At 42.5% G+C, this 288,358-nt stretch overlaps 2 protein-coding genes across 14 annotated transcripts; both read left to right on the forward strand.

Moving 5' to 3' along the window:
- The first annotated feature begins 2,729 nt into the window (after window positions 1-2,729).
- Window positions 2,730-16,282, forward strand: LOC117446315 (eukaryotic translation initiation factor 4E type 3-like). Of its 2 annotated transcripts, XM_034082474.2 has the most exons (8): window positions 2,730-3,117; window positions 7,178-7,250; window positions 9,327-9,421; window positions 11,875-11,935; window positions 12,014-12,080; window positions 12,165-12,320; window positions 14,612-14,664; window positions 14,905-16,282. In XM_034082474.2, the coding sequence occupies exons 1-7, from the start codon at window positions 2,930-2,932 to the stop codon at window positions 14,656-14,658; spliced, it is 687 nt and encodes a 228-aa protein (XP_033938365.1). In that variant the 5' UTR covers window positions 2,730-2,929; the 3' UTR covers window positions 14,659-14,664; window positions 14,905-16,282. The 2 variants fall into 2 exon arrangements, with proteins under 2 accessions (XP_033938365.1, XP_033938364.1); XM_034082473.2 differs by having other exon boundaries at window positions 2,736-3,117; window positions 14,612-16,282.
- A 5,974-nt stretch (window positions 16,283-22,256) lies between these two features.
- On the forward strand, window positions 22,257-222,992 carry foxp1b (forkhead box P1b). Of its 12 annotated transcripts, none has more exons than XM_071203045.1 (21): window positions 22,257-22,698; window positions 31,049-31,199; window positions 47,391-47,468; window positions 69,306-69,349; window positions 94,784-94,853; window positions 121,265-121,420; window positions 156,236-156,358; window positions 176,498-176,635; window positions 176,847-176,972; window positions 181,727-181,877; window positions 190,659-190,848; window positions 196,687-196,794; window positions 202,693-202,780; window positions 204,737-204,820; window positions 209,265-209,469; window positions 210,182-210,258; window positions 211,107-211,208; window positions 212,904-213,025; window positions 213,802-213,871; window positions 214,639-214,805; window positions 218,979-222,992. In XM_071203045.1, exons 6-21 carry the CDS (start codon window positions 121,277-121,279, stop codon window positions 219,115-219,117), a joined length of 2,034 nt encoding a protein of 677 aa, XP_071059146.1. In that variant the 5' UTR covers window positions 22,257-22,698; window positions 31,049-31,199; window positions 47,391-47,468; window positions 69,306-69,349; window positions 94,784-94,853; window positions 121,265-121,276; the 3' UTR covers window positions 219,118-222,992. The 12 variants fall into 12 exon arrangements, with proteins under 12 accessions (XP_071059146.1, XP_033938341.1, XP_033938344.1 ...); XM_034082453.2 differs by lacking the exon at window positions 22,257-22,698 and adding an exon at window positions 22,725-22,917; XM_034082450.2 differs by lacking the exon at window positions 31,049-31,199.
- The last annotated feature ends 65,366 nt before the right edge of the window (window positions 222,993-288,358 follow it).

A 288,358-nucleotide genomic window follows, 5' to 3' on the forward strand; every position in this document is an offset into this window, starting at 1 on the left:
TCAATTATATATATTTATTGTATAGTCGATCAGATACACTATAGATATAAGCATATATCATTCACTTTAAATATGTATATTTATTACAGTTTTGTGCATTCTACTATTGATAAGTACATATTCACTGTTTATGTTTGTTTTTCTAATGTTTACTTCATATGCAATGCCTTGTTGACATGCGGCTGTGACGAAGACTTGTCCCAAAGTGGGATCTAATCTAATTTAAAATGTCTATCCCCTCAGGGCTCAGGCCCCCCTATGGAGACTGAGCTCCAGATCAACTTTTCTTTTCAAACGGAAACAGATGTTGTGGTTGCAGGTGTGCTGCGGTCTTCAAGTGTTGCAGCTTTGCTGGTATGATAAATGATAACTAAAGAAAAAAAATACAATAAGTGTTATGTTGATAAATGTAGTAATACATTAGTTGTTAAAGACTCGAGCCGGACGTAGAGACAGTGTTCCCCCTGGCCAAGACACAGTGGCCAAGGATGCTTTATTTTTTTTGTTTGTTGATCAAATACTATATAGGAACTTAGATTCTGTAAAGATGTTTGGCTTATGTCAAAATGAGAAAATAGAAGGTAAACATGTGGATCCTCTTGCTCTAAAAAGCTGACGTTCAGGGGCCTTTGGGGTGGCTTTGAGCATGGAAAGAGCATGTTGTTTTTATGATCTCCATATGCACCGGACAGCCTATAGACTGAGGCATGTAAATATATTCCATGACCAAAACACATAAAGCAAAAAGTAAACATGAACCCTGAGCCTGCTTTTTGTGTTATCAGCTGGTTCCTTTTTCCTTGATACATCAGTGAATCCTCACCATGGTCTCAAACAGTTTCCACTTGTTCTCTCAGGTCATTACCAGGGGCGACGGCTGCTCAGTGTGAATCCAATCTGAAGAAGATCTACACCGTGCAAACCGTTCAGGTGAGACCTGGCCCGCAGTGAAAAGAGCCGAGTCATCCTCCGAGGAAAGAGGTTGTGCATCACGACTCGGCTGGATCACATAGCTTGAGGAGAAAGCTTCATTGATGGACGGGAAGTACGGTCCACTCGCACTTTAAGTGTTTGGAGAAACGACAACATTTCTTATCTTGAAACTTGAACACGTAGTGAAAGGTTTATTGACGTCTTAAAACATACCAATATATCAGCTTTTCTAATTGAACCCCCCCCCCCCCCCCCCACGTCTCGAACTATTGTAGGTTGCAAATGTGTGAAAATCCTGTTTGACATATCACCATCTGTCAAACTCAATTCACTATGACTCGAGCCGGACGTATACACGGTGTTCCCCCTGGCCAAGACACTCATGACAATAGGATGCTTTATTTCAGAATAAAGTTTAATGACAGGTATAATAGCATGTCAACAAAGTATAACAGATTTTAAGGCTGATGTTTGAGGCAAATATTGATATTAGGAAGACACTTCATCGGGGGGAATATACAGGGTTCTGGTCTGGGCTTTTGTACGATATATATTTCTTTTTTTAACCAGGAAGTCCCCAGAGATTCAAATATATGTGTTTGTGGTTGAGGTAGCACACCATTACTCCAAAGTAACACATATTATAAAGTAAAGCATTTGAAAAGGTGCATTTACACCATGTCACAGAATCTAATGACAACCCAGACTACATAAAACAAAATCCAGTTTAGCGTTGCACTCTTCAGTTACACAGTTTAAAGTAATGCGTGCATGTCTTCCTTGTTGAAGACTATACTGTGTGACTTGAGTGCTTCAGCCGGACGTCGAGACAGTGTTCCTCCTGGCCACGACACTCATGACAATAGAAGCTGTTTCACACTGAAAGAAAGTCTGGGGGTAATGTTCAGTATTGAAATAACATCACAAAATGGTGTGAAATGAAGGCTTTATTTAAGAATAAAGTTCAATGACAGTATAATAGCATGTCAACAAAGTATAACAGATTTTAAGGCTGAAATTTGAGGCAAATGTTGATATTTAGGAAGCCACTTCTTGGGGAGAGTATACAGGGTTCTGGTCTGGGCTTTTGTACGATATATATATTTCTTTTTTTAACCAGGAAGTCCCCAGAGATTAAAATGTATGTGGTTGAGGTAGCACACCATTACTCCAAAGTAACACATATTATAAAGTAATGCATTTGAAAAGGTGCATTTACACCATGTCACAGAATCTAATGACAACACAATACAAAATCCAGTTTAGGGTTGCACTCTTCAGTTACACAGTAATGCGTGGCATTGCAAGTGTGGTAACCTCAATGAGTGACAGTAACCTACATTGTAAAGCCACAGTTGCAAACATAAAAAAAAAACGTTTCCCCCTTCATCGTCACTTCCATACACCGATCTTTTTAATGACAGCTGTTTATAAGCTATTTCCTTTCTTGGAATCAAATAAATGTGTATTTCTTACACTGCAATGTTGCTTTCATTCTTGTATTTTATACCTGACTTGTTCTATTTTAGCTTGCTTTATTTTCATTTAATTTTCTCTGCCTTGTAATGACTGGTTTTAAAATGTATTTAAAAGTAATTGTCTTTCTGTGACACTATATCGAAATGCTTTTAATGTTTATTTGATTTTTTTGGTAAAGCACTTCGAATTGACTTGTGTTGAAATGTGCTATATAAATACCATGATAAATACATTTGCTTTGCCCATATTTACCATCTCTTCTGTTGTAGGTGTTGTGCTTCATGTCAGAATCCAGAAACACACACAGAGTGAGACATCGCTTTATTTGTTCCTGCTCTCTGGATTGGACCAACTGCGTGGTTTCTGCCCAGTGACGCACAGACGTCACCAGTCGGCAGGCGGAAAAGCGGTGGGGTGTCTGCTCGGTATCTACAGCTAACGCCAAACCGGGTGATTTTAGTAAACACATTCACACAGGAGCTTTTAAATAAAGTGATATATCCTTTAACCGGCTGTAATGGCGGTTCCAGCGGGGCAGACAGACTTACAGAAGGACAGAGGCGTACTGAGCGACCCTCAGACAGTCCCCCCTGAAAACAACATTGACATCGACGAGAAAGAGTTGGAAAACATCACAAAGAAACACCGAGAAGACGACGCGACGACTCTGCCTCTGCACTCACCTTGGACGTTTTGGCTGGACAGGTAATATACCGCCCCTCTTCCGTGTTGCATGTGAGTTTGTAACCCGGGGAAGAGCAGGAATGATGGAGGAGAAACAAGAATCAAGGCCACAGCTTTCCGCAGGCCTGCAGAGCGAATGTAGCGCGAGACTGTTCCATGACCTTCTTCTGTTACAAAGTTACCGTTTCATCCACGGTTATGAATCCTACGTGTGTTTAACTTGGTGTCTATTGGTATTAATCGTTCAATTCAGGAGAGTTTCTCCTATGTCTCCCAGCAGGGGAGCCTGGCAGGGTAATGGTCTAAAAGTAGGTCAGTAATAGGATACAGTCTTTCCAGATTCCACATGGTGTAAATTAACTAAGTACATTTACTCAAGTAGGCTACTGTACTTAAGTAACATTTTGAGGTTCTTGTAATTCAAATCTACATGTTCTGCTTTTTGTAATTATACCCCACTGCAATTCAGAGGTAAATAGTGTACTCCAATACATTTATTTAATACATTTAATTTCTTTGCATATAAAGAATGATTGTTGTATATATTAGAAGCTTTTAATCCAGAATTGATAGATGTTACCATGAGCCACATACAGTACACTGTAAAAATAAACTGTAAAAAACGAACTTTCAAAAGGGCACATTGCTGTCCAGAGGGCAAAACGGGCAGGTGCTCAAGCACTACCTAGACTCTGTGTGCACGTCCCTGATAAAGATTACTGATAAACACTATGATCAACACTTAACAAATACTTTAGATACACCTGGATTAAGCCCCAATTAGTGGACATTAGTTACACCTGTACCATTTTGATAAACATATGAATGCATCAATACTTATAATCAAAACATACAATATCATTCCGAAGTCTGCCAGCCTGCATAATTAGTACTTTTACTTTTGGTACTTTAAGTATATTGAAATGCCATGATTTTGTAACCGTTGTTCCATGTTTCCGAGCAGGGGAGCCTGGCAGGGTAATGGTCTAAAAAGTAGCTCAGTGAAAGGATACAGGCTTCACCTAAATTAAGCTGTTATATACTAGCCTTATTACAAAGACTTCTCAAAATAAGAGTCAATAAGAGTTCAAAGTGTCTCTATTTGTCTTCCCTTCTCTTCTATGAGATCATGAGATTATTTATTGTTTGACTTTCTGCCTTGGAGCAAAGGTTTCCAGAGTTTGTATCCCACCATGTCATCTTCCTTGTGTTTATTTAATGTGTTGACCCAAAAATGAGTGAAGTATTAAAGAGGCCCTATTATGCTCTTTGGAGTGTCCCCTTTCCTGTAGTGTGCTAGTTTGTGTGCATGTAAATGGAGTGCAAAGGCTAACATCCCAAAGTTCATAAGCAACACTTTATCGTACAGTATTCAATATGTCGACTCAGTCTGGTTCCAACCTCCAAAACGTGACATGTTTCTGCTGACCTCTATTTCTATGATTTCAAATGATTGGTCCAACAAAAAGAAGACTTTTAAAGAACTCGCATTAGGGCTCTCAAAATATATATAAATTAGCATTTTCTTGCTATTTTAACAACTACACCATTAAAATAGGATAACACCTTTTGTCCATTCACACTGGAAAGTGTCTTTTAACACACGTAACACATGCTGCCAACAATCAACACTCAAGCACAACACTATACAAATAAAACATCTGTAACTAAAATAATGTAGCCTACTATGTAATTAAGTACATTCCTAGGTGTAGCCGAACCCTTTCACGCATGAATTAGGAAAGCCTCCGTCAGGATTTGTTTACCAAGTGTTTTTATTTCCCATGGGGCATGAAAAACAAGGTTTTAACTTTAGTTTCTTTTTATCTAGTTTTTTTAAATGTACTCAGGTGAACAGTATGCGTTAAAGTTTGAACTGAAGACGTGTACATTTGGAAAAAATTATAAATAAAGATGTGCAAACTTAAAATTACATTATAATAACATAAGTATATTGATTGACGGCCCAAACAGATATTGCAAATGAAGTATTTTCAAGAAGAACAGTAGCAGCAACGGTATGAAATATGAATTGTAGTTGAAATATAGCTAGTGATGCATGACGTGCACTTTAGTGGACAGGTGGTTAATCATGATTTCCTGCAAACATAAAATCAATACTTTGACAATTTATGAATTAAGTTGTGCTAGCCAATCAAACCGCGTGTAAGCAGGGAGAACCAGACCGCAGTTCATTTCCTCATATTCCAAACGAGAAATTACGGTAGCAAATTACCCGGTTCTTTACGACCAGAACTATTAACGGGATACAAACCGGAGGAACCAGGCATGGAGGGAGGAGGCAGAGACAGTGGGTGAAACTGGTAGCTTTTCGCCTGTTTGGGGAGTTTATATATATATATATATATATATATATATATATTAGGGCTGTCAAACGATTACAATTTTTAATCAGATTAATCACAGTTTATAAATGAATTAATCATGATTAATCACCATTCGAACTATGTCCAAAATATGCCATTTCTTTATGTATATTGTTGGGAATGGAAAGATAAATGAAAGAAGGCGGATATATCCATTTAACATACAGTATCTATGTTTATTATAACATTTTTCTGCGTGTCAAAATGAAAGACAACCCACACACCTATCAATCATCAAACCGTGGGGTCTTGTGTTGATTTCTATCAACGGGGGAGTACTTCAGGAAAGTCGACAGGGGGGGGGGGGGGGCGCTAGTGGAGTACTTCGTGACCACAGAGTGTGAACGTTGTGATCAGCTGTTTTAGCGCAGTTCTCCAGTGAAGGGGGGAGTCTCCCTCCGCAGCCGGTTGGCGTAGTTTTGGCACAGTTCCGTTGTACAGACCGACGTTAACAGCAGCCTGTCTGTGCACACGGAGACCGACTCTGTCGTCCGGTGATCGAACCGCCTTCTGGAAAAGCTTCACAAGTACGTCGGTACGCAAATGCGCTTTGTGACACAAGTGACGGTACGCATTTCAGATTACGCACATACCCTGCGTACCAGTTATGTGCACCCCTGTACCAGAGCCATATTATTACTATGATATGGCTCTGCCCTGAACTACAGCAAGAGTATTCTCCGTCGGGACTTCCTGCAACAACACCACGCCGTTATCAAAGATGTTCTATTGAGAAGACGATCACTACGTGACAAAAGTTTTCAAAACCGTGGCGACTGAAATCAATCTGACTAACTGCTGTCTGTGCAATTTACTCCGCGAGTTGGCAGACTTTATTTTGCTTACTTTAACATCATTTTTCATGGTGGGGCTAAGCCATTTCTTGGTATGGGTGTAGCCTACCCCAGCCATACCCTGGCGCTGCCACTGGTGGCACGTATGGGGCGGGCCATTCTGCACATGCGTTAAATGCGTTAAATATTTTAACGCAATTAATTCAAAAAATTAATTGCCGCCGTTAACGCGATAATTTTGACAGCACTAATATATTTATATATTGCTCGCATAAAATCCCCGGGGTTTTTTGCTTTGTATGTCGGGGGCGGGAGATTCATGTGATTGGTTGTTGGTCGCATTGCTCGCAAAAAATCCCCAAGCTGTCAGACACGCCCAGCTGCAAGATTTTCAAGATTTTTGAAAAGCTGCTGTGTGGACAAAGGAGAAGTGCTCACTATCACAGATCTTTTCAGATTTTTGAACAATATTTGAGAGAAATGGTTATTTTGTGTTTATAGAAAATGTTTTAGATCTTTGAGTTCATCTCATGAAAAATCAGAGCAAAAACAAAAGTGTTGCGTTTATATTTTTGTTTAGATTAATTTATTTCAAATGTGAAATTGTACCAATATACTCACGGACCACTAGGGGGCGGTCACGGACCACCAGACCACACTTTGAGAAGCACTGCTATAGAGGCATGTGAAGATACTCCATGGAGATGATCACTAAAACTAAACTGAACTCTCTGTTTTAAAGTTGACACGCATAGATACAATCATCTGACAAACACACATAAGGCAAAAAGTAAACATGAACCCTGAGCCTGCTTTTTGTGTTATCAGCTGGTTCCTTTTTCCTTGATACATCAGTGAATCCTCACCATGGTCTCAAACAGTTTCCACTTGTTCTCTCAGGTCATTACCGGGGGCGACGGCTGCTCAGTGTGAATCCAATCTGAAGAAGATCTACACCGTGCAAACCGTTCAGGTGAGACCTGGCCCGCAGTGAAAAGAGCCGAGTCATCCTCCGAGGAAAGAGGTTGTGCACCACGACTCGGCTATCACATTAGCTTGAGGAGAAAGCTTCATTGATGGACGGGAAGTACGGTCCACTCGCACTTTAAGTGTTAGGAGAAACGACAACATTTCTCATCTTGAAACTTGAACACGTAGTGAAAGGTTTATTGACGTCATAAAACATACCAATATATCAGCTTTCTAATTGAAATCCCCCCCCCGAACTATTTTTAGGTTGTAAATCCTGTTTGACATATCATCATCTGTCAATTCAGATGCCTTTGATTTGTGGCTCTTCTCATACTACCTTTTGTTGTGGTGCTTTGATGGCTTGTATGTTGTTGAGGGGAAGTCGGTGCTTTATTTATTTTGTATTGGGACGTTCAGCATGTGCAGTGTTGTAAAACTAAATATAGCAGCTCTAAGCAAGCAGTCCAAAAAAAGAAACCAGGGACTAAATAATAATAATAATTGTGTGGGTTTTAGCATTCATTTCTCCACTAAACAAAAAAGTATTGGTACCAGTTGACTTACTATATATTCTTCAGGTTTAACATAACAACCTTGTTTATTTGGGAATGTATCCCACAATGCCATGGGGTCAAATATATGAATCTAATGTAATAACAATATCCAATTTCAGATTTGGCCCGAATTGTTACACATTGAAACAAACGGCAGCGCCACTAGATGGCAGAAGGGTTCTCTACAATAACACATTCAGTTTCCTCCAGTCTCCTGGTTCAATCCCTTTACCCTGTTGTCAACACGTCCAAGTGTCCTTGGGAAAGGAACAAGGAACCACAAATATTTCAGATTTCTTGGCCAGCAGTGTGTGACTGTTAGTCTCTCTGAGCAGCTGACACCTTGTATGGCAGCTTTAGCCTCTGTGTGAATGTGTGTGAATGCTGACTTGTATATGTAAAAGCACTTTGAGTGGAAAAGCACTATATAAAATACAGTCCATTTACAACAAAGAACAACATATCTAGTTTCCCCACCTGCAAAAAGCCGAAAAACCCTATCTTCACTTTTTCTTTCAACAGTTTTTTCGTTGATATTTTAACGGGAAAAGGCAAAATGTTGCAGAACCGAACATTACAGAGGAAGGATTTCCAGTTCTGTCATTTCTTTGACATCTTCCGTCATCTGTGACTCCTCCTACGGTAGCCATGGTTTCTCAAAGTGCTGCAAGTAGCTCAAGACGATATGTGTATATATGAATATAAATGTGTGTGTGAGACATGAAAGTTAAAACACAAACCCTTCTTACAGGTCTTCTCCTGAAAGCTGTGATAGTCCAGTATGTTATGGTAATAGTGAAGCATAGCATAACAAAAACCTGGAAGTTACACTATCAACTAAAGCCTGTTTGATTTGATGTGTGAAAGAAAGCACATCTTGTGAGATGCTTAGCCTCTTAGCATGGGGGCGATCCTGGATTGGCTCGTCCTGACACCTGTACATAGTATTCCTCTACCGCAGGGGTGTCCAAACTACGGCCATTTTGAATCGGCCCTCAGCCAATTCAGAAAGTATAATGCTCCACAAATTAAACTTGTGCTTGTATTATATTGTACTTTGTAAATATATACGTACAAATATATTACACAGTATTCATGTGTTAGTAAGCGCAGTTTTTTTAAAGTTGAAAACATTTTCTAACACATTTTTAAGTTGAAAAGAAAAAAGCCCAATAACTTATTTACAAGCTTGAAAAATACCCTTCATATTTCCACTTATCATAGATATCTGAGGCTTCTGTTTTAACGAATAAGCTGCTAACACAATAAAACCCTCTGTGAGCCTTTTCTTAAAGCATTAAGAATATTTTACCCACATTTGATGGATTTTGCTAACTTATACCTGAACTTATGAGGCAATATTCCTCACCTCCAGTGAGCGGCCCAGCCCTTCGTATATGTTTCTGTATGTGGCCCTCAGTGAAAAAGGTTTGGACACCCTGCTCTACTGTTACACCAACAACTTATCTGTGAGCTTTAAGAAAGGAAAACAGATCTCTTCTCTCATGTTTTTCTCCCTGCAGTTGTTCTGGAGCGTGTACAACAACATCCCTCCAGCCACGGCGCTGCCTCTGAGGTGCAGCTATCACTTAATGCGTGGAGAGCGGAGGCCTCTGTGGTGCGTCTGTTATCACTGTCAATATTAGAGTCTATTCCCTAACAGCAGCAGGGGCACAGGGCAGAGTCCACGCTCAGGCGCTCGCGTCATGTCATCCTTTCCCTTCAGTTACACACAGTGGTGGAAAGTAACAAAGTACCTTTACTCAAGACCTGTCCTTAAGTACAATGTTATGCTACTTTGTCATTTTACTCCACTACAATTTTGAGGTAAATGGTGTACTTTTAATCCACTACATGTATTTAATACATTCAGTTATTTTACAGATTTGGATTAATGATGTGAAATATAATCAACTTCAGTTCCACCTGGAGTAAATCCACCAGCTACCCTGCAGTCTACAAAGCCATTCAGACTAGCTGCACCTTCACCAGCTTTGAGAACACTTTAAAGATCAATCATGAAACATATCATATATATTATTCTGAAATGGACCAATCTGCACAACGACTACTTTTACTGTCTTTAACTATATTTTGATGATAATACTTTTCTACTTTTACTTGAGTAACATTTTTAATGCAGGACTTTTACTGTAACTGAGTATTCCTACACTCTGGTACGTTTACTCAAGTACAAGATCTGAGTACTTCTACTTTTAGCCAAGTACAATATTTGAGAACTTCTATTTACTCAAGTACAAGATCTGAGTACTTCTACTTTTACTCAAGTACAAGATCTGAGTACTTCTACTTTTACTCAAGTACAAGATCTGAGTACTTCTACTTTTACTCAAGTACAAGTTCTAAGTACTTCTACTTTTACCCAAGTACAAGATCTGAGTACTTCTACTTTTACTCAAGTACAAGATCTGAGTACTTCTACTTTTACTCAAGTACAAGATCTGAGTACTTCTACTTTTACTCAAGTACAAGACCTGAGTACTTCTACTTTTACCCAAGTACAAGATCTGAGTAGGCCTACTTCTACTTTTACTCAAGCACAAGATCTGAGTACTTCTTCTTTTACTCAAGTACAAGCTCGGAGTACTTATACTTTTACTCAAGTACAAGCTCTGAGTACTTCTACTTTTACTCAAGTACAAGATCTGAGTACTTCTACTTTTACTCAAGTACAAGATCTGAGTACTTCTACTTTTACTCAAGTACAAGATCTGAGTACTTCTACTTTTACTCAAGTACAAGACCTGAGTACTTCTACTTTTACCCAAGTACAAGATCTGAGTAGGCCTACTTCTACTTTTACTCAAGCACAAGATCTGAGTACTTCTTCTTTTACTCAAGTACAAGCTCGGAGTACTTATACTTTTACCAAAGTACAAGCTCTGAGTACTTCTACTTTTACTCAAGTACAAGATCTGAGTACTTCTACTTTTACTCAAGTACAAGATCTGAGTACTTCTACTTTTACTCAAGTACAAGATCTGAGTACTTCTACTTTTACCAAAGTACAAGCTCTGAGTACTTGTACTCAAGTACAAGATCTGAGTACTTCTACTTTTACCCAAGTACAAGATCTGAGTACTTCTACTTTTACCCAAGTACAAGATCTGAGTACTTCTACTTTTACTCAAGTACAAACTCGGAGTACTTCTACTTTTACTCAAGTACAAGCTCTGAGTACTTCTACTTTTACCAAAGTACAAGATCTGAGTACTTCTACTTTTACCCAAGTACAAGCTCTGAGTACTTGTACTTAAGTACAATATCTGAGTACTTCTACTTTTACTCAAGCACAAACTCTGAGTACTTCTACTTTTACTCAAGTACAATATCTGAGTACTTCTACTTTTACTCAAGCACAAGATCTGAGTACTTCTACTTTTACCCAAGTACAATCTCTGAGTACTTCTACTTTTACTCAAGTACAAGCTCTGAGTACTTTTACTTTTACCCAAGTACAAGATCTGAGTACTTCTACTTTTATTCAAGTACAAGTTCTGAGTACTTCTACTTTTACCCAAGTACAAGATCTGAGTACTTCTACTTTTACTCAAGTACAAGATCTGAGTGCTTCTACTTTTACTCAAGTACAAGATCTGAGTACTTCTACTTTTACCCAAGTACAAGCTCTGAGTACTTTTACTCAAGTACAAGCTCTGAGTACTTCTACTTTTACTCAAGTACAAGCTCTGAGTACTTCTACTTTTACTCAAGTACAAGCTCCGAGTACTTCTCCCACCTCTGGATTTAAACATATAATGAAAAATATAAACACAACACCCACTGAAATATAAAGGGATTTGAAGTATATTTGAAGTATGACATTAAGGATTACATTGTTATATTTTGTAATCATTACATGTGTATTAGTCTGATTATTAATCTCGTTCTTTTTGATCGTCAGACAGTTAGACATGTTAAATAGTCAATATTAGAGCTTCAAGTTACATTAAACGGGATGTTTCTGCTTCTGCCCTTCTTGAAATGAAATAACTTTAGAATAAAGTGAAACATGTATTAATGTAGTGTTTCTGTTGTTGATGCCAACAGGGAAGAAGAGAGCAACGCCAAGGGAGGAGTGTGGAAGATGAAAGTGCCGAAGGAGAGCACAGTAGGTGTCTTTGTTCGTCATCACATCATATCAATGGCTGCATTCTGAATAAACATTCTGCTTCCTGTCTTGCTCCAGTCTGCGGTTTGGAAGGAGTTGCTACTGGCTACCATCGGGGAGCAGTTTGCAGATTACTGTGCCTCAGGTGAGCCCCTTCGTCAGAATGAAAACACGAGTGCTTCCCCCCAGCGATGGCTTTGATGAGTATGCATCTGTTTCTATCCCCCAGACGACGAGGTCGTCGGCGTCAGTGTTAGCGTTCGGGACCGGGAAGATATTGTACAGATCTGGAATAGCGACGCATCTCTTGCTGACGAAGCAAATATCTTGGGGAAAGTCTATGAGCTCCTCCCGTACATTCCTTTTAAAGCTGTTTTTTATAAGCGTAAGTATTCCCCTTTTCCCTCTTGCATGTAACGCAGCGTTTAGATTTAGCAACGGAGCTTGACACTTTAAAATGGCTCTTGTCAGAAACGAACATCAGTCGAGTCGGACTGCAGAACATTTTTTTAACGGTGCTCTGGAATGAATTATGCACGTTTGCAGGAGATTCTTATTAGAGCCCGCCAGAGGATGATTTAAGGAGCGAACATGGCTGTAGGCTAACAGGAATGTATTGATGTATGCGTTCATACCTGCTCCACATAGCATATGCACATCGTCCTGTCGCTACATGTCAAATACCTAATCCCAAATGTATAATGAGCGGTACAGTTATTAGAATCAACTGGTACACAAGCAGAGCATGTTATTTAAGACCATAATACTAGTCTTTTAAACTATGAATGTGCTGAGAGGCAAGTGGAAAAGAAAGTCTGGTTACCCTCTCCTGTCTTTAAAGAAGTTTAGTTTAGTTCAGGGGTGTCAAACTCAATTTCATCACGGGCCACATTAGCATTATGGTTGCACTCAAAGGGCCGGTTGTAACTTTAAGACTATATAAAAATACATATATCATATATATAAAATAATGTATTATATTACATCATTGCCTCTGCATTGGATTATCATCGGATAGGGGAATAACTTCATAATTAACTACGTCTGAAAGCAGAAGTCTAGGGCAAATAATTGCAAGTCTCTTCAGTGAGAATGTCCCACAATGATTTAAAAAGAAAAGCCAAATTCTGGAGAAAAAAGAAATAGAAGTGACATTTTGAAATAAAAATCTAATTCTGAGAAAAAGGAATTCTATGAAAAAATGCATATTTTTGAAGAAAAAAAGGCAAATTCTGAGAAAAAAGTCATATTTGAGATGCATTGTGGGACATGTAGTTTATGGGCAACATGCTTCTGTAGCATGTAACCGTATAATAAACATATTATATTCTTTGCAAGCTCTTGTGGGGCCACATAAAATGAAGTCGCGGGCCGAATGTGGCCCCCGGGCCTTGAGTTTGACACCCCTGCTTTAGTTTATTTATTTATTTCCGAGCGTGAAAAACCAAAGAAAATACAAAAGATGATACAGACATGATACAGCACTATACAAATGAATGCAATAACAAAACGAAATATTTAATTAATAATTGAATAATCTGTAGTATCATTGTCTGATAACAATAAACAACAACACTTTAGATAATTACACGTCCGAAAAGGGGTCGGAAGGAGTTTACACTTATTTAATCCGACCTTCTGCCTTTTTTTTTTTTACATCTTAATATATGTTAACATACAATATCAATGTATACTTTAACCTTGAATAATTTATATAATAATTCATATAATATATACAGGCAATCCCTACTATGCTTTTTGGGGTGCTATATAGTGCATGTAAATGGTCTGCAAAGGCTAAAATCCCAAAGTTCCTTATTTTTTGATGAGAAAAAAACAACTCGAGATTATCTTAAAGCTCCTTCACTGTTTTTATGTTCAACAGTAAAACAGGTGGGACGAAAAGCGTTTGGTGTAATTCTCTCTTTGACCACAAGAGGACCCAATATTCTTAATCGTTTTCAGAAACGTACATGTTACTATACATTTGATTTTTGCAAACACACAATATGCAATGTATTTTATATTTAGACTGTATGGAGTATTTAAAACTTAGAAGTGTTTGACAAAAAGGAAATCACCTGAAAAAAGTAGCTGAAGGAAGAAGAGAGATTATCCTGGTAAAGCTTTTTAGTTCACCCCTTCTTAGTCGTACTGTAAACACAGAAAACAATTCAGATTACACTTGGATCACCAGAATTATAATTTTCTCAGGGCTAACTTAATATTACTTTAAAAAGATGGTCTTCCTTTAAAGACTTGATGTCAGATTCGTCTGTGATGTTTTGCTGTTTTCTGTTCACTCAGTGCACCGAAGTACCCAGTGTTCATCAGTTTGTCGCAGTTACGCTTTCATTAGGGTTCATAAGGTACTATGAGTGCCTGCAGTTTGTCCTTTTACACTCTCTCTCCAAAGCATAACATTGAAAATAAAACAGAAAGATATCTGGATTAAGAGGTTGCTTTTTCTTTGCACAGCATGAAAGAAAGGCGAAATGAATGGGCTGTGATTTTAGTTTTTTTAAGCAGAGGTCGAGTTCGATAATTTGCACGGCCCCTTTGTAAACATTGAAATGGCCCTTGAGAGGACAAAGGTTCCGCACCCCTGCTTTAAACAAAGTCTCCCGCATGTTGAAATACATGTTCATACTCACCGTGAATCCCTTTGACTTTCAGCTCACATGGACCATCATGCCTTTGAAGGAGGACGATCAAGGCATTGAACGAATGTAACGCACTTTTTTTATTTTCACCTGAACTCTGTACCTGCCTTAGGCGCTGTCCACAACCTAATCAAGGGTATCATTTTGCATTCAACATGGAAATAGTTATCGATATATTTTTATAGCTTTCAATGACTGATGCCTTGTTTCATGTTGATGTGGGTCCTAACATCTGAACTCGTTAGAGACTGTTTATCCAGCGTAATAACTTTAGTTCATTCTGATTTCCTCCTGCACGGCATATAGACCTCACGGCTCATCCCCGGTGAAGAGTGGTGCAGGAATGAGGCCTCAAACCAGGACATGGGTCAGCAGTTTACCACGTCCAGTGCCCTTCGTCTCTAAATACACTTTTAGCCACCTTTAGCTTAGCGGTGGTGATGCGCCGCCATGTGATCCTTATGTCTGTGGCTAGGCTAACGTTAGCTTTTTATTTCTGCTGATTGCATTTACGCTTTAAAATTAATTAATGTTATTTCAATATGTGGAGATTATGCTGCTGAAAATAACATGTCCGTATCGTAATCATGTTTGGCGGAAAAAAGCGTATTATTTGCCATTTTACGAGAAATCCCGTTGCTTTTAGACGAGTGCGCCCTTCTGATGCTAACTTCAGTGCTAGCATACACCATCGCTGCACCACTATGGAAGTAGGAGATACATACTTAGTCTTTTTACAATATTTTAAAGTATATTTTTACCAGATGAGCATGGCTCTACATAATGAGTTTTATCTCAGTTCATATCACATTTAGTTAAGTCAACTTAGCCGGTGCCGCAGCACTTTTTACAAATGTAAGTCATTTGTATCTTAATGGTGTTTCGTCGAGTTCGTCCCCATTTGATTGTTTGAAACTTTCATACATCACGTTTAAAACCAGGGTAACTCTTGGAAGTATTGCACATGACTACCTATTCCAATCCCAGTGTCCCTCAGTTACTAAGCCTTCACAGAGGATCAGAACACATCTGATATCGCCCCTGAGGAAACTCAGATTTAGCTAAAGAGCAAAACCCATTCTGAAAGGTGCCTCTTTGAATGTCCTCAGCCACGCCACGTTTGACATTTCTTTCAATACACGTGTTGAAAAGTAGACCCTGCGCTGTCTCCTGAACGGGGTCACGGTGTGTTTAGCCGAAAGAGATACTGCACGTTTTTTAAGCTCAAATAGTGACGCTTGTCTGTACGTGCGGAGAGAAATGCAGCATTGTTGTTCAAGTAACATGAAGTATCCTCATATTTAGCGTTATGTTAAATCTAAAATATGGCACGTTTCAATAGTCATTGAGTCAACTGCTGCTTCAAAGAACCAGAAGAAACACTGACCTCATGTATTTGATCGTGTTCATGTTAAGGAGCATCAAACTTCTTTTCCTATCCGTCCCCTTCACTAACTCTTCTCCTGGTGCAGGTATCCGTTCCCTTCACTAACTCTTCTGCTAGTGCAGGGCATGCGGCAGTGAACTGAATGCTTCTGCTGTCATTGTGTCTCACCACTCTTACTGTGTAGTCCAACTGTAGACGACTGGTCGATGCGTTAGTTACTGGGACAGTATTTCCTTTGTAAACATGATTTTTGCAGTGACATGAGCAAAGTAAATAAAATTGAAATGAAAAACACGATTCATAGTATGCCTGTTTCTTCTTTTAAAGTACTAACAACATGTGGACGTGAGTTAATGTCATATACAGTAAGAGCCTTAAATCACCGCTTATTGCACAAGTGCCACAAAAAAGAGGACGGAAATATTTAACATTTTTACTTTAAGGTCTTTAAAGGACTTAACTATTATGACCCTTTAAAGGTGGGGTAGGTAAGTTTCAGAAACCGGCTCGAGCTACACTTTTTGTTATATTCCATGGAATGCTCTTAACATCCCGATAGCAATGAATATCTGAAGTGCTTTGACAACAAATCCATACAAAAATGTCATCTGTAGAAGCCGTGATACTGTGAAAAGTACAACCAATCGATTGGATGGCCTACCTGCCTGTCAGCCTTCCATCGGGGCACAAACTTATCTCGTGCCCTCATTGGTCATGTGCGCGTTTGTGTGTGTTGGAGGAGGGGCTCTGTGAGGAAGTGGCAGATTTTCTCCGGTTGTGTATTTTCAAATTCTAGCGATCTCGAGCCGGTTTCTCAAACTTACCTACCCCACCTTTAATAGTTAAGAAACTAATCACATGGTAGGCTACAATAAAAAAACACATTTTGACTGAAACTGATTTAATTTTTACTTTAAGGTCTTTAAAGGACTTAACTATTAAGCTTATTTGGGTTTTCCCTTTCCTGTAGTGTTCGTCTGAAATGTAGTACAATAGGGCCACTTTACATTTTGAGATAAAGCCTGATGAGTCACATTAATGTTTAATATTTAAATATTAAATCAGTTTCAGTGTGTTAATTTCTTATGATTGGTCCACTATATTTCTAGACCGTGCCATCGATGAGTGCCAAAAGGTTCTTTTTTAACTATAACATATTGAATACTGATAAATATAAGGATAACATATATTACATAATATTTATTTAAATGTTATGTCCGACAGTGGAGCACAGTTTATTGCATTCATCATTATATTCACATCTATGAGGGAGATACATATGAATATAGAATAATATATGTACCATTTTAGGGGTTGATTCAAAGCAAATAATAAAAAACCCAACAGTTATTTAGTAGAAAAGTAGAATCTCTAAATAAAGCCACAGCACCAATACAATATGTTGACCATTAACCCTCCTGTTGTCTTCGGGTCAAATCTGACCGATTTACAACTTTCGTCAATCATAAGGTTTTAGTTTTACATTCGATTGCATTCAGGCTTCATGTTATCCTTCACAGGAGACATTTGAACATATACAATGCTGATCACCTCTTTCATTGCATTTTGGATGATTTAGTGAACTTTGTACCACCATGGTGTTCCCGGTGTTTACGGAAACTACACAACTATTATTATTATCATTGAAATATGACCGGTAAGTTTCAAATTTGTCCGGTAAAATAAAATCTGCCCGGACATTTGACCGTCGAGAAAAAACACACACACACACACACACACACACACACACACACACACACACACACACACACACACACACACACACACACACACACACACACACACACACACACACACACACACACACACACACACACACACACACACACACACACACACACACACACACACACACACACACACACACACACACACACTAAATGTGTCCCCCCCCTTATGTGCCCAATCCCCCCCATGTGAATCACACATGGCACTCACAAACACACACACAGAACAATTTGACACATTTCCCGCTCTTATGTGCCCCTCCCCCCACATGGATCACACCTGGCTCACGCAATACATGTTCAGTGTCTATTATTTGTATATTTACTGCAGTTTTTCATGTACACCAGTAGTCTAATAAAATAAAATGTGGTGATGATTAATGGTTTTTGTGTTAATGTAATAGCAGTTAAAACAGGACCTCACCAAAGTAAGGGGGGGGGGGGGGGGCGAAGACAATAGGAGGGTTAAACATGTTACAAGAATGTCAGAAATATGCAATGTGAATGTCTTCAGTGAGGAGACATTAAAGTGTCTCTCTCCCCTGTGATTATAAAAGGCACCCACCTCCTCTCTGAGCTCACCGTGCGCACACCGAGCTGCACTTTATCAGACCCTTTAATGGTTAAGAAACCAGAAGCACACTTATCATGGAACCAAATCCGCGGTCAGACATCATACGCGTCCACAGGCCGGCCGTTCAGAAACATTTCTGTAATGTCTGAAGGGGAAAGAGCAGCCGATCCCCGCGCCAGAAAATCCTCTTGATCTTTCGAGAAACGCTCCTGCTGCTCTGTGATCTACTCTGACACCTGACCTTTGTGCGGCATTTCAAACGCAAATCCTACGTCACAAGTTAAGCTTCATTTGCAAGGACACTTGATTCTTGCGAATGTGTTTTATAAAGACAGTTATACTATCATGATGCTGTCAAACCAGAACAATACTTAACATCGAGATATTGTCATAATTTATCACCCACATAATAAATGTGCAAATAGAAAAACGAAATAAGTTTGTGACCTGTATTGGTATTTACTTTTGTAACTGCACAACTTTTCCACTTCAATTCAGCCAATATACATAACATACTGTACTGAGTATATGTTCATGTTCTCATTGAAAGGTTATTTATAATGATATTAACATTTCGAGATGATTTATTGAAAAGTAATTAACTTTAAAAACATGTTTCTGTTGCTATACAATAATGTTTCCTATATAATAATAACTGCAATTTTTTAATTTCATGGTTTTCTGGATATTGCTTTATTGATGTTTTGTGGTTTATTTGACAAATAAAAAAAAAGGTATTCCACACCAACACGTACAACTGCAGAATCAAAGTGTCCTGTCCTTTAAGTCTGTCCTCCTTTCACTCACGTGCTTTATTGGTCATTATGTGCAGCATCCCCCTTTCATTACAGTCTGAATGTTTCGCCCCCAGCAGCAGGGGAAAAACACCGACTGAAAGCCATCCTTCCCCCTTTGGAAATCAAGAGGAGCTCCTATTCAGATGCTTAATTACCTAATTAACAGAAAGCTAATTACTTTGTTGTGTGCACGCGTGTGTGTGGAGAGCCTGTTACGTAACTGATAGTGATCCTCAATTAATTTGTAACGACACTCCATCCAGTCGGGGCTTTAATCCACACAACACACCGACAAACAGGATCATACATTCAGAGCAGACGCACGGGCTGCTGGGCTTGTGGATCTCGTATTGACATGCAGATCGAGACACTGAAGAATTACAAAGATCATGTGTGAGAGTTTTCTCATTAATTACACCAGACAATCATGTTTACAACCTTTTGAAAACTGCAGTAATCCTATAAAGACGGGCTCAGTATACAAATCACAGCAAAACTGCAAATCCTGTTAGCAGTATAATGGGAGTAATGTTATACCATCAGAGATTATATTTCAAGAGGCATGTCAACATGAATTCACTGCGGAGAAAAACACAATAAAACAACGTGAGTTTCAACAAATAGACACATTATGTAAAGACCTGCCACTCAAAGGATAGAGACCTTTGATGAGCCCTAAGGGTGAAAGGAGCCCTCTGATTGGCTCGAAGGTTGAGAGGAGCTCTGTTTAGCCCTCTAAAATGAGCCCTCTGATTGGCCCTCTGAAATTAGCCATTTCATTGACCTAAATAATAGAGCAGTCTGATTGTTCCAAATGGCGAAACAAGCATTCTGATTGGCCGGTTGAAAGACCTCTTTTACTGGTTAGTCTGATTGGCCGGTTGAAAGACCTCTTTTAGACTGGTTGAAACAAGCCCTCTAAGTCTTCTGATTGTTCCGAATGGTGAAACAAGCATTCTGATTGGCCGGTTGAAAGACCTCTTTTAGACTGGTTGAAACAAGCCCTCTGATAAGCCTTCTGATTGGCCCAAAGGGTGAAATGAGCCCTCTCATTGGCCCAAAGGAAAGACCCCTCAGATTGCCCATTGGTTAAAAAGAGCCCTCTTTGGCTGAAACGAGCCATGTCATTCGCCGGTTGGAACGAGCCCTCTGAAACTTGCCCACTCTGAAACGATTCCTCATATTGGTCCAAAGGATGCTAAAAAAAGTTTCAGAGCATTCTTTTTTTAAATTAGAATCTAAATAGCTTTAAACACACATGTTGTTCTACTCTGAAATGTATTAAAACTGTACAATTATGTTCACTTGTCCTGTCAGTTTATTATCTTATCTGTTTTATGTTAAGACTGACACATTCATGTTTGCTGACCTTTTAATGCTCGGGTTTTATTAGTTTGGGGTTTTTGTTGGTGTTTTTAGCTTGTGAATGTTTCGGTATAAGACATGAACTTTCTCCAATTCTAGATGTGTTGGTAACATATTTTGCAAATACGCTCTGTTAAAGGTGGGCTAGGTGATTCACTTCAGAAACACTTGTTATATTCCATGGAATGCTCTTAACATCCCGATAGCAATGAATATCTTAAATGCTTTGACAATAAATACATAAAAAACGTCACCTGTGGAAGCCGTGGCGCTGTAAAAAGCACGACCAATCATCTGAGCCGGCCCGGCTAAAGTAACTGGATGGCCTACCTGCCTGTCAGCCTTCCATCGGGGCACAAATTTATCTCGTGCCCTCATTGGTCATGTGCGCGTTCGTGTGTGTTGGAGGAGGGGCTCTGTGAGGAAGTCTGAAGGAAGGGGCAGACTTTCTCAGGTTGTGTATTTTCAAATTCTCGCGCACTCGAGCTGGTTTCTCCATTCTTACCTAACTTACCTTTATTAAGTGTTCGGGCCCCTAAAGCTCCAGAGAGCTTATCAGCTTGTATTTTAAACTGTTCTAAATAAATGAATTAAATGAATATAATGACACGTCTCAGCTGAGATGTGTCGGCCAATAATTAATTCTCAATTTGTCCTCGAGGGAAATTAGGTTTCAGGACAGTTACTACATTTCAGAATTTAAAAAGAAATACAAAGAAATACATACAAATAAGATAGAATGTACTTTATTGATCTCAATTGGGGATGTTCTTTTTGTGACAGCAGCATGTTACAATAGCACATAATGTGAACATAAAAAGAGAAACAAAACAAACATACAATAGAAACATCTCAAATTAGAAAATGTAAATAAATGTAAATAAAATATGTACATTTAAAGAATAAGAACATAATACAATAAAATAGAAATGATATATACATATTCAAATAGGTTAAGTACACATTTGCAATAAGAAGATACAAATACAATAAAATACAAATGATGTATTTGAGTAAACATGTGCAATAATACAATACAATTGAAAATATATATAGACTATAGGCTAATAAAAATGTGCACATTGTACTACACAAACACAAGTATGTAAAATGTGTATAAAACACATTATTTGGAACTATTTATGTTCCTGTGTGTGTGCGCGGCCAGAGGGTGGCGCTCTCTACCCACAAACAGACTATGAGAGGGATCAGCAGCAGCACTGCAGATGCAGCCATGATACATGGAATATCGTTTAAAGCGAATTGAGCTGTGCTCCTCAAGACCTTGACCAAGGACAAAAAAGGACTTGAAATATTTTCTCTTGAGGTTAAATTAATGTTGCTTTACAATGAGTTGTTAACTGGACTGTTGAAGTGGCCCGTGGTAATTCTCCTCTTCAGGGCCACGTGACAGAGGTTTTTAATTACTGTCATAATGTTTTTCTGCACATCTTGTGACAGACATGCTGAGGAAAGACTATTTAGGAGTGCACACAACTTTTCAACCACAACAAAAATGTCAAGCAGTGATTCTGAATTACTTTGTTGCAAAAGATGCATGCCACCTTGAACATATTATGAAGAACTGGTCCACATGCCAAATGACAACATCATAAAATGCCCTCTAGTTATATTCACTGTCATTTTTAAAACCATTATAGTTTAAAACTTCTCACATTTGAGATTTAAACATCTTTGGTAATTATCTCAAATAATGTCATGTTTCTGCAGTGAGGCGTTGGAACAGTTATGATGATCCTCAGATATACAAAAAGAAGATTTTTTTTGAAATAATAATAAGTTAATTCTGCCTCAGTTGTAATTAGTCAGCTTTAGACATTTTAGCTTTTCTGACAGCCCCCTCTCTCCTGTCACACTTTGAGCTAAAACTAATGCATATCATTACATTTCCCCGTAGAAAGGAACCTACTAAGTGCTACTGAATTGTACTTGTGTGATGTTTCTTATGAAGGATCCGCGATGCAATGATCGTTGTTTACAGCAGGTGGATATGACGTCACGGACTTGGAACATCAAAACAACAACATCCAAATCCGCGATGCTTGCTTCTTTTCTTTTTTTTCCTCCTTCTTTGCTCGGCGTGTTAAAAAAAATCTAATATGAACATTAAGAAACAGAGGAGCTAGTGCCTTTCTGTGCACGAGGCAGAGGGAAACGAGTCGGCGAGTGTGAAACTCCACGTTTTGTTGATCTTCTTCGACGCCCTCGGTAAGATGATATCTCTTTTCTCCTTGTAGTTAAGTTAGTGAGTTAGTTAGTCCCCCCCTCCCTCCTCACCTCCGCCGCACCACCACCTCAGCCACCAACAGACCAAAGGCGGGCGGAGTGATATTGTTGGTGTTTACGGTTTGATTTGTTGCACGCGTTATCTCATACTGGCGAAACGGTACCCTGCCTGTTAGCTGCTGTAAAAAAAAAGCCTTTCGGGTAAGTTTCACTATTATCCTATTGTTAACATTTGCTGTATCGTGTCTTTAGCTACCTGCTGATGCAAACGCACACACACACGGAGTTTCGCTTTTTGCTACATGTGTTACAATAAAGTCATAAAGAAACACCTGTATTAATAGCATGTGGGCTGCCTGGTAGTGCTGTTTAGTGTCGTTTTTGGACAGTTGTGTCCTATACTTTTTTTTGGAAAGTTGCAACTTAGTTGAGGCTATGAAATCCCACCCCCCGAGGGAAATGCACCTTCATAACCCTAGTTTGTTAAAAAAGTGATAATTACAACGCTACCTGTTAAAAGTTGTTAAGTTTGAACGGGGGAAAGGGAAGTTTGAGTGCCGTGATTTCTTTGGAGTTACACCAAAGAGGGAGCTTTTCCCCCCACGTGTTAGCTGTCCTCCACACTGCGAGAGACCGGAGGAAGCTTTACTACTGCCCGAGACAATAGTTTTAATATCTGTTATATAGTTTTATCTAACAGACTAAGTATATTTCGCTGTTCGGCTTCAGCGGTGTGACAGGCTGGTGTTTCAGTATGTGTGCTACTTTAATAGCGGATATTCCACTTACAGTCAACTTGTCATCAGACTAATACAAAGGATTTAAATAATACATTATAACTGTGGCAACTTAAACTCAACATTAAGTAATTAACACGCTTTATTCAACTGTACTGCTATAAAAGTAAACTGTTTATTAGCCAGCCAAGTCAGTCCCATTGTGGGTTAAAGTTAATCGTTTTTATTAACTGTAAATAGGCTTTATTATCACTTCTGAAAAATAGTAACTTTTTTGTCAAATTAACAATAATCTGTTATTGATATAGTGTGTTTGTAAAATGTACGTTATGTCATCCTAATTTATTGTCTAAAAGGAATGTATTTAGAAATATAATTAGTCTGTAGAAATACATGAAAAAGCACATCAACATATATATATATACAATATTTATATCTAATTTCTTTTTGATCAATTTTCTAAACCGGTGTATGTCAGACAATTAGAAATATAATGAATTTTACTCTGCTGCTTTTAAATGTATATACAGAATATAAACACAAATCTTGTCTATTTAATCCATGTGGATTTGTTAGTTTGTAAAGACAGAATTGGACTGAAAAATGTTTTTTAAAGCAGATTATTTTCCATTTAGAGTAAACGTTACACACTCAAGAATTACCCTAATATTTCTTTTTACAGTTAAGTCTGCAGCTGGACTAGAACCATGTGAATTGTTTTACAAAAGGGAAACTGCAGCTTTAACAACTATTGCTGGCAGGGCTCCCCTCCTTCTTGCTCTTTGGATTAGTCATTGTCTGAGGGGGAAAAAAAAAAAACTTTTTTGTAGGAGAAGTAAAGTAAACAGCCTCCAACAAGCGAACCTTGACAACCCAGATTAAGGAAAACATTGGAGATCAAACAGTGGTGCTGCTGGGCTGTTGTCATGAGCTGCCTGAGAGAGATCTGCACACTATTTGAACAGGCGCCGGGGTTTGTGTGCTCACTTATGCAGAAATGGACCTTCGCAAATGCTGACCCAGGTTTTAAAACACAGAATGAACTTTCTTTGCAACTTTTTTCTCGGCCTGTTGTTAGACACAGCCGCTACATACTGACATTCTGCTGGGAAAAGCAGTCCCCTCTCCCCTGTGGTTGCTTCTACTTTTCTCTGCTCCTTACTACGACTGACCACATTGAGTTGGCAGGGGGGCAAGTACAACAAAACAAAAAATGCTTGAAATTTGAGGAAGAGCAGCTGTATGCATCGTAACAATGAAAGATCCTGGACGCACCAATCTGGGATTTTGTATTATTTGGAAAGCCCTTGTTTCTAGTTTTGCCACTTCAGGCTCTTCTTTAGCAGAGAGCCGAGTTTCAACTGGTAAGAAAGTAATCAGTGCTCGTGCATTCAGCGCGAGGACTCCCATCCCTGAGTGGAGCGGCCCTCTCTTTCATCTGACGGCTCAGTATTTGTGAACACACATTGAAGCACCCTGTGCAGTACACTGACTGTGCACCCCTGGCTTGCAGCTGAATGATAAGGAGTTATTTTCGGTCCAGTGTGGGAATAAGGTTCTGCATTTTTGCTTCTTACTGTTTCTTGGTAAGATTTGATTTCTCCGGCTTCACCCCTCATTTGATTTCGCATACAAGACGCCCTCGAACCAGTTCAGCTTGAGACACTTTTCGCACAAAGCGAGACGGCAAGTGACGGATGAATAAAAGGGATTTTTCTGTTAAATGAATTTGTCATGTGAGTTTTGCATGTTTGATTCACACAGACAAAGGGGAAGATTACTCGCAGTGTGAATATGATTGAGGCACGCTGATTAGAGCTGCATTAAGTGAATGGGAGTGATGACAAAAGGAAAGTAGAACATTATTTCCAGGGTCAAGGTGCGTGTGTCTCGCTCACCGGCTTGGCTTCTGGTCAGAGAGTGGACAGGTGAGCTCCGCAGTCTCTATGGAGACAGTGAAATGCTCAGGACGGCCATTAACCCACGCAGCCATTAATAACTATCTTCTAGTGTCATCTGTTCGTAGTGAAGGGACGGATGCTGACAACAAAGGTCCTCCTTGCTCAGGCAACTACAATTAGTTTGCAAAAATATGTTGACTGCTGGTGTCGTCGTGTATCAGGAATACAGTACATCATCAATGGCAAACAGATTGTGTCAATTGTTGGAAAATATCTAAGTTTGGTTTGAGAGGATACCTGCTGTCGGACTGGAAACATATTGTCAATTTAAGAAAAAGTTATGGCATTTCTAAATTATAATGACTATTAAAAAAAATTCAACGTCATGTCCATTACGCACGATAAGTCAATAACGTCAAAATGATCTAATTTCATAATATTTTACGATCGTTAACGTAAAAACTATACATTTATTGTCCATATATTGAACGTTAAGTCAATAACGTAAAGTTTTGTGAAGTAATTTCATACCTTGTAAAAAAATTATCTATGTCCATATATCGTACGATGAATCATAACGTAAAAGTGATCACGGTCATGTCCATATATTGAGGGCTAAGTTGTTCATGTTAAAATGAAAGCGGTCATGTCCATATATTCTACGATAAGTCAATATCGTTAAAAATATCAAAGTCATTTCCAATATGGTAAGATATGTTGCAAACGTAAAAATTATCCACGTCAGGTCCTCGTATCGTACAATAAATCGTAACGTAAAAGTTACCATGGTCATTTCCATACATCGTGGAATAAATCAGTATTGAATAAATGATCGTGACCATATGCACGATAAGTACGTATCGTAGAAGGATAATTATCATATACCATAATTTGATAACTTCACGTCAGGCCTAATAGAAGTATCCTGCATATTTGGTTGCATCCATTGGTTTCAGTTTGCTTTAGAAGTGTTGTTATTGTGAAGTATTGGAACAGATGGATGAATGATTATGGGCAGTTTGCTTTGCAGTGTGATGTGGTGAAACCCATTCGACTTTCTTTTACCACCCCTCACCCTTTTGTTACTTTCTTTAACCCCTTTCTATGCTACCCAACGCACACCATTCCCTGTTCCCATATTGAGTAAGTACTACAGCCTTCTAGAAAGCAATACCATAACATCAGACCTTCTTTAATAGCACACCACACATGTCTGTTTTGGGACTGAAACAGGTAAGATACAAACATTTCCTGCAGACATCCAGGGCTCAGCCATATGCTCCAAACTGCGCTCAGCTGCCAGGCGAAACCCGAGCACCTGTTTCTATCAGCTGTCCGCTCTCTGTTTGTAAGTGTGTGTGTTTATGATGTGGTTCCATGGACCTGATGGATGATGTGCTTTTACATTTAAGAGAATTTGATGAAAGTTTACATTGAGGTGGCTGTTATTACTCTTAAAGTGGATTGGTTTATTTTGCCAGGGGAGACGAGGTGTCAGTGATTCCTCCTTTCTGTGTAAACCTTCACCGTATTTACAAAAGTTCAAACAACTACAAATCCTCATTTACAAATGATGTCCCTGTCTTTTTGGCCTAAAAGTGTACACGGAGGAAGTATTGAAGATCCTAATAATAGTAACAATAAAAAATGTTTGTCCGTCATTACAGTTTTCTATAAGAAATGTTGTCATGGGAAGAGAAAATAATGCAAATTTCAGTTTACGTTGGAATTAGGCTATTCCTGAGCAATTTTTAAAACGTGACCTTAATGGGATGTTTAATATAGACGCAATGACTTGTGAGAGTTTCGAACAGCGGTGTCAAACTCAATTTAATCGCGGGCCACATCAGCATTATGGCTGCACTCAAAGGGCCGGTTGTGACTTTAAGACTATATAAAAAAAGACATATAAATATATATATAAAATAATGTATTTATATTACATTATTGCCTCTGCATTGGATTATTATCAGATAGGGTAATAACTTAATAATTAACTACGTCTGAAAGCAGAAGTCTGGGGCAAATAATTGCAAGTCTCTTCTCTCAAGTGACATTTAAAAAAAAAAGTAACATTCTAAGAAAAAAAGTAAAATTCTGAGAAAAAAAGCATATTTAGAAGAAAAAAAGTCTAAAATGAGATGCATTGTGGGACATGTAGTTTATGGGCAACGTGTTTCTGTAAATCATCATGTAACCGTATAATAAACATATAATATTCTTTGCAAGCCCTTGCGGGGCCACAGAAAATGAAGTCACGGGCCGGATTTGGCCCCCGGGCCCTCAGTTTGACAACCCTGGTTTAGAAGAAGCATCACTTCAGAGTTGTGCTTTATAACGTTTTTTTAGTGCTGTTGTTGCCAGAAATCCCTTTTCATTCGGTTTTCGTACAGTTGTTGTGGCTTATTTATGGTTTAGTTGTGAGGGACCATATATGATGTTATTTATCTGTTTGTAACAGACTGCTGAGAGAAATGTAACAATCTTTACTCGGACCAAAGTGCTCTAATATTAAGACCTATCCAAAAGGGGATGCTTGAAGCTGCAAATTAAAAGCTATGAAAGGCTAAAGGTAGCTATTGTTTTCATAATCGAGTTATATGGCGACTATGACATTTTATTGTTGGTGAATAAAATGTCAGAACATATTCATTAATTTCCTCCAAGTCTTGTTTTGTTAGTCCAAAACCCCAACACATTCCCTTTTTGATATGCAATAAAAGCAGGAAATAGCCAAAGCCTTCTTACGACTGCAGCTCTTGTTAAATCAACATAAGAGAGCAGCAAAACTGAAACTGACTAATGTGGAGATATGTCACATACGACCACTTAAACCCTGTTAACTGCAGCAGCAGCGTAATGCAGAGTAAGGTTACGGTAGCACATCTTTAAGGGCCTCATCCTTGACTCCTTGGCTGTGTTTTCAGTTGGCAGTCGCAGCCCTAATAAGAAACACAACATGGCAGGGCCTGCTCTTCCATCATCATTGCCGGGTGGAAAAATTGGTGCGCTTTGATCATGTCTTTTGGGCGCATCACTCCGGCTTAGCCTGCTGCTCGCTATGTGATAAGCCATCAGAGTACTCAGATCTAAGCCGGCAGCTCCGTGGGCTCGAGGAGAGACAGGAGAGAGTAATGGAGATGAGGAGAGAGCAGCAATGCAAATTTTGTTGACAGACTGTTTCTGCAGCTGTTCTCCTCGCCTTTGAATTCAACAATGTTACTGTCCCCTCTTCACTCGTCTGTGAAGAAAAAAGGCCATGTTTCTTTTTGAACTCGTCTTTGTGGTGCAGGGCTGTTTCCATGTTGTATGTTTTGCCCCATTGTCAACTTAAACACCTCTAACAGAGTGGTGCAGGAATGAGTCCTAAAACTGGGAAATGAATTAGCATTTAGCATGTTTTTTTTATTAACTTGTTTCTTTTTAAAAGCCTGAAATAAGGTCTGTGGTTAACACACGCTGAACAGTTTCTTCTTATGTTCTCCGACATGAATTACCCCACTGATTTAATATCTGAAGCTTCCATGTGTCTCAACAATGGTGGTTGCTAAAGAGTGACTCAGTGAGATAACTAAACGTCATCATACTGAACAATAGCTACCTTTAGCTTAGCGGTGGTGAGGTGAAGTCATGTGACCGTGATGTAGTTAGTTTGAAGTGTAACCTTATATATTTACGTACTATCGCACAGTGATTATCCTGCTCAATAAAACATTAGAGTATCATAAACGTTTATCTTTACAACGTTTGTAAGGTTTATTAACACAGCTGAAAACGCAACAAAATAAACCGTTGGAAACAGTTACTCTCAACATTCTGTTTCCATAGTAACACACACTGTCTAACGTTTACTATGTTAATGTGAAGGTAAAACATCACAGAAAAACAAACATAAGTTCATTACTAGTCCACTTGAACCATTAAGACCTTAAAGGCTGCTACATACTGTATGTGTGTTTACCACCATTTATTTTCCTGCTGTATTCCAAAATCAAATAAAAAATATCCCATTGCTTTTTGTCACGTCACCCCTTGTGATGCTAACTTCCTGCTCGGCCTACCAAACCACGGCATCACCTACCACTATAGAGAGGCGAAGTCCCGCCCTTCTACTTCCGCCCCATGGGACCTTATTACTGAAAAATTATGTATTGAAGTCAATGGAGAGAAATATTATCTTTCGATCCCGTTTGAATTGTGCCACGAATTACACATGATGTTTGTCAATCTTAAAAAATCATTTTCAAGTCAAAAAAGTCACAGTTTGTCGTAAAACTGTTGAAATATAAGACTACAAATCCCAGAATCCCGGTCCCGCATGCTGGCTCTCACGGAACCGACTAACTCCCCTTGTGTGTATGCACAGCTCTCAACATGCCCAGATTTGGAGTGATTTTCACCTCTTTTAATACTTTTCACTTCATTCTGAAAGAAAGAAGTGAAATGTGCCAACGTGACGGCCGTCTTGGTGTGTGGTGCGAGATGGGAGATGTAGTTCATTGAGCGGTTTCACACAAAAAAAAGCGTTACTTCACATTTTTACAACACATTTTAATTTTTTTTTACATGCAAAATAATTCGTGGCACAATTCAAACGGGATCAAAAGAGAATCTTTCTCTCTCATTGACTTCAATACATACTTTTTCCCGAAATAAGGTCCCATGGAGCTCCCCGGAAAGGGAGGGACTTCGCCTCTCTATAGATGAGAGCACGTCACTGCTGGTGATGCTAATGAGGTAGCCTCAATCATCAAAGTAAACATTGGTCATGTTAAAAGTCAAAGTAGTGATTAAAATATAAAGCACTAATAAACCAAGGAAATCCCATTTTGAGTGTTAGAAAAACTACTTTAAATGTTAGCCTGCTGCCTGACGCTTGTCTACCGGCAGACTGAACAGACATCATTCCTCCGTAGCTTTTCATTTAACCATAAATCGACAATGATCATCTTGTTGATAAAAAATGCAGGATATTCAACATTTTTGGTTGTGAACGACGAAAAAAGTCAGAATCTGTTTTTACTGCCAGTCGAATGAGAGCGAATGTTTTCACCCAAAAAGGAGTGGGGCCCTGACGCAGGGGGGAAGCACCCGGATGTGTTGCTCTCTCGACACGTAAAATAATTGCCTCGGAAACATTAGTATTTTACAAACCGTTATGGGGAGATGTTCCGCCACAACTCCGCTTTGAAGTGCAACGCTCCTGCCTTCTTCGGCACGTGCTGAAAAACATCATTTCGGACCCCCCGTTATGAAAGGGTGCTCCTAATTGACGGTTTGTTGCTTGTTTATTTGATATATATTTACCAAGCTGGGTGGTAATTGGGAAGCGGTAATTACCCAGGATGCAGTGCAGCAGCGGAGGTGCTAGCATGCTGATGAGTGTGGAGCACAGATGAAAGTATGCAGGTTACTGCCATCATCTTGGCACGCTGTTTAAATACTTGACAGCAGAGATGGCTAATTGGGCTGCGTGTCCCCTCATCCAGCCTCATTGTTTACCGTGGTGATGTACAGCGCCAGATCAAGAGCGGGATTCTTTTATCTTCTTTTTTTGTTATACCTGAGCAGTTAATAGCGACAATAAAAGGCCAGTGTGTGTAAGGGCCTGGAGGATTCGGAGTCCCTCCTGATGATGTAGTTCCGTCACTGATAATGGCCTTGTTAACTGAGATTCATTACCTCTTCATTCAGAGTCCCCCTGGATATTGAGCGAGAGTGTTCTCAAGCTGCCGGCTCTGCCACGGTGAAGTCACACTGATGTGGTTTTCGCGAGCTATTCGTGGAAGGTGGTGACGGTATCTTCCCCGACTGCTGATGATTCAGTTGACCTGAGACTCTGGAGGTGTGTGTGTGTGGGGGGGGGGTGTTGTTTGACTTTGTTTTCAGCTCAATTCCACTTTCAATTCTCGCTTTTTCTCTTCCTCAAATTAAAGTTTAGGAATGTTTTACTACACCAACTTATGTTAAGCACCAATTCTAACTTGTATCAGTTCAGTGGACCAATAGTCTGTTTGTTTGTTTCTCCGTTTTGCCATGTAATTGATGTCTCACCAGAAAGCTTTGTTTAACAAGCTAGGCTTTAGCAAGTCTGTACTTTGACTGTATGTATATTGATATTTAATTAGTTCCAACTCTCGCTTTCTCTCACCCTCAAATCATAGTTTAGGGTTACTTTACTCACAGATTACAGAAACTCATGTTAATCACTAATCTAATATTTCTTACTTTGATTTGAAATGATTATAAAAGCGTATAGTATTTGGATTTGTATATGTACTTCTATGACCTTTCTCTTTTTGTGGTATCGTTATTTCAGCCCCTGTTCATGACTTTGTTAATCTCTTCTCTTGAGACTTTAAATATATATATTTGTAACTTATTTATTGTAAAGTTCATTCCTCCATAAGATTTTAGATCTCTGTCCAAAACAGACTTTTGATGGTTTTTAGTTAATCCTTTTAAAAATCATTATTTAGGGTTATGCTATTGTGATATGTATATGTACTTATATGGCATTTTATTCCTCATTTTTTCTTAATTTTCTGGTATTATTATATTACCCCGTGCACATGACACTGTTTCTAATTACCGTGAGACTTAAAATCTTTATTTTTTTCTAACGTTCTCATAAAAATGTGCAGCTATTTCGCCATAAAATTTAAGTTCTTTGACCAGAAACAATGTCCGCTATTATAGCTATGTGCTATAATCTTTGTATATAAGCTAAGCGTTCTGCCCCCTCGCTTCACCTACCGTCGCTTTCCTTGTTCTTTTACTGTATGTATATTGGTATTGCATTAGTTCCAACTCTCCCTTTCTCTCCCTCCCTCCCTCTTCCTGCCTCACACACTTTCTCCCGCCTCTCAGAGAGACACACACCTTGTTGTTTGATAGCCGTGCTCTCCCAGTAGATCCTCACTCGTTGTTGTTGTTGTTTGCCTGTAATGCTCGCAGTGTGTGACTTGCATTCGCCCGGCTCCTTGGAGGGACTTTGTTTTTGTTCTCAGTGTTGTAAACAGGGTGGGGCTCCAGTCCCAAACCACTCAGCCGAGGATGGTTATTTTTTTGTTTATCACCTCGGCCAATAGATTATCCTGGGATGGGATTATGTGTTGAAGCAGGTAACGTGCCTCACCATTCTCTGCATGTGCTGACTAGATACACACGTTGTCTCCGTTGGTTAGCTGACTTAAAGAAGCACTTTGATTATGACTCTGGTCTGGGTGATAAGTCGGGAGAAGATCTTTCAATATGATTTTACTTTAAGTAATGTGTCATTGGGAAGTCTTGTGAAGATAGGGGTAGGGTCTTTTTCATGTAGAGCAGTTTGTTTTAGTAAAACTACCAAAGTCATGATGTTTGGATTAAACTTAAATTAAAAAAACCAAATGATGATCACACTATTTATTTGCTTGTGATGCTTATTGGCCATTATCAGTCTCATCAATCAATTATTTTGCCAGTCAAAACACACACACACACACACACACACACACACACACACACACACACACACACACACACACACACACACACACACACACACACACACACACACACACACACACACACACACACACACACACACACACACACACACACACACACACACACACACACACACACAGTATCTCTAGGACGTTTTTGCTAGATTTGACATATTTTTCAGACGCCTTTTCGAACTGTATTACTAACAAAAAAGCAACTATTGACACATTTAACGACTCAAGACCATCAGGGATAAATCAAATCGAATTATTTCGAATCAAATATTCTTATTCTGATGAATTGCATGACTCACTCTCACGAGTACACCAATAGCAACTATATGAGTGAAGCAGTTTTCCATTCATTTATAGAAACAATGAAAACCCACAACTTAATGAAATGCAACTGAATCCATCAAAGCTGCACGAATACTCAAATCATGTTGTCAGTTCCTCGTAAATGAAGTTTGAATGGTTATAGAAGACACTTGTTGTGTAATAGACTGCTAGTAGCATGCCCTTGTTACATGAAGTCAGCATGCTCACTGGCAGTCAGGTGACATAACAGTAGGCTGCGAAAACGTGATCTGTGAAAAATAAGTGTTTACAGCGGAGAAGAAAAGCAGAAACTCGACGTGGCACAGGATAGACTTCAGCGATGCGCAGAAACACATCCTGCGTATCTATTTATTAACCTCAGCAGCCCCCTGAAAGGGTTAACACTGACTTCACGAGCCAGACACCCCTCAGCGTTCTTATGAATGGGAACGCACGTTTATATAAGGGATGGAAATTCTGTTTAATGTTATTGTGGCTTACAAGACATCTATCTTAGGCCCTGCCAGCCGGTCTAAAAAAAGACCAAGAGAACAAGAGAGAGTGGGAGAGAGAAAGAGACTCTGGAACTGGAACTGAAACTTTGTGTTCTTCCGGGAACTCTAGTAAAGCGTGAGAAATAACGTAATTCTGTACAACAGCAGTAATGACAATAGACCGAGAGAACTTGAGAGAGAGTGTGGTGAGCAGAAGGCAAACCATCATCATAGATTTGGTTCATGTAAAGATATAAGCGGGTTCTGGGAAATATTCCTATTTATACGAGAATCGTTTTTGGATTTCTCTAAATAAAAACCCTACTGTGACTACTAGGACAAACACCAGACAACGACATTCTTACTCAACCCTAACCCTAAGCCAAGGCATTTAATATAAGGGGATAACCTGATGAACTGTACATGGAAATATCTTTTAAATTAAATATATGAAAATTGGAAATCAAGATAATTTCTTTGACGGTAAAAATGGGTAACATACAGTCTGAGGAGTAATAATTAACATTAGAATTATTGATGTATCCATTATCTGTTCATTATATCCTTTTAATGAATGTTTACCATTCACTATTTATCAATGTAATGTTTTTGAATTGTTTGTATAAGTTTTACTGCATTTCTTATAATTTGTGTGCGCTCTGTGGCCATATCATTCCTTAAAATGGAAAAAAAGTCAGTTGCAGATTGACAGCATTGTGAATTGGTTAGCTCAAATAAAGGGTATGAAAACAACCACAATATCCCTTGTATTAGCTTATTTATGAAATATATATATTTTTTAGCTTCACCCACGTGCCCTCGCTCCCGTTAACCATTGACTGTTTACAGCCTTTTGTTGGGGCTTTACGGCACCTGTTGTCAACGCTGTGAATACGACGAGCTTTAAGCAATCAGCTGTCCTGAGTTATTGGACATTTTTCTAAAAGCCTTTTCATGTCGTGTGTATGGAGTGTGTGAAGCTTTTAATGTGTTGACCAATCAATTCCTCGCGCCCAGAACAAACAAATGTTTGAATCAATCTTTTCATACAGTATACAGCGAGGATTTCAAGCCACGATTTTGAGTGCATGTCTGTGTACTCCATACACAATCGTACGCGGTGATTGAAGGGCTAATTCAAATAATTGTAATCACTCCGACCGACCCTCTTGCAGTGTCATCTTTTTTTTTGCAAATTCCCCATAAAATGAATAGATGAGCCGTCTCTTTTTAGAGCCTAATGGCTGCATTAGAATAAGAAATGGATGGCAGATGAAACATTCTGTATCCTTCATTCTCTTTCACTCTGATCTCTTTTATGAAAAGCTGTGTTAAAGGACCTCGTGTTCACTTCACATACACACAGGAATGGTGGTGAGCGGTAAAGAGTGGACGGACTGAGCTTAGCTAATGCATGATTTCACCAATAATAGATTTGTTTTTGTTCCTGTTTAAGTCCCTCCACCTTCATTGATTGCGACGCCACACCCTCCTACCAGGCTCCCAGTGACAGCTCTTTTTCCACCAAGTGACTTCATGCCATCGGACGCTGTGTGTGTTGTTCTCATCGGGGCCGACCGCACCGTGCCAGTCAACATGTAAACAATGGCAGAGACAGTTTCTCATTGCCTGACTGACATTTCTCGGCTGATGATTCATCCGGAGATGTCATCTGGCAGTGTTTTCAGGGTGCACTGTACTTATGGTGGTTTCAATAATTCACTCTGTGATCTTTGGCCAGCACATGCACAGCCGTACACTGTATATGTTAATATTGTAAGGCTTTTTGAGTCCACTCACTTCTTGTTTGGACTCTGATCCATAAATAAGCAATGATTTTCCACATCATGTGACCACTGAGAGACTTGGAAAAACAAGTTCTTGTCTAAACCATAGACTGTATAGGTCTAAACAGATAATACAGTTGCTAACCGGTGTAACAGTTCATGTGATTGGGGGTAATCACTATTAATTATAATGGATAGTTCTGTGTTTATATTTTGACGGTCCATCATTTAGCGTGTTGAACATGAAAGCTCTTGCAACAAACTATTTATGTTGCCAGTTGCTTTAACAGTGACCGGGTCTGATCTAACAGAATGCCTTGTTCGTTGAACTAATGGCAGAATGTGCTTTTGCATGGATCAGACAATAGATACAAATGTTTATATTAAAGATGCACCAATTGAAATCCTCTTGGCTGATTACAATTTTCTTTTAGAAGTCTAAACTGCGGTTTCTGGTTTCGCCAGTTTTTTCCATGACAACATTTTGTGTTAAAGTGGATCTATCATGCTATATTTGAATAATATATTGAAGGGCCATACCTATATAAAACATGTCTGTGAAGTTTTTTTTTCAAAATACCAAACAGATCATGCATTTTAGCCATGCCTCATTTCGCTCTATTTGCTCTATTCCAGCCCTGTCTTCACAAGGGCTGATTCTGTGGCAAATGAGCTGCAGCTGACCAAGCCCCCCTGCAAAGGAGGGGGGCGAGGCACAAGCGTCATGTTACCATGCTGTTACCATGCTGTTGCCATGCTGTTACCATGCCACGCAACCCCCATTCCCCTGATAGGTGGAGAGTTGCCCATATAAGCGGAGCACCCCATTTCTGACGTCAGAACAATATCAAATCTGGATCAGTCTGTATCAGATCCGTTGCAGCCCCGTTTTTAGAGATTTGGGTATGGAGGAAAAGAGAGGGTTGTGTTTTCGGACACTTGGTGAGTTCCCTGACACACCGGGGACACATATTCATGTATAAAAGACATACAAAAGTGCATTTTGCATGATAGGTCCCCTTTAAATTGAAATTCAGTTGTATCTTTGTAACACGGACTGTTAAGTCACGTATATTTTCTCCTAAACTGCTCCAAGTAGGAGGATCTTCTTGTGTTCAAATCCTTGTTTTTTAAATTTTCGAACTGGACTTGAAGGTGTTACGAATTAAGAGCTTTATGTGTTCTTCACTGGCGCTAAATATCTTATCATTTGCTTGGAGTTTTCAGTCAAATCTAAATGATACGGCGTACCAATATTTTGATGGAATTGTAGGACTAATCAAAAACAGGACACATGTGTATGACGACAAGCAACTATGGTGGCATTTTGTTTGTTTAATATTCTGCAGAACGTCTTCTGTTTACTGGCAATATAATAGGATTAAAGCGTGTCATCCGCACTGTTTCCGTCCTGTAATTTAATTGGTTTCCGCTTTTGGAAAATAGGAGATTTTCACTTGAATCATAATGACAACATCAAGTGATATACACTGCATGCTTTTACACCAATTGAACCAAACTCTTCTTCGCGTAGAGTCACCTGGCAGCGAGGCTTACCGCAGGAGAAAGATGTTCCTCATGTGAACGCTCAGACACTTCTCTCCTCTCGTGCTAATGTAAATGATTTGCATGGAGTTTGTCCCTGCTGATTACGGCTGTTTGGACTGTTCTTCTTTGGAGCCGTGCCAATTGAATTTTCTGCCTTCTAACGCGCTTGGAGAGCGGGGAATATGCTTCTCATTGGGCCCGAGGCTTGATCTCCTCTTTCTGCATCCCCCCCCGCCTCAATCCTTTCACATCACTCTGACAATTAGCGAGCTCGACCATCCCCAAATGACACACGTAATTAAAGAGTTGGCATTATAATTACAATGTGTTTATTGTCTGTTTATGGGTTTTGTGCAGTGGGAGATTTCTCTTTGGTGTAAATGGATTGAGAGCCGTTAATATACTTGAGGCTAAATGCGATTTCATGTGGTTTACATCCCGGTGTCGCCTTTATCAGCCCCTTTGTTTGTGGCACGCTCAATGCGATTTGGCTGAACAGGAGAACCCTGAAAAAAATAAATGATTTAGTCATGGGCTTTTAACAGGCACAACGGTAAATGCATGTTAAGTAAATGATGCAATTTATTCCCTTCTCCTCATTGCCAGGCTGGCTGCCACGGGACTTCTGCCAGCTTTAACTAAGTGGTACCCAGATGGTATTCGCATGATGCCCACTTGGTTACAAAACGGTCCTGGGGAATAAAGCCACAACAAGCAATGGGTCAGCCGGTTGAGCCTGTTGCTTTCGCACTCGGCGTGTGCAAATGGGTTAATGTTGTGTCACTTTGCTGAGTACTTCGGGAAGGTTGTATCTCAGGGGTCCGAAATGGATTGGAGAAGAGCCCTGTTAATGAGGAGGGCGGGATGGAGAGAGATTCTTTGCAGGGTTTTTTTTCCTTTAATGTCGGGCTTCTTGATTTCTTCAGAAAAGGGCCAGGGAGGCAAGGGATGAGCTTTGCCCCCGGAGAGCTTCATGTCCGTTTTTCTGGAAAGACGGAAACAATAATACAGTGCTACAATTCAAACAGGGTTTGTCCTTTCATTTGACATGTCTTCCCTGCAGAGCTAACCCTCTCCACACACCACCCATCCCTACCATGAAAATACATAAACATACCAAAATGACATTTATTCCATATTGGAAATTGAATAGAGCAAATAAAAAATCAAGAAAGAAAGAACATAAATGATTAACGGTAATAAAAAAGAAATAACGTTAAGTAACAGTGCATAGTGTTGAATAGAAATACTCTACATGTTGAAAATGTTCCTCTGCTATTCGAGGGAGAGTGTTTGAAAGGCTGTCTAAATAATCCATCAAGCAGTGCCATTTCTTTTCTGCAAGCTTCACAGTCCCTACGAGTATCTCATCAAGTTTATACAAAAATCGACCAGGTCCTTAAGCCAGTTAGAGGACAATGGAGTTTACGTTGAATTCAGTACAACCATAAGAAGATGCATGTGTGCTAATATATTAGCTTGTCAAAGTAGCGAGCTAAAAGTACAGGGCTTCAAATTATGTCCTAGAACTGTTCCTACGAAAGGAAAGGCCCAGAAATGTTTTCATTTGGGACAAAGAAAAGAGCCTATGAGCTAGGTTATGGAGTTGTTGCACCGGTCACATCTATCGACAACATTGGGGTAGATCGTGGGACAAAAGCCTTTTTCTCTGCGTTGGCCAATCGGCACACTGCTCCCTCAATGCGAGTGGAACCCAAGTAACCCTCAAATGAGTTCCCAACTGATTTCAGGACCAAAGAAAGTCTACACATCTTTCATCGCAGACAAAAAACCCAACTCTTTCACTAACCTTGGCCAATAAAAAAGACTCTATTCTGTACGATATAATTGATTGTCCCCGTAAGGAAATTAGTTCTGGACTCCGTCCTGCAGTTTCGCATGCATGTACATATACAAACATAGTAGACGTTAAAATGCATACACATATCATCGCTCATACACCGTTTGAACAAACATGGCACGAAGAAAGGTTGCTTTATTTCGAGCAAATGCAGTATACTTACAATACTTTAGCTTATTAACCCTAACCCTAATTAAAGGTAGAAGAATGGAGAAACCAGCTCGAGTGCGCTAGAATTTGAAAATACACAACCGGAAAAAATATGCCACTTCCTTACAGAGCCCCTCCTCCAACACACACGAACGCGCACATGACCAATGAGGGCACTAGATAAGTTTGTGCACAGATGGAAGGCTGACAGGCAGGTAGGCCATCCAGTTACTTTAGCCGGCTCAGATGATTGGTCGTGCTTTTTACAGCGCTACGGCTTCCACAGCTAACATTTTTTATGTATTTATTGTCAAAGCATTTAACTAGTGGTGCACGATAATTATCGGTCCGATAATAGGAATTATGACGTCATCCCGATAAAAGTATTAATAGCCCCGATAATATACAATATATTTTTTGGGTATAAAAAGAAAGAAAGAAATTCTGCGGTGTGGGTGGATTGGGATGAGGAGCGCTTGTTTTTCACTCGGCTCCTCCCGTGTTGCCAGTACTGTGGTATTAGTGGTTTAGGAAGAGGGGAGTTCTTCACAAATCCAGCGCTCCCTAACTCATGCCTGGCTGTGACGTAAACGGCGTGCGGCCGTGAAGCCAGGACAGTCAACAAACATGTCGTCGGTAGTATGGGACTATTTCAAAGTTTCAGAGTTGGATAGTTCGCTTGCTATTTGTATTAACAGATGCAGAAGTTCCACGAGGAGGGAAAAAGGCAACGAGCTATAATACTTCCAACCTGATTAGTCGCCTGAAACATCGCCATGGCTACGATGGTGTGTTCAAAGCGTACGAAGACGCCTGCGCTGCTAAACTAGCGGCGAATCCAAAGCCAGCTGCAAAGGCACCGGGGCTTTCACCTATCGACGAGGCTTTTGAAAAAGGCAAGAAGTTTGCCAGAGTAACGCCAGGTAATAGTTGTTTCCATTTCTTAATATGGACCACTCACTGTTCACTGTTCAGGGAAACACATTGACATCGACTGATTGACTCAATTATATTTATTTGGGAAAATAAATATGGTCACTTTGAAGAGTCAAAACTGTTCTTGGCTTTGTTTTGTTCATAGTAGTAATGCTCAGGTCATTTGCTCACTATAGTCTTTTTTACCACCAGGTGTGCAAAAACTACAGGTACATTTAATATATATATATATTATATTATTATCGGGTATCGGTATCGGTCTTGAGAAGCAGGAAGTTATCGGTGTCGGTTTCAAAAAACTGAATTACCTACCCCGCCTTTAACCTGCAGGATACCTTTTTAAAGCTTGTTTCTTCGTGTTTGAATGTACTTGTAAAAGCTCAGCTAAATGGACTGTACTTATATAGCGCTTTATCCAGTCTTTACGACCCCTCAAAGCGCTTTACATACTACATGTCGTTCACCCATTCACACCCATTCATACAGAGCAGTGTATATTACTCTAGGAACTAACACGCATACACACTCACACACCGTTGGTCATGCCATCAGGAGCAACTCAGGGTTACGTATCGTGCCCAAGGATACATCGACATGTTGACTGCACGGGCTGGGATCGAACCCACAACCTTCTGGTGGAAAGACGACCGCACTCCCTCGCAGCCACAGTCGAAATGTCATGTACAAGTCTTGCTCTGCTGAGAATAATACAGTGCAGGACCTCAAATTGGATAAGCCCAAGATGAACATTGTGGTTTCCAACTTTAAAAAGAGGCTATTTTCTTCTCTCCATGCGTTTTGCCGTCCTCCTCTGCTCCTCTTCCCCCTGGGCCGTTCTCCTGAACGTGGTGAACTGAACTGTGTCATCTCCAGCCACTAACAACCAACAGCTGCGGCACCAGCCACCGCTGCACATACAGAAACAATGTGAAACTGATTTTTCCAACACAGAGAAACAAATAAACAAAGCCCCTGGGAGAAGAAAAACTAAACAACACCACAAACAAGAACGGGGCTTATGCAAATTCCCGGAAAATGTGTTCGCGAATCGATAAGCCCCATTTGTGTGCGAAGAGACTATAGTGAGCATTTTACACAAAGATATACATTACCAAGTTTGTTATTTTATCTGCAGTAGCTACCCCCGAACATCTGTTTTTAGTTTTTGTCTTCTACAGTACAACCCACACATTATGATGAAACACAAACTATTTGTTGTTGAAAGCACTCAGAGCTGTGGAGGGTGCTCGTTGCCGTCCACACATACGAGACGCCAGATGTTTAAGGCAACGTTTCTACTCATTGTGGCGGGAGAGGGGTCAAACGGTCAGTGGGTCAAAGGTCGTACAACATAAAAAAGCTGCAGCACCCACGCGGTTAATTACAGATGGTTCTGGTTGCTGTTGTTTAAAGCCTGATTGCAAAATATGAGTATTCCGTCAACGACCATTTTCTGCTTTTGTGAGATTTCCCACGAATGAAAAAAGAAATCTCAACAGCTCGTCCCATTGTTTCGCTTGTTCCTCTCAGTCACCTTGTAATTGTTTCCGTGTCATAAGCAGCTATTAGTATTGCTGGCAAAATGGTAATGCTTTGAGAGACTCATCCCTTTGAGAGAATGGCTCTCGATCACACTCTCACATTCTTCTAAAAGGGGAAAGGAAGATGAATTCTGCCCATAACGGCTGCATCACAAGGGCTTTCTATCCCAAATGGCTCTGGGGATTGTTATCTGTGGGAAGTGTGTCCTGCCTCCATCGTGTTCAATCAAGTGTCCACTTAGCTGTGACTGGGAGTAATTGTTCCCAAGTGGGCCACACACTGACCTGTTAATGTCTGCGTTGACCCGCTAACCTTGTCAGCACGTCTTGGGGAGGAGTTTAAATCATGTGGATCTCTTCCATGTCTTTACGCTACCGGGTCAAGTGGGCGTCGGCCCTGAAAGACCACTTTCTTGTAATTGTCCCCGGCAGCACGGGTCAGCCGTGGGTGTTCCCACACAGCGGCTCTTATAAGATGAGGTGCTGGGAATGGTGTGGCTTAATGGGTCATGCCATTGATCCGATCCAGCACCAATGTCCCCACAGTCGCAGCAACAGCTGATCAATGGCTCCACTCGTGTCAAGGGATTGTAGTTAGACTACGTTGTCGTTCTGTGGTCGATACATCTCACAGACTACAGATGAAGTCTTTTGTGAATATTATCTCATATTTATCTAAAGCTTTTCCACTCTCAATGAAAACAAAATATGATGGTTTGAATACCTCGGGCCAGTTCCAAATAGATGAGTGTGTTGTTGACGTATTATTGGTGGCTGATCCGAGAGTTGGCGGAGCAATGGGTCCCTCGACACAATGCCAAAGCGATTTTAGTTTACTTTTACGCTATAAACAAACATCACGTTTTCATTGCTGCGCTTCACCACCGCTAAGGTAAAAGCGGCTAATGTTCGGTGTGCTAACGCTCAGTAATCTCATTTAGTCACTTGTTAAAAACCGTGGTTTTTTCTTAGAGAAGCTTCAGAGAATCACACATGGGGTATTTACTGATGTATTTTATGTCGTAGAAAACATTTGAACATCTCTTGTTTTAACCATAGACCTCGTTTCCGGCATCTAACCAAAAACATAAAGAGACCAGACTGTTCCTGTCCGAAACACGCCGCCTGGCTGCTGACAAATGTAGTTCGCTACCGCCTCGTGTGTTTTTGCCGTTATTTCTTAAAAGCAACTAATTAAGAAACTTTTAGAATGATCAGGGTAAAATAGTCAAATACATTATATTCTCCACTTGCGCCTTGAGCAGTCGTATGCGCGGCTAATGCCGATGCTCGCTGGCAGCAACCGGAGTTCGCGATAATAAAATGTAAAAAAACATACTTTGAGATTATAGTAAATAGATATTTAGTTTAAGTTAACATAAATGGTTGACTGCCTGTAATAGGCTTACATACAAAGTATAGACTACTATTTTCTCTGATTCTTCTCTGAAATGTATAAACATACAAGTAAAACACTTAAGAAAATTGTTTTATGCTTCCTATAATTGGCAGGTCAGACTTTAAGTTTTGTTTTATTAAATGGTGCCCTTCATATATTTTATACTTTTCTATGTTGCCTCTATAAACATTCAGCATGTGGCTCGTACTGAACTATATCGCAAAAGCCATGCCTTGGTTCCCCTAATCTCCGACCCTTCTCATAACTCTCAACAAGGATGGACAGCTTCAAATGCCTGTCTACTTTGCCTGGAAACTCACAAATGAGTGGCAATTAGCACACATGCTGCAAAGTGGCTGGATGTGAAGTTTCCTCAGAAACTGACACAGTTTGTAATTTGAGTGAAAAGAGGGGATTACAACCACATGTTTCCAGAGCAGGAGTGAGTCAAGTGTCGAGCAGCTGGCATGCAAAAGGCCCACAGAGTGAGGAAGCTTCAAAGTCGGAGGTATAAAAAAAGTTCCACTTTGTCGATGTTTTTGTTTGCAGTATATCTTAAAGTAATTACACAGTAAAACCTCACCACATTTTAAAATCCACTGCTTGTTAATTTGCAATAAAGATTTTAAATCGGAGCTACCTCTTAAGTGTTCTCACCAGTGCTGTTTTAACATCTAAGACTTCACATAAAACTCTCTTTTGAATCTTTTCATGGAGTTAAGCTTGAGTACTTTGTTTGTGGGAGACATGGCAACCAGTGTATGGCTGTATATATCAAAGTGAGGGTAACTTTAAAGGGGTTTTATTCTGCTGTGTGTCATATTTGTATTTTGTGTCTCTCTCTACTGCCTGTGCTGCAGCACCACTTTTCACCCTCTGTCTGAAACCAGAGATCAGTCTGCTCTGATTGGTTAGCTGGCCGGCATTGTTGTGATTGGTCCTCCGCTTAGAGATGTCCCGCCCCTTAGCCTATCACGTACAATGTGTTGGAGCGCTAGCCAATAGAAGTGTGAGTGTTACAAAGTGATGTCAATAGGGCCTCTTTAAAAGGAATTGCTACAGGCTGCTTGATATAATAATAATACATTTTATTTTTAGGCGCCTTTCATGACACCCAAGGACACCGTACTATTTAAAAAAAAAAAAAAAAAAAAGTTAAAAACAAATAAAATAAAAGCTAATAGGCAACAGAACATGATAAAAAAATTAAACACAAACAGGAAATCATGGAGGAGCCAGTCAAGTGGACACAAATGGGACATATAATGGGGGCACTACAGTGAGTAAGCAGATTTGAACAGGTGGGTTTTTAATTGGGATTTGAATATGGTGGTTGTGTGTTGATATTTTACCTGGTAGAGTTGCATTCAAACTTGTAGAGTTGCTTGGCTTACCTGGGTTTGAGTATTATATCGACTATTTACTTGCTCACCCCCTTTGAAATCTGTCTCTTTAACAAAGGCACCGGTGGCAGAAAAACCCTAACTTTAAAAAAACCAAAATCGCTCCTTTTGAGGGGCTTGGGGAATCGATAGCGCAGCCATAAATCCTCTCGAGGACAGTTGTCAGTCGGGATCAACATATTTGTGGAAGTAATGACTGGGATGCAACGGAGCAATCAGACGGGTCTTATCTGGGCTCGATGGCAGGCCCAGGAATGTGGTCCGTCTGTGGAAACAGCGGCCGCTCTAACGGGGTCAGTGGAATTCCACTCTGGTGCATTGCGAGGAATTGGGACGTCGGGCCCGTGGTTTGTTGCGTCTGCTCGGAGTACACCGCTCCACCCAGACACAGAGTTACAGATTTAGTTTCTGACACGCGTCCTCGTCGAGCAGCGGGCCAATTAACCGGCAGCTGAATTGTGTGGCGGAGACACGGCCGCATTAAACAGCAGAAGTGGTACACACATATATCACAGGGCAACAAGCCACACATGCAGCCGTGACTCGTGTGACAGCGACAGAGCCAGAAGCCATCCATCCTGCTGCCTCATTTGCATGATCTGAAGCGTTATCTGGAAGTCATTAGCATCGTCCCACTTGTTTATCTGGTCGCAGATGAATGCTTTTTAGCTCAAGAGCAGCTTTCTGAATAAACAACGTGTTGTTTCAGATGTTTCTGTAGTGGTACAAATCATTTATGTAAAAAAGAAACGTGTTATCATAAATAAAAGTACTAATGATAACACCGCTGCTGGGTTTATAGGTCAGTGCGTATGTGAATGCAGTCTCCAGAACAATCAGACTGGGTTTATCCCAGAGGTTTGTTAGGGGTGTGAATATGTCTGTACGCAATGGTTCCATTTGATTCGATAAACGTTACAAAAGAATCCCCAATTCAAAATCAATTCTGGATTCGGTACATGTACTCAAATAGCCGGTGTGGCAAATGATGGCGTTCAAGCCAAAAAGACACCGCACACCACTTTGGATATTGTTGCTACGCAAGGACAAGTACTTGAAGTGGTTGCCTGTTATAAATACCTTGGTATCTGGCTTGATGATTGTCTCTCTTTTAAACTTCAGGTCAATAACCTGCTTAGAAAGCTGAGGGTGAGGCTAGGGTTCTTCTACAGAAACACGTCCTGTTTCTCGCTTGAGGCCAGGAAAAGGCTCTGTGACCTTTTCACCTGTGGTGATCTGGTCTATATGAATGCACCTGCCCATTGCCTGATCAAGTTAGATGCCGCCTATCACAGCGCGCTGAGATTTGTTACTAACTGTAAAGCATTAACCCATCACTGCACCCTGTGTGCCAGGGCAGGTCTGCCTTCACTCACTGTACGGAGGCTCAGTCACTGGGACATGTTCATCTACAAAGCCATGTTAGGTAAACTCCCATCTTACATCTGCTCTCTGATCACACGACGAATTGAAAGTAGCTATTGCCTGAGATCTCATGCTGTGGTTTTGTTAAACGTGCCTAGTGCTAGGACTGAACCTAGGGACGAAAGCTTTTAGGTGCGCAGCTCCACTACAGAATGGAAACTGAGCAATCTGGTTCCACTGCATGTTTTTAAAGCTCGGATAGATGCTATGCAATCAGATGCTGTTGGCCTCTGTACACGTCGTTAGGTGCACATCCCTGTGACTTTGCTGTATGATGTCCTTTTTGTTTCCCTGTTGCTTTATGTCTTCATGTGGAACCGACTTGCAGCAGGTCTCCCTTGAAACGGAGATCGATGATCTCATTGGTATTCACCTGCTTAAATAAAGGTTTGAAATGAAATGAGTAAAGTGTGTAATATTATGGGCTTTTCTATTTGAACTGATTCCAATTACGTGAACACATAAAGGTTAACTTAAAGGTAGGGTATGTCATTTTGGAGAAACCAGCTCGAGTGCGCTAGAATTTGAAAGTACACAACCGGAACAAATCTGTCACTTCCTTCAGACTTCCTTACAGAGCCCCTCCCCCAACACACGACCAATGAGGGCACGAGATAAGTCTGTGCCCCGATGGAAGGCTGACAGGCAGGTAGGCCGTCCAGTTACTTTAGCCGGCTCAGATGATTGGTCGTGCTTTTTACAGCGCTACGGCTTCCACAGGTGACATTTTTTAAATCTCTTTTTTGTCAAAGCATTTAATTTATTCATTGCTATCGGGATGTTCCATTCCATGGAATATAACAAAAAGTCTTTCTGAAATAGATGACAAACCCCACCTTTAACCCAAAAGATAACTAACTCTAAATAACTAACTAACTCTAAATATAAGTTACATAAATAAACTTGCCTAAAAACATAATTTTGTCATTCCTCACATTTAAAAATAACCACTATTTTACTGTAAACTAATTTTTGCTGGATTTAAGAAAAAGCTTGCAAGAATTATGAAAAAGGCTGATATTAAGAGTTTCATTTTTTTGGACAAATCACTCAAAAATGTTTGACGCAACCAATTACTCTCCAGAGCAATATCAAGCTTCTTCTCTCGGACATTTTTTCAAACGTACAAGAAATATTTGTGGAAGTAATGAGTTGATTCAAAATCGTACTTACCGTACTTGTTATTGGATTAGTTTGTTAAGATGACTGGTATATCTAATCCTTCTTAAATAATACAAGCGAGGTTGTTTAATGGTAAAATGAACAGTCGTAGTCAGTGGAAACGAATACAGTTAGTGTGGTTAGATGTTTTCTTCACAGTTCAGATACAGCTATATTGATGTCGCATGTTTTTCATGTGGGTAAGTCGAACACCCTCTAAAGGAGATCAAAGGGCAACCATGTGACATGTTTACTGTTTTATGGTGAGAAATGAAGCTCTAAAATCTTTCTAGTAGTTTTCGTGTGATAGCTGTCATAGCGGCTTAAATGCAGGCACCTCCAATAGGAATGAATGCGTCAGAACAAATCAAATACTTGTGGCTGATCACTTTTACTTCTGATGTCATCTCTGTACATGTGGGCTCATTGTACTAGACCAGGGGCTTTCCCCACCTTTCACTTCCTGTTTGTAATGGTTGTATTTCCCCTTTCCTTATTTCTCTCTTTCTGTCCGTGTCCTCAGTGCTCCTGCCCTCAAGACTGTGAGCTGGATTCTGATTGGAGGAATGGAGTGCCAGTCTGTCCTGCACAAGTGATCGGGGTATGTGTGACTAAGATGTCTCTTATTTCGTGTGTGTGTGTGTGTGTGTGTGTGTGTGTGTGTGTGTGTGTGTGTGTGTGTGTGTGTGTGTGTGTGTGTGTAGCCCTGTTCAGTCAGACTATTAGGCTTATTTGTATCGAGCCGTAATAAGCTGGAAGCAGATCCCAACAGTGGATTCTGAGCTGTTCATCACTTGTATTGCGTCCAGAGAGCATTGACGAGGCCTGAATGTTGTGGAGAAAATATCTAATTACCATTTTACTGACCAATATTGCAAATTATTTTTGTATAAATGAAACTCCAAGACTGTGTTTGTGGGGCCTTTGAATTGCTGCCCACAAATAACACCAAACCATTTAATGATTTAGAAAGGTTTTTCAAATCTTAAGCCAATCAGAGCCACTTTGAAACGTCTGAGGAAGCAACACTTCCTGAGTTATATCAATAATAAGCTTAAAACAATATGATAATATTATTAATGTAATATTATTACATGTTCATCCTGACATGGATCCGTCCACTCTGTAACTGCACAATATCTGTCTAAACATGCTGTAAAATATTAGGGTATTTGGAGAAAGACTCATTTAAATGTATCTCTTGTGAAAATGTAGTAATATAAAATTATTTGCGTATATTTATATTTTCATGCCTCAATTCCATTTTCCCCTATAACAATCCCTCGACCAGTCAATCCACTTCCTGTAACCTTGTCAATAATTGAGATGTAAGTATTTAATACATTTTAAGTATGGCACAATTTTAATATCGTTCAAATGTATTAATATGAGAATTAGTGCTCCAACATTTAATAGTATTAATAATAGTAACGACAATAATAAATTCATTTAATTAAATGTCTGTTAATCCAGCACACTGCCCTCAATCTCAGAGTTGCACCGTCAGCAGCTTTGTGTTCTCCTTTTGTTTTTTAATATCTTCTCCGTTCTGTCGTCTTCCTGTCCCTCCGCTCACCTCTGTCCGCACGCTGAGCTCTGATTGGCTGAGCACTTTCTGCACTACAGTCTGGCTGCTTGCCAGTGGCTGCCGTGCCCCCTGATCAGAAGAGAATGTGACATTTGTGCAGAGGTAATGGAATCTGCGTGCAATTAAATCTCTGACTGTGAAGAGGAGTCTATCCCCCCCATCTCCAGCAGCAGGGGGGGTCAGGCGCAATGATGAAACCTTCGCAGCAGGCCGCCTCGCCGCACTCTCTTTCCCAATCTCCACGTCAGGTTGTGTTTTTTAACTTCGCCCTGCCTCTATCTGGCAATTAATTACAGAAAACGTCCATTAGGAATCCCTCCAAATATTGCGTAAGAAGAATTAATATTCAATTATAAAAATGACATTACACGGCCGCGACGTCACCAATGCTTTAATGAATTCGACTGCAGGTGACAGTTGTTATTTGGTGGTCGTCGGGCCGTTAAGCATGCTTTGATTCCTTTTTTATTTTGTTGGGGGAGGGGGGAGAGAGCAAGACGGAGAGAAAGGGAAGGAGGCAGAGGGCAGGTTCATGCGTGGCTGAGCAGAGGGTCATTTCTCTCTGCCGCCCTGCCACTACACTTAACGCCTCATTTGTGGGCTTTGCGGCCAATGGCTTGAGTGTCTGATCCGTTGCCATAAAAGGCAGCTTTCTCCTCTCTGCTGATGGGGCACTTGCTTGTGGGTTAATACCAGAGCCCCTTCTCTATAGGAGGACTCCTATCTAATGGATGTGCGCATCCCCATCAGCAGAGCTCATAAACATAAAACTGCTGGGTAAGAGTGCACAGCCACGCCATGCAAGCATTTCCCCTTGAACTCGTGTGGGAGTGGTTCCTATCCCTGTTCCTGGTGCATGCTGGGTGGACGGACATGCAGGATATCCAGGTCAAAGTTTCACTAAACCTCCCTGTTTCCCTCACACACCCTGTGCTGGGCTACAATGACATTATACTTCTCTTCAGACCAGAAACTACACGTACAATTAAATATGAAAGCATGTTCATTTAAATGGCAAGGTTACATGTTTTACTTGCTGCTACCAAGCTTTAAGCTCTGATTGGTTAGCTGTCCGGCTCTGTTGTGATCGGTCAACTGCTTAGACATGTCCCGCCCCTTAGCTTATACAAAGTGTTGGGACGCTAGCCAATAGAAGTGCTCGTGTTACCTAATGATGTCATTATGTTACTTTTAAGTGAACGAAGGAGTCCAATGGAGGCAGGGATAGCGCCCTTTTTAAATCCTGCCTCCAATCTGCGCCGTTACGTCTTTGTGGGCCCGATGACACGGTCTCTCATTGAAGTTGTCGTACCGCCGTGTGGCCGCTACGAACATTTGCCTCAGCCCCCGGCTAGCTTAATGTAGGCTTGCCTATCAGCACGGTCTGATCCCAAGCACACGCTACACGACGGCCCTAATGTGACTGTTTTTCTGTCGACTCTTCCTTTCACTTCGAGCTTCCCTCGTAATGCATTTTGTCACGATGAATTATTAATGTCGGCCTCGGTCGAAGCGAGTATTGTCTCAGAAAATAAGAGGGTCACTCCGGTTCTTCTTTTCTCCTCACCCCAGGGTTAATTTGAACCAACAATCAAATGAACCTCCCCATGTCCCCGCTGAACTGCGGGTCGTAATAAAAATAACTGCCGCGTCTCAACTTTATCCACCAACAACACAACTCTCTCCGTTTCCTTCTCTGAGCTGTGAGGGGAAGGAGAGACAGAACAACTCCATTAGTGTCATTGCTTTGGTGAATTAGCTGACGGATAGATGCGGAGAATTGTTTTAATTGTATAAATATCCGTAGCCAGCCACTTGTGCGGAAAAGTGCCGTGATGTGGGCGAGGGCCGAGGAAGAGCACATTTTGGCCGATGTGCTCATTTAATCTTGGCACAGGAAATGAACAACAATCGGGGGTCCTGAGGACAAGACATAAACACACTCACCCCCCCCCCCTGGGCAGGTTGTGACATGCTCAGTGAGACGCTGCTCTTTAATGTGACGCGTCTGGCCAATGAGCCTCTCCTCAGGCAAAGAGGGGAGGAGAGGATCAAGATGGCTCAACTTAACACAGATAATAGAATAAATAAGAACAAAACTGCCGCGCTGAAGAAAGCACTCGATGTCTGACTACTGAGAGGGACTGAAACGCTAAAACACTTAACACACAACGTATTTGTCTTTTTTGTACCCGTTGCTTGTTCCCCAGCGTTCTCTTTCCCATGAATGACTTTGCATGAAGGGCCTATCTTAACTGCCAATTTGGTTGGAAAATAATAACAGTTATCATCTCTTCCTGTTTCGAACAGCGAGGCTCTATTTCACCGAGACAACCTGTTGTATCCAGAATGCTTAACTGTGGGAATAATTTATTGGAGTGTTACTTCCTTCGCCCTTTAACTCGGATCATGGCTTTATGCATTTGAATAGAAGTCACATTGCATCCATACATGCAGAATGTCATCACTGTTGGAGCATTCAGTGCTTTGTGTTCAGAAGAAACATAAAGGCTCAGGATGCCCTTATTTCGTTATCATGTTTAGCTATATTTATCATATACACAACATGTTGATTTATATGGCAATTTAAAGAGGCCCTAATATAATTTTAGATGTTTACCCTTTCCTAAAGTGGAACTCTTCTTGCGACAACACAATCTTTGGATATTTAAATCGATATATGACCCTTTGAATTTCAGAAATCAGTAAGAAATGACATACCGTACTTTTCGGACTATAAAGCGCACCTGCATATAAGCCGCAGCAGCTAAGTTGTCCGTCTGTCTTGCTCTCGTTCTGTCGCTCGGTTCCACTTTTACTTTGGCGCCTACCTGTCTCACTCTTTTCCGGCCTCCAGCTTTTCCTGCTGGAGCCCGCCGCTTAGAGGTGGCGGGCGCGGACCGGTCATAGAGCCCGTAGAGTTAAAGGTGGTTAATTTCACCTGTAAAATCCATAGATTTAGGAGGTTCCCTAGTGGCCGTTAGCTGTACAAACAAAATGGGGGAAAAAGTCGCGGCTTATAGTCCGAAAAGTACGGTTTAAGAAAAGGTGTCTCATGTAACGCCCCACAGACGGCATTCAGGCTAGCTGTCTCACCGTGTTGACAGGTCAGTTACTGAGTGGTTTTTCGAGCTCAGGCCAAAGTCTGCAGTCGGCAGCTGCAATGTTCAGCTCAACTCAATGAAGTGTAATAAGACCATGCAAGAGGAGTACTGTGGTCTGGATGCTCTCACTCTTCACGGAAACATCGATAATGGCACATAAAACAAGAACAGTATTCACGATAAGTGTCGCTGCTACCAGATAAATGGCCTTTTATTGAGTCGTGTCTTTGTGTGTCTATAATCCAAAACATTTAATTCTATTGAACGCAGGTTGGTTTGTCATCATAACAAGCTTTGAGACCTAATCAAATGATGTACAGCCTGGCGACACAAAGCGCTTCATGCGCGGAGAGCTCGTCATGTCTCCGTTGTTGCCTCCGTCATGCTCTGTTGCTCAGTTGCATCTCCTGTGATAATGCACGGGGGATTAGCAGGTAACAAAGCAGCAGTGCTCCTCTGAGGATGCGGCACGTGGCTTTGAACGTCTCCTACAGTGCTTCATACACGGAGGAAAAGGCGGGGGGGGGCAGCAACACCAACGGTGATTTCCCAGCGACGCGGGGAGCCTCGTCCTGGATAATGCAGTCATGAAAAGGTGACAGGAAGGACCGAGGGTCTGGAAGGGAGCCGGGGCAGCTGGTCAGAGAAGAGGAAGCGCTGAGCGGCGGGGCTAAAGTGCAGCGGGGAGCAAATGAAAGCTCATATCTGCCGTCTGCCTCGCCTCCTTGCACTTTCCTGTTTGGACTTGAAGGTGATTGGGAGCCAAGGCGGTGACAGTTGACGGAAGCGGCGCGGAGGAGAGAGTATTTATTTACAGTGAGATGCAGCGATGCTTGTTCAGGATGCAGTTTCACGCAGGATGTGCCGCCCACCACACACACACACACACACACACACACACACACACACACACACACACACACACACACACACACACACACACACACACACACACACACCCTCCCATCTTCTCCACCCTCACTCTACAATCCCCAGGTTTGATGGAGAATGGGAAGTGGGTTATGGGGGGAGGAGGAGGGCTGTATTGTGTAAGAGGCTGGGCCTGGATGCAGAGCTCACTCAGCAGGCCTTCCTGCCGGGCCCGGGAGGTGGTACCAAAGTCAACACAGGTCACTGAGAAAAAAAGGGCGTGTGAAGACTTAAGATTGCATTGTGGGACAAAGATTGTCTCCAGCAGCAACAACAAAAAAAGAAGGAAAACCACGTTTGAAGTACAGAGAAAAAGAACAAATTGAGAACAGGAGAAAGTGTTAAAGAGAGGGAGTGTTTTAAGACAGTCCAAAAGAGTGTGTGTGTGTGTGTGTGTGTGTGTGTGTGTGTGTGTGTGTGTGTGTGTGTGTGTGTGTGTGTGTGTGTGTGTGTGTGTGTGTGTGTGTGTGTGTGTGTGTGTGTGTGTGTGTGTGTGGTGTGTGTGTGTGTGTGTGTGTGTGTGTGTGTGTGTGTGTGTGTGTGTGTGTGTGTGTGTGTGTGTGTGTGTGTGTGTGTGTGTGTGTGTGTGTGTGTGTGTGTGTGTGTGTGTGTGTGTGTGTGTGTGTGTGTGTGTGTGTGTGTGTGTGTGTGTGTGTGTGTGTGTGTGTGTGTGTGTGTGTGTGTGTGTGTACCCTGCCAGGAATTCCACCTTGTAAAGCTAGGTTTGAGAGGGGGGGTTGATGGTGTGTAAATCACAGTAATTACAATGTGGTTGCAGTACAATTACCTTTGTCGTCGTCACCCTACGATACAGTTTTCACATTACGGTAAAGTGCTCGTTTTGGAGATGCACGTGTGTCCTGCATTGTTTCGTACCGCACGGGAGTGGAGATGCAGGACATGACTTCATCTGGGGGATAGAAGTTAACGTGTAGCCGGTGTTCACTGGCTTTCATCTGGCGGGGCGTCGGGCAGTGCTGTGAGCGGTGTTGGAAGAAGTATTGGGGTTATTTGGTTTATAAAAAGTATGAACTCCACACTGTTAAATTCTCTGTTGGATGTAAACAATCTTGTAAAAGTATAATAAGCGAAAGTTATAAATGTTAAAATGCTCCTATGCAGAACATAATGAAATTGATACAACAAAAAACACCCCAAAAACTCATGTGTTAAAATAACCTTAAAGTTTATAAATGATAAATCATTTTCTCGGTTGATTGTAAGAACAAGCTGTTATTGTATAAACTATTGCCTAGCTTCATTTAAACGGGAGAGGATTAGCGCCACGTGATATTCCCTTTGTGATCTGACAAAAAGTGATCCTAATGTAAAGTCTTCGTATTGAAGGAACAATCATAATATTAGCCATTGAATTGGAGTGAAATGGGAGTATAAAGTAGCGTAAAAGAACATGTTCAAGTAAAGTAAAAGTGCCTCAAAACGGTACTCGAGTAAATCTACTCAGATTCCATGGCTGCATGCGAGTGTGCTGAAGAGGTGAGCCGCACAGCTCCCTGCCCACTCGCTGTTATGTCGGCATTAACCCTCCCCAAAGTTTCAAAGGCAGCTTTTACGAGCTGCCTTACGGCCTCATCTGTGCGGACAGCGGCATCTAAACTCTGGAGAACCTGCCACATAAAACGCACATCTGTTAAAGCCCAAATTGTAAAAACAGCCCCCGCATGTCCAGGCAGCGTCGAGTTAATCATACACTACAATCATACAAAGTGCAGCTTTTAACAATCCCCGCGGCAACGGCAGCAGGCATTGTCTCAGTACAGGTTGATGTCTTTTTTTGTTTTTAACCTGTTAAAGAGTATGTTAGGGTCTGTAAACGGCAAACAAATGGAATGTGTGGAGGTATATTAGAAGGACTGGGTTCGTCTTTGTAATGAATATAATCAACAGTTAGGATGAAGCGGCCATTGGCATCTCTTTTGAAAAGCAGGCAAATAAAAGCACCAACATCTGCCCTTCACTGGCTGCCCGAATCCTCTTCAAGACGCGGGTACTTCCCTACCTTGCTGTGCATGGATCCTTCCCACCAGCCCGTGCACTTTGTTGTGCAACGGCCAATCGGCTTGCTCCTCCCTCCTTGGGAGTCGGACCCAGATTCACCTAAACTAAAACAGTCCTGTTTGCCATCCTGGCTCCATAATGGTGGACCGAGCAGCCCATTGGAAACCAGTAAAGCAGAAAGGTTGCACATACTGTCGCAGACTCCTGGCCAATAAAACCAACACACACAACAACAACAACAACAACAACAAGGGTTCATCCCATCTATACCTCATTCACACCAACGCAACTCCGGTTCAAGCTCCGTGCTAGAGCTTTTCAGGTTCAGAACCGGTTCTTCGGTTTAGCTCCGGCTCTTTTCACACCGCCCAGAGTCCGACTGGTGCTGCGTCATTGCGTCATCGTTTGCGTCATGACGTAACCGTTTGCGTGCCTGCTTCATAAAGCCAAACCGCGCGGAAACCCCTCACAGCTGACACCGACAACAACAACAACAACAACAATGGCCGATTGTGCTCCAGCTTCCTCTGCACCTCTTCGGAAGACCAGCCTCCCAGCAGGTAGCTGGTCTCTTCAGTGGACCACTGCTGCTTGTTAAGTTTCTCCATCGTTGTGTACAAGCTGGATAAAACGCAGGCTTCTTGTTGTTGTTCAGGAGTTGATCTGCCCCTGCCCCCGCCTCAACGTAAGCGTGACGTATGCGGTGCTTTTGCTCTTGCCGGACAATTTTTTGGTGCTCGAAATGAACCGGATTCCGGAGCTAAGAGGCGGCTCCGCTGCGGTGTGAACAGGAAAACCCGGTGCTTTTCAAGCTCCAGCTCCGAACCGGCCCGAAACACCGTTGGTGTGAATGAGCGATTAGACTCATGCACCAGCACTAACTTGCTTGCTTTTACATTTGACAGCTTCACCTCGAGTAACACGATCACCCACAAATAGAACAACAAATACAACTTTAAGAGAATTTGGAAACCTATGATATTAGTTAAGGGCTGTACCGCAATATTAACAAACAAATGTGTATATTCCCCAAAATGTTCCTTTCCCCATTGATACACGCTTAACCCAAGTTTCATGAAAATCGGACCAGTATTTTATATTTCAGGGTTCGGGCAACCAGGGCATTTAATGGAGAGACGGATTTCAAAAGGGAGACCGAGGGGATGGTGAATGTTCCCCGGGTGGAATTTGAACCCAAGTCCTTTGCGGCGGGGACTCAATGAGCGATACGGTGGCCCAGGACCAGTTGTTTTTTCTGGCTGAGCTAATTAATAATTGAGGATTTCTGTTGCTTAAAAAAGCCCTGTGTCGCAGGCGAGATGCAGAACCAAATAATGGCAAGTATCATGCTCAGTCTTGACGTTAACACCACAGCACAGATGCTATTAAAAGATCTGTGAGTGATGCAACGTTGGCAGCAGTTGTCATTACAGGGACACAGTTATTACACAGTCTTTTCACTTCAGCCTCTTAAAGAGGAAGTGTGGTTTCTCTCCTTAGTCGGCCTCGGCCCTGAAAGAAACAACACATCACAAGCAACATAAATCTCAGCGATGGTTTGAGGTCTGGCATCTGGCAAATAACCTGAGTGAGGAGAGCTCTGCAGTTATGAGCGTGAAGGGGGCCGGGCACCCCCATTCCTGTTGGGAAGAGCCACGACATGCACACGCTGTTGGTGGGTTGTAGCCATAGGCAAACAAGAGAAACCTGTTTAAGTATATTTTATAAATGTTGTATATAGATACGATTTATTTGGCTGAAATTACACGTTGGCTTGGTTTGGCACGGTCAAATTACTTTTGAAATGTATCTCTGATCAGTGTTGCTTTTTGTTTTAAGGATGTTAAAGAGACCTTGTTATGCCGGATAGGCTAAGAAGCTTTTTTTCTGCTGTCATGATACCATTCATGAAGAGAACTTGACACAACGCCGGTGACTGGGGCCCGTTATTTCCTGCGACGTGTGAAACCAAAATCTTCCTGTCTCATACAAAATATCCAGCTCTCGTGGGGATCTGGGTCCATCGGGCATGCACACTTGCACTTTCCTTAAGCCCTGGACCTATCCTTTACGCCAGGGGTGTCAAACTCAATTTCATCGCGGGCCACATTTGCATTATGGTTACACTCAAAGGGCCGGTTGTAACTATAAATATACAGTACCAGTCAAAGGTTTGGACACACCTTCTCATTCGAAGGTTTTTATTTATTGTAATAATTGTCTACATTGTAGATCATTACTAAATACATCAAAACTATAAAAGAACACATATGGAATTCTCTAGTAAACAAAAAATTGTTAAAAAATCCAGATTATTTTAGATTGTTCAAATTAGCCCCCTTTTGCCTTGATGACACTCTTGGCTTCTCAATATAAATATACATATGTAAATATATAATATATATTAAATAATGTATTATATTACATTATTGCCTCTGCATTGGATTATTATCAGTTTTCCTAATAACTTCACAAATAACTACGTCTGAAAGCAGAAGTCTAGGGCAAATAATTGAAAGCAAATATTCAACAATTACACCAATTGTATTGAATATAATAATCTTTGCAAGCTCTTGCGGGCCACATAAGATGAGGTCGCGGGCCGGACTTGGCCCCCGGGCCTTGAGTTTGACACCCCTGCTTTACGTCAAAGTTGCACATTGCACGACTTTTAGGACCTAATGATTTCCGTATGGGATATTCAAGTGTTCGTATTGGCTACTTGATTTGGGTCTGCTGATTTTCACACGTCTCATTCACGATGCAAATCAATGGGGAACATTTTTTGTGCCCATTGACGACCAAGACTCTCACAGAAGTGTTTGGCCACTACGAAAAAGTCTTCTCCAGCGCCCGGCTCACTTCCTTGGGGCTTGTTCCACCATTTTGAAGCCAGGATATAGCAAACAGCCAAACTGATAATCGATTAACAAAGTTAGCGTCTTTGAGTTTCTAGAAAAGCGCTATATGAGTATTATTATTATTAATAATTGAACATGACAACACGGTTACAAATGGCATGAACGTGTTATTCACTGTGATAGCAAGGGCTCCGTCTGAACTGGGCGTTGGCGCTAATAGATGTTTGCAAGATGAGCTCAATTGGATGAGTCATAATTAGACCTATTAGTTTTATGAAATGCCCCAATCCAAAGGAAAATGAATCTGTTGTGGAACATTTCCCTCCCAGCATAACAGGAGCATGGACTGGTGAAAGGCACATAATATATGTGTGAGATTGATCAGTGAGTAGCGACCCCATTATCTCCTGAGATGTTAATTACACTGTGCTCGGCTCGCATGTCAAACGGCAGATAATTGAAGAAGGTAAAAGATGTGCCACACTTTATTTATGCCGTCACTTGGAGCTGGAGGAAGATCGCCTCTCGCACGGGCTTTTAATTCCCCTTCTTTCTTACCTCTTTTTTTGCTCTGATGTATTTATTGTTGGGTAATATTAAATTGTCAGAGTTGATCATTTTGCAAGGATATTATTCGCCATCATTACCGTTGCCTGTGTGTACGGACACGCACACGGCTATTCTCCCCTGTCCCCGTATGCCCTGCCCTTTTTAAAGGTCTTGTGTATATAAACTATTTAACAAAATGATAGCATGGTCTAAATGTAGTGATGAAGAAATCCTCAACTGCAGATGTGGCCACAGCTGTGAATGAATGCAAAACATTAGCAAAGCCAATAGCCTAATAACGGATAACATTTATCTCTGCTGTTTATTCCTCTTGACTTACTTTTGATATCACTTGCTAGTTACACATATCGGTACCACTTTACAACAAGACTCCCCGTGTAAAGGGTTTACGAATAGTTAATTAATTAGGTTGTGAACACTATAAATCATTAATAAGCTTTTATAAGACAGGGCGACCGTGACCGGTTGCTTGCCAAATAGTGAGCCCACATGTATATGTACTTCCAAGTCTTATATTGGCTACCTAGCTTACTTCGTCTTCTTCATCAGCCAGCATCCTTGGTAAATGTTGCTCACTGAGGTGATTCTCGCTAAGTAGCCAATGTAAGGCTTTGTCATCTTGCCAAATAGTGAGCCCACATGCATCTGTACTTCCAAGTCTTATATTGGCTACCTAGCTTACTTCGTCTTCTTCATCAGCCAGCATCCTTGGTATCTGTTGCTCACTGAGGTGATTCTCGCTAAGTAGCCAATATAAGGCTTTGTCATCTTGCCAAATAGTGAGCCCACATGCATCTGTACTTCCAAGTCTTATATTGGCTACCTAGCTTACTTCGTCTTCTTCATCAGCCAGCATCCTTGGTATCTGTTGCTCACTGAGGTGATTCTCGCTAAGTAGCCAATGTAAGGCTTTGTCATCTTGCCAAATAGTGAGCCCACATGCATCTGTACTTCCAAGTCTTATATTGGCTACCTAGCTTACTTCGTCTTCTTCATCAGCCAGCATCCTTGGTATCTGTTGCTCACTGAGGTGATTCTCGCTAAGTAGCCAATATAAGGCTTTGTCATCTTGCCAAATAGTGAGCCTGTGTTGACGTAACTAAGTTAGAACTGGTTTATAAATGGTTCTTAATGATTAATAAAGTGTTTACAACCTAATTATAAACCCTTTATGAATCCGTTATAAGGGTAGTCTTATTGTAAAGTGGTACCCACATGTCTGATGTGTAAGCTTGCAGTCAAACTTATATAGGAATACATCTAAATGATTTCACACACACACAGATTGTATTAATACACGTTCAGACGATGCACACGTATTTTGGAACATTCTTGATGAACTCAAGTTGGCACAAGGAGCTGATTACGTTGTGTATTTTAACTAAATTCCACTTTTAAAACGGCATCTTTAGGAATATTTGTGCCCCTGCAGTTTTGCCAAAATATAATTTTTTTCCCTAAACTGTTATTTGTTCAGTGCCTTCGTTACAGTTGTATGAAAACATGCGACAGTAGTGGCACAAAATACGTCTCATCCTGAAAATCACCCTCATATATCCTGAAGTCCATATGCAGTGAAGTCAGGCTCCATATATACCACAATCGGACATACATCGTAACCCCCTTCATATTTATGTTATGCAAATAAACAAAATTGACATAGGGTTAGGGCAGGGGTTCTCAAAGTGCGGCCCGCGGGCCAATGGCGGCCCTCGGAAATGTTTCTGGCGGCCCACGATAGTTAATGTGACACGCTGAAATGCATGCGTTATATTTGAATCCTCCATGGCTGTATCTAGTAAGAATTAGAATGGAATTTAAGAATGGTAAAACTGCGCCCCCTGGGTTGTCATTCCTAAATTATGAATGACAGCTTGTGGAAAGTTTGCTAGACTACTGGTTGCATGGCAACTAGGCATCTCGCGAGTTGCGGTAATTGGTTAGTACAATAAAGAAAGGATTTGTTTTGGAATTATTTTGTGTTCCGTTCTTTTCTTGGGCGGCCCTCAATCCAATATTGGGTACCTAAGTTGGCCCTCACTCATCAAAACTTTGAGAACCCCTGGGTTAGGGTTATGATACAATCTTGCCTGGCAGTGGCGACAGCTTCTAGATGAAGACGGTAAAGAGGAATAAAAAAGAGAGGAATAGAGAGGATGGAAACATGTATTTTGGACAGTATCTGCCAGAGTGCTTCTCTGAAATGCAAACCGAGGTGAGAGGGCGCAAAAAGCACTCGAAGCCCTTTAAAAGGTTTCTGTTGTGAGAGCGGTTCCCCCACCTGAGCGGCTTCATGTCTGTAAACATATCTGTAAACTTCCTATTGACGGTGCGTACGCCATAAGGGACGTTCTTTAAAGGAAAAATATATTTGTCATTTAATGTGTTTATAAGAGATGGCGTCAAAACTCTGTTTCCTGTGGTTTCCTGTGGAGAACGGTGTCGCCGTCTGACACACACACACACACACACACACACACACACACACACACACACACACACACACACACACACACACACACACACACACACACACACACACACACACACACACACACACACACACACACACACACACACACTTCTGAGTCCTCTTCTCCTTTTTGTGTTGATGTCCTATCTGTGGGAGGAGCCTCGAGGGAGTTGCAAAGGCTGTGGTCATCTTCACACCTCTGATGAAGGGCAGTCGCTGCACACATGATTTAGTGCATCACCTGGTGGACACTGATAAGAATGAGCACTGCATGATGGGAAACCACAACCCCCTGCATACACTATATACAGTCAGATGAACCTGCCGCTGCACGTGGCTGCATACAGAGACAGCTTTCCCTTTCTGGTTTGATTACTTTCACTCATTTGGATTTGTGCTGCTTTTACCACCAGTCAAAGTCCTAGTTTATTTTGACATCAGTCCAGATTATGACGATGATTCATCCTAATGAATCCATACTCCATAAATACGAGAAGCTTGTTCTTAAATCTATGCTATTTGTCAGGTTCAGAATATGATCTGGTTTGGATTGGGAGTCAGTCGTCACATGACATGGAGGCTAGTGGAAAGAAAGGAGATGAAATGATTTCCCAGCATATTTTATAAGATTAATTATTGGCACATTCATAATCAAAAAGTTATACAAATACAAATCTATTATCATTTTTAAAGCAAAATGTTCTCTAAATAATACTAATAATAAGCATGAGTGAATTAAAAGCAACATTGGTTTTGACAGTCAATAATTAAGAATGATTACACTGCTTGGATAAATACACAATTCTAATTGGTCAATTTTGATCGCCTGCTATTTCTCAATATTTCTCAATAGCAGACTGTTGCTAAGGTTGCTCTGATCACGGGACCAAGTGCAGTCATATCCATGCGCTGAAAGAAGTCCGGTCAATTTCATGCCAGCTTGAATTAAATGAACACTTCAGGTTAAGTTAGGACATGAGAAAACACCTTGGAGTACTTTCTGAATATTGATTTCTATATTAATAAAGAGCACACTTCTTTGCATCCTTGATGGCTAAACCGTCCCCAGAATATAGAAAAGAAAAAGAGATCAAGAGAAGGAAAGAGGTTAAACGACAGAGAGGGAGAGAAATCTGCAGAAGAAGACGGACAGGAAGTCAACAGAGGGAACACGGTCTGGGCTCTGGCCGTGTTTAAAGACTGGTTAATGTAAATAAATACGAACAGAAGACTCTGACAGTTACGGGACAGATACCTGGATCATAGCCATCATACGTTGCTGTTGTAACAAAAGTAGTATTGTCTTTCAGTCAAAATTAGGTAAATAAAATCCTGTTTAGCTCAAACTATTGTATATGTATTCATTATTTAGCCGAGTAATAAACATTTCAATTATTATGTAACACCGTTACTTCGAACATCCGTACTCTGAAGGCGGTAGTTAGCCTTTGCCCTCCCCCCCCTCTCCCTACCCCTCTGCTCTGTACCAACATCTAAAATCCATTAGCATCTTTCCACTTGTTTATCTGCAGACCAGAAGGCTCCAGAAGGCAGACAATGTTTTATGGTATTACGTTTGAAGTGTTTTTCTCATTTCGGCCACTTCTTGTTTGCCGGGGAAAGACCTCTGCTCTCTCCGATGCCAGCGAGCGGTGTGTTGCCGCGGTGCTGCAGCCTTATCTGTGCTCGAGGTCTCTACTTGAATGGGCTTTATTGATCTAAACAACATCAGGGGTTGCGGTGATGTTATTAAGGTAGAGATAACTTATGTGTAATTCCACTCCGACAATATATTAGCCTTTTATTGGTCTAAATAACTTTGCCTTTTCGACAGTAATGCACCAGTAAGTCACAGCGGCTCTTCATGTCGGCGGGATCTTAATAAAGCATTTCCTCTGGCCATCCTGCTGCGGAGAGAGTGAAACACGACAGGTTAAAAGGCATGCTGGGAAGTTTCCATGCCATCACTGTAAATTATCTCATTTGAATACATAAATAAAGCGATAAGAGAGCTGTGAACGAGAATGAGGTGGGGGGGGGGATTGGGTGGAAGTTTGTTACCAACATGTGTTGCAAGCTTTTTCTCAGTTTCACACGTGGAGGTGAGGAGGAACGCTGCAGGCTCCAAAATAAATCTGCAATGTGTGCAGCATCATGGAGGCAGAGCAGTGTCGTAACCACGTGGCTTAACACATGTTAATTGAGATAAACCAAGCAATTAATTAATAATTAGTTTTTTTTTAAGACACTGCTTGGGTTCTGATAACATGAGCAACTTTACATAATTGTTTGCCAGTTTATAGCATTAACAATTAAAGGGGCCCTATCATTTTCAGGTTGATATATGTATGTTGTGCCTCTCCTGGGACGTGTCTCCATGCTTTCATGTTCAACAAGCTCTTTATTTTTCTCATACTGCCTGTCTTTTCACCCTCTGTCTGAAACCAGAGCCCAGTCTGCTCTGATTGGTTAGCTGTTAGATTGGTTTTTTAAATATATTTATTTGACAGGGACAGTGCACATTAATTGACATTTCTGTAAATGCGCCAGAGTTAGCCAACAGGCTATTTTTCGTCTGTAGTCCCTGGACAGATGTTAAAAGTCATCCTAAAAACAAAAATTCACTTCAAATAACAGGTAAATACAATCAGTAAAACAACATTCAACAGAGATACTTATATTATGATAAAAGCATATATAAAAACTAAACTAAAATACAAGCATATACATACAAACTAAACTAAAATACATATTCACAAAGCAGACAGATACAGGTCAAGGCATATAAACAGATTGGTTGTTGTGATTGGTCAACCGCTTAGAGATGTCCCGCCCCTTAGCCTGTCACGTATAATGTGTTGGAGCGCTATCCAATAGAAGCGCGAGTGTTGCTTAGTGATGTCATGTCAGGGAAGTAAACAATGGAGTCCAATGGAGGCATTTCAGACAGAGGGGGGGGGGGGCTTTGGGATTTTGCTTTTGCAGACCATTGACATGCACTAAAACCGATATAGCACACTACCGGAAAGGGAAAACCCCAAAAAGCAGAGGGCCTCTTTAAAGGGAAATATCTAGCGCCTCGCACAGCCCCACTACAACAAATATGAATTGTCCCTTTAATACAGAAACATGTCAATAATAATACATAACCATGACAACATAGGTCACAAATCCAGCTTTTTCCTCAAGGTTTGTTTGAACATAGCAAAATGCGACGATGATTTAGCCACAACTCTAAGAGTTCAAATGTAAATGAAATAAAGGCATTTATTTCATTAGTGTTTTATTTCTTGTTAGATGTTCTTGAATGGTGCGTTGTGTGTCTGCAAACTTCTCAACGGACAGTTGCAATATTTCTTGCCTTCCAAGGGCAGCATATATCTAATATTTATACCAAATAACGAACCCATTTATCTGGAAGTGTATTTTCAAGGGGTGGGCAATGGGGGGGGGAGGGCTTCATAATTTGCAGCTATTTAAAGCCTCGGTTTTGGTAATGAATTATTTTGTCACCTCGACTGTGATGAGATTCATCTTTAATAACTGTAACAATTATTTTATTAAAAAGAGAAGCCACGCATTACGGCTATCTCGCCAAGGTCTCAAGCTGGAAGGGAATTCTCATTAAGAGCATTATATTACCCCCGGTGTGCTTTCAGCTGGATGTCCCGCTGAAATTACATTAGGTGTCAACAATGTTTGTGTTGGAAGTAAGCAGTCATATTTACAGAGGCTCGCGTTTTCATTTGCCGCCTGACACCGGGAGATGTATTAAAAAAGATACTAATGCTCTGTATCTGATTAAGTCACTTGGAGAGAAACTCCTCTAAAGTGTTGACTTTTAATATAAAGGCAAAAGCATGAATCTTTGTTCGATGAACTTTTGATTGCCCGAGATTATTCAGTGATTGATTTAGTTGGCTCAAAGCACTGTTGTCCCTTCCTCTTCTCATACTACACATCCAGACCCTTCCGAACGGCAAGCATCAGGTTGTTCGTGTCAAGATTGATTTATCCGTGTCTTTTCATCTACATCCTGTGTTCCTTCTGATGGTTAGCGTGGTGCGCTACGTTGTGTTATGCTAATGCTTTCAGGCCCGGGGTCGCTGCTAATGACACGGTTGTAATTGTTTGTCAGTGTGATAATGTGTGACTTCATATTTCCATGTGAAGTTGGACGTTTGATGAAGGGGGGATGTCGTCAGGAAGACAAAGTGCCGTCATTTGTCACCGGCTAAATGAGCTCCTCTTGGCTTTCAATGGCAATATAATATTCACACATCTCCTTTCCGTAGTTTTTGGGCTGTTGCCACGATGTCCACATCCTTCAGAGCATCAATGAGAGAGGTGTGCTCTGTGCTGACGTTTAGACATCTAACTGTATTTCACCGAAACACAGAAGTGAGAATACAGAGTGTGGTAACCTTTTATTCTTAGTGTTTGCGAGGAGTCGTCACTTCCTTAACATTTTCAAACCGTTTCATCATCTTCACAGCAGTGGTGTGAGTACATTAACTCAAGTACTGTACCAAAGTACACTTTCTTCATATACTGTGATACTTCAAGGCAAGGCAAGGCAAGTTTATTTATATAGCACTTTTCAACGCAAGGCAATTCAAAGTGCTTTACAAAAAATGAAAGACATTAAAGGTGGGGTAGGTAAGTTTGAGAAACCAGCTCGAGATACACTTTTTGTTATATTCCATGGAATGCTCTTAACATCCCGATAGCAATGAATATCTGAAGTGCTTTGACAACAAATCCATAACAAAATGTCATCTGGAGAAGCCGTAATACTGTAAAAAGTACATTCAATCCGATTGGATGGCCTACCTGCCTGTCAGTCTTCAATCAGGGCACAAACTTATCTCGTGCCCTCATTGGTCATGTGCTCGTTCGTGTGTGTTGGAGGAGGGGCTCTGAGAGGAAGTGGCAGATGTTCTCCGGTTGTGTATTTTCAAATTCTAGCGATCTCGAGCCGGTTTCTCAAACTTACCTACCCCACCTTTAAGCATTAAAAAAGAAAAGCTAATAAAATAAACATTAAAAGGAAAAATACATGGATACAAGTTACACTTGTTACAACTTCACATGAATATTTTGATTTCATGATACTTTGTACTTCTTGTCCACTACATTTTTACTCCACTACCATTAAAAGTGCCCCATTGTGCTCCTTTCCAGGTTCATATTTATATGTTGTGCCACAGTGTGACATGTCTACTTGAATTTGTCTCATCCTGCCTGTGCTGCAGCACCTCTTTTCACCCTCTGTCTGAAACCAGAGCCCAGTCTGCTCTGATTGGTAAAGGAAGGAATGAACACATTAACACATCAATAATAAAAAATCAAGAAATGTAAAATATGTGATTCTCAAAATAAGCCATTAGGGATAGCAAGTACTTCTACTTTTTGTATTTAAGTATATTTTGATGCCCATACTTGTGTACTTTTATGTAAGTAATATTGACTTTAAAGTATGTACTTCTTGCTCCTTTCTGAAAGAGAAGACTGTGTACACTGAGGATTTTAAATAGCTTCTGCATTTTGTAATATGACAAACTCACGAGGCACATAATTGCAGCCATTGTAGCAGAGGATTGGTGGCCTGCCTTCGTACTTTCCAAAGTCTTTGAAGTACTCGCCCCCCCCGGAACAGACTGCTTCTGATTAGTCTGATCCCATATTGTGGGGTGGGGGGGCAGATCCCTGCTAGTTAACAATGTAATGAGCTAAACAAGCCAAACATAGGAGAGGTATAGGGAACGGGTCTCCAGAGGGAGCTACTTATTGTCCCATTGCCCCTCTTGTGTTCCGTATCGATTCCCGTCTTCCTTCCTAACGCTGCGTCCTCTGTAGCACACGCAGGGCGGGGTAATCAGCTAAATTTAGCCTCTGCTTTCTTATTACTACCTGGGTGCTTAACACTGATATTTCTTCCCCCTCTTCAAGGACAAACGGTGTCGAAGGCAGATCCCGTGTGAAGTCCCCGAGCTCTCGCCGAGCAGCAGATCCCTTTTCAGTGCCAGCTGTTCTCTCAGATACACCCGGCCGTTCTGAAATTCTCTTAATATAATTCTGGGGGGGGGTGAGGCTCAGGAGAATTGTGCAAAACAAGCGTGCCAGCCAGGAGCACGTTGCATTTTTCATCAGCGGCCTCAACTCGCCGAGTTAGTGGGCAGCGCTCTCATTCATGAGCAGATGTTCAGCGCGGTTACACTCTGCAGTTAATGTGAACTTACTGGCCTCTCCGCCATTGGCTGCAAGGACGTTGGCAGCGACCTGGCATCTGAGAATTACTCCCAGTGAAAGACGCGGGGCCTGGAAAGCGCCGGCCTCTTTTAGCCACTTCCCGGCCCCGGGAGCTGCATCCCGGACAGGGGAAGGCTCTGACAGCCCATCCGTCTTGGATCGGACAGTGATGGAGCGCTTACCACTGTGTGCTCGGGGAATAGCGAGGAAATTCCTGAAGATAATGTCCACAAGTTAATTTCTAATGCCTTACTCAGCAGGTGCCTGTATGAGCGTTACATATAAGTACATGAAAGTACCATCCCCCGTTAGGTATAAACTAGTTTTACATGCAGAGGATTAACTCCAGTACCCTTGAAAGAGGAAATTCGTAGAAAGAAGGCACCTGTGCGGGGGTAACAGTTTGGCCCTGGTAGGTCTATAGCTGAAAGCAGCTGGTGCTGTGGTCAGTGTGTGTGAGTGTGTGTGTTTGAGTGTGTGTTTGAGGAGGAGGGGGGTGTATCCTCTCCACAGCCTGGCACTTCAGACATCTGCATGCCCAAGCTGCTCAGCCTGGGTTTGATGTGGCCATACAGATCTGTAATGGCTCCCTTCTAACTAAGCAAAACGCTTTTTGATTTAAAGTGCCATTAACTGGTCCGAGTGTGTACGTGACATCAGGTTTCGTAGGCGGCATGCCAATGATCGTGTGTGTGTGAAAGTCATCACAGTAAAGTTGTGCATATGGGACTCAAACAGTGGGAATGACAAGCTCTTGTTTCCTCCGCGCGTCTCATTTTCACTTTCTAATTGGTCGTTTTCAGGTTGGCTTTACGAGAGCAAAACTAATTAGTGTTTCTAAATTCAGCAGAAAAAAAAAAAGGAAGTCAGCCGGCTTGATTGTGCCGGTTTCCTCTCCTGTGTCAGGCGCTCGACAATAAAATAAGACTCTAATCATTTTCAAATTGCTCGTATTTTTGAAGCCCAAAGCTCAATGTCACTCCCGGTCTCCTGGCATTTTGTTTGGCAGGATCAGGGAGCGGCGGTTGCCCTCTCGCCTGTTGCCCTCTCGCCTGTTGCCCTCTCGCCTGTGTACTCTCTTTGTAATTCGTGGGAAGTTTGGACTTGGGGCCGGTGGAAAAAAAAAAAGAACAAAAAAAAGAAAAGCCCTGCGTGTTTTAGGTGGGGTTGTTTCTGCTTTGATTGGGAACGTCCTGCTGACGGGAGCAGCCGAGCAAGTTTACAGTAGCTGTGACATTGCTGTTACCTTTATTCAAAGCGCTCCGGCTGCAGCGAGCCCTCAGGAAGCAGCGCGGGCCCACACGGGCGGCCGGCGGCCCACAGGGAGGAGAGCGAGGCCCTGTTTGAGTTGGCAGACACCCCCCCTCTCGGATCACTTTTGCTGCCTCTGCAGAAAGGCCGGTAGCGGCGGCTCTGGCGTGGCGGCGGTGATTCTGGGGGCAGGATGGGCTTTTTCCACCTCTCCTCCCTCTCAGGAAACACATGTAGCTGTTTCTTCCCTCTGCGTTTGCAAACCAAGGCGTGAAGGTGAAGGGGCGTAGGGCAGTCGGGCATTGAGAGGCTGCCTTCAAAACAAAAGGCCCTTTAAGCATGGAGCTTCATTTATATTGGATACAACCAGTTTGCTGTTTTTTATTTTCCCATCAACTCAGAAGCCAGTAATTAAAGCACGCCTGATCTGAGGTCAGGGAGGAGCTTTGTTTAAATGCAATTAGTGCAAATTAATTTGGACCCAGTTACAGTTTTTGTGTCATTATTTGTTTAATCAAGGGAGTTCCCGTTTAAGATGCTAAATATGTATCCAAGCTATTTGAGTCTGCTTTAATGAACATTCATTTCAAAGTGACCTGTTTCGAGTCCCTTCACTATTGTGTGTGTGTGTGTGTGTGTGTGTGTGTGTGTGTGTGTGTGTGTGTGTGTGTGTGTGTGTGTGTGTGTGTGTGTGTGTGTGTGTGTGTGTGTGTGTGTGTGTGTGTGTGTGTGTGTGTGTGTGTGTGTGTGTGTGTGTGTGTGTGTGTGTGTGTGTGTGTGTGTGTGTGTGTGTGTGTGTGTGTGTGTGTGTGTGTGTGTGTGTGTGTGTGTGTGTGTGTGTGTGTGTGTGTGTGTGTGTGTGTACATTTATATTCTGAATGGAAGGGGCCAAATTTGGCTCATGTTCAGGTTTCACAGGTGTATCTGTTGTGTCTCTACTGGGACATGTCTCCACGCTTTAATGTTCAAAAGCTCTTCATTTGTCTCATCCTGCCTGTGCTGCAGCACCTCTTTTCACCCTCTGTCTGAAACCAGAGCCCAGTCTGCTCTGATTGCTTAGCGGGCCGGCTCAGCTTTGAGATGTCCCGCCCCTTAGTGTATTTCAATGTGTTGCCAATAGAAGTGTTTTATAGTGATGTCACTCAAAGTCCCAACATGATCCTTTTAAACAATGGGAACAATGGGAACAATGATCCCAGTGTTAATACCAGTCTCAATAATCCCACCAAGTTATATTGTTATCCAAACCAAACGGAATCTGTTGTGACTCCACTGATTGTGGCAGAATGTCTGTTTTGTCACCTTCAAATAATTTCCACTGTTTGTTTTCCCCCTCCTTCCTACCTACTCTCTTCTTCTTCTCTCCTCCTCCTCTTCCTCGCCGGTGCAGCGAGGAGACTCCAGTGGTGACGTCCTGTGGAGCCACAGATCAAAGTAAGTACTTCTGTGCTTGCCCGTACACAACCAACACGTGTATTAGCGTCAGTGCTTTCTAACTGGAACCGGTTTTTAAATGCCTTGGCAGAGAAGGGAATTGTATGGAAACTGTTGTGCCGCTAAACGATAAGGTTTTGCATAGCAACTGTTCCTGGTTTCCTGATGCAGTTTCATATTTACATCACTTTGAATGATGCTGAGGACAGTGAAGAGGTCAAGCGGTTGGAGTGTTGAGTTGCGAACCTGAAAACTATTGTGCAGAATCATGTCTGCATCCCCCTGGCTATCGGAGAAGTCATTACTCCTGGTGTGGTGTATAAACACGTCAAACACAAACAATGACCCCGGGCGGACTGCACACGGCAAAACAATTTCCAAGTCGGCCGTGTAGTGTAAACACGAAGCACGGACAACCTCCACGCAGCGACGGCTTCACCTTAAACCCGGTGTTTGTTTTATAGTCGACCTTGGTCCGATGCAGTCACCTCTCTTCAGGTCCACGTAGCTGACATTCAGGTGGAGGCTCTCGTGGAGCTCACTGAAGGGCTGCCATGGTGTGCTTCGATGGAGGCTGTGGATCTTTGCTCTTCAGAAATATGTTGTCCTTTGAAAAAACATTTTTAAATTTCTTTTTGCAGAGCCTCAAAAAGCTTAAGACCCTCTTAAAAGCCAAACTAACAGATATTGTACTTACTTTTTCTTATTAACACAGTATAGCAAAGTGTAGAAATACTAGTCACAGTTGTAAGTCCTGCACTTAAGTACAAAGCATAGTGAAAGTGTTCTCACAGCTACATGACTATGCATCACAACATGGTGTACTGTGTTTTCACAAAGACTCTATTCGTGGATACTACTATGTAGATATTTCAAAAATGATAAATAAAGAATATTTGTCTAATTTCAAGAATTAAGCAGCAAAGTGAAATAAAAATAAAGGGAATACAATAAATCAATATTTCCATTTAAATACGTAGACCAGTTTGTTTGAGTTGTGATGTAAAAAGTGATTCAAACACAAAATCTGCTATCTTTAAATGATTCAGTGTTCTCATCATCTTCTGAGAAAGGTGACACCGCGGGGTCTGAAAAAGTATTACAAGTTGATAAATCAATGCAGCGAAAATTAAGGCTATTAAAAAGTATTAAAGGGCATTTCCCAAGGTGTTACATTTTGTAGCTTGTTTTCAGTAAGTATATGAATGGTCCAGAGAGGTTGTGTTCTCCCGTCTGCCTGAATGTAGTCATGGCGTAGGTGTGTCGTGAGATTCTGTGGAGTTTATTGATGGCATCCCGTTGGGTCTGACGTCATCTGAACAGGACATCGCACGCTCACTGCTTGATAGCGCGAACGTCCGTTTACGCCGGTTGCTAAGCAACATCGTTATGGGGAAATGCAAGTTAGCGTCCAAATGGTTGGAAGATAAGGAGGAAGGACACTCAATACTGTATATAGTGAATGTGAGGTGAAGTGTGTCGCCAAGGTAACCGGTTAGAACTCAAAGTGGCGATGAGGCCTTAAAGTGTACGGAAAGGGTCTTAAAGAAGGTCTTACATGTGACTTCAGGGTTCCTGCGTGAGTTAGTTGGTGCAAGTTATTGTCGATGGAGGAGACATCTTTGAATATGCACACTTCTCAAAACACAAGTCTTTCCAGATAAGAGTCTTAAGAGTCGATACATTCATAACTTAAAGTATTGAATCAATGCCGGGTCTCAAGTACAAAGAGTACTAATGATGCAGAATAGCCCATATTAGAAAAACATATATCATTTCAATAGATTGTAATTATTGATGCAGTAATGTGCACATGTTGCAGCTGGTGAGTGTGAAGCTGATTTTGATGAATTCATACTGTAAGTATTTTATATATAATTTACCATGCTGCTATAACAACTTGTGTATTCCCCTTTGGTACCAATAAAGCCTCATTTATTTAGATTTAAATATGGATAAATAAGAATATATATATATAAGTAACTGATATTAATACATTTAGAGGTGAGAAGTGTAACATCTGCCTCTGAGATCGAGTGGACTAGAAGAATAAAGTAGCCAATTAGTCAAGTTTACCGCAAGTACAGTACATATACAAATGTATTTAATTACTTTACACCACCGCTTACAAATACATGCATTTAAAGAGAGAAAGGACCGGCGATTTCTTCCAAAAACAACCCAAAGTCCTTGATGTTCAAACTGAAATGTTGTTGTACAGCGAGAGTAAACACTGCTCTGCTGGGGCGTATATTTCCTGTATGCATGGAGCGATGAATATGCATATTCCTGCTCCACAGACTCCTCTCTGAGCCGGGGGGTGACTGTAGGGCGATGTGAACCCGTGGTTTTAATAAAGCCCAGCTGCCGAATGATCAAATAGTGTCTCTAATTAAGGCCTGCGTGTACACCCGCGTAAAATTCTCCCTGGAATGCTAACAACCTGTGATATTTCCAGAGGAATTTGCCGCGCAGGTCTCAGAGAAGAGAGGAGGTGGAGGTGGAGGTGGTGGATAGGAGGGTGAGTGGAGTGTTTTGGGCGGGAGGCGGGGCAGTGCTCATGTGGCAAGCCAACATGTTGTTCACATCCGTGTCAGATTGAGGCTAATGAAGGCCAGGCGGATCCTTGGATGCGAGCCTTAAGTAAATGATCCCTCTTTGAATATATTAGAGCCCCATAGCAGCGCCGCGCACACCCCCCTCCCTAAAGTCTTGCCGTGTTCTTGGGGTCTGACGAGGCCGGTCAGAGCCGCTGTCACGGTGCGCCATCTTTCCGAATGTACCATCCATTGCAGCAGCATTGTTACATTGGAGCTACACACGCTAACGCTAGCAGGCTTCTGCAACACAGTTTGGTCGTGAATGGAAAGTACGAGTGTCTGTCATTTGACAATGTAAATGAGCCGCCAAAAAGGAAACATCCCCCGCCCCCTTAAGAGGGATCGCATTTACATAACAGGCCGGGGTTTGGCACTCGTGCAAATTGATCAAACCTCAGTTGTCTCGTTTTTTATTTAAGATTATTTTTTGGCCACCTGTATTTTTATTATAGAGACAGAAGGGGGGGGGGGGGCAGAGGGGATGACATACGAAATGGTCCCCAGGTTGGAATCAAACCCTGGTCTGCCTCAATGCAATTGTGCCATTTTGTTGTTATTTTGAGTTGTATTAGATTGAGATAAGTATACAGAAACATATTTAGAAATGACAAGCTAATAAACATTTTACAGTGGAATAAAAAAAAAAAAAAATAGACAGAACTTTTTCACTTCAATTTATCGCCACACTGGCGCTTTGCATGTAAATGAATCCTAAACGTGTAATTACGAGGCACTTTTGAATATTGATTGGACAGACAAGGACATAGAAATGAAGCACTCGTGAATGCACCCCCCCCACCTCTTTCTAAGCTACTGTAACATCCCATTAATAAATACCTTTCTGGCTCTTTAGTGCCGGGCTTGCCTTGAGTGAAACAATGTCGTTTGATTTTCTGCTGATATGGCATGTGTACTTCATAGATGGATGGATGGGATGGATCCAATTAGCCATGGTCATTGCTCGTGTATTTAAGCTGACAGCGGGAGTCTAGCACAGAATACCCTTTATTCTGGTAGTTTTGTGAGATGCTCTCGCGAAGGGGCTTTAAAAGCCCATAAAGAGCACATTGTGAAGAAAGCACCTTAGATGGAGATTTGATTTACAGCCGGGGCAAACTTTCTCAATTAGACATAGGAGGGAAATAATTGATTTTCAGTCGGCGGCGTACGATGATGGGGGATAATAAAGTGACCGAGATCCAAAACCTTTTTCTTTTCACTTATTATACACAATCAACACTTCAATTACGTCTGACTTTCACTTAAGATTGCACACTGGGTTCATTAGCATATAATGCATGTTTTAATACGGAGCACTCACATTCTGCACAGCATGCATTTGCAGCAGGAATCCATCAAACTAATTCTCTAGATATATCCCAATATCACACATTACACATTTGTCTCTGGGGGCTTCACAGTGTGTAGTATACCCTCTGTCTGGGGGCGACTGTGGCTGCGAGGGAGTGCGGTCGTCTTTCAACAAGAAGGGTTCGATCCCAGCCCACGCAGTCAACATGTGGAGTTGCTCCCGATGGCACGGCCAACGGTGTGTGCATGTTAGGTCCTAGAGTAAGGTGCACTGCTATAGAAAATAATTGTTGTTATCCCGACAATAGCAACAACTTACAGACATACATAAACAAAAAGACAAAATGCAAAACATGACACACCAGACAAACCACATAGGCCTACAGTCTGTTCAGTAAAATTCAAGCAATGCACACAATCATTACAATTTGAGACAGTCGAGAAAATCAGTTTCATCAATATCAGTTTCATTAATAACAAATCCAGACCAGCTGAAAGTGAGATGATAATGCATTTTTAAACATGCCCAATGATGCAAGAGATCTAATAGCAGCAGGTATGTAAGTCCAGTCCATGTGTCCTTATAGAATAGAATTGGAGGATGGAGCCCTCTTTATTTGTCACACATACACGCAGCACCCACAGTGACATTTGACCTCTGCATTTAACCCGTCCTAGGAGCAGTGCACGAGGAATAACTCCCGAAGAAACCCCACAATTAATGGAGAAAATAAAAAACTGATTGAGAGGAGGGACCTCTTCCAGGAAGGACAGGCGTGCAATCAATATTGTGTGAATAGTTTAAAAGGATAATAAAATTACTACATAGACGATCCAAATGTATAAAATGAAGGATCCAGGAATACAAAAAAAAAAACGTGAGTGTTGAAGCAGGACCGGGGCAACCTTAAATACTGGCAAACGGCCAGACTCAAAAACTCCAGGTTTGATCCCCGGATGCTGATTGGCTGAGTGACATGAGTTATTGGACATGAGTGCATACAGAAAGAGAAAGAGAAGAAGAAAGGTGAGGAAAGACTCCCAATAGTCCGAGCCTTTAGAAGCATAACTAGGGGTTGGTTCGAGGTAAGCCTGAGCCAGCCCTAATTATTAGCTTCATCAAACATAAAGGTCTTCAGACGGCTGTTCATGTGGAGAAGGTGTCTGCCTCCCGAAACACAAACCGAAAGCTGGTTCCAAAGAAGAGGAACTTGAAGGCTGAAGGCTCTGGCTCCTATTGTACTTTTTAAGAACAACTCATAACCTTACATCGTTGCAGCAAAATGCCCTAGTGGCGCAATATGGGAAGGCATTTTAGGCAGAGGGGGAGGGGAAGAGAGACAGTGGGGGTGTTTCTCAATGTCGAGGAAGGATGCTCCAGAGCCACTATTTCAAGCATACTACGTCATCGAGTGCTGCCGAAGTACTGTTCCAATGTCAAGCATACTTGGAATTCTACCGAGCCCGGCGTACTTCGTTTGGAGAAATGTCGAGGCTGCACATGTGTAGACTCCGCGGTCTTAAAATACCCACAATGCTTTGCGCACGGACCAATTTTCTGGCGGAAAATGTAAGGCGGGGCCTCTCATGTGACGCACACCTGTACACTTCGTCGCCTGTTCCACTCTTCGTTTTCCGAATGCCAGGAAGGATTCTTGCCTCGCTTCTGAAGCTCAGGAAGACATGTGCTACCAAGCAAGCGTACTCGACACTGAGAAACGCCCTCCCTCTGGCGTGAGCTTTGGGATTGTACCCTTCGCTGACCATATGAATGCACTAAAACTAATGCAACCCACTACAGGAAAGGGGAACCCCCCAAAAGCCCCTTTAAGCTCGGACAGTGCCAGAGTCCACGAGGGGCTTGTAAGCTACAAGGCAAATCTGATTTGACACGCTCTATTGGCAGACGATGCCTCTTTAACACAGAGCGCTTACAGTCTGCACAGGTGCTCGCTGTGTCTCGTGCCCCCCTGACCTCCCACACGATGCGTACCACGCTGCCCTGTTTGTAAACACGGACAGAAGGACGAGCAGCACATTCCCCGCGGTCGCGCTCGGCTCCTCTGGCACGACGCGACGGGCAACAGATGTGTCACGCGGGCTGAAATCAAAACAGCCGTCCGGAGTGGGCGCCGTGAACACCATCAGACGTGGTTTAGCTGCTGGCGGGCGAGGCGAGGAGCGTCTGAGCGGCTCCCAGCTTCCTGTCTGTGCGCCGCTTTGACACTCCTAGTCACTTTGTCATCGGGGCGCTGGCTGCTGCTCTGATCACGGCACACGCAGCATTCAAAGAGCGTCATATCAGTCGGGTGACAGGTAGGCTCCCAACGAGACAACAGCCAGAGGGGATGTCCTCTTCAATCCACGCTGTGAGAGCAACGCGCAGACACAAAATCACAGCACTTGACATCATTCTGAATGCTCTTTGAGTTGTCAGTTTTCAGCTCTGAAAATAAGTTTCAGAACACTCTCCATGAAGCCGGAGTCTACAATGCATTTTAAACACATGACTTAAGGACGAATACATTTAGTTAGTTTAGTTTATTATTATTTTTTTTATTTTTTTTTTTTATTATTATTATTTTTTTTTTTTTTTTTTTCGAGCGTGTAAAACCAAAGAAAATACAAATGAAACAAAAGATGATACAGACATGATACAGTACTATACAAATGAATGCAATAACTAAACGAAATATAAATAATAATTGAATAATCTGTAGTAACATTGTCATTCCTTTAGCTTTGTATAATAAAGCAAGTTGCTGTTCATTATCACATTACACATGAATCATAACAGACAGTGCCGTTAATAATGGCTGATAAGGTCACATATCATAATACTTTATTATTGTTACTTAGTTTTTTTAAAGGACTATAGTGTTATATTTCCCATATTTGTCAACATTAGCGTTTTTTTCTAATGCATTATAATGTAGTTATAAGTTATTCTTCGTTGTTATTTGGTGCTTTAAGAGAAGCTTTGACTTTCCTGAGGTACAGGTCGTTAAAATTACAAGCTTGTTATAAGTCAGGCTTACTGTATTACATTTCAAAGGCTTACAATTCATGCGTTAAAGAAAGGTCTTAGTTGATGTTAAAATATTAAAACTTAAAACTTCTAAAGCATAAGAAGTTAAATTTGATGAATCCCTTTACTCAGACCTTGTAAAAAATAATTGGCAACATATAACCAACTATGCATCGTCTGTTAATGCAAAGCAGCTCAGGATGGCAAAGAAATGTGCATTCCAATGGTTGTACATTTTATTTTGGGTGGCGTTTGTAAAAAAGGACTTAAGGAGTCCTGTAAAGTAACCTTATTTGCTTTAAGTGAAAGTGAAAAAAAGTCATTAAATACATCTAAAAATGTATAAAGTTATGAAGTATTTTAGTTCTTGGCCTCATAAGTCCTTATTAAGTGCTTTAAAACATGTATAATCTATAATTATAATTGAATGTGTAAAAAGGCATTATGTAAATGTGTGAGTAGCTACATACACACATGGCACTATAAACAGATTACAACACACAATTAGTGTATTTATAGGCCATAATACGCATGCGATTAAAAGAAAGTGTTGCTGAACGTTTGATTAAAGTCATTTTCAGAGGCCTGTGTCGACGCAAGTCCTTTCCTAATGTCCACTTGATGCAACCGGCTTGTTGTGTTTGCCGGCAGCAGCAGCAGTGAAAGTGCAGCAGGCGTTAGCGTTACGCAGGGAACGTGTTAATGATATTCCCAGCAGCTTAATCTGCCTATTGCCACGGCCCCGTAAGCAAACAGAGCGTCCGCATGCTGATCCGCGGGGGGAGAAACTGGAATCCATCACCAGAACAAGTGAATGGATGAAGGTGTAGCAACAGCTGCTTGACTGATCACACAGCACACACACACCGTCACCCCACATCTGTTTACCACTCCGACTCAGCCACACGAGTGTTTATATCCACGGCAGTAATTGAGCTATTTTCCAGAGGGCAGCTGTGACCCACACCAAGTTATATCCCAACTTCCCATTAAAGCGTGGGGGGAAGTTTTCACCGATAGTAATCACGCCCAGCAACACTGCTATGTAAATACGGCTTATCAGCGTTTCCAATTTGGTTAAGTGACATGTACGTGGGTGATTCACACACTCAGCTCCGTGGCTCTGACACAGGTTACGTGCAGTAGTCGTTTGTAACATAGGTAACTAAGTATGCATGAAGGCAGGACGTAATCAGAAAACATGATGGCGTGTCAAACCAATATTGTGTCTAAAAAAAAAAAAAAAAGATTCAAATATGCGAACAGTCTTCAATTTGCCACGTGGGCAACGTAACTGTCCGTGTGTGCAGCATATGGAAATCGCAATGGGGATATCTCGATCTCAAACGCACCATTTAAATATTCAAATGTTAACCAAACAATATAATGCATTCTGGGTTTTAGTATTTGCGTACAACTCGTTTGCTGTTTGCTGCTGGGCTGATACGAGGGAGAGGGGGGGATGTGGAGCGCACAAACAAAGCCTTTGTCTGCCGCTCATGGGAAAATAACATCTGATATCGGTATTCACTTTTTACGTCCACTCTTTAAAACACAAACCATGGTACTCCATACAACCAATCGCCCCTTGCGGGATTAATAAAGTTGTTATTGATTGATATTAGATTAAACTGATCTTCTTATCCATTAATATAACCGACTACCTGTCCTGTTATCAAATCAAATCAAGTTTTATTTATATAGCACATTTATAAACGATTTTTGGTCGAGCCAAAGTGCTGTACATAAAATAAAAATAGCCTACAGTAGAGACAGCTAATACAACAGCACAGATTGGTCAGAATATCAGTATGAGAAAAACGACACCCTCTGTCCTTAGACCCTCTGTCCTTAGACCCTCTGTCCTTAGACCCTCACATCGTACAAGGGGAAACTTCCAGAGAAAACCCACAGTTTAAGGGAACATGGGAGAAACCTCAGGGAGAGCAACAGAGGAGGGATCCCTCTCCCAGGACGGACAGACGTGCAATAGATGCCGTGTGTGAATCGAAGAGATAATACATTTTACAGCATATAGACCGAATGTTAGGAAATGCATGTGTCTGTAATGAGAAGATGAATCCACGAGGATGTCAGCTACAATCCTGTGGAAGCCATCAGGGAAGCAGCATGACGAGACCCAAGGCAGGACCGCAGAGACAGGTTCAGCCACGACCCGAAGTCCACCACTTAATCCAGAACTCAGGATAGAGGATCCAGGACACGGGACTACAGCAAGAGGATCAGCCTCGACTCCGGATCCCGGCGTAGATATAGATACAAACCAAGAAGAAAGATGTGGCTGGTTAATCGGAACAAGAGAAGACACAGACAGAGAGGGGGAAGGTCATTGGATAAAAGTTATTCTTGATGACCCTCTAGAAAGATCTCATGAACTTCCCCACTCGATCTATCAAGACCCGAGCAGCTCTATTAGATATAGGATAAGAAACAGAGATAGGGAGCACAACAACTAGGTATGAAGGAAAAAAGAGCAGCAGAAAGAACAGGAGTGGGAGATATTGACATTACACATTATTTCATATATGTTTTATTAATAGTAGCTGCAGGGGACAAACGGAAGAGAATACATCTGTTAATAGACCGGCCGATGGAGCATCTGCCTAGTGTGCACACGCAACTGACACTTTGTTTAGGTAAAGATCACCCAACGCACTCATTTAGGAATGGAACAGCCTTTGTTTTTGACATTGACAAAACAATAACGTCCATCCGCAATTTTCTTTAATTTTAGGAAAGAGGTTCAGATTTTAATGAGTTTCTTCACATGTTTTGTTTTCCTCGTTGCAACCAGCTATTGGAAACTAATTCAAACGGACGGTTAAGCAGCTCAGAAGGTTGACAACGTTATTGCACCTTTTGTTGATTTAGGAGAACTGTTTTCACATGTGGTGTTTTATTCGTGCAGTCAACTATTTTACACGACAATCAAAGTCAAGGTAAAGCAGCTCACAGCGTGGCTATGTAATGGACTTTAGTTGATACAGTAGAGCAAAGTCACATGGCTTTCTTAACCTACATATTCAAATGAGGGATAAACTGGACAACACAGATTGAATATTGGACACTGGAGACAATCGACACATCACACGTAGTGGTGGAATCAGATTGAGCAACAGGGAAACTAAAGGAGCAAACTAGTCAATAGAAACAAGGTGCTCCAGGATACGTAGGTACAGCTCTTATCCTAAACAACAACATTTGAAAACGTATATGGAATATAATTAAATTGGATTCTTAGCTTTGGCGAATCAGAATAAAAGGGATATGGGGTTATCCAGGGATTATACAATTTACATTTGGACCCATTAACTGATTTTAGTGCTTAAGTGCGTCCTGATGCGAAGTGTAGTAAAATGCACTAAGGCTGAGTGTGGAATATCGGACACTTCTTACACTCGATGATCGCCATTTTGGCTACAGGTTACACATCGCTTGCTAAGCTCAGCATTAAACAAATACAAGTGATACATGTGGGTTTTGTTTGTGTCACTCTTTGAGCAGGGTTATTGTACAGGGTTAGTTGAGCAGTCGCAAAAGATTTGGTACCATGAACAATCGTTGCTAGCTGGACGCGGCGATCATCATTTCCGGTGAAGTGTTAACGGTGTACGACATGAAAGTTTAGTAAGAGAAGTGTTCGAATGGAGACACATCATTAGTATGGAGTCCTGACTGAGAAGACGGACACAGAGGGATGGTGACAGTGTCAGAGTTAAAGAAAAGGATCGCCACCATCGACACACACACTGTAATGAAGTCATGGAATCTGCCATTTTTAATTCTACATGCTGTGCAATAACAGCCCCCAGTAATGAATAATTTACGGGATAAGGGAGGCCGATACTTGACGCCTTTTCACTTTGTGTTTAAATTTAGCCGGTGTCATTGTCCAGCGGTGTGATTAATAGTTTATCAGTCTCGACTATACATCTCCATGAAATATCTCTTTCCATCTGTCATTAAATTGCAGATGGAAATTGGTTAGATTTTCACTCAGGCAAAAGCTTGGACCACAAAAAAAGGAACATTTTGAAAAGGAAATAGCCATCAAGATGTACTCGCATGCCGGTAAGGCTGTGAACCCAATATTAGGGATGCCAGCGATTATTCGATTATTCGAATATTCGCTACAGTCTCCATAATCGAATATTATTTTTAAAAATCGATTTTATTTATATATTTTTTTTTTTTACGTCGTTTTTTTTTTTTTTTCTGGCTTAGTTTCAACCAAAATATATATATATATATATATATATGCTAGGGGGGGGGGGTCGGTCGAATAATCGATTATTATTCGCCAGGGCTGCCGAATAATCGATTTTGATCATGGTCAGTTTCTGGCAACCCTACCCAATATAGGACATCATTTGTGGAATAAGTCTGCAGACAATGACTTTTTGTAGAAAAGTGAATTGAGACCTCATACAAGGCGCAGCATGCATCCTAAATGTGGTTTTAAATAACCCTGAGATGTGCAGCAGTGAAAGAGAGGGGCCGACTGCAAGGGGGTTGACCAGCGAGCCAGAGATTGGCTTCCCTGTCAAATAAAGATTAGGCATTTATTTCACCGTCTAATCCCTGAAAATCTCTCTTGGAGGAACCTTGGCAGTCCCGGGCATTTTTCAAAGTGCAGAGGCTTCTCAGTCTGCATGTCTGTCTTATCTCTGAATGTACACACGTAGATACAGCAACCTGGTTAGTGCATTTAAGTCAAACCAGTTTCAAGTGAAACAAGCAGGTACTTGTAAGCCTAGCATGTCTACTTTTAATTCAGTCAACGTAGACATGCTAGGCTCCTTAACTCCTCAATTCAAAAGGTTACTTAAGTAGAAGTACACAAGTTTAGAGTGGTACAGAAATTAGTCTTGGACAATAGTAAGCTTTTGACCACATGTCGAACTCCAAGGAGCTTTACTGGCATGGGAATATAACAAAAGTCAACGTTCTGTGGTTAGGTGCCTGATATAATGCCTGGAGCTTTTACGTTTGTGGAAAAAGACAGTTGCTCACAACTTAAGTAAATAAAACGTCATCACGCCAAACACGAGACCGCCTTTATCTTAGCGGTGGAACCCATGCAAACAGGATGTAGTTCGTTTATAGCCTAACGTTATATGTGCTGGTCTATTTAAGGGTTAAATACAACATAACTAGTAATTATGAGTTTTACATGAATGTAGTGCAGTATAGGGTACGCTATATGCTCTTGAAAGGTTATAGAAGTAGCATACAAACAGGGAAAATAAATTACAAGCATGTCAAAATACTACTTAAGTATGGCTTTTGAATACATGTGTTTAGTTACCACTGGCTGCATGTTATAGCTGTTATTTAATTTAGCTAACTTGTACTATTACTTCTTTGGCTTCATTTTCTCACACGTCTCCAGTTTCCTTTTCCCCTCCCTCAAATATGCTGAACATTCTTTTTATTGAATAATTAATGCGTATATTGAATTATTGAAGGAAGATAATTTCTGATCAGATTAATATTAACTTCCCATTAAATATGAATGGCCAATGTTAAAAACGATGAACATACGGAACTATTAATATAATCAAAAACAGGCGCATTGGTGTGAAGTGGCGTGGAGTCAAAAGTCTTCGGACTGCTCCGACCCCTTTTTGAAATGAAGCTTCCCTCGAGGTGGGTGAATATGACTTTGTACTCTAACTCGGATAATGTCATCGGCCCTTCTCTCCCTACGGCGGACGCTGTGTCAGAGGTCGAAGGTTACCAGCACTTGTCTGCAGGTACCTTTGTCCCCTTGTCCACACATGACCTGATCTTTGGCCACGGGAAAATGTGTTGCCTGTAATATTAGTCTGGGTGCTCTATGATTGGCCGAGCTCCACTGTAGCACCCCCCCCCCCCCCCCCCCCTTAACTCAAATAAACTGCCGTCTGCTTTACCTTAAATGTCTTCACAAAAGGTGGCGCAAAGTAAATCGAGCGAGCCTCAGCCCTTTTGTCAGTTTTGATTAAAACTTAAAAATTAACGATATTCAGCAAAAAGATTTGATATATCATTCGCCGCCCTTTTGGTCGGTCGTTATCCCGATTGTATTCATAAAATATGGAAATCAGACACAAAATAAACCATTATTGAAACACAATGGCGAGCACCTAGAAAATATGGCTACATTGATTATGTTTTAAATGCTAATCCCAGTGAAGAACATAATAACGAAGACATGAAAGGCTCTCTATTCACAATCTGATAGCCAGGGAGAAGCAAATTATTTCAAATATTTGATATTTAAATTATTTTCCAAATGAACAGAGACGTGAGTGGAGGCGAGTAGTTTCCCCTGGTGATCCTTGGGGCTTCTTTGTTTCCTTGGTGTGTCTCCAGCTCATTAATGTTCTAAGCATGTGAGAGAACCAGACCATACTCCATAACCCATCGCCGGGTGACACCTCGGGCCCAACACACACACACACACACACACACACACACACACACACACACACACACACACACACACACACACACACACACACACACACACACACACACACACACACACACACACACACACACACACACACACACACACACACACACACACACACACACACACACACACACACACACACACACACACACACACACACACACACACACACACACACACACACAAATCCCTGAGCCGTTTAAAGTCCACTGGCTCTTTCAGGAAGTGACGGTCGCAGAGCTGCCCTGATTAAAATGACAATAGTCTAATTAACTCGACCTCAGTCTCAGTGCACTAAAACGGCTGATGGCTCGCCAGTTCCTGTTTGAAAGCCCTTTGTCTCCTCATCGACCAAAAATATGACTTATTTTTCGCCCCCCTCCCCCCCCCCCCAGCAAAACGCCTCAACCCCATTTGATTTGCTAATGGCAATTATTTTCTCATAAGCTAATTAAATCTAGCTAAAGTTTCCATTCTCTCCAGTAGAAATCCTTATTGGCCATTCTCCTGGGAGTCATTGTTTAGGGTACGTTATCACAAGCACCTTCGAGCGACGGTTAGTCATTTAGATTGTATACATTCCCAAAGTGGTGTTTTTATTTCAAGCATCTTCAATCGTAGTCGTTTGCCACTTCAGTCATCTGTATGGTTGAGTTGCCCTTTTCATATCAGCGGCTATCAGTCGGGTCAAACGGGCAGTTGGAAATAGAGCAAAGGAGTTTACATTATGGCATTCAATGGACACAATTAGAAAAGGAGACTTCTCTTGTGCCCCCGTGATGCCTTTTGCGTCACTTGATGGACTCATCTAAAGTGCAGAGGAGGGGAGAAAAGAACAACAACATAAAAAAGAAGAACTTTAATGACCGAAGAAGAAACTGCTTTTTGTTCTATTATCCTTCAGTCGGTGATTAAGGTCTATAGGGAGATAATTACGCTTTGGTCTGGAGTTAATGAAACGAAAACGTCTCTTTTCTTGTGAAAAAAGGAAGGGCAGAGCTTTTGTACTGCTATCTTGAGACATCTCCCACCCTTGACAAGTCACACAGAGAATTGGTTTTGTTTTAAGGTTGCAACCCCTCCCCCCCCCTCCCTCCCTGCTGCCTGGCTGTCAGTCTGCAGCTGATATGAGGGATCTGTGAATGAAGCCAGAGTCAATGAGGTCTGTTGCATCTGCCTGGCTGTCTGTGAGCATTGGGGCCGGCTGGGAAACATCAAGCGAGCACATCACAACAGGTCATCTGGGATATGGGCTGATTAGAATAAAAGAACAGAAAACCAGAACTGACGTCCATCTTCTTCAGTCTTCCCGCTTCACTTTGTTGTGTTAGTCTACACTCACGGCAACAAGCATGTGTTGGACTTCAGATGACCCCTGCTTTGCCGGACATACCAGGAATGCAGGGTGCCATTTATTACTCTGACAACTTTATGTGTTTTTTTTAAGGGTTTATGAGGAGTGGTTGAAAAATGTGTCTGAATCTATAGAAGTCTGAGAAAATGAAAATACTTCTCACGTGACTTATTACGACGTTTGACTTTTGGGTTTATGGCCTCAATCGATAGTTTCAACTATAACTGAATACAGCATGAAGTAGTTTTGTCAAATTTGGCTCCATTTAGAGTAAAATAGATGTTGATGTTAGATTGTGATTGACAGGCCGTTAACAGTGTTTTCCAAGAGTCCAAGTTCCAAAAAACCTTCTTGGATTCGGCCAAAACACCAAACTAGAGGCTTCAAAAACGTAGTCCACAAAGCAATGTGTGACGTCAGTGTAACAACATCCGGTACCACTTTACAATAAGACCCTTATGAAGGCTTTACGAATAGTTTGTAATTCATTTGTTAATTAGGTTGTGAACACTTTATAAATCATTCATTACGGTAATCACTGTACCCGGTACATTCTGTTGTATGTCATCCTTATTGTTGTTCTATAATAATAATAATTCCTTACATTTATTATAGCGCTTTTTCAATGACTCAAAGCGCTTTACATATACACACATTACACATATATCATACATGCAATGGTCAGATACTGTGGACAATACCCACATACCCATACTGTTGTTTTTATGTTACATGTGTAACTAATGTCCTGCTGGTCACCCTTGAAAAGAGATCTTTTGATCTCAAGGGGCTTCACCTGGTTAAATAAAGGCTACAAACAATTAATAAGCTTTTATGAGATAAACAGGGCAACTGTGACCGGTTGCTTGCCAAATAGTGAGCCCTTATTATAAATGGTATAACTCATTAATACATGGGAATGTGTTTTACACTTTACAGTACGGCTCCTTTTGGCAGCTATAAATGGTAGTAACTCGAATGGTCATAAGAGATGACAAGAAACATCAAGATGGATGGGCGAGAATCAACTCAGTGAACAACAGATACCAAGGATGCTGGCTGATGAAGAAGTCGAAGTAAGCTAGGTAGCCAATATAAGGCTTAGTCATCTTGCCAAATAGTGAGCCCACATTTATCTGTACTGCTAAGCCTTGGCTACTTAGCTTACTTCTCACTGAGGGGATTCTCGCTAAGTAGCCAATATAAGGCTTAGTCATCTTGCCAAATAGTGAGCCTGTGTTGATGTTTGAAAACTATGTTAGAACTGGTTTAGAAATGGTTCTTAATGATTAATAAAGTGTTACAACCTAATTAATAACTTAATTATAAACCCTTTATGAATCCTTTATAAGGGTAGTGTGGTACCCAACATCCACATTTTCGTCTGAGAACTTCACTGAAGTCAATTGTTACATTATTGCTGCATCACAAAGTATTATTTAGCTTCATCCCATCGTGTCCCTTCTGGTTGTAGTGACATCCATAAATCCAGTCCCCTAGGATGTGCGACGTCCATTTAAGCTATTTTTCTTTTTTTGGCCAAACGTTGGTAACACAACTGCTGTGTCAGACTGTGATGTCATTGGGCCCAAAAATACTTTTTCACATTGACTTATATTGATAAAGGGATGTTTGTAAGTCAGCGTATAATTTGTTGAGCTTAACCCCCCAGTTCGAACACTTTTAGAGCCCTATATATTATAAATTGCGCTGATAGCCAAATCCAGAGTTGTGTGACTGAGCCAAGTGGCAGATTGGAGAAGGGGCACTTTTTTGAATCTACACTGAATACATGTTTGGCTTCATGTGCCACTGAGTAACTATCATAGGACCTGTCCCAACCTCCGATGCATAAGTTAAGATGACAAAAGCCAAAATGTGAATCTGGAATCTTCAAAACCAAAGTGAACAAACCATTGGGTGCTGACACAGTAACGACGCCACTTTAAAACGCATGGAGTTTTTGACGAAGCCATTGTCCGGTAAGCCGAAGCCCAAGTGGTGGCCGGAGAGAGAACATATTAAACCGTCCTTGTGGAAGTTCACATCTGGTGTGTGTGAGACTGTGGGGAAGCACACACACCCCCTCCTCACCCCCTCCACCAGCACTCTCACATTTCATCATCTGTTCCCCAGCGCCAGGGTGCTCCGGCACAAGTTGGCCGCTCTGGATCCATCTGTTGTTATTATTTTCCACTGATAATTGGCTTGAACAATGGAATGCCTGTGTCCCCCTTGCCTTTGAAACCGTACACCCTGTTTATTTTCCAGAGGTCTCATTTCTGCTCTCCCTCTCTTGACTCCCTTTCACCCCTCAATTCCTCCCTTCACTGCCTGCCTCCACCTAGTGTCGCCTCACCCCTCACCCCCTCTCACTCCACCCCGATGCATCTGAGAGGGTTTCATATGGAAATGGCATTTCTGACCGGCCACATCAGTATGTGTCACTCAGCGTCTGACACCAGTCTCCCGGTTCTGTGTAAGGAGGCTCCTCTCCCATTTTTCTCTCTTTTTTTTCCTAGCTAACAGCCTGGCAGTTTTCTCCCAGGAGTTTCCCCGACGCGACACACTTCTGCTTTTCTTCTACTAAATTAGAAAAGAAAAAAAGACAGACAGATAGATGAAGAGAGTAAAGGAGATGGATGAACGTCTGGACATAATTGAGACACTTCAGAAAGGAAGACATATGTTTTGGATGTTTTTTTAAACTGATTAAAATTCAGCTCTTATTATTCTACTACAAAGTGTGCAGATTAGAGGCATATGTAAAGATGAATTAAAGGATCACCAGGTGCATTTATTTAAATAAACCCAGGACATACTTTAATGAAAAACCAAAAACTGATCTACTTAAAGTAATTAAATTTGATATTTTTTAAGATTTAATTAGCATGTTACGTTGTAATTAAGCAGTTTTGCGTTGAAGTCTTCATGCGCCGGTCACATTATAGTGTATTTTAATAATATCAGACAATTAGATTCATCACCAATCTGAGCAATGAGCACGTTTGGCTAATTAGGGACGTGTTCTTGTACAGTATGTGAAAACAAGACAAACCGGCAAAACGAAATGTCTGTTCTTCACATCTCCTCCATCTTCTTTTTCTGAAGATGGAGGAAGCCGTTCTCTTTTTTCTTCACCTTGTTCTGCCTCGTGTTTCCGTGTTGATGTTCATTTGTCCTGCCTGCTCTTGTCTAATTAAAAGAGGCCGGCAGGTAGGGCTCTCAGCAGGCATCTGCTCCGCGCCACTTCTTCATTTGCTGAGTGTTTGTGTTTATGCAAAGGGGCCACTTCCTGCATATTTAATCTGGAAGCAAGGCACCGGCTTTTGTTGTGTTTTGTCCACATACCTCCAATCCCTCTCAACACTGGGTCCTCTCTCTCTCTCTCTCTCTCTCTCTCTCTCTCTCTCTCTCTCTCTCTCTCTCTCTCTCTCTCTCTCTCTCTCTCTCTCTCTCTCTCTCCCCACACACAAACACACTCCAACTACCTCACACTACTTCAACTACTCCATACCTGTTACTTTCACTGGCTCCTCTCCTTCAGAAGTGGATTTGCACACACTCAGCGCTTGGAGGGAACCTGCATCAATATACAGTTTCATGAACATGGTGAAAGTGTGTTTATCTGTTTGTGGGTAAGTCTGTAAAGATTTCATTACCTTTCTCCGCTTTCTCTCCGTTTTTGTTTACTCCTCCTCTCTAACCTTTTATGGGACGCTGGTGGATGTATGCGTGTGCATGTCCTGTGTGTGTAGGTGTGTTCTGTAAGTGATTGACAGAGTTGGTGTATATGATAACCATGAGAGTTACTGTAGGTCCTGAGTTACTACGAGATGTCCAGTGTCTGAAAGTCAGGGAGGTATCCAGTTCAGTTGATATTATATCATAACATGAGATCAACTTTATTGATTCCAATTTGAAAAAATGTTTTCGTCACAGCAGCATCTAAACAAGGCTTTGTGCAAAAAGAGTAGAAGTAAACAACATGAACAGTAAATAGAAACATCTCAACATTTGTACCATTCAATTAAAATCATATTGACAGTGAAAGCCGTGTGTATATATATACAAATAGATAAATGGTTAATCTATACATCTTTTTGAGGATTATTTTGTTTAAAAAAAGCATATTGTTTGCTTTTTCCGACCCCTTAAAATATTTTTAATTGTTTCTATGTTGTCTTGTATAATGAACAGCTTGGGTCAGGTTTTGGTTTTTGACTGTTACCGTAAAAAATAAGCAGTTGTATTGGGTTTCGGGAAGCGGAGATTCACAAAAAAACCATTTGAAGTATCTCTGTGCTTAAAGAGAACATTTGCCACCTTCTAAGGCTATATCTAATCAGTATTGACGGTAAATATAGTTGTTAATATAAAAGCAAAAAGAGTTTGCAGCTGCAAAATCTGCATTAGATGTGTACGAGGCGGGAAACCTGGGTACCGGAAGTTTGCACGCCATGCATCCTGGGACATGTAGTCATTATAGCAACCGTCTGAACATGGTATTACATTAATTGACCACACTAGACTAAACTGATTGGACATCCATTTAAAAGGTTGCATTTTTCCCATTAAAACCATACATCATACAGTGTGTGAGTTGGGGTACATGTGTGTGAAACAGTGTGTGAGTTGGGGTACATGTGTGTGAAACAGTGTGTGAGTTGGGGTGCATGTGTGTGAAACAGTGTGTGAGTTGGGGTGCATGTGTGTGAAACAGTGTGTGAGTTGGGGTGCATGTGTGTGAAACAGTGGGTGAGTTGGGGTGCATGTGTGTGAAACAGTGTGTGAGTTGGGGTACATGTGTGTGTAACAGTGTGTGAGTTGGGGTGCATGTGTGTGAAACAGTGGGTGAGTTGGGGTGCATGTGTGTGAAACAGTGTGTGAGTTGGGGTGCATGTGTGTGAAACAGTGGGTGAGTTGGGGTGCATGTGTGTGAAACAGTGTGTGAGTTGGGGTGCATGTGTGTGAAACAGTGTGTGAGTTGGGGTGCATGTGTGTGAAACAGTGTGTGAGTTGGGGTGCATGTGTGTGAAACAGTGGGTGAGTTGGGGTGCATGTGTGTGACACAGTGGGTGCATGTGGCTCCCTCTTCGCTCATGCAGCAGGGGTGGAGGTGATAGTAAGTGGCAACCTCATGGTGGTGCAGGAGGATATGAGTTCCTCCCTTCACTCGTCGCCTCTTGTTCTCCCTTCTTCTTTGTCTGGGGAAATGGAATCTGCAGCTTATTGATATTAATAGCGCAGGGTCCGTGGTCGTAGAGGAGCTGAGAAGCTGGAGAGTGGAAACCTGATCTGGCTCGGCAGAACTGACAGTCCTACTCTCCAGCGAGGAGAGGGGCTGGTCATAAAAAAAGGATTGCATAATGTACCATTTTGAGTTACTTGGTACCCGAGTGATTTCTGTTGTTGCTACCTTGTACTTGCACCGCACATTTTGGCAGCCAGTGTTGTACATTTGACTCCACTATATTCCTTTGACAGCTTACAGAAAGTTATTTCAGTCAGATTTAGATGATTGGAAAATACAAAATATAAATAAATTCTTAAATTCACTTTGACATACATTACAAATCCATCAGCAGTATATAAAGGAATTCAAATCAGCTCCACCTTTACCAGCTGTGATGGACACATGAATGCATCAATAATCCAGTTATATGAATCTGAAACAGGTTGCAATAATAATACAGGGTTGCCAACTCTCACGCATCTGGGGTGTGACACACGCTTCCACTCTCAATCTCACGCTCTCACGCTGCCCTAACTATTCTCACGCTAAAAACAAGATGAACCGGCGATCGTTTTTGGTTGGTTATTTACAATGTTGAGTTGACAGCTGCTCAAGCTGTCGATCCGCCCCCACCACTCTTAACAACGTTAACAGAGCAGAGCAGTGGGAGCCGGTTGGTCAATCCCCGAGTCCCCGACCCGTATTGTGCATGCGCAGATCTGAGATCCAGTGGAAATGATAAAAGAGTAAAAGTCTAGGCCAAAATAGAGTCAAAGAGTGTATGAGAGTGAGAGTGTGTTAATTAATATATTCGGCAGTTTGGAGTAAGTCTGTAAATGTGTTTGTGTGTGTGTTTCATGTATCGGCCTCTCACGATAATTAATTTTGTTGGATACATTTTCCCGGAGATTATTGCGATAAACGATAATATTGTCGGCACCGTTGCATGACCATTTTAGACCACTGACATAATGATAATATATAATAATAATAATTCAAGTACATCCTTTCAAACTGCTAGTCACATCCTCATGTAAATAGAATTTATCGAGGTCAGAAAAGTTATCGAGTTCATTTTTATTTATCGTACGATAAGTCAATTAATTGCTTATCGCGACAGGCACACAATAAAACAGTGTTTGACTTTCATTAGTGAATGAAACTTTGTGCACTTTATAGTCTGTGTCCAATATCGTGTATTTGTATATATTGTATATATATCCTATATATATGCTAAGGTCCCGCTGCTGACACGATGGCAGTCATTTAGTGCGCATATGTGTAATTAAACCCATGATATCAAAATCTCACTCCAGCCAGGTACCCAAAGTTGGCAACCCTGTAATAATAAGTAATTACTTTTACTTGTACTTTAAGTATATTTTGATTAAATAAGATTTTGAATGCAGGACTTTAACTTTAGTAATTTAGTAATGCTCCTTTTACTTAACTTAAACATCCGAGTACTTAATCCACCACTGACTGTGTTGGCCCTCTGTGTGCAGTGCGTGATCAGAGTGAACTTTCTCGACCTTACTCGATCTAAATTCAAACCAAAGTTTTTCATCGGTGTGGATCCTGAGCTGCCCCAGCTGCTTCTTCTCAGCTGACGAAATACTTTACAAAGTGCATTTTTCTGTGTTTTTTATCTCATGGATCAATAGATTAGAATTCCCCCAAGGAGCACAGAGCAGTGTGCGCTGGATATCCACTTGATCGGGGCTTTTTGTATTCAACAAGCTCATTTAAATAGTGTAAAGAAATGTGCGGCCTTGTTTGTTTTGGGCTAGGATTGAAATTCCACTTCCTTTGGTATTAAGGCTGCAAAGCTCTCTGTTTGCTCTCTGTGTACTTTGTTCTTAGCTCAGCAAAACGTGAGGGCAGGTCCAAGAGAATCAGGGGGGGGATCAGACAGGCCTGACATTCACCAGACTGCGCTGTTGCCTTTTAAGCTTAGAAAAAAAAAAGGCATGGGAGGAAAGCAGCCAGAGTAAGTAAGGGCTGGCTGAATTGAAGTTGGTTTTAATTGGTGGGTTTTGTGTCTGTTTGCGTGTCGGAAAGTGCTGTTGTTTACAGTCTGCGTGGGTGCTCCGATATCATGCCAAGATCCCGCCAATCACATCAAAAAGACCGAGAAAAAAACCCCACAATGCTTGTTTTTACGAGACGTGGCAATGTTTTTCATTTAATCTGTCCTTCTTATTAAAAGCCCAGAAGAAAAGAAAATAGTGTGCTGTCAGCCCTTTTTCTCAGCAGATCGGATCGTACAGTAAGCAGCTGCGTTTGAGAAGTGACTCACGCTGTTGATTTCCCTGTGCACAGACAGTGACTTGGAAAATATCCTGCGCACACCCTAAACACAAACACCAATGACCCTACAGGAGATATCAGTGACTTTACACCGCTAGCACTCTCCGACGCCCTCGTCTTAGTGACACAATGCTTCGCGCTGCTAACCGGTGTCTCTCCATCTTCGCTTCGTTCAGACGCAGCACTGGGCCGTGATAAATAGACCCTGTCAATGTATTCTAGGTGCTGATACTAAATGATCGAAACATCCCGTATGGGGCTGTAAAGAACCGAGAGACAACTCTGGCAGCCTCCTATTGACAACCATCGAGTTGAGCATTAATTGATATGGTAATGACGTGTGAAGGTTCATTAACGAGCCGCCACAGAAGTAGCCACAGATACAGTATTAGGCGTGCTCGGAGTAATTAATGGAATAACTTTACTTAGTGGTAAATATTCATGGGCCCTCGTCTTTTTGTCTGCAGCGTGTGAAGAGAGAGTGCAGCCTGTCCATTAGAGGAGCTGAAGAGCCGTCAACGCGGGGTCTTTTGTCGGGTTCGGGTGCGTTTCAGTGGAGGGGTATTAATTCATATTTTTTTTGAACATGCAATCTTACAACAAAGCCAAAGGCACTGATAACCTACCTGGGACTAGAGAGCATATTGTGGAGCCGTGACCCCCTCGCTAATAGGGAAGTCCACTTCACAGGTTTGTGAACAGAATAAAACGAGTCTTTGTTCGCGCTCAGATGTAACCGCGGCGCTTCATTACCATAGCAGAACCTCTTCTGATTGGCCGTTTCCCTCTGAAAACGGGTGTTTGCATGTGTCTGCCCCTTCACATTACAACGAGGCCTGTGGTATTTGCATAGAGAATGGAAACGTGTATTTGGATCCTCTCAAAAAGTGATTCCACAACAGGGGTCCTTGTACATCAGGGTCTACTAATAATAATACAACAACAACAACAAAATACAAAACTACAATTTGCAATTATCAGAATAACCTGAAACCCCTCCATTGGATTATGTTTGTATACTTCCATAACGTAATCACATCACTATAACACTTCCACTTATTTTGGCTAGCCCTCCAACACATTGTACGAGATAGGCTAAGGGGCGGGACATCTCTAAACGGTTGACCAATCACAACAGAACTGGCCAGCTAACCAATCGGAGCAGACTGGGCTCTGGTTTCAGACGGAGGGTGAAAAGAGGTGCTGCAGTATGAGAAAAATGAAGAGCTTTTTGAACATTAAAGCATGGAGACGTGTCCCAGGAGAGACACAACAGACTGATATGAACCTGAAACCGAGCATAGTATTTTCTCTTTCAATAATAAGCTTCGAGTAACAGATGGTTCAAATGATAAGCATATCATGTACCGTTGATCCTGCTCACTAAAAGTAAGCTTGACCCGAACTAATAATATAATATAACTGCTTACCAAACTAACCTAAACACATACATGTGTATCCTAATAGGGTAATACATCTGTAACATACATTTTGAATCTGAAGGCGAGTTCATCTGTCAGGGCTGTTGGGGTCCTTACACCAACAAGGATTGAACCTCTAAAGGTGTCTTGTAACTACTAAGAGATTTGCCAAAAGTCTTTGTTCCTTCTTTGTTTCACACAGAACTCCGAACCTTGCAAAATGCGCCTCAGTTTCCTTTCGTCTTTTAAAATGGTTGCCTTTTGATTCATATTCTCAGCTTAAGCCTCGTACTGAGCATGCACATAACCCACCTCGGTGGGTAATTATCTCTACCATGAGTTGTTCTATTCCCTACAATCTCGATGTGGGAGTGTGTGATGGGCTCGGTTTCCCCGACCGGGCGAAGCAGCGTGTGCTTGTTTATCCTCGCCCTACGTTCTCCGCACCCCCACGGCTCTAAATGGCAATATTACAGCTTTGTGCCGTTTGAAATGGAGACAATTATCTGTTTAGGCATTACAAGATAGGCATTATGTTACATGGAGAAACGGCGTACAGCTGCTATCAGGATCCCGTTGTTGCCTTTTTCTCTCAAATACAAATGTTCCGTCATTAGAATGATGGAACGTTTATCTAAATGGATGTTATGCGTTGGATAAACTCATTTAGCTCCCGGGGCTCTTTCAGGTGATGGGAATTAATGATGTTTAGGAGTTTGAAACTGAAAATATCTGTCATTTGTCACCACTCGCCATTGATTTACGATTCCATTGATGGTATGTTAATTGAAGTGTAATGAATCACAATAATAGGGTAGTTGTGTTGGAATGGTCCGTTTTGGATGATTGTTCAACCCTCGGTAGAGTTCAGAGCGAGCTGCGTGTTGACTCACTTTTTCAACCGGGGCATTTAACACATCATTAATGCTGGAACTGGGCAAGTCGGACCAGTGGTGTTTTTTTAATCTTTGCTCAGTCTGCTTTAGATAAACACTCGCTCAAACGCCTGGCCACAGTTTTGACTGCCAAATGTAAAACGGTAAAAAAGAACAGAGGCAGGCGGGGAGAAGGGAGCTTTCTCTTTTTTTCTTTCTTTCATATTTGGATATGCTTTAATGCTTTTATTCAAATGCACCTGAGATATTGCCCCACAGTCACTTCTTAGTTTACCATAAAAATAAGATTTAGTTTCCTTCTCTTTTCGTCTTTCCTTGGGTGAGTGCTCAGTTAGGAAAGCTGTGTGCATGCAGATGAGAGGGGGGGGGGGGGCGGGGGGAGTTGAGGCAGGTACAGGTGCACCAGAAAGGGAGAGCAAGAGGAGCTTCGACTGTTGCTTTATGATACGTTTTTGTCTTGCAAATAAACCCCTATCAGACAGCCCTATTGTTCCCTTGTTATCATCACTGGGTGTCATTGCAGTTAGCAGATGGACATGCGAGGATGTGTGTGACAATAGTCAGCTACGGGACGGTAAACCTGAGGCTCGGAGCGGAAATACAGCAGAGGAATTGATTGTTTTCTCAAGATTTCGCAGATGACAATAGTTTTTGATCAATTTCTAATCAACAGCACGTGGTGGGTGACTTGCAGCAGCATTTAACTCACACCCATGCGCTCGGTGTGGCAACAAATCCTCTTGCAGGCACTTCAATTAAATCATGTTTACCAATAATTCTCCGTCTTGTGTCCGCAGGGCGAGGAGGCTGTCCTATCACCGCCGCTGGAACTGAAGATTGCTTCAAATAAGCAAGTCCTCGCAGAAGGTAAACACGACTGTCCTTCCCCGGACTCTGTGTGAATGGGCTTTAATCGTTAACTGAATGCAGCCGCGTTGTCTTGTTTGTGTACTGTATTCTGCAGCGTGGGGGCAAACGGGAGGGTTGGATCGACAGGTGCGCTCTGTCCGTGGGTTGAAAGAGCCACTCATGGTTAGTTTGAAAGAGACGGTTCCCCCTAAGGGTCGAAATTAAAGTTGGTTGTTTGAGAAATAGTTGTATATGTTGTTGAAGAAATGAGGACATAAGGAAGAAAGGTTGCTCAACTCGGAGTGTTTTTACATGTTGACATTTGTTTGGAAAATGTTATGTGGTAATGCCACAAAAACAAAAGTGTGTGTGTGTTTATGTGTGTGCGTGGTCTAGCATTGCTATACTTGTGGGGACCTAAATCTGTTTGTGTGTGTGTGTGTGTGTGTGTGTGTGTGTGTGTGTGTGTGTGTGTGTGTGTGTGTGTGTGTGTGTGTGTGTGTGTGTGTGTGTGTGTGTGTGTGTGTGTGTGTGTGTGTGTGTGTGTGTGTGTGTGTGTGTGTGTGTGTGTGTGTGTGTGTGTGTGTGTGTGTGTGTGTGTGTGTGTGTGTGTGTGTGTGTGTGTGTGTGTGTGTGTGTGTGTGTGTGTGTGTGTGTGTGTGTGTGTCAGGGTTTTAGATTTTATTTTACCGGACAAATTTGAAACTTACCGGTCATATTTCAATGATAATAATAAGAGTTGTGTAGCAGAGTTTCCGTAAACAGGTAATTACCGGACTATGAGCAGATATGCTTCAGTTTAAAACTCAGTTCACAGGCTCATTTTATATTGCTTCAGTTTATAATCGTAACAGATCGAAAAATTCAGATTAATTTTTCAATAAATGATTCCACAAACAACAAACAACATAATTATTACATTCAAACAAACTACTTGTAGTAGATAACGTACATTATTCAGAAGTTTACATCAACTTTGGATAATAACACGGGAGAAACGGATCCTCTCCCTCCCTCTCTCCTGACAGCCCGTCAGTTTCTCCTGCAGCACGCTAAACAGAGGGCGGGGCTTCAGGTGAGCTGCGTGTCTCGGTCAGACTCAGCAGCTGATCTGATCTCTCTCTCGCTCCGGTTATACTTCACTTGCGTTTATGTCCATATCGATCAGATCCAGCTCTCCTGATCGGCCTTTATAGAGAGCACCGATCAAACTATTAAGAGTGAATATCGGCCGATAATGACCGGCGGCCGATCGATCGGAGCCTCCCTAATTATTACCAGACATTTTGACCGTCAGGTTTTGAATTTACCGGTTTTTTATAAATTTTACCAGCTAAAAACCGGTAATTACCGGCTAACGGAAACCCTGGTGTGTGTGTGTGTTTTCTGTCTCCTACAGCTTCATCCTCACTTTCCGTTGTACTTGTTGCCACTCTTTGTCGTGTCTCTTCTCTTCCACTCGATCGGCGCGTTGTGACTTGTAGGTAGATAGGTGGGTCCTGTAATGTGCAAAAACGACTGTATGTTTAGTTTGAGGCTTTAAAAGAGTAGCGCTGTTGTTTTAAGCAACAACATACGTGAGATGAACCTTTGAGTTCATTATATGACTAATAGCACACACAACAACATGCCCTGCCCAGGGAGGGATATCCACACACACATTAAATGAGTGCTTTTCTTGTTGTGTTTGCAAACAATGATTTCCATATCATTATTATCATTAAATAAGGTCAATAGCTGTTTGTGTTTGAATGCAAAGTTTAAACTGAATTAATTGAAACATAAACATGCAGAAATGTTACAGCTAAAAAATATTTATTTCAAAATAAGTCAATCTTACAAATCTCAATTTAAAGAGGACGTATTGTGCTTATTTTCAGGTTCATATTTCATGTCTCTTCTGGGACATGTCTTTTCCCTGCAGCACCTCTTTTCACCCTCTGTCTGAAACCAGAGCCCAGTCTGCTCTGATTGGTTAGCTGGCCGGCTCTGTTGTGATTGGTCTACCACTTAGAGATGTCCCGCCCCTTAGCCTATAACTTACAATGTGTTGGAGCGATAGCAAAAGAAGTGCAAGTGTTACATAGTGATGTCATTATGGGTCCAATGTGGATGTTTCAGACAGGGGGGGGGGGGGGGGGGGGGGAGTGTGTGGGAGGGAACTTGGGTCCTTTGCAGACCATTTACATAACACAAAAACCTACTACAGAAAAGATTAAATCTGCCCTGCCACTTTATATCTCTGATAGAGTGCCTCTTAAATCTTAAATACCAACATCTGCAGTTTCTTTCGAGACATGACAGCAACTGTCATCGTTACAGTTAATAAATAGGACTATTTCCCCCTTCATAGTCAGAGGAGGCCCTCATCCCCGCAATATGTGGAACAGCCTCCCTCTTTATTTGATTCAGACAATTACCCTCATTTGGAGAACAGACTTGGAGCACATTGAAGTGCCGGATTCCTGTAGCTGTTGTTTGTCTGGCGTGCATTCTCCACATAGTCCACAGTCCTCGGCTCCAGATGTAAGATCAGCCCCGACATCCTCCTGAACGGTCGTGTAATTAACGTTAATGTGGCAGAATCAGCCTGCTGATTGACACGACTTTCCAATGTGAGTTTGATTGCATTGCTAATGCAGAAATCCCTGCAGCAGCTTATGGGATTAGCATGTCTTGGTGTTTAAAGCCCTTTTACGGCGCAGTAGCCTCTAATGCGGTGTATGTGTTTATGAGTGGAAGGGAGCATACTGTTCCTTTGTGTCTATTTGAACAGATCATGCTCTTTAGGATATGCATCTTGAATTGACATGTAGGAGCAGTGTGACAAATGTTCTGATTCAGAGTCCCTCTCATCATCATAGTACTTTATCCTGAGGGAAATATGGGTGTTGTGCCAATTGCTCCTTTCAAAAAAATGTATATAGAATACCAATATTTAATTTAGTTAAATAAATATATTTATTCAAACATAATACAGGGTGTCCGCGGGGTCGTAAAAAGTATTAAAATAAATTTAGCAAAAATTAAGGCTATTAAAAAGTATTAAACGGCATTTTTCAAGGTATTATATTTTGTAGCTTGTTTTCAATAAGTATATGAATGGTCCAAAGAGGTTGTGTTCTACAGTGTGCCTGAATGTAGTCATGGCGTAGGTGTGTAGTGTGATTCTGTGGAGTTTATTGATGGCATCCCGTTGGACTTGACGTCATCTGAACCGGACATCGCACGCTCACTGCTTGATAGCGTGCGAAGGTCCGTTTACGCCGGTTGTTAAACAACATCGTCAGGGGCGGTTCTAGGGGGGAGCCAGGGGGGGGGCAGTGCCCCCTAACACTGACCTGTGGCCCCCCTAACAATGAAAAGTTTTTTTTTAATGTGTTAGTGCAAACATTGCACTATAACTTAAGCTGAAGCTAACAGTAATAACTATAAGATCTATCTGAAATAAACAAGTGTACTGAAACAAATACCAATAACTGTATTGCATTGTTTTCTTATGCGCAATTACTTCATACTGTCTAGTTCTCTTTTTCATCCTGCATTTATTGTGCCCTCCTCAGAAAATAACTGCCCCCCCCCAGTCAAATTGGTCTAGAACCGCCACTGAACATCGTTATAGGGAAATGCAAGTCTGCGTCCAAATGGTTGGAAGATAAGGAGGAAGGACAATCAATACTGTATATAGTCAATGTGAGGTCAAGTGTGTCGCCAATGTAACCGGTTAGAACTCGAAGTGGCGATGAGGTCTTAAAGTGTATGGAAAGGGTCTTAAAAAAGGTCTTACATTTGACTTCAGGATTCCTGCGTATACCCTGTAATAACTTAAAGTAAAATGTTATTACAAAAATATATATTTCTATAAACATGAGAAGTTAAAGTAAGAATGTGCAAAATAAAGTTATTGTGCTATATAACATGTATAGAACATATAGACAGTGGTTCATTAGTCTTAACAAGATCAGTATTGCTGACTTGCACAGTTTAAAAGGGTTCGCTGCTGATGGTGATCAGAATCAGAAATACTTGATTATTCCCACAACGGGGAAAATAAACGTCATATTGAAAATACTGTATACGTGTGTAGGGCTTCCTCTAATGCAGTGGTTCTCAAATGGGGGTACGCGGACCCCTAGGGGTACGTTGGAGTACTGCAGGGGGTACGTGAGATTTATGTTATGTTAATGAGAAAGAAAAAAACACAAGTAATGCATTTAAACAAACTACTAATAGTAGATAAACTACTTTATTCAAAGGTTTACAGTAACTCTGGATAAAAACATGGGAAAAATAAACGGGGTGCTCTCTTTTCCTCTCCCTCTCATGACAGCCCGTCAGTCTCGTGCAGCTCGCTGAACCTCTACTAAGTGACCTGACAGTAAAGAATAAATATATTTATAACTAGTTTAGCTAGTTCCAGAGTAGATAAACTAGCTAAGTGTGTTAGGTTTAACTTTTAGTGTATTTAATTTTGCTCCACTCAACGGTCCGTCAGCAGCAGCTGATCTGATCTCTCTCGCGTCCGGTTAGACTTCACTCGCGTTTATGTCCAAATCTGTCAGATCTAGCTAGTTCTAGTTAATTATATGACTGCCTGCTTATCAAAGGACACCTAAACAATAAGTGTTGCTTGGCGTGTGGCCGCAAAGTATAGCGCAGCATTATGCATATGTTTATAGGAATGGTCAAAATCCCATGCTCATAAAATGCTCATGTATTTTTTATCTTCATAAAAAAAGCACCAAAATAAATAAATAAATAGATATACCAATTTTAGGAAAAGTAACAAAGTTTGAGCAGTGTGGGTTTTATATGAACAGAGTTACACATATTTCAAAACGCGAAGTAGTGTAATAACTGCAGTTGCCTCCCTGTCAGAATGACAAAGGTCCTCAGTGAAGCACAAGCCCATGTTTCACTACATTGTAAATACAACTTATTAAAAAGATCAGTTCAATGCAACTAATGTCGTCTCAGTGTTATTGCATGATGTTAAAATTGGTTTGCCATGAATTTAGTGATGGATTGTAAACATTGGAAATGTAGCATTTAAGTGTTTCTCAGTTACTGTTGTTGTTTTAATAAATCAGACACAGATGGTGCAGCACTGTAGGCTACTGTACCTCTTTATAATCATTTTTCCTTAACAAATTGTGCTTGCGCTGATCAGGGGGTACGTGGCTGAATTTTTTTTCAAAGGGGGTACATTATTGAAAGAAGTTTGAGAGTGTGTTTTGTGTTGTTGTCCTGCTTTCTTCGGCCAGTTTACAACCGCCTTCCCAGAAAAGCGCCTCTGCTTAGAGTCTATTTTCTGAGGGCTTCAAAAATGTTATCATCTTCATTTGAATTTCATGACTCCATGTAAGGAAGAGAAACACACTCTTGTAATTCGTCCTTTGCTGTAAATGCTTTGGTTTATATTGCTTTATTTAATCCACTTTTTTTATGGAAGTGTTGAGAATAAACAAGTAGATTCACGAGTTGGCCCCGCCGAAAGGTCGTGTGCAGATTTATGCCGGGATGAAAATAGGGCCTCGGTAATCGCTCCCTTGACTGCGTTTATTGCTTACTTTAAAAAGTAATTTCTTTATATCAGCATCGAGCTGAAAATGGCCATGTATTAGTATTAGGCTTGGTAAGCTCCTAATTCTGTGGCATTTACAGCTGGCTGTGTTTCCATGCATTTATAACACTTTGATTCTTAAGAGCTCCGTTTAATCGCTTACGCCTCGCTCGGAACATAATAAACAACTTGCCGTGGCGAAAGTGCCACATGGGGGAGATTTCCGGCAAGACAGTTAAACGCTCCTGTCACCGGCGGCTTTTTGTTGCTGTGTTTTTCACGCACTGTGAGTACTGTAATCTACTCTCGGCTGTAGTTAAAGACGGTGACAGGCAGAATAGATGCAAGGCAGCGTGAAAATGAAAAATGATCGTCCCCTACAAAGACGTCACGACGGAGGCTGAGCCCATAAAGCGGCCGGCGAGCTTCCTGTTGATTGAGATCACAGGAAGTGTCAAAGCCTTCGAAACACCCTCACCTGGCTCTCCTATCTGATGCTCCCTCCCTCACATCAGCTGCTATCTGAACACACGCTGGCACATCGCCCGCCTCCCTATTGTATGCTTAAACAGGTTTAAATGCATGCCTGATGCTAGATACAATATGTCACACAACAACGCAACATTCTCTCGCACCTCCTCTACAACTTTCATGTGAATTATCTTCTGCCGTGAGGCCGATAATGTTATCCTAGATGTATCTCGGAGATACTTTTTCTGTAAGGGGAAAACGCAACTTTCAATCTATTTTTCTATCAGCGCCAAACAGACGCGTGTCTTCTTTTGGTCTGAAAACGTATCGCCGGACGTATAACCTCCGGTCTGCTGGGAGAGCTTTGATAACGTCTGGCTGCTACCAGGTGCAGACAGACAACGTGACACGGCCTTTGGGAGAGATTGACTGAGGAGACAGGAGTAAGCAAGTTCCATCCGCAGATTAGTTGTTTTACGGCAAGATGAAAAGGAAATCAAAAATGTTAGGAAGGAAAAACAAACGTCAGAGCTCTGTTTTTTAGCTCTGGCCCGGTGAAAGATGAAATACAATTTGTCTTCAGAGCAAAATGGCTATACAGGGCTTGTTCTCTGGTAGCCCAGACTGCCTTCACTGAAAAACAATATACTGTACTTTGACTGGAGGGATATGGAAACAAAAATAAACAAATGTATGACGTTTTTTTTTTTTAAATAAAAAGTTAAAAAACAAAGATAATCATTTTTATTTAAGTATTGTAATATTTACATTTTTTATTTATAATTTAAAAAAGGGGAATCACTACAAACCCAGTTGGGACATTTTTTTTTTGTTATTAGAAATTGTCCAAAAATGTAGTTTGAGACCTTGAATAATGCAAATAAAATAAGTTCATTTTCATTCATAAACGACATGTCTTTTTATTTATTTAGGAAGAGTTCAGAAATCAATATTTGGTCACTCCTGACTTAAAACCACGGTTTGGATGGGTCCTGGCGTCTTCTTCATACACCTTATATCAGGGGTGTCAAACTCAATTTCATCACGGGCCACATCAGCATGATGGTTGCACTCAAAGGGCCGGTTGTAACTTTAAGACTATATTAAAATACTTATATAAATATTGAATATATATAAAATAATGTATTATTTATTACATTATTGCCTCTACATTGGATAATTATCAGATAGGGTAATAACTTCATGATTAACTACTTCTGAAAGCAGAAGCCTAGGGCAAATCATTGCAAGTCTCTTCAGTGAGAATGTCACAATATGATTTTGAAAGAAAAGCCACATTCTGGAGAAACAAAAAAAAAAGAAGTGACATTTTGAAAAAAAAGTAATTTTTGAGAAAAAGGCTAATTCTAAGAAAAAAGGCATATTTCTTTACAAAAAAAAAAAGTCAAATTCTGAGAAAAAGTCAAATTTGAAATGCATTGTGGGACATGTAGTTTATGGGCAACGTGCTTCTGTAAAGTAGCCTGTAACCGTATAATAAACATATTATATTCTTTGCAAGCTCTTGTGGGGCCACAGAAAATGGAGTCGCGGGCCGGATTTGGCCCCCGGGTCTTGAGTTTGACACCCCTGCCTTATATACATAATAATAATAATAGATTTATTATGTTAGAGCTTTTACAGGTGCTCAAAGACGCTTTACAGATATATTGAAAAGAAAGGAACAACAAATAAATAAATATAGTTCAAATCAAGCAATATAAAAACAATCACACATTAAAAGCCAGATTGAAGAGGTGAGTGCTTTGAAGGTGGTGAGGTCGGTGCAGTCTCTGATGGGTTGGGGGAGTGAGTTCCAGGGAGAGGGGGCAGCGACGGAGAAGGCTCTGCCCCCCCGATGATCGATGCGGGTGGGCAGCGGGAAGGGGCGTGGTGGTCCCTTCTCCCAGAAACAACATAATGCAATATTACATTATATAATGCTCTGACTAGTTTATCCTGTTGTGTTCGGGTCAAATCTGACCGATTTACTACTTTCATCAATCATAACTTTTTAGTTTTACATTCCATTGCATTAAGGCTTTATGATATCCTTCACAGGAGACGGCTTTATGATATCCTTCACAGGAGACATTTGAACATATAAATTGCTGATCACCTCTTTCATTGCATTTTGGATGATTTAGTGAACTTTGTAACACCATGGTGTTCCCAGTCAAACATGACCGCCATAAAGAAAAGGAATTAGTAACCATCAGCTCACACACACACACACACACACACACACACACACACACACACACACACACACACACACACACACACACACACACACACACACATACATACATACATACATACACACACACACACACACACACACACACACACACACACACACTCTAGATGTGTCCCCCCCCCCCTTATGTGCCAATCCCCCCACATGGATCAGACCTGGCACACGCAGTACATGTTCAGTGTCTATTCTTTGTATATGTACTGCAGTGTTTCATGTGTACCAGTAGTCTGATACAATATTTACAGTTTGAAAGGGTGTTGAATGAAATGTGGTGATGATGAATGGTTTTTGTGTTAATGTAATAGCAGTTAAAACAGGACCGGTCAAATTTGACGAAGACAATAGGAGGGGCTAAGGGAATTAAAAAAAAGTTCCCACAAGGCGCAGCAGTCATTCTTATTGGAATCGTTTTGACTTTGTTGCAATCACTTCACGTCATGGTAAATATCTCTTTGGCAGTCCTTTTTTGCCTTCTCCGTTTATTTAAGAAAACAAATCCCTTTTAGGGATGAAGCACCTGGTGGGGCTACTCGATGGAACGGCTTCAGCCCTACGCAAATAAACAGCTTGCGTTTTTGGTGTGAGATTAGGAATGAGGAGAGGAAGAAAAAGCAAAGAAAGAAAGTCAACATATGGAGAGGACAGCAGTCGACTTCCAGCTATAGTGTCGACCGGAGAGAAATGCAGGGACCATTGGCACATTGTGATCTTTGAACCCGACGCTCGTTTTCTTTCTAGAATAGCTGACCAGTGAGTCAGAAATAGGATATTATTTAGGGTTGGAACATATCTGGGTGTTTGTTTTCCACACTTGAACAAAACACAATATTTTTGTGCCTTTTCTTATCCTGGAAAATAACGGCAGAAAGCAGAGCCAAAGGAATGAAGGAAGGAAGTGACTAGTGAAACAAACAGAAAAGTGAAGGCTGCTCTTAAGTCGCTCCACATGCTGGAGAAATGAGGCCTTTCTAAACCAGGCATATCAAACACTACCTCAGTTATTCCATTCAACCATTAATCTGCGCACTGCTCCAATTCCTCTGATATAGTGTTCACTAGAAGGTTCCCACCCATTCTGAATTTGCATAATGGCAACATCTTTTGAGCATCAGAATTAGGCGGCCAAGTGAAACTTTTTCTTGAGAACATGTCATGGAATTACAAAGAGAAATGGATACAGAGTTGGAGGCGGGACCATATTCATTTCTAGGAAAGGGTTGGCTGCTGGGTGTAACATTTCCCAAATCCTCTCTACTGATCCAGGGTTTCAGAATTGTACAATCTTTAAAAACTTACATTTAAAGGGGCCCTATTGTGATTTAGGGTTTACCCTATCCTGCAGTGTGTTTTATACGTTTTAGGGCTAAGGGTCTCTTAAGTCCAAAAATCCCAAAGGTTCCTCCAGAGGGAGTTTCTCTCACACACTCCCCCCCCCCCCCCCCCCCCCCATCACTATGTCACACTTTTGCTTCTATTGGCTAGCATGCTTACATATTGTACATAGGCTAAGAGGCGTGACATGTCTAAGTGATCGACCAGTCACAACGGAGGCCAGCCAGCTAACCAATCAGAGCAGACTGGGCACAACATACAATCGGAGCCTGAAAATGAGCAGACTAGCTTCCATTTTAGTAAATGATCTGATTACTTCTCCTGAAACTGATCTAAATAAGGTAATACAAGTGTTCCTAACTGGAATTTAGATTTGTTTAGTGTTTCAGTAAAGCCACAAATCAAAGTATAGAAAACAATGATTCTAACAGTTTTTAAAGTATTGTACGTTTTGCACGTGTTAAAGATGGCTCAGGCCGTGTGAGCCTCAGTGCCTCACACGGCCTGAGCCTGCCAGAGGCTATGTCTACCCAAATGTGGGTTTATTTATGTAATCAAATGAAAAAGGTGGAGACATTTTTTGAACTGCTATTTATTTACACTTTTTCTCTTTTGCTCCGGTTTTAGCCTTGGCTGCTGCGTTGTTTTCATAAACAAAGTCTCTCCGGCTCGGCTAGAAAAAACACAGGGCCGCTCAGTGCACCGAAAACAGGAATGACAAACACCATTAGCTGAACAATTTCCATCTCATTGCAACTATGTTATTGTTTACTTTACCATATGCGTCCTAATATGGTTACCTCCCTGTCAGAGCGGCCCGGAGCCGAGCGAGGGGCCCGGGGAGGGGATTCAGCTGCCACTTAGACAATAAGAAACAAATGTCACAGCTCGGCAAAATAAGCCCCGCTTTCACTGCCTTTACAGTGCTTGGCCTTCCACGCGGCTTGGCTCAGACTCCAGCGTGATATGCATCTACTCTTCACTATTAGATGCCCTCACTATGTGTGTCCCCCCCCCCTTCTTTGTCCTCTCTCTTCCTTCTGTCTTTCTTTGTGTGTGTCTCCCCATCGATCTCTGTCCCTGTCCTGGTGTTAGCTGTGTGCAGGTTGACTGATGGGCCTGTTTGCTGTGTTCACTTATTTATCAGAGGGTGGTGTTGGGGGGGGGGGGGGGGGGGGGGGGGGTGATGTGTGTTGGGTGGCCGAGCAGAGGCCAGTTCAGCCACAGGTCAGGCCCTGGCCCTAAAGCCGAGGCCGCGTTTGAAGCAGAGACATCTTGCTCATGCTAATACTCGTTATGATACTTTGATGAAATCTCAAAAAAGTCAATAAAAACTCTGGAGATTGGAGGAAATGGAGCATTCTGAAGTTGCACACATGTGTTGTTTCTTAGTGTAGGTTGAATAAAGTAGTGATATAAACCATAGGGAAGGAGAGAAGGTAAAGGAATACAAAGGTCTAACAGTAAATACCTCAATAACAAGTACAAGTTCTGATATTGAAAATGACAGTTATAGTATTTTTGACACAATGTACTCGGTTTGCACAATGGATATTTTTACAGTAATATACTGTAGCATTAAAAACAAAGCTGTATCACTAACAGAAACATTTAAGAACTACAGTATTTAGTCGTGTACTTTGTCAATGCAGAGCCTGTTTTTGTTTTAAAACACTGCCAGATTACTAGGACAACACCGCATCGTATCATATCAGCACTTTGTGTCGATATCCATATAGAATTTAGCACCAGAAATCCTTTATTAGCAAAGGGGTGTGTGCAGGTAATGGACACATGTGAAATGAATAGACGTACCAGAGAGAAGCACACATTAAAGAAATGAAAATCAAAGCACAATCCAAGGTTAAAAAGCGGCCTAATAAAAGTAAGATATCAAAGCAGTGAAGGAGAAATAACATTGTAGAAAAGTCTGTATTGCACAGTTTTTACTCAACAGTGATGTTAAAGTCTTATGTCGTGAAGTAACTGCTATTAATAATAATATCACATTTCTAATTGTTGCACATAAGAAATGTCAAATGGTGCCTGTTCCTCAAATGTCCAATCAGCTGAGAGTATTCTCCATGGACTGTCCGTATAAAGGCTATTGGGCTTTAGGGTCAGGCAGCCTCAGCACAGGTTATTCTGGCAGGAGGTTAGGAAATACGGTTCTTTTTCATGCTTTCTTTTCCCCAGTTGCTGGAGGATGATGGCAGCCTCACCTCAATCCTAAAATCCTCACGTTTATGATATTTGCCCAGTATTATCTGTGCCGGTGGATGAATGGGAGGACGGAGCATGAGGAATGTAGAAGGTCAGGCTGCGTGATTTACACAGGACGGAGCCAGAGAATCCTTGGGAAAAGACTTGGGCCGGGATCAAACAGACGTCATGTGATATGTTCTTAACACTGACCTTTAAATTCATGCATTTTACTGCTACCCTCTGGCAAACCATGCACTAAGTGTAAAACTCTTCCATTTAAAAAAAGAACTGCAAGTCAAAGAAAGCATTACTTTGTGTTTTGGAAGCGGTGCCGCCATGTTCAACAGAGCTGCTGGCGTTTTGTTTCTTTTACAAAGTGCATGATCCAAAAGGCCCTTATTTAACTTTGTGAACATGGATCATATAAATGAATACTAAGCAGATTAGTAATACAGTACTGCATTGTACCAAATGAACACATTTGTTTTTATATGTCAAATGTAACATGTAGTAGAATAACAATTACAATAGCTGCCTCCAAAATGAAGTGGAGTGGAAATATTCAGATAAAGTATTTCAACATTTTATAATGTGCGTATCCAAAATGCCACTTTTTAGGAGTTTGCGAATGTGCAGCTGTGTTCTGTTGTGATTGGTCAACCACTTAGGCTAAGAGGCGGGACATCTCTATCACGCAGAAGGTGTTGGAGAGCGAGTGTTACATTGTGATGTCACTAATGTGGCTTTCACACCAGCGCTTTTCCCTTTCTAGCTCCGAGCGGGAGCTTTTCTGGTTCAGCTCCGGTTTCCCTTTTCTGCTCCCGCTCTGTTCACACCGCCCAGAGCTGCCGCTGCTGCGTCATGACGTCGCCGTTTACGCGCCTGCTTCATAAAATCCAAACCGCGCGGAAATCCCTCACATCGACAACAACAACAATGGCCGATTGTATTGAAGCGCTGTTCGCTTTGGTTATCCTCTTACGAAACGACATGGAAGGCATCGGACGACGTAAGAGGTAAGAGAGACGTAAGCGACGCTGCCTCTTAGCTCCGAAGCTCTTGCCTCTAGACCGACAATTTTTTGGAGCTGGAAGTGAACCGGATTCCGGAGCTAAGAGGCGGCGCCGCTGCGGTGTGAACAGGAAAAACCGGTACTTTTCAGGCTCCGAGCTGGAGCTGAAAACGCGTTGGTGTGAAAGGGGTATGAGAAGTAATAAAGGAGGCGTTTCAGGCAGGGGGGGATTTTAGCCTTTGCAGACCATTCACAAAAACCCATACAACACACTACAGGACGAGATGAACCCCAACAAAAACATAATAGGCACCCTTTAAATAAATGTAGAAAAACAATTACAATATGTGCCTCCAAAATGCAATGGTGTATATGTATTTGTATTTAGCATGAAATGGAAATATTCATATTATCAAGGTGAACTACACGATGTATTTAAAAATGATATAAAGTACATATCCAACATGCCTCTATTTTAAAAATGCATAGACATTCCCTCTACAACGAGACACTTTTTCAAAATCCTGGAACAGATTTGCTCTTGGCGAAAGGCCAGTCTGTAAATACATATTCTGAGTCAACAGTGACTTTGATATTTGTAAAGCACACAAACAGGGAGCTGTGCGTACGCTGGCCAATAATTAGTAGTAAGTTGACATTTTTAACTTGGCGATGATTACTACGATAATATTCAGTTATGTCATACGTTGAGTTGTTGAAAGGAACATCCTGTCCATTATTTATTTAGTGTGTGTCCAGGCCTAGCTATCACGTCCACTCCAGTGCAGCCATATTCTGTTGATAAGCTAATGGCACCGACCTTTGCTGCTTTATCTGAGGGGAAAGACTATACCCGCTTTGACGGTAATGAACTCTGGGAAAGGTTGTTTATTGCCGTCAAGGTCAGTTTCTGAGAAGGGCAGCAGGTTTTCTAGTAAACACATTTACAGCCAAACATGTGTAAACACTGTAAATATATACAGGTGGAGCAGGGGGCCACGCTGGCATATTATCCTGTGTTCTTTGTTTTTGTGCTGACCTTTCCCCTGTGACACACACACACACCCACACACAGCCTACCGTGTGTATATGTGTTTATTTCTGGAAGCACTTTAAAAATAATGTGCGCACCAACAAAAAGTAGAAAGCAGACTCTTAGAAAGCATAATGATGTGCATAGCGCTGAGAGGAGAGGGGAGGAGATAGCGAGGCAAAGGCAGGACTAGTGGGGGTATTAAATATGAATTAATGGAATGTTGCTCGGGCACATCTCCGGGTGTACTGTAGTGTTGAAAAATCTAATTTATGTTGCCAGCGACTAGCCGTGAAGGTGCATTTGGACTTAGTATCCTTTAATTAGAAGTGAGATATTAGCATTTCATAGGGCTTTATGCTGGGTGAGGGGATCGGCCGGCCACCGCGCGCGCCTTCATTAGCCGCTTCCGTGTGTAATGAGTGCCATCATTAGCTGATGGAGTGGATTTGCCCCAGCTCTACCTTGAAAGGCACATCTCTTACATACTTGCAAGGAAGAAGGCCCGTTAATGGATTTCTTAATGAATAAAATAACATGCCACTTCTTTAACATTTGACGAGTGCATTTCTGATGGTGTACGCCACCGCTGCCTTTTGCTTTCTGGATGAATTAATAACGAAATACCTGTAGTGATAATAATGGAAAGTGGGAAGCAAAGGTATTCATGGCGGCTCGGCTGTGTTGTATGTTGTGCGATCAATGATAAAATCTGAACCATCATATATTCCCTATCAATACTTTTGACTGTAACTGGCACTGTGTGCACATCCTAATGCTGGTATTGCCAGCACTATTTATGGTGGATAGCAGTAGCTGTGTTGTTTATTTCTGAGGCTTTTATTTTGAAAACTAATGTTCATCTAGAGCAGGGGTGTCAAACTCAAGGCCCGGGGGCCAAATTCGGCCCGTGACTTCATTTTCTGTGGCCCCACAACAGCTCTGAAAGAATATAATGTTTATTATATGGTTACATGCCGATTTACAGAAGCATGTTGCCCATAAACTACATGTCCCACAATGCATCTCACATTTGAATTTTTTTCTCAGAATTTGAATTTTTTTCTTCTAAATATGCCTTTTATCTTAGAATGTTTTTTGTTGTGACTTTTTTTACATAATTTGGCTTTTCTTTTTAAATCATTTTGTGACATTCTCACTGAAGAGACTTGCAATGATTTGCCCTAGACTTCTGCTTTCAGACGTAGTTAATTATGAAGTTATTACCCTCTCCGATAATAATCCAAAGCAGAGGTAATAATGTATTATAATACATTATTTTATATATATTTATATAGTCTTAAAGTTACAACCGGCCCTTTAAGTGCAACCATAATGCTAATGTAGCCCGTGATGAAATTGAGTTTGACACCCCTGATCTAGAGCTCCCTGTAAGGATAGAGTTACTTTCTGTTTTTTTTATTTTGAAAACCATTTATTGTCCAGAGCTTTCTGGAAGGAGCCCATCATTTATGGGGCTTTTATTTTGAAACATATAATCTCCAGGAGCTTTCTGTTGGGATAAAGTTACTTACTGGAGCTTTTATTTTGAAATAAATTGTTATGTATTGCATTGAGAGATGCCAACTGAATTTCGTTGCACTGATGTGTGATGACAATAAAGATATATTCTATTCTATTCTAAATCGTCTTCCATTACATTACATACACAATGTAATGTCTTCCATAGCCTTCTGTGGGATACAGTTAGTTCCTGGGGCTTTTATTTAGAAAAACAATTTGCATCCTGAGCTTCCTTTAAGGATACTGTTGCATTATGGGGCTTTTATTTTGAAAAAAAACATATTATCATCCAGAGCTGTTGTTTTAAAAAAATCAATAAAAAAAATCCTGGTCTATAGCTTTCTGTAAGAATACTGCTTCTTACTCCGGCTTTTATTTTGAAAAAAGACATTGATCCCAAGCTTCCTGAATTACACCAATACCTATGGGGTACATCAAACTGTTCATGTGGGCACCACATCGTGGGGTTTCTGTCAGAGGTCTGAAGAAGTGCTCTCAGTTTTAAAACTCTCCATGTTCATCAGCGGGGGGAAAGGCAGGACAGCTATTGGTTAAACCTGACTGCAAATGATATATGTGCTCCTTCACCAACAGTCAAAGACAGTCGGAGGTGTTTTTCTGTGATATGGAAGTCTTCTCTAAGCCTTGGGCTGCGGCGCCATTCTCAGAATCAGGCGTGAAGTGATTAGTATTTTATTGATGAGCTCCTGAAGTGGCAAGTGTGGGAAATTGCATCTTTGATCTCCTTGAGTTTGGGAAATATATCCTGAGAGTGTGGAGCTCTTCAGGTAAAAACACCCCCATCCTACACACACAACACACACACACACACACACACACACACACACACACCACACACACACACACACACACACACACACTGACAGACATGCCGTTTGGGAGGGATTTTCCTCCCCTTTCTCCAAAACACATATTTGTTTTGGATGTTTTCACTCAGAGTCTACACGGTGATTACAGATGTTCATTAACAAAATTGCGTATTTGTTTTAAACTTTAACCAATCACTTTGATATGCTAATTACAGTGTAATTTAATTTGAGCCCTGTAATGATGATGCTGTTATTATGGACATAAATGATGCAGTTAAGCTGAGAGTAATCTCATTTGCATACTGTACATGCCAGTAAATTAAGCCCTTCCCTGCGTTGCTTCAGCTTCAATTTGCCACCCCTTTCCACACAGCATCCCACAGCCCCTGCACTAATAGCGAGGCCAGCTTGTTTGATGTGGAGAGCCGCTTCCTCACTAAATCCAGTCACAATATGTAATGCATAAAAGCTCTCATTATAACTCTGAGTGCTCTTTTAAGAACTTGGTATTAATAAGGTTCTCACACTTTGTATTGATACACACAAACAGTTTGCTATAATCATCTTCCCCTTAATCTGCACGAGAGAAATAAAAACCCATGTGATAACGATGTACCAGGGGATTGTTAAAGAGCCCCTAATCATATTGTATATGTCCTCTTCCATGTGTTGATCAGAGATATCTTCAAAGAGGTGATTGTATTTTGATATCCCTGCTTTGAGTCAGAAGATGAAGAGTCTTTTTTGCCACGTTTCCTCGCTCGCTAATTGAAAATATTGTATGTTTAGGGCAAATCATTTGGCTGCTCGTTTTTCCCCGTGTACCAATGCTTTTTGATGTGTGTATAAAAGAGGCATATTTCTGACGGAGGGCTAGCCTGGATAAAAAGCCCTGCGTCTTCATTAGAGAAGCGGCACCTCATGGTGTCTGATTGTCTGATGTTTGCAGTGAGAAGGTAAACATGTTTGTCACACAGGGGTGTATTTATACTGATCAAACATGTGTGGTAGCCCGTGGTGAATGCTAAGGACTTTAGCTCACAACAGCTCTCCTCGCATGCTCCTCTTTTTCTTTTTGAAGGTGGGGTTTGATGGACTTTAACACAAACAATACCCTTCACTGAGAATGCTCCTCCATTTTGTGCCATAAAGAATATTATTTTTCTGCCAGCCAATTTTCTCTGTTAGTCCCTAATTGGACACATAAATCTCGGCCGCTGAGGGTGAGAAATGTTGCCGTGTCACCCAGTGTAATCTTCACCCTTATTTACCAATTCATTAAGATTCATTGATGCAGGATCGGTGAGAGGAAATGACAACATAAATCAGGCCTCCAACATAATGACCCTAATCAGTTGGGAATTGCAGAAAATGTCATGATGAACTATGTCCTTGTATTAGTGCCACTGTACATTGTCATTGTGCTGCTTTACGAGTGGGACGCATCCCTCCTGACATGGGCTCTATTTAACGGAAAAAGAGTTGAGCGGATTCCATTAAAAGGCAGAAATGCATGTAAGGTTTTTTGGTGTTTCGCCCCCTCTCCCTTTATCTTCAGTGTAACTGCTTAATGGAAGGTGCAAACTCTTTTAACCCTTTCTGTCCTCGCTCTGGGAAGGCTGCGGCTTTTAAAATACTAACACGCTCCTTAGGCTGAAACGACCCCTGGACTACGTCAAGGAGGCATCGCTCCTTCAGAAGCAGCAGGATGGGTCAATGTGGTGGGGGGTGGGGGGGGGGGGGGACAGTCCCTAGCAGTGACTGTGACTAATAGCAGCATGGCTATTGTGTCACAATTGAAAGGAATACTTCACCTACAGCAGGATGTATGTCAATGACCCCTTGTTACCTTGCATTTGGCTAAAACATCACGGTCACTTTGCCTACAACTGGGTAGATGACATAAAATATTTTACATTTCATTTTTTTTAAAAGGGCTGTTTGCGTGGGTGTGGGAGACAACCTTGTGTTGAGGTAATGTGTCAAATGCACTTTAATGGGAAATCCAAGTTTAGCAATAACAAACGTGTTTTGATGTGGTTCAGTTTTTGGTAAACATCTTTGGTTACTCGCTTAACGTGGATGCAAGCACGTTTTCTCAAGTAATCACGAGAACACGGGGTGAGTAATTGATAAGCAAATGATATTTTTGTCGTTGAACAATTCCTTTAAAGAGGCAGTTTTATGCTTTTTGGGGTTTTCCTTTTCCTGTAGGGACCTTCGTAGGGCACATATTATTCATGTGAAATAGATATTGCACTTTCAAATGTAAAGGTTTAAGATTCTGTTCAGAAAATCAACAACTACTGTAGACTTAATCATTTGAGTTACTCTAAATAAAGCTTCCCCTGTGTCTGTGCATATAGAGACAGATTTAGTAATGCTAAAGATTATTCAAATAGCGAGAGTTCTTACCCCACATTAATTAGCGGCTTACTTTGTGTGTAGAGCGGCGGTTAACCACAAGTCTGTCTTAAATCTTTCCCCCCAAAAACTGATGTAGCTACATGTTGTCAGCCGACAGAGGAAGTGTGCACTCCAGTGAGTTGACAGCAGCTCTAATAATATTGTCCTCTCTTAGCGCAGGTATTAATTAGACGAGTTCGTTAAGGCTAACCTTGGTTTTCCCAGGAAAATGCATGTGACACATTTCCCCTCCACGAGTCCGCATTCCCACACCCGAGGGAACAGCCCTACCATGGATTCTAGTCGAAATGATTAAAAATATATGACATACTTTAAGTAATGTTAAAACAATAAGCGCTATCGCAGATCCCATAGGATGCTGACAGATTGAAGTTGTGTTTTACTTCACATGTTTGACAGGTTTAATTGGTAAGATGAGCTTGAGGGGGAAGCAATGGCAGTTTTCTTTTTTCCCTGTGCATTGAGCCTGTGGTCAGAACAAGAGGCCCCTGGTGTCCGTCCTCTCGCTGCAGTGTTAATGGGCATGAGCCACATGTGAGCGTGATGATCAAAGTCAAATGAAGGAGAGCCGCTGAGACTATGTGTGGCAAACCACTCCTAAAAGAGGCTCCACATCCCAGAATTACTATTCCATTCATGTACAACCAGATTTAAACTCATTAGACTTCTCTATTTACTCAGTCTCCATCGGCCTTAGTCGTACTAAAAATACCGTGGCCTGCCTTACTTTGGCACATTCCCTCATTGTCTGAGCACAGCAGGCCTCCGACGGGCTTCATGCAAAGGAGACAAGCTGGCTTGTGTATTTTCTGAAATTATGGATCTACTTGTCTTCACCATGGAGTCGTGCTTCCAGAACCCTTTCTTATCGTTAATTCAACTGAGCTTGTAGCATGATAATACAGAAGTTGGTTATTCCTGGTTCCTCCGCTCGTGTTGTTGTAATAGGTTTGGTTGTAGATGATATGCCTGAGAATCCTACCCTGAAAGAGTGGTGCAGAAACGAGTCCCAAAACCTATAAATAACTCATGTTACCACACGTCTCAAAGTCAATGTTTGTTTTACGCGTTTGTGCTTAGAAGCCGGAAACAGAGTCCGTGGTTAAAACAAGCTGAAGAGATTTTAATGTTTTGTTCTCCGAGATAAATTAAAAGTGACTACAAAACGTCATCATGGCCACCGTTAGCTTAGCATGCGCAACCATGACGTAGCTCATTTATAGCCTATAGCATTAGCTTTTCACTACTGCTGAGATCATCCTGCTGAACAGCACGTGGTAGGTATCATACATATGTGTTGGCCACAGAGCTTATTTTCTGCAATACACAATGGTAAAAATGCCATCGATTTTTGTCGAAGGAACCCTTTGTGATGCTAACTTCCAGGTATGCCTCCAAAGATATATCACTGCGCTACTCTTTAGGATTGTTATAAATGTGTTGCTCGTATTCTAGTCCTTTCTTTTGTGAGGTGTAGCTGTTTGTAGGCTATTAAATGAAATCAGTCGGGGAACTAGAGACAGAAACTATGGGTAGGGAAGCCTCTTTGAATGGCTTCCGCTCAGCAGATGGCAAGTTGTTGTATCCATTAAAAATGCATAGTCAAGGCGAGGTGCAGCTTGAGAAGTCCCTACACACTACCTTTTGTAATTTAGCATCTGAAGTAGCTTGGGATCTGTTAGTCACACACACATGAAGTAATCAAAGCCATGCCCTTGTATTATTGATAAATAACACATCTTGTAGATTCAATTCCAGCAACTCCCGTTTTTGTTGTTGTTGTGTTTAGCACACTCCATACCCTGAGGTAGTGAGTGCCAGCTCCCGGAGACGCCATTTGTTATTTCCACAAACCTAGTTACTGAATAATTGAACAAGGTAAATGTTTAACATGTTTTTACAAGTTCCTCACTGCGCTGTTGTGGGGAGCAACTGCTTGTTGGTGTCTGGGAGAAACACTTGGTTGCCTCGCTTGACAAAGATGTGTTTCCATAGGAGACCGCCTCGCTGCCCGCCCAGCTTGCTCTCATTCAGGCTGCTCGCGAGCAGCTGCGGCCCACCAGCTTAATGCGCCTTCAAATGTCAGAAGAATGACTTTTTGTTTATCTTGACTTCTGCCTCGCTGTTTATTCTAGCCCAAGCTGCATTTGCATCGACCTTGATTCCCTGAAGCCTGCCACCCCCCCTCTCCTCCTCTCCCACAACCTGTTTACTCTACGCCTGCCCCGAGTGTCACCTAGGAAATCGGCTGATCATTCCACCTGGTTAATATGAAATGGCTCCGACAAGGAGATGTGTTTGTTCATAAACACAAACCCCCAGCGCCTCCTGTTTACTGTAGCCATGGCAGCAATCTCTTATTAAACAAACAGCTGCTTTGTTTGCCAGCATGAGAGGTCTGCTTACACCCCGTACAAGGTCTGGGAAGAACTTACGTCTAGGTCTCATGTGGGCTTTGTGATTGAGGCATTAGTTGCGAGGGCTGGGCAGTTTGTTGGTACTACGCTGCCGCAGGAGTCTGCTGATATGCGTGGCTTATCTGAGACTTGGTTGAAGTGGCTGAGGAGATTACATGGTTGTTTGGTCTGCCTGTGAAGTCTCCTTTGGCAGGGTGTCATCCCGCCGGTAGCTCCGCTCAGCAGAGACGGGCTGAGGGTTGTCAGAGCGGAAGTTTGAGTTTGGATCAAGGTGGTTCTGGTTTGCAGAAGGTCCGGCTCCTGTTGGAGGAGGGATGCCCCGATACAAGACATTTAGATGTTGTTGATATCAATACCAAGGAAGTTCCACATTTCTCATTATCCAACAATAAACATTTGGAGATAGTGTTAGGAATTTAAAAGTCTTCGATCAATCTGTCGTTTATATTGATGTGAGAATGAAAACATCGCCGACAAACAACTATATTTACACAAGTTTCTTCTACATTCTACAAGATTACGTTCAAATACATTATGAAAATGTTATGTTTGTAATTTGCCATAAGACTTATTTTTTTACGTCTCGAATGATGCTAAAAATGGTAACGCAAAGCAACCTCTGTTAGCTGTTGCTTTGCTAGTTAGCTGCGCCGCACTGTGCTGCCCAAAAGCTGCGAAGGTTCAAAGTTCAAGGTTCAAGGTTCTTTATTCGTCATACGAACATACTGTAGCTACAGAGTAGTTATGTCGATGAACATCTTAGGTCACAGGCTTCTCCAAAGTAAATACAAAAATAGTTTAAAAAAAGTGAAATAAGAGTCTAAATGCAAGCTATTGGAATGATATATTAGATAATAGATCAATAATTACTAAGTAGCAGATGGATGTTGTTTGATTAGCTTACTACGATGTCAACACCGTTTTGTTTACAATGTTGCATCGTCGGGGACAAAAGATAACGGTTTTCTAGACGTGTCCATAAATAGGTTTGATTTTAACGCTGTCCTGGAAGCTTCTGTACTACCTGCAGCACTGAAAACGAGTACCATCACGTCTTCAGAAGTTTGCCATCGACTTTGTACCCCAGCATCCGTTCTCGTGACGTACCCATGTTGGAGTACTTTGTTGTCAGTGATGAGGGTTATGGATTATTTAACACACAGCTCTTGTTGTCTTTTGACTTCTCCCTCGAATCAGGAGCCAAAACACAAGACTCTCAAGAAAGCCTTGAGAAGATGTCCTGTTGTTGTGCCTGTAGCACACGTCGATGTGTTGTCTAGTCGAGCAACCAGACCGAACCTAAACAGCTCTAAATTGAACCTCTTCCCATTGTCTCTTCTCCTCCTCCTCCTCGGCGTGTCTTTATCTCCCGCCCAAGAGATGTTGTGCTTTTGTTGTGTGCTTGTGTAAACACGGGCTGTGTGAGAACCCTGCTCATCGAAGCAGGTGGCCGCGGAGGCTTTACTGTCATGAGCATTAAAGAAAAACAGAACACGGAGAAGGGTCAGAGCACAGCTGTGCACGCCGACCCTACCTTGAATCCACTGCTGACTTGTTTGAGCTGTTGAATTCCAAGCAAGCATGACAGGGGGACAGGCATTAGATTTCCAGGAAGAGAGAGAGGGGGGAAGAAGAAGAAGCAGGGGAAGGGCTGATGAGCTCTGGCCGCCGGCTGTTCTTAACCTTCAACCTGTCTGGTCAGGTGGGAGACACATGTGACTCTTGTTTGTACTGTACTCCCCATATTCCAGGCACGGGAAAACAAAACACACTGTCAACAAACAGAAACTCTGACCTTTTTTTATTATCCAGTATTTGTTCCAAACACTGTTTTCTTTTGCAAGCAACCCCCCCCCCCCCCCTACCCCTACCCCTACCCCTACCCCTACCCTTACCAAAGGAACAGACAGGCATCTAATAATCAACACCACAGCCAGTTCTTTCGCCTTGTTTTCATCTCCTGGAATTTCCATTATTTCTATTCTTTTTTGAAACAATTTTTTCCGAGAAAACAAAAATATGACGTGCTCTATTAATAATGAGGGTTTCCTTTCTCTCTCATATCTCCTTTTGTGTATTGTTTTATGTTGACATGTTGTGTTTGGAGCTGAACCCCAGAACCTCCTTCTAGCAGGACACTTGACCCATAAGTACAGCTATAGTCATACTTGTTGTATAAATGGACCGGATGGAAGCCTTGTAAGTCTTCGCAGAAGAGGCTACCCCATGAGTAGAGTGGAAATAGATAGATAGATAAACATTAGGCCGAGTCACGTGACCGAGCCGCCCCAGCTGATGATGGCGTCCCCGCCTCAGCGCCTCACAGATTAACATTGTTATCAGCACAAGTCTCTAATAAGGCTCTTTCCTATCTTCTTGATATTTATGATGGATAATGCCCATTTTCCATTTTCTTCTTTCCTCCGATTTCTTCCTCTCACGATATTGCAGCTTTGACTTATTATGTGGTGAAATTAATGAGAAAGTAGATTTATGGGTTTCATTTGTTTGTCAATTCGGAAATTAATTGGGTGTTAATTTTAGCCATCCCCTCATCAGTGCCGGTTCTAAGCATGCGCGCATTACTTTGCATTCATTGTAGCCTTTCCCTCCCTTTATCGTGGGTCACTAGTTTTTGCATACATTAAAATAGCCCCGCGGCTCATTCCCTTGATTACTTTTGGAGATGCCATGCATTTGGAAATGTACGCCTTTCCGTTATAATTATGAAGATTTCACATGGAATGACAGTGCATGTATAATAGCCATTACTTTCCACCCTTTTTTATGAAGCATTGGAAGAAAAAAAAACAGAAAGCAGACCATTCTTTTTCTTTCAGCATGTGGAAAAAATTTCTTTTATTTGAGAAATTAAATGGGGGTGAATAACGTCAGCCCATGGTTTATCTCAAATGGCATTTAATTTCAGCCCGAGAATGTGTGTCTTCTAATTGGTGAGTTGGTGCGAGCGGGGGCCTGTAGGTGGAGCCGTGGCTGGCTGCGTCCCATCCCACCGTATTCCTCACTGCTTGTTTAGAAAATCCCATTATGGAGGGAGGCTGTGCCAGACTGGAAGGGTGAGCCGGGTCAACATCTGTCTGGAGGGGGGGTGGCTCTAGCTCCAGCCCAGGACCGGGGCCTGTAGGCCGAGCAGAGCTGCTCAGACAGGCCCTGAGTGTGTGGGCGTAGTGACACAGTGTCAGATGACTCACTCGGATATGCTTCTACAACAGAGGAGACGTGAACCGTAGAGGACTTTAATTTAGCTCTGGTGCTGGTTCCACTCACCACAACTGCTCCTGAGCTGGGCCTCTGTCCCAGAACCGCTTCACTTTATCGGTTTGCACAACTTTCAAAGCACACAAACATATAACAGATAACAAATGATAGGCAGGAATCCTACTATAGCTTGTTTGAAGTGTTTTACTAAATGATTGCATGTCATAATTTTTTTATAAAAAACACAAGATTAATATACAAAAAATATGAACACGTAATAAAAACATTAATAAAACTAAATGTGAAGAAAAAAAGACAATAAATGTGATTGTGAAAATAAATAATAATTATAAGAAATAATAAGAAGAAGAAATAATAATAATTATAATAAATAATAATAAGAATAAGAAGAAATAATAATAATAAAATAGCTATGAAAAAACCGTTAAAAAAATAATAATCCAAAAATTCACAACAGATAACCGAATTAGTAAAACTAAGGAAGACATAAAGCGACTTGTAAAAATACTATAAAATATAAATGCAAACTATAAAATAAATAAACAAATATGAAAAAGAGTCGTACGAATATTAAGATTAAAGACCAATTAAAAGTGTAAGAGTCTGCTTGTGGAAAAGGTAAAAGCAGTAAATAAATGTTATTGTACGCATTCCTGGAGCAGCATTTAGTTTTGCGGGCGTACCCCTAAATCAGATTGCAATTCGACCTCTGCGATTGAGACATTAGGGTTTGGAGATCTGATGATTGGCGAGAGATTTAGCTTTAAAGTATGTATTGAAATGCACAAACAATGGTTTTAAATAACCCCCACATCGAGATTAGTATCTCACCTATGCTCTGTAAATATTCTTCTGTGACAAGTTGTCAACATCAATTTCCTGTCTGTCAGCCTGAGTGTGTGTCCCCACGGTGTCTGGGCTGTGTGTCTGCATCTTGTTTGGATCTGCACCCCTGGAGACACACATTAACTCTCATTGGCCCCCGTTCCTATTACACGCCTTAAACGCAACACCGTAAATCTGCATTTAGTTCCATTTTCACCTTCTTTCATGATGAGGCCCAGTGTTTCAAAGGCATTTATTCTGCTTCATATAAATAATTAATCAGCCAAGTTAATTCGCTTCTGCCTGAATTGGTCAGCTTCATTAACCGCCCTGGAATCGGGGGGGGGGGCTAGACGCCGTGCGCCACCGAGGCCTCGACCGAACCACAATGGCTGTAAATCATCCCGCTGATTTGAGGAATACGGGGGCACAGAAATGCGCCGCCGTCACTGGCATTTGTCCCAAGAGAGACTGAGCAAGGGTTGCGGGGGTGGGGACACGGAGTCTGCCTGCCTTTTGTGTATCCGAAAGCAGAGCAGAGGTTGTACCATGTGAGCAAATAGCTGTGTATTCACATCTAACACAGATTACTGCTGTCATACTTCGACACAACGCCCAACCAGTATTTATATGTTATCCTTTTGAGCGGCATTAAGTTATGAAAGACAACAAGTCAAAGGGTATTGTTTATATTCAGACCTGTGTCTTGGTGTTAATTGAGCTCCCCTGAAGGATTTGACTGTTTTCTCTCGGCCTCAGATTGGATGTTTCTCATGGAGATCCTTTGGCTCACACGGTCGCCCCTGTTTCCCATTAAAAAGCCATTCGGCCGTGGTTCTTCTGGGAGCCATGCGAGTAAATATATCCATTTCCATAGAAAGTGTTTTGTTTTGGAGGTTCACTGTTTTCTTGGGCTCCTCTCACTCAGGTTGGATTCCCCCCTCCCATCTAAGCCGGACCCCCCAACCCTCCATAATGGAGAACACAAACAAAACCCTCTTCTCAAAGTACACAGACTTGTCATCTGCAAAGAATCTGCACAACACAACACAAACGGGCGGCTCATTATCCTGCGGGATGAGCATGTGTTTGCCTCGGTGCACATGCTACAAGCAAACAAACAAGACGCAGGGAAGCACGAACCAACAGGGAAACCTGCAATACGAGTGCAATTGTGTGGGAAGGATATGACAGATGTTTATAGTTTGGCCCGGAGTTGAAATGCGACCTCATTGCAGTGTGTTTTAACAGCTGTTTCTCCCCCGTCCCTGTGTTCCGTGTCTCTCCCAGGTTGTTCAAGCCATGATGCAAGAATCTGGGACGGAGGCGACGAGCAACGGACTAGCCAATCAGAATGGAGGAGCGAGCGTGGAAGGCGGGGCTAAGAGTGCCACGCCGTCAGTGGAGGTGACTGCCGCTGACCTCCTGCATCTCCAACAGCACCAGGTACCCCCCCCTACTTTCGCACCTGTCTTTGCTTTATTAAGACATGTCAACAGCAGGCTTCGTCCCCCCTCTTAAAGTGCCACTTAATATTTAATCCCACCTCGAAGTACATAGAGTACATAAACACATTATTATTATTATTTATGTATATTCAGGCCCTTTTTGAATATTTAAAGAAGCAGAAGTGCTCTCTCTGTGTGGTTGTGTTTGGTTGTGTTTATCGTGGCATGCGGCATCTGCATTTCGGTGAAATATTTATCGCGGACATATTTTAAGTGTGTCGGTGTCGCAGGATTTTGTAGACAGTTAAGATACCGTGACGTCCAATGGGATGACAGCATCTTCCCCTGGCTCGTTGTACACACACCTCACACTCACAGCTAATGCCACACTCTGCCGCGTTAACCGGCGCGATGGCGTTCGGAGCCCAAAAACATTTTCAGCGTCTCCGACTGTGAGGCAAACAGACAAGCTCTTTCTGTTGGTGTCAGCGTTATGTGTGGCACACGACACGGCGTTTAAGGGAACAACATTGAAAAGATCAGCGTGTCTGCTGCTATCTGGGTCCATCCGACGGGACGACTCGCTTGTTGTCAGGAGCTGTTTGGTGATGATGCGCAGGCTGTGTGCCGCTGTCTGGTGTCACAGCACATCCGTCAGCTCGGGGAGGGCGACACCACGCACCGTGCAGCACTGGAGACTGGGCCCTGTAACATATGGAGCTGAGCCATAACTCACTGCTGTCATCCATCATCTCATGGCAGTATCGTCATGACATCGGAGCGATATGATGATGTGACATTGTGATACACAGATCTGTTGTCAGAAGTGATGATAAACAGTCAATTCACTCTTATCTCATTCTGACAGCACGAAGAATGAGACCGTAGCCGTTTGTCGTCTCCCTCGGTGTAATAAACGGGTCAATGCAGTCATATCTGTTTAGCCATGGGTATTAAGGTAAACATCATCCATATGTTCCCGTCGGATAGCAGTTGGTAAAGCTTGTGGACCGTCTCCTGGGCTTCAGCAAACTACGATTCTAACCTGAGGACCAATGCGTCTTTGTAATAAAGGCAACGATGGCCCACAATTAAATGTGTGAAAAAATCAAAAGCGATTTTGCGCATCCCTACTTACACTGGAATAGTACGTGAAATGACCTCATAATTGATTATTTTACATTGTTACAGGTTGTATTTTTAATGATGTCCCTCTTTTACCACCACTTGATTTATTTAGCAGAGAGAATGTATGAATAATTGGGGAGGGGCAAACATGCGGCACAGGCCACATTGTTTGGATGTCGTCACGTTACAAGTACATGGTGTGTGCCTTGGAACGGGGTACCTGTGTGAAGCACGATTCTCGGGGAATTAAGTGAGACAGTATTGGATTAGGCTTTGATCCTGAGAATTATAATGTGGGATAACGGGAAATAAAAGTTATATTCTAGGCGCAAACCAAGTAGGCTGATGTGTACAACATACCTATTACTACATGAATGGAGAAAGGGTAAGGGTTACATTGTCAATGGCGTTTTTTGCGCTTAATAAGTATAGAACTTCCCCCCCTCCCAAAAAAATATATATCTGGGAGGCGTGCCACAGGGTCAGGGTTACAGTCACAGGTTCGAGCCCCGCTGCAGTCAGCATGTCGGTGTGTCCCTGGGCAAGACACTTCACCCCAAATTGGTCCTGTGGGGATTGTCCACAGTATTGCATGTATGTAAGTCGCTTTGGATAAAAGCGTCGAACAAGTACCATGTAATGTAATATCTGTCCTTGTTGGGTTTAGTGTTGGGTAAAGAATGGGACCGATGCCTTTTACAGGGTTCTTACGGTCCTTAAAAACCTGGAAAAGTCATGGAAATTCAAAATGCTAATTCCAGGCCCTGGAAAAGTCATGGAAATGTAACTAAAGTTGCATCAAATATAATTTATATGTTATCTAATCGCCGAAATAGTAATACTATAATGATAATACATACTGTATCGTATAGTAATGAAACGTAAAATGGCATTTAACTGTCGAGGTATTTTGCTGGCGAGAGATTTTAGTTGCTTTTAGCTGTAGAAGCTATTAAGCCTATTTGATTTGTTTTAGATAGGCACAACATGTTTCATATGCAGACCTTATTTTCCTGTTCCATGTTAAAATAAACTATTTTCAGTGGTATCGCTGAGAAAAAGTAATTATTTTTGGTCATGGAAAATTAGGTAAAGGTCATGGAGAAGTCATGGAAAAGTCCTTGAAAATCATTGGTGAAAAAGTGCATGAACCCTGCTTTTAACTGGAGTTTAAAACAACCTTAAAGACGAGGGTATTTCACAGAGTTCCTCCATAGAATAGATGCTCCTGAGAGAGAACATGTCTAATCTCTGGGAAGTACATCATTACCTAAAGCTGATCAATAAATCAACTCAGCGTTTCAGTTATTTAGGCCTTCACAGATCTGCTCTTCACCCCCACTCCCCCGGCTCCAGACCCCACCTCCCACCCTTTTGTTCCAGCTTAAAACGAGCATGCCGTCAGTGAGAGTCACGGCCATCCTGAATTCATTACTGCAGTAGTCACACAAAACCATGGATAGCATTTCAATAACTACAGGCCACAGTTGAGTAAACAGTTGCACTGAAACTTAATTCCTGTTGACTTTTCCTTCATTCTTTGCCAGGGGCACATTCTGATTCGCTCTGCAAAGACAACAGGGGTACAACTTTGACGAGTTGACACAAAGGGGTGGGGGGAGAGATACAAAGTGTCATGGATGTGTACTTGACACCAAGAGGGTAAAAGTAAAGCCCCCCTGCTAGACAAGAGCCAAGAGTCCAAGCATGCTCCCTGCTTTCCACAAGGAGCCGACTCTGAATGTCTTTTATATAGAAGTCTATGAGTTTGAGCCCCGTCTGCTCTGATTGGTTAGCTGGCCAGCTCTGTTGTGATTGGTCAATCGCTTAGAGACGTCCCGCCCCTTAGCATATTACAGAAACAAAGTAGTCCAATCAATGTGTTTCTGGCAGGGGCGGATGTCGGGAGAGGAAGTCCATCTGGAGGAATGTTAGCCTTTACAGACCCTTTACATGCACACAAATCTATAAGACTTTCCTTTTTTGCATAAAGCTTATAGTTAGGGCTCCCTTACCGTGAAGCTTCCCCCTAGTTGTGCTGCTATAGGCTTCAGACTCTCCTTTTTGACAAAGCTTACTTTAGGATTGTAGCCTTTGCAGACCCTTTACATGCACACAAACGTATATGACACACTGTGGGTGGAGGGAGAGAACGAGAAAGAAAGTGTCATAGCTTGACACCAAGAGAGGATGAAAGCCTCCCAGCTAGACTTGAGTCCCAGCATGCACCCTGTTTTCCACCAGCAGGCAGAGCTGCACCATTTGGGGAAATAATCTAATTGCGATGTTTCTGTCGGATATCGCGATTCGATTTGCGATATTTGGTTTTTAAGCGACCAATTGAAGTTTATTGTAAAATGCGGCCATATCTCCGGCTAGGAAGGTCGTATCAACGTGCTCCCGCCTCTAGCACCCCGCAGCCCGAGCTACGAGTGAAAGAACTAAACGTACATGAAACTTCCGTTGGGTTGCTTTAAAGTCAAGCTTCAGTTTCAGATTGACCCTGTCATAGATGTAGAACAGTGTTGCTCTAACTTTTTCATACCAAGGACCACTTAACCAATAAAAAAACACTCGCGGACCACCTAACTCCAAAAATAGAACAGATTACAAATCGCCTGAAAATGGTACAAACAAGTGGAAACATGTGTGATGAAGGTGTTGCGCTGGGCTATATCATACACTCGAAAGTTAAACTTAAGCTCGCTCCATTGTGGAGATATTCCCGCGAGTGCGGAAAACTTTTATTTATTTATGTTTTTCAAATGTGAAATGTTACCAATATACTCACGGACCACTAGGGGGCGCTCACGAACCACCAGTGGTCCGCGGACCACACTTTGAGAAGCACTGATGTAGAACATGTGATGGAGCATTACTACCTGACTCAGACGGTTTGTTTCACCAAACTATCTAGGAAAGCTCCATTGGAAGCCATTTGGAAAGGGCAGGCACTTTCAAAAATACTTGGCAGGTGATTGGATCAATCTGTCTATCACCTTCTATCATGGGCCACTTCTGATTGGTTAACAATGACTGGTACATGTGGAGCACAGCACTTCTGATTGGTGTGGATGACAACAAAATATTTGATAATTGCATCATTTAAAATCGCGATTTCGATTTAAAATCGATTAATCGTTCAGCCCTACCAACAGGGTCTGACTCCTAATATGTTTTACATAGAAGTCTATGAAAAAATTACCCTGTCTCTCCAGGATCTGTCCGGACCGTAAAAGGAATGAAACAACTGCTTCCCAATTCATTGTATTCCAGTTGCTTCTTCTGCTCTATGCATTCTACTGTCCTAAATAGCAAGCACTATGTTGCTTCATGCCTTTCAAACAAATCCAATAGTTAATTTATGCGGCCTGCGGTTGGAGTTGAAACAGAGGGAGGCGTATTAATTGTTGTGTGTGACAAATGGCGCGTGTAGAGGACGGAGGATGAGATGGCTCACTCTCAGCTCCTGACACTGGGCTTTGATAGGCTACTTACCAGGCGTGTGTTACTGGGAAGGCAGGCAGTCTTTTTATTCTCCCATTAGACTAACCCAGGATGTTCACTCATGCACCATGAACCATGTTAATTGTCCCCGGGGTATTACGATTTTCGCTCAATTACTTGAAAACTTTTTACTTTCGTGGCATTTCACAGTCCTCTCTTTTAAGTTGCGTTTGCACCTCGCGCTAATACGACACACTGAAGTGCGTCCTTTTGTTCTCACAGATGCCTTACCCCTGTAGGTGGGGCAAAAATCAATCTCAAATCATCTGAAAGTGCAAACGTGCGAGAATCCCCTGAGTGAGCGCGAACAACAAACCTGGCAGTGGCATATCATTTATTCTTATTAGGGAACATAACTATGAAAGACAGTCCTCATTAATAAAGATGGGGGATGAAATAATTGTAATCTGTTTGATCATCTTGACTCTGACAGGGGAATTCATCTTGTGGACTAGTCAGATTTGGGGGAAGTGGACCATAAGCTCGATTTAAGCATCTCTATTAGTAAGTCAAACACTGTCTGTTAAGAAGTGAGGAGGAGGAGAAGGCGCCGTCTCCTTCCCCCGCTCCAAGACGCTGTCGTAACGTCGCACATTTCACTTTTTGGGGAACTCAACGTGAAACCGGTGGTGTCCGAACAGATTTATAAATATTTGTTGTGCAGCTGCTCGTGTATAATACATGAGTATCTCCTTTTTAATAGAACGTGAATATAACACATTCTTCACGTGTTTGCCCCATGTCTCTGTGTTTTTGTTTGCGTTGCAGAAGTTGTGGTTGTATCGTTATCCTCGTGAGGAAGTGAAGATACTGTAGGAGAGCAAAACAAAAATACACAAGAAGAGTGTGCGTGCAATAACCTGTTTTGTGATGTGAATGGTTTTGCAACAGGAAGCAGTGTTGTGTCGCAGTCAGATACACGATGATGACTTTTTATTAGCTGTGTGCGGCTGCCTTCAGGACATTCACGTATTTCCTGTGATGAATGGTCGATCTCGGCAAAGCGTTCTCACATGTTTAACCGAGCAATAGATTCCTTCACTTGAAATGTGCTGTAAACTGTAAAGCATTACATATTAATATCCTGCCTGTTGGATGAGGCTTTTTAATCAAGTTTGAGAGATTTCTAAAATGTATTTCCCTCTCCGTGATACTGTACAGATCCCCTTCACAATATCTCAAAGGAAACTAAAACAGGGATGAATAATTGCTTTTCTTTTATTGCACATACATCCATCCCGTCTGCTTTGTCAAACAAGTGCCTTTAACGCGTTGTTACACATCGCAAGATAAGGCCAGCCAATGATGTGTTTCTTCTTCTTCCTCCTCCCTGCCTGCGTGCGTGGTGGAGGTGTCCGTGGCGTTGCGTGTGCAGAGAGGAGAGAGTGACACGCTGGCCGCAGAAAGAGCTGAGCGGGCACCGGTTTACCGTTTGCATTATGCAGGGCTTACATGGTCCCTGGTGGAGGCTTGAGAAGGTGGAAATGCACGTCTTTGCCACTGTCACTGAGCTCAGCTTCAGGGGGAGGTGCTACGTGACGAGCTATCACAGTCAGACAGGTCCTGAACATAGCCAGAGACACACAGATATACAAACCACGGATCTACAAAGAAAACTGGGTACTGTGTCTGAGGCCAGTGTCCTTCATTGTTCAGGTTAATATTTGTATTTTGTCTCTCTGTGCTGTGACATGTTTTAATGTTTAAAAAGCTCTTTTTTTTTTGCTCATGCTGCAGCACCTCTTCTCACCCTCTGTCTGAAACCAGAGCCCAGTCTGCTCTGATTGGTTAGCTGGCCATCTCTGTTGTGATTGGTCAAACGTTTAGAGGTGTCTCACCACATTGTGCCTTTTAACGTACAATGTGTTGGAGCGCTAGCCAATAGAAGTGCAAGTGTTAACATAGTGATGTCATCATGTTACGGAAGTACCAATTGGAGTGCAATAGAGGCAGGTAGGGACGAGTGTGGGACTGTCTCCGGAGGGACATTTGCGATTTTAGGCTTTACAGACCATTTACATGCACTGAAACTTGTATAACACTCTACAATAAAGAGAACAGCCCAACAAAGCATAATATGCGCTGCTCTAAAAAAGGGTTATTTTTTTTATTTTGTCCTGGCAGTAAAAAAAACGAATGCATCGGCTGATTGACTGACGTGTCCTTCCCAATGTAAGTCAATGATAAAAAGTATTTCCAGCACAGAAAGGCGGTCTGCCAGTGCAGGGCCTGCTCAGTCCACATGATAGGCTAATGGTCAGACTGGGGGAGTTCACAGCGTGCGGTCAGAGAGGAGAGTCAGAACTCTGATAATGGCGTGCACCCCTCCACAGAGCTGAGGGCGAGAGGGACAGAGCGGAGAGGATTGAAATGTGTGCAAACAAAACACAACCACACTGAAACATCTGATATGTCTCCCTGCTGCCTCCGTCTCCGTCTCCCCCAGCTCTCAGGTGTCTTAATGTATATTGTTCATATTGTCACAGGAGGCCGAGCAGAGGCTCCAACTTATTGGAAAATCTGGCGGAGAGGATAACATCAGTGTTATGACACTGCATATTGCCCCAAATTGCTTTATTGGTAAAATGATAGTGCTCGTCCAATTTGAATAATTTTATGGAATCCCTCACTGAACAGTTTAATTATGTTATCACACAACTGGCAACATCTGTCTTTATACCACAGCACATGACAGTTTTATTACAGGCTGCATTTCTTTGCTGGTTCTGGCAATTGATGTGTGATCTGATTAATAATCACACAGATGGAGGTGAAAATTGAACGGTGATGCGCTGCTCGGGAATAATTATCATAGCACAGCCATGGATCATATTGCTTTTTAAACACCGCTGCTTCTTTGCTAATCGGAAAATAAATCTGTTTAGTCTAGGTACAACTTTGTAAATCCTGTTGTCACCAAGGTTTTGTTAGCGAGGTTTTGGGAGGTAAACCGCCCAGCACCTCTCCTTTGTCTTGTGGAGGCCTTCCAAGACATCCAGCTCTGAACTCATCCATGTTGTTGAGTCTACCTCTGCGACTGAGAAGAGATGAAGCGCAGGTTGCCTGTGTGCCAAAGCCATACTTTAAAATAGTTGACTGTTGCTCGGGTCGACATCCTGTTTACACACCCTGCGTATGTGGGCAGCAGGAGGGGGATCACAGGAGTTATTTGAAACACACACACACACACACACACACACACACACACACACACACACACACACACACACACACAACACACACACACACACACACACACACATCACTCATCACACATCTTAGTTTCCGTCTCCTTCCAGCACAAAGGGAAGGAAACAGAAAGTGTACTAACATGCACGTGAGTAATGGGACTTTCTCTACAGTAACATTAGTCACTAAATGGTATTAAAGGCATCCTGTTGGGAATTAAAGTGATTTGAAGAAGACGGTAAATGTCTTTCATCCATTCTTAAATACGTTTTTTTCACCGAGACGAGAATGGAAAGTTTGTGTTTGGAAAAAAGCAAAATGCTTTAAAGTGCAACAGATTTAGCAAAAAGTGATGACTCACTTGAATTTGCCATTTACTTGGCTTCACAATTCTTCCTCTGGAGTTCTTCCATAACTTCATTTTGTATATTCAGTAGAAACCTAAACACCCTCTTAAGAAACTTGTGTCAAAGTGCTTTGGTTCCCCTTTAAACAATGAGAACGCACATTCACAGTTTCAATGGCATCAAAGGTGTGTTTTTGTAAACACCTCTTTCCACACAGAATTACCTAACCACTACGTTGACTCCTGATTCTCTTCCTCTCTTTGTTTTTGTCGACTACATTACGGTAAGGAGCGGGTCGGACGCAGCCTGGGTGTTCTGCTGGTTAACCCGGCTGCTCCCTATCACCACTTATATTGGACCCGCATGCAGGCCAACACACACTTCCTGCATTTGAGGTTTCAGAGTTTTCTGTTCCTGTTGTCAACCAACTGAACACGTATTTAATTATGGACCATGAATGCGACCTATTAAAGGTGGGGTAGGTAAGTTTCAGAAACCGGCTCGAGATACACTTTTTGTTATATTCCATGGAATGCTCTTAACATCCCGATAGCAATGAATATCTGAAGTACTTTGACAAAAAATCCATAAAGAAATGTCATCTGTAGAAGCCGTAATACTATAAAAAGTACAATTGGACTGGATGGCCTGCCTGCCTGTCAGCCTTCCATCGGGGCACAAACTTGTCTCGTGCCCTCATTGGTCATGTGCACGTTCGTGTGTGTTGGAGGAGGGGCTCTGTGAGGAAGTGGCAGATTTTCTCCGGTTGTGTATTTTCAAATTCTAGCGATCTCGAGCCGGTTTCTCAAACTCACCTACCCCACCTTTAACCAAGCAAAACAGTCATTCAACTGCTGTGAAGAATAACACACTGTGAAACAACACCGTGTTAGCATCCTGTCAATCACAAGGTTGCTCCGCCCACTCTACATGTGACCATATTTATAAAGATAAACAACATACTGCATTAAAGAAGACCTGACACTCAAGATTGAGACCATGCAGTTGATTGCGTAACATTTACTGAGGTAATAAATGCATTGAGAGGTAATGTCATTATCTCATAGCCTTCTATACAACTGGGTTTGCAGCAGAGCCCCCTGCTGGCCATGGTCTGCTTTGCGGATGCGTCAGATTTCATTTAGCACATGAGCTTCACTTGTCAGACCTTTTGATGCAAGCTAGTTGTGTATGCACTCCATGAAGAATAATCCATGGTTTTAGAACTGGCTTTGTGCAGAAAGAAACCCAGATTCAGTCTCCGTCTTCTTTAGTGTCCTGATGAGGAATGTGTGGACGAGGAACGCTCTCGAAGACGTACACATGCCTGCCACGTAAAAGATGCAAGTGTATGCTGGTATCATTAGAGGAGTGAAGTGGCTCTCATCGTGTGGCGCCCGGATGGTCTTTGATGGCTGCGTGTCTGCGCTGAAGTGGGCAACGCTACACTTCCAGCAGGTGTCTGCAGCAGCTGGCTGGAGGCAGACGGGGAAGCACGTCTGCGTCAGTTCAGTATTAAACGGCTTAGAGAGAGGCCTCGCCGAGCGGGAGGACTAATGCATCCTCAATGTTTTATTTAAAGTAATGCCAACAACTGCCTCTGCACGCACCACGTCAAGACAATGCACACACAACACACACACACACACAAAGCAGGCACACAGAGTAATTTTGCGCTGTTTAGCGGTAACAACTTGTGTGTTTAGTGCTGTAAATAAGTAACCGTTTTAACAAGGCCTCGGGAGACTGCGGTTGGGAAAGTACACGCCTCAGACATGACTGCCTTTAATAGCCATTGTCAAAACCCTGTTTCAACAAAAAGCTTTTTCTCCACGCGATTGGAATGTTTACATCTCGTTGAATAATAATGCCGTTTTAAGGAGAAGCCATTCTTTAAGGAAAGCCCATCTGACCCAATTTATTAAGGGATAGACTTAAGGATGCACTTCTCCTCTTGGGAAAACATTCAAGCGCATGGCCTATTCATTTTTAATGAGAGCACTACTTTCAAAACTTCATAGAATTAATATGTATCAGTGAAGTCTTTCCTGTGCAGAAAACTTCAGGGTAATTAATATTCATAGGCTGTGCTTGTTAACACCCCCAATGCGTGTGCAATGTAGATCCAATTAACATAGAATGGACCCTTAGGATTTGGGCAGATAAGGGTTAAATGAGCTATTGAAATTGAAACCGGGACTGTCTCCTCTTAAAACACTTATTTGTTTCCATAATCCTTGTTGCGGATTGAGGCATCTTTTGGGCGCAGATGTGAAAGTGAAAGTTGTTGTGTGTGCACGTGAGTGACACATGCAAGCACGTGCGCTAGCTTGTATACATGTATGCATAGAGGGCACAACCTACGCAGCCAGGCTAATGTGAAAGTCCTGTAGCGAGCTCGGCTTTTATATCTTATTCATGATCTCTCGACACAATGTGGGTAATGGACATCGGTGTTCATTCTCCGCGCACCACTGGCCAGGTCGTGGTGACAGAAGGGGGGGGGGGGGGGTTCTTAGGGGAGCTATTGATGCTAGGTGATGCTAGCTTAATGCCTGTTTCCCACTGCTGCCGGTTTGTTAGCACACAGACTGCAGATATGCCCCCCCCCCCCCCGCGTCTCGGCTTCAAGAGGACTCACAGTTAAGAGGAGATTTAAACAGGTGATGCAACGGGGATAAGGTGGCTTAAAAGGAAAGCAGAGCACGGTACTTTGGTAAATGTACTTTCACTAAAGTTGGTTCAGCAAAACTACAATAAAGTCAGGGATAAATCGAAGGATTATTTGCGTCATCTGCTGATACATTATTTATAAATAATGATTTATAGAAACAAAAGCCATACCTGAAATTCAAGAATGCAGTTGTGCTGTTGTAGTATATCGGCTATAGTTGAAAAGTGTGTCAGTATAAGAGTCAATAAATCACTTTCCGGTGATTATTTCTTGTTATTAATGATCTGATTTTCATAGACCTTCGAGTTCCACACTTTCAAAAACGCTGCGCACGCTTGGTCAAGTATGTTTTCTAAATGCTGTGCACGCGTTGCCAAGTTTTTGAAGATGTTTCTTCATTTGCATGTGTTTTGGCACAAGTTTGTTTTCACATTTGCATAATTTGTTTGTGTATTTCTTACAATGGAAATGTGTTTGGCCGTTGTGTTAGCGCGTTTTTCACCTATCGGCCACCCACCGTACGTGGCCACCATTTCAAGGCTAAAAATATCATGATATATCGTAAAGTATTAGTCCAGATTTCCTTTTTATTCTTTTTGTGTATTGAACTTGAAATGTACACACATTGTACATGTATGCAAAATTGTCCTGGATGATGTTTGTACTTGTTGAACTCAAGTGGAAAGCCTCATCCATTGAAAACCATGAAATAAGTGGCCCTGCGGTGACGCAACTGGTCGCTACAGGTCGACAAAAGATTGTAATAAAAACACATCTATATAGAATTCATTCGGTGTACTTGTAATGACATTTTCATTTATCTTTACAGCACTAGTGTACACCGTTTCCTGCGATACAGAAACACAAAGTGACAGCTGTGTTTTTAGCCGGCGTGGTGGAACATGATGAACGGCCGCTGCTGATGATCAAATGAGCCTTCATTGAAGTAAACACGCACGGACAGCCACACCATGCATAGGTCTCTGAGAGTACATTTGATTGTCTGACAGGTATTCACCCATCAAAGTATGTATCAGTGATTAATAACCACCCCCCTGCACGCTCAGCACTGACATGGCCTCTATTTGAGAGAGAAATGGCACAGGTCGGTATTCACCGGCGAATAGCTGTGTACCATTTAGAGAATGATGTGCCGTGATGGGATGTCTGGCCATAAATAAAAGTGATGGCACCTCCGCATCCTGTGAATGACATGTGCCATAAATACTTAGCCAGGCCGGAGACAATGGCTCCTATAAATCCTTGTGCAAGCTTTTTTTTTTCCTCTACAAAAAAAGGCATATATTATTTAAATGGACAAAATAAACAAATGTTTCTTTCCTGCTCAGTTGGCGGCAGAGAGACCTCGCTGTGGTCTCTGATGCACTGTTGTTATTTGCTTGTTTACAGTCTTTGACATGATGTAATGGGACGGCTGTGAAAGTACCAGCCAGTAAATGGCACAGGAAATAAGACGGTTCCCCCCGCCTCGTCTCCCCCCTTTCCCCCCTTGTTTTCCCCCTGCGACCGGGGGACTATGTTCTGCATTCGACTGAAGGAACATGAGCCTTGAATATAAGTAACTGTTTTCTGCATTAGGTACTCCCTGGAGGTAGGGGGGGGGGAATATCATGTCCCTGCGTGAAATGTGAATGTGAAATCTAGCAGAAAGAAATATTTATGACCATTTTTTGCTTGATTAGAGCTGGATGACATGCCTTAGGAGACAGTGAGTGGACACAAGGCGGCAGTGCAGCTTCTGGGCAGATGTCTAATAAAGAGTGTTTAGGAGGGGGGGGGTGGTTGTGTGTGGTGTGGGGGGGGTGGTGGTGGGTGGGTGGGGGGGGTGTGTGTGTGGTGTGGTCTAGCATTACTATACTTGTGGAGACCCTACATCTGTTTACATAGTCACGTGTGGGGACTCGCCTCCCTTATGGGACAAAATGGAGGTCCCCTAAGGGGAATCATTCATTTTAGGGTGAAGACTTGGTTAGGGTAAGGATAAGTCTCCAGGAAATGCATGTCAGTCAATGTAGTGTGGTGTGTGTGTGTGTGTGTGTGTGTGTGTGGTGTGTGTGTGTGTGTGTGTGTGGTGTGTTTGTGGTGTGTGTGTTGTGTGTGTGTGTGTTGTGTGTGTGTGTGTGTGTGTGTTGTGTGTATGTGTGTGTGTGTGTCGTGTGTGTGTGTGTGTGTGTGTGTGTGTGTGTGTGTGTGTGTGTGTGTGTGTGTGTGTGTGGTTGACGGGGGTGGAAGACGGGGGTGGAAGCATGGTAGAGGACATTGAGTAAGTCCTACATGAGTGTACTGGGAGGCAGATGGAGAGCACACAAGATCCATCACGGGCCTGGTTCTCAGACACACACAGTACAAGTAAAGTCTCCCAGACGCTCGATGCTACATTTAATATTAAATGCTAATACAACTGGGATACTGGAAATGATTTATCAAGCAGTTTAGGTGATCAGGGTCCCGACACACGGTCAGTGTTATTCTGATTCTGACTTTAACTTGTGGCTACTGCCCAAAGATAAAAAAAGCAGACTGCCTTTTAGAGCAGATTTATATAAAGCTGCAACCATTAGTCGAATAATATAATATTCTGTTATATTATTCTGCTATTGTATATCGTATTAAACCAAATACTCTTTAGAGTGAAACACATTAATGGACTTCATTTTGATATTGATTTGTACATTAATCATTTAATCCATAAAATAAAGGTCAGATTAATCAATAATAAAATAATCATTATTTGCAGCTCCACTGCCTTTTTTGTTGCTAGGATACTAGCTTAAATAACTATCCTAATCACTCCTCAGTGATCAGTCAGTAATCAGTGCATGCTGTACACTGGAGTGTTGGGTCTGCACTGAGCCTACAACAAGTACATACATGCAGGGCTCCAGACGACCTCAGAAATCGGTATACACATACGAGGAATGTGCCCTGGAGTATATGGTGCGTACACACACACCGTTTAAAGAAGATACACTGTAAGAAAAAGACCGAAAAAAACCTTATTTGATTGCGATATTGAAACATTAAGACATGCTGGTGCTTTGAGACAACACATCCAAGTCTAATGTAGTACTACCTCTAATTATACTGAATTATGTCAATGTTGTAATCCTACAAGCCTGAACAATGTTGATGTTCGGCATTGTTATATACATTTTCTTAGTTTGCATATTTTTAACTCAATTATACCTTCTTCTGTTGTACATTGTTGTTGCTTTGTGCATGGATACATCCTCAAGTTTGTAAAGCTTTAACCGATATAAGTTACTGCATACATTTGCCTTTGTGCTGTTAGTAAAATATACTTATCAACTATTTTCTTTTAGTCAATGGCAATGCTTTTGTAGATAAAAGTTATCGCCATACAGTCCCACTTTATTCCACTTGTACTGTAAATATGTTTAGCCATAATCTGTATGTGCGCAAGAGAATGATGATGCGTAGAAATGTAAGTATTTAAGCAGTGCTGAAATGTTGGTAATCTGCATAATATCTTATTGTATACGTGCCTTTCAAAAGCTAAAATTGCCACTTGGGAACTTGATAGTGTGGAATACATCCCTCGGTCAACTTAATGCTGTTCTGTCTGCACATTAGCATATGTTATAGCCGCTACATTGTATTAGCATAGACTGCGTACAGTGATGGTGAGGGGCCAAAACAAGGATAACAGAAAAGCTACAGGGCCCACGCACGGGTAATTGAGTTGTATGGATAGACACACTGCACCTGGTCCAAGTCATTTTTGTGTTTGGAACTATTTCCTCTGATTATGCGTCCTATTACGGCACTGTTCAGAGAGTGTGTAAGAATGTGTCACCCGACAGTAATGCTCAGGGCCAACAGAGAGAGATGTCCCTTCTGTGTACCTTTTAACACTCACACATAATACACTGTGCTGCTTTGTATAACACGTTGGATGGTTCAACTCAAATGATAACGCTTAATATCACAAAACACATTTGTCTCGAGTGGTTTTTACAGTTTGTATAGATCAACTAACAGAATTGACAGTGTTCAAAAACCAAGAAAATTACAACATAGAAAATATAAATGGCAATGTATATCTAAAAAAGGATGTTAATACAAAAAAATACAATATAGTAGGATCCAGGACGATGCTCATGACATGTCTGAGCCAGCTCTAGCTGTAAGATGTATCAGAAAGGAAAGCGTAGGTTTTAATGCATGTAAATGGTCTGCGAAGGCTAAAACCACTAGGGTACCTCCAGGTGGGGTTTTTCCCACGCTTCTACTGGCTAGCGCTCCAACACATTGTACGTGCTAAGGGGCGGGACATCTCAGTTGACCAATCACAACAGAGGTGGCAAGCTAACCAATCAGAGCAGACTGGGCTCTGGTTTCAGACGGAGGGTGATTCTAGTGTGGCTGCTAATAGGAGCCAGTGCAGAGTAGCTAATATAGGAGCAATATAATCCTGTTTTCCTCATTCTTGTCACTTGATAAACACGTATTGTGTTAGGCCTGTCGTTCTCTCCACTTGTTACGGGCTCATCAGCGTTGTTGTCTCATCAGTGCCACCATATAAATAATCAGTTAATTACCGTATTGATGCAATTGTCTTTGTTGCACAAGCAACTCCTCTCTGGCAGCGGATTGATTGTGTTTAGAGTGGGCATGTGACAGGGGGGGGGGGGGCACATCTCTTAAAGCCATTTCCAATGGATCAGAGAAGTACAAAAATTGAGTGTACGATTTAATTTTTCAATTTCTCTCTGCGGATATCTAATAATTGTGCCCACAGATAGCCACGGGCTCTTATTAAACATTAACATGCAGAAAGAAAAGTTAGAATCAGAAAGATGGTATTTTGGATTGAATAATGTAAAATATCTTTAGGGCAACGGGGAAAGAAGCAAACTAGTCCTGGTTTATTCTTCAAATGTTTTCCACCACCGCAATGCCTACTCCTAATTACGGAGCTCTTATCTGCACACTCAACACTATATTTATTTTTCCTCATTGCTAAATGCAAATTTCTCGTAACCTTTTAATAACATATACACGTCAGTAATTTTTAAAGAGGAATCATTGTAAATGTCAGCTGGACTGTGCCAGGATTGTGTTTTTAATTGGTATGTAACTCTACTGGACGGACGACTTCTTGTTTTTTTATTAATGTTAGACCGTCTCCAGAATATAAATGCTCGGCTCTTTGATCTGGTAAAGGGAGTGATGCACACGGTTCTTATTAAAATAGACTTATCTCCTTGCCTTTAGAGGAGGTTCCCCCTCCAGGTTGCACTCGTTTTCTGCTTCCTCTCTATGCTGTCTCCATCCCTTCCACATCATCTTCATCTCAGATATCTGTGGCACGGGGGAACTGCATTGGCTGATCAGATCTGGCTGACGCCTCCTCCCCAGGAGTGTGTGTGTACTGCTGGCCTGAGCGCTGATTGAGTGGTCCTGCCTGTCACAGGACACGATAACCACATCAGTAAATACTGTGCCCCCCTCAGCCCCTCACCAGCACTACATCCACCGGGTACCTTTCAGTTACACTAATATTCCACTATTATTCTGCAATATGACTTTATTCTGAATTTGACATGGGTCAAGAACACACAGCAGTTTCCGGTTTGATATCCCGATGTCATCACTGCTCCAACTTTCACATGTTTAAAGTATCTGTAAGCGGAATAAACTCATATTAGTCCGCACAATCGTATGAGTGTTTGTCGACTTGTAGTTTCTTCAGTCAACGTGAGAACTAGTGCGTTGCTAAGATACCAAATACAGATGGATGTCAAAAAGAAAAGTCAATTTCTGGGTAGATCCAAAACATACTTGTGAACTTTATCAAATACTTTGTTTCATTCAACTCAGTCGTTTTTTAAGAATATGTTTCAGGGAATCAAAGATGGAGGCTTCGTATGCTCGTGTGAACGAATGGGAATATCGATTTTTATCGGAATACACCATACCGTAATATGTGGTGTATATAAACGCAATTACTCATTTATGTTCAGCTCTCTTTTGTCATGAACGTCAAAGAGCCCAAATGGTGATGCATATTCAGTCTGGTCTCTTATAAATCCATTTCCATCACAGCTATGAAGGATGCCAATAAAAGCCATATTTAATACTCAGCCATCTTGTGCCAGCTCTCTGCCTCTCCAAAGGGAATTCTGACTCAGGTTACAGTTGGCTTTTCTTCTCAATTTGATGAGGTCTCCTGCCGGTATCACGCCACCAGACTCCGGTTTCACAGTGCGATCTTTTGATACCCCCCCCCCCCTCTTCTAAACATCACCGGCATCGAAGACGGATTGAATTAGCGATTTGTGGTGTATTTATCTCAATCTGAGAGTAATCCGTGCTCTCTGTCTTAGCACTCAAGCTCGATGAAAACAATAAATGGTGTCCTTATCTCCTGGAGTGAAATCAAGATAGGGTGCAGGAGGCTGCGAGTTATTTGTGGTTGATTTGGGGGGGAAAGGAGGGACAGGAAATGGACACCCCTCTCACATTACCTCCTGCCATACAGCAGTAGAAAGAGAGGCAGAGGGACGGTTTTTAATCAGCAGAAAGCTGTGCTTCTAATGTGAACGTGTCAAAGATGTGCCTTTGCCCCGCACTGAGCGAAATCTGGTCAAGTCCTGTGTTAAATTGAAAACGAGGCCTGCTGGGATTTGGAGGTGAGAGGACGAGGACTCAGTGGTCGCAGCATCTTGGTCAATTATCACAGTCGCCTCTGCTCTCCTCTCCACTCCTCGTCTGTCTGGCTCTCACACGAACACAAGGAAATGCAACCAAACAAGATCATTTGAAGAAGTGAAAATGTTTTGGAAATGGTTCATTTATCATTCATTACATATTCAGGTTCATATTTGTATGTAGTGTCTCTACTGGGACACGTCTCCATGCTTTAATGTTCAAAAAGATCCTTATTTCTCTCATACTGCCTGTGCTGCAGCACCTCTTTTCACCCTCCGTCTGAAACCAGAGCCTAGTCTGCTCGGATTGGTTACCTATTGTGATTTGTGACTGCTTACTTAGTCGCCAACCCATTAGCCTATCATGTGTCATCATGTGATGGAGCGTTAGCCAATTGAAGAGCAAGTGTTACATAGTGATATCAAGGAATTAATCAAAGGAATCCAATGTAGGCGTTTCAGGCAGGGCTAAGTGATACGTGATAGGCTAAGGGGGCGGGACACAGCATAATAACGCCATCAGAACCTCACGCCCCGTTGGGGTGAAGTGAAGTAGGAGAAAGCTTGTTTGTAATGAGCTTTGTCCACTTGTCTTCTTAAAATCACACTACGGTGCGTTCATGCTCCATCATAAAGAAATTGAATTAATGGGGGCAGGTAAAAAGAGCGTTGCTAAAGTACAAGGGATTTATTGTTTTATTTTCTAGTATGTGGGGTATTTTCTTTTGAACTGGAGGGTTTGCTGGTTGCCCCGATTGGACCGAGACCCATGAGTGGACTGTTAACTGGTGAGTGTGCATACTTCAGGGCTATCTGTGTGATGTTACGTAAATAACAACATATATTAAAGTGAATGTCCCCTTTGGTTTTAAATAAAGTATGTCTTCTTCCTCTTCTAGTTTTTAATCTTGGTCATGAATTAGTGTCAAGAATCATGCGATTTCACCGATGTTGCAATCAACTTCCAAATGTCTGGTATTGTGACATCTCCAGCTGCAGGGTCAGACACCAGCACCGTCTGATAAGAGATGAGGCATTGTTTAGTAGGAAAAGCCCACTCATTCTGCCATTAGTGCCGTGGTGCTCAAAATGTTTCTGTCAGGCCCCCCCTTTGGAGAAAAAAAAAAGTTGGGCTCAGTGGCGGCGCCAGAGACTTCTTTTGGGGGTGCTGTGGGGTAGCTTGACGTTTCATAGAGGGTGCTCAAACATTTAGGGTTTCCCATTAATGTCCCGGGCGCTACAGTGGAATTTTCTACTGCAACACTCCCCACACACACACACACACACACACACACACACACAACACACCACACACACACACACACACACACACACACACACACACACACACCACACACACACACACACACACACACACACACACACACACACACACACACACACACACACACACACACACACACCTGTTACAATGAAGGCTCGATAATCAGCTCACAGCATATAGGTGTAAGCAAGGGTAAAGTGCTATTTTTATAGGTGATGTGGACCTCACATAGGGAGGTCCGGGGGCATGCTCCCCCGGGAAGATTTATTTCTGAATATTGAAGTTAAAAGCATCAATCTGGTGCACTTTGAGAGCAAAATGAAGCGATCTATGGATACATCTCTCAACACATATGAAACAGAACTGGAAACAGATTTCCTTTTTCTTTATAGATATTTTACAAATCACCCTTTTAAACGTTATTCTTTTTTTACTGTCATATAGTATTTCATACCTGTTTTTCATTTATTCTCTTATTTTTTTATAACTATAATGATCATATCAACGTGTGCCTCGGAAATAATTGTTTACATCAAAACGTTTGAGACCCACTGATATAACTTAGACTAAGGTTAACTATCTAAATACTCGGAGAGTCCTTTAGTTCACTGAGCCGCTCAGTCTGACAGAAGAGAGTTCTCCCTTCACCTTGTTGTGGAAACAGCTCCTTATATCCGTTAGCGTAGCTCGCTAGCACCAGAAGCTAACAACAACGATCTCCGGTACCGGTGCGCTCTCTCTCGATCACGCACGCACACAACATGGCTCGTTCCACACCCACACACACACACACACACACACACACACACACACACACACACACACACACACACACACACACACACACACACACAGAGCCAAACTTTTATGAAACACAGAGACCCAGACGTAATAGTACTGTATCATAGTATTTTCGAATCAATAATCTTTCAAATTATGATATATTTTTTTTAATGACCATTTTTCCTCCTGGTCTCTCGCCCCCCCCTGTCATGCCTCTGTGCCCCCCAGGGGGGTCGCGCCCCCCACCTTGAGAACCACTGCATTAGTGGAACTGTTTTCCCTAGACACCCTTTGGATCAGGTCTGCAGGTGATCCCAAGTATTTTCTTGCTTTATTTGAAGTCATGAATGAAGAAGTGCCGCGTGTATCTCTGCCTGCCGGAGCGTGGGCTAACCGCTCAGCTGCATGTCCTGGCACATCCCCGAGAAGGATCACTTCCCGGCAGGTGCCATGTGGGGAGCCACAGCTCATGCCTTTCCGCTGACTCGCCACCAAAAGGGGAAAAGAAAAGGATTGTAACCTAGAGGGGAGGAAAAAAGGAAAGTTACCCACCACTCTATTAATACGTCTTCAGTCTATTTTAACCACCTGAGCGCGAGCCAGGAAGCAAGTACTTGCCCTACATATTTCAACCAGATGTTTCGGAGAGGAAGGAAAAAGCCTCACAAGAGTCCTGCAATCAAAATAATTGTCTTTACGCGTGGATGTTTACGAAGTCTTAATGTGAGGAGTCATGAATATCTGTTAAAAGACAAGCACCTTTTGACTTTATCTAAATGCAAGGCAGTTTCTAAATGTCTTGTGTTTTTAGCCACCCTCCTACGGGCAGCAGTGGATGCCGCCTCTTTGAAAGAAAGGGAAAGAAGAAGACATGTGTAGCCACAGGGCAACAGCACTGCTGAAACCTGTCTTCTTGTCAAGCTCAGAATCAGATGAAGGCATATTATCATGTTCATCAGATCAATTTGGGATTTCTAATTTGATTCTGTATTTATTTATTTATTTATTACCTGTAAAAAAAGAAGAAATGTGCCGTATGTAGGCTGACATCTAATAGAATCCCCTCATTTAGCTTCAGGGGACTTTGTTTTTGGAGCACATTAGCTCCGGCGCATTCTAGTCCTTCAACGTTTTCTCACAGGAATCCATGTTTAATTTGAATAATCACAAAAAAAAAAGTGCCTTCTTTTGGTTTGCGGGGACGCCAGTGTCCCAGATGAATAAAGCAGTAAATGAGAGGAAGAAAAACAGGTAATTATGCTGAACCAGTAAATGAATGACCCACTGACCCTCAGTCCTAATTGATTTTGTAGAGGCAATCTTTTTTCCCCTCACCCATTTTGATGTGTTTTTGTCCCTTTTTTCAGAAGTAATTAATTGGTTATGTGAATAAAGAATCAAATAGTGGGTTGGAGGATGTCTGCGTCTCTTCCATTTACTAGCAAGGCAATTATAGTTGGCAGCTCTGTGGAATGATGTCATATCCTGGAAGAGGAGCAAATACTAACCCTATCCCTAACTCTTCAAGTCACTATGCCCTGCACTGTCATTACGCTTTATAGGCCGTTTAAAACACATGCAGAACATCAAAGGAGCCCTGTAACACTTTGTATGTTTGTTTTGTTCCAGTTGTGTGTTCTCAGGGGGTCCGCGGGGTCTAAAAAAGTTAAAAGTTGATAAATCAATTTAGCGAAAATTAAGGCTATTAAAAAGTATTAAACGGCATTTTTCAAGGTGTTACATTTTGTAGCTTGTTTTCAGTAAGTATATGAATGGTCCAGAGAGGTTATGTTCTCCAGTCTGCCTGAATGTAGTCATGGCGTAGGTGTGTAGTGAGATTCTGTGTAGTTTATTGATGGCATCCCGTTGGGTTTGACGTCATCTGAACAGGACATCGCGCGCTCACTGCTTGATAGCGCGCAAAGGTCCGTTTACGCCGGTTGCTAAGCAACATCGTTATGGGGAAATGCAAGTCTGCGTCCAAATGGTTGGAAGATAAGGAGGAAGGACACTCAATACTGTATATAGTCAATGTGAGGTGAAGTGTGTCGCCAAGGTAACCGGTTAGAACTCAAAGTGGCGATGAGGCCTTAAAGTGTACGGAAAGGGTCTTAAAAAAGACTTCAGGATTCCATACCCTGGTCCTATAGGTTTAAGTGCATGTAAATGGTCTGCAAATGCTTAAATCTCAAAGCGAGTTTGTCTCCCACACAAAACAAATCGCCTCCATTGGACTCCTTTGTTTATTTCTGTGACATAGTGACATCACATTGTACGTGATGGGCTAAGGGGCGGGACATCTCCAAGCGGTTGACCAATCACAACAGAGCCGGCCAGCTAACCAATCAGAGCAGACTGGGCTCTGGTTTCAGACAGAGGGTGAAAAGAGGTGCTGCAGCACAGGCAGTATGAGAGAAATAAAGAGCTTATTAAACATTGCGGCATGGAGACATGTCCCAGAGACACAACAGATAAATATGAACCTGAACACGAGCATTATCGGGCCTTCAACATACTGTTGGTGGAGTAGTAGGACTTGCATGTACATACATTATGCAAATGAGAGGGAAAAGGCCACGGCAGCTGTGTGTATTTCAGAAATAGCATTGTTGCTCAGGGTCAACTTCACAAACCGCAGCAAATATGTGGCGGTCAGTGAGCGTATGCCTAGTTACAACGCAGCGCTACGTGTGCGAGTCTGGGTGATGACATGTGCTACTTTGCATGTAAATTCTTGAGCGATTCACCTCCGAGTGAACCCACCGAGAGCGATTCCGGTGCCGGCTTAAAGACAGAGGTGTGTTTTTATGACTAGGAGAGGCACGTCCTCTCCATGGCCCTCGAGCACTGTGTCCCTCTACCCTCCCCTTTAATCACTGTATCAACCGCTCTCATAAACTCCATGAGCTGTGTATTAGTGTGTGTGTGTTTGCTTGTGTGTGTGTGTGTGTGTGTGTGTGTGTGTGTGTGTGTGTGTGTGTGTGTGTGTGTGTGTGTGGGCGCGAAAAGCTACGCATATGAGCATGTGCCCTTCCTTGTTTCCCCGTTTTTAAACTTAATCAGCAAAAATAAAAAAGCCGCTGTAAGCGAAGTCATATTAAAGAGGTGATTATTGGTAATAAATACTTTTTATACATACTTATTACAGAGGCAGTTTTCTTCGTGCGCTTAATGAGAGTAATTTGATTTGCTTGAGCGATTACAGTTTCCTAGAATTAATGCGCCAATCCCCATTCCAAGATAGAGTGAGATCTAAGATTCTTCACAGGTCGTGTGCTGCTAGATGCACCCCTCTCACATAGCAGCTAATGGAGTCGAACAGCAGTCTGTCATCCCCCCGCCCCCCCCCCCCTAGCAGCTCTATAGCCCACATGCCCTTGGTTCCTGCAGTGCTTGTTGTTTGGGCTACTTCTGCCACCTGCATTTTACTTTTACCTCTTATTCACACCAACCGCTACTAAGTGCCTTTCTCTGAAAAACATGGGGGACGGTGATTTATTGTACATGTGCAATGTTCACTCATCAATGACAATTCAACATCTGGGCGAATTATTCACCCAATTGCACTAATTCAAATGGTTTTCAAGTTGCACCAGGATATTTTTTTAACCATCTCCCCCTACTCTTCCCGCAGTTTGTTTAATATTTCCATCACATGTTTATGTAAGCCCTTCGAGCTTAGTGCTTAACTTAATTTGAGTCGTGATCATCTTCTCCCGCGACATTTATTGATGCCTGCAGTCTTGCAGGTCTCAGCGCCTAAAGCTGAAGGTGGCTCAGGCAGATTGAGGGCGGCCAATTCTGTCACCGCACTGCACTCCGCATGTTAATTAAGCTCGAGGTGGTACGGGAAAGTGCTTACACTTAAAGTACTGTTTTTCATTACGTGTTAGTCCATAAACACTCAGAATCGTGAACTGAGAATGTTGTTGGACAATCCAATGTTAAATCCCAGATGACTACGAGTCATTCTGATGGCCTACGATCTGTGGTGGTCGCCCTGACGATCGGCGAATGCCTTTAAGCTACAGAACGTTGTCATTAAATTGGTGTTAATTGTGTTGCCATGAGTTCCTATTGGACTTCCTTTCCTTGGCACCAGAAGTGGCCTTCCTTTGTTTTCCCATAGACCTTCCAACTACGTCAATATGAGATTTGAAAAATGCCTTGAATAAGGAGAAGGAGTTCTCGAGCCATCAGAAACGTGTGGCCCACCATGTGTCACATCATCTGCCTGCGAGACTATAATACATTACAGTCCGGCGTGACGGGTGATGTGTCTGACCCTGCTGGAGATTACTCCTCTTTATGGCCGGAGCAATCACATTTTTCCCCCTCCTTTTCTCTTCCCTTTCTTTATTCCTGGCGGCATAGGATCATATTACCCATCGTGGAATGACTTCAACAGAGACACTGCTATTCCCAGGGAGCTGTCTGTCCCCGCTGCAACTCAATCCATAGCCAATTGGACTGGCCGTGATTTATAGAGAATCCTCTCCTTTTGGACGAACTCTCACCACACACGCACGCGCACACACACGCACACGCACGCACACACAGACTGGGAATTCTCCCTCTGCAGCTCTTGATGTGTTGGGTCTCAGGTCAGGACAGTTCAAGGCAGGGGGAAACCAAAGGAAACCCATAAAGGCGACGGTGCCTTTGTTCATTGTAAGGTACATGTGCTGGAATCTAACTAAGTGGATTTACTCGAGACCAGTATCCAGGTATCATAATCAGATTCAGAATACCTTATTGTTGTCCAAGAGAAAATATGAGATAATCAAATGAAAGATTCATAAAAAAATATAGAATACAAATATCTATGCAAAGTTAAGGTAAGAATGTGCAACTAAAAGATCAAATGAAATGGAGAGAGACATAATAAGTTAAAGTATAATGTCCAGTAAATGGATCACATGGAAAAAAAGTGTATCAATTAATAAATACATGAATAAATAACTACATAAATCAATGAATACATCTATAAATAAATAAAATAAGATTTCTGTTTCTAAATTAAAACGTAGTTCATGCAAGAACAGCTAAGCCAATAATCCACTGCCCAAGTGAGAGAAAATGAATATTGAACATTTAACACGTTTTTTCCCATTGTATTTCGAATAATTCTTGGGTTGTTTTCTTCAATTTACTTAAGATTGTTCTGCATCTGGTACTATTATGTTTAATACTTAAAGTACATGTTGCTACTTGCTTACTTACTATCGTTTCCATACTGGACTTCTACTTGTAACAGTCATTTCACATTGTGTGTGACGTTAGTTTACTTTCCCCGAAAACATTGAGTAGTTTTCAGTAAGAAGATGTTTGCTCTAAGATCGTGCTGTCGGTGTCTTCGTGAAACGGGAGACTCTGCTCTTCGGCCAGATGTCCTTTCAAATCCATCTCCGAGGGAAGAGTGGAAACGAGCTCAGGGCGGTGTCACGCTTGTTGTGCTGATGATTAGTGGGATTATTCATCTAGATGAGATACTTCTGCATCCACAGCGGGTTAATCATGGCGCCCCGCGGGGCAGAGGCTGAACAGTGGTCAGCTGACATCGGGGCCATCAGTCCAGGCCTCGAGCGCCGTGACGCTCCCTGGCTGTGGACCGCATCACTCCCCCGCCCTCCAGCCCTATTCTCGAGCTGCGTGTGGACTGCATTCATCTATATTCAAAGCAACTCAATTGGAAGATTTAAGGGGGTTTTACCGGTCGTATCCCGGAAGTCTCGAGCGTACCGATAAGTCCTCCGTCTATGAGACCCGGGCAGGCAGAGCTTCCCATTCTAAACAATATCATTCAGGCACGATCAAATCCGCTCAGTGTTCTCGGTCTCACGCTGGGTCTTTGGAAGCTCCCGTTTTCCCAAGCACAACACTCCCCGATGCCAACGTGATGCAACACTTCCAACAAAGAGGCAACCGCGGGAGGAGTGCGTGTTTTCCTAACAGTCCGCCTAAGTACCCCAGCACAGTTGGCATGCCTCTGCTCTCTTCCTCCCACTTTATCAACTTGACGGATATTATCACCGTCTTCAGCGGTGGGCATCCCGAGGCATCGAACGCTCAGAACACAAAGCTAAGGTCAGGGCGAACGGGGCGGCTGAGATCTGCCCGCTGCATTGTTCCCAGATCATTTCAGCCATTTTTCCCCCCATCCTTTTTTCCCCCCATCCTTTTTTCCCCCCATCCTTTTTTCCCCCCATCCTTTTTTCTCCCCATCCTTTTTTCTCCCCATCTGCCTCTAAATGACTCCGAAGCACTGAATGCCCCTCCGACTGATGTGTCTGCGTGTGACCTCTCTCCGTTAGTGGAGCCATTCGCAGGCAATGCTAGAGCGGCCTGCCTGGCCCCTGGCGGGTAGACGGTGACACGCGGCGGTGCGCTGATAGACTTTCCACTGGAGTGGATTAAATCAGCATCAGGCTAGTGGAGCCGATTACCCCAATATGAAAATGCAGTATCTTAATGGTACATATTTTCACGAGGCCGCCCAGTTGCCGTTCATTTTGCTGCTAATATGTCTATTCTTATGAGTCATTTACTTCTTTAATTACCTTTAGCAGCAGATGCACAATGGTGTATTAATGTGAATGATTTTTACTGCCACTTTATCACACTGAGCCTGCGAAGTTGAAAGGCGTAATTGAGGTGGAAGAGCGACTCGTGAGAGAAACAATATTTAGTTGACAGCTCCTCTTGTACTCGGGGAGGCTGTTTATGCGTTTACACCGCACTAAAGCTGTAATAAACACAACATTCGTTTAATAATGGCGGGGGACGGAAATGCTTTAGCTCAGATCTTCTCAGTTATTTAATCATCCCGGGAAGTTGTTTGGTATAATAAGCAGTGTGTGTGCGCGCGCGCGTGTGTGTGTGTGTGTGTGTGTGTGTGTGTGTGTGTGTTTGTGTTTTGCATGCGTTTTTAGCAGCGAGCAAAAGCCTATTTGTCGTCCTCTCGTTTGCAGCATATGCAACTCTGACAATCCATGTCATTTGCATGTGTGTGTGCTCGTGCTGCGTCGTGTGTGTTTGGTCTGCAGCGTGTGTACTCTCCTCGGTGTGGTTCTCTGGTCCCGGCCGCTCTTCCAACGGAGGCCGTCTTCAGCTGTCTGTTGTTAAGCTGCTGGCTAAGCACGGCGGGGGGAATCCAAACAAACGGCGAGCACACAGAAACGGAAGCTGTCAGGCCGGCATAGCTGAGCTGACCTCGGGTTGGGTGGTTGGTGGGGGGGGGGGGGCGCCTCTGTACCAGGCTCCGAGCGCCCGATACCTCCCGGTCGGGGCACTGTTTACCCTCCCCTCTGCACCTCCTGCACCCTCCTCCTCCCCTTCGTCTTTTTCCATCTCCCTTTTACCTCTCTTTTTCTCTGCTTCACACTTATTCTCTTCCCCCATCTGTCTTCCCCCCCACCCCCCATCATCAGTCCTGCTTCACAGCCCCCTCTCTTCTATCTCCACTCGCAGTTAATAACTTTGCTTTCGTCTTGTTTTTCTTGTCATTTTTTTGCGCTAAAAAACATTAGTCAGGGCGCTGCATTACCTGTGATGGGAAGAGTGCAAAGGGGGAAGGGGGGGGGGGGGGGGTACACGGGAGAGAGGGGGGGGCGTTGGACAAACAAAATGTGCTTTTTAGTGAAGTCAGATTGTGTCTTACGTGAGTGCACACACACACTGCCTTATTGTTTCAACGTGGATATTCTAAATGTTTAGTGTTGTCATACATATTAATAGATTAGTTGAAAAGTGCAGCGAAGGAAGGGAATCTAACGGTTTGAAGTGGGTATAAAACGTTGATTTATTTATGTATTCGACATGAATTAGTTTGGAAATCTAAACACAGACTGGAGAGTGTTGTTGCGAGGACCCTGTAATGCGCAAGGTTTGAGCACCAGGGCCTGTTTTCCATGTGGAGTGGCTTTTTGGAAATGGCATTAATTATATACTTACAGGGGAACCAGACTTTCCCTGCTTTGCATTGCAGATAAACGTCTGTATTACTGAGGAAAAAGAGACACAAAAATGCAATTAATATAAATAGACATGATCCTCACTCCGCTTGCATGTTTAAAAATCACCCCAAGCCGAGAAATACAAAAAATGATATGCATTTCAATTAAAACGACACATATTCCAAGTGACTTCAATTATTATGTGTTTGCGTAGTCAACACCTCCCTAACACATCTTCCATCCGTCATGTGCTGAATAAAGAACCATATTCCTCTGGATTGATTGCCACTGGCTACAATAGCGCTTATCATTTATATAATGATTGGACGTTTCCTTGGGCAGCCTCTCGAAGGAATTGTCATTAGCTTAGCATGTTAGCAACGTACATGGAGGGCCTGGGAGAGAAGATCCTGAACCGAGGTCAAGAAGTGAAAAGAAAATGGTCCTTTTCCCAAACACTTTGATGTCCAAGCGAAAGATGTAACGGAGAATAATCCTGGAGGACACATCCCACTTTCTAAGAGGGATGTCTTTAATGCATCACGCATGATTAAATGGTACAGCAGATATTAATGGTCACCAAATGAAGTGTTGCTTTAAATGTCGCCGCCATAAAGATTGCTCCATTGTTGTTGGTCCTCGTGCTAAAAGAGATAAGAGAGAAGCAGTGCAGCTTGTCTTCGCCTTCAACCTGCTCTTATCGTGGCTGCCAACAGAGTTAGCTTGTTAGCACTTACTGGCTCAAAGTCTCAAAGTCAATGTTTTTCAAATGGCTTGTTGGTTATATTCCCGAAATAAGGGCGAAAGGTAAAATACAATCGTATTGAGCTGGCGAGATGAGACTATTCAACGTCATCACGAATGACATTAGCTGCCTTTTAGCTTTGTGGTGGAAACGTGTGAAAATCATGTTTAGCATAACGTTGCTTTTTTACATCTGTCAATTGCATTTACGCGTAACAATATTAAGATAAGATAAGATGAACCTTTATTAATCCCCGAGGGGAAATTCAGTTGGACAAAGCAGCAACAGGGTAAGCGTGAAAAAAACAGTACAGCAAAGATTCACACAGATCAATAAAATCTAAAATAAATAATAAATAACATAAAATCAAGGAAATAATGATAATCATAATAAAAGACTATGAAAATAGGAGATGAATAAAAATAAGAGTAAAATAACTGTCAGCATATTTACATATTAAGGGTGTTAATATGTGGAGTTATCCTGCTGAACAAAACTCGCTGAGTATCGTAAACATGCGTTAGCCCCAGACCTTGTTTTCGGCATTATCCCAGTCCGTGCGATGCTATCTCCGAGTCAGCCGACACGAAGACATCATCACATACTTCTGAGTAATATCACTCAGTTAGCAACCTTCCAAAGCAAAGTACACAACTCAACCACCTTGCTGGCGTCTTGGCTCCACTCCCACTCAGCAGAAGAGGGTCCTGTGTCTGAAAAGAAAACGGCAGAAGTGATAAATGTCAGGTGAGTTGAGACGTGCCATCAGTCCGAAAGTCACGGCAGTAACCTTGACATTTAGGCCGCCGGTGCTCCAACCCCACCGAGGGCCCGGAGTCTTCAGAGCCGGACTACATTAAGAGCTAACCTATTAGTCGTGTTGTTGCTGGCTGTCTCTGAGCCACACTCTCCTGACTCATAAAGCCGGGCGAAACGTGGCCGCGGAGTGAATACACCGACGCACACACACACGCAGACGAGTGCAGACACACACGAGCAGATGCACATCTCGTTTCGTCTCCCGTTCTCTGAGTGGCCGCAGGGATCCGGTTACACCTGCTCGCACATCTTCCTGCAATTAGGAGCAATCTGCTTGAAACCATTTCACGTTCAAGGTCTTCCCCAGCTGGGGCAAGAGGAGCCGCACGCTTAACGAAGTAAAGAGGTCTTTCTGTCGATGGGACTGAACAAACAATGGCGGCCCATTCCTCACCGCCTCACTCCAGAACCCCTGAATGATTCCCCACTACGCATTTAACAGCATCTCTTCCTGTGACCTCAGCTTACACGTCTGTCCTTTAGAGCATGTGACACGAGTGCTAAGGCAACTTCTCTCAGCTCCTTACTCACAGTTGGATTTGTTGTGGGTCAGTTAAAGGAGATTAAAGAGACGTATCTGGAATGTGTCTGTGTTATGTCGTAGTGCAGCGAGGGATTCGGCAAAGAGCAGACTTGACTGTGTGGCAGTGCTCTGAGCTGGGATTTGTAAGACACCCAGAGCTGGCTTTAGCAGCAGGAAACCCCAAAGCCTGTACATAATCCACATGTGCAGACTGCACATAAAGACATCCAGTGCTGAGCAGTTCCCTTATCACAGCGTGATAGCCCGGGGACGCAAGAGACGCTCCTGCCCGTATCCGCTAATACGGTGTGAAAGTAGGTGCAGATAAAAAAACGCCTGTTGTTTATTGAGGAAGTTGAGTTAACGGGGAAGAGGGTGTGAACTTTGAACACATTTGAGATGGTGAATATAAAAGAGGACTGGAAATGACAAGGATACCGAATTGTGCCGGCTTTGTTGCTGATAAAAACGTTTGTCATGCGCTGGAGGGTGTTTTCTAATCAAAAGCACCTGGAGGGTTCACTCCCTGTGTGTGTGTGTGTGTGTGTGTGTGTGTGTGTGTGTGTGTGTGTGTGTGTGTGTGTGTGTGTGTGTGTGTGTGTGTGTGTGTGTGTGTGTGTGTGTGTGTGTGTGTGTGTGTGTGTGTGTGTGTGTGTGTGTGTGTGTGTGTGTGTGTGTGTGTGTGTGGTGTGTGTGTGTGTGTGTGTGTGTGTGTGTGTGTGTGTGTGTGTGTGTGTGTGTGTGTGTGTGTGTGTGTGTGTGTGTGTGTGTGTGTGTGTGTGTGTGTGTGTGTGTGTGTGTGTGTGTGTGTGTGTTCTTATTCCAGTGACAGCTTGCCTCCCAAGCAGCCTCAGTTTGGATTATATTAGAGCTGCTGTCTTGTATCCTTAAACACCTCCGATGTATCAAGACACACGATATCACAAATCCTGTGTAATACCATAACTCACTCTTAATGCAATAAAAAGTATACAATATAATTTGTTAAAGTATGATTACGTCCACGTGACCATGCAACTACAGTGTTTCCCACAGATCTGAAATACAGTGGGGTGCGCGGAGAAAAAAAAAGTTTATTTATTGACTTGTCGTTCCTGTATAACCATGTTGCACAAAGATGGCACTGTTTGTCGGAGCACTTCATCCTTCTGGGATTTCATGAAGAACAGCTCCTACGCCTGTGTGTGGGAACGCCTCTGGTGCTGGTCCATATATATAGTTCTGGGGGCAATCTACCGTATCAACATGATCTTATTAGATTAATAGAAATTGCCAATTTTACAGACATTTAGTCTAGTTTATACGTGTTTGTGCGTATCATTTACCGTAGTTCTCACTCCTTACTTAACACATACGAATGCATTATTGCTGTTTTATACATTTGGCTATGATTGATAATTCAAACAAACCACCAAGTTTACGGTTTGGGTTTAAACAATTACGTAAAGTTACAAAGTATTTCGCCAGCGTTAACCGCCACATATGGAATCATGCAGGAGGTTTTTAACACGTGGTTAAAAAGCTGGATTTCAAACATCCCTACCCGGTAAGATTAGAAACACAACTTCGTGTTTAGGGAAAGGTCACGGGTTGAGTACAAATAAAGACCTTTGTTGTTAGAGTTGCGTTCGTTACTTGTTCCAACAACTGTTGTTTTTTATGGGACACGAACAGGCTTTGTTTGACCCACCCATACATTACGGCTTTTATCACGCTACATTCAGAGCACATTGCCCTCGTCTTAATGGCCATAGCGTGAAGTGACAACACAAAAGTGTGTAGCCGTAGCACACAAAATGACTATTAGCATGCCGTTGGTGTTATCAATATCCAAACAGAACATTCTTTATTGATCAGTTTAACTTAATCTGTCACCTAATCTGGATTGTGATGGCACCATGCTGTCTCTCTTTGTCTGTGCTTCAGATGCCGTGTCCCTCACATCAGATGTGTTGGTCATAGCAGTCTGTAGCAGCTCCAACACTTACATATCCATCAAGAGTCCAGTACCTTTTGAATGGAAGATCAAAAGAAGATTCTCCAGGAGGAGCAGGGGGGGAGGAGCGCTCTGAAATAGAGGAGTGGGTGCTGTGTAAACACCGCTGTGACAGTTAACAATAGATTATGTTAGCCTAGCATGAGGCCTCTCAAAGGCATGCCAGCTCTCGTGGCCTTTTTAAAATACAACAGTGACGGCAACATTCCTACATGTGGAGCGTTGACCTCGCAACACAGGTTCTCAGCTCACTCACCTTTTTTTCTTTCTTGCTACCAACATTCTTTACTCATCGTGTGTCGTTGTAGAGTTATTGAGACGCCATATGCATAATAATAATACATTCTATTTCTATAGCGCTTTTCGTGAACTCAAAGACGCTTTGCATTTGGGAGGGAGGGTAGAGGAACACAAAACCACAAAGACACAACACAAAGCAGAAAAGCAGTCAGGAGGAAGTTGGTTGAGAGGGGTGGGGGGGGGGGGCTTATGGATAGAGAGTTGAAGAGGTGGGTGTTGAGGCGGGACTGGAACAGGGTGAGGGACTGATCACATAATACCTGCCCTAACTTTGATTAGAGATTAATTCAATGAAGTTGTTGACATGAACCGTAGAAGGCTATCTTTCATACAATTACGCCATGTTCAATTAACGTTCCCATTGTTACCAAAGAAAATATCCAAAGACGGTAAACATAGGCGTGAATATTTGTCTTCAGTTAGTGAGTAACATAATGGAACAAGGAACAAGGATTGCACTCACAAAGGACAGACCCAATAATGAATGTAGTGTGTTCATTAGTTATCATTTGTGTCTCCAGCCGGATTCGGATCTGCTCAGAAAATGTACTTGCTTGCAACACCCTTCCACCGAGGTTAGTGGAATTGGGCAACTAGTTATTTTACACTCCTGCCAAGAAAAACGTTTTAGCATTTTTAAAATATGATTCTGTAACATCCCACTTTGTCAACAATGTCACCATGACCGTAGTTACTTATAGTAACCGACCATTGAGCATACACACAGTACAGTGTGCCGTTTTTGATTAGCTTAGCTTAGCATCATAGGAAGATTACAGTGAAGAAAGACTTCCTCAGCCAATACTGTCTGAACTTCCTATCATATCCTGTTGACTCAACTGTCTTAGTTCCAACACACACACACACACACACACACACACACACACACACACACACACACACACACACACACACACACACACACACACACACACACACACACACACACACACACACACACACACCCACACCCACACACACACGTTTTACAGCATGTGTCATCAGTTACAAGGAAAATAAAACAGCCACTATGTTTACTCTGCATTGTGCCCGTAATGCCGCGCCCTGGGTGTTGAGAAGGATTTTCTTACGGCTTCTCTTGAATGTTCTCACGACTTATCGAGTCATTGAGATGCTCGTTCTCACTTCATGATGTCGCGGCGGCTTTCAATGAAAAGACAACAACATTCTTGGTAGATTGTCATTTAAAAAATCTCCCAAATCATATTATTAACACTAAGCGTCCTTGGGTTTCGTGAAAGGCGCTATATAAATTGAAATTATTATTATTATTATTAATATTGTTGTTTTACCTTTTTTAGTATTTTCTTTAGTCAACAACAATACAATGCATTCATAGACCAATATCGTCTCATTCTCTGTTTATTTTTATCGTTTATTTACATTTAGTTTTATTGTGAGTGGAAATGACGTTGAACCTCTTCCCAAATAAAATGCTAAATACAAAAAATTAAATAAAGTTAATCCTAATGATATCTTTTTGATATTTAAATATGAGATGTTGTGATGATTTATAGGTTTCACTATGTGCCAACAAAAATACCATCATGTTCTGTATGACTGTTGTCTTTCTCACATCCTTTCAATCTGTGCCCTTTCCTTATGAGTGTACTTACATAAGGGGCTTCCCCCCACGCTCCAATTCAAAGCGGAGGCATGAAGAATGAGCTACGTTGCTTACATGTGATTTATCTTCACACAACAGCTCAGAAAAAAAGCGAGACAGACAAAGACAGACAGAGTTTAAACACTTTAAAGTTAAGCATGGTGGAATGCCAGGAGTGTGGCCTCTTTGTAGCCTGTGGTCATGTGCATGATGTCACCCGACAGCCGTGTGCTTGGGAGGGTCAACACACACACAGACCGTCGTACAGCTGTTGGCTCCAAACCCGACCTGTCTCTCGCCTCCCCGTCTTAAAGTATTGTGAGACTTTTCCCGCACTAAGGCCGACCCTCAGACCTATCTTTATCTCTCCATCCGTCCTCAGAGCTTTGCCCTTTCCCTGAAGATATCCCCCTTTCACACAGGTTTCACTCACTCGTTCACACGTCGCTCTAACTTTTTCTTTGTGCTTATCTTGCTCAAACATTCTGCCATTTACCATTTCTGAACTTCTCATATAATGGACTCGGGGAGCTTGTCTGTCTGCGGGATGAGCTGGGCTGTTTGTTTAATTGTGGGAGCAATCGTCTGAGGAACACGGAAAGAATGAGGCCGGTTGTTTACCCAGATGGTTTGCTGGTGGAGGTGTGAGGCAGGCCAGCTCACTGTGGGAACACAACGCTTGCTTTTCTTGGTATCGCCGGCCGTTTTCTAGACCCACTGTGTTTCTTTCCCCCCGGCCGGCTTTGTTTGCTCTGGATGGCATGTTTGATTATTTATCGTAAGGGAAAAGGGAGTAGCTGGAGCAATAAACATGTGACTGCACTGTATTTTGTTTTCCACCGAGAAGGCCGTGTCCTTTAACAGATATTCAAAGCAGCCGTAGAGCCTTTTATTTGGGGAGTCTGGCCGAGCTGAAGGAGGATCACACGCACTGATAGTGTCTTTGTGTTCACTTGTGAATGCAGATACATATTTCCTCAGCAGAGGATTTGTTTCCCTCTCTCTGTGAATTAATCTAAGCATTGTTCCGGTGTGTTTGTGCAGGGATTTGTTTATTCCAGCTCTAACTGAAAAGTCTTAATGTTTGTTTGTTATCCATCAGAAGGCCGAGGGCAGGCTGTCGTAAGGAGATACATCTGCTCTCTTAATAGGCATCAAAGTGTCCTCAAGGGACTTTTAGCAAATCTACTTCTAGGATTTCTATTTGACTGAATCTTTTTTATGTTTTTCTCTTTATTAGGCTCTCCAAGTGGCTCGGCAGATACTCCTCCAGCAGCATCATCAACAACAACAACAACAACAACTGCAACAAATCACTGGCCGCAAATCCCCCAAAGCCAACGACAAGCAGCAGAGCCTTCAGGTGCCGTCAGACTTTCTCTCTTTTATTCACTTGTGTTTTTCGCCTTTTGTGGTTGAGCATAAAAACACGATGTGAACGTATGCAACTCTCGCTAGCACACGGTGTGCAGGGAAAAGGCACAGCACTGGGACAGGAAATACAAATGGGCTGTGCAACATTTGCAGTTGTGTATGCTCCGGCGTTATGTGTTAAGCTGCACACACACTATCAAAGAATGCGTCATCTCATTCTTGACTTGATGCAGCCGCATGTAGGACGGGATGCTGTTGTGAAATATATACTGCAGGCCAGACTGTTGGAGCAGCCTCTGTGTGGCCAGATTAGATCACATGAGCTCATTCCAGTGCAGCAACACACATCGGCGTGTGTGGTTGGTCCTGACGTCTGAAGGGGAAGAGCCTTTTCCGTATTCACTGCAGTTAGACGTAGACGTGGTGGCATTCGTGTATCCATTATGAGGGCTCTCAAACGAGGTGACATTTCTTGTCATGGTGTCAATTGTGTTTTTGCGGTGACTTGAAACAGTGCTGGTGTGGACAGGAATCTGTGCAAAGAACAAAACAAGAACAATCCACATTTCATAAATACCTGTGATTCAGATTCAAGGCTTTTATTGTCATGTGTACAGATTAAGATTAAGATGGACTAAGATTACACAGCTACAGTGTAGTTATGACAATCTTAAGTCACAGGCTGCTCCAACAGTGCCACACAATAAAACAGATAATAGTGCAAGTAAATCAAATCAAATATCATAGAAATAGTGCAGAATATTCTATTTACAAGTCATTTGAATATTGATATAAGTTGCAAACAGATGAATGTTATGGATGTTCTTTCAAATGGTCAGGTGTGGATGAGCGGAGAGTTTTGTAGTTGCACAACTTGGCTAAAAACTCCAGTCAGACACGCCATGCTTCTCCTGCCTGCCTTTCAGCACCGCTCCAGACACATCCCACGCAGACATGAGTGGGGGGCAGGTCTCTCCCACCAGCAGCAGGAGGTGCTATGGAGCAACCTGGGGGATCCAGGTGGAGGGTTCGGAGGTGAAGTAGTGGGAGGCAAAGTGTGCGAAGTGGGGACAGTTAGAGAAGTGGTAGGATGGATGCCTTTGTGATGCACAAATAAAAACAGGGGGAACAAATCTCTTTCTTTGTGTCATCTGCCTCTGACTGTAATATGAATGGATATCTGATGCAATATTTACGTTCATTTCAGATCAGCTGCCTCAGACATGTATATCTCCGTTTGAACGAGGAGAGGTTGTTTGTGTCGGTGTGAAATTGCAAACGACTTCAGGGCATATTTGGTAATTAATACGGAGGCCCCGTTCTCTGTGTGTATATATATAATATTTAATACCCTTACTGTCCCTTTGGGGCCCCTTTTTAATGAGCTATTGTAGCAGCTAGGTCTAATGTCAGGTTGTGAAAAAGCCTCTTTGTTGTGCAGATGTCTTCGGAGTAGCTCCAGAGGATGAAGTATGACTGTGATGACCTTTCAGTTGTGTGCATATTTGTCAGGATTCAAATAAGTCGAAAGGATCAAAACTAAACTGTTTCCCCAGCCTGCCGGGGAATTGTGCGGCAGAGGTCAACAGAGGGGACCCTCAACGGCAGATTCCAGCGTACAGCCAGTTGTTGGTACATAGTGAAGTACTAGACCATCTCCTGCAGACAAAGACAAAATTAAAATACTAATTTATTAATGTATACAGAGAGCTTGGCCAAGCTGTCACTCAGCTATTGAAAAGAGAGTCGGGCCCTTTCCCTGGCTTCCACCCCCCCCCCCCCTCTCCCCCTCTCCCGTCTACCGCTCGGTTCTCGTGAAGAGAGCACCAGCTTGCTGTAGTATCCGCAAATTGGCTGCTCTCTAATGTCGCATGTTACATTTCGCCATTATGAAAAAGCCACAGGTCCAGACAAGTGTTTGTTTATCTCGGAATTACATATTCCGCTAATTCAACACGACCCCCGCCACGTGCACACACACGGTGTTCAAAAAGCCAAGCGTTCATACACAAACATCAGGATGGATTGTGTGTTGAGATTCCTCTTGTTTTCTCCCTTTCACAAAACACTTCATCTCGCTTCCTCTCTTAAGAACAAACCCCGTGCCCAGAGGAGCCCGCTTCACACAGAACGTCCACGATGCGCATCACACGGCCGGGATAATGATTCTCTGTTGAGCCGGACTGGGTCATCAAAAGACATGATCCAACAATTACGGGGCTGTGTAGTAAGCCGACACCCCATACAAGCACCTGATCTGCTGACGGGGGCTCCACTCATCTCAGCGGTCTTCCCATTAGGCACGAGGAGATGTGCCGAGAGACTTTTTACTCATTTGGAGATGTGACTCACTTTCCAATTCATTCTCATTCAAGTCGGAAAATAATGAAGCGCGGTATGTACGGGGGACGAATGGACCGGCGTCGAGTGGTGAAAGGAGGGTGAGGATACGAGTCAAACAAGCCTCGGGATCCTTGATCAGCATTAAATGGCTCTTTGGTTTCATTCCTCCAACAGGGGTGCCCCCCCCACACACCGCCCACCTCTGGATGAAGATGCCTCCGCTGTGTACTCGGCAGCCTGGAGGCACTTTAATCAGGCTCGATACACAAACAGCTGCGAGGCAGGCAGGAAAGCAGCTAAACATACTTGACTGGTCAAAAAGCCAGTAAATTGCATTGACTGAACGACACGTGTGATTAAAGGAATCCATGCCGCCTTGACTTTTCCTCCGCGCTCCACACCTACAGCGGCACGGCGACGAGAGCCCGCAACTCCCACCCCGCTAATTACCATTATCAGTGAAATGGTAGGGTTTGACTCATTAGTTCCATGTGCATTTAATTAGAGGCAGGCTGAAATTGGATTTAACTTATTACTTTTTCATGGATCACTTTCTTGTCATCACTTCAAATTGGATTGCAGCCCCAGGTAACTAATTATGCCAGCCGCAGGACCAGGAGTGGAGAAATAGGTAATTAGGAACAACACTGTCGGACCCTCGCTGATAGTCCACCAGCACCGAGGTGGGAGAAGGGGGGGGGGGTGGTTTGAAGCTCGTTTGAGGCGGTGCGCTCCGAGCCTCGCTGGTTAACTACAACCGCATTGGGAGAGATCCCAGGTAGGTGTCCGCCTCCTACGGGGGATTACGTGGCTTTCAGCTGGGACGGAGATGCCGTGTCAACATGGCGTTCTGCTCTCAGTGTAAAACCCAGATTATGCTCGTTTCCCATCCAGGATTGTGCCTGAGATCGGCCTTCATTATTCATGTCCCCAGTACAGTGTGAAGTATGGCGTGCAGCCAGCTGAAGTTCCCCGTGTGGACGCTGCTGGAATGACATTGACTGCTTGCTGACTGTCGTGCGTCTGCGCTGATTGTAATGAGAACACGTGAACCGCCAGATCCAGAGCTGATAGTCTAGAGCAGTGCTTCTCAAAGTGTGGTCCGCGGACCACTGGTGGTCCGTGAGCGCCCCCTAGTGGTCCGTGAGTATATTGGTAACATTTCACATTTGAAATAAATAAATACATTTAAGTTTCCGCACTCTCGCGGGAATATCTCCGCAATGGAGCGAGCTTAAGTTTCACTTTCTATCGCATGATATAGCCCAGGGCAACACCTTCGTCACACATGTTGCCACTTGTTTGTACCATTTCCAGGCGATTTATAATCTGTTCTAGAAAAACGATGTGTTTTGGGATATTTGTGGAGTTAGGTGGTCCGCGAGTGTTTTTTTATTGGTTAAGTGGTCCTTGGAATGAAAAAGTTTGAGAAATACTGCCCTAGAGAAGGGTAGGAAAATGATAACGTCACTGATTGAGAGCTTCGTTTCATCTTAAAGACGTTTATTTTGAATCAATCTGAACCTAAAAGAGTATCTCTCTCCTTTGGGTATCATTGTGTTTTATACTTATTGTAATAAAGTGATGGTCTTTTGTTCTGAAATGAGAATACATGAACGGCTAGATCCCGAGCTGATGAGGGAAGGGTAGGAAAAGGATTACTTACTATTGAGTTTTGTTTCATCTTAAAGTGTCTTTTGTAGGAATCTGAACCCAAAAGAACATCTGTATACTTTCGGTTTCATTGTTTTTTATATTTGTTATAATAAAGTGATGGCCCTTTCTTTTGAAATAAGACGCACTGTTCACTATTTGCTGATAAAGGTAGCATTGAACATTTCCACGATGTCAAAGGTGCATCACTTGTTATTCTTCAGACGCAGAGAATCGACTGATAATGCTTCAAAACATTTCCAGCCGACGATTCTTTTATCTGTGCTACTACCACGATCCACACTTTTTCTTCTGCTGCTTTCCTTTTGTTCCTCCTCCTCTCCTTGCTCTCTTTCTCTCTGTTTTCACACCACAGTGTACGGCCTCACAGAGGGCATCTCCAGGTCAAGAGATAATGTCTTTTCAGTTTTCAGGATGAAAGCCTTTTAAGTTGTAGAGCGCCCCTCCTCCCCACGTTTGCTCTTCACATCCTTCATCTGTGGTCTGTTGGGGGGTAAGCGTGATGTGACACAATCCAGGGGCCGAGCCTCTGTCTGACAGGACGGGGAGAAGCCGTTGGCTCTCTCTCTTTCTCTCTCTCTCCCTCTCCTACTGTTTTTGCAGCAGACCCATGGCATTGTCCCGACACATGTATACCACAGCGCTCCAATCTGTAAGTCATTAGAGCACTAGGCCGAAGCCTGTCAGCTGGAGCTCAGCCAGCGCTGCGGGGCGATCTGAGGCAGCATTTCCAGGAGCTCCCAGAGTCCAGCCGGCTAGTGGCCAGGCGGCGGTAGCCCACTGGCGAGGTGACAGTGAATTAATCTTCTGGATTAGCTTCAGTGAGATCAAGATTGTCTTCACACAAGGGAGACCGCACCAAGACAGAAGGAGTGTATTTGTTTTCGGGTACATTTTGGAGATTGAAAGACTGAAGACAGAATGATTCACTTGCCAACTCCTGATTGGTTCACTTGCCAACTATTTTAAGATTTCTAATATTAACCGGCTATGAGAGTCAGCAAGATGTATCTGACAGGTCACGTGTTCATAGTGTTCATAGTTTGTACCTTATCTTAAATGGTTCGGCCTAACTTTCAGAAAGTGTTTGACATTTTGGAAAATATGCTGAATTGCTTTTTAGCCAAGAGCTTGCCAACACTCATGTCTCTAACATGTCTAAAACAAATACAATTTCAAGCAGTCAGTTAGCTTAGCTTTGTGTTAGCTTAGCTTTGTGTTGTTAAAACCGATAGTACCAAGCGTACCTTCTGGGACATTTCATGGATTAACATGTTTATTTTCCAGTTTTCAATACTGGTGGCCTCGTAGCCAATCTGCGTGTTTGCTATCACTCAGTTTGATGAATTTAGGTTTAGTCAAATAAGTCAATAACTAGCTAGCTAGCATTCTTCGCAGAGTGCTGCAGCTAGCCACCAGCCTGCTAATCTGACAAGTAAAGCAAAACAGCATGGGTGAACGAGGACATTAGCTGGCTAGGTAGTCAGCTGCTGAATGAGATAGCAACAAAGCATACCACGTGCGCCAACGCAACTGTTGGGATCTACAAGACTCCCCTTTTCAGTCTGGAAAGTGTCTCGACAACACACTCTTCATCAGTCGTGTGCGTGATCCTCAGACTGAGTTGATCTCGTTGTGCTTGTGAAAAGTCTCAAGGTGATGCCGTAATGAAACCTCACGTCGACTCGCGCGTTGCTTTGAGGTGATGCGATCTGTCAAGAATGATCAGTGCAATAGACCAATCGGCTCGCTTGAAACCCCGTCTCTTTCGCTGCTTGTTTTTCTTGTCATATTGTAGAAACGTATTATGTGTACTGTATAGATTAAAACCAGGTTTGGGTTAATCCTGTCAGAGTGAAGTCATATGTCCCAGTTCCACGAAGCCAAGCAGAAACTAGGGAAGGGGGGGGTTGCCGCGTTGGGAGCGCTTTCCAAGCCAAGACGATGACTGTCGAATTGACTCCAGTCACAGCGCTCGCAGCCACTTACCATTTTCAGGACCCTCTTTTCATTTGAGGCCTGATGTTTCCCTTCCAGCGGTGAACCCTCTCAACCCTCCACCCCTCTCAGTCATCCACCCAAATACACACACTTTCCCCCTAACATGTGTTGTGTCTTCGTGTCATCCTCTGGCACTATATCTTGATGTCAAGCGTGTGTTGGTCGGAGTGATTCACATGCCCTTTTGCGGAGGGATGGAAGGATGCGCAGTCAACCATAGCATTAATAAACACTAACAGCTATGCAAGGTGCAGTCGAGTCAGCTTCACGCTCACAATGCCATTTTTCTTCGGGGGCGTTGTCGTAGCGCACTTTCGACCGCCTCCGATTCCATTTTCACTTTTTGTTAGGATTGGGAAATGGAAATATTGTCTCAGTCAGACAGCATGATAGGGATCAGAGACAGGAAGGCCTTCAGCTGCATGTTTGTGTTGGACAATGTACAGTTCACCATAGCAACCGAGTCATCCATGTAGTTACACCCACTCTTAATATGATTTTTAATTAAATAAGTTAACATTGAGAGGCTTCATCTGTAGGGTTAGGGTTGGGTGAATCGTAGCCCCGAAGTTAGCATCGCAAGAGCGTCCTTAACACAGAAAATGGGGTTTGTCCATTGGACTTTGTATTATTGCTTATTTGGCAAACACATGCGACACTAACATGTTTTGTTTTACTGGATAATCTCCACATATTAACACCACTTTGTGATTTTTGAACCGTAAATGCAATCGCCAGAAGTAAAAAGCTAACGTCAGGCAATAAACAAACCGCATCACGGTCGCATGACTTCTCATCACCAGCGCTAAGCTAATGGCTACTAATGTTCCGCCTGATGATGTTTAGTAGTCTCATTTAGATGCTTGTTAGAAACGGTAATTTTTATGACACATAGAAGCCTCTGACCTTCATGAGTGGGATAATTACTCACCTATTTTATCTCTAAAGCAATAGTTTAACCGCAGACCTTATTTTAGGCATCCAACTACAAGCGCGTTTAATGACTGTTGGCTTTGAGATGAGGGAACTGTCGGTAGTAAAATCCGAAATCATTCCCGGGTTTTGGGACTGCTACTGGAATTATCACGAGCGATATTATTGGTTCGTGTTGGAAACAGGGCCATCGAACACATTCTGTTTAACAATGTCACAGAGAAGCCAAACAGGTATTAGTGGGTGTCCTGCATTGATTGTTTTCTTTAAATAGTGATGACAAGACTAAAACAGGACAGAGTATCCGGTTAAATACAGTGGATTTATAAACACATATGTTTGTGATTGCCTCTCAAAGTCGAGAGATTATTTGTGGCTTGAGATTTAATGGAGTTATTTTTATATCTCCACAGCCGCTCCAGAAATAGTCTAATGGAATATTAAAATGACTTGAGTTCTTCGCTTCGGTGTGTTAATATAGTTTGCGATTGAAGACGATATCAATCTCGTAAAACTAGTCAGAAATTCCCCCACCTCCTCAAATCGACGCGCACTCAAACCCTGAAGTGTTCTTGTTTTGACTGCAGTGAAAAACCACACTGGATGGAACACATTTTGAAACACAAGCTCCGTTATACTCCGGCTGGCATCAGCACCTCAGGAAATATGTTTGCAAATACACAGTTCACATCTGCTGACTAAACAATGTGCTGCGGAAGACTGAAATTAAAAGTGAATAACCGAAGTCATGACGGTGTGACTCAGGCGTGACTTACTGTAACTCTGCTCAGTGCTTCAGGGTTAGAACTTCATTCGCTGTAATGTGACTTGTTTCAGAGGCAGTGTGGGTACCGTCGGTTGTACACAAGCTCACTGTCATGTCATTACTATGGTAATACCCTTTTATTGTAATACTACTTTAAAAAACACGGCACCAACAATTGATAAAACTCAACAATGTCAAAATAAGGAAACACATTTCACTTGACTTATAACAATGGAACAGAAAGAAATGTAAAGTAAATGCGGTTTTCATTACAGCTGCAATGATACGTCGACTAACTGATACGTTATCTGACCAACATAAATAACATTTCTGATCATCATATGAAAGTGAAGATATTTGTTTAATGCAAACAAATTGCAGAAACTGCTGTTTTCCACCTCAAAAATAGATATTTCCTGTATTTATATGTATTTTTATATAAAATTAAAATAATTGTATTTGGGTTAAGGGATTTCTAAACATCCCTAAATTATTTCCATATCATTGTGGATACTGTCATTTGACAGGCTGTGTCAATGTCTAATGAGGTTTAATAGGGGTGTAATAACAGTGTAATAGAGCTGTTATAGGGGTGTAATAACAATGTAACATTAATAATAATAATACATTGCATTTCAAAGCGCTTTTCCAGGTGCTCAAAGACGCTTTACAGTGGTGATAAAACATGATAAAATAGAATTTAAAAGTTATTAGAACAGCAATACAGCATAATTCACACATTAAAAGCCAGTCTGAAGAGGTGTGTTTTGGTCAGTGTTTTGAAAGTGGGGGGGTCGGTGCAGTCTCTGATGTGTTGTGGGAGGGAGTTCCAGAGGGTGGGGGCAGCGATGGAGAAGGCTCTGTCCCCCCAGGTTCGGAGCTTGGTTTTACATTGGTGTAATATGGGTGTAACCCCAGTGTAATAGAGCCGTTATAGTGTGTTATATGGGTGTCATGTCTAAAATACGAATCACTTAATTTGACAGACTTCCTTTTGAGTTCTGACAGACTGCGTTGGCCCTTGTTCACAATGTTCCCAAAGGATGAATTGGGATATTTGAGATATTATTAACTAAGAGATTAATCGATAATGAGAATATTCCTTCGTTGAGTTGCTGCCTCAGTTTGAATGGCATTGCACATCAAGTGAAGTAAAACCAGTGTGTGAAACCCCACGGTCAGCCCTAAAGGAGCAGAGCCGATGACTCTGAGTTCTGTTGTGACTTCAGAATAGAAAGATTCCCCCTCTTCAAAAAGCTCCTTGTGTGTCTGCAGAAGTTACATAGCACCCTCCTGAATGATGTCACCGCACGAGAGTGGCTCACCAAACTCAAATGTGGGTTCTTAAAGCCAAGTCTAAAAAAAAAGTCTTGATTGAAGGTGTTGTAGAAATAATATACACAGATATAAAAAGGTCACTATTGAGGATCTACAGTCAAAGTTATTTTCGCAGCCTTGGGGATATTATATGGAGCAGCTGTTATTTATATCGGTCGCACACCTGCCCTGCTGACTCCCCAGCATCAGTAAACAATGATTTACTCTACACACACACACACACACACACACTGTTTGTTTTCTCATGACAAAGGTCCAGGTCACCGGAGCATTACGAGAGAAAGGAACACCTCTTCTCCTCTTTCTGTAGTAGCAGTTGAGACATCAGTTGGCACGTCGGCGCAGCTTCACTCCCCGGCCGTGTTAGTGTTTTTCGGGAAAGGCTTTGTAATGGGAGGCGAGTCGTTATCTTCAGCCAGAGCCGGAGCGGAGACCAGACATTAACTCATACTTTCACTCCAACTCAAGCAGGAAATATAATGTCATCCACTCTGTCAGGAACCCAATCGCTCTGTAAACCCTCACAGGGGACGCCTGGTTCAAGGCTCACGGATATTGATGTGAGCATGGAAGGAAAAAAAAAAAAATCTATACGCCGTGTGTATCACATCGACACATATGTGTAATTATTTTACATGGCGCAGGCACAGAGGCAATGGATTAGAAAGACCGTGTGTGAGAGGAGAAGCTTGAACTGTGCGCCTGCTAAATTTATCATGAGGCCTTTGGGAGCGTCGAAATGAGAACAGTGGCCTATTACTGCTAAGAAGGTGTTTTATTGAGAATACGCCGACACGCCACCCCGGGGAGAGTGCCGGGGGAGAGGAGTGTAGCTGAAACCACTTTGTGTGTGTGTGTGTGTGTGTGTGTGTGTGTGTGTGTGTGTGTGTGTGTGTGTGTGTGTGTGTGTGTGTGTGTGTGTGTGTGTGTGTGTGTGTGTGTGTGTGTGTGTGTGTGTGTGTGTGTGTGTGTGTGTGTGTGTGTGTGTGTGTGTGTGTGTGTGTGTGTGTGTGTGTGTGTGTGTGTGTGTGTGTGTGTGTGTGTGTGTGTGTGTGTGTGTGTGTGTGTGTGTGTGTGTGTGTGTGCCCACATCACTGTCTTTTTCCATCTTGAGGGTGTCAGATAGAAAAGAAGAGCCCCTTTTCTTCCCCCCTTAATTATTCACCATGATATGTATTGGAATCGTCCCTTTGGAAGCGCGAGGTGTCCCAGTCAATAATGTATATAGGTCAGGCCAGCTTAGCAGAGCTCATTGTCAGTTATTAGCAGATGAGAGCGGTGGCTTGTTCTGTGTGTTTTACCAGTGTGTGTGCGGACTGGAACGCACCCCGAGATGCATTCCTTCATCCTCGGCCAAGAGGGTTTATAGCCGCTGTGTTTCAGCATCCGGCTCTGTGTTTATTGTCATGATAATTAACAAAGCGAGGTGTTCATCTCGCCCCGTGCCTGTTTGCCTCTTTGTTATACGTTATTTTATCCTTAGAGCTACTCCATGTCCTTCTGTTTCCATGCACTACAGAATGACATGTACTAAGTGGGGTTTAGGGAAAGGTAAGGTTTGTTCAGTGAGACGGTTATAGGTCTGCAGTCGGTAGGGGTTTCTGACCGGATGGCCACTGGTTCGAGACCCAATGGGGACAACAACACATTGTGTGTGGATGCTTGAGAGCTGCAAGTCATCCAATCTCCAAAAGCTCCCGGAAGCAGACGCACGGTTTTGCCACATGGTGTGAATTTCAAGCCTATATTCAAGATTCAAAAGCTTTATTATCATGCACAATAGAACGTAGTTCTGGCAATGAACATATTAGGTCACAGGCTCCTCCTCGTCCTACAATGCAACATATAACATACTTCAGACATACAAGGAAATACAAATAGTGCAGACATTGAAATAATGTCATGTTTGTGCATTTGCGTATTTGTATACTTCTGCAATGTATTTTTCTTACAGTTCTTCTTCTTCTAAAATATATAAGCACTCCTCCTCTCCTCCTCCCTCCTCTCTCCTGTGAGTTCAGCCGCTCTCCAGTAGGTGGCAGGGTCCTGTTTCCTCTCCTGTCTCTCCCCCGTGTGAGTGCACACGGGTGTTGAAAGAGTGTGATGATATTATGACAGCTAATTGCTCTCATTGGGATGGAGTTGGATGGACTGCCTGCTTTCTGGAGCTGGTGTAACGTTAGCTATAATGCTAAGTGCTTGTAGCTTGTCTGAGGCCACATTGTAAGTGTTTGAAAAGTGGAAGAAAACAAAGTTGATGCTGCGGTGGTTGATGTTTACGACTTACTGCAACTCCATTGACTTTAGAGCGGGACACACAAAACATAAATACTTTAGCTAAACTATGAAACGTGTTCTTTCCTCAGCCGAGAGCGGAAAGTACAAAGCGCTGCTGGAGCATTTTGTTGTTTCCAGCTTGTGAAATGAGTTGCGCCTTTGTCCCGCCACTGTAAACAATTCCCTTCAGCAGAACAATAAAGCGGCCGATAGCGGGGGCCAGTTTTCTCTCTTTCCGCTGTTTACTTATCTGTTGTTTAATTAAAGGGCCTCTTTTCTTCAGGCTCCCATTGTTTCAGAAGCACGGCCGGAGACCCGGCAGGGGTCAAAGGGTTAACAGCCGTCAACTGTGTCTTTTTTTTTCTTCTCTTTCTCTTTTTCCCGAAAGAGGCCCCCACACAAAGGCACGGGTTCACCTGCAGCCCAGCCCGCGGCTCCCCCCCCCCCCCCCTTCCCTATTGTGTGGCCCCATTTGAATTGATTATGTTTAGAAGGCTGGTTGTGATTGGTCGTGAAGGGCGTGGTTGATTGGATAGTTTTGTATCTTGTCAGCCGGGGAGCAACCTTGCGCGTGCAATCTGTCTGTATCCCGAGGAAGGGTTGGAGCCTCCGCAGCACAGCAGCTCGTCCTCAGCCTCCACCTCTCTCTCTCTCTCTCGAACACACACACACACACTCTCTCCCTCTCTCTCTATCTCTCTTCCCCTCGCCGCCGCTCTGCTTCACTCCACACCGCGTGGCCCAGCACTCTGTTTACCCTGCCAGCTAAATGGAGTTTGTCAGGTTTGTCAATATGATTGATTTCTGTGATTTTTTTTCTGCTGCTTTTCTTGTGTAAAAAAAACTTGACAATTTAATTTGACCGGGGAAAAGGGGAGTAAGAAGGAGGCTTTGTTGTGTGTGTGTCTGTCGCTGGTGTTGTGCCATTGTAATTGGTTAATGTTGTAAGAGCGAGGCTGTTACTTTGCCGTAGAGACACTCTCACGGTGGAGGCAGAACGCAGGTGTCATGTACGGTAGACGTTCTTTGCGTTCCCAAACATCTGTATGGATTAGCTGCCGGCGGTTGTCTGGGTGCTGTGCTCACTTTAACTCGTAGCAACAGTTTGTTTAGCTGCTCTTGTTTGTCACTTACAGTATGAGACATCGAAGCTTTCTTTTCAAAGTTCCTCTCTGCCCACGTTGCCCTGTTTGCTTTAGTTATGTGTGCTTTGCTGATAGCGAGCTAACCAGTTGAGCAGGACGCTGCACTGTTCCCGAAAGCTGCTGGAATTATGGAAAGTTCAAGGAATAACAAGAGACAGGTTTGCCTTTTCTTTCTCAGACTATAACGTTATTATCGCCGAGAACATATATCCAGATTAAGGTGTGTAACGTGTGCTGGAAGTCTTTTGGTTTGTTTGCACCGTGTTGGGAGTTATGAGCTGATTTGTGAATGGGTCGCCGGTCAGACGTTGCTCCCGGTGATGACCTAATCCTCCCGGTGTCACGGTGCATTAAGACAGCTCTCTCTTTGACACGGTCGCCACAAAACCACGCCGGAGACTCGCTGTCACTCCAAATGTCATCGCTCGGATCTTCCTGAAAAGTTGTGCGTGCGTGTGTGTGTGTGTGTGTGTGTGTGTGTGTTCTGTGTGTGCTTGCAACAAAGGGATTGCAGAGTCCAAGTTGGATGTGACAGCTTTGAGGTTTCACAGCGAAGACAGCTATTGACTTTCCTCTAGTTTAACGAGTGTTACTACTCGGCGTTTCCACTTCTTCCCCTGCGTCTGTTCTCGGGCAGCAATGTTTCAGCACCTTGCATCAGGGGGGTAACAAAGTGTTCGGAGACTTCGGGAGTCTAAACAAGGCGGCGTAATGCCGTGCAGCTGTGCCGAGACTCGCGGTTTGGGAGAGCTGGAGTGCGAGCTGATTGGGCTGACAGTTTGTAATCAAAGTTGATGTATTGTTCATTAGTAGTGCATTAGCCCTTTCAGGCCGGGCCGTTATTTGTGCGGCGGCCCTGTCAGTTCCAGGGGCTCGGAGCACCTGTCATTTCTAAACCATGACATAGCCAGCCAGATATTAGTACCCGGAGTTAAGAGGGGGGTAACAGAGGCGCTCGCTGGGGTATCCTTTACAGGGACGGTCTGTGCTTTGTACTGCAGCAGGCAGCACACCGAGGAGACGCGGTGATGTAGTGAGCCACCAGCTGCTCTCCGCTCTAAAACGTGTTTTTACTTGAACAGAAAACACTTATTCTTTCTGTTTTGAAGGGTCGTTATCGCTCTGTGTTCCAGAGAGGAAGATTAACTCCACACTCGTGTCTCAAAGGGTTAAGACTGTAGGGTAATAAGTGGATTACACGGTGTGTTTAAGGTCTTTTGTTGCTCCTCGTTATATATTTCTAAAAACATTCAGTATTGAAATGTTGCACGTAGAAGAAAGGCTTCACTATGTGGGTCGTTGGGAGCACGACCACTCATTCTTATGTAACCCCACGGTGTTTGTTTCTATATGATCTAACTAATTGGTTGTGTACGAGCGTTTAAAAGCAGCACCATTTGTGGCCCCTTTGCTCTGCCGTCATGGAAACGAGGATTAGCTTAGAATGGCAACAATCTGCACGAGGATGTGTCAGCCATTGTCTTTTAACTACACTTTCATTTAAAGGGGATTTTTTGTGGGGGCCGTGATCTTAATTAAATCTCAACCGACTCTGATAATGCACCCCGAAGACGTGCGGTGTTGCGTAACCCCCCCCCCCCCCCAAGCAGCGGTTTGTAAGACGTTTCGGGGGGAAAGGTGAGGAGAGACGCTGGTGTGTAGGATCGAAGCTGTCAGCTTGAATTTGTTATCCAACTCAGAACCACTGTGGCTGTGTGAGAGGAGGCGGGGCTTCAGAGGGACGAGTGACAGCACGCTGAGAGGACATTAGGGTTGTTTTATGAAGCTGGGTTTATGTATTTGTTTGAAATGTGTTTGTGGTCAATGTTCACCTGTATGCATATGTCTGAATCAGGTGTTTTTATATTGCTCCTATTATGATGATAATATGACCAGAAAAGACCTGCTCATAGATTTTGAGTTTATTGTCAAGGGATTTGCTTTGGTGTTAAACGGTGTATTCTTAAACACAGTAGAAGGAATTAAGATTTAAAAATAAGCAAATATGTTGCAAAACGATATTTAAAACTAATGCAAATAAAAAAAGGATATGTTTTCAAGACGGAACAAAATAGTAAGTACAATGAGAAAATGAGAAATTGGCTTTTTTTTCTTTTTTAAGGACAATATTTCTGAATCAGTTTCCACATACGATGGATTTGGTTAGGTGTGTTATAGTGCACACAGTAAGAGGACTTATGTTGCAAAGACAAGTAAATATTATAAAAACTAACGATAAAATAAGAAAAACAGGAAATATAAAAACGAAAGTCAGTAGAGTAAGAATAGGACTAATTAGGACAGTATTTCCGAATTGAATGTGGAAGAGCTGTGGCGTTTTAATATCATTGTGCAGGAATGTGGAGTGTAAGGATGATGTGGGTTAATGTGAGGGACTCTGGGAGGGGTCAGGAGGGGGGGGGCACAGGCTTTGTTGATGAGACCAGTTTTGTTGTTTATTTTCTGGAATACGAATCTATCAAAAGATGGTGATGAAAAAGGAAGGTTGTGTGTGGTGGGGTGGGGGGGGGTGTATGCCCTGTGTGCTGTACCCTCACCTCCAGTGTGGGAAAAGCATGCAGCTTGCAGATCAGCTGGTATTGTTGGGCTCACTTCTCCTCTGGGCGAAAAAAAAAAAAAAAAAAAAAGCCTGTTTGTTTGTTGTCGAAAAGTTAATTAAATGCAATCTTGAACTTTTGTTTTCGGAGTTGCTCAAATACTGACAGCTTCTGACTGCTGACTAATACAGATGATCCAGAGTGGGAGAAAAATGTGGCTGTGATTATGCTGTTTACGTGAGCTGTAAACATCTTTAAAGCGGCCTGATTGTGGACGACGAGGACGGACTAATGGAGGTCTGAACACGTGTAGGGATGCCTTTTTTTAATATTACACAGACTCTGAAATGTGTCTTTATACCCTGAAACGTTATCTGTCCTGCGTCTATTTCCCTTTTTCTTCCAGGGAAATAAATGCTCTCCACTTGAGAGGTTTCAATCATCCTGAATGGTTATATGAAATTAGGCTTCCCAGTCTCGTCGACGACTAATTACGTTCGCACATCATTTTAAGTAGAATCGCTCCCGTGAAATCCCGGCTACATTTCCACGCGGTGAGGTTTGGTTTCCTCTGCAGGCCGAGGTAAAACAACAGCTTCAAACGGACTACCACTCGCTGATTTCTCCAGGGCCCGTTATTCCTTTTTTTACTTCTCCATTCCATTTGATGCCCCCTTACAAAAGAAAGCGAGATGACCCCCGGGAGCACAAATGAAAACGTGATAATTCCCTTTCTTTTCTTTTATCCTGAGCACCTTTCTGCGGCCGGTGCAACGTCTGTGTCTCACCTCCTTGTGGAAAAGGGGGAGGGGGGGTTTGTTATATCCTCCTTCACTCCTCACGTGCACTGACCTCTGACTTGTGATGGGGGGGGGGGGGGGGGATCTTCATTAACTCTTAATCAGTGGCTATTTAACATTTTCACATGTGCAGCTTGTGATAGATAACCATGTGGCTTTACTTTTGCTCTTGAAGTTGGCTTACTGTAGGTGTCTTTTAATACCGTGTGTGTGTGTGTGTGTGTGTGTGTGTGTGTGTGTGTGTGTGTGTGTGTGTGTGTGTGTGTGTGTGTGTGTGTGTGTGTGTGTGTGTGTGTGTGGTGTGTGTGTGTGTGTGTGTGTGTGTGTGTGTGTGTGTGTGTGTGTGTGTGTGTGTGTGTGTGTGAGATATTAAAGTTGTAATGTTTAGGCAAAAAACAACAATTTTGAAAATCTGAAACGTCATTAATAATGAGAATAAAATAAATTAATATCCGTGTGAAAAATATCTTTTTTTTTATATAGTTGTTTTTAAAGAACATTTCATATTTTTAATGAATCACTTTTTATTTATGTCCAAGAAAATGCTCTTTTCAGCTTCTCTGATATGGATATTTTATTGCTATTCTAGGTTTTTTCATAATGAAATGTAAAGTATATTTGTTTGGGACAAAACACATTTAAATAATGTATTAATATATGTTGACATATAGACCTAGCAATTAATTAATTACTGTTTCATAAATAACGAATATAAAATCCAAATAATGTTCTTGTTAAAAGGGATAATTTGTTTTGATGGTAAATGTTTCAAAATGTGTAAATTAATCACGTTTTATTTATTTGTATTTAAATGATTTTTCCATGATTGCAGTTAATGTTCACACATAGTACTTTTGTGTGTGTGTGTGTGTGTGTGTGTGTGTGTGTGTGTGTGTGTGTGTGTGTGTGTGTGTGTGTGTGTGTGTGTGTGTGTGTGTGTGTGTGTGTGTGTGTGTGTGTGTGTGTGTGTGTGTGTGTGTGTGTGTGTGTGTGTGTGTGTGTGTGTGCGGCTGTGTGTGTGTGTGTGTGTGTGCGGCTGTGTGTGTGTGTGTGTGTGTGGCTGTGGCCAGCAGGCCTGTGCTGGTACAGTATATCGCCTGCAGTCGCTCGGCAGCTGTGTGAAGGTGTTCCAGCCCTGGATGTGTCTGTGCACCTGGAGAGCGCCACACCTTCGTGAAATCCATAAAAGTCAGCTATCCCTGGCATCCTCAGAATGTCCTCTTTTTCGCACCCTCATATCTGCGGACTAGAATAGAGCCGGGATCCCTCCAGCTATTAGCCCAGTCCCACTCTCTCTCTTTTTATACTATCTTTAGATGGTGATATATGTTTTTCCGTGGATCATCTGGAGTCATGATGTTACCCGGGAGATAACGGAGGGAGTGCACCATATGGGAGTGCTCTAAATGGCGACTGGCGTCCTGTGTTTGCGTTAAATGGGCATGATACAGCGGCCAGGGCAATATTTCTCTCTTAAAGTACCCCCCCCAATACACCCTCCTCCCGCCTCTCCTCTCAATAGGATCCAGTCTTAGGCAGATTCTCACTCCTTCAGCACAGGATTAAATGGTAGTAGTTACATTGATCAATAGGTTAAGAAGCATACCATCCCTCTTGCTGCTAATGACCTCAGTAGTAATGGGTAATAAAATGGGGGTGTGTAATAGCCTCTCGCACAGAGGAGGCTGCTCCGGCTGTAGTTACAGCAGCCAGACGCTGCTCACAAGGCGGAGTGTGAAACCATGATGAGATCTAGGTGTAAAGAATTAAGACGGTTAAATTGAAGGAAATCCCGGGGTAATTCGTCATGAAATTGGCAGCTATCGAGAGCCGGGGTGTGTAAACCCTCACCCTCTATATAATATGGCTTGACAAAATGATTATACATTTGAAAATAAGACAGCTTTAAACACGGCAGTCAGAAAATAGAGCATGCAGTAGATTTTGAACACACGTTATTATTTATCCTCAGTGTGCGTCGGGGGGGGTAAATGTCATGTTTAGACGGGAACTATATATCACGTCACGTATGGCGCTTGCGTGTCAGAAAGACGTGGGTTGACCTTCAAAATAGTTCATCAAAATTAGAAGGGAAAGAAAGGACTTCAGTGGATAATGACTGTGAAATTAGGCGAATGGGAGGCGAGCTATGCAAATGACAGGACAAGTCATGTGCAAGAGTCAAGAGGAAGTGCATATTAAGACGTAATACAGGGGGGATCTGCTTCTGGAGATGTGAAGTGTGTGTTAGTCCTCCTGGGTGGGGCTGGTTCTCCGTCACTCTCCCGGGGGCTGGAGGCTGCCGGCACAGTGTGGCGTTGAGTTAACGGAGAGCATCAAAGCCGCTTCTTTCCTATTTGACATCCCTTGCCCTCTCCTCCACATTTTCTCTACATGTACATGCTGTTCATTATGACTTTGTTTTGTTTAACAATAATGATGCGGAAAGAAAAAAAAAACCATGTTACCGTATGAGATGTTAAGCAACATTCAGAAAATGCATACAAAATTCAAAAGGGGTGTTTAGCTATAAGGCGGAGCCACACTTTGGGTAACCTTGGTGCAGGCGGACTGTCACCGTGTGATCAAGCTGACATACAAAGCATGCTTTATATGCACATGTGCTAACAGTGGGGGGAGAAGAGTCCTGCATTTCAGATCTTACTTAAGTAGAATTACTAACGTACAGGCATCACATATACTCACATACCAAAAGTACACTTTTCACAATCCTATATTAAATGACTGGATTATGATCATTTATGCGATAATGTGTCCATCACAGCGGGTAAAAATACATTCTGCGGCTGGATATCTCAACCCGTCATTATACACCATAGTTGATTCATTAATTGATTTATATTTTGTGTTAGCTAATACTCTGAATCTGTAAAGTGAAGCTGTGGTTAAGCCCACTCAGTGTGGAGATCGAGGAGATGTTTTAAATGAAGCAGCCTAAAGAATACATTGCCAAGTTATTGTGGATACAAATATTGCCACCAACCAATAACAGGTGGCACAACACCACACGAGCCGAGACAGAATACACTCCAAAAGGAATAGTGGGGTTTTATGAAATATTATATATACTGTATCTCATGTGTGTCTTTTTGCTTCTTCGGTGTAATGGACAGTCATATATAGTTATATATCGACAATATAGTCAATATAGTTATATATCGACTTCCAACAGATGTAGTAAAGTATACATATTAAGTAATAAGACATTTAAATTAAAGTCAACTTCAAAATTGTGCTTGAGAACCAAACTTGCCTGCATCCTAACATCCCCGATACAACACCACCACAACATGTTAACAACCCGACACCATCACACACGTCTCAGTTGCTGTTTGTCATCCGAATGTGAAGGAAAGGAGCTTTTAATGGCATCGCACATCATGGCGCTGAGTGGCAGACACACTCGGTGTCCCGTCCGCCGCCCGGGCAATTAAGGCGCCCTGACAACTGTGGGCGCTCTCTCAGTGTCACAACAAATCACTTGTTTTGAGGAGTCATGCACTCACACCTTTCTGCTGGGAGTTAGTGAGAGGGCTGTGTGTGCGTGTGTGTGTGTGTGTGTGTGTTCTTCAGCGTGGCTCCTCCTCCTCCAGGCACCTTGCATCCACCCCATAATAGAACTCTGCTGACAGCCTCTCTAATGAAATGCTCTCACATGACACACTGGGCCAACCGCAGCAGATTTTGAGGCCGTCTTTTCATGTCCTCAGGTATGGCCTATTTGCCATGTTGTATACACGCTGGATCTGAGATGCAGATGCGGATCATATTGAGAGATTGTGTGAGAGGGGAAGGTTGGAGGATGAAGAGGACGGAGGAAGATGTCTCGTGTCCTCAGTCTGGTGTGGTGTCAGAACAGTTAGAGGCGTGTGTGTTAGTTGGAGGGTGTGTAACACATCAAGATAACACTTAGGATGAAGTCTGACAGTCCAGTGTTTACCAAGAGGCTTTCTTTATATCATTTATTTATGTATAATTCAACTGTTTGGATAATAAATGATTGTTAAAGTGGGTTTCTATGCAGAACATCCTCTAATATGGACAGATGTCTTTGTTACTTTAAACGGAATATCTCTGGGACTGACGAGACAACATATTCAACTTCAACTGGAATGGACATTTTTCTAAAATGTTTTCTGCCACTTATAGACAATACATGTAGAACAATGGATCGCTTAATCCAAGTACTGCATTCAGTCGGTCATGCGTTAGTGGATTCTTACATCTATGTGTGTGTGTGTGTGTGTGTGTGTGTGTGTGTGTGTGTTACAGGTTCCAGTTTCAGTGGCTATGATGACACCCCAGGTAATAACTCCTCAGCAGATGCAGCAGATCCTTCAGCAGCAGGTCCTGAGCCCTCAGCAGCTCCAGGTTCTCCTCCAGCAGCAGCAGGCCCTCATGTTACAGCAGGTAATGTGCATCTGACATTTCTCTCATTCGTCTGTAAATCTTCTTTATGGAAAGACAGCAAAGATAAATTCACTTTAAGCTGCCTTACTTTTCATTTGTTTTCCCTCGTTCAACATTCCTCAAAGTATTGAAAATGCTCCTAAAACCCACCGCTGAGTTTATACGACCGACAGGCTTTCACTCACGTGTCGCCTTCTGTCTTTTCTTGCAGCAGCAACTCCAAGAGTTCTACAAGAAGCAGCAGGAACAGCTCCACCTCCAGCTCTTGCAGCAGCAGCAGCAGCAACAGCAGCAGCAGCAGCAGCAGCAGCATGCGGGCAGCAAGCAGAATAAAGAGGTAGGCTGACATCACTCCGAGCGCCTGCCATCACCAAACCGTTGGCCAGACAGAGCATGGAAGGCATGTGTGCTCCCTCCCTCAACCCCATCTGCTTCCAGACTGTGGTTAAAGCACCGAGGAGGGGTGGGGGGGGGATCAAGTGCACTCATGCTTCTGATTAGCATGTCAGACATGCTGCATAAATGGCAACAACTGACTGATACTGTGCTAAGAATACTCTTTTTTTTTCCACAACCACATCCCAATCACAACAACACCCCTGTCTGACATGCTTCTTATTAGCATGATTAGCTCATTAGCATGTCAGTAATGCAGGATGACTGGCATTAACTGAATGATAATGTGCTCAGTATACGTTATTTTTATGAAAGCACATAACATTTATAGTCTTTTTTTTCCAAACATGTGTGACATGCTTCTGATTAGCATGATCAGCTAATTAGCATGTCAGAAATGCTAGACTGTTGGCAACAACTAATACTGTGCTAAGAATGCTCTTATTTATCTGGAACCAGACTATAGTATCTGACATGCTTCTGATAAGCATCATAAGAATACTCTTTTTAAAAAAAAAAACATATTAAATGTAGCTTTTAAGCATTATGTCTGTCATGCTTCTGATTAGCATGATCAGCTAATTAGCATGTCAGAAATGCTAGACTGTTGGCAACAACTAATACTGTGCTAAGAATGCTCTTCTTTATCTGGAACCAGGCTATAGTATCTGACATGCTTCTGATAAGCATCATAAGAATACTCTTTTAAAAAAAAAACATATTAAATGTAGCTTTTATCATGCTAATGCTTGCGATTAGCATGACTAGCAAATTAAGCCGATTAGCATGTCAGGTATGTGGGATAAATGACAACAGCTGATTAATACAGTGCAACAACACTATATTTTCTCTGCAACCGCATTAAATGTGTATTTATTTTTAAATGTATGTCTAACATACCTCCGATTAGAACGATTAGCTAATTAGCATTTCAGACATGCTAGAAAGACGGAACAACTGACTGATATTTCCCGTAGAATACTCTTTAATTTTGAAGTCACATGTTTAGTGTGCACAATAAATGCATAAAATAATAATAATTCCTTACATTTATTATAGCGCTTTTTCAATGACTCAAAGCGCTTTACATATACATACATTACACATATATCATACATGCTATGGTCAGAAACTGTGGACAATACCCACAGGAGCAAGTTCAGGTGAAGTGTCTTGCCCAAGGACACACATAGTATTGAAGTATTGGCAATTGACACTAATACACCAGGACATATCTTTATGGTTTATTGCATTGTCCCTTTGGATAAAGCCTCATCGAAGTGTAATGTAGCCTTGTGAATTGTTATATTTAAAGTAAACAAGTGTCCTGTGCAACAAAGAGATGGCCGCTGCTGCGAGCCTCGTGTGACGAAAGGCAGGACAGGGAGCATATCAATCTGAGAGGCTCTGTAATTAACGTGGAGATGGCGGAGGAAGAGAAGGCATGTCATAGTGAGATATCAGTGCGGAGAGCGCTCCCAGCTTTGTTGCCTACATGTGTATTTTTCTTTCTCTCTCCATCTTTCTTGCTCTCTCCTTGGCGCCCTTCAGAACGGGCAGTGCTCGCTTATAGGCAGCGTCTTAATGCGTGTTAATGACCGGAGGATACGAGCAGCACTGTGGACAAAGCAGATTATTATTGTGCGGTCAGAAGAAGTTCAAAGACGAATCTGGGCATTTCTGCTCCCGTCCCCGTTGAGCTCCGTGTTTGGAGAGTGGAGGAAGCAGGAGAACATTAAGCCCGATGTGAGACTCACACACATGCTCACACTTACACACACGCGCACGCACACACGTCCGCGTCCTGTCGAAGCTCCCAACTTCAAAGTCGTAGCTCCCTAATTAATGAACTGCGGGCTTCAGTTTGGACAAGTTGTGGCGTGATGCTCCCATAAATCAACATGACAGCGGAGCTCCTCGGCCTCAGATAGGGCCTGTCACCAAGTCGCATCTGATGTAAACACGAGAGGGGCAAAGGGGGAGAAAAGAGAGGGAGGGAGGAGGGGGGGGCAAGGAGGTGCAATTGATCAGTTGAATGGAGCATGAGAATAAAAGAAAAAAGAACTTTTGAAGCATATTATGTGTGATCACAGGAAATGGATGCAGCCTCGAGAGGCTCTCCCCCTCCGCCCGTGTTTTCTTTCTCTCCCCATCACCATCGCTCTCGCCTTTTTCTTTTTTTCCCTTCCTAGTCGCAGCCATCAAAAGACAGAATAAGAATTATGCAGTGACTCCCCTGTGGCGGCCAGACAATAACCCCCTGTTGTTGCTTTGTGCCTATTTTATTTTAAAGACATCAAAATTTAGTTTCTCAAAGATCTTTAACTTTATATTTGAAGCTTGACAATACGGCCTGCCAGTGTCACTCTTTATCATTTGTCAGGGACTGTATTTTTCTCTCCCTCATGCCACTTCTTGTTAACCTCTTATTTGGTCTATTGGGGATCGGGCTTTTTTAATGTGTCTGCATGCTGGGAGCGCACAGGAGCTCCTGTCAGCTGATGGGACCCGAAGAGAGAAAAAGAATGTGACGGGGAGAGAGTTAAATTCATTTGCAATACTCGATTTTTCCTTTCTTCTCTTTTTTCCTCCCTCCTCTTCAGAAAAGCCACCCTCTATTTATTTAGCGTTTTGATGAAAGACATTGTTCCTTGTGAACTCCCACCCCCGTAGCACTGTTATCTTTCTGTCAGGGAGGAACAGAAAAGCACTGAAGACACGAGAAACTTTCCTCACACTGAAGGACATAAGATCAGAGCAGATCACAGTCCACCTGCATGTCTAACTCGTTCCTCTCACGTGCCCCCTCCCTCATGTTGGGTCACACATAACCCCGTGAAGGAATGAGGCGACTCATCAATTATGACCGTCTTCCACCACTGTCAGAGCGTCTTCCCTCCCTGATTGATCCAATGAGACGACCCCACTCGCCGTAATAGACCGCTGCTGCCCAGAGCTTTATTTTTAGAGAGGGTGTGGGGGGGGAAGGGAGAGGAAGGCCGTTAGACCCTAGGCTGTGTCAGGGGTTTTCAGAGACCTGACAGCCATGCTGCTCCGAGACCTTTTTTGTGTGCACTTGATTGTGAGAAGTAAACAAAGCGGTGTATCCTGTGTTTGGAAACAGGGCGCGGTGCACAGCTTGGCAGACCCTGCAGTGCTTTTAGTGCCCCCCCCCCCCCCCCCCCCCCAGCCACCACCCCCCCCCCGGCCGCTTTACTTCTGGCCTTGTGTACTCATAAACAGGCCGGGTATCCTGTTGAGTCATTGTATCTGTTGGGAAATCCAAAAGGTGATCTGACAGAGCGACGGTAATGATTAACAGTTACGGTTGTTTGGGCTTAATCGACTACGATTATTTCAGTCTGTCGACAGATCCTTGGTGCTTTACCTTACCTTATATTGACACAATGAGTATTGGTAAAATAAGCTACAGCAATGTGAAAGTAATGACTAAATGGGAAAATAAGAGCTCAGACAGACTAGTTAGTTCACTTTGCCTTTTTCAGATATCTGAGAACTAAGACTATATTTAGTCAAGTCATATTTATATACGTGAATATATCGCCCAGCCCACAATGTGGATTACCGTACTTTTCGGACTATAAACCGCGACTTTTTCCCCCATTTTTTTTTGTACAGCTAACGGCCACTAGGGAACCTCCTAAATCTATGGATTTTACAGGTAACATGAACCACCTTTAACTCTACGGGCTCTATGACCGGTCCGCGCCCGCCACCTTTAAGGGGCGGGAAAAGCTGGAGGCCGGAAAAGAGTGAGACAGGTAGGCGCCAAAGTAAAAGTGGAACCGAGAGACAGAACGAGAGCAAGACAGACGGACAATGTAGCTGCTGCGGCTCATATGCAGGTGCGCGAAAAGTACGGTAGTCTAATGTCTATTATGAAGAACAACCCTATTTTGGGGACATTTTGCCGAGTTGACTGAGGATTTGTTGAGAGCATGGGACTCTGTCATCTAAACAACATCTCATTTGTTTTGACTCAAAGGGGATTTTTTGGGAATATTGGATAATTTCCTTCTATTTATTATTCTGACTTCTCCGCTCTCACATCACCTCTCAAAGTTCACACATGTCACTAACCAGCGCCACAAAAGGTCTCCTCCTGTCCCTCAAGACACACCAGCCTTTAGAGGAGAACAGCTTTGAGGAAACAACACAACAGCTATCTTTTGCTAGTTCACAGTGTGGAGCGTGTTGTGGGGAAAGCGTGTCCCTGAACGCAGCGCGGTGCCGGGGAGAGTTGCTCCGGTGGTTATTAAGCACTCTGGTTTAGTCACACGTTGTTTGCTGAATTATGAATGGCTGTAATTAAATTCCTGTGGCTCTTATTATGAATGATTAACTATGTTGTTTCATTGTTTGTCATTTGCCTCGCGACTCCTCGTTAATTAAGGGAGACAGAGAGAGAGAGATGTACGCCGCACCTGTCTTCACACACTAAAAGCAAAATATTATGAAAATCACGCTCGGCTATTGTGCACGAGAATCGATGAATGTGTTTTCTTATGAATGAACGTGTTGTTCTGAAGTGTTTTACTACCTGGGAACTTCCTGGCGCCCGGATCTAAAGATGTTCTTCCTGAAGAGCGTTACAGGAATGTTTGCACTGGTTGTTATGCTTCTGTATTTCTGTGTGCTGATGGTGTGTGTGTGTGTGTGTGTGTGTGCCCACAGCAGCAGATGTCTGCCCAGCAGCTGGCCTTCCAGCAGCAGCTCCTGCAGGTCCAGCAGGTCCAGCAGCAGCACCTGCTCAACCTCCAGAGGCAGGGGCTGCTCACCATCCAGCCCGGGCAGACCGGCCTGCCGCTGCACTCCCTCACCCAGGGTCAGTACCTGCTCACACCACAGCACTGTGTACAACTACAACCCTATACTGCACTGTGTACAAATACAACCCTATACTGCACTGTGTACAAATACAACCCTATACTGCACTCTGTCAAATATCAACAACACACCGGGGACAATGAAACGCCGCTTTTTAACTCCAACATATTCAAAGGACGTGTTGGAATGTGTCTTCAGATGTCAAATTAAGAGGTACTCCAAGTATGACAAAAGTATATGGTTATCATGTATCTGTTTATTGATACCACGGCACTGCATATAACTACAACCCTCTGTCGAATATCCTGTCAACATAACACTGAAACACAACTATGTCCCCGGATTCAAGGCTTTAGTTGTCATGTGTACATACAGTAGCTACAGTGTAGATATGTCAATGAACATCTTAGGTCCCAGGCTCCTCCAACAGTGCAACACAATAAAACAGATACAATAGTGCAAGTACAAATGAAATAGAATAGAAATAGTGCCAGGAGAGTCTATATACAAGTAATTGGAATATTAGATAATTAATGTGTAAGTTGCAACCAGATGAATGTCGTTCCGGTGTTTAACAGTCTTATGGCCGGTGGAATGAACTGGACGATGAAACGCCTCTTTTTGACGCCAACATATTCAAAGAATGTTTTAGAATGAGTCTGCAGATGTACAATTAAGATTGACTCTGACAAAAGTACATTATCTGTTTATTAATACCACAGCACTGCATATAACGAGGAGCCTCCTGTCAGACATCCTGTACATAATTAGTCAACGGCTCAACGCTGTGCAAACAAAACTCTGTCTGGGTGAAATATGACATCTGATTGAACAGTGTCAAAACGTGCCAACATGGATGATCCTGGTCTTTGAAATGAAATGCTATTATGTGTCCATTGGAACGTAGTAAATGCTAAACTATGGTGCCAGAGTCTAACAATTAGAGAAAGAATATTAAGTGAGTCATAACCACAAGGAGAAATATCATAAATGTGGCATTTTACAAAACGGTATTTCAAAGACTTTTTGACATAAGTATGATTTAAATGATTTAGACATAGCTTTGGTTAGTGGAAGAAGAAGAAAAAAGATGTATATATATGAATCTAGAGAAAGGTGTTAAATAGGCAGGGTTCTTACGGTCATTAAAAACCTGGAAAAGTCATGGAAAATAATATTTTTTCCAAAGTCATGGAAATGTAACTAAAGTTGCATCAAATATAATTAATATTTTATCTAATCGCCGAAATAGTAATACTATAATGATAATAAATACTGTATCGTGTGGTAATGAAATGTAAAATGGCTTTTAACTGACGAGGTGTTTTGCTGGTGAGAGTTTAGTTGCTTCAGCTGTAGAAGCTACTAAGCCTACTATTGGATTTGTTTTAGAGGCACGACATGTTTCATATGCAGACCTTATTTTCCTGTTCCATGTTAGAATAAACCATTTTCCGTGGTACCACTGAAGAGTTTTTTTGGACATGGAAAATTAGGTAAAGGTCACGGAGAGGTCATGGAAAACCATTGGTGAAAAAGTGTCTGAACCCCGAATAGAGAGTGCAGACTGGAACACACATTAATTATAAGCGGTAAAATACTCAAATGATGGTACATATGGCAACATGTCCAAATCATCGTACCAATACGGTGGAATGAGCTCCCCATTGACATCAGGACCGCAGAAAGCTCACACACCTTCCGGCGCAGACTGAAAACTCATCTCTTTCGACTCCACTTCGAGCGATAGAATGACTAACAAAGAACTGCTAACAGAGCACTTATATACTAATAAAGGACTGGCTTATCTACAGCCAGTTGAGTAGCACTTGAAACGATTGGCTCTTTGAAACCTGATGTTCTTTATGATTCTGTTTTCTTCAAGGTTGTGTCTTCCTGGTCGAATGTACTTATTGTAAGTCGCTTTGGATAAAAGCGTCAGCTAAATGCAATGTAATGTAATGTATGCGACGCCGCCGAACAAACCGTGTGAAGGTTTTTTTATAATAAGGAAAACACTCCAAAATAATTGAAATGTTTAGTTAGATAAGGTAGGAGTTGCAGAAACGGCTAATGTATGTCTTCAGATGTTTTGAGTGTTTTATATGCTGCTGTTATTGCTCTGCAGAAGAACCTGTTCATATTTGCTTAGTCAAAGTGAACAACGCACCACTTTAGTCTGAAACCCAATACTGTGTGTGGTTTTAGTGGCTCAGGACCATAAATCCTAACTAAACACTTACTTATTACAAAATGTATAATCCCTCCGGGTTCACTGTTTGCTGCAGGTTCATTGTGGTGTGCCACACTTTGTCTTACATTAGTGAATTCAATCAATTTGTTACTCGAAGGGAAAAATATCGCAAATTATTTTGATGATTTATTAATTGCTTTAATGCTTTAAAGAAAAAAGCAGTTTTCAGCGACTAAGTTCTTCTACCTTTTCTGGTTTATACCACAATTAATTGAACATCTTTAGGTTTTTGAGCGTCAAATCAAGACGTTTAAAAACATCACGTCTGAATGTTAGAAACCGAGATGAACGTTTAACCTGGTTTATAAAATAATTGTCATTCTAATGGAACATCTCTTAGTTGTTGCCCTTTTTTTACTGTTTTCAGAATAACTGTATTTGTCCCACATGTTGAATCATCCTGGACTCTAGCAGTATTAGAACGCCAGTGTTCAGAGTGTCCGTGCTCTGCCCTGTGCGCGGCGTCCTGGTGGCAGTCTCCTTCAGCCCTGGATCTATTGTTCCTAAACTGCCCGTGAACTTGTCACTGTGACAGCGCCTGGTACTCGATAGGGACTGGCAGACAATATTTGTTGTTTGGCCAGGAAGTTTATTTCTTTATTCATCCTTTTAATATTTTGCTAAGGAGTGGTCCCTCGTGACAAAGACGCCGTCATAAAGGTTTCAGGACATGACATTGACTATTCATTCCCAGCTAAGACAAACAGTTTTGAAATAACAAGATAAGAGCGATAAAAAACGGTGAGGGTTGGGGGGTGGTTAGGTAATAGGCAAACACAAACAGGGTTTGTACAGTGGTGTTATTGTTTGGACTGGGTATGGAATCACTCATCCACCCGCAAACGATCGCCTTGGGCACAGGCGTGGAGCGCCGCGCTGTGTGTGTCAGATGTCTGGCAAACACACACACCCCTTGAGTAAAGCATTTTGTGGTGATATTGCTATTGTATAACTGTATTGCTGATGGATTTCACAACAGTCTAAGAACATCCTGTTTACACTGTGTCAACACCAAATACCTGTGAGGCATCTCGCTTTATCAAAAGACTTGGTGTCTTTAACTCAAACCTCTTTTCACTTTTGAGTTCACTTTATCATGACTCACGAGTGAACTGTTAGAACAAGTGGGTTTAAATAACCAATTGCATCAGAACAAACTTTTACAATGCAGACACCCCTAACTGGGATGTTTTGGTTGACAAGCTCTGTTGTGATTGGTCAACCGCTTAGAGATGTCCCGCCCGTTAGTCTATCACGTACAATGTGTTGGAGCGCTAGCCAATAGAAGCACAAGTAGGGATGTCCCGATCACCTTTTTTTGCTCCCGATCCGATTCCGATCATTTGATTTTGACAATCTGCCGATACCGATTTTTCCCGATCCGATCTTTATGCAATGCATTAAGAGAAAAAAAAGGTAACAGATAACGGCTGGTCATCCAACGCGATGAGTTCAGCTATCTTATTGTGTTGGCCTTTTTACTGTTCTGGGCCTTTTGAAAGCCTCTGAAAGTGTCGGTTGTTTCAGTGCCGTTACCTGAGTGGCCGCTGTGTACTCGCCGTGTTGTTGTTGGTGTTTGTTTCTCAGGTGGCGTGTTAGATTGGTCGTGTTGAACGTAGCTCTGTTCTTTCCACCACGCGGAACCTCCGCCTTGCAAACATTGCATCTGGCTGTTACACTGCCTTCGCTTTCAATTTTATAATACTTCCAAACTCCTGACATTTTCTCTGTCCCGACTCCCGAGTCACCAGCTGGACGTAGCCTCTCGTTAGCTTGCTGCTACTATTAGACACTGCGCCCACTCTGTTGCTTTCAGAGGAATAAGCAACCAGGTCTGAAAACAAGCCCAAAAGAAGCAACACATACATGATGTTGTGTAATTTTAAACCAAAACTAAGTCCTCAGGATGACTTTAAGACGTGAACATGGTCATTTTTGTTTTGTAATATTAAATTAAAAAAAAATATTTTATAAAAAAAAAAAATCCCGATCCCCGATTTTTTGAAAATCACGTGATCGGCTCCAATCCCCGATCACGTGATCAGATCGGGACATCTCTAAGCACAAGGGTTGCTTCGTGATGTCACTATGTTCTGGAAGTAAACAAAGAGTCCAATGGAGGCGTTTTAGACGGGGGGGGGGGGGGTGTTTTTGGGGGATAAACTGTGAGATTTTAGCCTTCGCAGACACAAATCTATAGAACTCTCCAGGAAAGGGCATAATACTGCTTATGCTTAATATTTTCATTTTTGTATTAGCTTATTATCTGAATCTAACTAGTGATTAAAGTCTCATAACAATGCAGTAAAAGGTATTGAGTAGCATCGACTGAAAACACTGGTTGTGAGTGAATGTTCCCCATTCAGCCAACGATGTGAAGTGAGTTGTTTGCAAATGTCTCTCAGGTCTGGAATGTACACTCAGTGTTGCCCTCTTCTCACAACCAGTCGAACCTGGTTGGTCTGCGTATCCGTCGACGGTACACTCCGTGCCTCCGACAGCTGTTGCAACAATCGGGCTTCTTGTGCTCCAGGCCCGCTCGGTTCGTCTTCCTATCCTACACATTTTCTGCTTGACTGTTTGAAGTTATTGATGACCTTTCTGTTTTCCACATCACTAAACTCTTTCACGCATCAGCGGGCCGGGGCCTGTGGTGCCCAGATCTGATCTGCAATACTCAGCTAGCAGTTAGCACGGCGTCGGAAGTGATGGGTTGATCTGCTCCGTTTGGGGTCCCGCTGAGTATGGATTCAAACTTGCAGGGGGAGGGGGGGGGGGCAGTAAATTGGCATGCCTTTTTAACTGATTATTTCCTTCGTTACAAAGTGTAGATATCCATACGATTGATTTAGGAAGCCGGTGTATTATTTCCCATGTGCAGAGACAAAAAGGGAACAAAGGGTTTTCAGATAACCGGTCATTCAACACAAGCAGGTGTGCGATCTGCAGTTGTGTTTCATATACTACCGAGCTCATTTTCCCATCAGCCTCCTGCGGAGTAGCATCATCGACTGACACAGATTACCGTCATGTTCCCCTGCCAAGTCGACGCACTGAAGGAATGCATTTGAATCAGCCGTTCAAACATTTGATAGCACTAATTAAGTACAAACCTCGCAGACAGCGGTTTGAGTGAAAAACAATTGCTCACGTTATCTGGAGTGGAATTTGTTTCTGTTGTCGTAAATTCTTCTGACGTTAATGTCCAAAGTGTTGGAAGCGGCCAGACGCTATCTGTTATAAATTACCACGACGTGTTTGGGGAGGATATAACGCTCATAAATATAAAATTTGATCCACCCTACCCTCCCCCGTCTCACAAACAGCCTGTCCTCTTGACCTGATAAGTGAGTCTGTGTGTGTGTGTGTGTGTGTGTGTGTGTGTGTGTGTGTGTGTGTGTGTGTGTGTGTGTGTGTGTGTGTGTGTGTGTGTGTGTGTGTGTGTGTGTGTGTGTGTGTGTGTGTGTGTGTGTGTGTGTGTGTGTGTGTGTGTGTGTGTGTGTGTGTGTGTGTGTGTGTGTGTGTGTGTGTGTGTGTGTGTGTGTGCTCACCCTGCGAGGTCGCTCTGTAAGAGAGTGAGTTCTTGAAGCTGCACAACATCATTTACGCTGTCTGCGAGAGGCCAGTGGGACGGTGACAAGACAAATTTGTCGGTAATATGAAAGCAAAGAACGTGGCGAGCCGTGAAGTGCTCACGGAGCGGCGGCCCATCGGGGGCAGCGGCGGGTAATGCGGCTGACCTGTCAGTGATTGATACGTCCAGAAGTGGGCTACCGGTGATAGTTCCTGCGGCATTAGGACAGGACATATTTCAGGCCCGAGGGGTGCATATCAGCAGGCCGGTGATTACGGAAACATAAACAGGGGTGCAGTGAAGGTCCCAGCCCGGCGGAACAATAAACTAATAGCGATGTCACTGTCCCCCCACGGCACCGCGAGGAGTAACAGCTCGGTTTAAAGAGCCCGGAGCACGAGGGGCCATTTTTTATTTGGGGGGGATGATGGCCTGCAACTGATGTCATTATGAACCTTAAATCAACTTTCTGCTTGCTTGAACACGGTCGCCCGGGTGCAGGGGGACAAGGACGGGAAAAGGTTGAAGAGCTCGGCCTGTCGGTGTGCCAGAGCTACCTGCCGAGGTGAAATTGAGTTGGGAGGCCGGTGATCAATCAAGTGTCCCAACAACATACATTTTTTAAAGTGCCTGTCCGTGTTTCCCGGCCGTAATGAGCGGAACAGTTGTGTTGAAAAATGGAAAGGGGAAAGATAAACCAATCCGGCATTTAAAGGACGGACAAACCGGGGGACCCGAGGAAGAGGATTCCCAGATCAATGTCATTATGTGTCCCACAGTAATCAGATGGAGAGCATTTCGCCCCAAACACAAAATGAAATACCCTCCGAGACGCTGCTGTAATGACATTGTATTGTCATTTATGTGGAATCATGAGCCATAGCTGTTGTTGGGTTTGAAGAGGTTAGGGTTAGGTAGGAGTCGGGAGAGGGACGAGCAATAAAACTAAGGACTCGATCCAGGAGGAGACAGCCTGGTCCCACTCCGTTACCTCTCTCATCAGACCGCTCTATCCGCTGCGGTTTCATCCGAGTAAACAGTGGCGTCGGGGTCACCGGGACTGCTGGGTAATTGAGCCAGTGTGGGCCGCCCTGTCAAGCACGTCGGCTAAAAATACATCCCCACTGTCACCGGGCACCAAGTGGGGGGAAAATGATTGTTCCCACTGTCGGAGCACAGGACACTCGCATCAACGGTGACCTTCCAGTTCAAGACCAGCTTTCATAGACACAGACACAAAACTTTGGCTCCAAAGTTAAAGCATCAAAACAAAAATGGATCCTTTGAAAAACGCAGTGGCAAACGAGCACTCGGTGGATTAGCATGCCGTAACACAGAGCGCAATGTTAAGCATGTTTAGCCTGTCATGGACGTGCGCTTCGATTAGAGCACATCAAGGCGTCGAAGAGACTACGGGAGAATACAGGCAGGCGGAATGGAGCGGGCGCGTTGAGATGTTCCAACGAGGAACGACGCTCCGTGGAACGTGGACAGGTTATTGATTCGTCCTGTAATCACTTCCTGCTCTTTGATATGCAAACGATCGAGTGTGAATGTACAGCAATGCTATCAGACTCATTTCACAGTTCTTAGCCCCCGCGTCTCTCCGGAGTCCCCCGCCTCATTAGGCCAATGTTCTCCATTACCAGCATAATTAAAATCTTTAGTAGCTTATCAAATTAAAAATATTTTCCCGCTGATCGCATTGAGATCTTCACCTCGCAGTTCTTTTCCACAACAGGAATAAATTAAGACTAAGCATTTCGCACACAATGTCTGACAGTCTGGTGCTTGAAAGGAGCACTTCTGGTATCTATGGAGCTGGTGATGAGAAACGGGGGAGACCGAGGGGGGGGGGGGGGGGGGTGTAAACCCGAGAAGATAAGCATGTGCAAATCATCTTTCATGCGCTGCTCATTTGGAGAATGGATTTAATTAATTGTAATGTTAAACGAGCGGTCTTGCCCATTTGCTCTCTGGTTAAATTCACCGCATATCCGAGGGCTTCTTTCAGCACGCTTGAAACATGTGGTTTATTTAAACACAGATTGGAATACCCCACGACAAATCCACACACATTCACCCTCTTGGATCTTTTAGTGGGCTATTAAAATGTACCCAGATGTTTTGACTGAAAACACAAATAGCTACATAACCGCACCCACGAGGGTTAATCTCATTTGACATATCTCCGCCTTTGTGTCGAACGAAAGTAGACTCGTGTAACAGACGGTAAAGACGGACACGTATATAATATAACAAAGGCTCTCACAGAGACGAGGTTCACACACAACAAGCGGTATCCTTTATTCACCCCCTTGGTGTCGGAGATTGCCATCGCTCACACGCAGGAAAAAAAACCACGCGCTCTGTAAATGTTTTCAAGCCGACAGAAAGATGTCTTCCGTCTTCAAGGGATTTCGTTGTTGTTCAAAGGGCCGTGCGAGCGCCAGTGTGCTTGACTTGTTAAATGAGGTTTAAGTCGTCTGTGTGAATTGGAGGCGGTGCAGGGCTTTAAGTATTTTGCACATTAATGCGCTTTTGAGAATATTACCCCAGGGTCCTGTTCCTCAAGGGGTGGGATGTTTCCCGAGCGTTGCTATTGTACACTTTTCTGTTGTGCGCGTCTCTTGTTGTCGAGAGAAAATGATTATTCAGATTTCATGCCTTGTCTGGGTGTTAATTATTCACTCTGAGCATGAAATCTGCGTGCATGCCAGGGATTTGTGTATACAAACACGCTCCAGATCACAGGGAGGAATGGGAGGGAGAGAAGGAGGTGGCGGAGAGAAGGAGAGAGGGGGGGGGAGCTCTCAGTGCATTACCCTGTAGTGGAATATTTTCTAATTAATACTCGGCTTTGTTTACAGACGCTTTGATTTAATTAAGTGATGAAGAGTCGAGTTGGATTAGCTGCTAATTGATTTAATTATCCAATTTGTTTGTCTCAGGCATGATTCCAGCGGAGCTCCAGCAGCTGTGGAAGGAGGTTACAAACGCTCACGTGAAGGAGGAGCACAACAACAGCCACAACAACGGCCACCGGGGTCTCGACCTGTCCTCCCCGGCGCCGCCAAAGAACACCCACCACAACCATCACGCCTCCTCCAACGGGCAGTACATGAGTCACAAGAGAGAAGCGTGAGTCTCAAAGTGTTTTATAAGTTTCTTGTTTTCCGTCTCGTCTGTGGTTTCACAAAGGGCTTTGGGTCGGAAGCCTGAAAGCATGTTCGCGTGTTGTTCCATGACAGACGCACGGTTAGGGTTAGGCAAACAGCCCAATACTCAATATCAAAACTTGTACTTTTGGATTCAAAAGTCATTCAAATGTTATTTTGTCAAAGTTGGCTTTGCTAAACAAACCGTCCGCACATCTTAAACGTGTGTTTGCGCCAAAGCCTAATTCCTGCCGAATCCCTTGGAAAAGTCCCAGAGGCTTTCTGTCGAGGGAACCTGTTCAACACTAACTGACGGGGTGGCCTCCAAGAACGTGACGTTCACAATGAAGCTTGTGAAACAGTCCTTGATGTGCAATATCTTCCCGTCTAAAAATAGCTACATGTCTCGAGGCCTTGGCCGATGAACCCTGTTGGGTTTCCTCTTAATTCATGGTGTGTAAGTATCTTTTTCATTACGGCAAACAGCCACTTTTCTCTCAGCCTGGATACAGCAGGGGATATCTCCCACACTGCACAGCTTTCGATGCCACCAACTGCACATGACACTCAAACCTTTGAATCCTTTGAATTATTTGTTGGATGCAAATGCAGCCGTACATTAACATCACACGTCTCTTCTCAGACAGGAAAACCTGTTCCTTGTGAACGTGTTGACATGCAGTATCAACACCTGTCACACCAGGAATGACAAAGACATTTCCAGGAACAACAAGGAATGCTAGAAAAACAAACACTGGGTGTATCATACCTTTTCAAAACCACGGTGAATCACGATGAAAAATGTTTGCGCTCTGGGCTGTGTCTGCGTCTTTAAGGAAGGAATGAATTTGGCATCTTACACATTTGCTTGTTTACTTGCACCAACGCCTGATCTTTGAACCGCTAGTGAGGAGCCTCCAGGCGCCGTGAGCTCACTGCATAACATCTGACTTGTGTTTCAGTGACGCGTCATTATGAAAGCAATGCCGATGAAAACATGTTGAGTGCAGGAAAGCGGCATGCCTTTGGAGGTGACGAGGGGCTGTTGGTGAAGGGGGGGGGTGTAGAGAGGATCTGAGTGACTTGGAGAGGAAATGCTATGATTCACTGATGGAGAGATACAAAGCGGAAAGCAGCTACTTCATTTCAAGCGGTGATATCAGTTTAACACCAATTCATAATACCTGTAATGACTTATCCTCTTTAATGTTTCAAAGTTATCTCCCAGCACAGACACTGGAGAAATATAAAATGGGCTCCCACAGTGTGACAGCATCCACACGGTGGCTGAATGTCTGGGCTCTTTGGTGAAGACAAATCGCTGGGGAGGATATTGATTCGCTCACTCCATCACACATTGTCGCAAACAAGGTGAGCATCGACGGCAGGGGAAAGTCGAGAGGCTGAGGGCTCCGTGAAACATCGGAGAAGACATCGCGCAAGAGCCGGCAGCCCCCTCTGCCTGGCGCTGACTGTCAGAGATTAAAGAAGATGTCAACAGCAGTTTAGCGCGAGCTTAAGAGAAGAAAGTCGTCTGAATATTCTCGCTGTATCTTCGATCTGTCAGAACACCAAGCAGGTGATTCTCATCCGGCGCATCTGCTCGAGGAATTTACGGATTACCTACCCAGCCTCCCAAAGTGCAATCTGCTACAGGAAGTGAACACAAACCATTGCTTATTAAATGATGCTAATTTAGATCCACACACGACCAATAATCCTCTCTCCCACAACTATCCGGAGCATTGTTCCCCCTGCCCGCCTTTCGATGAAGCAAACTCCATTCTAATCAGACTCCATGGGAAGAGAAAAAAATGAAATATTATTAAGTGTGGTTATTCTAAGCAAGGCTCTGAGAAAACGTCTGTGTTATAATCCAGGGATTTGAATAATCAGGTTGAAGATAATGGGCTGGGCCGGCCCGGGCGTAAATAGAGAGCATCCACTCACCCTCCCAGCGCTGAACTTAATGAACTTTTAATTGATGCGGTTCTGCAAGTCCTTTTGTCATGCAACAGAAACAAGCCTCTCTGCTGATGGGCCTGTTTTCCCGACTGGCTTCAGATTGGTTTACAGCAGCCCCTAAGTACCATGTAGTTAGTTTCATGTGTCATATAAAATCTGCCCAGGCACAACGACGCCTGCAACTAAAACCTTAAGTGCATCCACAGGAATCACTCACCGGCTTTGCACTTCCGTCTTAAGGAAGGAGGAGAAATTCAATCACTGCCGGGCTTGACACACCGAAGACGAGGCTGCTTTGACTTGTCTCAAAGAACACTGGGATGTCTTTCTGTTTGTCTGAACAACAACCACGATATGACCAGGGTCTGAGTCACTCAATCCGTCGGCCCGCGTTGCCTCTGCGATGCGCCGAACAAGATATACCCCTGTGAGCCAGGTCATCTTTATTCAATGATTTGCTTATTTAAATGAAAATGTGGCTGATCTGTATCTGACACAAATTCCCAATACAGTGCGGCTTCAGCTCTGTGAAGGTGGCGGGTGGGGGTGCGTCGCCACAAAGCGATTGGCCCACTTTGCTTCCCAGCAACCGTCAGTAACCACAGCTCGGGGACTGTAACACTGCAATCGGTTAAGGAGATAAATAATCAGATTTGGCACGGCACTCCCATCTCTCCTGCCTTTCGTTTGTCTTACACCAGAACAACTGGTAATTAAATCATTTAGGGTGAACCGTGCCGTGTTACAGAGAAGACGGGAAGGGGAGGATCGGGCCTCGAGAGTTAACAAAGGAGGATTGAGGGGGGGGGAACAAGGGGCTCGAGACATTTTCTAATATGAACTCCTGACAATATGTGGAGAATCAGGTCCGCGCACTGTCTGGAGTTTCCCTCTTCGACGAGTGACCCAAAACAAGAGATTGAAGAGTTCTTCTCACTTACCAGAAAGACTCTGTTTTCGACCGTCTGCAGTTGGGTCATTAACAACCCAATACCATACTTTTATTAAATGTTTATTAAAAATGATTTTGCCGTTAGCTCTTTTCCGACAGACATTCCAGAGTCTTTCAAGCTAGACATCTTCGTTGGCGTCTCGGTGAAAAACACCCACCTTTTCTCCGCCTTCGAAGCTTGTTTTCGTCCGCTTTCAATCCAGCTAATTTATCATGATTGCATCTAGTCATACACGCGCTAAAACGGTCATCAAAGCACCTTTGTACGGGGCCCGATGGTAACATCCATTGTCTGATCCTAATGAATAGGACATCTGACCCCTCGAATGCATCTCCTCCTAATGTGTAGATAATTTAAGGGTTGTGTAAAAGGGGCTAAGTAGCAGAGTGGGAGTGTTGTGACTGGCTTCATGCGGCCCGACTGACCGAGCATGGTGGACATCAATCTTCCTTGTTCTTGCTGATAGATTGAGTCCATCAGCACAGGACGATGCCATAGATCACGACTTGTTTATGGCCCAAAGCATGTCATCATCAGAAGAGGTGAACTAGCGATCCAGCTGTCGGAGTCGTTGGCGTCGACACATAAACACAGAGCACCTTTCTGTCCGGGTCTATGGGCACTTTAATGTTCCCTCTCCTCGAAAGGAAGCTGGTGACGCGGTTTTTACTCGACGCTGTTACAAGATCATTAGGGTGTTCTACCCCCCCTGGGCTGCCTGACAAAAATAACATCCTGACCGACCTGTCGTGGCAGTCGAATGCAACGCACGTGGGGGTTTTTCTCCCATGTTCTCAAATGGGAGAAAACCCCATGGATCCTACGCTCGTCTCCTATTACACTAATGTAGCTCATTCACTACTGTTTAGCCATCCACCATTTAAAAGGGCTCTTCTGTCGCCAGCGCCTCGCAGCGCTTTGTGCTCACTGATTCCCAGCGCACTCCACATTTCAATTTCTTATTAATACAGAATTAACCAACAAGCCTGCTCACAAAGAATTAAAAAAAATATCCCTTTAAATTAAAAATCATCGTTACCTTCAGCAGTCCACAAATGTCCTTGTTAAAAACTCATTATAATAGGCCGGCCCGCCATCTATTTATTAGCTGTATCAAAACAGAGGTCTTAATGTGAATGCATAATTCATAATTGAATTTTTTTTTAAATCAGACTTTTGAAAGAGGCACAGAAAAAACTGCTAACCACATTCATGAATGCTTGACTGCTTCCTAATTGCAATGCAATTATCACATGTTATGAACAATGCCAACTCCTAAGCAAGTAATTATAATGCAAGGAAACTAGTGACGACCTTTAAGATTTCCTACTTGAAGTACATCTCTGCTAACATTGATACAAATGAGATTTTAATGTGAACATCAGCGTGTTGAATCCCGCACGCCACGGTTAGATTACCGTACTTTTCGGACTATAAACCGCGACTTTTCCCCCATTTTTTCTGTACAGCTAACGGCCACTAGGGAACCTCCTAAAGCTATGGATTTTACAGGTAAAATTAACCACCTTAACTCTACGGGCTCTAGGACCGGTCCGCGCCCGCCACCTCTCAGGGGCGGGCTCCAGCAGGAAAAGCTGGAGGCCGGAAAAGAGAGAGACAGGTAGCGCGCCAAAGTAAAAGTGGAACCGAGAGACAGAACGAGAGCAAGACAGACGGACAATGTAGCTGCTGCGGCTTATATGCAGGTGCGCTTTATAGTCCGAAAAGTACGGTACTTTCTGTTCACTTTCAAATCAACTGCTAAAATCATAGCAGATGTGTGATTGGCTAAGCAATGCAAGAAGTATTTATTTCCCCCTCAATGTCCCTTAAGACATCCCCGGAACTAGTAGGAATGTTCTCTTATTGAATATATGTTTATGAATGAGATTTTTAGCATTATTCCCACATGACTAAACAATAATGAATCTCCCGATCTGGCCGTTGTACGGAGCCGTGCTCAGACTGCCGGAGATACAGCGGTGTTGTCGCACCAGCAGCACAGGTGGCAGCGATATATAGGCCAGTCCCCCAGGCTCTTGTACTCGAAAGTTGTGTGTCTTGTACGATACTGTGTCCATATGGCTGCCTGTCTCGCTCGATCAGCAGACACAGGTCGCTTCTCTCAGCGCTCATCGTGGCTATCCACGGTTCCCAGCCTCTCGCCATATGGAAGATGTTGTAAAGTTTGTTTTTCAGGCAACGTTCCCCTCGCTATTTAGAGTGATTGCAGCGAGCCATAAGCTCCCTGTAGATTGTGTCAGCCCCCGGTGACACGGAGTGGTCAGTAGATAAATTGATACCAGGCGGGGATGTTTACACTCGTGTGAAAAAAACGCCTGGTGCTTTTTTTTCTAGCGGGGGTTTCACGTTGTGGTACACACACTCCTCCAGGTGGGCTCCGGGACATGAGGCAGCCGCTGAGGAAGCCCCCGAGCAGCCTTGATCAAAGTGAATTGCAACATGGCTCAGTGATACTAAATAATTACATATTGATTCGGTTGCTCTTTCGCAACGTGAGTCCCCTCTTTAAGAGAAGAGCCAGCAGAGATCACACAGGTGCTCTGATCCGACACGAGCCCGGTTCACAGATCAAGTCCGAGCCAAAGGTGTCCATGTGGAAAGGACATCAGCGCTCACAGGGAGGCGCTAACCAGGCAGCAGCTTAGCAGCAGAAACCCGAGTCTGTGACCCGTTATGTGACTGTTGTTGTCAGACGTGGAGAGATCTCTTTCTTATCATAAAAAAAATCACATTTGACTTTATATCGAGACGTTTGTCACAGTCGAGGCACAACATGCCAATATGAACATGAGCAGACGGAGTCCTCTTTTGACTTTAATTCCACTTTTATTTGAAAAAATTATTTTAGAATCTAAATCTGTCTCTTCTGTGACTTGCAGATCCACGCATGAAGACCACTCCCACCACAGCCACCCTCTCTACGGTCACGGAGTTTGCAAATGGCCGGGATGCGAGGCGGTGTTCGACGACTTCTATTCATTCCTAAAGTGAGTCAAAGTCTCTGTCCGATGTTTGTTTGTCCACGATTGCATGTTTAGCGCCGCCCGGGGACTCCAGGCACTGCAGGTGCAGCCGCTTGTTTTCCCTCAGTGCGGTGCCTGTGTTTGGCCCTCTCTCTGCACTGTGCCGGGGTCTCCTTCTGAGAACCGCATGGGCCTCTAATTCCTGTGATAAGTGCAGTTCCCATGGTGACAGGGGCCGTTTTTCCCAAACAAACAACGGTAGGATGTTTATCTGCAGCAGCCCACACTTAGGGCGCTCTGCATGTTTGCCCTTGTCACTGGACGGACAGATGATTGTGTGTGTGTGTGTGTGTGTGTGTGTGTGTGTGTGTGTGTGTGTGTGTGTGTGTGTGTGTGTGTGTGTGTGTGTGTGTGTGTGTGTGTGTGTGTGTGTGTGTGTGTGTGTGTGTGTGTGTGTGTGTGTGTGTGTGTGTGTGTGTGTGTGTGTGTGTGTGTGTGTGTGTGTGTGTGTGTGTGTGTGTGTGTGTGTGTCTGGCTCAGCGCTTTCTCTCACTGCTTTGTTTGTCTAACTCTCTCCTTTCTCTTTCTAATGCTTTACTTCTCAGACTCTTGGTTCACAGTGTTGCTTATTTGATCAAAGGCCCACCACGCTGTGTTCACGTTAAACATATACAATCGGAGTCTGAACATTTTGCTATGTCATGAATCATTTCAACAATAATCTGTTGATCTGCAGAACGAGGCAGTGTGGGAAACTACGGCAGTAAAGCGGAGTAAAGTGTTGAAAAGATTAGGAAGTGTTCACATTTGAAAAAACTATAAAAACTGAGACTAATACTACATTTATTTTAATATGTAAAGGCAAACCAGATACAAAAGGCAACATGTATTTATACATAGATGTTGCCTAAACAGATATTAGTACTTCTAAGTCGCTTACATACTAACATGTTCAATGAATTAAATAAAATGGTAAACAAATACAAATGGTGCTCGTTACAAAAATGCAGTTCTTAGGTCAAAGCTTTCATTTTTTTTAAAACCTACCAATTTCCAAATTAAATGATGCAACAAAAGAATACACAATAAAAACACACAATAATGCAACTTTGACATGTTCTTACCCTCTATGAGAAGCACTATCAAGGTTATGTTGTATTTAAATCGCTTCTAGGAAGTTGTAAATGGGTGCAGAGTCTTAGTAGATATGATTCTCCATTCCCCCCCCCCTCATAATGCACCTCAGAAGCCCCCCCCCCCCCTCCTCAGAGTGAGCAGGGTAACAGGTTGAACCCTGACACCGGCCCTTTGTTGTCGCCATGTTTCTCCGACTGAGTCACACCGACGCTCCACTGATCACCCCGTGTGCAGGAGGTAATCCAGCACATAACAGCGCCATGGTTACGGAGAGGATGAAAACCTCTGCATTGTGGAAGCAGATCAATGGCTCACTGTCACCCCGGATTAGTCGCACTTTAAACAAGATATGACACAATTCCATTATCCTAAAACAAGCACTCGCAGGCGGAGGAAGGTGCAGCGCTCACAGGAAGCACACCGCGCTCCGTCTCTGTCAACATCTGAATCTTCTGTATCGACGTGGGAAGTAACACAGTACTATTACTACAGTATTTACTACAGTACTTTTACTTTGCTCGAGTATTTCCTGCTTCAATTTATAAGAGAATATTGTAGTTTTTACTCATTTTATTTTATTTTATTTCAGGTTCATATTATTAACACAAAGATGAAATCAACATGTGAATTATGAAGTGCTATTATAGATTAATATAGCGGTCAGGTCAATTAAAATATGCGATTTTAAAATGGGGCATTACACAGTCATTTTGGTACTTTAAGAATATACTATACTTTTGTACCTTTACTTAAGTTTGCTTTTGTATTTAACACTGTAGTATTTCTACTTTTACTTAAGTGAAAAACGGACTACTTCTTCCACCTCGACATAAAATACATTCACCTCAAAGAGAGAAGAGATACCAGATATTAGCTGGTAGCATATTTCCATCTGCAGTCTTTGGGCAGGTGTACTTTGTATAATAATGCTTGTACTTTCACCTGTGTAACATTGTGCATGCTAGTCTTGTACTTGTCACAGAGTATTTTCACAATTTAGTGTTGCTATTTTGACTTCTAACCGAGTACTTCTCCCGCCTCTGATTGACGTGAATCCACTTTGAGCGCGGTTTTCTTTAGAAAAGAGAGGTTATTCAATCCAGAGCCGTTTCTGTGCACGAGTCCGTTTATTTAATAAACATCCTGTGACACGTAGTTATTAAACCACGTATCACACACATATCTCAGCTCAGGGAGTGCCCTCCTAAATCCATCAGTATTTATTGTGTTCTGACATCGCCTCACCCTTTGTTTATAGAAGAGAGGGGAATTACATCCAGCTCTGCCTCACAGAGAAGTCTAAGTGCACTGCCATGTTTTTACAAGTGTTTTTATCATGGCAACATCTTGTTTACTTTAGTTGCCTGCTCAAACTGCTTGGAACATGTTAAGAAAACATTTGGGGAGAGTCTCCACAAAGCGGCCTTTGTTTAGCAGCAGGCTCACCAAGGTGTTAACTCTCAACCCCTTAAGCACTTCCACATGAAAACCAGCAACTGATACCGCGGCCTCCACGAGAACACAAAAACAAGTGTGTGTGTGTGTGTGTGTGTGTGTGTGTGTGTGTGTGTGTGTGTGTGTGTGTGTGTGTGTGTGTGTGTGTGTGTGTGTGTGTGTGTGTGTGTGTGTGTGTGTGTGTGTGTGTGTGTGTGTGTGTGTGTGTGTGTGTGTGTGTGTGTGTGTGTGTGTGTGTGTGTGTGTCAGCAGAACACTGTGTACCAGAGAAAGGTAAGGACTCTAACGTCAACCACATTTCAGCTGCGCATGCCAACAGCAACAACTAACACGGGACTGAAATGTTGTTTTAAACTGTGTGTGTATTTGTTCTATCTTTTAAAGAAAACATTACATACCCACGTGCAATATCTTGATAAATACAAAAAGCACTGAATCCCTGTTTTTCATGGGGGGGGGGGGGGGGGGGGGGGGGTTCGGTGCACAGAAGGGCGGGGTGCAGTTCATGGCAGAGGCTCGGGTGTTTTTTTACGGGGGTCAGGACCCCTTCTCTCCAGCGTCCAGTCAGAGGTCAGAGCCAGGGAAACCCTGCAGTGCCCTCTAGTGCCAAGCACTCTGCTGAGAGCACAGAGACTCGTCTAGCACCTCCACACAGACGAACACATGAGCAGGGACTCGTGCAGAATTTAAAGTCTGATTCAGAAATACTTTATTTGTCCCATCGCGGGGACATTGTTATACAGCAGAGGGACAGTGCAGTGAAAAGGCCAAACTAACTTAAGAAAACATATTGGACAAAGAGGTGTGGACATAAAATACAAAACATGCATTCATGGTAGAAATGAAGTTAACATATACAAATAATGAGGTAGCAGCCGGTAACATTAATACATTGTAAAATATAAAGGAATGGGAAAGTCTGATACTTTTTTTAAAATACATGTGTATAATGTCTATTGCTTCAAAATGAAAATGCGAATACAACAATGGTCAAAAACATGTATTAGAATCCATAGTGTAGAAAGCAGAGAACCTGTAAGAAAATGATACACTAATTTTTGAAACAATGCTTTTTAAATGTAAATACTACTGTAAAGATGCATTTAATTTAAAATGCTCTTAAACAGTGAGGAAGACAAACCGTCCTCAGACAGCTCGAAGCTCTGGGCCATAATAAATCATTAGACACTGTAAAAGCAAAGAAGAAGAATTGATAAGCAAACTAACTGATATGTAAGAAGCCCTCTGTTACATCAGTGTCTATTTAGCGAGCGTTATTGTGGCCTTTTCCGTCAGCGACTGTCATCCTGCCAGAGAGCTCTTAGAAGGGGCTTCATTTGATGTCCAGAAAGTGACACATGCCAACGTTCATAGCCTCTCTCCGCGTCAACCCCCCCGCGCCCGTGTCCAGACGCCCCTCTCAGGGCTGCATTAGGGCCGTTTGAATATTTCATTTCCTATTAATTATGCACCGTGACTCTCCGTGTCATTAGAAGAAATAAAGTGGAATGTAACAAAGGATGAAAAGGAGCGGGGGGGAACGTCTCCTCTGAACGAGAAATTCCAAAGCTGCTCACGTAGGCCGTGCCTTCGTTGGAAATGCACTCGGTGCCAGTTAAATTGAAGCCGAAAACGTCTTTACCTTTTATTTTCTTCTTTGAAACGTAGTAAGATGTTTACCGCTTTCATTTTCTACTTAATTAAATATATGTGACTCAAAGAAACGGAAAAGCCCCGCCTGAATTGATTTAAGTAAAACAGGAGGGGGTTATTACTCACGCTTTTATTTTAAAAGGCCTTCTATTTTTAATTTTGCCACAATAATTAACTTCCAAAGTGCTGAATGTATATCGCAGCACAATGGGAGAACCTTAAAACGAAGGGGGGGGGGGTGAGCACATTTCCCATAAAAATTTAAATCATTCCCTTCAAGGTTGGAAATACGACAAACCTTCACATTTCAAGCGCAGCGCTATCAATTCTCCGTCCGCGTGTGTCTGTTTTCTGACGCACAAATGTGTTGTCTGTACATAAAGACAACGGCGTGGGATTTATAGCTCCATCATCGCGCCGCCTTCGCAGGTTGACTCCGGCCATCTTTTGATTTGCAGTAAATGACGGGAAAAAGTGCATTTGGAGAAGACGGGCGCACCTCTCCCCCTCCGCCGGCGCCACGCCTGGTGACAGTGACCTACATGGTCACCGAAGATGTGATATAATTTATGATATATATAATATATTGGATCCATTAGCGAGCATAATGAAGTAGTGAAATGAAAGGGTATTTGTGAAATCAGTTCAAACATCCTGCTCGGATTATGATTAAATGATTAATGAAATGCCCCTGCATAAGCATTTTCAAACGGTAATTCATGCGGCGGCTGATAAAATTCCTCCAATCATATTTCCTTCACTCGTGAACCTTATCTCCACCATTTTATATAAATCACAGGGAGAAAAACCCTGTCTGCTACCCCAGCGAGCTACTTATTTAGATTAGTTATAGGAAAAGAGAACATCTCTCCCTGTATGAAATAATCACACATAATTATATCCATAATTCAAGTCGGTGACAGATCCCATCTCCTCGTCCTGTTGTCCTCTGCGTCTCGGCTACTGGAATTCCCTTAATTACACAATTAGCACCAAAATAGGTAAAAATCCAACAAGCCAAAAGAAAGGGGGGAATACAGATATATAAAAAAGCATTATAACTCTTCAATCACTCCTCTTATCTGTGAGCTTGAAGCGAGACATATTAAGTGTTATTCCTGTGTGTTCAGAAGTATTCTGGGTATATTATATGTGAAGTATCATGTCGGTAATAACCCTTAAATGGGCATTCACGTATAAATATTTGGGACAATTAATTGATTACTATTTGTTTCATTACACACACTGTTATAAAACCCATATTACAGTGTTATTACACCTATATGACACATTAATACACCCCTGTTACACTGTTTTTACACCCATATTACTGCAATATCACACCAATATTACACCCAGGTAACTGCAATATTACACCACTATTACACTGTTATTACACTGTTTTTACGCATGGGTACAGCCTGCCAATTGACTATCTCCCAGGGTACAGAAACCTTTTAAGGGTTAAATCTATTTTATCTTGTTCTAATAACTGTTAAATTCTATTTTATCATGTTTTATCACCACTGTAAAGCGTCTTTGAGCACCTGGAAAAGCGCTTTGAAATGCAATGTATTATTATTATTATTATTAAACCAGCCTTTTCCTACCAGTCTCCCACATGTGAAAACCTGCAGAAGTCAAACTGACTTGTTGGCCCTGGTTTTTGTTTTCCAGGCATCTTAACAATGAGCACGCCCTGGACGACAGGAGCACGGCCCAGTGCCGGGTGCAGATGCAGGTCGTCCAACAGCTGGAGCTGCAGGTATTGTCTCTCCGTTTGTTTTGGCCCAAAATATTTACGTGTCTTCTTTCTCCCGACACTTCCTCAGTGTCCGGCAAACTCCCCTCGGCGTCCGCAGAGATATCGGTCACGGAGGGTCAGCGGTGTAGAAAAATAAATAATAATTTTGTACATTTGCAAGTAACCAGTCATTAAAAATGTGTTATGTATGCATGACAGCCAGGGGACAAGATGTATGAAGGAGCCCGGGGCTAAGTAGAGAAGATAATTACATTTTGAATTTCTCTGGGTTTTAAAGTTATTTATGACTTCTAACTGTTTGGCACCAACAATAAAACACCACTGGGCAGCCGAGTGTGTGTTCGGAGCAGGGAGGTTCTTTTATTTCAGAAAGCGCCTCATAATCAATGCTTTTAATACCGTTATCTTTTCCTGCGAGAAAGATGAATCTGCATGTGTTAGCAATGCACTTATGGAACGAGTCATTCCATTAGAGTGGGGCGTAATGACCAGTGCACTTATTTAGTAGATTTACAGGGGGGAAAGACGACCAAAGATCCCGTTCAAGTGTATTTTTATTAATTATCTTTTGTCGAGCAAATACAACTAGAATCACGTTTAATGTATTCCACATTTGAGCAACATTCAAACCACATCGTGAAGTCAAAATGGACTGTTAATGAGTGTTAAAGAGTTCTGCATGCTAACCGTAGACGGTGAGAGTCTCTGTGACGGTACTCCGCACCACCTCCGCCCCGGTGGGGTTTCATCCAGAGGGGTGGAGCTTTATCAGACACACACTTCCTCTGCACGCAGCCCCTCACCATGATGTAAGCTGGCAGCTAAGGCAGTTTCAGACAGGTGGAAAGGGCCTGGCAGTGAGACCTCGGATGCTTTGTAACCTTGAATTGTGGCTTCCAAAAGTACTTCGAAGTAGGGATGTCCCGATCACCTTGTTTTGCTCCCGATCAGATTACGATCATTTGATTTTGACAATCTGCCGATACCGATTTTTCACGATCCGATCTTTATGCAATGCATTAATTATTTTGTTGGGGCAGTTTCTCTTTCCTTTTTAAAGTGTCGGTTGTTTCAGTGCCGTTGCCTGAGTGGCCGCTGTGTACTCGTCGTGTTGTTGTTGGTGTTTGTTTCTCAGGTAGCGTATTAGATTGGTCGTGTTGAACGTAGCTCTGTTCTTTCCACCACGCGGAACCTCTGCCTTGCAAACATTGCATCTGGCTGTTCCACTGCCTTCGCTTTCAATTTTATAATACTTCCAAACTCCTGACATTTTCTCTGTCCCGACTCCCGAGTCACCAGCTGAACGTAGCCTCTCGTTAGCTTGCTGCTACTATTAGACACTGCGCCCACTCTGTTGCCAGATTTCAGAGAAATAAGCAACCATTTTAAACCAAAACTACGGCCTCTGGATGACTTTAAGACGTGACCATGGTTATTTTTGTTTTGTAACATTAAATAAAATAATTAAAATATTTTATAATTTTTTTTTTTTTTAAATCCCGATTTTTTTTCTTTCTTTTTTTTCTTTTTTTCTCCCGATTCCAATCTTTTGAAAATCACGTGATCGGATCGGGACATCTCTACTTTAAATACAACTGGACCATGTTGCTCACTGTAAAGGATGGTGTGTTTGTAGCTTCCGGTCTTTCTAAAGGGGATTTATATTTGTAATTAATATGGATGTGTAACTTATATTTGTTGAATTCATCGTTATTGATGAAACTGACCTAGTAGGCGCTGCCGTCTATCAAAGTGGAAAGATTGTATTCATGATTTTTACTTAACAGACCGGTTTGTCCTTGTGTGTCATGCTTAGCTTTCTGTCATATTGTTCATGTATGTAAGACGTTGCTTTTGTCGGGACCCCCTTGAAAACGATGGTGCATCTCAAGGGGTTTATCCTAATAAATACATGTCGATATAACGATTGTAATGTGCTGTCTGTCCTCATTACAGCTGGCGAAAGACAAAGAGCGTCTGCAAGCGATGATGACGCACCTTCACGTCAAGTCCACGGAGCCCAAAAACACCCCGCAGCCGGTGAGCCCTGTCATTCCTCCTCTATCTGCCCCCCCCCCCCTTCTCCCCATCCTTTTGTTTGTCTTAATTGGCACACATGTATTCATTAATCCCTTCCTCCATCTTCTTATTTATCTGCTAAATAAAAACAGCTGTTCTCTTGAGGGAGGCAGTAAATATTGTTTCGGAGCACATCTGCTGACATCCGAGATTCAATTTGGAGGCTGTGATGAACTGGAGCTGCTGTAACAGCTTCAGAGATGCGGAGTGAGGCGAGACGGAAGTACAGTCGCATCCCGCGCGCTATCGCTAATAAATACACACAATATGCTCTTTATTTTTTAGCACTTTGTCAACATTAAAGTTTCCAGCTCGATAACGTCACATGACACGAACATTTATTATATTATTATACCTGTCTTATTTGAACAAAAATTCAATTACAAAGCCGGAAGTGATAAACAACAAGAATGAAACGCGATGCAAACAGAAATATAAGATAATACAAATAATAAGTAAGGCAAAAACAAGCATTTTGGCTCCTACGAAGCATGCTCCTCGACGAACAATTGAATACTCAGATACAGTAAAAAAAAAAAAAACATTAGCATTGTTTAAAAGATAAGTAATATTAACCTAATGTGTTTTTATTGTTTTTCTCATAATCTTTTACCTAAAATGCTGGTTGAGTGAACCAAGTGTACAAACATGCGTCTTGCCGGATGAGACGATAAAACTAAATGTTTTACTTAAATAAGTCAATTTAACAACTTACACACAACACATGACTAATTATGAACTGTTTTGATTTTTAACGGATTGTTAAATAGTAGAAAATGCTGTTCCAGCCCCTCAAGTATTGACATGTGTTGCTTTAGATTGGTTTAATATCACGTTAAAGTCTATCTCTGGTTTGTAACTGACATGTTATAGACCGAACGATTAGGAAACAGAGAACATAGTGTGCCGAGGAATCAGCAGTATATGTAATGTGTAGCCCTGTTGGTGTTTCCCTGCATGCAAGCGAACCACACATTCTGAATAAACGTACGAGCAGATCCATTTATTCTCTCCGTGTCACATCACGCTTATCGCTCTTAATATACGCCACGCCATAAAGCCCGCTGACTAATCCCCATCCTATAGGGGCGAGGGCTTAACATATGGCATGTAAGTGTCTGCGCTATTTTGTCATGTTTAAGAAGAAGGGGGCCTCAGCACCGCCATCAGTTAGCCTGCGTGACAGTGATCATTATACTGCAGGGTGTGCATCTCAAAGCATGCTCAGGAGGAGTCCTTTGCAGTCAGAGAGGGGATGCGGCGACAAAAGGCTGCCTGTGGAAGCTGTGTCACACACGCTGATGCTGTAGATTAGAGTGCAGAACGAGGGGCTCTGACACGGGGGACGTTTGTATATGAAAAGTGGGCCGGAGCGGCAGATAGCATCTTGAGTTCACTCCCTCTCCTCCCCCCCAGCGTCCTCGCTCTCAAGGGGGCGAGCTGGGGTTTGTATTCAAATAAATAGACTCCCCTTTTGCCTGCTGCTGCGAGCTCCCCTGAAATGCTATGATAGATATGTCTGGGTGAGCAGAGGACTCGCGCAGGTCAGGGCCTCCGTGGGGTTTTAGCGGGATTGCAGGAGCACCGAAGAAAAAGGGAACGCCTGCTTTGAATAAAAATGTCCTCTGAAGGAAGCAGCTCGGAAGAAACAATTGTGTTCTTCCAGTAAGTGCTGCTTTCCTGCCGTTTGTGCGTTTAATACAGCCGTGTGTAAGTAGCCAACTGTCATAGCCGAGTATCTGGTTTACATGTACTCATAATTAAAGACACACAAAGTGATACTGTGCATGCACGCCGTCAAATGACTGGGATGCATTTGGGTTCCTCTGAGGTGGACGGGGAAGCGGGGGAGATCAAAACAAAGTGTGTGTGTGTGTGTGTGTGTGTGTGTGTGTGTGTGTGTGTGTGTGTGTGTGTGTGTGTGTGTGTGTGTGTGTGTGTGTGTGTGTGTGTGTGTGTGTGTGTGTGTGTGTGTGTGTGTGTGTGTGTGTGTGTGTGTGTGTGTGTGTGTGTGTGTGTGTGTCTGCACGCACTCGGTGTCACTAAGCATTCTTGTCAGAAATCTGACCTTTTACGCCGTACATAATTAAGGAGGGACTTTTTGTTTATTTTCTTTAGCAGCTTGCCGAGTCAAAGCCAGTATAATTAGATCACCAATTACCATTTAATTAATTTCAGTCTGAAGTCTCATTTTGTCCACGCACCGGAGTGAGCCCAAATGGCGAGGCAAACAAAGGCGAGGCTATTACCAGCCTGTCTGGCCTATTGTTGAAGCCTCTCCGTGTTTATGGCCAGGGAATATGGATGAAACATGAAACAAAGCCCGCTAATCCACAGGAAGAGAAGTCAACACCGCAAAGCCCCGTTCTATTGATAGCATTGTGTCGGAAACACGCCAGCCCGAGTGTGATTTATTTAGTCCGTGATTTAGAAGAACACGTCTCCTGCTACTGTTGCTGAGGCCGGAGCGTCGGTGCGTCCCGGCAGTGATTTGGGCCGACTCTGCCAGAAAGCTGCCGTTAGACACAGACATCGTGAGGAGCCGGACACACGTCTGTTAAAGAGGGGTTTGAGAAGACACGATCCACTCATTATAGTTGGAGCCGTTGCAACTTCATCGTTCATTAAGGTTTTCATGTGACGTAAACAGTTTTATGGATTTTTTATTCAAAACTGTCAGAAAATGCCATTTTTAGCCATTTGATTTTATATCAGAATAAATTGAATATATTTAAGGTGTGGCTGACATTTAAAGCTGATCTTTGAGAAACTTGGATGGACATTTCTCATTAATTGTACTATAATAATTACTTTTAAAATTATATAATATATATATATTATACACTCAAATATTAATATATAATTCTAGAAGATCATGGGCACAATAATCGTTAATGAGAATAATTGTTAAAATATAAGGAAAGAAATGAGATCTGCTATTTCGTATGTTAAATATACCTGTTGCTAATGAGCGCTAATATGAATATTAATAAGGTCATAGACGTCACGAGCGCCAATCAGACTCGTAATCAACACATGACGTCAGAGGCAAGTCGTGTCCTCCCAACACTCCGCATCCTCTTCCTCGCAGTCTGACTCTGAAGTCATGTTTCATTTGGATGCTGGCCTCCTTCGGCAAATTAGCAATTAGAACAATTTTGTGGGAATATGTATATGTGTCATTAGTTTCCCTGCCAATTAATGGGGGGGGGTGTCGGGCTTGAATTTTCCACTTGACTTGACTGCAGTGTGTGGAGGCAGCTGCTGGAAGCCATGCTGTACCTTACGGAGACATAATTAGTTAACCTTGTAGCCATTATTACTTAAGTCCCGCCTTCTCCTTTATTCAAAACACACACAGGCCTCCGTGGGTAAAGCCAATGTTCTCTGTCCATCGTCTTCTCCGCGGCCCGGTGATGGAGGTCATTTAGAGACAGCCGTTAATCATCAGATCACCTCCATAAGCAGCTCCTAATTAGAGTCCTCACAATACAATCCCAGCTCGTAATTAGCCCAGATTGGCTTCCTCCTCTGGCTGCCTTATTAGCGGGGCGGCTCAGCGGTAGGTAGGGAGGTGAGAATCGTTTCTCACAGCCACTACGTCTTCTCTGCTCCACACCTTCACCGGTGGTCAACAAGCCGCGGACCCCAAGCACAGGACGAGAGCGACACATTCAAGGATGCAAGGCTTTTATTGTCATGTGTAAAGTGTAGTCATGACAATGGCATTCTTAGGTCACAGGCTCCTCCAACAGTGCAACACAGTAAAACAGATTTCAATTTATTGAACATGTCAGAAACAAAAAAATATAACAATAATATATATATATATATTTTCTTTTTTTCACTCAGATTAATAATTATAACAAAGTACCAACAAAATAAATAATAACAAACAAAAAAAATAAAATAAATAATAATAATTTTCAGATAGTCTCTGTTCATGTTCAACAGGGGCAAGAAGAAGCTTAAACAAACGTTTCTGGTCCTCCCCCCTCTAACATATATGTTTCTTATAAAACATTAGGTCATCGTCATCGGCGACATGTTTGTCCTGTTAATCTTTTTTTTTGTATCTTTTTTTTTTACAAAACAATCAGAAAGAAATTACTTTTTACAATTACAAGAAATAACAACAATAATAGTGCAAGTCAATAAAATAACATCGAATATAATAGAAATTGTGCAGAATAGTTTATATGCAAGTAATTGGAATATTGATATAAGTTGCAAACGGATGTTATGGATGTTCTTTCAAAAGTCAGGTGAAGCTGGGAATCAGAGAGCAGAGCGGGAAGAACGTCGGAGGCTGACGGGTTGTTTCCCACACGCTCTGCTCAGCCAATGAGGCGCCGGAGCTCACGAGAGGTCTAACTCCCGTCTGCGTGTCTTTTCCATCTTCCAGCTCAACTTGGTGTCCAACGTCACACTGTCCAAGTCGGCCCACTCAGCCTCGCCCCCCCTCAGCCTGCCCCAGACCCCCACCACCCCCACGGCCCCCCTCACGCCGCTGTCCCAGACCCACTCCGTCATCACCGCCAACAGCCTCCACAGCGTGGGCCCCATGCGGCGGCGCTACTCAGACAAATACAACATGCCCATCTCTCCAGGTACAGTGCACACACTTGTTTTATTATCATTAGCATGCTTCGGAGGTGACATGGAGCTCGTTTCTGCTGTAATAATGTACACGTCCCCTCTGCGGGACTAATGGAGCTATTCTGACACATATAGATATTGTACATTAAAGCTGCAACCATACATCAATTGTAGCTAATGTATTAATAGTTCAAAAAAATATGAAAACATTTCAGATAATGCTGTTTTTAGCTTCTCTTAAATGTATACTTCCTTCTTTACTCTCTTTCATATCATATTAAAGTGAATATATTTGTACAAAACATGACATATAAAGAAGTCACCGTGGACTCCGAGACACTTGGAGGGACATTTTATTGCCGTTGTCATTATCTGTTAAAGACCAAAGGATGACAATGATCACAATAATGGATAATAAAAATGTGTTAATAGAAATATTAAATGAGGATGTGAGAGACGTCGTCAGCACAGGTCCACCTTGACATCAACACATGATGAGACGTGTCCTCACACAATGTCTTCCTTTTTCATACCTGTAAGGCGGCTGGGGTGGATGTTTCACTTTTCTGGACCAAATGATTGTTCAGGGAAATGATAGGCAGATGAGTTGCAGCCCTAGATTATACACACATAGAGAGAGACCTGTGGTCATGCCAGTATGTGCGTTATCATCCACTGATGGCACGTGCTCATTGTGTTCCATGCTTCCTTCCCTGTGTGCAGATCTCAGTCAGAACAAAGAGTTTTACATGAATGCAGAGGTTCGACCGCCGTTCACGTACGCTTCGCTAATAAGACAGGTGAGCTTTCTTTTTAAAGTGTTGTGTTCTTAACATCCTCCACCCCGCTTAGAAACACGGCTGTTCAAGAAAACTACCGTACTTTTCGGACTATAAGCCGCGACTTTTTCCCCCATTTTGTTTGTACAGCTAACGGCCACTAGGGAACCTCCTAAATCTATGGATTTTACAGGTAAAATTAACCACCTTAACGCTATGGGCTCTAGGACCGGTCCGCGCCCGCCACCTTTAAGCGGCGGGAAAAGCTGGAGGCCGGAATAGAGCGAGACAGGTAGCGCGCCAAAGTAAAAGTGGAACCGAGAGACAGAACGAGAGCAAGACAGATGGACAATGTAGCTGCTGCGGCTCATATGACGGTGCGCTTTATAGTCCGAAAAGTACGGTAGTCATTTGTTGGATTTATTTCTCTCCTTGTTAAAATGCAATTTCGACAGAGCGGCAGATTAACCATCTTCAAATGAGAGCGTTTCAAGAAAAAACATCGCATTTGATTAAGCAATTCTGTGATAATTACCAAATTCATTTCACACAACAGTAGCGATGGACCTGTTTTCAGATGGCCAGTCAATTATCGCCGGGCCACCGTAATCTGGGATCTCAGGAATTAATCTGAGCCATAATTGCTGCGCTGTAATCTGCCTGAGAAATGTTTTCCACTTGCCCTTCACTTACCCACAGAGGAACAATATATTCACATCTGCAGTTATTGACTGTGCTTTAGACTGCTCAGCCGTTTCCTTTCTGTTTGTCTGTTTTCCTCAAGAGAACACACACACCTGAATTATTGATCCCTTTGTGACGGGAGCGAGATGCTAAATGTTTGCTTCTGTCGCTGTTCCCTCATCCAGGCCATCCTCGAGTCTCCAGAAAAGCAGCTAACACTAAACGAAGTCTACAACTGGTTCACGCGAATGTTTGCATATTTTAGACGCAACGCAGCGACGTGGAAGGTAATTTGACTTCTCCTCCCGACCTCCCTGCACCAGACAGACCGAGAGAAGGAGACGTTGTGTTCGTGTTGTGGAGAATTAAATGATATCCAGCGCCCTAGTGTCCTTTACCAGAAGCCTTACAATGCTCCACTCTATTCTGTCCAAATGAACCACCCTTTAAACTAACAAAGGAAACCACGTAGAAAAGCCAAAGAGCAGGACTATGTGCATTCTTGTGAAAAGAAAAGAGGGGAGAAAAGAGAGAGAGGGGGAGGGGGGGGAGAAAAGAAGTCTCCCTGTAATATGTTGGGATGTTCTGGTGGTGGGTGGCATTAGTTTAACACAGCAGCACTCTGCCAGTGACTCCTGGCTGAGCCTCTCACACACACTTCAGAAGGAACACTCTGTTTCTGCCACACGCACACACACACACACACACACACACACACACACACACACACACACAACAAAACAACAACTTAACAAATGCCAGGAATGAGTGGATTTAAATGAGTAAGTGACAGAAGTCAGATTTGTTGTCTGTATTCCATAAAAAGACTTTAGTCCGTGCGGCTTTCAGAACAGGAATATTTCCACTTGTGTCTTATTTGTTTGACTTTGGGAACACAGCGTGCCTCCTCCGTCCTTCACACACCCCTCTTGAGAAAGTGTGTGTTGCAATATGCGCACTCATCTAAACACATGTTGATATAAAAGTCTTGAAAGTAAGTGTGTTCCTCTCTCGGTGGTTTGGACACGAAGCTCAGCACTGGCTGGAAACAGGCCGTGTGTTCAAACCTGAATAACGCATAACATCCCGCATGTCTAAATAGTATTACAGCAAAGTGACATTCTGGATAATAATAGATTTAAAATATGATAACAGAATATGCGGATCACACATATCAAATTGTAAATACTGGCACATTCTTAATAAAAGGTGAATACTACACTCGGAAAAATAAAACGTTTACAAAACTTTATTTAAATGTATTTTGTGAACAGGTTCCACCTAATACACTAATATACAATTACATCTTAACTGTTTACAAAATACATTTAATTAACGTCCACTTTTTGTTGGAGTGTAGTGCCCATGTTGAACAGTCAGTGATAAAGCTCTTTGAAGTCTAAGCTAACACACACACACACACACACACACACACACACACACACCACCTCGCTCTCACACTCGCTGACAGTCCTTCCATAGGGGCACCTCGTGTGTTACAGCCACTGGATTCCACAGCTCACACACACACACACACACACACACACACACACACACACACACACACACACACACACACACACACACACACACACACACACACACACACACTCACACTCACACTCACACTCACACTCACACACTCACATTGTCAAGGGGAAATGACCAGAACCTTTTTCTAGTCGGTGAGAATCCTCTGAATAAAGTGTTGAGTTTCTCTATCTCTCTGATCAGAGAGGGGCACTTAAGAAAGAATGATGTCATTACCTCTATCGCCATGGATACTGATACATATTATGTTGTTTAAGTCATTTGAAACGTCAGGGCCGTTCCCTGCCAATAACACTGTGGTGTATTTATTGTGTTCCTTCAGGTTTCATCCAGAAAAGATGTCTCTTTGATATGTCTCCCCCATGCCGTGTCCTGTACTGATAGCAACCTCTGTTTCTCTCTCCTGTCTTCCTGTTTGACACCAACTGCAGAACGCAGTCCGGCATAATCTTAGTCTTCACAAGTGTTTTGTGCGAGTAGAAAACGTAAAAGGGGCTGTGTGGACAGTCGACGAACTAGAGTTCCAAAAGAGACGGCCTCAAAAGATCAGTGGGTAGGTTGTGGTCCTCCAGCCTCCACCTAGCGTCTGTCTCTATGGAAACGCCCCACCTCATGTCGTCTGTGTGCCGTAACGTCCGCTTGCTTTGGCCCCCCCCACGGTGATGCCTCATAACCCACAATGGCTTCCATTTTGACCCTCTCCCCTTTCCTGTGTCTTGTCTATCCGTCTGTCTCGTCAATCACTGCATCTGCATCTGGCCGCCTCCCCCCACCCTCCCCTCCTCGCCTCCCTTCCTGCTGCTGCTGCTGCTGCTGCTGGTTTGCTTTCCCAGGGTGCCGTGCGCACCAACCTTTCCCTGCATAAGTGCTTTGTGAGAGTAGAGGATGAGTGTGGGTCCTTTTGGACCGTTGACGATGGGGAGTTTAAGCGCGGCCGCCACATTCAGAGAGGCCGGCCTCGGAAACACGCCGCCGACGAGAGCTTTGACGTACAGTAAGCACCTCCGCCTGCCCACCTCCAGAGGCCCCGTCCCCGCTTGCATGCCCCCCCCCCCCCCCTCCCTCCCTCCTCTCAGTGTTGCCATCATGCTTTTTTTGTGTGTTCATGTATCATGCTTTGCCTCCATCAATTCCATTTTCTCAAAGACAGTTGTGTGGTATTGTCAAGTGATTGAACATCTTAAGAGCCACATTACTACACCAGTAAATGTATTTAGTACTTCTACAAAGTGCATTGATTTCCTCTTATGAAAGAAGACACCGTAGCGGAGGAATGCATGCGAGGTGAGACGCGAGTCTGTGGTTGTAATCGGATTGTTCTCTCTGCAGAAGTCCCAACTTAGTGAAGAACATTCAGACCAGCCTGGGCTACGGGCCCACCCTCTCTGCGGCCTTCCAGGTAGGCACAGCTCTGACCTCCTGCGCAGCTGCTCACAGAACTGCTTTCCTGTAGTTACAGAACCTTGAGTCAAAGTGTGTCAGTTGGATACATATGTTCTGGTTTCATATGATGTTTTTGGATTATTATCTATGCTGCATTAATGCAAATATTGCATTTTACGGGTTAACATTTCTGTGATGTTCTTTTTTTAGCTCCTATTTAAAAACGAGGGTAGTTTTCTGTCTACGCAGCGACCCATTACACACTATAAGATCATCGTATATATTATAAATACGAGTTTCTCCCTGATTTAACGCAGATTATATAAAATAACATTAGCTGACAATGAACCTTATTGTCCTGCAATTATAAACTTACTAAAATAAACTTGTGTAAGTAATATCTGCAGATTTCACTTCAGAATATGAAGGTACAAGTACATGGTATTTGTAAATTAGATACTAACATCAACTTCATTCAAAAGAGTCCCGAGACCAAAACATGCGGTTTATCACCGAACCAGAAGTAGAGCTAAAAGCTGCATCGTGCTATTACTACACACGTTGAGGTATACATAATGAGATGTGATCATATGCAGTGAGGTATATCATGTACTTGTACATGTACATGCCACCACTGTGCCTCACTCAGAACTCAAGACATTAAGAAGGAGAAAGAAATCTCCTCTGTTTTTGAAGGGGGTGTGAAGAAGTGATGGGCGGCTGAGAAAGTGCTGACGAGCCTCTTCCGCTCCACATCCTGATGCCCCGGGCTTTGCTTTTCAGGCTTCAATGGCAGAAAACAACATACCTCTATACACTACTGCTTCCATCGGGAGTCCCACCCTCCACTCGCTGGCGCAGGCCTTCCGCGAGGAGATGAACGGGGCGATGGACCATGGAAACAGCAACGGCAGCGACAGCAGCCCGGGACGCTCGCCCCTGCCAGCTATGTGAGTGGCACCCCCCCCCCCCCCCCCCCCCCTTATAGCTACAGCTTCAGATGCTAGCTGACTAAATAATGCTCTGGAGTGACTTCACACATGGCATGAGATAAGAGAGGAGCTACGAGGACAATAAGTAAAGTGAGGACGGCTGATATCGTGTGTGTGTGTGTGTGTGTGTGTGTGTGTGTGTGTGTGTGTGTGTGTGTGTGTGTGTGTGTGTGTGTGTGTGTGTGTGTGTGTGTGGTGTGTGTGTGTGTGTGTGTGTGTGTGTGTGTGTGTGTGTGTGTGTGTGTGTGTGTGTGTGTGTGTGTGTGTGTGTGTGTGTGTGTGTGTGTGTGTGTGGGGTCACGGCCAGAGCTGCAGCCGGCCGCCCCGCTGAAAGAGGAAACTCCACCTTTCAGAAAGGAAGAAAAGCCCCGTGTTGTTCTAACAATGGGTTGATGAACTCTCCTCTGCGCCGTCTGGTTCAGGCCCGACATCATTCCAATATGTCTTAATGTTTTTTAGACGATCACCAGAACAGCAATTGGAAGCTTGTTTTGCTGACCTGCTAATCGTTAAAGTCCTTTTTCTTTCTTGAATGTCAGGAAATGCCATTTCTAATCGCTCACATATGAATATTCAAGCGAATATATTTGGGTTTCGGACTGAGAAAAAAGCCTTTTGAAGAAACTAGAAGGGATATTTCTACTGTATTTCACCCAAATGATTAACAAGAAAAGAATAGGCAGAAGCTGCAGCTCTGTGTTTTCTCCTTCCCTGACAACAAGACATTCCTGTTGGTGGTTTGACTCCATGTTTGAAAGGAAAGGAAGATAAGCCCCTTAGTTATTTAAACAGCGAGCTTATGAACTCTCCTCTGTGTCAGTCTGAGTCCGGCCATGATTCCAATTTGTTAAAATATTTACAGAATGCCAGAGCGCAGAGAGACGGAGCTGCTGGCTCCGACACGATCGTAAACGCCTCGGAGACAGAACAACAGCACAAAAGCGTAATTAGTCTGCAGGACATCGTCCAAGATTCTCGTGTAGGAAAGTTGCGGTCGGCGTGGAAACCGCAGCTCCCCGTTGACTTGTTGTATAGGAGTGTCTGCTAAGTAGTTTGAAGCCTACAATAACACAGCGCGCGCCGCATCGCTTCCAGATGTGGGGCAGACCACCGGCTCGGGGGTGGCCTCCTGGAACGTCTGAGCTTTGGGGGGAACTAAAAAAGGTGCCGTGATGAGCTCGTGGCCAAACGGAGGGAAGTGCCATCCCTAATCACTGGGAACATAGCTGCGAGCGTGGCTGTGGAGCAGGAAAGCAGAGACAGGATGGGTGTGCGGGCCCTGAAGGCACCGCGCTCCTCCCTCCGCGCTGTCTTCAGGCAGCTCACACACACGTCCATAATTATGTATATAAGCACAAAAAGAGTTCAACCTGTTTTATTTAGCTTTTTAAGAACTTTATTCTCTTATTACTAAAACATACCCGCTTTATATGTTATATAGAGTCAGTGGTGGAATGTAATACAGTGACTATGAAGCGCTGCACTTAAGCTAAAACGTGAAGTACTGTGCATTTAGTACTTGTATATGTACTGCCTCCTAATACTCCACTACATCGTAGAGACACATATTCTACTTTATACACCTAGTCCTATGCTCTCCTGTGCAGTGCAACATGAGAAACTTACAACACATGAATGAAGGTTCATTGTATGTTCATGTGTGAGTATTTAATGTGTATAGCATCAGCTGGAAAATGCGACAGCTTGCTGAAAAACCAGGTATTTTCCCTGAGAAATTCAGAAAAAAGTAGAATCGTCACAAACATATCCTTTATTTAATCAGGTAAAAGTCTCGTTGAGATTACAAATCTATTTTTCAAGAGCGAACAAAACATATTGATGATGCCTTGCTATAGAATAAACAAGAGATCACATGAGAGCAACCGTACACCGGTAAGGCTGTGAAACCCTGCTTTATTGTCATCAGTTTAGCTTCGGTCTGAAAGCAAGACTTTAAGTTGCAGCAGAGTATTTACACGGTACTTATACTCGAGTAAAGGTTCTGATTACTTCCTCCAACACTGCACACAGTAGCACCATAACTCGCCATGATGCCCTGGCTCACACACTTCCAAGCACACGTCCATCCCGACATGTGTTGTCCACGTGCGCCGGACGCAGCTTCTGGACGCCAACAGAAACCAGAGCACTGCAGACGGGGATCCACGGAAAGCTCATTATGAGCAAAGTGTGGAATCAGCAGTTCAATAGCATGATAATAACGAAGTCACGCGTGCCCCGCAGCCTCAGCAGACCTGGGGCACTTTGGAGCTGCTTTGATGTGAAACTGATAGAGAAGCTGACTTTACTTTCCCCCCCAACCTCTTTAGAATTCACACACAAGTATGCCAGTTAGCTCGTTAGCATACGACACAGTGACGTAGCAGTGTGGATGAATCGAATGGGCTCCGGTGTTCGGGTTAGGTTTCAATGGCGTTATATTTACACTAAAACAAGTCCCAGCGGCCACGGAGGCAGACTTTACCTTTTCAGCCTGCTTTTTTTAGCTCGTTAGCATACGACACGATGGTTGTAAGTGCCACACGCCGACCCGTTTGGATCAATCGAATGCTCGGCGCCTTCATAGGCTGCTTGTGGATTTATTTAGATTTTTTTTTAAAGCTGACTTTACTTTTTCCCCCTTCTTTTTAAAAAACATGTCAGTTAGCTCGTTGTTAGCTCGTTAGCATACGACAAAAAAAGGTTGCAAATCCCACAAGACGTCCCGGTGCGAACAAATCAAATGCTCGGCTCCGGTGATGAAGAACGCTGTGCCTTGTCCTCTCTACCTCCACCTCTCTACCTCCACCTCTCTACTCTCTGCCTCCACCTCTCTACCTCCACCTCTCTACTCTCTGCCTCCACTCTCTACCTCCACCTCTCTACTCTCTGCCTCCACCTCTCTACCTCCACCTCTCTACTCTCTGCCTCCACCTCTCTACCTCCACCTCTCTACTCTCTGCCTCCACCTCTCTACCTCCACCTCTCTACTCTCTGCCTCCACCTCTCTACCTCCACCTCTCTACTCTCTGCCTCCACCTCTCTACTCTCTGCCTCCACCTCTCTACTCTCTGCCTCCACCTCTCTACCTCCACCTCTCTACCTCCACCTCTCTCCCTCCACCTCTCTACTCTCTGCCTCCACCTCTCTACCTCCACCTCTCTACTCTCTGCCTCCACCTCTCTGCCTCCACCTCTCCTCCTGGCCCCTCTCTACCTCCACCTCTCTACCTCCACCTCTCTACCTCCACCTCTCTACCTCCACCTCTCTACCTCCACCTCTCTACCTCCACCTCTCTACCTCCACCTCTCCTCCTGGCACCTCTCTACCTCCACCTCTCTGCCTCCACCTCTCTACCTCCACCTCTCTACCTCCACCTCTCGCGGGTTAGAGCGCCAGGCCCCCTCCCTCCCCCCCTGCTCTGTTTCATGTAATGAGACATGTGGCAGATCTCATCTCTTTAGCGGCTCTTCTGCCCGGGCTGTGAGCTGCAAAGGGGGTGGGGGGGGGGGGCTCATGTGTTCGCCTTGTTTACAAGTGACAGCGTTATTATTCTCATAAGGGCTCTGCTTCTTATCGCCGTGTCGTGCCGACTGCGCCTCTCCTGCCAGCGCCTTTCTTCCCGCGTATTGACACTCGCTTGAAAATATGCATTAATTCTGGAGTTGAGAGCGCCGGCGTCTGGCCGCTGTGTTCGCCTGAAGTTGATTAATGATAGAAGCCGGCGCGGGGTCGTCCTCTGGAGACCCGCCTCGCAGGTTGTGCATGTTAACGAGCAGGAAGGGGAACACACAGCGCGCCGCTGATCCTCCGCCACCAGGAGGCTGACAACGGCCGACTCCATTCTCTCCTGCGCTCCACTCGCGCTGTTAATCTCCCTCATTCATCAGTTCCAAGTGAGCACCCTGTTGTCGCTTGCCACAAAAAAAATAAAAGAAGCCAGCAGCTTCTTCCCGGGATGGGACTGCCTCAAAGGAAAATGATCACGAGCACCGGCGAGGCTCTCAGTGAAGCCAGACGTTTGTTTTTGTTCTCCCGTTTCCGCCTCTATAAACAGAATCAGGCCTGTCGTTCTGAAGGGTTATTAAGCTAAAAGAATCGGAGCCATATCTTCTCTGCTCTCCCCTGCAGGCACCACATTAAGGAGGAGCCGCTGGACCCCGAGGACCACGAAGGGCCCCTCTCCCTGGTAACGACCGCCAATCACAGTCCGGACTTCGATCACCACAGAGACTACGACGACGACCAGGGCCACGACGACATGCTGTAAGGCCAGCAGGGGCCCCACCTCCCACCGCCCCCCCAACCCTCCATCCTCCCCGGGGCCTCAGAGGCAGTCTGGGTAATCTGGGAGACAGGAAGAAAAACGCTCGGCAGATAACAGAAACTGAACTGCAGTCTCGGCGCTCAAGTGTCTCCCGGTTCACTTTTTTAGTGCCATGACAACACACACACTTTTCTTTCCTGATTTATTTCTACTTCTGATTTAAGTAAAGCTTAAAAAGTGAAACTTCATTTCTACTCCCGTGTGGGATGGACTCCTTTGGTACGTGGGCGATGCGTTCAGGGTCAGAGACCTTTATTCGCCGCGCAGCCAGGACGGACTGCACTCAGCGGACTGCGAGAGGGGGTCGTCTCCCCCCTTTTCTCTCTCCCTCTCTCACACATCTGACCACAGACTCACACACAGAGAGAGAGAGAGAGTGACTGACGTTTAATTTACACCGTGTGTGTGTAAACGACTTGTGTTCATTGTCACTGCCTTCAACACTTCATCGCTTTGATTCCATCGGGTGGGTTTTTATTCGGGTGTTTTTGTTGTTTTTATTGTTGTTCTAAAGTATCAACATGATGTGTCTTTTTCCATTTCCAATGTCCCTTCTCTCTAACCTGATCAGACCTCATGCCCATGCTGCGGAGACTGTGTGTGGTCAGCACTTGATGACGAATGTTTATGATTTTTTTTCCTCTTCTTTAAGTACACACACATGAAGCCGAATGTCGCGTACCGAGTAGTATTTGTCTGTCATTTATTCCACGAACCTTCAAAGAAAAGAAAAGGGGAAAGAAAACTCCGATGTGTCGCCCGCCCCTCCCCCACCTGCTCGTGAAGTCCGTTGGCAATGCACTACTCGTAATGAAGGCTCTCTCCACGCATCAATGAAGTTTAATTTAAGATGCGGATGAATGACAGCAGGTTCTGATTCACCCTTATGGATTCACCCTTATGGAAGTACACTTAAAAACAGCCCCTCGCGGCAGAGCGTGACGAGCCGCAGCACCATTTCTGATCACTTACCAGTTTTTCTTTTTTAATCCAAAGCAGGACGGACACGTCAGGTGTGCGCCGGAGAGATCATGATTTAGACCAACTAATTGTGGTTCCTGAAGGCAACCTGCCATTGTTAATCAGACGTGTCTTCTTCTCTGTTTCCACGCTGTAATTCCATTCAGTGCTTGGTGATAAACGTGCATTCCCTGTCCTTTTATTTGTGTCCCGCGCACGACCAGTTTCAGTGAGGATGAAGACTTGCAATAAGACCCAGACGTCGCACATTCCAGCATTTTGACAGCTACCGTAAAGGGCCCAAACATACAGTACATGCCATTTATTTTAAATGTGGATACTTTGATGTTCAATGTCACCCAAACATAGTTGTAATCCGCAGCATTGAATCAATTCCTCATTGTGACGCAGCGATTTCAGCTTAGGTAGATCTCTACTAGACCATGAATTTCAAGACTGCAATCAACCACTTTTTATTTATTATTATAATTTTTCTTTGGTTTCTTTTTTCTTTCTGTGGATGTTTAATATCTTGTTCTGTGACTACCAAAGATAAACTACAAAGTCAATGTTGTGTGTTCCATGCAATATCAGATAAGGCCAAATATCTCTCCTCGAGAAAGAATCAATGAGGGGGGGGGGGGTGCTCTTCAAACTGGTGTTTCCTTCATCTATTATTGCAAACCAAAGGGGCGTGAAGAAAAGGGACGGCTGCAGTAATGTTTGCAGTGACCAAAACGGAGCGGCCGATGACCAAATTAGGAAAAACGTGTTTGGGCCAGTGAGAGGAAAAGGGAGATTTCAACATAGAGGGTAAAATCGACGAGGAAAAATAAACCGGTAAATGGAAAAAGCTTTGCTAGGGAACAATGTAAACGGATACTTCAACTGGACCATGCTATGATTCTCTTTTCTTTATTTTGTATCCTTTGAAATGATTGTACGCCACTTTTTCGGGGGGTTTTAAGCATATCTTTGGCTACGATTGTGTTCAGTTTCTTATTACTTTTTTTATATTAAAAAAAAAAAACACTCCTGTCAACTAATAAGCTGGGTACAAGGTACTTTATGGCAGTTTTTATTGTTATTGTTTCACCGCTTATTAAGTAAAAAACTAAAAGAAGGGCAATCTGTGGTTTCCAGAAGTATTTAATATCCAGGCAGCTGTGGGACGGGTCAGTTTCAGCTCGGACCGTGAGAACAGCCAAGCTCATCCACACGCCGCCCCCCCCCCCGTTCATCTGGCTGCATGTTTGGGATCGAAGAAGGAGGAGAAGCGCTGGTAGATTAGAAACATTCTCAGCATGTGTAGCTCGACGTTACTAAAGATAACAGCATGAGAAAAAAACATTTGTACGCATACCTCGGTTCAAACCTATAGGGACTGATTCAATTAAATGAGGGGAAACAAATAAACATTTCACTCGGTTGCACTTAGTGTGTCTTGCATGTGTAGTCTGATGCTCGAGAGAAAACTACAAAAAATAAAATTAGAGTTTGTTTATCAAAGGTTTCATCCTTTTCTCATCATCATCTGTTGCCAAACCGAACCTCAGGCCTTTTGTTCATCCTCCTGTCACTGTCCTCCGCCGTAACCATGGGTTGTTTTAAGGGCGTTCCAATATTCGGTTGTACATACATGTCGGTAAAGTCTCTTCCTCTCTTTGTCTTTTTTCTTTTTTTTTAAGATCAAAAGATTTGTGTTATTGCTTTATCGCGACTGCTTTGTATTAACTATGAAATAGCTATGAGAAAAAAAACTGCTGTATGTATTGGAATAGCAAAACTGTGCTGCAAATGTATTTTACTTTGTAATCCTTGCTTTAAAAAAAAAAAAAAAAAAAAAAAAAAAAAATCATCCATGCAGACATCTGGGCAGGCCGGGGGGGAGATTATCCCCATTTTGGATTTTAAAACTGTAATATAGAAGAAACAGACTTTTCTCTGTTATCATTGACCTAAGCATTTTGTACAGATTTGTCCCTCTTTGTGTTGAAGCTGTTTTTTGATACTTCCTTTTGATGGTCCAACCACTGCCTTCTGTGGCTGTATGTTCCAGATGACCGCTCTGAGAGAAAGGGCACAGGTATATTTCCTCTACGAGACGGAGATATCTTGCATGACTAATCCCAGGGTCACAGAGAAGGGGGAGGGGGGGGATATGTTTTAAGTGGTCAGTAATAATATAAGGGTGTAACAATCTAATATTTTATATGAAATGAATAGGAAAAAGTAAAAAAAAAATATGCAGTGCCAAGATGTAAAGAATATTGTTAAATGCTTTTCTGTTTCGTTCACTTCACGCACGCATCAAAGATGTGTCCTTCTCATCCATGTCATGTAGGTATTTTGTTCGGCATCAAGATATTTATATTTTTATCTCAAAGGGTCATTGTAAATGAGTCAAACAAGCACAGCGGACAGGTCAAAGGTCAGACGCCCTGCAAACTGCGGCCGTGTGGCATCAGATCCCCGACATCACACGCTGGCACAAAAAATCGCCATTGTTTCATCCTTCACCGACCATCCAGCCCGCTGTCATCGCCCCCCCCTCTCACACTCTCTCCAGAAAGAGGGGGAGGGAGGAAGAGGGGGGGGGGGGCAGGAGCTGTCACGGTGCTCTCATCCCGCTGCAGCTTTTCTATCTCTTACTTTCTGTTTTTCCTTTGAAGATGTACTCTGTAGTTTATTTTATTTTCTTTCTTTTTTTTATAGAGAAATATTATTGTCATCACTTCCATGAGTCTGTAACCTCCTCATCATTCCTCGTCTGTCTGATGCAGACCACTCTGTTGTAGTCAGTGGCGATGACTGACGTGAGCATTCTAAACATGCAATAAAATGCTGGTTGTTCAGATCCTCGGCTGCAAGTGTCTCTTTGTATCGCAGTGTGCGTGGAGGTATCGATTCTTCCTGAACGGCTGTGCAGAATTAAGACGTCATCTTAAATGCATTACATTTCTGTTTGGGTTACAGGTTCAAACGTATCGGAGTTCTGCCTTTTTGGTCAGAATATGAGAGATAATCACTTTAAGAATTGCTCTTTGAGTTTTAGTTACTGGTCCTCAGCAGCAATATACATGACAGAAGTGTTCTATAACTATGGGGGTCAAATATAACAGTCATCACATTTGGTTACCCCACAAGGTTGTGACTGCTGCTGCTTTTGTTTGTGTCAGTTTATTTTTGTTTTGTAGATGTTGGTATGTTGTGTCAGACATATAGGTCTTAAGACTGTCTGATGACCGCTGAGGATGAAATAGAAACATATTTTTCACATATGTCCCTAATACTTTTCCATACGTGAGCAAATCAGACTAAACGTGAATATATTTCATTGAAGATGGGTTCCTAATTCTGCATCCTGCACAACAGCTCGTGTCCTTAATCCTCTTCCATACATATAGATTAGCTTTTCTTCAATGCTAAACAGTTTGTGCTGGGCTACCATCTAATGCAATGTCAACCAATGCATCACAAGTTAACATTTCTGACGGACACAACATCATAATACACGATATATGATGATGTTAGTATTAGCAGAGCACAAGTGAAATCCCTTTCTCATCATGTTGTCCGGCAGAAGGGCTTCACACACACTCGTGTTTGTCATCTGCAGCAGGACTCTCATCTCAGCCTCAACATTAAATGATATCGTAATTAAAAAGCGACAGTTAAACTGTCTTTTCCTAACAGCAATTTAGGTAACTGCATTTGATAAGCTATAAATTGTACCAGCATTAAAATTCCAGAAATAATAGCGATATGGATTTGGTGACGGGAGCTAATGCTGATGACCAGGACGTGTGTCTTTACGACGGAGGCACAGGTCATGCTGGCCACTAAACAGGAGACAGAGATCAAGTCTAAGCACTTTTAATCTTGTGAAACAAGCAATTACAAATAGTTGCATTGATTTGTTAAAAAGCTTTAAGTGACATAAATCGTTTCTTGCTTAGCTTATTGCTGGAAAACATAAATGTCAAGTGTATTATTAATTAAGGCCTTTGAAAGACAAGATTTAATGGAAACGATATAAAATCACAAGCAATCTTTCCGCAGGCGGTATTTCACCTGACGCTCAGGACTGTATATCAGTGTTGTTGTCGTGACACCGATCACAAACTGGATCCGATAACATAAACTGTGCCGGGAACACGCCGTAATGGAAGCTGTTTGTGTTTAAAAGTCATTCGGAGCAGAAGCATTCACATAAATTAACCGCACAGTAACTTACAGAGAGGAATTAACATATGATATAATTATAGACCGTAAAGGTGGATGAAATATTATGGGAACAGTGGCTGTGTACCGACATGAACCAATGCTGGCCCTGCACACACACATCTCAGTGTCCTTGCACAGCACGGACAACACAGTAACACTTTTACAAAAACGTGTTATATTAGTGTTCTTTAATTCTTTATAACCCATCTCCTGAGGTGGCCCTGAGTGCTCAGTGCACTGCAAATAAAGACACGTGCAAAAAGCAGTACAAGAAAATTCACACATTTTACAAAAAAGAATGGATCCGCAACCAGAAAGAACAGTAGCGTCAGCATTTTCCTTTTTATTTGAGCAGCCATTTAAAATATAACAACATCAAATAAAACGACAAAAAGTTACTAGTAGACGGGCTAAAGTTCCCTGTAACATTAGAAGTTTATCACCTATCATACACTGAAGAAAAATATAAACGCAACACTTTTGTTTTTGATCCCATTTTTCATGAGATGAACTCAAAGATCTAAAACATTTTCTATTTACACAAAATAACCATTTCTCTCAAATATTGTTCACAAATCTGAAAAAATGTGTGATAGTGAGCACTTCTCCTTTGCTGAGATAATCCATCCCGCCTCACAGGTGTGGCATATCAAGATGCTGATTGGACAGCATGATTATTGCACAGGTGTGCCTTAGGCTGGCCACAATAAAAGGCCACTCTGACACGTGCAGTGTTGCTTTATTGGGGGGGGTCTGGGGGGGTCCGAAAACCAGGCAGTATCTGGTGTGAGGGGTATGGTTAGGGTAATGTTGTGAATGGAGTGGCCCATGGTGGTGGTGGGGTTATGGTATGGGCAGGCGTATGTTATGGACGACACTACCCTAACAGCTAACAGGCTAACGTAATGTTAGCTCTCTGTAATGAACCTATTTAGTTGAAGGCTAAAAATGATAAACAGGCTAACGCTGGGATGTTGTGTTTTTTCTAGGGATGTCAACGTTAACGCTTGTGATTAATCTGTCAACCTTAACCCATTAAAGAAATGTACGTTTATCAATCACATTATCCAGTGTTGTCTTGTAATCCCATTACGGATAACATGAATGCACGGCAGTAAAAAGGCAACGAAAACAGAGGAAATGGCAAAGCTACGTACTGCACTGACTGGAGACCACTAGACATCAGTGAGTAAACTTCACTATACCTCTGTGTAACGGCACAACAAGACCGCCTACGACTATTTTATACCCTGGCTTTCAATACTTTCATACATTTCTTTTCTGTTACTGACAGACGTGGGCTTCCACAGGCACCTTCATGCACATCTTCCATCCACCTTGAAGACACTGACGTGAGATATCTTAAAAACCTGGGCCGATAAAACCAAAACGATGTAATATTCTATAATGCGGTAAGTGTTAACTGACCCTATTACAGCACCCTGTTAATTTCCCTCATCAATCACAAGTATTGCTATTTGACCCGTGTGAGTGATGCTCTCTTCTCTTCTTCTGCTCGACACACAGCTCAGCAGCCATGTTATTTAGCTTTGTGTGATTGCAAAAACAAACACGGATGGCCGCTGTTCACTTTATTCTAATTGAAGTATGGCACAGCCTCATCCATCCACACAAGAGCCTCAGTCAAATAGTGGAGGCTGGCAAACTCCCAACATGGCAGCGAGACAATTAGCCGTCCTGCAGTGTTTGTTATTCATGGTTTGATGTAAAAACGTGTTTATTAAGATGGGCTGCCGGCCCCGGTGTGCAATAGACCTGCTTGTAATTAGATTCCAATTATTTGTCTGTTTCTGATATTGTAAACTGGCACTTACCACATCAGTTAAATTGACACAGCGCACTGCTTGGTTTACTCGGTAATTAAAACGTGTTCTGTTAATTAGATGATGACCACTTTATTCCAGGGCTCTCGTGTTTGGGCTCCTCGGCGGCTCGCTGTTTGGATCATGAGTTGCCAGACGCTTCCCTAATCAGCCCTTGTTTTGTTTCAATTACCACCTGCTGTTCAAAAGGCATGCCTCGCTGCCCCCACCCGACACACACACACAGATATATGCACACATACACAACAATAACTGGAGGCCTGCTTTACTACCAGCTCCAGCTCCAACACAACAATCAGCAGTTCACAGCTGGGCCTACTTTCTTCTTTATTAGAAGGCACAGCTAGGTTTCTAAGAGAGTCCAAGCAATTAAAAAGGGAACTAAAGGAAGATGAAAGCATAAAGGTGCTTATCACATCAGTTAGCAGGCCTCGTGTGAGTAGCCAATGGTACTTATGCTCATTGAGTAAACAGCTGAGATGCTCAGATGTCTCCTTCGCTTGGCTAATGTTGGATCCGCTAACTGAAGATGACTAATAATATAATGCAGGTGCTGATGGGAACTGAATGGTACATTGCTCATGCTTTTATAGCGAGCCAAGATCCACAATTGTTCTCTTTTTCTCTCACATTAGTTTCGGTGTAACATTTGGCTGTCAGGGCCACTTCAGTGACGTTTTCTCTCACAAATTAAAGTTTATTTTAGTTTCTGGAAGTAATAGTTTGACAAACAATGCCAATTCAATTTCCCAGTCTTTTGCCGTATCGTTCCGTTTTTATTTGTGGATGGAGAAAGCTCAGTTGTTAGGTCATTTGACACGTTAGTTCGTTAAGTGTTTCATCCATCACTTTAAGGACCTTTAAAGGCAGGATGTGTTGAGGCAGAGTCAAGACTGAACCCACGATAAATACCAGCCCCTGCTTGGCCCTTCGCTTCCATCGATGATGCTCCAGGTACGATCGTAGATTTACTCTAGACTGCCTCTAGTGGCCGCAAACATTATGCTTGTAATAAAGGAGCAAGTCAGATGATGTAGTTAGTAGCAACAAATGCGTCAAAAAAAGACAGGACTCACGCGATGAGGAACCAAGTTATTGTTTGGATTTTACAAATGTCATTAAGAAACATATTCACTTAAGTCAGGTTTAGCGTATACGTAACTTACATTATGTGATAAAAATGCTTAATTTTACCCACAAAATATAATATAACAAGATTAAATCAAATAAGACAGGTACATATTTACCTTTATTTAAGAATAAAAGTTTCAGTGCAGTATTAGGAGCTTGGAACAAAATATAAAACATCGCCAGCTTATCCCTTTTAAGCAAGATTTGGGAGAGTGATTTTGAGCCGTTCAGCGTTCTCATAGTTTACTCTCTTGCAAACTGTATTGAAAATATGCCATAGATTTGATCCTGGAGAAAATCGAGTCAAAAAGGCTTGAGACTTGTTTGTAAGACATACTTTCATTAGTTTATAATACTGCATGATGTCTTTACCCGGCGGTGTGGCGCAGGTGTGCAGAGCGTCAGGTCCGCTGTAAACAAAGTGACTCCCATTGTGAACTGCACTCTCTGTGCAACCCAGTCTCACGGCATTTCGTGTTCACCAACACGATTTTTAATCTATTGATTCGTGTTCACCGACACGATTTCCCCCTTTTTTTCGTGTTGCACAGCACGATTTTAAAAGCAATGTATTTCTACTGGTAATGTGTTTCGTGCCTGCAGCAGGTCTTTTTCTCCGGTCGGGTCGTTCTTACTCAATATCAAGCCACAGTTATTGCTTTTATTTTAAATCGTATAATTTCGGACTTTTTTTGCCGTCTGTGAGGAAAATAAATGGGGCTCAGAGCCTCAGGATACTGAAATTTGTATTTTTTAAATCTTTTTTTCCTTCTAATTTGTTATTTTTTTCAAAATAACACACTGTTATTTACTCACCAATAACACACAATTATCCTTGCTTTTATTTATTGGTTTAATTCCATAATCTCGGGCTTTGTTGGCGTCCGTCAGGAACTGAATTTCAAAATAAAAATAACCGGAAACAGCCTCTAGGAGTTTAGGATGGCCGAAGACACTACACTACCCATAATCCCCAGCTATCGTTTAGGACTACAGTCGCCGTGATTAATCTTCAAGCTCTGGGATTGGATGTTGGAGTGGCAGTGCGCCAAGGTTACGCCGTCAAACAGCTGTTTGAAATGGAACGAAACCACGCCAGACTATCCAAAACTGGAATCGAACACCCCTCCAGAACTACACATGCTGGCTATTGTGTTTCGCAAAATGTTCTATGGGACGTCTCTACTGAACGTTTTCGTTTTTCCCACAATTAGAAGTTGCCAGTATTCAACACATTGGTGTTATCAAATGTAAAACATATAATTAATAAATGTGTGAAAATCGCTGTCCATAATGCGCAGCATTAATATATAGCATTAATATATACCCACATGACAGCTCATTGTTACTTTGTAATTCTACTCCACGACAATTCAGAGGTTAACCTGGTATTTTTACTCCACTGCATTTATTTGAGTTACTTTGCAGATTCTGATTAATGATGTGAAATATAAATAACCCTTAAATCAGACTTTAGTTACACCTGAGTAAAATTCAGGTAAGGTGATTGTCAAGTGCCAACAATCAGGAGAGATATTTGATAGTTGGCGCGTCGAAAGGAGCCAGTTGAGGTGGTTCGGGCACCTAGTTAGGATGCCACCTGGGCGCCTCCCTAGGGAGGTGTTCCAGGCACGTCCAGCTGGGAGGAGACCAAGGGGTAGACCTAGGACCAGGTGGAGGGATTATATCTCTTCGCTGGCCTGGGAGCGCCTTGGGACCCCCCAGTCAGAGCTGGTTGATGTCGCCAGGGAAAAGGAAGTTTGGGGCTCTCTGCTGGAACTGCTACCCCGTGACCCGACCACGGATAAGCGGGAGAAGATGGATGGATGGATGGGAAGACTAAACATTTATCTGCAATTGACATGAATGGAAACGAGTAATAAAGTATATTCATTACTCGTTATTCTCTACTAATAGTTAATTAAAGACTGTATATTATGGCTATTTTGCACATCCCTTTCAAGATTTTCAAAGGTGTATTGACATATCATACACAACTACGGTGTAGTTATGCAATGAATGAAAATCTTGGGTCACAGCAGGTTCCTCAACAGTGCAGTACAAGACATCTATCAATATGTGTGTACCTCCACCATTAAACTGTCATATTCTGCACATTTCTTATTCTATCTACATACATAAGAGTATAATTCATATGTATAATATCAGTTAAAATAAGTGCTTCAACATAGTTAACATTGCAGGAAAGCAATATATTAGACTTAAGTACTTTGTCAGGCTTACTATTTATCTGTAGATACTGTAGATACCCCCAAAGTTGTTTTCTTACTTAAAAGAAGACCTTAATCTAAAGTATTATTTAATGTTTAAATAAAGGTTAATTCGTTTTTTTGTTTTGCACCTCCTCCTATTAATATCTTTGTACATCCTGCACTAAACTGTTTTATTGTAGAGATCACTTATAGTATCTTCTTGATTTTTTATATTCTATATTTCTATCATTGACCTTCTACTTTCCCCCTATGAAAGTATGTACTCTTCATATTTTTTTAATCAAATATAACATATAAAAACAATAATTCAATAACGTGCTTTAACCACTAGGCGGTGCACACAAGGTACACACAGCCATAATAACGTTGTATTATTAGTGTGTATGTACAACATCTGAAGATGTGTAGTTTTATTCATGCTTTCACATCATTTTACAGCATATTGCTATACTATTTCAGACTCAGTATTTACATTCTTATATTCAAAGAAAATCAGTAATATCTTTAAAAACGACAAGTCCTTTTCTCTCAGCTGTGCACCGTTATGGTGTAAATATAAATCTATGAATTAGATCAAATGTAAAAGTCAGCCGAATTAGTGTTGATACTGCAAGGAGACGTATTGTGTGAAGAGAAATTGAAGATGTTGTTTAATTGTTGATATATTTATGATCCACGTCACATATTCAGTTTCGGCAGCATTTCTTCCAGTTTTTCCAAAGGTCTTCTCATCAGGGCGCTATAAATAAAGAACTACGGCAGATCTGTAATATGTAATGCAGCCGAACCATGTATTACAATGCCGTTATGTGATGACTTTCAAAGAGAAAAGCAAGAACACTCGGAATTAAGTATTATTTGATTCTTTTAAAATGTTTTCCGGATTACATATCATATAAACACCAAATCCCAGCATGCATTGTGGCTAAAACATCCAATCAGCGAGCTTAAACCATAGCCGAGGATCTTGGGTAATCGCTCGAAATGCCTACGTCTGTTTCCGGTTATATTTATTTTGAAATTCAGTTCCTGACGGACGCCAAAAAAGCCAGAGATTATGGACCAATAAACCAATAAATAAAATCAAGGATAATTGTGTGTTATTGGTGAGTAAATAACAGTGTGTTATTTTGAAAAGAATAACAAATTAGAAGGAAAAAAATATTTAAAAAATACAGATTTCAGTATCCTGAGGCTCTGAGCTCCATTTATTTTCCTCACAGACGACAACAAAAGTCAGAAATTATACGATTTAAAATAAAAGCAATAACTGTGGCTTGATATTGAGTAAGAACATGTTTTTATGAACCACACAGCTTCCGGTCTCCCACGACCCGACCCGAGAAAAAGACGTGCTGCGGCCTGCAGGCACGAAACACGTTACCAGTAGAAATACATTGCTTTTAAAATCGTGCTGTGCAACACGAAAAAAAGGGGCAAATCGTGTCGGTGAACACGAATCAATAGATTAAAAATCGTGTTGGTGAACACGAAATGCCGTGCGACTGGGTTGCTCTGTCTGACCTGCACTCATTGTGCCAGCATCCTACATTACTATCAGAAATGTTTTGTCTGAATTATTGAAGAGATGCAAAACAACATGAATAATTGTGCCTCGCTCTCGCACTTTGTGTCATAGTGAATTAACAAAGAAGTGTGTGCTGTGGGGACCGTTTCTCAAAGAGATGATAGATCTCTGATCAGATGGGGATAAGAGAGTAGAACCAAAACAAGCTACTGTTTATCGTCTGGTTTCAGGCAACCTGCATGTTGGAGTTAATGTTTAAAGACTGAAATAACATTTTAAGTAGAATAATAAAAAAATGTAAAGTGTATTTAAATCAGGCGTTCAACATTTTGTTGTTATATGGCATGTGTTGCTCACAGTTAGATTAGAACGTTAATGGTTCTTACCTGAATGCTAAATTAAGCTAGCGCCTGCAGCTGGTTAGTTTCGCTATGCATGCCCGGTGCTTTTTCAAAGTTAGCAAAAATGGAGCTATAGCATATTAGCTTGGTAGCATCAGAGCTATTATACATCCATGCATCAGAGGTGATGGTCGGAAGCAGGGGTGGACTGGGATTAAAAAACAGCCCGGGACTCTCGACCAGTACCGCCGGCCACCTCGGTACCGCAAGTAAATACCGCTAGTAAATTGTCGACAAGGGGAGGGGCGATGCTAGTGACTTTTCCGACCGGCCCGCTTCAGTACGGGCCCAACGTCGGGTTTTCCTTTAGCAAAATGTGTGGATATTACCTTTTACTTATTTTGGTGTTGCCTCTGTTGAGGTTCATGGCATGTTTTGCACAAACCCGTGACTTTGAAATATCCTAACTCTCAATGGGTAGCTGGATTATACTACATATACGATACACCATACAATTGAGGAAGTGTAGACGTACCTCTCTTTAGAGGAAAAGGCTCTGTTACCGTCCCGTTGTTGGCAGTTTCACAGAGTGTCACAATGACAATCAGCTAAGGATCCCGCGTTGGAACTCACATAACCTCGCCGGGTGTCGCTACTAATCGCAGCAGAAAATGAAATAGAGAAAAGCTGCTAAAAGTGAGTTGAGTCAAAATCAAGCAGAACCATGAAATGCAAATGCACAAAACTCTCAAAAAGAAAGCAAATAAAAAAATGCCACTCTATTTCTTTAAAACAAACTATTATATTTCAAGTAACAACACAACCAGTGCATTGTGGGTAGCTGTACAACCCCCTACAACCCCATAATGAAAAGGTCACAGATGTTCTACATGACTACATAACCCGTATTTTCTTGCTGCACATAATACACAAGCTTTCATTATATTTAAATTTATAAGCTTCACTCATGTGGAAATTTAAATTGTAGTTGTGTGGTTCTCTGACAGATTGAGTTAAAAGGAAGTGCATCATTGTAAACTGCAGATAGCCTCTGAATTTATTTGCACTGCTCTGATTCCTATACGGCCTTTCTCTCCTCTCCCGGTGAAAGCTTTTCTCTCCGGCTTTCTTTCAAAAAAAGCTATCATTTAAACATGTCATGGGTAGTGTTTACCTGCAGTGAACCTTGATTGAGGAAGCCTGTGACTTTACACTGATGCCCTCCTAATCTGTATGACTGGCATGCTAATTTCTCTGACGCTGCCATTCAAAACACAAACATGAAATGTTGGTTTTAGAACCGGGAGACCTGGTAGAGTGAATTTCAAGTGCTTATTCAAATATTTCATTAAAATGTAAATTTTTACCACGCCGTACGTCTTGCTGTGCACAAGGCATGACTTAAGAAGTTATGAAGTTATAACAGCATTTCTCTCTCTGATGCCAATTAACTGGTGGGGGGGGGGGCTGTAATGCCCTTACCTTGTTTTATCGCTGCATAACAGGGCGCCCACAACTGCATCGCATGCAACAGGAGTTTCAGGTATTGACAGCTTAGATTGGTGGACTGGAAGGAAAAACGGTAAAGTCAACATGAAGCCTCCCGGAGAGTGGTGGCTAATCAATTCTCTTATCTCCACAAAGTGCAAATGAAGTGATTAAATGTAAGGTTATGCAAAAGAAAGAGAATTGTAAATGAGTCGTGGCCACACAGCGGCTTTATCTCGGACGCTTGTCGGGAATGGAAAACTAGCTGCTGAAGGTTCACTCAGGTGTGGAGGCAGAACAAGGCAGTGATGATTTTTAATTGTATTACTTATTTAAAGTTGGAACACTGTGGATTACTTCAGGATAACATTTATACATTCATATATTGCACTCTAATAATCACACATCTCAACACATGTGGCTTTCTCTCCTTCTAGAATCACCACACGGTCATCATAAGTCTCGCAGTGATAAGGATTTACAATTCAGATTTTTATGTTGTAATTGGTTCCATTTGATTTGTGTGTTTTAGAAATTGCAATCATTTGAAATAACATGGACTTTTCAAAGAGCGGGACTCAAATCACAGAAAGATTCAAGATTGAACTTAAAAATTGTGTTTTAAATCAAATTATTTGAAAACCTTGAACCTTTCCATGAAATAAAGATTTTGAATTGTAATCCAATACCCAATGTCCAACTGTGACGACGTATAGAAGCCCTTACACACTCAGCAGCAGTTATCCCTATATACAGTATTATGCAGTGTTTACCTTGGCCCAGGGTTTACACATTGATAAAGCCGTACTAGCATTACCGTGGGATGTGTTTAAATAACTAACTTTGTAGCTAAATAGAATATTTTAGAGGGATCAGTTTAACTGTTGATGATATGTAAACCTTTCATTACCATATTTCTTGATACTTTTCACCTATTATTATTAGCAAACATTTCATATTTGTATCTGTCGGATCAGTTAGTATTAGAATAAAACATATCAGATGAAGACGCTCACACATTCTGCTGAAAGAAAAGACCCCAAACACGCAGTCATGTCGTGTCTTCGAAGGTGTTTGTCATGAGCCTTGTTCTGTTTGTAATATGCTGCAGTTTAAATCAACCACATTTGATAAAGTCACAATATAATCCCTTTCCCGTGTCCATCAGTCACTCAACATGGAAGGTGTATGTTTGCCAGAACATGTATCAATTAATAAATAGTGGCATGTTGACTTTTAGGGTGTCTATACGGATACTATGTGCCGTTTCCCCGCCTTGATCAGACAGAGAAACTTCAGCGACACCGACCTCCGGGCTCGCATCGCTCGAGGTTCCTCACTCTCCTCCTTTTATTTCTTCTCTCATTTTTAACTTGCAGGGGGAAGAAGACAAAATGGTTGCAGGTGGTGATGAAAATAAGAGCCATCCATCATTATTTATTAGGCATGAAAAAGATACACAATAATGTAATTTAATCTCTCAGCAGACAATTATTCCCACATATTGATAACGCAATGCGAAAAGTGCCATGAATCCTAATATGATGTTTGCTTTTATTGGTGTATGATACAACCATAACAAATAATGTAATTGTATCAGGGAGAAAATGTGATTATTTGCACATGCTAACGCTATAATATCAATCTGCCGCAGACAATGGTATCATATTATTTTGCTGTGCTTAACTAGTTACAATTTGCATTAACTTATTATGCCTGGCTCTCTTTTCTCTGCTCTCTGCTTTTCTTAGTATCTCATTACAGCTCTGGGAAATTTCAGAAAGTTTCAAGTCCAACACCTGGCAGGATTTCTGACTGGAAGACGGGAAACTTTAGCGAGCAATAGGATTTGTTCTTTTCTGTCCGTTTGCATTTATCTATTCATTTCCACTCCAGTAGATCCAGTGCTCGTTCAGACCGAGCCGAGGTTAAAGGAGCACGGCACAATAGACACAATTTCTATGCAAATGATAGTGCTGGAAACAAAAACACCTTTTCCATTAAAAAGTAAAATGCTTTAAATATTTGCATATAGGTGCCCAGATTTGGTTATTCACAATTGCAAGATGATTAACATTAATGAAGGGTTTGATGCACGGTCTGTCAGGCCACATCAGGCCACCTCTGCAGCCGCTCCGATGCATCCACGCCGCCCTGAACTAATGACCAAAGTGTAAAATTAGAACCGCGCATCAACACAAGTCTCCCTGACATTATGAGCATGTTTTATTGATGACTCATTATTAGCAGTCCAGCAGTGAGAGGTGAGCTTGATCCACCCAGAAGATGTAAAGTGTAATAATAATAATGCCTGCTTAATTATTAATATCCCAAAGCTAATCCATCTCTGCGGAGAATATGTACATATTTGAGTGTCTCATTTGAATTTTTGCAACAAACACACACCTTAAAACCATTAGACGGCCGCCGTAATGACAGGTTTAAATGGGCAGATTTTTAAGAATTAATGTGTTGGTGCGTCGCCGTGGCCGACGCTGGAAGAGAGAGGTCTTCCTGTTTATTCTGTTTGATTCTGAACGCGTGCGGCGTCCCACTGCACGTCCCCGCGGAGAGGCGAGCACACACTGAGCCGGCGTCACTCGGCACCGGAGGCGAGAGGAGTGTTTGCAAGTCATTAGTGGTTTGTAAATGATATTTGTTCCCATGTGACATATCATTTGAAATGGTTTTCTAATACTAACACCCACTGATAATAAAATAAGAGGGCCCTCATGTTGTGATTATGCTTTTCATAAATTCGGTTTTGTGATAACAAAAATAAGCGGGCAGACATTTCAATATGAATAATCGATATGTTGATATGAATTTTCCTCTCAGACAGCGAGCAAAGCGTTGATACGGCGAATGATATCGTTAAGCCTACGGTGTGAGCGAAGGAATACAACTTTGTCTGTGCCCTGACTCGGCTTTCTTGTTTAAAAAAACAGTTTTTAATCTAAAGCTCACAGCACTGTTTTATATAAGAACAAAGCTTGAACTGCCTCCTTTCCTTAATGACTCCTGACAAATACCCCGTCTTCCTGCGGCGCGTTTCCTGTTCGCCACAGCACAGAGCCGAGACAACTTGGCGCAGGATGCAGTGTGTCTGGTGAATAGGGAGCCACACTGCCGCTCCAACACCACTCGCCTTGTATTTTATGAAATGAACCAGACACTCGGAGATCAATGGGCCCCCGTGGTGAATGCGAACAACGCTGTCGGGTCCTTATCAGGAGCCCGCTGCCAATCTGTGGCAAGCGAAGCCTGCACCTTCCCTGGATACACCATTGGTCTTTGAAATTAAAGTTGACGCCTGTAATCCAGGGAAATGGTCCCTCTACTCTCGCTTAACACCGGTTTAGTTTCACCCCAGCTGATGATAAAGCATGACAGAAATACAGAGCACTATCTTCTTGCCGGAGTTGATAGGTTCTGCCAGCTTATCGGGGAACAGGCAGCTAACCTTCTTGTGCCTGGCCCGCGGACAAAACGGAGGAGTCAATTTACAAAAGCAGGCATGCCGGGTGGCTCGTAAATAAAACCGTTCTTTCTTTACAGAAGACAAAAAAACAGTACAGGAAAAAAAAGACCAATTTTAGAATCCGACCAAAAAAAAGTGAATGCATAACACAGGAGGCTCAGCGCTAGTGATAGAGTGTATTCATGTAAATCCGCCCGAGCACAGCTGCAGGAAATTGACAGGGATCTACTGGAGCGCTTTGCCTGTAAAGGGTGGGATTTACATGCCTAACTAGGGCTTACCACCCTCCCCCGAGTTTACCTGTTACTCTCTGGCCTCTGAGCACGCGTCTGGATGGGCTAAGGTGGCACTGCTTATTCTTAATGCCTTTTCATCCCCCCTCATATCTGTCAGTCTCAGAAATAAACTCCACCAGGGCTACTCAGTGTCGTCAAATTGGATTGGCGTGACAGCACATCAGGAGTTTTTTTGTTTGTTTCCTGCTCAGGAGGCCTCAAAGTTTCCACAGCAGAAATAAGACGAGCTAAAGTTGAAGCGCATGTGTACGACAGGATGCGTCTGCGAGGTGTGAGTGCTGCTGCAGGACTGCTTTATGGGTAATTGAGATCACATTAATGCATGTGTCCCTCCTGAGGAGAAAGTGCAAGTCTTTTCCTTTTGGACAGGATGTGGCTTTGGGCAGTTAGGAAGGGTGGGCGTCGCTCCTGGGCTCCAGAGCCCTCAGCTGCATCTCAGCCCCTGCAGGCTGATTCTGCAGACCGCTCGTGGCAGTTTAGACTAAGCAGAAAAACTGTTTGGCTTTCTTTTTCTTTTCTTTTTTTAATCGTGAAAATCACATCTGTACACGTAGAGCACGAAGCAGCGAGCTAATGCCAGAGCAGTCTCAACAAAAACATCCAAATGTTTCCTCATATGTTGTTTTTCCTCTGAACCTACTGTAAGATCCTTCCAGATGATTATAAAAACACAAACAGCTAGCACCAATTCTATTAATGCTGTCGTCCTATCACACAGGAACCAAGAGCGTTCCTTCTTTCCCTTGTGTGTTTTGTATTTTTCCCCCCTCTAAACAATGATTTTCAGAACTGGAGCCGCCGCCAATAAAATTAATGGGAGACTTTCTGAGTCCATACAGGAAGTGGGCTTTTTAAATAAACACATTGTTTCCAAACTAATCCACACCCCTATTGTTTACAGACGGGGAACTGGGCTGGGTGCAGACCGGGCCGGTCCACCCCGATTAACCCCTCCCCCCCCTGCTGTCAAGGCCACTCCATTTCTAAACAAGAGGAAAAAGATAAAACTGTCAAGCTTCACTTTGATGTTATTTCTGGTCAGCGTTAGACTTTGTTTAATGTTTGTCCTCTAAGTTTAATCATAAAACTAATGTTAATATTCTCTTTTTGTGTAATAAAAGAAAGGCCTTCTACTATACACAACTAATATGACAACCCAGTCTCACGGCATTTTGTGTAATAGTCACGAAATACATTTTATCTATTGATTCGTGTTCACCAACACGATTTTCGTGCCGGCAACACGTCTTTTTGTCCGTCGGGTCTTGGAAGACCAGAAGCTGTGTGGTTCATAAAAACATTTTCCTACTCAATTATCAAGCCACGATTATTGTTAATATTTTAAATTGTATAATGTCGGACTTTTTTTGCCGTCCGCGAGGAAAATAAATGGGGCTCAGAGCCTCTGAATCTGTATTTCTTAAATCTTTCTTTCCTTCTAATTTGTTTTTATTTACATTGCTTAAAATTGTTCTGTCTGACACGAACAAAATGGGGAAATCGTGTTGGTGAATCAATAGATTCATTTTGTGACTATAACAAGAAACAACCCAGTCTCATGGCATTTCGTGTTCACCAACACGATTTTTAATCTATTGATTCGTGTTCACCAACACGATTTTTAATCTATTGATTCATGTTCACCAACACGATTTTCCCATTTTTTCTGAAATCAAATCAAAATGATCCATGCTTCGCGATAATAGCCGTAGCCTACGGTACAGAGTTTAGCTAGTGTTGTCTATGGTTGTCACTCAGTCATCAGTTTCTATAGACTATCTGGATTTAGTTATTGCGTAATAATTATTGTGTTCCCACGAATTACTAATGCGTGGGAACATAATAACTAATTCGTGGCCACGCATTATTAATACGTGGCCACGTAAAATATTTTTCTCACCAATGTCACCAGGGGGGCTCCATAGTTTCGTGCCTGCAGCACGTCTTTTTCTCCGTTCGGGTTGTGGAAGACCGGAAGCTGTGTGTTCATAAAAACATGTTCTTACTCAATATCAAGCCACAATTATTGCTTTTATTTTAAATTGTATAATTTCGGACTTTTGTTGCCGTCTGTGAGGAAAATAAATGGAGCTCAGAGCCTCAGAATACTGAAATCTGTATTTTTTAAATCTTTTTTTCTCTCTAATTTGTTATTCTTTTCAAAATAACACACTGTTATTTACTCACCAATAACACACAATTATCCTTGCTTTTATTTATTGGTTTAATTTCATAATCTCGTGCTTTTTTGGCGTCCGTCAGGAACTGAATTTCAAAATAAAAATAACCGGAAACAGACGTACTGTAGGCATTTCGAGCGATTACCCAAGATCCTCAGCTATGGTTTAAGCTCGCTGATTGGATGTTTTAGCCACAATGCATGCTGGGATGTGGTGTTTATATGATATGAAATCCGGAAAACATTTTAAAAGTATAAAATAATACTTAATTCCAAGTGTTCTTGCTTTTCTCTTTGAAAGTCATCACATAACGGCATTGTAATACACGGTTCGATCACAGACCTTCTACTTTCCTCCTATGAAAGTATGTACTCTTAATATTGCTATACTATTTCAGACTCAGTATTTACATTCTTATATTCAAAATCAGTAATATCTTTAAAAACGACAAGTCCTTTTATATCAGCTGTGCACCGTTATGGTGTAAATATAACCTATCTATGAATTAGATCAAATGTAAAAGTCAGCCGAATTAGTGTTGATACTGCAAGGAGACGTATTGTGTGAAGAGAAATTGAAGATGTTGTTTAATTGTTGATATATTTATGATCCACGTCAAGTATTCAGTTTCGGCTGCATTTCTTCCAGTTTTTCCAAAGGTCTTCTCATCAGGGCTCTATAAATAAAGAATTACGGCAGATCTGTAATATGTAATGCAGCCGAACCGTGTATTACAATGCCGTTATGTGATGACTTTCAAAGAGAAAAGCAAGAACGCTCGGAATTAAGTATTATTTTATTCTTTTAAAATGTTTTCCGGATTACATATCATATAAACACCAAATCCCAGCATGCATTGCGGCTAAAACATCCAATCAGCGACCTTAAACCATAGCTGAGGATCTTGGATAATTGCTCGAAATGCCTACGTCTGTTTCTGGTTTTTTCTAACTGTTCTTCTACGGACAATATTTTTATTATTATTCCGCCGACTTATTTTGGCCCTCTTCTCGTCCCGCATTGAACATCGCAGAAACTCTGTTCAAACATCAAAACGTTCAGCTCGGTCGGGAATCGATGGCTTTTACTTTTCTCATTCATAAATTTCATAATTCCAGAGATACATCCCATAATACATCACATATTTAACATTGAAGTCAATGGAGGAAATCTTCAGACTTCAACAAATCTTCATGCGACTTCAACTGCTAACTGTTCATTCATACTTTCACTCAGAAACCACAGTCCAACTTTAAAATGTTACAAATCTTTCTGACATTATTCGTATAAAACAACTTTTAAATCTGATTCTTACTTTTAGAGATATTAACATTTGTTCAGACCTTGTTTTAGAGGTTTTCTTCACATTATAACATTAACTAGAGTGCGTGATGTCACAGCTAGAGGGTAAGAAATCTTGAAATGTGCCTTCGTATATTTTTTTTAAACTGCCATAATTCCCAAACCCTACATTCCTGAGACATAATTTTTCATGATAAACGTATGAAAACATCTCGTAGCTTGAAAAATGACAAATAATTAAGCCAAAATAATTCAACAAAATGCCTCTTGAGGGCATGAAGTGACAAAAACGTTCAACATTCCTCCATTGAAGCCCATTGTAATTTCAGGCAGATATTTCCTCACGGTAGCAGCCGCACACCTTTAACTGCCAAAAAGGCCACATTATTAACCTGAAACTACACAAAAATTACACTTCAGATACTTCCTTGACATGCTTCACGTTTTCAAATTTCACAGATATCTCTTACGGTTCTTCCACAAAACGTTCACATGTAAGAGGTTTATCTCTCATTCAGAACAATGGAAACCTGTGATCTCTACAGAGCTCGTTAGCTCAACTATAAACACCTGTGCAATGGAACACGATGATGTCATCACTCCAACTGACACGCTCAGAGCAGCAGACTTCAGATAGCAGTGTGCTAACAGTCCAGCCCTGAAGACATCTACGGGACAGTTTGGAGATTTCTTCAAATGCCGTTGTCATGGCAACACAATGCTCGCCTTGAAACACGGTTTTCTCATAGCTTCAGTGAAAATACTCCAAACAGCCCAGAACTTCACAGGTTTGATAACGATGCAGCCATCAACGCATCTAAGCGTAGTATGGGGTGTCATCAAATGCTGTTGCCATGGCGACAGACCACTCGCCATGAAACATGATGTGGCTGTAAGTCTGATGGACACGGTCCAATCGTCCCCCAATCTTCACTTGTATATCACCGGTCCATGCCTCAACAGCTCTACGCCAAATCTGAGATCTCACCATATGCCGTTTCCATGGAAACGCATCCCTCGCCATAAAACATGATGTCGCTATAAGTCCAATGGACACGGTCCAATCGTCCCCCAATCTTCACTTGTATATCACTAGTCCATGCCTCAACAGCTCTACGCCAACTCTGAGATCTCACCATATGCCGTTTCCATGGAAACGCATCCCTCGCCATAAAACATGATGTCGCTATAACTCCTATGAAAATGTTCAAAAAGTGCTCAAACATCACGTGTGCTAACAGTCCAGCCGTGAAGACATCTACGGGACAGTTTTGAGAATTCCATGGCAACACAATGCTCGCCTTGAAACACGGTTTTCTCATAACTTCAGTGAAATTACTCTAAACAGCCCAAGACTTCACAGGTTTGGTAACGATGCAGCCATCAACGCATCTAAGCGTATTATGGGGTGTCATCAAATGCTGTTGCCATTGTGACAGATCATTCGCCATCAACTTAGTTCAGAAGTTTGCGGTTCAAATATTCTGCTGCTTTTCCAAGCCTTTTTACTTTCTTTTCTTCTCTCATCACACATTCAAGCCCCCAGTGTTCATGTATCATTTCAATCTAAATTATTCACTTTCTTCTTACACATTTCATTTCAATCTAAGTTATTCACTTTTTTCTAACACATTTCATTTCAATCAAAATGTTTCACTTTCTTCTTACACATTTCATTTTAATCTAAATTCTTCACTTTCTTCTTACACATTACATTTCAGCATAGCAGTTTAGCGTCAGCTTTTCAGAATAAAGCATTCCCACTAGCAATTTCTTCAGGAATTGCATTCTCTAGTTTTATTTTGAAATTCAGTTCCTTGACGGATGCCAAAAAAGAGATTATGAAATTAAACCAATAAATAAAAGCAAGAATAATTGTGTGTTATTGGTAAGTAAATAACAGTGTGTTATTTTGAAAAGAATAACAAATTAGAAGGAAAAAAAGATTTAAAAAATACAGATTTCAGTATTCTGAGGCTCTGAGCCCCATTTATTTTCCTCACAGACGGCAACAAAATTCCAAAATTATACGATTTAAAATAAAAGCAATAATTGTGGCTTGATATTGAGTAAGAACATGTTTTTATGAACCACACAGCTTCCGGTCTTCCACGACCCGACCGGAGAAAAAGACGTGCTGCAGGCACGAAACACATTACCAGTAGAAATACATTGCTTTTAAAAATCGTTCTGTGCAACACCAAAAAAAAGGGGGAAATCGTGTCGGTGAACACGAATCAATAGATTAAAAATCGTGTTGGTGAACACGAAATGCCATGAGACTGGGTTGCAAGATATGCCGTGAGACTGGGTTGGACAGGTTCCCGATTCTTCCAAAGAGGTCTAATGCTATGTCCCATTTGAACTGGAAACTCGTACTTTCAGATTTACAAGATGAACATTTCAATTGTTATGCTCCAGAAGACAGATTGCCTACTTTGAAAGTCCCAAGAACATCGCAAACCTGACTGCAAAATCCAAGATGGATGCCACACACATCAACTTTAAGTAAGAGCTGTAGTTAGTCTTCTGCTAGCTATTCTGTCTTACTTTGTCTCATCTACACACAGTACTTTAAAACGTGTATTGTGGACATGTTGCTACAGTGGTTGTATGTGCAAGATACAGTGTAATGCGTTGTTATCAACTGACTCTGCTGGCAATGGCTAAAAAGCTAGTGTGGCTAGTTAGCATGGCTAGTTAGCGTAGCTAGCTAGTATGGCTTGCTATTATGAGAAGGTTAAGAGCTTAACTTACACTAACAGGGGTACTATCTGCAGTGAAAATGAATCAAAGCAAAGGAAACATTTGTTTGATTCTGAGAGTTTTCAGAGTTCTTTGACAGAACCCAGAATCTAGTCAATTTGGCATGAATACGTTTTGATTCCTCATCAAATATGACTTTTATCAGTTCAAATTGGAAAATCCTACATCAGAAAAACGCCCCTTGATTAGAAAATCTAGTTTTAAATGAACAACTTTAGTCAATATTAACTTCATAGAACATCTTCTATTAGCATGCAGGGGCCCTTATGTAATGAATATACTTTGCATGATCAAATTATCATTCCTGAATTTGCGGATATCCACAACCACTCTGTCAACCACTCTCGCTTATCGCCTCCTGCATCGATTTTGGTTTCAAATACTACCAGTCACTTATACTTCCATTTACATAATGTCCGATGAGAAAAATGTGTCTGACAGATTGTAATTCATATCTCCACTTCGCTCGCTTGCCGGCCCTAATACTTCAGTTAGCTACCTCACATTTACATTTCAATCAGTGATTATAGCCTCTCCTCCTCTCATCCCGCTGAAAGTAAATAGGACTACGGGACTCCACTATCTCGGACTAAAATGCATTTGGTGGGGCCGGAGGGATAGGCATGAATATTCTGTCTGGTTCATATTTACCATGTGCTGCTAAGTGTCACATGCTGCAAGTGCATCCTTTAATAGCTCACTGCTCTGTATACAGCACAGCGGGGCGCTAACACTGCCAGAAGCCTCAATTGTGCAAAAAATGTCTCATTTTGACTGAAAGTGTCCACCAAATGGCATGTGACACATCCTCTGAGGCGTCTGTTTTGTTTCCGGCAAAATCACTCTGATCTTGTTTTGTTTGTTCGTATACAGTATTCACATCTCATGATGCATTTCTAAAATATTAACGGGCAGAAAAGCCGGCTGTTTTTGCTGAGCTGCAGAGATTAAACACATCATCATGGAAAAGGTCAAGCAAGTGGAAAATGTGTCTATTGTTAGTTTGCAGTTCACCATGACTGTGTAAAGGACATTTGACTTGTTTGGTCCTTGAGGAAAAATAAGAAAACAAAATGCTCTGTGTTTTACAGTGGTGGAAAAAGTACATTTATTGATACTACAGTGTACTACTATAACAAGTACAACTACAAAATTATAAGCACCAAAATCAATCAAACAGACTTGCCTGATATTTGGTTATAATGTTTAAAACTTATTTACAAATAATTCTATATTCAACAGTATTGTTTGTGCATGTGACATTCCTTTTCTCTTTCTTTGAATTGTTGGGTATTGTATTATTATAATTTAAGCCCATGAACATGACTTAAAATGATTAACTTGGGATGTATATCAGTATAGTTGCTGTGCTTCTGAAAATCGATACGCTTCTGAAACGTATTAATCATAAAGGTTGAAGTTCTTTTGGCATAAGACGATATCATTCATATCTTAACTTCACATAACTGTCTGCCCTACCGCTTCAACTGACTTTTGTTTTATTTTATCTGGTCTGTATCAATATTACATTTAATGAATAAAAAAGGTGAAAGTACTCTTTATGCAGAATAATACTACTTGCTGTTGATTAAAGGTTAAAAAGTAAAAATAATATACAGTATGTTTCTGAATTGCTGTGGAGTTGAACTATAAAAGTTGCAGAAAATAGAAATACTCAAGTACAAGAACCTCAAAATGTCACTTCTGTACAGTACATACTAAATCTACTTTCTTTCCACCACTGGTGTTTGTATATATCTGATACCCACACAGGCAGCTGCTGATGACCAATGTTGGTCTCCCTGTAGCCTCCCACATGAGTCAACTTATATCTTCACAGCGCTGGAAGCCGGCGTAGGAAAGTGTGCTGCGTTTGGAAAAGACTTCCATGTCCTCCACCGTTGGACGCCTGCTGTCTGTTGCCTTCTCTGCCGGTGGTAACTCAATACCAAACTTCATGGGGAAAAGTCTGTCAGTTGATGAGTCATCGTGAAGCGTACAATCACTACGATTGAATTGCTCTGTGAGAGGAATGCTCCTTGTGTTGGACCTGGCACGGTGAGGTGAGCTCAGAGGGGAATTGTTTGCATGTTTTCTTGTTTGCTTTCTCTGGAACGACATTCCAACCCATCTATCATGCAGTGCGGAGAACACAGACAAATCATAATAATCACACTTTACCACAAACTGCTCTCCCCAGCCTTCTGTTTTCCAAGTCTGGTCACATACACACACACACACACACACGCGCAAACACACACGCACACGCACACGCACACACACACACACACACACACACACACACACACACACACACACACACACACACACACACACACACACACACACACACACACACACACACACACACACACACACACACACACACACACACACGTTGGCTCCGCAGAATATTCAATAGACATTTATAGGAAATAAATTAAGAGATGAATGCAAACCATATGGCATTGGAGGTTTATTTGTGAAGCCCCTGCATCAAAGCTTTTTCCAGATCACACCATATTAGCTATGTTTTTCCAGTCCAGCAAAATCAGGAAGGTAACCACAGACTTTCCTGATGGGAAACACATGAGCGGCGGTCCACGGAGACAAGGAGCCTCATACATGGACGAGGCATCACCGGGGACCATCAGTGAAAACAATTATTTCTTGCATGTCTGGATGTCATATGTCACCGTGGGTGGACTTTAATAGAAGCGCTGTAGAGCTGCGTCACTGCTCGCAGAAACCCTTTTTAGCCCTCGAGTGTATATAGACATTTTTATTGATTGGGATAAACCCCTTGAGATGCACCATCTCGTTTTCAAGGGGGTCCCGAAAAGAGTGAACCCCCCGCTACACATTCTCCCCTCTTCGCCTGTGAAGCTGGATGCCTGGTCGGGGTGTGGGCTCCAACAGACAGACCGGGAAGTGAGCCAAAAGGAAACGGCAGTGCCCAGGGTATACACTTCCACCCCTGCATGAACACCCCAACCCCCCTCTGCTCCTTCCCTCCCAAGAATTTCATAAAGGCTACACAAGTTTACGGCTTCGTGCATTTGAGTGTGACAGCAGCAGGCCCAACAGCAGCGGTCTGCCGACACTCGGGGTGGTTTCTCCTCCTTCGCTGTTGATGTTGGGCTCGCACTGCACACACGCAGCAGGCCTGCCAATGTCAGACGTGGAGCACCACACCACAAGAGAGTGCACATTGAACCATTGAAGGTATTATTGTAGCTGTACAGGCGCACATTAAGAGCATGCTAGGGTTGCTTGTGGCTTTAAATGTTCTTGTGACATTTAACCAACATAGTATGGGGTCATTCCTTTGTGTCTCTTGGATGCACATAAACTAACACACACATATAAATGCACTTTATGCTCAGAGTGATCACAGCCTGCTGTGTGCCGCCGGGCAGTTTACCTCAGGACTGACGGAAAAACACTTCCAGGAAAAGAAAAGCCAGGGATTCCTGCTGAGGGAAAATGCATCAAAGCGCCTGACTTAAGGCTATAATTAGCCGCTGTGGTGTTTGAAATGTGGAAGAATTAAGTCTTTGGAGGAATTGAATTGTTTATTTATTTACGTTTGTTATTTTAATTTCCTCTCCAAATGATCACATGTTTGCAGAGTTTGCCCTGGCGCTCTTAATTTGCTGTTTGTCAGCCGTATTGTGTGCAGAGATGCTAACACACTAGCACTAAAGGAGCTATGTTACAGTAAATGATGCTGTTTCATGTGGAAAGGGAAGAAACTCACTTCTGTTCTACTGGCAGAGCGCTGTGGATAAATACAGTGCATTTTCTAATGATGCATGAAATCCTAAACTAATACAAATGTTCTTCCTGTCCTACGAACCAGCCAAACCAGTGCCCTCTCTGGTGTGGCGTAAAGCACACCACTGAAGAAACCACTAAAGAAGTCTAGAATTGTCTTCCCTCGCACGAAGAAAATCTTTCTGCCACATCTGCTGACAGCTCGACGCCTCGCACAGCTTTTCTCGAGTTAAACCATTTCATTTGACGTTTAAAATTTACAGATTTTTTTCACGCACTGTGTGTGGGGAGTTTTATATAAGGCATACTCCACAATCTGTTTCAAAGCAAAGACATCCCAGTCGTAAAATAACCGTCGGTGCCACGGATTCCATAAAAAGGAAAACATTACTAACAGCATGATCATCTTTTACGTATGAATGATATTTGCACAAGTCAAACTGTTTCACAGCTCCGGTTTAATATGGAGCTGTGCTTTAACTGAGCGTTGCTGGGGGACGTCTGATCAGCTCACATGGAAGCGTTTCAGCCCCCGAGCAATCAGGGCTTAGTTTACTCTGGCTACTCTACACGATGCACCTTTTCAGAACACACTCATCAACACAATGAGAAGGGGAGGAAGTCATTGGTGTTTGTTGGCAGCTGAGAAGCTGTCTCTCAATCACGCAGAGAGGAAGAACGGGCTGGGAAACGTGCAACATCCCAGCTGCTATCTGTAGCTTTATAAAATCTCAACACCTGCATGTTTTCAGCAAAGGATCAAATTACCTTCAGCTGCAATACTTCCAGCACATGAATTCAGCGTACCTCACCACATCTGAACAAAGCTAAAGATAACCATTGCTCTCATGGACTTGATGTGAAACACGCTGTCCAACAGGAAGTAGTGTTTATAAATGGTCTCGATCGGTTATTCTGAGTGACTGCATCCATAAGGAGTGTACATTTGTTTCTGTCTCCCCATCTACAAAGGCAGAAGGCAGTAGCAACTAGAGAGGCCTGCCAAGACAAATTATATTCTTGGGTTTCCGTCAGCTTCCCCTAAATATGGACAACAGATACTTGCTTTAAAATAACAACACATTTATATTGTGCAACAGTGGAGGAAAAAATATGCTGAGATGGTGATAACTTTCAGACTTTTGGAAACTCACTAATAAAACGTATTGACAGGAAACACCTTCTTTGATCAAGCTGTCAAAAATATGTCCAGAAATTGTATGTTGAAAACATCAGAAAAAAAGATATAGTATAGTCTGTTGAAACAGTGGCGAGCCGTGACTTTTATACCTAGGCCCTCTGACCCCCCCTTCCCTCGAAAGAAAATAAGAGATATTACGTCACAGCGTATACTTCAGCGGAATATCAAAACAGCGGTCCGGGGTGCAAAACGCGTCAATGACAGCGACCCTCTACCACACAGAACAACATCATTTATATAAACACCTATCATGACAGGGCACCCACAGCCAAGTAGCAATTACAAATGAATGAAGTCGGCACGGCGGCCCACATTGAAAATGACTTAGGCCTACCTTTGATGATAAATCACTGAAACACAAAGTCCATCCTCCTGTCCTTTTGGATGAAGCGCTTGCGGGTCATGCAGCTGATCCTTTGCCACTCCAGTTTATCATTGTAACTCAATCTTGAAAATTACTCGGTTAATAATTTCGCAACGATGTCACCACTATCACTGACATGAGCCATCATGAACGAACTTATGCTAATTATAAATCTATCGATCATAAATCTATCGATTAGATTTATGATTCGAAAATAATAAAAGTAGGGTAGACATGTGGATATTATCCGGCTGAACACAACGTGCATTTATCTAACGGGTTTGTTTCCACAGACCTTATTTCGAGCTATTTTCCAAAATCCTCTGAAGAAATCCCACTGCTTTCTGTCGAGGGAATCCGAGCGCAGCTTACTTCCGGGTTTTAGGACGCGTCACTGCACCACTTGCATAGACCTCACAGCGGGCGGAACTTGTCATAAAGTCCACGAAAATAAAGCCCGTCCATTTAGAGGGAAGATATGATTGGTCAATTGTACTATCATATGACATTACTCTCTCGTTGAGTTAGGGCCTCGCGGGCCCTCTGTGAATGTAGAGAGGGACCAACAAGCTCTCCCGTCTTCACATAACTCGCAGAGACGGCATTTAACCCTTCACATTCCAACAGAAACTGAACAGGCAGATTCGAAGGATTTATTTCTTTGGAAATAGTATTTTAAATACAATTAAATCAAGTTATTTTTGGTAAAACTAATTTTGCCGCGATCCCAACTGTCTGTTATCAGCCTGCAGCCAGGGAGCAGAGATCAGCAGAGCTGCCTGCACTGAGTGTGTGAGGAAGTCCGTGGATTGGTCAATTTGGACCAATCAGCGGGGGCTTAACGTAACGGCTCCGCGGACGTAACGTATCGGCTCCACGGATTGGTCCATTTCGTTCCGGGGACGACATGACATCATGATGTACCCGGAAGAATCAAATGGACAGTGACGTATCTCCAACGAGGCGTTTTGGGAAGTATTTTCTGTCTACAGGGTGCACTTTGAGGGTTTTGACTCTGCACACCGTTTACATGCATAAAAACCTTCCTAACACACGGGGACGGGTGATAACCAGAAAAGCATGACATGTCACCTTTAAGATAAATTGTATATTGTGATTTTGTTTGATATTTTTAACATACTATAAAAGTACTTTTTTCATATGTTTCGACATGTCCAACCTGACCTACTATGGCGGGTGCAAAGCGCAGTTGACGGCTTGCCAAAAGTCGACTGAAATCCTTTCTAACACTGGCTGGTGTCTGGCTGTTAGATTAGTGAGTGCTTAATTTGAGTTGCAGCAGCTTTTGAGCAGAGCACACATTTGAAAGCATTTTTGAACAAATGAACATTGTTGTCAGGCCCAGCCCAATTCAACCCCCGCGTGCGATCACTTCAACAAGAACACACGGAAGCAATTTAGGGCTCATTTATTTAGCGTTGGCAACACCTAAACAATATCTTCATGTCAGCTACATGGCAAATTCATGAATACTGATTCAATCCCTGTGTCAGCTTTCATTAGCTGCTCAAGTGATCCTGCTGAAGCAATGGGACGGTGCATCGTTTCATTGAACCACATGTTCAAAGCATGAAGTCTTACAGTCACCTTAAATTGGAAAAGACAAGATCCACTGTTGTGGATGACACTTCGTGTTGTGAGTGATTCTGGGCTTCAGCATTCATTCGGTTTGCACTCACAACTTATTGATTGACATAAACCACTTGTTTACTAAATATACCATCACTCACATATTGTAGGTTACACCAGATCCGTAAATGACAGCTGTTTACTGTGCTCTTTGTTATTGAGAACTAGCGTGCTTTGCTGAATGGATTAATGACATACTGTTTAAGTCAGGGGTGCCCAATACGTCGATCGCGAAGGTAGTGTGGGTAGATGGCATGGCATTGAAAAGAAAAAATGTATATATGTTTTTTGTTGTTGTTTTTCTTTAATTTAAAGTTAGCCTATCATCCATCCTTACTATGGCATTTGCCACTTGATTGACGTACAGGTAAGCCGGTCTGAGTTGTATTGTGCCATACGGGTTCATGCATACAGTTTATCCACCGTTTAGTCCACTAGCATCCACGAGCATAACATGGTGAAAATAATCCGTCTAAATTAACAATCGGGACGGAAATGTTCGGATTTCCAAAGGGAGGTTCTGTGAATAAATTAAAAATCAAGAACCGAAATAATTGACTTTTCTTTTTAATGACTGATTTTAAATGCCATTTTCTTAATGTCTTTCATTTTTTGTTTTTCTTTTAATGTTTCTTTTATTATCTTTTACTGTTTTTAAATGCCTTTGTCTGAATGTCTTTCATTTTTGTAAAGCACCTTGGATTGCCTGGTGCTGAAAGGTGCTATATAAATAAACTTGCCTTGCCTTGCCTAGCACGCCCCCCCCCCTGCTTGCGACACAGATTGGGCAGGATAAATGTAGGTCTATCATTTGGGCGTGGTCATTTTAAAAGTAGCTCCCAAGCTGAAAAAGTGTGGGCACCCCTGGTTTAAGTGGTAATGTGTGGATGCATTTAACAAGTCTGATAATATGACTGAATTATCATTTCTTCAACTCACAAGGAAATTGGTAAAATGTTATGTCTTGATCAACTCCAAATTAAAGGATCTTCCTAGAAAAAATTACAATCTTTGAAGAAAGATGGGAAATAATGTGGGTTAGGTTAAATCTACTACATCACTAATTGTCTCCCAGTTTGATGTGAAATCAGATATGTTACCAAGATAGAATTTAATCACGCTGATAAGACTTTTTGGTCAACTTCTTCAAAGGAGGTTATGTTCTTAATTTAATTTGTTGGTTTTCTTTGTCAGCATGATTAAGGAAAATCACTAGTACTGTCCAGATGTTCAATATATTTGGTTGAACTGTAAAGAACTGGATCTGGTTTTTGCTTTATGTTTGACTCACGGGAACAGCATTGGCAAAGGTCTCAAGCTACATTACATGATAGCTCTCATGTACCAAATAGATTTGTTTAAATATCCCTATCAGATGTCCTGACATAGAAATATACATTATATGAAATGTTGGATCAAGTACTATGAACATCTCATTGTGTCTGATAACTGCCTTTCATCTCTCTGTCCTCCTGGAGTTATTGTCCAGCAAATATATCCACAATTTATCTGCCTTTCATTTCCCCCTATTTGAATTTGGTAACGCTTGAACTAGCAATTTATTTTGTCCTCGATGAATAATGTGACACTGAGTGTCCCTTGAGCTTCACTTGATATTGTCGTTCTTATTTGTTCTTTCATTTGACTCCACTTGAACATCATTTAAAAAAACAAGCACAGAGAGAGTGGATCCTCATCCTTACTCACACCCTCTCACACTAATCAGCAATTCATCAGATCACTTGTCTTTGTGTTTCGCCCGCTTCAATAACTCTTACAACAGATGAGAGTCACCTCCAAAGAATGTCTTCATCACAGAAGTGCCCGGCACAGAAATCCTCACAATTCCCTCTTTCTTTATCCAATGTCGACAGCTGACAGGCTTTCAAAGTCAAATGCAGTGTCAGTTTCAATAATTAAAGCTGTTTGTATTTCAAATAGAATATATCATTTGGAATAAAAGTAATATGCAGAGCAATACCAATGGATGGACAGCTTTGCATCCATGAAAGAAAAGAATAACCGCACAAAGTGCACCCCCCCACACACACCCCCCACCTGGGAAAAGTGATTACATTTCATGATTAAAAGGAAAAATAATTGAATGCCTCTGAAAGACTCCAGTTACTATTGACATTTTTATCTTGGATGCAGACAACAGAGGCGATTCTGTTATTGTTGTAATCTTTGGATCAAAGGGGGTTTTAATAAGGCCATTATAAATACATCTGAAAATTCACTCTGATATTCAGCAAACAAATCAATACAGGATGTGCACCATTCATTGGTCTTTTATTGCGGCACTGTAGGCCGTCGCTGAGGTACCACGGTATAATGAAGGAAAACCGCGCAGGGCTTCAGGCTCCCCGCTGTGTTCAAAGTCACTTATATCCAGTGTACTTTATAATTGAAATAAAGGTAATCTCTCCATCCCTTTGAGCTGCAGCTTCCATTCTTCTTCTGTTGCTTTCACGAAAAACACCCAATGACCAGGTGGTGGTAGGAGTCCATTCAATAATTAAAAGGGGAAGTAATGGTCAGCGCAACAGTCAAGTTAGTGGCTCAAGTGACTTGCTTATAGAGTGGTGCAGTTAGGGTAAATGGACTGTATTAATCCAGTATTTACGACTCTACATGTACCCATTCACCCCCATTCATGCAAGCTAACATTCACACCCTGTTGGCCATGCCACCAGGAGCGACTTCGGGTTAAGTATCTTGCCCAGGGATTGAACCAACAACATTTTGATTGAACGACCGCTATACCTCGCAGCCCTACTTGCCCCATTATTGAGTCCCAAAAAGCATTTGACCACTTCCAGTTCCCTTGTCTCTAAGTCAATTGTTTTGTTTGTAGTTAGAGGCCAAGGTCTGTGGATAAAACAAGCTTGAGAAATGTTGCCCTACGAAATAATGTCATAACAGCACCACTCTATGCCTTGAGATAAAACTCCACCGAAGATGGGCTGTTCTCGATTCCTGACTGACTATTTAGGTTCATAGGGACAGTCCAGTCCAAATATAAAAATACAAATTCTTCCACCTAGCTTTCCTTTGGTTGTCAATCTAGATCAGGGGTGTCAAACTCAATTTCATCACGGGCCACATTCGCATAAAGGTTGCACTCAAAGGGCCGGTTGTAACGACATAAATATATAATATAAATATAAAATAATGTATTATATTACATTATTGCCTCTGAATTGGATTATTATCGGATGGGATAATAACTTAGTAATTAACTACGTCTGAAAGCAGAAGTCCAGGGCAAATAATTGCAAGTGTCTTCAGTGCGCATGTCACAGAACGAGATGCATTGTGGGACATGTAGTTTATGGGCAACCTGCTTCTGTAAAGTGGCATGTAACCGTATAATAAACGTATTGTATTATTTGCAAGCTCTTGCGGGGCCACATAAAATGAAGTCGCGGGCCGGATTTGGCCCCCGGGCCTTGAGTTTGAGACCCCTGCTCTAGATGGTTTTGGAGCGAGTTCTCACATGTTGGAGCTATTGGCCTTAGAGGTGTTGGCCTTATAGCAAATACAAAGGAGTTATATAGAATTCGCTTGTGGTAGCGGGAGAAAAAGTGCTTCCTTTCTTCGGTTGTGATACGTTTGCCGAGTGTTATTCAGTAGAAAGAAAAAATGTCCTACATGGAACTGCTCAAGCTCTGTGGATAATCTGAAGTTACCAGGTCAAAGTTCTTGCAAAGAGACATTGCTTATGAGTATTTCAAATAAATGTTCTTGCACTTTGAGGACCACAAACCAGAGTGCCATAGTTCCCTTCTCCGATCTACATTGATAAATACTGGGTTTTGGGTTATGTGTCCATTCAAAGAGAACCATGCCACATTCTCAGATGTATGTGTCCCCAGTTCCATTGGTACACTTCTGTAGGTTGAGCAATAACCATACCGTTCTTTATGACTTATTAAACAGTTAAGGCAACGTGTATGCCTGAATCAATATCCCTGTTACTCTTGTCGTTAGCGCACGGTGACGCTTGATTAGGCTTCAGTACCCCTGTGCTTCACCACCAGCCTACTTTATTCCTTTGCAATATTGATGAGCTGCAGGCCCCTCAGTGTACGAGCCTAAAAGCCCCTCGCAGACCCCACGTTCGCTGAGTGGGGAGGGCGAGAAGATGATAAATGAGAACAGAATAGTTTTAATACGCCAACATGGAGAGAGTTTCTGTTGCACTTCAGGGGAACAGGACTGCGTTATGTGATGAACAACATCATTTTGTTATTTCCCAATAATGAACAGACTTTTCTCTCTGGTCTTATCCAAATAAACCCTTCTGAGGTGATGTTCCAGAACACAAACCATACTATATGTAATAGTATAGTTTATTGGTAATTGTTGGACATTTCAAACGGGGTTAAGACAAAATTATATTCAGGATTTCTCCAACAGAAAGAAACACTTTATTTTATGGGTCACTCATTTCCCACTTGAGTCTTTAAAAAGGTCCAGTGGCCAATCTTTACACGTAATTGGGTAATAATTATAAGTACATTTAGACAGAGTTGAGAGGTATTTGAGTGCTAGCTGTGAGGTGAGTTTTATATATGCCACGATATAACAATGAAATGCACTGCCATCAATTCCAATTTAATATTCGTTATTTGCAACAAGGCCAGTATTGCCAACACTTCTTGTTATAATTGCGTGACATGTTACATGTTAGACGCTTTTATCCAAAGCGACTTACATACGTTCAGTACTGTGGACAATCCCCACAGGAGCAATGCGGGGTGAAGTGTCCCAGGGACACAACGACATGCTGACTGCAGCGGGACTCGAACTTGCTATAATAATAATAATACATTTTATTTGTAGGCGCCTTTCATGACACCCAAGGACACCGTACGATTTATAAAAAAAAAAAACTAAATTAAAACTAAATAAAATAAAAGCTAATAGGCAACAGAACAAGATAAAAACACAAACAGGAAATCATGGAGGAGACAATCAAGTGGATTCGCCTGATTCGAAGATCAGCGCACTAACCACTGAGCCACAGCCTCCTGAAAAGGATACATACTTTGTACAGTTAATAAAATCAAGAAAAAGGCAGGAAACTGTTAACCTATTCTGTGTTTGTTTTCAAACTGAAAGACTTCATGCAAAATCAACCTTTATCCAAAACAAGTGTTGCGAAAGAGTGCTCGTGCTATAGTGTATTAGATTGGTGGAGACATATTTAGGAATATGCCCTTTTCCATCTATTAAAGAAACCAATATGTATACATACATAGATATATACTGTGTAAAGTCTACCGCACATGTACTGTGAGTAGGATAGTGTTTATATATTCTACTAAATGAACCTGAACAAAATAACCAATAATGTGCTTGCCTGCCAATTGTGTTGCCATAGTACCTGCAACATGTAACACCTGCCGGGTTGCAACACGCCTAGGCAAGTAGATTCTGGGAAAAGTTGAAAATAATAATAAACAGACGCAGCCTGAAGGGTGTTGTTTGACATGCAACGCTTCAAATGGACGGTTACAATCAACGGACTGTGCCAGCGTGAAGATTGATGGGATAACTGACAGTCTCTTAGGCTCTTAGCAATGGACCATGACCACGAGGCAAATGTGGTCATGTGATATCACCAAAAAGGTGTCACTCAAACACATACATTTCTCAAGTAGAGTTATCACTTCCACATCCACAGATAAGATTTAGATAAGTAATCCGTTTCCTTTCTCACCTTCAGCTCCTGACCACTACGCTCCCTCACCTCACTAGTGTGCACTTCAGTATATAATAAACCTTGTTTGAAGTACATTAACCTGGCTCACAACAATGGTAATGTGCACCCTGAGGGGGATGCCGGCGTTATTGACTTCCTGTTCCTGGAATGTTTTTCTCCTGACAGTTAACTGAACTCGTTTTAAGTTTGCAGGCTAGTGTGGAAAGCGAGTCTATTAAGGACACATCTTAACCGTGTGGATGGGGATGAACTGTTGATTTCAGGGAGGGACGGAGGGCCGTTAGATCAGATGATAGATAGCTGCATTCCTCCAAAGCTAAAACACTGTGCTGGAGTTTCTTAAAGGGGCCCTATTGTGCTCATGTTAAGGTTCATATGTGTATGTTGTGCCTCTACTGGGACATGTCTCCATGCTTTCTGTGCTGCAGCACCTCTTTTCACCCTCTGTCTGGAACCAGAGCCCAGTCTGCTTCTGATTGGTTAGCTGGCCGGCTCTGTTGTGATTCGTCAACCGCTTAGAGATATCCCACCCCCCATCACGTACGATGTGTTGGAGCGCTAACCAATAGCAGCGTGAGTTACATAGTGATGTCACTATGTTACAGAAGTAAACAAAGGAGTCCAATCGAGGCACTGAAGGCAGGGGGTTTTAGCCTTTGCAGACCATTTACATGCACGCAAACCTAAATAACACACTACAGGAAAGTAGAACCCCAAAAAGCTGAAAAAAAACGAAATCTCACAGAGGAATTTATAAAAAAGTATCTTCTTATTTCACACATTTAATCTTTGGGAAAGATAATGTAAATGTTTGCACATTATGGATTGAACGACCGATTAGTTGGACACCTTTTTACAATATACTGTGCAGCATAATGTTGTTTTTGTAACGGCGAACTCTTCCACACATCTACACACTAGCATGAGTTATATCAAATCAATGGCACAGCATTGATAACATCAGGAGAAATGTACAGTGGCCAATTAGCATCCAGCTTTCTTGTAGTCTACAATGGATTTGAATCGTCCAAGAGGGACTGGGTTTATGAGCTGAGCTTCCCAGCTTCATGTGGCTGCTATTTTATTTCAAAATAAGAGCGGAAAAACTCGAGTTACATAAGGTCACCCATCAGCCTCCTTTGTTTACTTCCGTTACACAGTGACATCAGGGCTGCACGATTTGGGGACATAATCTAATTGCGAATTTTCTGACAGATATTGCGATTCGATTTGCGATATTTGTTTTTAAGCGACCTAACGGAAGTTTATTGTAAAATGCGGCCTTATCTTATTAGGAAGGTCGTATCAACGTGCTCCCGTCTCTAGCGCCCCCGCAGCCCGAGCTACGAGTGAAAGAACTAAGCTTACATGAAACTTCCGTTGGGTTGTTTAAAGTCAAGCTTCAGTTTCGCAGGCTTTGCGATTTCATAGTTGCATCGATTAATCGTTCAGCCCTCAGTGACATCACTATGTAACACTTGCACAAAATACAAATATTAACCTGAAAATTGGCATTTTGTGTCCTCTTTAATATGAGGTCACCTGACTGCTCTAAACAGGTTATAATGTTGTGCTATAAAATGTCACGCAACAAGCAATGATTGCATAGTGACAACATGGAGAAGGACGACAGTTGTTGCTGCTTTATTCATATTTGGTTTGCTGAGAGTAGGCTGGATTTAGTCTTTACGTTATTTAGTAATTTCTTTCATTATTAATTATTATTATTTTAGCATTTCGTCTAAATTATTCATTCTACCAGGAAGACATGAATACAATAATGACATGTACAGTATGGATACGAGGCAAACCCTTCGGGATTCATCTGCCATTTATTTTACATTAGCACATATGTAGATTATCTTTACACTATCCAGATACAGTTAAACTTTTCCAAATGTTGACCGCTACACGTGTTTGGGTTATGACTCTATTACCGCTGTATTATTGCAACGCACTTTTCCTCCATAACTGCTGACTGCATTCCCCTACTGTGCAGACACTGCCTGTTTCTCCATCATGTCGCCAACATCACATGCCAGTATTACTGATACTGTCATCAGGGGTTTTCTCATTCACTTCTGGATGTCTTTGAAACCAAAAACCAGTGTCTTATTTTTCCAGATGTTTGCAAAGGATTTCCAAAAATTGAATTAATCCAAAATGTTGTGCAACCTGAATTGTCTTCTGTACTGTGTTCTAAATTGAAGAAGTTGCAATACAAAATGTATGATATGATTATTCACGACAACATAATGAGATATTTCCTTAAACCTGCAATGTATTAGTCCGCTTTATTTCCTTTGAAAATGTCTCTTCACTGTATTTCTATTATGGGATTCAAGTTACCTCGAGCAAAAACATATTATTTTTCACTTTAAGTAACATTATGTGAAGGCTAATGTTGTTACTCTGCTAATGTTAGATATCATATTTTCCAAATCACTAAATATTCATGTATACCTCACAGCAATATAAGGTTGAATTGGTGCCAAACTTTAAAGCATGAACTCAACCATGCTGCTTCGGAAAGTAAACTTTTACATGAATTCACGCTCTCAGAGCAAACAGATGAGGAGACAAGCGCAGGTTACATCCACAGAGCTGTTTATCAAAATAACCAGCAGTCCAGAGTGGTCAGCCTATTGATTGTCCTGCCAAATATAATCTGCTTCACCATCATAAATCTGTGTCTGACATCTGCACAAAGCCCCGTTTTTAGCCCAACACTGCCAAGTAAGGCTGTGTATTCACAGATCGCCTGATAGTCTCCATGACAACGCTCACTACAATTAGACAAACTGTAATCCCGCCTTCAAACATGCACGCGGTTAATTATTTCAGCACAAAGTGAGTGAGGGGCGAAAATGCTTAGAGGGGGGGATAGAGAGGCAAATGTGGACTCCTGGTCTGCTGCTGTCGGCCTCATGCAGTGTGTGTGTGTGTGTGTGTGTGTGTGTGTGTGTGTGTGTGTGTGTGTGTGTGTGTGTGTGTGTGTGTGTGTGCGCGCGCGTGCGTGCGTGCGTGCGTGCACACTGAATGCAGCACCGCACGCCTTTAATGAGGACACAATACAAACTAGATAATAAGAAATTAAGGATGAGATTAAGAAATAACAACAAAAGGTGCACTTGTACGTTTGTTTTTTACTAACTGTCAGTAAAAGTACTTAAGAATAATATTGAGGTAGTTAAGTATGTATTAAGTATTTCCATTTTCTGCTACTTAATATTTATATTCCACTACAATTATGACACAACACTTTACCATCTACTCCACTACTTTTATTTCATACATTTACTCAACGGGTATTTTCACTTTTGATAAGACAATACCTAATAAGATACTTATACACTACCGAGCAATACATATCTATTAGTGGTCAAAAACGAACCCACCTTTACCAGCTACAACATAATACATAAGTACATCTGTACTTGAATTATATTCTTGTTATTTTATTATATATTCGACATAACCCTTAGTGCTGGGGGGAAACGATTATTTTGAAAACGATTAATCGGGCGATTATTTGATCGATTAGTCGACTAATCTAACGATTATTTTTCTGTTGTTCAATTCATAAAAAACGTAATGTAAAAAAAACGTAATGTAAAAAAAAAAATCACGATACTGTGTCTCTCAGGGGATCTTAATATTTAAGAACCTATTAATGTGTTATACCAGATTAACGGAAATAATCTCAGCTAATTGACGATACAAACCATGTTTACCAAAACAAAACACAAGTCTCATAAGAAGCATCTAAATGACCCATGAGCGAAAAATGCTAACGGACATTGGCACAGAACTCAAGATAAAAGTACCCTTATTACTTATCGTAGCTGCACATACAAGATATCCGATTAAAACTGAGGTTCCACAGATTATGTAGGTATATAGTATCATCACTGAGTCATCCGAACTCGCGACAGGGGAAGCAAATACAGTCATCACAACACGTACCTTTACAGAGCTTCTAGGGAGATCGTCTCACCACCGTAGCTGTCAATCTGATCAAAAGACGTGTTAAATGGCATTAAAATGAGAAAAAACGTGGCTGAATCGGTTAATCCATAGGTTTTTAACGTCTCTGTATACAAAAAGTATTGAATTTATAATCCATAATTCCATTTTAATGTAAAAATCGGAGAGCAAATGCTAGCTGCTAATGGTAGCCACCACAGCTAGAACTGCTTGTTGCTGTGGGTGACCCACGTGTGTGTAGCGACGCATCGACGCGGAAATATGTCGTCGACGATATTTTGAAGTCGTTGCGTCGCGACAGCACTACTTCATGTGTGTTGATCTGTAAAGCCCCCTGAGACAAAAGTGTTTGGGGATATTAGAAATATATAACATCTATATATATATATATCACATTTGATTAGATGTTGTGTGTCGAATGTGGCTATTATATATTTATATATCATTTCTTGTATTTGAAGTATATATCTTTTTTCTTTCAGATGCAGGACTTTATACATTGTGTTGTTACAACTTTAACTTGGAAAATGTATGTATCACTAACAACACATGTACTTTCTTGCAGTTATGAGTGTGTATCTCCGCGGTTTATTGCACTTATTGTAAGGTGTTTTAGATAAACGTGACGTAATGTAATGTTACTTAAGTAAGAGCACTGAGTACTTCCTCCTCCACTGCTTACCATGCTTTCAGTTTGTGACGCAGCGTTAATTGATCAGGCTCCTCCCAAAACCACAATTAAACGAGACACGAGATAAGTGTTTTCAAAAACCCCATACTCCCAATACCTAGCAGCAGAAGAATTACTTTGAATACAAATGTAAGGACGCAAAATCCTCCACCACCTCATTCTCATCATCTATCGACTATCTCCTTCTCTGTCGTGGCTTTTGATTTAGTTTGGGAAATCAATAAAGAATAATGTGTTTTACCTGGATTCAATTAATATGAGTACTTTCTGAAAAGAGACCATTTCATCGATTAAACATAAACTCTTAACGAACCTCTCGCCGCTTAGTTACGGTGAGTGAGCGATGAAGAATGAATGGCCGCCAGTGAGGCCTCTCCTGTCGGTTAGCTTGTGTTTTCTCAGTTGTTAACCCTTCGTGTTACTCAACAGAATAACAGCATGCTTTTCGTTCCTCCCCCACCTGCTTTCTTCACATGTTGACTCAGACAGAGCCTTATTCCCAGGAAGCCCTCAACAAGCACCATGTGCTCCTGTTCCTACCATGTTAACAGGAAAAACTCATTTGCCATGTATTGTTAAATTTTTATTAATAGCAATTGATGTCACTCAGACAGAGCTCTGCAGAAGAGGGAAACATTTGGGCCTTGTACAAATCTATCACTCAAGTTGTCAAAGAAATTTGTTCTCATGCAATATGAATAGGCGCTGAGTCTGTGGGCAGAGCGATGGGATCTGTTTCTGCCGGGGCGGCGGACGGGCTGTTCGGAGACTCCCGGTAAAACAGGTCATGCTGTTCACATCACGAAGCCTCGATCACAAACAAATGTTTTATTTAAGGCGCCAAAGCGTTGTTTACTCCAGTCTGCTTACTCTCCTTCCCTCCTCTTCCTCTCGCCCGGCTGCGCTCCGTGTGATCAGCACATTTCAATGCTGGAAGCGTGCTAAGAGGAAACAAAAACAGTCCTGACAGGAAGCGCTACCCTGTCATGTAAAGGAACAAATAGGTAGCTAAGTGAACAAATTGCGCCGACACAGTTTAATAAATGAAGCATTCAGGGAGTACAAATGTGTTAACCGTCGCAGAACTGGCTGTAAATAACCTCGGCAGCAGCAGCAGCTTGTTTGCTGAGTGGGAGGGCGAATCTGAGTACACAAGAAGTGTTGACTTTCGCTGTGTTTGTCACTGAACGATATGGGATGTTAATGTGCTGCCGCTGTCTTGGGTAATGTTGAGTTATTATGAGTCGACGGAAGGATCTCCGCCGGGTCAAAGTCCGCTCTGAGGTCCTATCGACGGCATCTGTGACCGAAAGCCGATTGCATTGACACATCAGCACATGAGGGGTCTGCGATCAGTATTCATCTCTGTCTACAGTGTGGTTCCATTATTCACCGAGGTTGTTGTTTCCTGAAAGTGTAGTTAAAATATTTCTTCTTACAATGTATACAGAAAAGCTGCATTCACATGAAACACCGCGAAACGACCCGAGGTTTAAACATAGAAACACAACTGAAGTCCCTGTTTTCACAGCAAGGCTCTGCGTCCATAGCGGTGAGCAAAGAGCCCATGGAGAACCGTGTGGATGCGGCTTCATGCAACAACTGACACATTTTTAAAGATCTGAAATGCTCCATGGATTTAATTTAGAGAAATCCTCAATTCAAATAATAATAATAATGCATTACATTTTTTATTAGAGCGCTTTTACAGGTGCTCAAAGTGCTTTACAATTACATATTAGACATGTAAATATCATTACTGTGGACATTACCCACAGGAGGAAACGAAGGTAAAGTGCCTTGCCCAAGGACACATCAACCTGACGCAGAGGCGGCCGAGGCGGGTTTCGAACTGGAGTTCACCAACGCCCCTTGATCTGATGACCAACGCTCTAACCACTGCGCCAACACCGCCAAATGATTGTGAAGTTGGTAAATGTATCCACTAAACATCCAGTGACAGCATATTCATTTTGCTTTCCTGTAGTCTAAACTCAAATGAAAGCGCTTGTGGCAACCAACTGCAGCAATAATATAAACGCCATGTTGCTATAACAGGCACCTTGGCTGACAAATAAACCCAACAGAAACGTTTGTACATAGCACATCGACACTATCTCGTGCCTCTCCTAATAATATCATGCTCGACAGCCAGGAAACAGTTGAAGGACAGTTTACTCAAGTATATTTACACACCTTGTGGTGAGCCGTTTCATAAAGGAAGTATTTTGTTTGTATGCCCCGGGCCTTTTTTATCAGTGATCCCAGATCGCTGCAATTACTAGTGAGTATATTTGACCATGACAATAAAAGTGAGTCCCTCAATCATCCTTCAACTACAATCTCAAGAGAGAAGAACTCTGCCACGGCCAAACGGCAACGTCTCCCAATGTTAAAGAGGACATAATGCCATGTGTGTCTCTACTGTGACATGTGTACCTGCTTTTATGTTCAAAAAGTGCTTTTTATTTTCTGGGATTGTAGTCTTTGCATTCACACAACCTGTATAACACTACGGGAAAGGGAACACCCCAATAAAGCATAACACGGTCCCTTTAACAAAAGCTAAAATAATGTAATCTCGTGATTCAGATCTGCCCCAAATTTGAAAGAGTTGTTCCACTGACATTTCAACATCCTCCAGCCGAGTTTAATGACATTCGGGCAAGTCGTTTTTACAAAACCTCCTTGTTAGTTTTTACCAGCAACAGACAGCTCCATAACCTGCACGGTACTGTACGCTCAGTCGCCGCTTCTGATGATATCCATTTTTAAAACATCGTTCCATCTTCAACAAATGCCATGCTACTCAGAAGCACATTAGCAGCGAGTGTTTCATTAGCACGGCTGTTGTTGTTGTTGTTCACACTGGAAGGCGGCTGTTTGGCATTTGATGAGATGATTGTGCATGTGAGCGGGGGGGAATGAGTGGTGCTTAATGTGGTGGACAGTGATCAGCACCCCCCCCCCACCCCCCTGCCAGTACTGCAGGCCATCTCATTTACATCCCCCCCCCCCCTCATTTGTAGACTGAGCCTTGGCTGCAAATCTAGCTTCGCGCCACATGTGCGTCCGTGTGCGTGCCACTGCTAAGTCAGCCAAGGAGGCTTTCTGCACAGGTTAGAGCCTCTAAATGAAAGCGGTTATTCTCATGACTAATTCATGAGATGCTGAATTACGGCTGACAAACAAGAGAAATGTAAGTATGACAGGAAACAGGAGGCATAAGAGGCACGGTGTTCGTTCGGAGAGCTGCAAGACGAGCTGATGGAGGGGAAGTGTGGGAGCCGCTCTTCAGCGAAACAGTGTCCAATCTGACTGACCCGGTCAAATGCAACTCCACACTGCATCCTTGGGCTTCTGGTGTGTTCGGTTCCCCTCTGCTCTAACAGAGAAAATATGTGTGTTATAGCTGCAGGCCAGGGAGACAGAGTGAGAGAGAAAAAAGAGGGAGGGGGGGTTGTGAGAAACCCAGGCGGGGGTGCCATTCTGCTGGCCAGAGTCCGGCTCTTCACATGTCCTCCTCCAGCACTCAGTACAGCACCACACAGTGAGACAAGAGGTGAAGGGTATAGGTCAACACACACACACACACACACACACACACACACACACACACACACACACACACACACACACACACACACACACACACACACACACACACACACACACACACACACACACACCACACACACACACACACACACACACACACACACACACACACACACACACACACACACACAACAACACATTCCTACCCACCTTCCCCCCCCCCCCCCCCCATCTCCCTCTTCATCTGCCACTCTCTTCACTTCAACCCCCTGCATCCTCACCAACCTGCGTTCACTTTCAAGCAACCTATGTGAAGGTTAACTGGCCTCTCGCGGCGCCTACAACAACAACAAAAGGAACTCGGAGTGACGGAGGCGCTTTGGAACGCTTCAAAAAGATGTCGGCGCAAATAAACCCAGTGTCTGTCTCGATCACAAAGGAGCGCGAGGGGAACGTAGCACTTCAAATGATGCAACACGGCAGTGGCGACAATTTGCCCGGCTGTTTCTGCAAACTGTGAGCGCACGTGCGAAACAAAGACCTCTTGACATTTGGAATGGATGGTTTGCTGGAGCTCAGATCTTTGCTGCGGGCGGAGGAGAACACAGGACATAAGATAAAAGGGAAAGTACACAGCCACTACTTATCTTTTGGTCTCATATTTACCTGCTAAGCAAACACGTCTTTCTTCACATTACTTATTTCGACAGCTTTTGCTCTGGAGGATGGGCGGAGATCTACCTTCAGGGCATGAAACACAATTAAAACACTTGATTGTTTGTCTTATTTTCCCCCTTAAGCTTGATTTTGATGTTTTTTGGTTATCTGTGTAAACTTTGGAGTTGTTTTGTAACTGCTCACGTGCCTTGCCCTAACCTGTTTTTTAGTAGTTGTCCCCAGGTCTGTTAATTAACGATGAGCAATGTTGTCTCGACAAATAGAAACGTATTTGAATATTTCATGTGTCCTTTCTGATCTTCACCTGCCGTGCCACAACTGAATATTTGGGATTACACGTGTTCCGACGATAAAGATGCTCCGGAGGCTGGGAGGAGATCTTACCTCGGGGCATAAAACATCATTAACATTATTATTGTTTGAGTTCTTCCTTTCCCCCCTTGTCCCGTTAATTCAAAGGAGTTGTAGTTACATGATGGATCTACAGTATTGACTGAATAATTTCTATAGAGTGTGAATATGCAAATAGCTGCTCAAATGTTAGAAAATACATACCCTACGTGCAATTATGTAAATTGTCTTTGGTTATTCATTCAGTTATTCACCCTTGTATTTGCTCATGCATTCATTTGCCATATTAGGGGATGGCGGTGATGCCCTGGAAGCGGCAGGCTCATGTGGACAGACAATGGGCAGAGAAACCCCCCCCCCCCCCCCCCCCACCTCTCCAGAGTTGTGCTGCAAGTTGACCCACGCGCAGCATATGGAGGGAGAGGGCTTTGAAGAGGCCCCTACACGCCGGTACACAACAAGAAACACACACACACACGCACACACACACACACACACACACACACACACACACACACACACACACACACACACACACACACACACACACACACACACACACACACACACACACACACACACACACACACACACACAAACACTGCGGCTGAGCTTTGTGACAAATACACTTTTATGTGATCAGGAATGGAATGACACTCTGAATCAAAAATGTCATCAAGCCGCTGCTGCTTAAGATGAAGAAAGATGTGGTTTTGAAAAGCAATATTAGACAATAAAGATGGCACCGTTCATGGGAAATGAATGGAGGAAATGCATGCAACTTCTTCAAAGTGCATCAAAAACAAAGTCCACAGTCCTCAGGCCTTTAGTTTACAGTTGGCTCATAAATATGCACCCCATTTTTTCTACGAGCACATGGGTGGGTCACTGCGAGGATTGATTTCCACGAGGACTGACGTGGAAAATGTACACATAATGCTGGGAACACATGGTTCTGATCAGACTTCTGACCTCCACGTGACCTGCAATCACAACTTTCGAGCTTGCTTCCATATGGAGAGGGAGTGCAGTATTAAAGGTGACATGCTAAAGGGACAAGAAAGAAAAATAAAGACAGCTTAGAAAAACAACGTACTGAACTGTATTGTGTCATAACCGGCCAGTCACGGTTAGATATTTCCATTCCTGAATGGCTCCACTGTGTAATGTAATAGATGAACTGGCATTACAGGTGTGTGTTTGATTATTTCTCCCACCTCTCTGCCTCCCCCCTGCATACACTCCCGTTCAGGACTCATGCATTAAAGCTTAGGTGCTATTGATTTAGAAACGCACGAAAAGCGTATCTGCCATACGGGTTTTCTGGCAAATATTCAGTCTCAAAGCATGAAACCAAAACAACAAAACCACAAGCTGATGTTGCAATGTGGCATTACACAACATACGCTGAGGCAATAGTCGGCTATTAGGCGTAGCTGCAGGGTGAGAGCGAGTCCCGTTGCGGCACCCAGGGTGACTTAGAGATATGTTTAGAAGAGGAACAAAGAGCAGGAAGGAAATGCAGAAGACACACTGAGCGGAGAAATAACATTTTCAAACAACACAGCAAAACACAACTTCCTCCTACATTCAGTATTAACTGAGAGTTAATGATTTTAAAAGCTGTTTACGGATCACTCAATTTGATACTGCCGATGTCCAATATAGATGTTTGTTATTCCCTCCTTGTAGGCCTACCTGTTTTTGTGAAATGCTTGGTGTGGTTGTCTGAACAACTGTTGGTGCTGTTAACAAACACTACTATGAATAACAAAAAGTGTAACCTTAAAGGAGGGGTAGGTACGTTTCAGAAACCGGCTCGAGATACACTTTTTGTTATATTCCATGGAATGCTCTTAACATCCCGATAGCAATGAATATCTGAAGTGCTTTGACAACAAATCCATAACATTTTTTGTAGAAGCCGTAATACTGTAAAAAGTACAACCAATCCGTTTAGCCGGGGGATGGCCTCCCTGCCTGTCAGCCTTCCATCGGGGCACAAACTGACCTCGTGCCCTCATTGGTCATGTGCGCGTTCGTGTGTGTTGGAGGAGGGGCTCTGTGAGGAAGTGGCAGATTTTCTCCGGTTGTGTATTTTCAAATTCTAGCGATCTCGAGCCGGTTTCTCAAACTTACCTACCCCACCTTTAACTCTACTGCATTTTAGAAGAAATAGGGCCATTTGTACTTTAGTTGATCCATTTCTGCTTTACTTCGGCGAGTAAAAATAATGCTACCTCGATCAATATCAATAAGAAGTGCACATAGGCACCGTGACGTACACAACCGCTTGTTTGTGAAGTCTATTTGTACCAACAGCAGTGGTATCGACCTAGCAGCAATAACAAGGTAGCCACGCACAAAGCATATCCTGCTTAAATAGGACTCATATTTACACATCTAACGTCATGTTGTACTGAGAGGACTTGGATACTTGAATCTCGGGATTGAGTCCATACACTTATTAGGAAAGTATTTATTTAGGTAATAAATTGAATGTGAAGTAGGTGCACTTTTTCATAGACTTCTATACAATCTGACTTTTTTCTGACAGATGTTGCCTCTCAGTATTAACGTCAGACAGATCAAGACACTTTCCCTATATGTAAACACATGCTTTAATTATAATAATAGTATTTGTAAAGCACATGTCCCAGTTCTTCTGCCTGTCTGTTCATAAATCATTGTGGGAGTCCATGTGGCAGTGGCGGAAATACTTACAATCAGCTGTTCATTTGAAACGTGTAAATACAGGCACTTACACCTCGCTTGTAGGCAGTGTGTTTCTTTTCACACAATAAGTGCAAGTTGTCCCTGTGCGTTGGTGCGTTCGCCACGCGAAGGGGCCTGAAACGCTGCATGCTGCATGTTTGGGTAAACTGCGTAACAAATTGGAGAAAAAAGGCTCGCGCGGGAGACACCGTAAACTCCCTCCTGGACAATACCATGCTGTATTATTAAAACAACAGCATAGGTCCCGGCGTCGTAACCTGCTAAGATGGGGGAACATGCTCATCGATGATATCAAGGTGACTGAACACACACAGAGCAGCGAGCCAGCTGTGGGGCTCACGCTGTGTGGACGAGGTGCCTGGCTGCATAATTGGGAATTATTAAACATGGCTCTAGCAGCGAGGTGATCATGAAATTGTATTTTCAGTCTTGAGGGATGAAAGCAGGAATTAAAATGTTACCGTTTGAGAGAGAGAGAGAGAGAGAGAGAGAGAGAGAGAGAATTTAAGAGTCTTGTCCTAAACCTCCCATGATTACATTTCTTTTAAGAAACAAAGGAAATCCATTTGGACAAGCAGGGAGATGGACGATACAGACTGCTGTCGGACATTAAGGATTGTTGTAAATTGCAATCGGGATAAATATTTTAGTGGCAACTGGACCTACATGATGAAATGCAGAGCGAGATGTTGTCGTCGGTTTCTCTGCGAGTGCCGCGAGCAAACAAGACAAACGGAGAATAAAGTGAGAGAAAGACAAGAGTTTTAATATTTCATCTTTTAGCACAATAAACTTGATCTCAAAGATAACTCAAATAAATAGCTCACATGTTGTATTAAAGTTATACTATATGTACAGGCCTGACTAGAACAATTGTTTGATCTAAATAATCTTGTACTTTAGTATACATATTTAAGGTAAGGTAAAGGCGTTGCAATAATATCTTCATAAAGATGTCTTCCAAACTAAACTCTGAGTTATGGAATATCAATAACATGTGGTTTATATGCTTCATGAATCCCACATTCAATCCAGACACACATTTAAAAAGGGATCTATTATGTTTTTTTTGTATTAACCCTGAAATGTGTTTTAGGTTTTTATGTAAATTGTCTGCAATGGATTACATTCCAACGTTCCCTCCACTCTGCCTGAATCGCCTCCTTTGATTACTTCTGTGACATAGTGACATCTCAACATGGATGGAGGGTCTCGTTCTTTCCTATGAGAGCTGCTCATTGGCGCTTGAGGACAAAATGGCCCAACTTTTGAGAGAGCGAAACGTCACAGATTACCCATCATGCCTAGCTGTCAGAGGAGAAGAACCCGTATGTGTGCTCACAGAGCATGCGCCCCTTAAGCCCCGCCCCCCGAGCTCCCACTCTCGGCTCAGTAGAATGAATGGAGACAGAAAATAAATCTAGATTCCGCTTTTAGTGCATTTTATAACTTTAAGGACCGAATGATTCTAATAAGGGCTTTAAAATACTTCATACTGAGTTTATTTAGTTTAAAAAAAACATCTGCTGATTTACAGACGTCTCTTTCCCCGTGTTAGTCAATGGGGAAAAGTCTTTCTGGGCCCAGTGACGTCACGGACTGATACGGAAATTGTAGTACCGCCGTTTGGACACTACGAATATTTTCATCAGAGTCCGGTGCACTTCCTGGGGGCTTGGCTCCAACACATTGTACGTGATTCGCTAAGGGGCGGGACATCTGTAAGCGATTGACCAATAACAACGGAGCCGGCCAGCTAACCAATCAGAGCAGACTGGGCTCTGGTTTCAGACAGAGGGTGAAAAGAGGTGCTGCAGCACAGGCAGAAGAATAAAGAGCTTTTTGATTAATAAAGCATACATGTCACAGTAGAGACACAAAATCGCATCACACCCAAAATGTCAACAATTAAAAAACAACCAACAACTTTCCTCCATTCATCAAATATAAACCTAAAGTTTTGCAAAAGGAGCAGATTAGAAAGACAGGCATCTCTGAAATGAGTTCATCTCACCGGAATCATTAGTTTGGAGCTGCGAGCAGAGCATTTTCTCTACAGCAGCAGTTTCAAATCACAATGCAATAATATTTTCCAGCGTAATCTAAAATGATGTTGGGGTGGGGGGGAGAAAAAGCGGCGAGAAGCTTGATGTGGCAAAGCAGCGGAGGATGTTAGTGATTGTCCTATATTGCTCATGCTCTCATGGATTACTTAATTATCAGCCCGTGCCGACGTTGTGCTCTGTTAATGGTAGGCAATATGGCCTTTACCTCACTTAAGGAATAAATTGTATTGCTCCATCTCTCTCCATCTTGTAGCGAACACACCCTCCCACACACATATAAACATGCCTTCCCTCCTCTCTTCACTGCTCATACAGATCATTTAAGATGGAATGGGATAGTTACTGAAGCAAAATCCAGATGAGATCCAGTGCTGTTTCACAATAACAATTTCTTTAATTGGGCATCCCTGCCTATTTCCCTGCTCCCTGTTTTATTCCAGAGATCAGGCCCGGGATCCTCGTCGACACACGCTGCGTTTATGATTTTGAATCATGGGGAGTGCGGCTTCCCAGAGAAATTGCTATTGGCTCAGTGGGAAGCATTGTTGTGAGCAGAGGTTTAGAAGATACAAAAAAGTATTAAGTTAATCATGAACTCAGTCAGTCAGAGAGTCTTGAGCTGGGTCGACGGAGACAAGAGAAAGGCACCTTGCAGAGGAGGAGAGGAAGGCAGAGGATAGTGAAGGTATCTGTGTCATCAGGAGGTCAGTGTCATCAGGACGGTGTGTGGGGGGGGGGAGAGGGTCTTTTCACCAGGCTGTTGATACCAAAGACACATTGTTATATATTTAACGGTGAGATTCCTGTGCAATGTGTAAATGGTCTGTAAGTAGAACTAACTAGCAGTTTGTTAATGCCAATAGCTTAACATTTTGGGAAGTAAGGCAGCGAGATAAATGTTTCTGCACAACTGTACAGTAAATATCGAGCTGCTGAAAGTGACTTTTAAAACAGAAATTGTATTTTTAAAGAAGACTTATGCTAACGTTTCAGGTTCATATTCGTTTTGTGCCTCTGGGATATGTCTCCATGCTTTAATGTTCAAAAAGGTCTTTATTCTTCTCATACTGCCTGTGCTGCAGCACCTCTTTTCACCCTCTGTCTGAAACCAGAGCCCAGTCTGCTCTGATTGGTTAGATGGCCAGGTCTGTTGTGATTGGTCAACCGCTTAGAGGTGTCCCGCCTCTTAGCGAATCACATACAATGTGTTGGAGCGTTAGCCAATAGAAGCGTTGGTGTTACTTAGTGATGTCATTAAGGTACGGAAGTAAACTAAGGAGTAAAATGGAGGCGTTTCAAGAAGGATGGGAGTGTGTGGGAGAGAAACTCCCTCTGGAGGGAGCTTTGGGATTGTAGTCTTTGCAGACCATTTACATGCACAAAAACCTCGATAATACCTCATTCACACCAACGGTGTTTCAGGGCCGGTTCGGAGCTGGAGCTTGAAAAGCACCGGGTTTTCCTGTTCACACCGCAGCGGAGCCGCCTCCTAGCTCCGGAATCCGGTTCGTTTCAAGCACCAAAAAATTGTCCGGCCAGAGCAAAAGCACCGCATACGTCACGCTTACGTCGAGGCGGGGGCAGGGGGAATCGGAATCGTTGTTGAAGTTGATGATTACGATTGTAAAGCAGTTTTGAATGTAGCATGTCACGACTGTAAAGTTGGTAGTAAAGTCGTCCCATTTCTTCCATTTCGTTTCGACAGAGCAAAACCAAAACGAGTAGCGCTTCAACACAGTCGGCCATTGTTGTTGTTGTCGGTGTGAGCTGTGAGGGGTTTCCGCGCGGTTTGGCTTTATGAAGCAGGCACGCAAACGGTTACGTCATGACGCAAACGGTGACGCAATGACGCAGCACCAGTGCGGTGTGAAAAGAGCCGGAGCTAAACCGAAGAACCGGTTCTGAACCTGAAAAGCTCTAGCACGGAGCTTGAACCGGAGTTGCGTTGGTGTGAATGAGGTATGACACCCTACAAGAAAGGGAAAACCATAGAAAGCACAATATAGACTAACAGGGAAAGACACCACTTGTGCCATATTACGATATCCACAAATGTATAACAATACTTAGTCTCATGTCATGATATCGTAGTGTCCAGCTCTTGAATCCAAGGATCCAGTTTCATTTAGTTAAAACACTCGTATTCCACCACTGGATGGACCAAGCTAATGCAGAATGCTGTCAGAGAGTTTGAACCTTCTGGAAAGAAAAGGTCTGTTTGTAAAACCTCCTAAGAGAATGAACATCGAGTTCCAGGCTGTATCTGAGAGGACAGCAGAGATGCCCACAGTGTGTGTCTTCAGCAGCTGACCACACACACACCTACAGCAGGGAGGTGACACCGTGCTAAAGAGTCCCACTGACCTCATCATGAGCACTCTCAACAGGAAGTCTCCTCCGCTTCACACTCTCACTCCACTGAAGATCTGTTTGCTGCCTCACGGGCCTATTTGGAGTAAATATCCAGCATTGATATCCACACGCAGATCTTTCGCCAGAGGATTATTGAACATTAATTACATTAGCATTTTCCTCTGTGACAACAAGGTGGCGTCTTATCTGTGATCTTCAAACTGCGACTGGGAACTATTGATCTGGGCCATGTTGTCATTCAGACGATAATTAGGAGCAGGTGAGGGGTCAGCCTCCAATCCATTTGAACATCTGGATGAGAGTTCCTCAAGGACAATGGGAGACGCAGGATGCCGCCACTCTGTCGAGCCCCGCGTGTCTTTATGTGCCTAAGTCCATTAAACAAATTGTCTAATTAATTCCCACATTCCTGCAGAGTGGCGCAACAATCAATGGGTGGAAAACACCGGGGGAAGGGCCCGGTGCGCGGGGACAGTGGAGGCATGCAGAGATGGAGGTGATGCACCTGCTGCAAGGTTTAAAGCAGACTGTTTTATTGTGGGGGAAAGAGAAAAAGCAGCTCAGACACACATCGCAAGAACACTATATTAGTACAGAGAAGGTAACACAGGTGTGAGTGCACATTTTATATTTTGTGACTGACCTTTTCCTGACCATCTTATCTCCCTGAAGAGAACACCATTAACATGAATCTATAATATTCTACACTGACAACACACTGAGAGAGGTGGCTCGATCACAGGTTGGTCTTATCTATAATTACAACTGTATTTTAAGGACATGCAAATGGAGATATTAGCACACCTAACATATATCCGTCTCAGTGTGGTGGAGACAGGGTTCAAAAGAATCGTTTTTACAGAGAGAGAAAGTAGTTCAATGTATTCTTTTTCATGAGTAAATAAAGGTAATCTCCACGGGTGCATTAAATTCTGTCTCCGCTGCATTTATGTTATCGTTAATGCGATGAATAATTCCGTTTGCACACTCCCGAAAAGTGCTTACAGCAGAACTTTGGGAAGAATCAACTGAACAAATGGTGTAAGAAATTCCTAAATGGTCTTGTTCAGAGTAAGTGTGGAAAAGGATCTTCTGCCTCGCAGCGCTTCGTCCCACACACTGCTTGACCACTCGGAACAATGCCTTGTTAATCCACAGTTCAAAGGAACCGGAGCGGGAACAAGACAACAGATGTTGTGACATGGTTAGAGAAGTACAGATAAGCAGTGGATGTAAAAGAGAAGCAGCTGTTTCACAGACTGTAAATTATTATTAGAGCCTGTGGTCCCGTTATAGTCAGACAGTGTGAGCTTGTTGTCGCTACCGGAAACAGCTTATCGTGCTTTCTGCTAACGTGTTGCAATGTAAATGAACGGCTAAACTGCACTTGATCCAAATGTGTGTGTGGGTGTGTGTGTTTGTGTGCGCGTGCGAGCGTGTGTGTGTGCGTGTGTGTGTGTGTGTGTGTGTGTGTGTGTGCGAGTGTGTGTGTGTGTGCCTGGGGAGGAGGCAGACAAACAATGCAAATATTGCCCCCTTGTGGTTCATGTGCACTCATGGGTTTTCAGGGAGCCATCTGGGACAGCAGAGTCTCGGGACAGGACATAAAGAAATAGAGGAGGTGCATTTGAACTGACATCGTGTTAGAATCACGAGAGAAAAGAGGGGAACATCTGAGGTATCAGGTTTTATATGGCGTGGAAATGTTGAGCCAATAAATGATTACTTCTTTGCGTGAAACATAAATAGAGAGTAGAGAGTAGAAAACAACATTCTTTTAGCCTTTAGAAGTTTAAAAAAATGGCTTAAAAATAACCAGAATAACAAACTGGATCAGGGTATCCCAGAAGATAACGTGTAAAACTGATTAAACTAAATAATTGGATTTCTTTAAACATATATTAAATAGATCCTACTTTCAAATGAGCAAGAGTTAAACTTAAAAAGTGATACATGTGGAATAGAAATGTGGAAACTGAAATTAATATCCTTTAAAAAGAAACGTATGTATAGATACAGATACAAATCCTCTACCTTTTCCCCCTTTGAGAAATGGATGGAGGTCTTAAGCACAATAGCAGTTTGTGGGCAGGTTCCTTTTTGAGTGGCTGGGAGGGAACATATTGAATGAAGTAAAGTATGGGGCCCATTTCCTGTTCCATTGTTGGAAAGAAAAGGTTTATGCCACCTGCAGGTACCGCATGGTCGGATTAAAACGAAATGGGCCCCTGGGGACAGAAGGAAAAAGGCCCCGCCAAGTCAAGTCTGTCCGCCAAGTCTGTTGTGTGTGTCTAAGAAGCCGTGTTATGATTGTCTGTGGTCATCTCGAGGCTGGTTAGAACTGGTCTCTTTGATTAGGGGAACACCGGGGGGATCCCTGAGACGTTAGGCCCCTGAGCCAGCGCCATCTCCTTAAGCAGAATGTGTTAATCGATACAGGTAAGTGATATTTGTGGATAATATTTGTGTTTTTTCCTAATGTCCATGGTTTCTTTTTTGTACAATTAATATTGATGATGGACAACAGACTTTTTCTTTCAGATGATAAAAAAAGCAAACAAAGAAAATCACTAGACACTCCTTGAAAGCAGATATATGTCATTATTATGTCATTCTTTTAATGTAATATTGCTACTGTTCATTCAATGTGAAAGTAAGAGTAAAAACATTAATACATAAAACACATTCTCTTCAATTACCTCTCTCTCTCTCTCTCCCTCTCTCTCCCTGTCCCTCTCCGCTGTCTCTCTCCCTTCCTCTCATTAGAGCAGAGTAAATTTCAATGTCACTTAAAGTCACGGCTGTAATTTATTGGCTCCTTAATACTGACGGACAAAGGTCGCGAGCAGCGCTGTGAGGCGTTCTATCAGGTTTATCTGCGCAGGTCATTAACCTTGACCTGGTGTAAATGCACTTCAGTCCGAGGAAGCTCCCCCGTCCTGCACGTGCACGTTTCCATGCCCCCAAGAAGTTCCTCCCCGCGACGGCCACCTCGCTGCCCCGCTCGCTCAAGTGCTTTAAACTTGCCTTAATTGTCATATGGCAGCCAACGCAGCTTCCTTAATTGATCTGACCTTTCACAGTGCTTTCTAATTTCCAATCCCGCTTTCATTGTTCCATCTGGCACTTTGAAAGCGACATCTGGTTGACTGTACTTTAGCCGGTGATCTCTGTACAGTTATTTTTAAACTTAATGTATGCTTCAACAGATGTTGGGTTTTATAGGTGAGCGAGGAGCTGGACTGCACTCTCGACGCCCGGCCTGTGTCCATAACACTTCCCCTCAGAAACTCAAATATTGACAACAGGAATTGCAAAGGCGGACCAGCCAGCAAACTCGTGCTATTCTGTTGGCTTTCTTGTTTTTGTTCCCTAATAGCCAAACATCAATACAGCACAGCCCTTTCTCATCACAGCCCATAAACAACACAATTATATTTAATGAACAAATACACAATTGTGTTGTCATGATGACGGTTTGTGTTTGTGTTTGTGTGAGAAAGCAGGGATATTTGTTGAATAAATAATAAAATGAATGTGTCCATTGTTCACCATTGGAGAAGACGCTCACTGTCATACAATAAGGCTGCTACCCAGATTGTTTCAATGGAGTCCCTATCCAGAACATATTCCCTTCTTTCTGCCTCGCTCAAATAGTCGGATTAAACAGAAGAACTGTTGGATCAGTTCTACCATGGGGCATCTGTAAGTTCTCAACAAGATTTCGATAACTTCGAAGCTGCAATCTCTCCTCCTCACGCTGTAATCTCCCTCTGAACCCCTTTCCCCTAAACTGCAGTTCTCCCGTTTGTCCTCCCTATCTGCGAACGTGGACGACTTCCACCACCCCTCCCTTTGAAAACTTCATTTCCTGCACTGACATTTTTCCCAAAGATAAATGTCCTATAGCCTGTATTTTCACGGGGAGTGGCTGCTACCTGCAGGCTGTTAAATTAGTGCCATATAATTGACTGATTAAACGCTTATTGATTGCTGAGATCCGGATGATGGAGACAGGGGATATGGATACTCTTGCCCTTGCATTTTACACTGTCCTCTGCTCATGAGGAAGCGTATCATACAGGCTGAGAGAAACTGATCTCGTGCTGTGAAAAATCCTGACTGGTGCTACATTTTGAATGTGTATCAAGATTTAACTAATTCTCTGCAGCTACTTTATTAAATGTACACCAGAAGTTAAATGTATTGTTTTGGCACCGGTCTCTGTATTTGCTAACCTAACAGGGCAGTGTTTAGGGTCTCGCAGGGCTTTAGGAGACGGGGATTGACATGCGGCAGCCTCAAGGTCAGAGTCTGCTGCTCCCCTGAAGCCTGCAGCCACTGATAGACACGTCTCCCCTCCTGAGCTGTGCTGGAGCCAAAACACCACAGAACATCTGTTCGCAAACAGCCCTGATGGAGCCGTCCTGACACCCGCCCCGCTCCCTCACCTCACCACCCAATTCCCCGGCTGGGCCAGATGGCGGCCCGCTCCGCCGCCGCTCCCTCCTTTCTCCTTATCCAGGACAAATCATGAGGAGGAATGGCCTACAGGTACCGGCCCCAGGCCCGCCTGTGCCACTCACCGCTGACCACCCTCTGGTGGCTTCCAATGTTCCCTCCTGTCAAAAGACAAATTGTTCAACAGACTGCTCTTTTATGAATTCACCCCGCGGTCCATTTCTCCAAAGAGGTTAAGGAAAATCCTTGGCCTGAGCGACTCAACTTGAGACAGAACTCTGTTCTCTGAAAAGTTAAGCGGCAAGAGCAAAGCAGAGCTGCTGAAACAGAGGGAGATTTCTCCACAACGGGCGATTGTTGATCCAAGTGCAACTGGCGCAAAACGTCTTCCTGCCATCTGAATGATATGCTCCAATGCCATCATAAATAGGATCTTCGGTGAGGACGGACATTTTTCTGGGGGAAGTTACAATCGGTTGTTAAACAGCAAAGCTTATTCCTGGAAGATAAAACCCAGAATATTCTCATCTCCTGGCAATTCTTATTTCATTCAGTGTCAGTCTGGAAAAATCTGAACCAAAAGGTGAAAAGGATATACACGAATGACTGAGGTTAACCACGAACCATGCTTCAAGTTCTTCCACTGCACAACACACACACACACACACACACACACCACACACACACACACACACACACACACACACACCACACACACACCACACACACACACACGAACACACACACACACACACACACACACACACACACACACACACACACACAACACACACACACACACACACACACACACACACACACCCACCACACACACACACACACACACGACACACACACACCATGTATACATCACTTCAGTGTACATTACATTGACTTACATGCATTTCCTGGAGACTTATCCTAACCTTAACCAAGTCTTCACCCTAAAATGAATGACCCCCCTTATGGGGACCTCCAATTTGTCCCCATAAGGGAGGCGAGTCCCCACACGTGACTATATAAACAGATGTAGGTCCCCACAAGTATAGTAATGCTAGACCACCACACACAGACACACACACACACACACACACACACACACACACACACACACACACACACACACACACACACACACACACACACACACACACACACACACACACACACACACACACACACACACACACACACACACACACACACACACACACACACACACACACACACACACACACACACACACACACACACACACCACACACGTATATCAATCATCATACATAACACCAAGCCCATCTCAACATCATTTTAAACCAGTTGCTCTGTTCTGATAATGTGCTTTTCTCATGTCACGTTCAAGTGATTGTGGGATACGTCTGTGTGCCGGATCTCACGTAGAGAGTAGTTCGACTGTATCGTCTCCAAAGTCATCTTTTCACAGGTGACCCGGTTAGGAATCACAGATCAGGGATAAGTTGTGATTAATCTCCTCGTGGGACCTTTTACACACAGCGTTTCATCTCGAGGCTGCGCAGGAGAGATGTGTGGCAAACAATACATCTCTAACGAATCTGCCTCATGGCGGATAAATGCAGTACCTGCTCACTTAGGCCTGGCGCTATTTCGGGGGTTACCTCTGGTTTGCTCCAGTTATATATGTTCTGCATATTGTGAGAGAGCTGTAGATCAAACAGATGAGATGTTATTCCAACCGTAACGCCATGGTGCTAATTAGGATGTACATATATGTGCAATTGCTTACATTATGCACAATGGTTACCATGGCTTTTGCACGGGCAGTTTTATTCTGTATGCTATACTTAAGAGCATAAAGTGAGCCAAGGCAGGGATTGAATAGGTCACAAGAAAGGTCAGTTAAAAGAAAAGCATGCTTTGTCACAGTGTAGCACCCTGTATTCAACTGAACAAACCACCGTTTGTTCAACACCCCATCTTGAAATAGGAAATACCCTTAAATTAATAAGGCAATTTTAAAACTTGTTACCCATCCGCCAAGGATTTTTGATTTGGTCGGTTTGTTGGTTGGTTTGTCAGCCACGTTTTCCTTCGTCTTGGTGGGAGGATTTGGCAATGGCCAAGACCGGGCTATTTTTTCATGGGTGTATTCATGGTAAGAAAACTGTGTGTACCTTTGTTCAAATTGCTTTGGTTGATTCATTTTTCTTTCATCTAAATTATTAAAAAGGATAACAATGATTTGGTACGACGATGGAGCTTTATAAAAGATCTGAACTTCCAGTTTTCCAGTAGATCCAAGAACATTTTCATGAATGAAAACAAAAACGCCCTAACGCGTCAACTTCCGACGTTAAATCACTGGTTCAGAGATTAACACCCCCATTTACACGCAAACGCATACGAAACGCTAACGCACAGAATACGATATCAAAAAAAGTCTTCCGTTCACACAAGACCGCTCGAAAGCGCTGGAGACGCTGTAGTACATATGCCGGGCCTGTAAGTGCGCTGTACTTCCGCCACAAAATACACCAAAAGCAGCGAAGAAGACCCCCGAGCATGGTTGCCATGGTTGCCCTTCTGTTTATGCCCCGCGGTGGATTTAGCAACATGTAGTTTCATGTAGTTCTCCATGTCCACTTGTTGCTGATGGGTTGTGGTAGAGGAGCTGTAGATGTTTGCACTAACATCTGTAGCAATGCTCAGTAGCTACTGACCGTGCTACAGCAGTGATCAGCAGAGGTGGGGAGAGGCGGGGCTATGGCTTCATCGTTATCAGGAAATGATGGTATAGGACGTACACACTGAGCCGTTTGCCCCCCAGAGCGTTCCGTCCGCAGATCTATCCACCTTGGGACCCGTTATCGTTTGCGGGGTCCGTTCCTCCTCGTTTCCGTTACGGCCTGGTGTGAACGAACGGGGCTCTACGAAAGAGAAAAGTAGCTGTTTTGCGTTGTCATGTAAACAGCAACATAACACTTTTGTGCTTTGGTCCATCAAGCGTTGCCTAAAATACAATCAACCACATTCTCTCTCAGCTCCATCCAGATCACAGTCTGTTGACCCGATGCAAAGCTGCCTGGAAACATTCAACTAATATTTACACCACATAAGAAGTTCCTTAAACATAAAATATCAAGTCGAGCACTATAAAAAAAAAAAAGCTTCATAAGAGACGATATGACTAAATACGGCCAGCTGCTTCTCATTGGGCTGGCTTCGCCAATTTGTGAACAAAGTATTGATATATGAAACCATTCTTCGCTGCTATTTCCTGAGCACACTTCGAGCAGGTTTAGAGCATTACCAGAGGCCACTTGACCGTGTGACGTGCTCTCTGAGACTGAGGTTCCATCTTGAACTGAGCAGGCCCCGACAGCGAAAACATCTCCACACCAAATTGCAACCGGTGTTATCCATTGAGATTGGCTAATTGAAGCCCTGCTTCATGGAAGAAGAGGTTGGGGGGTGGGGGTTTTTCTCACAAGCTTAATGGTGCAAACATTTCTAACCCGATGAGGGCATTCCTACCACAGGTATGCGCCAGCAGCACTGCCAGCCAAACATCAATTTAGCACTCTACTACAAGTGTTGACACTGCACTTTGGCACTGCGTCCTTTTTAATGTACCATGCTGTTTTTCTTATATTCCGTGCGTATTTACTTCACGAGGGTGCATTTGAAACTTGCAAATGGGACACTAAGCCAGTATGGTATTAGCTGGACCCTCCGAGGCCACAGTGTGTGTCTGTCCCTGCTGAAGCCCATTCACTCCCAGCCATTCGGCGCTGTCGGATAAAGGGAGGGTTGGACGAGGGGTGCTGCTCCTCTGAATTCAATCCCACAGTGATCTCACTGGTCCTGGAGAGTATATCAGGCAAAAGCAGCGTGATCATTAAATGCCCATGCTGCAAATCTTTTTAATTATTCTCCATCCTCCCGAGCCTTTAATGAGAGGAGTATCCACAGATAATGCGGGTAATTGGACAATGGGATTCACTCATTCAATTATTGACCACTGAATGTGCTCACGAGTTGATGGGTGATTCTCCCGCTCTGGCTCCAGGGCTCAGTGTTCGGCATCCTGTCGGAGGAAATACGAAAGAATCCTCCTTCTTGGGGATTGTGTGCCGTTCAAATACATTCGTTGGGCTCCATCCAAAAAGCGAACGACATTATAATTAGTTTGAACCGTGAAAGGGTTAGACCTAAATACTGTGGTGGCAGGCCTTTCCATAAACCCTTGCTTCAGTAACCTCTGGTATGTGATGCTGGCCTTTTCCCTTAAGCATAGACACAATCTGTAGTGGTACTATGTTGAGTGACCGGCTCTTGTTTGTATTGAAATCGGAGATAAGTGTGTTTGTCCTTGTAATGGCCAGCTCTGAATCGAGCAGAACAATCAAGTGACATTGCGAGTGTCCACTGGAATGACGTGTAATGTTCACGAGAAGAGATGGTGCTTATTTAAGGAATAGTTGGACAACTGTGAGATAGCTGAGGTGTTTAATATCCCTCCACTGCCTGTCAGAATGCTACAGCCAGGAGATGGTTAGCATAGCTTAGCATAAAACATGTAAACAGAGGCTCCGTTCTAAAATGGCAGACACTGCATATTAGTCAATCAGGAGTCAAATGTTTACTTTCTCCTCTGAACAAATATGTAATTCTAATAGAGTGATATTTTAACTTTCAGCAGGGGGGGTCGCCCTTAAACGCAACTCTTTGTGGGCGGTTGAGTATGTGACGTAAGCTCATGGCACAAATTATTGTTTATGTAGGCCTAGTATACATTTAAGCATGTATATAAAATATACATATTATTCAATATGAACACATTATTAAGAATAGTAGGAATAGAATTTTGAAAACAGTGAAAAACAAAGAGCTAGCCTAACTGATAGCGTACGAAGAAAATGGGATGATATACATAACATAGAAGTGGGGCATCTGCATCCATCAGTTTTAGCAATTGTATGTGTTCAACAAAATACACATTTTAAGAGCTAGAAGTGCTGTGTGGTGGAGTGCACTTTGACTAGAGGGAGTAGATGTTTCCCTCCAATTTCTTTGTACGCTAAGCTAGCCAGCTTCTTGCTGCAGCTACACATTTAGGCTACAGATAAGAACGTAGAAATGATCCAACATCAAAACGTTTCCTCAGTAGTTACAGCAACAGAAAGCGTCAGTACAGTAAAAAGCAAACAATTAATCAAATGTTTTGGGTGTGTCCTGCTCACGACACAAACAGCTCAGTTCTGACGAAGGCCTACAGTTTCTGTAGTAAGGTGTTTATTGTTCCCCAAGCTGACACGCATTGTAAAAAGAGACTCCGACTTCCCCATCTGGACCCCTGCTTAATGCTCGATTGAAAAGAAGCCCGTCTCTGGATAAAGGACTCCTCCCGTTTGAGTGAATTCCAACCTGAAGGCAAAATCTACAACCGAGCGCGAACCCAAGGGAGGCGGAGAATTCCCCTACCGATCATCCAATTTGGACAGATAGCAGTGTGTGTGGAAAAAAAGAAGAAAACAAGGGGAAGTAAGAGAACGAAATATCTCAGGAATCTTCCATCACGGTGCCTCCTCGCAGCGGCCCACATTGATCCAGCGCATTAATCATGAGGCCGACAAACAGCATGTTGTGTCTGTTGGTAATTGTGACTCTCAACCATACTTAGCCTATAGCTACTCTCAACACGAACTGATAAACCACTCTATTACTGCAGCGCAATGTAGGACACGTTCAGTCAACGGTAGCTTGAGAGCAGGGAGCCTCCTGCAGCAGTATCACAAAAGGCAGTTTATCTGTGTTCGGTAATGGAATAATATTCTTAGGGAGGAGAAGCCAAGATATGTTCTCAGTGGCATTGCTGCTCTATTACGAGAGAACCGGTGGAAACATACTGTATCAGTACATTGGGAGGAAAGGACTTCTCGCTTTCCAGCAGCCCTCGTGTTAACAACCCCCCCCCCCCCTCACGCACACAGCTAGTGAAATTCACACCTCCAGCTAGAGTCATTATCATAATTGTTACCAAATACTGTAACTCCAGAGTTTTAATTGCAATAACCATTAATTTTCCAATCTGAACGATTCCCTTGCACAGACAATTTTCATTCCCAAATTGACATACCCACTCAAATTATTTCATATAAACACACTGATAAAAAATAATAATATCTCAAGGGCCAAATAGCAAGAAAGAAAAAGGGGGGGGGGTTTGATTTCAATAATGGTTTAAAAGGCAGGCAAATTGTAATAAGAAGAAGTCACGGTTTCCCCTCCGAGGCTTTAAAACAAATATGCCCTTCAACTGACACGTTATCATCGTCTCCGCACTGCAAATAAACTCTGCCTTGCCTCATTTCTTTTCAAGATAAAAGACCAGTCGTTCGAGCGTAATGGTCAGGGCCAACACAAATGAAATAATAAACCATTCATTAAATCAAGCACACAAGTGGTAACTTTCCTAATAAAACATTCAGGAAGTTTAATTAATAGCAGTCGTTAGCGCTCGTTTAAAACTTATCGATTTAGACATAACAATATGTTAAAATAATGTATCCGGCACAGTCACCCCCCCCCCCCCCCCCTCGGGGCCCCTGCTCCACCACATTGTAATCAACAGATTGTTAGACATGCATTTTCTGGGCCACTGACAAAGCCTGATGTATGGGGTCGGAGGGGAGCGCTCGTAATCCATCCCTTGCTGCAATTTATTATCTTATTTTAATTGTATACACAAACATTGCGGTGATTTAGGTGACACGGTGGAAAGATGAAATCCGTTTATATTAAAAGGTTGCTCACCCCTGAGCCAACTAGCCAGCAACACCTTTCAATGACTGCTTTTAACAAACATGTTATTGTTTTATTGATCAGGGGTTTTATTACAGATTTGACACCCATGTTATGTGTTAATCGAACCGCACATAATTTTCTGACAGATATTTACGAGCATTATGACTGCAATTAATTAATAACTATTATTTTTCATGGCGATTTCAGCCTTAACGAGTTGTGGGAGAGTGGTCCATATCGTCTTGCCCGTGTTGTCACTCATGCACTCTCCGGCGCAGTGCGTGACCTTAATGGAAACCGCGGCAATGGCCAATCGAGCCGAGGCGTCCTCACTCCCCAGCTCGCCGCGGAGCCCACCTTCTTTTGTTCTCGAAGTGATATCACTATTATGAAGCATTCGCAGCCATATAATTCCTCCCTTCTCCACTAAAGCTCCGAGCTTATGGGGAAATTATACACTCGGCCTTTGCTCAAATGTACTTTGAGGGGTGTCATTTTTCAGCCGGTGTACATTTAACCTGTGAGGGGGGGAAAATAACCATTTCCCACAATGGTGGGAGAAGGATTAATATATTTTCTTAAAACAACCCAAATTATGCATCATTGGCTTAACACCGGGACAGTAAATCATGAAAACAGGGACGCCTGCTGACGGTACGTGGCAGTTAGAGCAGTAGGACAGGGGGGACAGGGGGACATAAGAATCTCACACATCTATAGACCATTGAGGCGGGGCCATGCTGGTCAATAGCCTCCATCTGTGTCTCCTCTCATCTCTTGAGAAGTGCACATCTGCTGAACATGGCACAATTTATCTATCAGAAGAATTATTAATTAATAGTTCATCTCATCCCGCATAATTGAGGACAGATCTGGAACGCCATTAGCTGCGATAATAAAGAGAGCGATACCTCCCGCCCACCTGAGCACGCTGGGAAAAGCCTCGTTCCGTGTGGCCTTGTCAGCAAATGTATTCTTTGCACTGAGCAGTAGTTAACAACTTATAGGTTTGTCAAACCAATTTCATTCTTTTTTAAATCTTCATAGCAATTATCTTTTTGCATAATCAGTTTCAAGACCTTGGGGGTCTACTGGGTCTTGTAACGTCTTTAAAATAATTGTTCAGATAGTAATTTGAAGTTTTGTGGAAATTGCTTAATAATCAGATCCCAAAGTCAATATTTGGCCGAGGACTAAGTTGTAGATGGAAAGACTTCATGGGGCTCCGACAAGAAAAAGAGGAGCAGCTAAAATAAAGTGACATCAGAAGTTGGAGCCACATTTAAAGCGAGCATGTGTGTGTGTGTGTTGTGTGTTGTGTGTGTGGGTTTGTGTGTGTGTGTGTGTGTGTGTGTGTGGCTCGAGTGTGTGAGTCTGCCTGCATTTACATTCACTTTCGTTAATGCGTACGTGTGAATCTCAGTGTACAGGTGCCCATCCTGAGACAATGTGGTGCAGATAGTGTCGACCCATTTAAAAACATTTCCCTTTTAACACGCATCAAAAGAAGTCAGTCGGATATCAATGGAAATGAAGCTATATAATCATGAACATGAACAGCTGTTGTGGACCTAACACAGCCGTTAATCTAGATTGAGCGTTTGAAAGATATCCAACTTTAAAGGAAAGGGCGGGGCCATGGATTTCATGTTTGTCCCAATTACCCTTGTAATGAGATTGTATCTGCGTCCGCACTGATGGCAGCGATGTGTAAAAACAGAGCTAGCATATCAATGACTCGCTCCGATGTATGCCGGGACAAAGGAAGACTGTGATCCCCAACAGCAAGGACAAATAAAAGAAAATACAGGTCCTACACGGTGCTCCCCTTGACTCCTAAAGTATATATGAATCACTACCCTTATTATCACTTTTGACACAGCAAGGAAGCTTTGCTTTATGAATGCTACTTAGGGAGCATCTCATAATGTGCTCTGACCAAAGCCAATCATAATCTGTCTTGCCCAATAACAACAGACAATGCTTTACAGAACACGTCTGATGGCATATCATCATTACACTAATAGCAAACGGCCCGGGCTACTCTTAGCCCCGCCCAATTAGTCATTTGAAACTGCTTATTGGTGAGAAAGCGCCAATGATCAATTCAAGCGGTTTAGCCTGTGGAGCAGGGCTTGAGTCGGAGCCAACATTGATTATCTGAAGGAGCAAATTGGTCCGTAATAATGGAGTATTCCTCATGATATGCCTGTGTGGAGCTGGAGGGCTGTTCGTGTTTGTTCGTGTGTTGTTACGAGGGTTTTACTTTCATTTCAACCAAAAAAGCAAAGCAAATATCAGATATATCATTATTTATACGAGTTATTGTTCTGATGCCACTTCAAGCTCACATTCAGGATCCATGTAATCAAATTGCAGAATTTAAAGTAACTTGAGTCCATTATTTGGACTAAATACATATTTATATCTACTCTGAATATGTTTGGATTACTCCAAATAAAATTGAAAAAATATATTGTAGTTTATACTGAACTAAATTGACGCAGGCACAATCGTTTCACACCGAAATATTTTGTTTTCTGTAAGGTGTTGTTGGATACGGTACTGGCGCAAACTGCAGCAGTACTGTGTACTTCTACGAATGAACCAAATGATTTTCTTGAGGTGACGGCGTTGGTTGTTTTGACAAAAATGTACATATTTTAAGGATGTAATCAATAATGTATCATTTGATGATGTTGCTAATACGAGGCAGACAAATGAACACTAGTGATTTATAGATTCAAAGAAGCTTACATTTAGAAAGTGTCAAAATGAAATGAATAATATCCTTATATATTTTGGATTATAAACAAAGCTCCGAATATTTAACCAAACTCTTTTTAGTTTCGCCGTTGTTTCATCGTTGTTGACATCCAGAGTAACACAAAGAGACCTCAGACAGTAACAATCAGCTATGCAAATTAAATACAGAATATTGACTGTGTCAAATGGAATAGATCGCCTGAAACCAGTAAGCTTTGAAATCAGAGCAATACCGCCTAAATGTTAATAGAAAAAAAATCTATTTAGCCTTGAATAACTTCAAGGCTTTTTCCGACACCCCATGGATCATCCGGAGGTCCCAGGTGGGACTGTTGCCTTAGGAAACGCTCACTTCCTCCACAGTGGAAAGAATCCCCAGTTGGTTTGAGTCATATACTGTTAGACGGCCGACAAATCCAATTTACCCCATTCCCATACTTCTTTGATTTCCTTTGCTTTGTAAGGTCATTATCTGCAATCTTAATTTGAGACTGGGATTTCTTCCCTTTATGACGAGCAGCAGACGCTTCACCCCCCCCGCTCAGCTGTCACAAAGGTAGGCAGGTGTCCCAAACCATGTTGAAAAAAATAGAATATCACAGACATGTTCAATTAGAGCAAAATGATGTTGAAAATGAATTATTTTGTTCTTAATGGGTTGAGCAGAAACTCTCCCCCGAGCACACAAGGTGAGCTCTGCTTTAAGGTGCAGCACTTTAAGTGGATCAGAACAAGTATAGTTAATGAAGACTATACTATATAATAACTAGGGAAACTATTCTCTCAGCATACGTTTCAACCATGTAGAGCAGTTCATCCATCAGAAAGGGATTCTTTGATTTCATATTTCATCTCCTCTCAGTCCAGCTCAGTTTCTCAGAGGTCATTTCTCAGGATGATGCCCTAATCCTGTCAGGACATAGTTATTGGAGGCAAGGACTTTCCATCTCTTTTGCTCTGAAGTGTGCCACCAACTTGATGTGAAAACAGATGTTGAAGCCACGGCTTTAATCCATTAACAAAAATAATGTGGGTTAACATTTCAATTACCTAGAAATGAAGGGTAGACACCCAATGTGAAAAGGGTAAAAAACAAATATCCCTGTGACACTTGCTCTGTTAATTACTAGCATTAAGATAGGTATTTCTAAAAATGAATGTTCAAATATGCAAATAAAGCGCAATCTTATCAAATAAATGCTAATTTGCTTTCATTTTCAGGACAGAAATCTGAACGTTGATAAAACCAGGTTTAAAATGATTGTTTAAATTGGTTGACGAAGCTTTGAATCTCTCTTAGTATCACTCTATATACATATAAACACTAAATTACTTTTTGCCATGCTTTAGGAATTACATTTCATATAAACTCTGAACAATAGATGTACAAAAACTCAATTTGACTACCTTTAGAATATAGTACAAAATTAAACTGGACATTTTAGTATAAATGCTAATAAAGTTGATTTACAAAATATTTAAAAAAAAATCACTAAAACTGCCTTTATTTTTACGAAATGTTAATACATGTTTACATCTTTGCAAGACACTAACAGGTGCAGGGTCAACATTTTATAAGATAAGATATCCTGGGAAGTCGATTTCCTTATTAAGATAATATATTTTGTATTACATTAGTATTGGTTTCAGATGAGCACAATCAAACATGTATTTGTTGATGGATATTTATTGATCTGATGTTTTAAATATGTTGCTTTCTTTAGAGGGAGTGTGCAGGGTTGTACATTCCACAACTGACTAAGTGATTATTACAATACAAGCATAAGCATGATAGTGTAGTCACTTTATTAACATAACAACAACATTTTGTTTCCCCATACCCCATATGATAGATTTGCACCTTTCATCTATTTGAGGACAATGACATCTGCCTGTGAAAATAAAGCCGGTCCACCAGGGTTAAACATAGTGGAAAGAGAAAGTGAATATGACATCAAGAGTCTCTTCTCTTTGTCTTAGCCAGCCTCAAGGTGACATGGAGTCCGCTCTCATCACTATGACATTATTCTCTGTGGGACTCATTACGGGGCAAAGGGGACCATCTGCACCGGCAGCATGTTCAACAAACTAACACATTTGACTAAACCAAAAAAAAAAAAAAGGCACAACTCCACAATGAAACACCTGCCACGACACCACGCACATGCACGGAGGAAATGTTAAGTTGTCCTTCCAAGGTGATCCAAACGAGGCAGAACGAGAGGGAAAT

This window comes from Pseudochaenichthys georgianus, chromosome 5 (assembly GCF_902827115.2).
Source record: "Pseudochaenichthys georgianus chromosome 5, fPseGeo1.2, whole genome shotgun sequence".
NCBI lineage: Eukaryota > Metazoa > Chordata > Actinopteri > Perciformes > Channichthyidae > Pseudochaenichthys > Pseudochaenichthys georgianus.

Excerpts from the sequence above, each read along its gene's own strand:
- LOC117446315 (XM_034082474.2), top strand. The coding sequence starts at position 2,930 with ATGGCGGTTCCAGCGGGGCAGACAGACTTACAGAAGGACAGAGGCGTA. Across the intron at positions 3,118-7,177 it reads TGGACGTTTTGGCTGGACAG|GTCATTACCGGGGGCGACGG; the intron begins GTAATATACCGC and ends TTGTTCTCTCAG. Across the intron at positions 9,422-11,874 it reads GGAGAGCGGAGGCCTCTGTG|GGAAGAAGAGAGCAACGCCA; the intron begins GTGCGTCTGTTA and ends TGATGCCAACAG.
- foxp1b (XM_071203045.1), top strand. The coding sequence starts at position 121,277 with ATGATGCAAGAATCTGGGACGGAGGCGACGAGCAACGGACTAGCCAAT. Across the intron at positions 211,209-212,903 it reads GCAACGCAGCGACGTGGAAG|AACGCAGTCCGGCATAATCT; the intron begins GTAATTTGACTT and ends CACCAACTGCAG. Across the intron at positions 213,026-213,801 it reads CGGCCTCAAAAGATCAGTGG|AAGTCCCAACTTAGTGAAGA; the intron begins GTAGGTTGTGGT and ends TTCTCTCTGCAG.